The sequence below is a fragment of the Schistocerca americana genome, chromosome 4 (assembly GCF_021461395.2).
Source record: "Schistocerca americana isolate TAMUIC-IGC-003095 chromosome 4, iqSchAmer2.1, whole genome shotgun sequence".
Classification (NCBI taxonomy): domain Eukaryota; kingdom Metazoa; phylum Arthropoda; class Insecta; order Orthoptera; family Acrididae; genus Schistocerca; species Schistocerca americana.
This window is the reverse complement of record NC_060122.1, coordinates 675056972-675345329: the sequence shown is the minus strand read 5'-3', so window position 1 is coordinate 675345329 and position 288358 is coordinate 675056972. Positions and strand designations below refer to the sequence as shown.

The 288358-nt window shown below is 41.2% G+C and overlaps 1 protein-coding gene across 1 annotated transcript; it reads left to right on the top strand.

Annotated features, from left to right (window-relative positions):
• Positions 1-89930: 89930 nt before the first annotated feature.
• LOC124613705 (spidroin-1-like) lies at positions 89931-222961 on the top strand. The gene is made up of 3 exons (XM_047142423.1): positions 89931-89943; positions 121415-121633; positions 222588-222961. Exons 1-3 carry the CDS (start codon positions 89931-89933, stop codon positions 222959-222961), a joined length of 606 nt encoding a protein of 201 aa, XP_046998379.1.
• The last annotated feature ends 65397 nt before the right edge of the window (positions 222962-288358 follow it).

Here is a 288358-nt window from a genome sequence, read left to right as displayed (position 1 = left end):
CAGTTATGGGGGTATAAAGGCAGAATGGCATATTATTTCCGCAGAGGACTTCCAGCGACTTGTTGAGTCTATGCCAGGTCGATTTGCTGCGCTACGCTGGGCAATAGGCGGTCTGACACGATGCTACAAGGTATCCCATGACTTTTGTCACATCAGTGTAGGACACGCTTCCGAGTTTATGGATAGCAAAAAATGCAGATTTCGTTTTTATTAACTTACACAGGAAAAAAATGCAATTTGTGATTATGTGACAAAATTCTCATTTTAATTTAACCAGGCAGAACTGATGGTGTCTAATTAGAAAACGCTATTTCCGATCGTCATTATGAACCAATGAAGGGAACGTGTGACATCATGAAGCACAACGCTACCTCAGTGAAATAAAATTGGATGTCCAGGTCGTCCGGAAATTTTTGCGGCGCTTCTGGTACAATTTATCGGATGCTTGCTTTGATGGGGACTCGGGATAGTTACTTTAGCTGTCTAAAAATCCAGTTGTTATCGCGACAGGGAAAGCCTACTTCGCATGTGTCGAGTTCCTGAGCCTACTTTTTCTTTTCGCAACAGGAGGTCAGCCAGCATAAAGTTATCTCTCTGGGTCGTCAGCAGCTGGGAAGCACTTTGTCGCAGGTACTCCTGGCGCCCAAGTGGCTGCCCGTTGTTCGACGCGCTACAAAGCTGATGGCGGCAGCAGATAGCTTTGGGCGGCCGACCCACACGTTCCAACTTCAGTCGATTGGCGGGCGGACCACTAATGGCGAATTTCACAGCCACTCACATCTACCAATACTGTAACCTAAACGGAATATTCTTTAAATAATTGACCAGAAAAGAAACCAGAAAAGTTTCAGAATTTAGTTAAACATGAGGGGAATCAGCAGTAAAACACAAGAGTGGATTTAATTATTCGTCAGTACGAGTTACAGTGATACCGGGCACTGTTTTAGCATCCACAAAATATATGGACAACTACTGCTATCTTTGACTCGATGCCAGTATGTACTCGTTCTGTCATCAGATTGTATGCGATCAGTAAATACAATAATAATGAGTGTACACACGAGAATAGTCTCGTGTCTGTACATAAACTGTAGAGCTCTGGGTCGGGGTGTACAAAATGACCAGCGAAGATGGACCTGAATAGGCGGTCAGAGGCCCCATGATGCAAGCAGCCAAGACTGGTGAACCAAGAGGACACTTTTCTTTTTTCGCTTGCCGCTCAGATTTTACGACCCACCGCCTAATTGCTTAAGGTGAGTCTTTATTGACCACTTAGCCGCTTCGATCGGTATATGGGCGCTGATCTGGCTGAACCTCCACACCAGTTCCCGCATCCGATTGCACCGTTGCCCGTGACCCGCCACGTGGAGGCAGGTCATAATTGATCTTGTTTTGTTTTTGTCTCTCGTTTTATTTTCTGTTACTTGGTTATCATTGTTTGCTGTTTATCCCTCTTTTCTATTCTTTATGGCAGCTTTCCCAAACCGTTTAACAAAAATTTACATGAAGTTTAAATTTTGAAAAAGAAATACAAAAATTCCATGCGGACATCAAGTAGTCCATGGCGAGCAGCGTCTGCTCTCGGAAATTATGGCTGTCGGCAAGGTGTTGGCTCCATTGTGGCAGCAATAGGCGCTGACATAGGGGTGCCTTGTGATGGACAGAAATCACATGGACAGAAGTGCCCCAGTGCTCGGATCGACATGTAGTGGTGAGGAGGAATCAGTCCGCGATCTCCAGCAGCCGGCCGGTGTGGCCGAGCGGTTCTAGGCGCTTCAGTCTGGAACTGCAGATTCGAATCCTGCCTCGGGCATGGACGTGTGTGATGTTCTTAGGTTACTTAGGTTTAAGTAGTTCTAAGTTCTAGGGACTGATGACCTCAGATGTTGAATCCCATAGTGCTCAGAGCCATTTGTACCATTTGATCTCCAGCATGGATGATTTTGGTGTCGAGTGCCAGCACTGGGTGATGGTGGCCGGCGACAGCGTATGTCCACACAGAGTGTTGGTGTTCACCCTGCTCAGGTAGTGCTGGCTGGGCAGATCCCATGGCATAAGCTATAGCCTGTAGTTACTGATGGCAGAGTCTGATGGTAGTAGTGTGGATTCATCTCAGGTGGATGATGGGTGTAGCATCTCTTCGTCACCAGCAACTGGCGATGACGGAGTAACTGAGAGTGTGAGTTTAAATTCGGCGGTGTATATGCAATTCAGGCTGCCTGTGTTCTCAAACGGCATCACTCATGACTTCTAAGTCATAACAGGCCAATCTGGAGAACTGCCAGAAGTGATAGGTATTTTCAGAATATAATTAAAATGTGGTCAATGATTGATTATTGCTATCAAACGTTATCTTTATAAAGTTGATACTAAAAAATGTACAGAAAACAGCGGCTACGAATTTAGATTACTAACGATTCTTCTAGTTTTGTAGAAGATACTCAGAAACAATGTGCACGACTATTAACATCACTTTCTAGAAGTATCAACAAAATTCTGAGAAACAAATTGCACTACGTATGATCTTAGCAAACTGATAGATAATATGAAACTTATTACGGGCTGTTAACAGGCAAGTATAATGAACTTCCTCGGTTTCCGAAAATCTTTTATTACTATCGATCCGACTAGTGATGAAATGAAAAAGATAATGCTTTTCCTCCGAATTATGATATCTTGCAGGGCATCAATATTGATGTAACCTCGTGAGGCGAACTGAAAGGCTACTGCCGGCCGGAGTGGCCGAGCGGTTAAAGGCGCTACAGTGTGGAACCGCACGACCGCTACGGTCGCAGGTTCGAATCCTGCCTCGGGCATGGATGTGTGTGATGTCCTTAGGTTAGTTAGGTTTAAGTAGTTCTAAGTTCTAGGGGACTTCTGACCACAGCAGTTGAGTCCCATAGTGCTCAGAGCCATTTGAACCATTTGAAAGGCTACTTGACCGATTAGTAGCTGTCCCAAGGTAAAGAAATCCTTCAACGACCGAAACGACAATGTGATGACCACATACTCCATACCGCATCCAATGATGCGTTTGGTGGAGGATGACACGCCGATCGGCTGGACCCGATTTGCCCACCAGGGCCAGAACCTGAAACTTTAGCTTAACCTCTATTAGATACTAGTAGATTTACTTTTTTCACGAACGGCCTCTTTGCTTGTGGCAGTCTGTTTTTTATGTCCTCCTTGCGTCTTCTGACAATATTTATTTCACTTCGTCTACTCCATGGTCACCGTGGTCATCAATTTTTTATGTTAAATTTCTCCCGTATCTCATATTTTATGCTCCTCATTACTTTCGTCTTTCTTCAGTTTTACTTTGAATCGATATTCTATAATCACGGATCATTTCATTCAGCAAGTATTCGTACTTTAATCCTTCTTAGCTTTTACTGAGGATATTAATGTCATCAGCCAATCTCATATATGATAACATTTCCCCCTGAATTTTTAAACCTCTTTTGAAATTTTGCTTTACATCCGTCATTGTTTGTTTCATGTACTGATGAACAATAGGAACAAAAGACTATATCCCTGTCGTATGCCCTCTTTAATCCTAGCAGTTTGTTTTTGGTCTTTCCTTCTTATCCTTTCCTCTTGGTTATTGTACACATTGTGTATTTCCCATATTTCCCAAATAGATTACTCCTACTTCTCTCGGAATGTAAAACTTTTCGCAATATTTTTTCTTTGTGGAATGCTTCTTCTGGGCCGATAATTTGTTATGAACGTTTCTCGATTTTTTTTAAGTCCTGGTTCCATCATCAAACAGCTGCCAACCCGGTACCTTCACCTTTCTGAAATACGGACTGATTGTCGTCTAACAAATCTTCCGTTTTCGTTTGCACTATTCTGTATATTACCCTTCTCAGCAATTTGGATGCATGAACAGTGAATATAGTGGTTGATATGGACTGTTTACCACAGAACTTTTTTTTTGTAGAGGCTATCATTTCGAGAAAGATGTTTAAAAATTTGTAAGTCTTCGAGAATATCTAATCTACGCCCTTTCTTCTCGGTGTGCAAAATGTTGACATCGTGAATAGCTATAGGCGCGTGATCTGTAATCAGAAGGTGGTCGGCAAAATACGAATTTTGGGTGCTAGTGCCACTTTTCTTAAAAGATGTTCATTATATCCGGTTGTAAAGCTACATCCTGTTTGTCCTATGTACTAAGAAGAGCACACATCAAAAAAAGTATTGCATCACACCAGTTCCCAGAACAACTGAAGATAGTTGTTGACTGTGGATACTGTATTACAGACACAGTTCCTTGGACTGTTTAGAGACGTCACTAACGTGCCCAAAGATGTGATACGCCAGTATGGCGATGATGAATACAAGCTTCGAATGTGCGTTCACCGCAATGTTTCGAGGTCCGACACCCGATCAGTTCTAGTCATTCCACAAGGAACGAGGTACACGGCTCGTGTTGGCTGTAGCTCAACCATGCCTAGACGGTCAGTAGCGCGGTTCGATCACGTCCGCATTCTTACTTTGTACCAGGAAGGTCTCTCAACAAGGGAAGCGTTCAGGCGTCTCGAAATAAGCCAAAGCGATGTTGTTCAGACATGCAGGAGACACAAACAGACAGAAACTGTCGATGACATGCCTCGCTCAGGCTGTCCTAGGGCTAATTCGGCAGTGGATGAACGCTACCTAAGGATTATGGCTCGGAGGTACCCTGGCAGCAACGCCACCATGGTGAATAATGCATTGTGTGCATCCACAGGACGTCGTGTTACGAGTTAAACAGTGCGCAATAGGTTGCATGATGCGTAACTTTACTCCGGACGTCCATGGTGAGGTCCATCTTGGCAACCACGACACCATGCAGCGCGGTACATATGGGTCCAACAACGGGCCGAATGGACCGCTCAGGACTGGTATCACGTTCTCTTCAACGATGAGTGTCGCATGTGCCTTCAACCAGACAATCAGCAGAGACGTGTTTGGAGGCAACCCGGTCAGGCTGAACGCCTTGGACACCCTGTCCAGTGAGTGCAGCAATGTCGAGGTTCCCTGATGTTTAGAGGTGGCATTATGTGGGGCCGACGTACGCCTCTGTTGGTCACGGAAGGAGCCATAACGGCTATATGATACGTGAATGCCATCCTCCGATCGATAGTGCAACCATATTGGCAATATATAGCGGAGGCATTCGTCTTCATGGATTGCAATTCGCGCCCCCATCGTGCACATCTTGTGAATGGGTTCCTTCAGGATAACGACATCGCTGGACTAAAGTGGCCATCAAATTCTCCAGACATGTACCCAATCGATCATGCCTGGGATGGATGGAAAAGGGCTGTTTATGGACGACGTGATCCACCAAGCACTCTGAGGGATCTACGCCGAATCGTCGTTGGGGAGTGAGACAATCTGGACCAACAGTGCCTTGACGAACTTGTGGATATATGCCACGACGAATACAGGCATGCGGCAATGCAAGAGGGCGTGCTGCTGGGTATAAGATGTACCGGTGTGCGCAGCAATCTGGACCACCACCTCTGAAGGTCTCGCTGTACGGCGGTACAACATGTAATGTGTGATTTTCATGAGCAATAGAAAGGGCGGAAATGATGTTTATGTTGATCACTATTCCAATTTCCTGTTCTGGTTCTGGAACTCTCGGGACCGAGGTGATACAAAACTTTTTTTGATATGTGTATTTGGGGCCTGAAGATGGTATAATGAATTGTAGAAACTGGCAGCGAAAATAAAATAATATCTCAATGGCACAGCAGTTCGGGGAATTTCACTGTTGAATATTTCACGAGACTTTGTCCCATGCCCACAGTGTATCAACAAAGACTGGAAGTAAGCATGTCGCCTTGCTAGGTCTCTCATCCGTTATGTTCTGCAGCATTCGTGATGCAGTATTTGTTAAACCTGAGGCTACAGGGCTGCCTATATGACGGCATGAGGAGCCCCGGCTTCGGTGTGAGTCAGGAAAACACGTGGTAGGTGCGGGACCAGACCTGGAGCTCGTGATTAACCATCGAAATATACATGGGCCACTTATAGCACACATACTGCATGACTGGCGTAATATTGGGTCACGAAGGAAGTATGCAGCGTGCAGCCGTTATGAGAACCACGTCCAAGGTTTGTCTCCACCCCGTGTCTATCAGGGAACATGAAATTTCCTGTTTGTCGAAGTTCGGGTTTGGTCCCAAGGGGAGGCGCGATATAACGTTTAGCTGTTGGCTTGTGTTTAATAATGTAAGGGTCCAACGCTGGAGGTGTTGTGCTGGAGGGCGGCCCGAACAGCGTTACCAGCGGTTTCTGGTCCGTAACTAACGTGAACTTAGTCCCAAATAGATTAACATGGAACCTCGTAACTGTAAAGTCTATCGCCAACGCTTTCTTTCCTATCAGTGGGTAATTCTTTCCGCTTTCAGGTTCTATAACGCATAAGTGATAGGTTGCTCAGGATTGTCGTCATTCCTATGTGTCAGCATTAGAGAAGAGACATCTGTGGCCAGAACCAGTGTAATGAAAGTTGCTGACCACAGCGAACGCTACAACGGTGTGAAGGTACGCTGAAGGCTGTTGTCCATCTGTACACAATGTCCTTCTTTCGCAACTGGTTACATGGATGGATGGTTTAGTATGCTTGTGGAATTAACTGCCAATAATAATTCACTTTTTCCTAAAAATCTTGCAGCTGTCTTAAGACTTGTAGGGGGGGGGGGGGGGGAGGGGGAGATCCACAGATGTACGTTGTACGTTGATGTCAGTGGGCTGGAATCCTTCGTTACTTAGACTGCGCCCAAGGTACTCCACTTACTCGTGGGAAAACTGAAAATTTGATTATGTGGCACTTTATCCTTGGATCACGTAACAATGTTAATAGTGTGCAAAGGTATCATATGAATTCCTGACACGCTAAGTCAGTGACACTTAAGTCGTTCAGATAGTTAGTATAAGCGGGTATGGACTTCGTTAATTGTTCCAGGTATCTCTATAAGACTGGTGGGGCAGAAGAAGTCACAATAAGCTTAAGAGAGTGTTGATAATCACTCCTCATCCAGTGGTATTTGCTGATTTGCATCGGCAAGAATTTGCTCCCCTGACACGCTTTGTTATGAAGTCTTCTGGATGTGGTATACAGAAGGTCTCTCCTTGTGCCTGGGCACTCATCGTTTATTTTAAGCCTCTGCATAGCCGGAGGGAGCCATTGGGCTTCTTTACAGTTACCAAGCGTTAGAGCCAAGTGCTATTTTTATTGGTTCAGTCACCCCAGCCTTGAACAGGCAATCGCGTTCCTGTTGAACGGCTGTCCAGAAGGAGGCTGGAACGTCTCGTGCTTGTTAGAAACGAGGCACCGTGTCAGGTCACAAGGAGATATGTCTGGAAGTCTGTGGCTCACCCCGGAGGGCTAGTTCTAATATAGCTGCGAAAGCAGCACGAAGGTCGTCCTGTTTCTGGAAGGGAACAGTGGCAGAATCAAATGGTTCAAATGGCTCTGAGCACTATGGGACTCAACTGCTGAGGTCATTACTCCCCAAGAACTTAGAACTAGTTAAACCTAACTAACCTAAGGACATCACAAACATCCATGCCCGAGGCAGGATTCGAACCTGCGACCGTAGCGGTCTTGCGGTTCCAGACTGCAGCGCCTTTAACTGCACGGCCACTTCGTCCGGCAGTGGCAGAATCGATTTGCACCCAGACACTGATGGAAAATCCAAACAAAGAGACGACTTCCAGACTGCAAGTATATCTCTCAGATTGGCTATCGCTACAAACAGCATTATCAGTGGTGTGACCTTTTCGTAGGTAGAGACGATTGTGAACTGACCACGGAAGGGACTGAACCGTCACCATATACTTCCAACTAATTAGACAAGTATACATTTGCAAGTCTGCAAATGAAACTATAGTACCTGTGTCAACCTGGAAACGGATATCGTTATTTACAATTGCGAGGTTTCATAAATAACTTGTTAGTGAACGGATAGCCTAGAGCACCGGGTGCCTGAAGATCATGCACGGTTCCTGAAAGCATTCAGGGAACCGAGTCTGAGTGTCATGAACATTATGGGAGACTTTTCCGAGATATCTAACTTTTCTACAAGTTATCCACACACTTTGAGCGCGTATGCACTGTGAAGCAGATTGGACATCACGGAAGACCCTACTGCCCATGCCGATGAGGTATGACTGGCTGTTCAGAGGCCACTGATACGTCTGAGACTGGCGAATCCCGACGCAGCCGTCTTGGAAGTGGTTGTTAGGTATTTCGAATTCTTGTGACGCGATGTGGTGTGTTGATTGCTGTCACTTGAAGTCGAGCCATGAGGTGCTCATTTGCTGCCTGCACCATTTCAAAAGAGTACACGATTGTCAAAATACGAACAGCTTCCAACGATGGGCAGTCTAGCTGAGAACTGATGGGCGCTCTTATGGACCAGGAGCCAACAGGACCATTGCATCTTACATAAAATTTTCTGTACAATAGGTTTTGCCTGCTGGGTTCGCACGAGTGAAATCACTTCGATGACTTAAATCAGACACTTAGGAACGGTAGGACTGACATAGTCGCTTGTGCTATTGATGAAATTGAAGTTATGTTGAGATCACATGCAATCATCGTGGATAACAATTCGATAGTAACGTGTATATCTGCTCGAATGTGGGGGCGACAGGATCCAAGAAAAGGGCAAACTTCCTGAGTAAGAAAACTGTCTCTGTGGGCGTCGTCAGTGACTTAAAAGGTGGTGAAGTGCTACCCTGCATTCTGTAAATATGTATGCCAATCCTCTTCAACTTGTCAAACTGAACTGCGGCGACATGCAGGTGTCCTGACAGGGCGGCAATCCGCAATACTGTACTATAGTACAGTGGCGTGTGGTTGGAACGTAAGGCACCGGCCGTAGGCCACGGTAACCTCCTAGAGATCCGAATGAGGGTCAAAACCGCAATCTCTTAGAAAAGGGTATATCGTCATGACACTCCTTCAGTTATAGGCAACATGTCCTGAGGATATATCTTAAGTGTCCATAATGCAGTGCTTACCGCTGCCTCCCTAATTCTTTGGCCATGAGCAAGTGCAAGAGGTTGCATTGAAACGCTTCCCCATCCTCCACCCCCTTTGACAAGATGGTTGGTGGAAGAAGAGTGACTCCATACACCGGGAGTGTTCAGTTACCTTTTTGCTCAAAAATGAAGCAGTCGTCTGAGACCCGGGCTGTGAACATTTTAATAGTTAGTCGTATGCCTGACGCTGCCCCAGCCATTCCTTTTTTGTAACCCCAATGCCACCGGCCACATACTGTCCAATATCTGTTTCGTTCGACCAACTGAAGACTGATAACTGTATGTACTGTTGTGAACAATGACCTCTAGCGAGGAACCCAACAACCATTGTCCTTTTATTTAGATCGCCTCGTACTGTTCGCTCGATAGCTGGTTGAGATGAACCTGGAACCATTGATAGCGGCCCCTCCTATGGGTTCGAAACAAACTTTCGCTTGCAAATTGTTATAAGCGTCTCCAATTCCTATAGGTTAAAACGTTTTTAAGAACGCACGTCCGCCTTGATGCGCCAATAAATCAGACAATTTCGTTGAGCGTGTTGTTGTGGATACGTCGAAGCACGATAGCTTATTTCTCCCAATCTGTTGGTATTATACAACAGATTGAAATATACCCATGTCACTGCCACGACTTAACGTCGGCAATGGAGAGTCGCTTGGCCTTCGCGTACAGCTTCTACACCATCTAAGCCCGTCGGACGTGACCCTGAGCTCTTTTAATTGGGTGACAGATATTTTGTCGGTGAGCTTATAAATCATCAGTATTCTTCCACGACGTTGAACTGTGTGTATCTGACAGGTCAAACAATACATAGCTAATCATATATACAATTAATAAAACCCTCCATACCTCTTATCATTGGGTTCACAAAATACTATGCAAGTTAATCTTCCAAGCGAAATCGCCTCAAAGCGCTTACAAGACTCAATCATATATGTTATTCTGAGTAATACCCTTACATTTCTTCTGTGCTCATAGAGTAATATTTGTACAATACTAATTTTATTATTGAGTTTGAAGGGGTAGTTTGCATCATATCTCACAAGAATAGGTTGTTATTTTTCCAAGGATACCGAAAAGAAAATAATGGAGGCCTATTTTTACAGAGACATGGTGTAGCACTAAGGAAACTACATGGCACCCGCTTTCCGTCGAACATGAGGATATTTCATGCAAAAAGGTGGCCAAAGTTCTCTACACTGTGAGAACCCTGGAGAATATACTTGTGGAATAATAACGTATTTAATGAGATAAAACAAAATCATGGCAGTTTATTAGATTATCTATTTATTAGCTACAATAGTATTTGTTATGCAGATGTTTCCTCCCATTGTTGTCCATCTGAGCACTGTGTTTCTATCGGTAACTCCATCATCATTTTCTGCCTGAGAAGCCTGTCTAATTCATGATGCGCATGAGAGCAGTAAGTGTAATTTACTTTCCAGAAAGGTTTGCTAGTTTTCTTTGGTTTCAGTCTTATACCTGTTATTAATCAGTCAGATATCAACAGCAACCTGTTTATTATATTCAGATTGTACCCTTCTCTTGAGAATTTCCTGGGAAACGTCTGTCTGTACCGGAAGTGCTTACTGCGGACTTCGGCTGCTTCTACTGAGAAACTGCATTTGAGTAAGGGTGCAAGTTCTATGACATTTGGGCCATGCAGTAACCTCTTGTATACAGTGGGAGAACTTGATTCCGTGGGTATAAACCAACATACAGTCTTGCTCTTTCAACAGTATAAGCAGAAAATTTGTATATTTCTAAGAGGGTAATCCCAAAAGTAAGGTCTCCTATTTTTTTATTAGTACATAGACCTGATTATTTTTACAATAGTTTACATCAGTTTACAGCGTCAACATTTAGCTATTTTTCGACATAATCACCATTTATGTCGATGTATTTTTGTAGACGCTGTGGCAGTTTCTGTATGCCCACCTCAAACCAGCTCGTCGCCATGCTGTTCAGAAAGTTATGAACCTCTTCTATCACCTCGTCGTCGGAGCTGAATTGCATTCCGGCCAAATGTTCTTTTAACTTAGGGAACAGGTGATAGTCAATGGGCGCCAAGTCAGAACTGTAGGGTGGGTGGGTGATTATGTTCCACTGAAACTGCTGCAGGAGCGCAACGGTTTGCCGAGCGATGTGTGGGCGAGCGTTGTCATGGAGAATGTGCACGCCCTTGCTCAACATTCCACTTCTCCAGTTCTGAATTGCCCGTTTGAGTCTTTTCAGAGTCTCACAGTACCTGTCAGCGTTAATTGTGGTCCCAGTGGGCATAAAGCGGACCAACAATTCCGCTTTCCGATCCCAAAAAACGTTTGTCATGACTACCGACAGGCTGTGTTTGTTTGAATTTCCGCGGCTTTGGCGAAGAAGGATGCCGCCACTAGCGTGATTGTTGCTTGGTCTCAGGTGTAAATTTGTATGCTCAGGTTTCGTCACCCGTGACAATTGAGTCCAGAAAGTTGTCCTGTTTGGCTGCAAGGTGGTGAAGAAATGCGCGGGAAGAATCAACTCGTTGCCGCATGTGGCATGTGTGGCACCCATCTAGCGCACGCCTTCCGGTAGTTCAATATTTCCATTAGAATTCTGTCAGCGGTGCTTCGGGAAACCTCAGGAACCAACGTGCAGAGATCATCCAGGCTGATCCGCTGATCTTCACGCATGCTTTGCTCAACCTTCAACCCTGTCTCCTCAGAAATTGACGGTCTCCAGCTTCTTTGTACGTCGTGAATTTCGGTCCGACCAGCTGCAAACTCTCTACAGCACTTACGAACATTTTTGACATCCATGCACGACTCACCATACACTTCCGTCAACTGGTGATGGATTTCAATTGGCGCAGTGCCCTTTGCGTTCAAAAACCGAATAACTGCGAGCAATTCGCACTTGGCGATAACATCCAACGGGAGCTCCATTCGCAACGGCTGCCAAGCCAATACCGATCGCCTCAGCGCGGCGTGCGCATGTTTACACACAGCACGTGAAGCACTCTTCATAACAGTGTGACCAACTGCCACACAAACAGAGTTCTGTACTAGAAAAACAATAGGAGACCTTACTTTTGATTATCTTACGTCCACTGGAAATAGCTTCTAAGATGACCCAGGATCGATATATGAGTTGCAGATCTACACCTATTATTCCTGCTGATACTTCGGGGATTGCAAATCTTCTACTGGTATTTCTACCATTGCTGTTTCCGTAGACTTGCTTGGTAACATCTATAAATAATTCCAATAGATTCCTAAACATTTCTTGTGTGATTTTCTTCCCCTTTTGAGCAAGCCTCTTTTCATCATCTCAACGGATTTTCCACTTGTTAGTGTTTATTTTATAGGATAAATGCAACAAAATTCGGAAAGTCTAATTTGAGCAAGGAGTATGGATAGGTCGAACTGAAGAGCTTCTATATTTACAACCTTGGATTTCAATAAGTCAATGAAGTCTTTTGAGGTAGCCTTCCAAATGTAGCGTATCATTGTCAATAGTGTGTCTGTTGCTGCATTCCGGACTTTTTCATCTACCTCGATGATCAGTAATGAGTGTTTTAAAGATAAATCAGCTTCTGTTGTAGTAATTTTTTCTTGTAATGTTTCAATTTGTATGTTGATGTAACCAATTTATTCACTGGTAGCGTCAGCTGTTTTATAAGTAAAATTAATTTTTATTCGTCTGCAATGGGTAGGAGTAAATGGTGTACGATTTTTCTACACAGTTAGGTCTTTACTCGTGTGAGTAATAAAATGGAGAGGCACTAAAGATGATTGAAATAAGTTCACATTGGAATAATGATTGTTTTCAAATTCTTGTTTAAACTGAATTTTCTGCGGACCATCACAACCCCACTTATAGGTATGTTCGAGTGCATTTATGTCATCATTTTGAAGATCATTTAAAACCTCTTCCAATTAAATTATTAATCGTTCATCTATGTGATAGAGTAAGGCTTGAAGTTGAATCTCTGCACATGTAGCAGTCACCCGACAGGATTCAGTCACAGATTAGCATAGCTTTTTAACCTCTTGAAGCATACTGTGACAGGGATAGTCCTTCTTATCAGCTGTTTGCATTATTTAGTATTGTTTTCTTGCCAGACAAACTTCCACAAAGATTGACAAGGCTTGGATATATATAAGTGGTTTTTTCCCTAGTAATGGTTGTCTGTGTTTAGTTCCGCCTGCAGGAGATGAAGCAATATCTTTAATCAGCTTGGAAGACTCAAAATAACTAGGTTGTCGGAACTCCATTCGAAGAGCTTGCGTTAATTCTGTGGCTCCAAACTGTTTCTCAATAACTGCCTCTTACGCCTTTTACTGCGTACTCTGAACTCTACGAACGACGTTGATGGCCTACCAACTCGAGTTCTTCTGCACTGAATTTTAGTGGTATCTTGCAACCAGTTATGTTTTTTGAAAGAGGTACTTTATACTTAGTGTGATGGAAGGTATCGTTTCTTTAAGTGTGACTTCATGTAAAACTTTTTTTTTCTTCAACAGGAAAGATAGGTTCTGATAATATATAATTTTCTGTAATGTCCAGTCGTTTGTAAGAACATCTCTTACTCAAAAACAAAATAAGATCGTAGAGGCTTTTTCTTGTCATAAATTTGACTTTCGAAGGACCTAGGGTAAAAACAAAATGCTTTCAAGTTTCGTTTCGGAGACGAAATTTTTATAGCTGACAACTCATTAATGTAAAACAATCGCTCAGAACGAAATTACGGTATTCAGCGACGAGTTTTTTAAATTTATAGTAAAGAAATGATTTTTCTGTATGAAGGAAAACACCCTGAATTACAACAAAAAGTATGATTAATAATAAAAGTAGTAAATAATATGAACGAAAATAATCCATATCCACATCTTACGAATCCATATTTTATCATCCACATATCAAATAAAACACACGTTAACATGTTAACAAACGCAGAGTGACTTCAAGGCAGCTGAGAAGCAAGGGAGATGAGAACGCAGACTAGCTTCACCACGTATCCTTGCACAATAAGCAAATAACACACTGACTCAGCAATGCCCTATCTATCAGACTATCGCAGAAAGTTATCCATTCCAAAAATTACTGGCGTTTGAGTAGTGGACTTTTAGCTAGCATTTAAGGCAAAATACACCTTCCTGTGTCGCTCTACTTAGTATCTCAGGTTCATAACTCACACACATCTTTACTATCACATCAGCCTTGCCACAGTGAATAACTGCCCTCACACAAGTTTGAACTATTGTTTCTCCACAGCGGTAACTCCGCATATTCGTTCTGAAATACAGCATTCTACAACAACAAAACTCACCAACTTCTCGATCGTTATGAATCAGTTCAAAACAATCATCATGCCAGAAATTTTGTGCAAATATTTTCTGTCACATGTAGTGTACTGTAGTCTAATATGCTCTGTAAAATAAGTACAATTTTGTATCGCAAATACTGAAAATAACTTGCTACTAGAATAACAGTGCCTAAGATAGTTCTGACAAAATGCCTGTAAAATACTTAGCGTCGTCACTCATAATTGGTTTCGCCTCATGTTTCCTATCCCCTTTTCCGCGCCTAATAATTTCGTTTGCTATTTATTGTGAAAGAGATAAGGTACTCACCTGTTATGTCATGGTATCCGAGTCTGTTAAGGGCCGTTGTGGAATAAATGATAAGGATAAATCTCAACAGTAGAACAGGGAGACAGCTAAATGTGGGGTATGGTCCTATTTCATTGTGAAAGTAAAAATTTCTGACATTAATGTAGTTTCGGCGAGAGTGACTTGCAACTACTAAATAAAAAATTTAAGCGATCTGAAAATGGGTGGAAGGTGATGATTTAAGATTAAACGAAATGTTCAGTCATTATTACCTGTTAAAAGAATTTACAAGTACCGGGAGTGCTTCTTCACGCAAAGTTAAATAGTGGAAATTTTATGGTGTTGCTGTCCTGGTATGCTAAGATGAGATTCGCTCCTGTTTCTGCACATGCCTGCTTCATTTCTGCTACACGCTCCTTCTTCTACAGTACGGACATCAACTTTCAAGCTATCCTTCTCTGGAAGCTACCTGTATTTTGACAATCGTATACTCTTTCAAGAAAATGGGTGAAATGTCTCTGAGCACTATGGGACTTAACACCTGAAGTCATCAGTCCCCTAGAGCTTTGAACTACGTAAACCTAACCTAAGGACATCACGCACATCCATGCCTGAAGAAGGATTCGAACCTGCGACCGTAGCGGTCGCGCGGTTCCAGACTGAAGCGCCTAGAATCGCTCGGCCACACCGGCCGGCGGATACTCTTTCGAAATGGCACAGGTAGCAAATGACCGTCTCATGGTTCGACCTCAGGTGGCAGCAGTCAAGACACCACACCGCGCCCCAGGAATTCGAATACCAATGACGACTTCCAAGACGGCGACGTCAGAGATTGTCAATTTCAGACGTATCAGTGGCCTCTGAACAGCCAGTCATACCCCCTCGACGTGGGAAATGGGATCTTCCGCGGTTCTTAGTCTGCTTCGCAGCGCATGCACATGCAGAGTTTCTGGATCACGTTGTGCAGTGCACCCGTTGTATAAGAATATGTCTCCGAAACGTCTGCCATAAACAGTCAGGACAATCAGACTCGGTTTCCCGCACGCTTTCGGGAACAGTCCATGAACTTTAAGCAATCGGTCCTCTTGATGTTCCTTCCACTAAGAATTCATTTATAAACCTTAAAATTGTAAAAAAACTATGTCAGTTTAAAGATGTACACAAGGACTGCAGTTTCCTTTGAAAACTTCCAAATGTATGCTTGTCTAGATACCCCGGAATTAGCACCACACTCCTATAAGCATTTGGTGACAGTTTAGTCCCTTCCGTGGTCAGTTCACTATCGTGCTATCTACAAAAAGGTCTCACGGCTGATAACGCTGTTTGGCATCATGTCCACTCAGAGAGAAGTATTTTCAGTCTGGGTGTCTAGAAAGGCGTTGGAGTGGTATCCGTTTTACTGCAAATACATCTGCCAGTCATCTTCGATATTGCTAAAGCGTGTGGGGAGGCTGTACACCTGTATTGGGTGGTTTCCTGCACATGCAATTCTTATTTCAGTAACTGAATATCTTGATGGAGCAATTCATTTGGCTGCTGCTGTTTATGTTATTGATACTCCTGTTGGAACTACTGTTACGGTAGCGGCTGTCGCTGTTGCTGTTCCAATAATTTCACAAGCTTTGCGTTAATGGTACCCTGCTAAGATTTAACCTTGCCGCTAATTACTGTGATCGGGTTTGGATGAAAGAAAGGGAACGATTTGACGTGAGGATGGACCAGTCGGCCAAGGGCAATCGTTAGTGGATTACCTAGCGTGAGCAGAATGATGAACATCAAGGAAACAGAGAGAAAATCCTAAGACATAGCGAAGTGGAAACGATGAACCAACGGTACATATAACAATCTAGACTAGAGCGAGGCGAATGCAGCAATGAGTCCACTGTCGTAGCACAGCGAAGTCACGGAGTGGACGCGAGGTTTGATTGCCCGCTAGGACGATGAGCGGCGCCGCCGTCTGGCGGGCTATGCGAGCGCTCGCGACCTCTGCCTCGCAGTTGAGGTCCAGTTCCACGCATTATGGCGGGATTCGAAGTCGCAGGGCCACGACACTTGCCTTACATAAAAATATTATAATGATATACTAAAAGAGTGGCATGCAAGAACACAAAAAAATTATGTAAAGGCTTATGTCTTCTTAAAATTTGGAATATATACGATTTTCCTCTTAATTTTTTATTTGATTTTATACTTCAGTTGGTTTATAAAAACATAGAATAATTTCTATACATCACCCGGGATCTGTAAGCCCGTTTTGGTAAGAGAAAAGTTTGAAATATTTCACAATAATACCTTGCGATATAGTCTGAAACGACAGTTTGGTACTGATATTATCGAGGTACCCATAGAAACGTAGGTATTAATATCGATGCCAATGGCCTATCGAAGTTGGTATTGGCACCTATATCGGAAATAACTACAGAAAAAATTTAATACGTGACACACGCACTGACGTAAGCGAGGCTGCGCTGTGGCGCCTACAAAATACAGTTGCATGACTCAACCGAAGACCTGTCGTTCCAGATAGCAATGCACAAGAGGCTACCATCATATGCTTTGTAGACCTCAGCAAAGCCTCTTTCGAAATTTTACTTGCAAACCCAGCTGCCTATGTTTCTCGTCGATTGCAGTACAATGTTCTCGCATATATCGGATCTCTCGCCAGGCGACCCCGGCGTTCATTGGCAGATCCTTTACTCTTTTTCTTGTACGTCAATGATTTGTCACCACAATTGTCCTACCGCAAATACCACATATATGCTGATGATCTCCTGTTGTATCTAAGTGCAGAACTAATAAATTTGAAGACAGTTATTGTTCGTACCATTACCGACCTTTGCGCAATGTCAAAATGGGGACACAATGAAGGGTTAAAGCTAAACCCATCCAAAACCCAAGCGCTAATTGTTGATCATTCTAGGCTCATTAGAAAGAAATGTCGGGAGTCCCTGCTTCCTATAGCCCTCACCTTCAGCGAAGAGTCAAGGAATAAAAATAGATGAGAATTAAAATTAGACTGAGCACGTAACCGCAATGGGGAAGAAGGCATCAATATCTCTCCATGCCCTATAAAAGAATATAAAGAGCTCTTGCCTGTTGGCGTGGAAAAGAAACTCGTGCAAACACTTCCAGTCACTAGGTCAAGAAAGCTCACAGCACCTGAAATGGTTATAATGTCTATTTTCGTTATATCTGTGATGGGCGACTCTGTGACCGTATTTCCCAAGCGCACGCACAATTATCCTCACTCCCTACGGACAAGCTCAGAGGTTTCCATATACTCTGTCTTCTCTAATGTCTTGTCAAAGTATATCGTCCCTCATGTCTCACCTCAACCTTAAACCTCTTGTCTGAACAGCATGGCACAAACACCTGTTTCCATCAGAACAAAATTCCTTCTATCCCACTCCATCGTTCAGCCCTTGCTCGAAGTCCTGTCAGTAGCAAAAACCCGACCCTGGAATAACCTCCCGCATTATATTGGGTAAAAAAAATCTCCAGCTTCAAAAACAGTTAAAGACATATCTACTGAACCAACAATAATCATTACCGCTGTCTCAGCTCACTCGCACTAGTTACTCCTGCGCATCCTTCTTTCCTATGAAATCTACATCATTTTCATCTATCCTTAGCTGCTGCAGTCTTCTTAAAGTTCCTTCCTCCAGAACCCTCTATAGCAGAAGACATTTATTTTATACGCCTGTAAATTCTTTATTTCTTTATTTTTTAATGTTATTAGTGCTATTATTGTTGTTACTGTTATTATCATTTTATCATTATTATCGTTATTAGTGGCAACAGCCGTAGTAGTAGAAGTATTGTCAGTGTTAACTACATTAGTTCATAGTACTATTTACTCATACTGCCTCTACAGACCCTTATGTCATTTTAATACTATTTGTCAAATTACAGTTGTTATTTCTTAGGCAACCAAGAAGTAAAAATGTACAGTATGTGTGAAACCCTGGTCCGATGTAAGAGAGTGCCTGATGGCCCTAATCACATCAGGTTCAATAAATATATAAATAAAGAAAAAATTACTCGTTCAAACGCCCGCTAAACAAGTTGGGCAGAACAGGTGATTAGGATTGTGGAAAAGTCCAAATAAGGTGTCGGTCAGGTTCACTAGAAACTGTAATTTAATAACACCTTTAAACCAAAACTGCACATAGCCGAAACTTTAGATCTACGAGTCTCAAAAAGGCACTTATTTCACGGCTGAAGGCCTCCAACCAAGAAATCTTAAAGCAACAAGCTAAATCTCAAGTGGTAAAAACATGCAGTTTAAATTGCAAATATATATATATATAGGATGAGTCACCTAACGTTACCGCTGGATATATTTCGTAAACCACATCAAATACTGACGAACCGATTCCACAGACCGAACGTGAGGAGAGGGGATAGTGCAATTGTTTAATACAAACCATACAAAACTGCACGGAAGTATGTTTTTTAACACAAACCTACGTTTTTTTAAATGGAACCACGTTAGTTTTGTTAGCACATCTGAACATGTAAACAAATACATAATTAGTGCCGTTTGTTGCATTGTAAAATGTTAATCACATCCGGAGATATTGTAACCCAAAGTTGACGCATGAAACCTCCGACGTTCAGTTGCGTGTTGTAACAAACACGGGCCACGGTCGGCGAGCAGCATCTGCAGGGACATGTTTACGATGACGACCATGTTTACGAGTGTGGTTGTAGTGCACTGTTGTGGTTTGGTCTAGCTGTCGCAGTGTCCGCATGTAGCGCTTGCTGCTATTGTCATTCCGCATTCTTCTCCGCACGCAGACCAACTGTAGTACACCGTGTTACCAGACGTCTGTGATAGTGTAATGTTGTAGGAATTGTGACCATGGTGTATTCAAACTCTGAAAAGGCGGAGATGATACTCATCTATGGCAAGTGTCGACGAAATGCAGCCGAAGCCTGCAGGGTGTGTGCAGAACGGTACCCGGACAGAGAGCGCATTGCAAAACATCTACGGCCAACTGTATGCAACAGGTATGGTCGTAGCACGCAAACGGGTCCGTAACAGGCCCGTCACAGGAGAAGCGGGTGCAGTTGGTGTGTTAGCTGCTGTTGCCATGAACCCACACATGAGTACACGGGACATTGCGAGAGCCGGTGGACTGAGTCAAAGTAGTGTCATGCGCATACTGCATCGTCATCGCTTTCACCCGTTTCATGTGTCGCTACATCAGCAGTTACATGGTGATGACTTTAATCATCGAGTGCAATTCTGTCAATTGGGCATTAACAGAGAATGCGTTGCAGTTCTACCTGTTTACCGATGAAGCGGGTTTCACAAACCACGGGGCAGTGAATCTACGGAACATGCAGTACTGGTCCGTGGACAATCCTCGCTGGCTCAGACAGGTAGAGCGACAGCGACCGTGGACTGTAAATGTATGGTGCGGAATCATGGGCGACCACCTCATTGGTCCTCACTTCATTGCAGGGGCCGAAACAGCTGCAACATACATCGCGTTTCTACAGAATGATCTGCCAACGTTGCTCGAAAATGTCCCACTGGAAACGCGTCGACGTATGTGGTATCAGCATGATGGTGCACCTGCACATTCCGCAATTAACACTAGGCTGACCCTTGACAGGATGTTCGACGGGCGTTTCATAGGACGTGGAGGACGCATAAAGTGGCCAGCCCGTTCTCCTGATCTTACACCTCTGGACTTCTTTCTGTGGAGTACTTAAAGGAGAATGTGTTCCGTGATGTGACTACAACCCCAGAGGACATGAAACAACGTATTGTGGCAACCTGCGGCGACATTGCACCAGATGTACTGCGGCATGTACGACATTCATTACGCCAAAGATTGCAATTGTGTGCAGCAAATGATGGCCACCACATTGAACATCTATTGGCCTGACATGTCGGGACACACTCTATTCCACTCTGTAATTGAAAACGGAAACCACGTGTGTACGTGTACCTCACCCCTCATGCTAATGTACATGTGCGTCAGTGAGAAAGACCAATAAAAAAGTGTTAGCATGTGGACGTAATGTGCTGTTCCATTCTCTTCTGTACCTAAGGTCCATCACCCTTCCCTTTGGATCCCTACGTAATTCGGTGCTCTCCGATACACACGATCGAACAGCGGAGAAGTGGTACTCAAGCGTCAACTTTAGGTTACAATATCTCCGGATATAATTAACATTTTACAATGCAAGAAACGGCACTGGTTAATATTTTTTTATATGTTCAGATGTGCTAAGAAAACTAACAGGGTCCCATTTAAAAAAACGTAGGTTTGTGTTAAAAAACATACTTCCGTGCATTTTTGCATGGTTTGTATTAACCAATTACACTAGCCCCTCTCCTCACGTTCGGTCTGTGGAATCGATTCGTCAGTATTTGGTGTGGTTTACGAAACATATCCAGCGGTAATGTTAGGTGACTCACCCTGTATATATATATATATATATATATATATATATATATATATATATATATATATATATATATACGTGTGTGTGTGTGGTTCATGGTGTGGGTTCCTGTTGTTATGTCCTAGTTCATGAACCACGAGCAGTGTATCAACGTATGAGTGGCCAAGTAAGTGGTCCTGACAGTCGGGATACCAGTTACTTTTGAATAAGGCTGGGCATCTCGGACGTATTCTGAGTCGTGGTCGCCTTTGTGCTCAGACAGCAAAGACTACCAAATCCACCAGTTAGTCCCTCAACCGTTAGGGGTAAAACTCAATGGGACCAGGGGCAAGCAAGGCTAGCAGTCTGCTTCCCTGGTACTTTAAATATGATGCTGGCAACAATCAGAGCAAAATGCCTCGTTTAATTGACAAACCAGGGACTCCTAAGATGCAACTCAGTAAACGAGTGGTAACGGGATGGGGAGCTATTAATATCAAATGGGGCTACTCTGGGAAGAAGGTAGAGCTGGCAGAGGCTGCAAGTAAGATGGGGTTGGACGTTTTAGTTGTCAGTGACATTCGGGTAAGGGATGGGAAAGAAGAGGAAGTGGGAGAATACAAGGTCTACCTGTCAGGAGTCAAAGCAAGAATAGCACAATGGGGTGTAGGGCTTTACATCAGGAAAGAAATGGAACCCAGCGTAGTTGCAATAAGGTATGTAAACGAACGACTGATGTGGATAGATTTGACAGTGTCTAGCAAGACAATTAGGATTGTGTCAGTATATTGCATTGTGAAGGGACAGATCAAGATAAGATGGATAGTTTTTATGACCACTCAGTGATGTAGTTGTTAGAGTAAAGGACAAGGACAGTGTTCTGCTCATGGGTGATTTTAATGCCAGGATTGGAAATCGAACAGAAGGGTATGAAAAGGTTATGGGTAAATTTGAAGACTATATGGAGGCCAACAAGAATGGGAAACAACTCTTGGATTTCGATGCCAGTATGGGATTAGTAATCACAAACTCCTTTTTTAAACATAAGAACATTCACCGGTATACTTGGGAAGGCAAGGGAACCAGATCTGTCATTGACTATATAACAACAGATCAGGAATTCAAGAAGGCTGTGAGGTTCACACGTGTATTCAGGGGATTCTTTGATGACACTGATCACTATTTAATCTGCAGTGAAATTGGTATTGTGACGTCGAAAGTGCAGGAGGTCAGGTCCATATGTAGGAGGATAAGAGTGGAGAAACTTCAGGATAAGGTAATCAGGCACAAGTACATAAGTCATCTCAGAAAGGTACTAGTTAGTTGAATGTAGTCAATTACAGTCATTGGAAAAGGAATGGACAAGGTACAGGGACACAGTACTAGAAGTGGCTGAAGAATGTTTTGGAACAGTAGGGTGTAAAGGTAGGATGAAGCAAACATCTTGGTGGAATGACACAGTCAAGGCAGCCTGTAAAAGGAAAAAGAAGGCGTATCAAAAATGGCTTCATACTAGAACTCAGGTAGACAGAGAAAGTTATGTTGAAGAAAGAAACAAAGCCAAACAGATAGTCGCAGCATCCAAGAAGAAATCTTGGGAAGACTTTGGAAACAGGTTGGAGACTTTGGGTCAAGCTGCTGGAAAACCATTCTGGAGTGTAATTAGCAGTCTTCGAAAGGGAGGTAAGAAGGAAACGACAAGTATTTTCGGCAGGTCAGGAAAATTGCTGGTGAATCCTCTTGATGCCTTGGGCAGATGGAGGGAATATTTTGAAGAGTTGCTCAATGTAGGTAAAATACGATCAGTAATGTTTCAGATTTCGTTGTACAATGGGACAGGAATGATGATGGAAATAGGATCACATTTGAGGAAGTGTAGAATATGGTCAATAGATTGCAGTGCAGTAAAGCAGCTGGGGTGGATGAAATTAAGTCGGAACTCATCAAATACAGTGGAATGTCAGGTCTGAAATTGCTACACAGGATAAATGAAATGGCGTGGGAGTCGGGACAGGTTCCATCAGACTGGACGAAAGCAGTAATCACACCAATCTTTAAACATGGAAACTGAAAACATTGTAACAACTACAGAGGTATCACTTTAATCACCGTTTTGGGTAAAATCTTTTCAGGTATTGTTGAAAGGAAAGCACGAGTATCAGTTGAGTACAAACTGGATGAAAATCAGTGTGGGTTTAGGCATCTTAGAGGTTGTCAGGACCAGATCTTTAGCTTACGGCAAATAATGGAGAACTGTTACGAGTGGAACAGGGAACTGTATCTATGCTTTATAGATATAGAAACGGCATATGACCGGGTTCCAGGGAGGAAGTTATTGTCTGTTCTACGAGATTATGCAATAGGAGGCTAACATTTGCAACCAATTAAAGGTCTTTACATAGATAGTCAGGCAGCAGTTAGAGTTGACGGTAAATTGAGTTCATGGTTCAGAGTAGTTTCAGGGGTAAGACAAGGCTGCAACCTGTCTCCACTGTTGTTCATATAATTTATTGATCGTATGTTGAAAACAATAGACTGGCTGGGTGAGATTAAGATATGTGAACACAAAATAAGCAGTCTCGCATATGCGGATGACTTAGTTGCGATGGCAGATTCGATTGAAAGTTTGCAAAGTAATATTTCAGAGCTAGATCAGAAATGTAAGGTCTATGGTATGAAGATTAGCATCTCCAAAACGAAAGCAATGTCAGTGGGAAAGAGATATAAACGGATGAGTGCCAAATAGGAGGAACAAAGTTAGAACAGGTGGACAGTTCAAGTACTTAGGATGCATATTCTCACAGGATGCCAACATAGTGAAAGAACTGGAAGCGAGATGTAGCAATGCTAATGCAGTGAGCGCTCAGCCGCGATCTACTCTCTTCTGCAAGAAAGAAGTCAGTACCAAGGCTAAGTTATTTGTGCGCCGTTCAATCTTTCGACCAACTTTATTGTATGGGAACGAAAGCTGGGCGGATTCAGGGTACCTTATCAATAAGGTTGAGGTTACAGATATGAAAGTACACTCCTGGAAATTGAAATAAGAACACCGTGAATTCATTGTCCCAGGAAGGGGAAACTTTATTGACACATTCCTGGGGTCAGATACATCACATGATCACACTGACAGAACCACAGGCACATGGACACAGGCAACAGAGCATGCACAATGTCGGCACTAGTACAGTGTATATCCACCTTTCGCAGCAATGCAGGCTGCTATTCTCCCATGGAGACGATCGTAGAGATACTGGATGTAGTCCTGTGGAACGGCTTGCCATGCCATTTCCACCTGGCGCCTCAGTTGGACCAGCGTTCGTGCTGGACGTGCAGACCGCGTGAGACGACGCTTCATCCAGTCCCAAACATGCTCAATGGGGGACAGATCCGGAGATCTTGCTGGCCAGGGTAGTTGACTTACACCTTCTAGAGCACGTTGGGTGGCACGGGATACATGCGGACGTGCATTGTCCTGTTGGAACAGCAAGTTCCCTTGCCGGTCTAGGAATGGTAGAACGATGGGTTCGATGACGGTTTGGATGTACCGTGCACTATTCAGTGGCCCCTCGACGATCACCAGTGGTGTACGGCCAGTGTAGGAGATCGCTCCCCACACCATGATGCCGGGTGTTGGCCCTGTGTGCCTCGGTCGTATGCAGTCCTGATTGTGGCGCTCACCTGCACGGCACCAAACACGCATACGACCATCATTGGCACCAAGGCAGAAGCGACTCTCATCGCTGAAGACGACACGTCTCCATTCGTCCCTCCATTCACGCCTGTCGCGACACCACTGGAGGCGGGCTGCACGATGTTGGGGCGTGAGCGGAAGACGGCCTAACGGTGTGCGGGACCGTAGCCCAGCTTCATGGAGACGGTTGCGAATGGTCCTCGCCGATACCCCAGGAGCAACAGTGTCCCTAATTTGCTGGGAAGTGGCGGTGCGGTCCCCTACGGCACTGCGTAGGATCCTACGGTCTTGGCGTGCATCCGTGCGTCGCTGCGGTCCGGTCCCAGGTCGACGGGCACGTGCACCTTCCGCCGACCACTGGCGACAACATCGATGTACTGTGGAGACCACACGCCCCACGTGTTGAGCAATTCGGCGGTACGTCCACCCGGCCTCCCGCATGCCCACTATACGCCCTCGCTCAAAGTCCGTCAACTGCACATACGGTTCACGTCCACGCTGTCGCGGCATGCTACCAGTGTTAAAGACTGCGATGGAGCTCCGTATGCCACGGCAAACTGGCTGACACTGACGGCGGCGGTGCACAAATGCTGCGCAGCTAGCGCCATTCGACGGCCAACACCGCGGTTCCTGGTGTGTCCGCTGTGCCGTGCGTGTGATCATTGCTTGTACAGCCCTCTCGCAGTGTCCGGAGCAAGTATGGTGGGTCTGACACACCGGTGTCAATGTGTTCTTTTTTCCATTTCCAGGAGTGTAGTTAGGATGATTGCAGGTACTAGTAGATGGGAACAATGGCAGGAGGGTGTCCACAATGAGCAAATCAAAGAAAAACTGGGAATGAACTCTATAGATGTAGCAGTCAGGGCGAACAGGCGTAGATGGTGGGGCCATGTTACACGCATGGGAGAAGCAAGGTTACCCAAGAGACTCACGAGTTCAGCAGTAGAGCGTAGGAGGAGTCGGGGTAGACCAAGGAGAAGGTACCTGGATTCGGTTAAGAATGATTTTGAAGTAATACGCTTAACATCAGAAGAGGCACCAATGTTAGCACTGAATAGGGGATTATGGAGGAATTTTATAAGGGGGACTATGCTCCAGACTGAACGCTGAAAGGCATAATCATATATATATATATATATATATATATATATATATATATATATATATATATATATATAGCGAGGCTGACAGCCTCAAGGCAAGGGTGCACAGGCAAACATCAACAAGGTGCAATACAAACGGCTGAAGTCCCACAATAAAATTTTCAAGATTTCAAAAAAGGATTTAAGTGGCTGAAGGCCCACAATTGATTTTCCCAAATTCAAAATACATAAAATCCAGTATAAGGAAGAATTTTTTTAAATCATTGGCTATGATAGATTGTACATAGACAATTAAACATCAGTGAGAAGGACAATACAGAAAACGGCACTCAAAAGCCTCCAGGGAGGTCGGTCTGACCCCGTTCACTTGATCCGTCGGAACCCAACCAAGGGACAGCCACGGACCGACCGACAAAACGACTTGCTTGCCACCAATCGGTACATGAGTACTTAAACAGAAAATGTTACAAACGTGATTATCCACAATGAAATATGTATTAAGCTGTCAAAACTACATACCCTGTTGTGAAACATCCCCTTAGAATTATTTATAAATGACTGTGCTGGAAAACCTGTTAAGTTTTTTGATTTTGAAACAGCTGAGCAAATCTGAAAGAACTCACACATTTCCCTCATTACTTATTCCGATCATCACCAAATGACACACAATATTTTTAGCGCAACGCAATCTGACTTTCAATAATCCCTACAAAAGAATGGCCCTGATTAACAATAACCTATACCTTTCATGAATCTCTTACCTCACAAAAATCTTCGTTACTACTGCAATACACTGAGCGCCAATACTGCCAGCATATATATATATATATATATATATATATATATATATATATATATATATATATATATATATATATATTCGAACTATGCCAACCAGCCACAGACTGCACACAGCACAGTCGGTGATTTTCATACAGAGCGCTACGTGGCGTTACCAACATAAAAACAGAAACAGCCTACTTACAGAATGAGATTTTCAATCTGCAGCAGTGTGTGCGCTGATATGAAACTTCCTGGCAGATTAAAACTGTGTGCCGGACCGAGACTCGAACTCGGGACCTTTGCCTTTCGCGGGCAAGTGCTCTACCAACTGAGCTACCCAAGCACGACTCACGCCCCGTCCTCAGTTTCCCACGAGAACTTCTGTAAAGTTTGGAAGGTAGGAGACGTGGTACTGGCCGAAGTAAAGCTGTGAGGGCGGGGCTTGAGTCGTGCTCGGGTAGCTCAGTTGGTAGAGCACTTGCCCGCGACAGGCAAAGGTCCCGAGTTCGAGTCTCGGTCTGGCACACAGTTTTAATCTGCCTGGAAGTTTCAGCCTACTTACAGTTGGACAGCGACAACGGGCGAGGAAAAGACGCTGCCTGAAATTACGTTAGTAGCTGGGGCAGGTAACCGGAACATTAACGGCCACAAGGCAGAAAATTCCGCTGGTAGGCTTGAATTTGAAATACGGTAATATACTTAACTTAACCCAAAAGGAACACTGCCTGAATTTACGTCAGTGGCTAGGGCAGGTAACCAAAACACTAACGGCCACAATGCAGAAAATTCCGCTGTTGCACTTGAATTGTAGACAACCAATATAGTTAATTGGACCGCATGGTGGCTAAATTTCAGCAATACAAACACTCGTTGTTGCTCACAGGAAAACCTCCCCAACAGCGAACCATCGAAACGAACCACACAACATGAATGGACGTGGCTTGGGTAGTTGAAATCACTACTCAACTTTGACGTCATGGGTCGGTAAACCACGAAGCTCGTAGCGATCGGACAGCTCCACACACGCTCCGACACTGCGCAGGGACCGCCAGCGGACCCAGGCGACTGCACCGCGTGGGTATAACTTCCCTGGTCCGCAGCAACTTACCGACTGCTCGCAGAATGCCGACAACATCTAAAATCGTCGTCAGTGGAAATAACGCCTGAGAAACACTTGCACGAAAAGCTGAACGATACCCAACAGTAACTAAGCATGCAAGAAGACAAAACGGGAGTCGATGCACACACACACACAGCCGTCTCACGAATGATCAGCGTGCCAAACTTGTCGTCCGGTAGGACGACCGACCGACGATCCCCCAAGACCGTGACCCGGCTCAATTGATGCGTGGCAGCAATGGTCGGGCGAGCCATGTCGACGCAGACTTCACTGCTACTCCAACCCGGCTGCACTAGTGCTGCACTGCAGCTCCCCAACTGGCAGGTCCGGACTGCGCTCCAGACGCGTTCCAACTTACTGGCCCGAACTCGCGACCCAAACTGCCTTACGACAGATTTTTCTTTTCTTTATTGAATTTCGATTCCCCCCGAAGGGGGCGGACTGGCAGCAGCTTAGTATTCCACACTTCAGCCTAAAGACTTTATTTTAAAAGATGAAAAGAATAAATAATAAAAACAGGCGATAAAATTGGAGACTTAAATAGTAACATGGCGAAAAAATCGTGGAACTTAAAACATAGAACAAAGGGAGAATGATGCTAACAAAATACATACGAAGCAGACAGGTAAAATAATAGACAGACAATTAAAAAACACGGCGAAAGTCCGGTTTCTGTTCGCAAAAGACATAAAATTCACACCCAGCGACAGCATGGTTTCTGTTCGCAACACTAGAAAGACGAACAACACTGAACATTCACTGAAAGACTGCACTAAAAAGTAGGCAAATGTGACATACCACAGCCGAGAGCAGGTGGGGGAAAACTGGACAGATGATGGGAAAATAAAAAAGGGTGGAACGAGAGGAAAAGCGAAGGGGGGAGGGGTGAAAGTAGCCGATGGAGGATGTGGACCCATAAGAGGGGTGGGGGGTGCTGGGCAGACGCGACAGGGAGTGGGGAAGGCAGAGGAGGGGAATACAAAAGGACTCGGGGGGGGGAGGGGAGAAGGGAGGTAGGGAGAGGTTTGAATGGGAGAAAACAGGATGGAATGGGGGGGGGGGAGGGATTACGACAGACAACTACCGGGAAATAATAGGAGTCGAGCAAAGGTACTACGAGAGGGGATATACCGATACGTGCTGCTAGCGCAGGTCACGGTCAGGCAAAGCAGCAACTCAGTGACAGTAGTAATGTAAATAAACGTAGTGAGGTGGAAGTATGTTAAAAACAGGGTGTAAAATACACAATGGCGGGAACACGAGCCACACACGGCTCACTCGTAATACCAACATTGTAACGATGAGTATTTTACGAATTTCACTTATTTCAAGACATAATTAATTAACAGACTAGCGTAGACGTCGAGAGGTTTCACCAGCCGAACAACTCATACCGATGACAAATTTACAGAGTTTTTTCACTTCCCTACGTGTTCCCCACAGCAGTACATGATAGTTGATGGTATCGCTAGCTATTAAGGAAGCATAAGATTGTGTAAAAGTAAGGGTGAAATCTGTTACTAACACATTCGTGGCGCTGAGAATCCTCCGTATACATATCTCGCTAAGCTGTCGCACACTTTAAGAATGTTAAGAGAGAAGTATGGAAGCAAGAGAGGAGGCTATTGTGCGGCGTGCAGCTGTTAGCCACCACCACTGGCGTCCTTTGTGAGGCGCGCTTGCGCTTGCGGGCGGCCGTGTGTTTGTTTTGTCGTTTCCGTGACGCACGGCGCTGCGCGGCCGCGAGCCTTTCATCTCGCTGTTTGCCTGGCCGCAGCCGTGCAGTGCCCTGCAAAGCGGCCTGCGCTCACGGCCGGATTAGGCCGCCTCCCTCAAAACACTGTTTGTGTCTGCGCCGCACCTCTGCTGAATTCCTCTTCCGGCTCCTATTTCCAGGCCACGCTGTGTCTCACGCACATCGGCCGTGGCGTAATAGGAGTGCTGGCTACACCTGTGGAACAGCGGTGTAACACTTACTTGCTTTGTGGACATTAAGACCTCAGGCGACGGATTCTCGGTGTACGTATTAATTTAGCGCTTTCAACACAAAACCTCTAGACAGATGTCCCATAATTCCAGAGTATCAGTAGTGAAGGCGGATAGTGAAAGATGCTTTCAGTTGCATCATAGGTCGAAAACGACACAGAATTACACGGAGCAACACTATCCAACATTGCTCCATCACATTGTGTACGTAGTTGTAGAAAGGACGCACTCATCAACAAAAGTTCCCAGTCTTATCACTTCGTCTAACAGGGCCTTTCTCGGAAAGAAAATCTTGAACATCGTCTGAAAATAATAATAATAATAATTATTATTATTATTATTTGTAGTAACCATGAGTGGGGTACACTATCAAAAGCTTTTTGGTAATCAATGTATGCGTAGTGTAGCGACCTTTGTTTAGTTTTAGCTTGATATGTCACCTCTGCATCTATTATCAGTTGCTCTTTACATCCTCGTGCTCCTTTGCAACAGCCTTTTTGTTCTTCATTTATAATTTTGTTCTGTGTTGTAGGTGTCATTAATTTCTGTGTAATGACTGAAGTTAATATTTTGAATATTGTTGGTAGGCATGTTATGGGGCGATATTTAGCTGGATTCGCTGTGTCTGCTTGATCTTTAGGTTTCAGATATGTTATTCCGTGTGTAAGTGTATCAGGGAATGTGTATGGGTCTGCAATGTAACTGTTAAATAATTTAGTTAGATGTGAATGTGTTGAGGTGAACTTCTTTAACCAGAAATTTGCTATTTTATCATTTCCAGGGGCTTCCCAATTGTGAGTAGAATTAATTCCTTGGGTGACTTCATGTTGCAAAATTATCACTTCAGGCATTTGTGGTATCATCTTGTATGTGTCTGTTTCTGCTTGTATCCATCGTGCATGCCTGTTGTGTTGTACCGGGTTTGACCATATGTTGCTCCAGAAGTGTTCCATGTCTGTTATGTTTGGTGGATTGTTTATTTTAATGTGTGTGTTATCTATTGTCTGGTAAAATTTCTTTTGGTTTGTGTTGAGTGTTTGGTTTTGTTTCCTTCTATTTTCACTTTTTTTGTATCTTCTGAGTCGTTTGGCTAATGCTTGTAATTTCTGCTTCTTTTCGTCTAATTGCTCGGTCGCTTCTTGTTGTGAGATTTTACCTAACCTTTTTCGTTTTTTTTCCGAGATTTCATTTCTTATAAATTGTGTTAGCTGTCCGATGTCTTTTCTCAGTTTTTCTATTTTGATCTGTAGCCTGTGTTGCCATGCTGGTTTTGTGGGTTTCTTCTGTGTGTTGGTTGGTTCTGATCTCTGCCTAGTGTGTATATTTAGTGTAGTGAGTGCTCCTGTATAAACCAGTAGTTGTAACTCTTCCATAGTTGTGTTTTCATTTATTTTGTTGTGTATGATTGTGTTGATAGTTTTTATTGTTGTTTCGACTTGTGGGTTATTTGGTGGTCTATACAAGAATGGTCTAATGTCTGTATTTGTGTCTTTGTATTCTATATATGTTAGCTGAAATTTTTCTTCTATATCTAACATCTGTGTCACTTCGTGTTCTATTTGTGCTTGTTCTGGTGGCTGTCTTAAGATTTCGTTTTCCTCTGATTGTTTAATTGGTGCGTGTTGTTCTTTGTTTGTTTGCTCTGGGATGTTTGAGTCCATTACTGTATTTTCTTCTTCTTCTGATTGCACATTATTTTGTTCCAGTATTTGTTGTACTTGTTGTTTGATGTTTTCTAATTCTGACTGGGGTATCCTGTTATTTTTTATTATTACACGGATCTGATCAGCTAGTCGTTGTTCTGTTAAAAATTTTAATTCTGGGTATCTGGTAATAAATGTTGTGTATACTTGTGATCTGTATCCAGTTGTGTTGGTTCCTAGGTTTGTTGCTTGGTAATAACAGAACATGAGGTGTCGATTAACTTCATCTGACCATCTCATCCTCTGTCTTTGTTTTCCTTCTAGGGTGGTTGCAGGAAGCATATCCTGCAAAACACCTCTATTTGGATTTAAATCATTCTCCAGTTGGCTAGCAGTGTCGTTACCATTGTGGGCGGGCATAGGGTTCAAGCGTCGTCCCCGACCATGACGGCGCTTGTCCGAGGCTTCTTTAGTTCTGTCCTGAACCAACTAATCACAGTAAAAGGGGGGTTAGCCCTATTAGTGGTTTGTTCTTTTCGTCGCCTTTTACGACTGGCAGAACATACCGGAGGCCTATTCTTTTCCCGGGCCTCCACGGGGTAATTTATTATTATTATTATTATTATTATTGTATCCCAGCAACAAAGAATCCCTGTAGGAAGAATTCTTCTTCTGAATCGTTCAAATGGCTCTGAGCACTATGGGACTTAGCTTCTGAGGTCATCAGTCCCCTAGAACTTAGAACTACTTAAACCTAACTAACCTAAGGACATCACAGACACCCATGCACGAGGCAGGATTCGAACCTGCGACCGTAACGGCCGCGCGGTTCCAGACGGTGGCGCCTAGAACAGCTCGGTCACCCCGGCCGGTTCTTCCTCTGAATCTCGGCTATGTCGATCCCGGAACTCCACGGCTGCTGCGAACGACCATTTAGTATTGATGGTTCTGCACAATGTCAAAGAAAAGCGGGAGAGGAATGAAAATGGCTGCAGATCTTTAATCGTTGTAGCGAGAGTAAATCCACGTCCGGCCACAGGGTGTTTGTCTTGCTGGTAAAACTTAAAAAATACAAACACCAAAAAAAAATTTTGCATCACTCCAGCTCCCATAACTCCTGAACATAGACGTTGACTGTGGATATTGTATCACAGACACAGTCCCTTTGACTGTTCAGAGATGTCACTAAACCTGACCATAGATGTAAACAACCACGCATGAGCAGCGCCTCTTAGACGGAGGGTTTCCAACAGCCGGTAAGTTCCAGTCATTCCACCAGGAAGGAGGTACACGGCTCGTGTTGTTTGTAGTTCAGCCATGCCTAGACGGTCAATACCGCGGTTCGATCACGTTCGCATTCTTACTTTGTGCCAGGAAGGGCTCTCAACAAGGGAAGTGTCCAAGCGTCTCGGAGTGAACCACAGCGATGTTGTTCGGACATGGAGAAGATATAGAGGAAAATGAACTGTCGATGACATGCCTCGCTCAGGCCGCCCAAGGGCTACTACTGCAGTGGATGACCACTACCTTCGGATTATGGCTCGGAGGAACCCTAACAGCAAAGCCACCACGTTCAATAATGCACCTTTAGTGCAGTTACAGGACGTCGTGTCACGACTCAAACCGTGGGCAGTAGGCTGCATGATGCGCTACTTCACTCCCAATATCCATCGCGAGGTCCATCTTTGCAACCACGACACGATGCAGCGCGTAACAGATGGGCCCAACAAGACGCCGAATGGACCGCTCAGAATTGGCATCACTTTCTCTTCACCGATGAGTGTCGCATATGTCTTCAACCAGACAATCGTGGGAGACGTGTTTCGAAGCAACCCGGTCAGGCTGAACGCCTTGGACACACTGAAAAGCGAGTGCAGCAGAGTGGAAGTTCCCTGCTGGTTTGAGGTGGCATTGTGTGGGGTCGACGTACGTCTTTGCTGGTCAGGGAAGGCGCCGTAATAGCTGTACGATACGTGAATGCCATCCTCCGACCGATAGTGAAACCATATCGGCAGCGTCATGGTGAGGCATTCGTCTTCATGAACGACAATTCGCGCCCCCGTCGTGTATATGCTTTTAGTGCAGCCACCGGACGTCGTGTTACGACTCAGACTTCCTCCAGGATAACGATATCGCTTGACTAGAGTGGCCAGCATGTTCTCCAAATACGACACCTATCGAACATGCCTGGGATAGATTGAAAAGGGCTGTTTATGGACAAAGTGATCCACCAACCACTCTGAGGGATCTACGTCGAATTGCCGTATAGTAGTGGGACAATCTGGACCAACACTGCCTTGATGAACTTGTCTATAGTATGCCTCGACGAATACAGGCATGCATCAATGAAAGAGGACGTGCTACTGGGTATTAGAGCTACCGGAGTTTACCTCTGAAGGTCTCGTTGTATGGTGGTACAACATTCAATGTGTGGTTTTCCGTACAGGTTCCGGAACTCTCGGAGCCGAGATGATGCGAAACTTTTTTTGATGTGTGTATATAATGCCCAATGTGAAGTGTCTGATTTTTAAAAGAATGAATTATCTTTTCCTGTTTTGTTTCTTTGTCGACGATTATATTGGCCGTTTATTAATCGAGATGAGCTCTTTCGAATTACACCGTTTCTTTATAGACACCAAACGTTAAAGACACAATTCTGATTGTAACGGCGGACGATCCCTTTCATTCAACGATATATGCCTCTTCTTACTCCCGCTAGGAAGACAAAATAAAACAAAAAAAATTAGAAATTACGTCCAAGTCGACAACAGAGCCAGAAATACAATGTACAACAGTCTCTTTCTAGCATCGTTGTTGCCACTCGCAGCCACTATAGATTTGAGTGTCAATATTAGTGTCGTAGCTGTGCCAGTCCATGTCGGATGAGATACAAAGCAGGTTACGCAGTACATTTCAAACCATATTCGAAGCATTGGATTCACCACTGCCAGCTGTTAACAAAAATGAAAAATAATCTTCACAGCGTTCATACTTTCACAACCTCATATTCGAAGCATGGGATTCACCACTGCCAGCTGTTAACGAAAATGAAAAATAATTTTCACAGCGTTCATACTTTCACAACCTTCGCACACAGATTGTAAGACAGAGGTTACAATGAAATATAAAAACCTCTCGACTTGACACTACACTGTGCATAAGACTTCCCATTAATTTTTACAAATAAGCACAGAAAAAAAGTTTCCAGCAGTCCTATACAAATGTTCAAACTGCCCCCAAGCCTCTCGACTTGACACTACACTGTGCATAAGACTTCCCATTAATTTTTACAAATAAGCACAGAAAAAAAGTTTCCAGCAGTCCTATACAAATGTTCAAACTGCCCCCAAGCCGATGCACGTTAAACATACAGAGAACATGAATTTTAAAATCTTTCCCAAGTACTGAGTGTTCAAAAACGTTTTTCGTTTTGCGGACGGTCGTCGTTGATTGCATTTAGCAAATTCCGACTAGCCACCCTTCAGTCATTCTCAGATGTACCATTGAAGACAAACGGAGACATTCCCCTTATAAAAATTTATTTTCGCGTTGTGTTTCACGCGCATGTGTTAAGATCGTGTTGACTGGCTGACTACTCTATCCGGACGGCAGCGCCGTCACTGGTGCAATACATCCCGTGTTGGTTGGATGTGAAGTGGGATGCCGATTCAGTAGGCGCTACTATGTATGAAGTGGGCGGCCACCGCAGAAACGATATCTATATTTTACGAAAAGTGGCAATTGGCCCTAAATACTGAGACATGTGAGGCCATCTACATGAGTATCAAGTGGAATTCTATAAATTTCGGTTGCACGATAAATCACATAAATCTAAAGATTGTCAGTTCAACTAAACACGAGTATGGTAAGTGAGCTGTGGTGGCAATCATTAAAACAAAGGTGTTTTTCGTCGAGGAAAGATCTTTGCACGTAATTTCAGCCACTAACTTGCTCTTCCGAATGTGAAAGTATTTTGTTGACGCCCACCCGCATAGGGAGAAAATATCATAATAACGGAATGGGAGAAATCAGAGCCCGCACGGAAGTATGTAAGTTTTCGTTTTCCCCGAACGCTTTAGAGCGTGGAGCGAACATTTTCATTCATGCCGCCTGAAGTTTTTTCTGAGTAACGTAATTGCCTCATAAAGACGTCGCGGTTTTGTGTCCTGCCTTAAGAAATGAATTGACTTTCGTGTATAACTTTACTCCGTGTGTTCTATCTAGTTGCAAATCACGTAACAGGAATTTGCATAGATGTGTAATTAGTAAGCGTAGGACCAATATATAAAACGAGAGACACTGAAAGGCCGAATATGCAGTCACTTAGGAAAAAACGCACTGACAAAAATCATTCAATTCGTTCCTGCTTCTCTGTGCACCTGTGAAACAACAATGGTGTCAAAATGAAAACATGTACTGTATTTTACCCTTCTTACCACAAAAACCTCACTAAGTTATTCTGGAATTTAATGGTCATTTGCTCCTTGTGTTTGAAATGTCAGTGGCTCCCCAGGATAAAGGAACAACTAAAGTGGCATGGAAAAGTGCAGGTCATTTATCACAAGTTATTTGTTACATCACATGAATCCAACAATATTTTATTACCCAGATAAATCTTATTAATCAACTGCCTGGCAAAAAAAACATTTGTTCTGGATTCTCTTATTCCATCTTACCACAATAAATACAGCACATTTTTGAAACATAAAAAATGGAAACTCTTCAATTCAGATTTACAAGTAAACAGAGTACCAATAGGTTCAATATAAATAAATAAGAAATACATTGGCAAAAGTACAGTGGCAAAAGTTGAATCACATCATTGAGAAAGCATAGCCAGCCGAAGTGGCTGATCGGTTCTAGGCTCTACAGTCTGGAGCCGCGCGGCCGCTACGATCGCGGGTTCGAATCCTGCCTCGGGCATGGATGTGTGTGATTTCCTTAGGTTGGTTAGGTTTAAGTAGTTCTTAGTTCTAGGAGACTGATGACCTCAGAAATTAAGTCCCATAGTGCTCAGAGCCATTTGAACCATTTTTAGGAAACATATTTGCTCAATCTGGAAAGGCTCGTGAGCATATTCGAGATACTGACGTGGGAAAATAATAAAATACCATTAGCAAATTGAGCATTACATCAATATTAAAACTTATACGTTAAAAATCGTGGAAAGGCAGGTACGGCAGGCCAGGTCTGAATAGGATGGTTCAGAATAATGGGCACTACTGGGGAAATTAATGCCCAATTGCTATGAGATACAAACGCAGCTTACGAGGGTAACATAGCAAGCCAGGAATTCATAACGTCTCAGAGGCTACGGTGGGACGGGAACAAATAACACCCCGGAGAAGCCCCTCCAAATGCTACTAACAGCACGCAAGGCTGAGAGAGAACAAGTAAGCATATAATTCACGCATAACAATCGTAGAACGTATGAAGTGCCCAGACATGAAGCTCAATGTACGTGAGGCCCCAAAACGCAAGCAAATCTTAACCGAAACAACAAGAATTTTACAATAATAATTACGAAAAGGTTTAACTGGTTAATCTTACAACAAAATCTAAAAAGCTAATGTAGTAACAAGAAAATCACGCACTCCGCAGGCACATTATCTTAGATGGGTTAAAAGATAACAGGCCAATCTTGAGGGCTGAGACTGAAGCAGCTGCAATAGTAATTATATTTGAAACAATAAATATTACTCTTCTTCAAAGCAAAATCTCACCAGAGTTATGAAACTGAATTTCCAAAATCAGCCAAGATTCACTGGGCCGCTAACGTTTGCTTACCACAGCAGTAAGCAATTTTAAGGTCGCCACATCAGTCAGGGAAGCAACAACTTCCATTAAAAATAAGACTCAATTTCGACCTCACTTGTCACTAACACACATGGTGGCCTAGAGCATATGACAGTTAATTTCAGCCGCAACTGACAAGTAAGCAGACATTGAACAAGTCGTAAATAAAAGAAATTTGAAGGTTAACAAAAATGGCACTCAAATCATTTCAAACAGAGGCACTGTAGGGTACATTCAACTCTTCAAACAGAGTGATGGAGAATCAGGGGCAATTCAGCGTAGCAGGAGCAACATCAACGCACGAGCACATGTATCCATCGTGTAACGAGTACCTTACCCCAAAAGGGCAGAACAGAAGCCACCAGAAAATGAACAGCACTCCAACACTCACATCGGCAACTATGCTTCCTTAATCCAGGGTAAAGCGTCAACATGAGGCCCAAGTATTGCTGGCCAGCATAACTCTAGCGACGATCGGCATCTTAGACATTCGTGCACCGGTAAGCTCTTGAACGGCACACCGTACGTCACATATGCAGCTGATCTCTGTCTCTCTCGCCCCGACTGCAACCAACTGCCTCCGATGTGGTGAACAAGCTGCTCCAAGGAACTACAAAGATTCAAGTAACAGGTGACCGAAGCGCCACACGGCGACTACGCAGAGACTGTTCGCGCCAGTACGCAAGGATGTAAAAACAGAGAACGAACCAACACGGATCTGTATTGTTTTTTTGTACTTATTTGACTTACAATACTGCATGTATTGTATTCTTTCCGTCTATTGAAACGTCATTACCCTTTACTACAGTTTATTCTTCTTACATCGTGTGTACGCCTCCAGCAATTTAGTGACAGTCCATACTTTAAGTAACATAATCTGTTCGTCCTGATTTCATTCCCTTGTTGCAGTGTCTTTATTTTGTTTACACCTCTTTAACACGATGTGTGTACTTGAATACTGTGTTTATTCATCTTTTTCTGTTTCAGCACTATTATCCTGTAAACTCTTTAATGCTCTTGGATCCTTTTATTGCCCTTAAATTACCGTCATCCTGCATTATGTGGAACCTGTCTGAGTTCCTCTCGTGTAGTCAACCGTGTTTTTTTTCCTTCTTTCAGATTTCTTGCATGTAGCAAGTGAAACTGTAACAACGTCATTATTTCTTGGCAAGTTGCATTTAATAGTCTAATATCATCGGTGCCCAGGCGCAATGAATTTCCTTAGGCAATTCATTTCCCTGCATGCTGCTTGTATTTTGAAATGATGACTTTATTTCATAGTTAGCTATTTTATTACCATTTTTGTACTGTGAAGCAAGTAATAGAGACAGACTGAGAATGCCCGAGCGTACGAAATTAGCTAATGGATAAATCTTGAAATACCATTTATTCCAAAATTTATACAGTCTACGCAGGAGAATGACATCCCTCAAGTCGCAACAAGTCTGTACCATGCCCGAGTGTGCAACGTTCATGAAGATAATACCGCATCTGTTCATAGATGCCAAGAATTATACTAACTTAAAGCTGTACACGGCAGTTGTGACACATGCAGGAATTATTACAACATAGATTATTACATGGACGATAAATAGTTTGGACAAGAAGAGAATAGAAGCTTTCGAAATGTGGTGCTACAGAAGAATGCTGAAGATTAGATCGGTAGATCACATAACTAATGAGGAGATTTTTTTTTTTTGGTCATCAGTCTACTGACTGGTTTGATGCGGCCCGCCACGAATTCCTTTCCTGTGCTAACCTCTTCATCTCAGATTAGCACTTGCAACCTACATCCTCCATTATTTGCTTGACGTATTCCAATCTCTGTCTTCCTCTACAGTTTTTGCCCTCTACAGCTCCCTCTAGTACCATGGAAGTCATTCCCTCATGTCATAGCAGATGTCCTATCATCCTGTCCCTTCTCATTATCAGTGTTTTCCACATATTCCTTTCCTCTCCGATTCTGCGTAGAACCTCCTCATTCCTTACTTTATCAGTCCACCTAATTTTCAACATTCGTCAATAGCACCACATCTCAAATGCTTCGATTCTCTTCTGTTCTGGATTTCCCACAGTCCATGTTTCACTACCACACAATGCTGTACTCCAGACGTACATCCTCAGAAATTTCTTCCTCAAATTAAGTCCGATATTTGATATTAGTAGACTTCTCTTGGCCAGAAATGCCTTTTTTGCCATAGCGAGTCTGCTTTTGATGTCCTCCTTGCTCCGTCCGTCATTGGTTATTTTACTGCCTAGGTAGCAGAATTCCTTAACTTCATGGACTTCGTGACCATCAATCCTGATGTTAAGTTTCTCGCTGTTCTCATTTCTACTACTTCTCATTACCTTCGTCTTTCTCCGATTTACTCTCAAACCATACTGTGTACTCATTAGACTGTTCATTCCGTTCAGCTGATCATTTAATTCTTCTTCACTTTCACTCAGGATAGCAATGTCATCAGCGATTCGTACCATTGATATCCTTTCACCTTGTATTTTAATTCCACTCCTGAACCTTTCTTTTATTTCCATCATTGCTTCCTCGATGTACAGATTGAAGAGTAGGGGCGAAAGGCTACAGCCTTGTCTTACACCCTTCTTAATACGAGCACTTCGTTCTTGATCGTCCACTCTTATTATTCCCTCTTGGTTGTTGTACATATTGTATATGACCCGTCTCTCCCCATAGCTTACCCCTACTTTTTTCAGAATCTCGAACAGCTTGCACCATTTTATATTGTCGAACGCTTTTTCCAGGTCGATAAATCCTATGAAAGTGTCTTGATTTTTCTTTAGCCTTGCTTCCATTATTAGCCGTAACGTCAGAATAGCCTCTCTCGTCCCTTTACTTTTCCTAAAGCCAAACTGATAGTCACCTAGCGCATTCTCAATTTTCTTTTCCACTCTTCTGTGTATTATTCTTGTAAGCAGCTTCGATGCATGAGCTGTTAAGCTGATTGTGCGATTATTCTCGCACTTGTCAGCTCTTGTCGTCTTCGGAATTGTGTGGATGATGCTTTTCCGAAAGTCAGAAGGTATGTCGCCAGACTCATATATTTCATCAATCAACTGAAGTATTTCTTCTGCTACCCATGGTTTGTTCGCAGCTACCTTCTTTGTACCTATGTTTTCCTTCCCAACTTCAGTGATGGCCCTTTTTAGAGATGTCCATTCCTCTTCAACTGTACTGCCTGCTGCGCTAATCCTTATTGCTGTATCTATAGCGATAGAGAACTTCAAACGTATCTCGTCATTCCTTAGTACTTCCGTATCCCACTTCTTTGCGTATTGGTTCTTCCTGACATGTCTTGAACTTCAGCCTACCCTTCATCACTACTATATTGTGATCTGAGTCTATATCTGCTCCTGGGTACGCCTTACAATCCAGTATCTGATTTCGGAATCTCTGTCTGACCATGATGTAATCTAATTGAAATCTTCCCGTATCTCCCGGCCTTTTCCAAGTATACCTCCCCCTCTTGTGATTCTTGAACAGGGTATTCGCTATTACTAGCTGAAACTTGTTACAGAAGTCAATTAGTCTTTCTCCTCTTTCATTCCTTGTCCCAAGCCCATATTCTCCTGTAACCTTTTCTTCTACTCCTTCCCCTACAACTGCATTCCAGTCGCCCATGACTATTAGATTTTCGTCCCCCTTTACATACTGCATTACCCTTTCAATATCCTCATACACTTTCTTGTCTTCCTTCCACTTCACTTCACTGACCCCTACTATATCTGTATTGAGCCTTTGCATTTCCCTTTTCAGATTTTCTAGTTTCCCTACCATGTTCGAGCTTCTGACATTCCACGCCCCGACTCGTACAACGTTATCCTTTCGTCGATTATTCAATCTTTTTCTCATGGTAACCTCCTCCTTGTCAGTCCCCTCCTGGAGATCCGAAAGGGGGACAATTCCGGAATCTTTCGCCAATAGAGAGATCATCATGACACTTCTTCAATTACAGGCCACATGTCCTGTGGATACACGTTATGTGTCTTTAACGCAGTGCTTTTCATTGCCTTCTGCATCCTCATGTCGTTGATCATTGCTGATTCTCCCGCCTTTAGGGGCAATTTCCCACCCCTACGACAAGAGAGTGCCCTGAACCTATATCCGCTCCTCCGCCCTCTTTGACAAGGCTGTTGGCAGAATGAGGCTGACTTCTTATGCCGGAAGTCTTCGGCCGCCAATGCTGATTATTTATCAAAATTTAGGCAGTGGCGGGGATCGAACCCGGGACCGAAGACGTTTTGATCATGAATCAAAGACGCTACCCCCTTTTTTTTTTTTTAATCTCATTTTGTTCTATATTGTTCGTTGAATTTGTTCGTGGCGGACATCCGATGACACCCGGTCAGGCTCTTTGTTGATCAGCTCCCTCAGTGTTTTTTTTTATTACAGAGGGCAGCTAACCCTCTGACCGAGCACGCTGAGCTACCGTGCCGGCGAATTTAGGCAGTGGCGGGGTCCCTAGACCACGGTATCAGCTATGACTACTGGCAGGATCAACCAGGGAGATATTGATTAGAATTGGGTGAAGAGAAATTTGTGGCAGAACTTGACTAGAAGAAGGGATCAGTTGGCAGGACATGTTCTGACGCATCAAGGGATCGCCAATTTAGTACCCGAGGGCACCGTGGGGGGTAAAAATCGTAGAGGAAGACCAAGTGATGAATACAATAAGCAGATTCAGAAGGATGTAGGTTGCAGTAGGTACTGGGAGATGAAGAAGCTTGCACAGGATAGAGTAGCATGGAGAGCTGCATTACACTAGTGTCAAGACTGAAGACCACAACAACTACAGATTATTACTTTTAGTGCTCTTCCGTATTCATGACTATTATTCTCGAAATTCTAAAATTATGACAGTCTGTGATATGAAAAGATGATTACTAGGCAACATTCTATAATAATAATCCCGATTCGTAAAATATTCCTAACAAGCCACACTTAAACAAAGCCGTACAGAAGTTTTGCAAGTGCAAACACGCTTTTTGTGGACTGCAGGCTGGACACGCGCGTTCACATCGAAGATTAAAACGTTGCAGGCGAGTCCATGCTGGGGTTAGGGCGCTGAAAATTAATGCCTTTCGCAGAGCGGGTCGCCAATCTGTATTAATCTGGCAAACAGTCGTCGCGATACGCCCACTGCTGGCAGCTGGTGCTTTATTTACGGGTCGGGCCCGGCCTCGGCGCCGGCACAGACAGCGGCCGGGGGTTCCCCCACCGTGCGCAGTGCTACCCCCGGCTGTCTACCTGTCCGCAAACAAAGGGCGGCCGGCCCCGTTTAAAAAATTCCTGCGGCGTCACCGTCGCTTCCGGACCCACGTCACCTGCCTTGCGGACTGTCACACTGCCCATTCTGCACGCTCCTCATGAATTCTTCTCCACCGCGAAGTGGCTTCAACTCCCACGCCAAAACTCTAGTGAGTGCCATACAATCCCTGTAGAAAGTTCAGTAGGAAAAGCCACGTCTTCCGACGGTGAGGGAATAGTCTCTTCCCAGGGCTAAGGAAAACAGTCTGATAAATTTTGTAATTTGCACAATAATCCTTAGAAACACCTGTAAAACACTTTCTTCATTGCACCACACATTTTCTTTATTATATATGCTGTTACAAGCACCTTTTCATATAGTTACGTTAGTCTGGCAATATGACGCAATATGTGATCAATTCTGATTTTATTTATGTCATCGTTTCATTTGGTCTCAGGACGGTAGCGTGACATTGTTGTCTTCAGCCAACACCGCCTTGTATGCTTTGCTGCTGGTCATTACAACTGCTCCATCAGGAAAGACAGCAAAGAACAAAATTTTACATGTTATGAGTACATAGTGCATTGGGGAGAATAAATGATTAAACTTACAGGTGATTTGGGAGCATATAGAGTGTGACATTTAATAGAAATTGTTTCCACCTCTGGCAACAACATTCCCCACCCAGATCTGTTTCGAGTCGAGCTGAGCTTCGATAATAGATAATGGCTCTTTACTCCACACTTTAAATCTACAGTAAGCTCACCAGTTGTAGTTGCTGGCGAGTGATTGCATGCCAGTCTCTCGATAACTCATGACCAGACGTTATCAGTGGGTGAAAGCTCTTGAGAACGTGCTGGCAGTGCAAGAGTCGTTCGCTCTTTGTGTATAGGTGTGCAAAGACAGAACGGGCAACGTGTTAAAAGACAACGTCACACACATCTTGAAGAAAGGGCCCAGCCACTGGCCTCAAAACGTCGCAATCATAATAGCAGTTCTTAAAACAACCAGCACCAGGTTCTGGATAGGGAGCATAAATATGATGAATACAATCTGGCTATTCTCGTTCTGCTGGGAGTCTCCACTGATATGTGAATCCACGTTAACGTTGCGCGCATATCTGTGAAGGTGTAAGGACAATTTGTGCCACTCTTGTACAGTATTGTCGTTTGGTGTACCACTCCCCTACTGCTTCTCTCCATTGCTGCTTCAAGGGAAGCCGCCACAATGTCTATGTGCAGACACTCTGTGCTGAGTAAGAGATCGCCGTATAGTACGTGTTGATATTTTTCTTGCTGGAAACGAGCGCGTTTCCTGACCAAAGGTACGTGCATTACTGTACTATCGCGAACGGACGAGCCAACAAAATGCCTGTCCTTTGGGCCAGTAGCTCGGGGACGATGAGATTCGTCATGACGTTTGACTATATCCATCCTGAGCACATCGACTGCATATTTGTATGACAGTAGTGCGATCATAACCAATATGAACACTAATGTCTCGTAACTATTAATCCACAGTCTCGGTCAGTCACGCTTCTCTCACTATCGAATTGCGATACGTGCTGGTATATGATTTTCGTTTTACATTTTTGTGTGTCATCAGGCGTGTGACTGGCTGACTGGATCTGCCGCGAATTCCTCTCCTGTGGCAATTACTTGCACCCAACGACCTCAATTATTTGTTTGACATGTTTCAATCTCCGTGTTTCCCGAAGGCTTTTACCCTCTACAGCTAGCTAAAGAATCATGGTAGTTATTACCTGATGTCTTAGAACGTGTTCTATCATCGATTCCCCAATCGGTTTATGTTATTAATGTAATTGTACAAGGTCCGTGCCCCTAAAACTCCGAAACGAATCCCGCTACGATCAAGGGAGTTAAATGACGTGATAGCCCGCTATCCCCTATCCATGAAGAAGGTTCTTCTTTTTACCTGAAGGGTGTGCTTTTTAAGATATAAGGGCTGGGACGTTTCGCCCTCTAGAAATTTCTAGAACATTACGGAAAATTCGAGAACTTTGTAGAACATTCCAGGGTATTCAAGAGCTTCCCACATAATTTCAGAACTTTCCGGAATATTCCACAGTGATGTGGGATATTCTGGAATGTCCAAGAAATAGTTTGGAACATTCGGGAAGATTCGAGAATATTCGGGAACAGCCCGGAACATCCCAGATCATTGTGGAACATTTCGGAACACTATACAATGCTGGGGAATGTTCTGGAACATTGTGGTCCATTCGAAGCCTTTTTGGTATGTTCTGGAATTCGCCACTGATGGGGCTGTCCATTGGTGTTACGAAGGAGAAAGTGCTGCTGCTAGGTAGTAGCCACAGGCGAGGTGTAGGCCCTGAGTTACAGTAACGTTTAGGGGTAGCGTACCTGGCCACCAGTGTCTTCAGGCCAAATGCAGGGCTAAGTCATGTGATAAGGGACTTAGGCATTTGTGTAAGGACTTTACGAAAGAGGACCATGTAGTGATAGTGGGTAGGGGTGGGAAAGAGTTTGGACAGGGATGGGGCATATGACATAGGTGGTGACCTGGACAAGATAGCTTCCCTGACTCATGGCACCAACGCACACTTTGCTGAGCTGTTCCAGCGCCATGATCAGCCACACCTTGATGGATCTGTGAGAGGAATCAATGTGTGGATAGGGATGGCTCTGTGGGCAGCCAACTTTGCTCATGTTTCTCTGGTGCTCAAATGTTCAAATGTGTGTGAAATCTTATGAGACTTAACTGCTACAGTCATCAGTCCCTAAGCTTACACACTACTTAACATAAATTATCCTAAAGACAAACACACACACCCATGCCCGAGGGAGGACTCAAACCTCTGCCGGGACCAGCCGCACAGTCCATGACTGCAGCGCCTTAGACCACTCTCTGTGCTCATTGGGACAATCAACAGATGGGGTTTCACTAGGCATGGCCCACACCCAAAACAGGACTTGGAAAAGAAGATTGGTACAGCTGAGTCATGAAAGTATATGGGGTGGATCTCGGGCCACACATGGTCAAATACCTGTTGCCATGGGCAGGAAAAGTAAGTCTCTTTTAGTATAAATCGAGACAACAGGTTCCCCTGCCTAAAGATGTCTCCAGAACTTTAAGAAAATACTGAAACAATCAGTCACAAGACAGATTTTAACACTCCAAATATCTTACATACCAGACGTCACAAAGAAAAACAAACAACTGGAAAGAGTGGCATGGGGCATTTCACAGACTTAACAACCCTCCATAAAAACATGCAATCAATAAAAAATAAGATACAACTATTAGAAGCTGGGCTCCAATATTTGAACTGCACAGTAGTTTGTGTTACTGAACACTGGTGCAGAGAGACAGAGATCCAACAAGTGATTTTATCATCATACGAAAGGGCAAACTCTTACCGCAAAACTGCTTCAAGGGGCACAGGATATGCATTTCTATCAGAAAAGGAATACAGTTCAAATCAAGACATGACCTCAGTACAGTAAGTGAAGACAAATACTTTCAAGTATCAACCTATTGAATTAACAGGGCTTGATATCACCAAAAAATTACTCATTTTATGTGTGTATAGATCTCCCAGTAGTAGTGTGGACACTTTTTTCAATAAATTAACAGAAGTTCTAGATAAAGTATCAAGTACAAAGGTCAATATAATTCTGTGTGGGGACAAATGAATCCAGCAGCGCCTTTATAGAAATCCTTCAAAGTTTTGGCATGTTCCTCTTGGTAGCTGTAAAATATCTAGGACTATCAGACCATCTCTGTCAAACAACAACAGTAAAATCATGCATCGAATTATTCCCTAGACTACAAGCCTTCAAACGACATCTATTAGAAATGAAAATAAACGATTGTTCAAAAGAGCTAGCAAAACAAAGCTTCGATGAAGTGTGCAAGGAAACCAATGAACACATGAAATTCTGTAAATTCTCCACATTATTTAAACTGAACTTCGAAAATACATTTTCAAAAGTATACATGTCTGTATCAACACCTCACAAAATATATGGATAACAGCAGATATTAAAAATTCCTCACAAACACTTAAATACCTCATTTCCATGAAAAAGAGTCGCAATGATCCAAAATTCTTAAATTTCTATGATAGATAGAAAAAGATCTATAGGAAGTTGCTGACTGCTCCAAAAAAGTCATTTAATGACAAAATAGTATAATCCAGAGAATAAAAGAAAAACAGTCTGGGATGTTATAAAAAAGGAAATTAACATACTGCTAAGGGAGGGGATAAGGTAATAAATGATCCACAACACTTAGGAAACTATGTAAATGAGCATGTTTCAAGTATTGCAGAGAAATTACAGGAAATATTCCCCAAAACAAATATAATACCTGTAAATATTGTGTAAATAATGATGCACTAAATTAAATGATGTTACTTTCAACCACAGAGAATGATGTCATAAAACTCATCAAAAAATAAAAAGTCAGTAGGCTTAGATGAAGTATCAATGTGTGTTCTGAAACAATGCATAGAGATTATACAAGGCACCTAAACAAATATAATAAATGAATCCTTCACTTGAGGGACATTTCCGGAGTAGTTAAACAGGCAAGATTTGTACCTTTGCATAAGAAAGGTAATGCAGAAGTCATAGAAAATTACTGACTCATTTCCCTTCTGTTACCATTCTCAAAAATAATACAAGCAATTATGAAAGTCAGGTTAATGAATTACCTGAATAAATACAATCTTTTAAGCGAATCACAGTTTGGTTTCTGAAGTGGCAAAAACTTGGAGTCAGCCATAGTAGAATTCACAAATGTTGTACTTGATGCTTTTAACAAAGACGAATGTGTCACAGGCATAGTTTTGGATGTTTCTAAGACCTTTGATACAGCTGACCACAAAATTCTATTAAATAAATAAGAAGCATTAGGAATGAGTTAATGGCTGGTTTCACCCATAACTAGCAGATAGAGTACAAAGAGTAGAGATAACATATACTTCAAATTGGTCCAAACATTTAGTGCAACATTTATCAGAACCAAAATACATTAATACAGGGGTTCCACAAGATAGCATATTAGGACCAATACTATTCCTGACATATATAAATGAGCTCCCCAGTAGTGTTACTAAAGGTGAAAAAATTCTCTTCGCTGATGACAGCAATATTATAGTCACTGAGGAAACAAGAGAACTCCCTGCAGAGAAAGCAAATGAAGCTCTCAAGGAAGCTTACGATTGGTCAAAAAGCAATAAAGTGACGTTGAAGTTAAGAAAATAATGCCATGAATTTCAGTTTCAAGAGGGAAACTGACTATTTTAAATGAAATGTAGATGGCACCTCCATAGATTGTGTAACAAATGCTAAATTTCTAGGAATGAATATTTATTCTCATTTGAAGTTATGTGAACACTCATAGGTACTTGCAAACAGAATGTCACCAGAATGTTATGCCCTTAGAATCCAATCATCAGTGTGTGGCATGCAGTGTCTTTTAGTTAAATACTAATTACATGTACACTCAGTTCTTAATTATGGCATTCTTTTTTGCAGAACAAATGCACAAAATATGAACACAGTTTTCAAACTCCAAAAAAGAGACAAAAGAATTATAACCAGAAATGGTAGTCGAGCTCATTGTAAAGAACTGTTCAAAACACTGGGTATTTTATCTGCTCCATGTGAATACATTTACCAGTCAGTTATACACATCAAAAATAACAATTACTGCTCAAAACGTTCTGTCCATGACCATGGAACAAGAGCTAGGTTCAACTTACATTTGCCGAGAATAAATAAACATAAAACTCTAAACAGCATTGTCTACCAAGGAGTAAGACTGTACAATAAATTACCAAAAGAGATAAAAGAAATTGCAAAAATACACTGATTTAAAAAGGCAGCTAAAAGGTACCTCTTATGCAACACGTTTTATACATTGAAGGATTACTTACATAAAACAGAGTAAAAAATGTTATGCAGATAAAGAAGAATAATGGTTATAAAACATCCAACATTCCAGATAGCACCTTCACACTATGTGTTTTCCTTCATTTTTCCTTTTCTAGAAAAACTTACCCCTAAACTACGCATCGCACAATACAAACACCTCTTACTCTTTCTGAGCTGAACATCTCAGTCATTATAGAGGGATGCTGACTCAGTTTTTCAGGATAGCAAATGGGAAGTTACGGTACAGGAAATGGCCCTGAGATCACCACTGTTTGTGTCTGTAGTGAGTGAAGTGCTATGAAACAGTATATGTATAGTGTGTGCAGTGACTGATAGTGAGATATGAGTTAACAGTGTGGCATTCGATTATTTAATAAGTTATTTGTAAAAACAGTATTGTATACCAGGAGTAACTCTAATGATTGTCTCTGACTAGAAATCTGTAAATGAATGTGTATATGAATTAACTTATTTTATATTGGTCTACGCTTGTAATTACTTTGACATTTCCTATACCCTTTTAGAAAGAGATCTACAGACGATGAGGAATGTTATAAGAAATTATGAGAAGGGTCCTGCTTTCAGGAAATGTTGCCTATGTGTGATGATATAGTTAGTATTTGGCGTTAATGAATAACATTTGAATGAGAGATGTGACTATCTGGTTAGTGGCTGTAGTGAATACTGTGAGTGTGTGGTCATCTGAAGTAAATTTTTGTGTAGTTATGAATTAATTCCAGGACTGACGCAGAAACCATTTGGTGTTGCTGTTTTCTGTGTTGATTTGTGAATTAACAGGGAGTTAATGACATTTGCTGGTTTCTTCACTGAAAGGAAGTTGTTGCTAGATGATGTGTCTTATTATGGTTCTTGGCTGTAGTTGGACAGTAGTCTGAAGGATTATATGCTACTTAGTCCTATTCTTGAGGTTATGGAAGTATGAGTAATGATTCAGATCACGATCACATTAGCCTAGTTGTGAATTGATTATTTTGCATGCTGCATCTTGTATCGAACAGAGCCATGTCAAAGATTTTAATTACTGAAGTATTTTACTAGTACTAGATGCAAAACTGCCTAGTGTGTATTTAATGTGAGAATTCAGGTAGAATACAGTTCACTAATTATGTAGAAACCCTTCTTTGCATGTATAATGTAATATGATTCTGAGCTTGTATGCAACTTTAAGTTTCGAAGGAAACTGATAGATATATTTTTTACAGAGGGAAGCAGCATTTTATATGTTGTCTACAAACACGGAAGAACTAATAAGAGATGACCTGTAACCACCACAGGAATGTTAAAGAAGAGTTTGATTTTGGGACGAGTAGTAGTAAGTAGTTCTAAATGGACTTGTTAAAATGATGTTGAAGTTTCTGTGTTCTCCATCCCTGTATTTAGGTGTATCATTATAAGTAGTAAAACGTATGTCTTCGAAAAATATTAGTGATCTTTAGTTTTAAAATGGAACTGGTAAGTAATTGGTAACTCCTATGATGAATATTTTTCAATAATCTTTTGTCTTCTCACAGTGATATGAATTGGTGAACTAGCATGTCGGTCTGTGTATGTATGTATGTATGTATGTGTGTGTGTGTGTGTGTGTGTGTGTTGAGTGAACTGCCTAATATATAATTGCTTGTACGTTTTATGCTTAATCTTCACAATGCCAATGTATTTTCAAGAACATGTATTACCAAGAGGAGTGGTGGCTGTTTATGCCCTCCCTGAAAAAAATTAAAAAACAAAATTTGGTAAGTTTTATTGACTTATACTGACTTTTTAAAGAGGTGACGATGTGTAGGTATGATACAGAACTTGAAAGTTTCTTTTAGCACACTCTTAGTGACACTAATACACCTTCAGTAAGGCATACCACCAATGGGGGATACTTTGAGACAACCACAACACAAATTTTAAATTAATACGAATTTCGTTAGTTACTATTGACTTCATAACGTACTTTTAATGAGATAATGATGTATAAGTAGGTCTCTGAAGCTGAATATATTGAACATTACATTCATTGTGAAAGGTCACATCTACTACTTAGTCTTAAATTTATTCCTTGGCCTAGCGACCATTTGTATACATATCGGAAGAATGAGCATACTGTAGTAATCCTACAGCAAAGGGTCAACGATACAAACTTCTTCCAGCCCAGGCACATTGAGCAAGTCGGTTGTTTCTTTTGCTTCATGTGGCTTCGGGTGTATCTTAGTATTATTTTTTCCTAGGCCTTACCTGAGGGTTACCAGTTGGGGGAATGGCCACTTTTATAATTTCTATTCATGCCAGATCGTAGAAACCTTTATCATATATTCATAAAATGACACCATTACCCATTACCGATTACTAGAGGTTAGAAGTTACTGTACCTATGTAGAAAATCATGAAACCATTTTTTAGCCGTTGGTGAACCTTGGGCAGCAGATATCCGAATAACTAACCATAGAAATAGCTCAGATTTTAGCAGTGCAGACTTTAGACTTTGATCTCGAAATACAGTTTTCACATTTTCGAAAATTAATATCCATTATCAAGATAACCAAAAATACCATGACTTTTGAGTACCTGAGATACTAGTTTTGGGGGTGATCTATAATTTCTATTCAAGGGAAATCCTGATTCAGATTTTCCGTGATTTCCCTATATCTCTTCAGGCAAATGCCGTGATGGTTCCTTTGAAGAGGCGCAGCCAACTTCCTTCCCCAACCTTCCCTAATCCAATGGGACTGATGACCTCACTGTTTGGTCCCCTTCCCGAAATCAACCAACCAACCCAGTGTGACTCGTAACTGACGTTTCAGCTGCCGTAGCAAAAACATTACAATGGTTTTATGGTCCTGTTTGGTTAGCAGTTTTTCGCAAATATAGCTTTATGAAGTACCGTGTCAGTATAGTGGGCACTTAACATCTGTTCAGATATTCTCTGAGCGGAACTGCAGTGACAAAGATGGGCTAACAATGGTACTCACATGCCTGAAAATAATTTGAAACACTACGAAAAATTACGTAAAATTGAAAAGACTGCAATGACATCAAAATCATTCTAAGAACATTTTATCTGTTTTAAGATACAAACCAAAAGCTGGGGATCTCCAATGAATTGCGATCGATGAGCAAAGTATTCAGAAAAAATGCAAAATAAACTATTTTATGTTAATCTTACGCATGCTTGTTTGTTGTCTGTATGTCTCAAAGAATATAAATGAGTCGAAATGTGTAAATAAACTCAAAAAACTTTACTTACCTATAGGATTCATTTTACATAAGCACCACACCTGGATATAGCTGGGAAAACATTGAAACCAGCGGAAAATGTCATCTGCTGGAATACAAAAAAGATGACTATATTCCTCTTTAAAAGACTGACAGGAAAGTGGGGAACAAGTTTCCTCAACCCTCATTCCGCGTTCTCCACCAAAAATATTGGTTAGTGAACATAGTCACGCTCTTTGTGCTGAAAGAGAGTAGCAGAGAGACAGCGGCGGTGGCGGAGACTACATAAGTGAGAGACAAAGAAAGAGAAGAAACACCGTTATCGGGAGAGAGGAAGTGACAGAAAAAGAGAAAGAGGGATAGATGAATACAATACCATTGAGAGACCAGTAAAGAGGATGGAACGATGATTGGTGAAAAACAGTAATAGTATAACAGAAAGGGAGATGGTGGAGGCAGAAGCAGTGCAAGCAAAAGGGAGAGGAGACAGTGGAAATTAAAAAAAAAACAACTGATGAATGGAGACCATACATGCGCCTGCTGTATTCACCGAATTAAGAAATTCTTGTTGATATTGAACAATTTCTTCACTGCGAAGAAAAAATCAAAACAATACACTGTTGTATATAAAATATTGGTTAAAGTTTAATATATGGAGAAGTATTATATATTGGAGATACAATTTTTCTTTTGCTTTAAATGCCCTGCTGTGGTTTTTAATACCGATTTCGAGAAAGAGAACAAAAATGCACATTTTCGCAGCAAGCACAGCACAGCACAGTCAGTTGTCAAAGAAACCCTCTAGATTGTTGATCACACAGTGTACGTTTTCACGGCCTGTATTAAGTTGACTTATAACTTCTGGGCTCATAGGCCATGGTCGAAGTGTAAAATTTTCTTCTAACTTTTAGTCTTTGGCTTCAGGGGACGTACTCGGGGGTGCAGCGGTAAACTGCAGTCGTAATTCGAGGGAGCGCATAAAGTATAGGCAGTACAGAGGACACCACAGTCCATCACGTGACGCTAGCGGCAGGACTTTCTCTAGTCGTCACAATTAATAAAATGTTCCGGGCTATTGTGCCATGACCGAATGGATTTCACCTTAAAACCCAGCGTTTAGTCCCCATATGAGGAGGACATTTTCAAAGGGCAGCCTAGCTTTTTTGGATGTTCGGTTGACACCCTGGCTCGGTATTGACTACAGCAAAATTCCGCTTCCGCTTGCTTCCGCGCAGTGACGTGACATGTTTTGAATGCACGAGCATAATCGACCGTTGTCGATTGCCGTCATCCGTTGTTGCTGTAACCCCATGGTGGGAGACTGGTACGCACCTTCTTCAGCACCGGAATCCAGATGTCATTAAATTTCACTACCTTCTCCAGCCTACTGAAATTCCTGGGGTGTTTTACAATCTCTATATAACCTTACATGGTATCCCCTTGCTGCTTCCAGTGTTTGAGTCGCATCAAAATGAATGTGACGGTCTCCTGGCGGCAAAGCAGGTTCCACAACAGCTGGTCAATCCCCCCTTTTCTGCAATGGCTCTTGCTCTCTTTTTTGACCGTTCTTTTTGTAGCGCCTATGCCCATCTTCACACAACTGCGCGGAATCCTGCTTCTTACAGTGGAGGGCGAACATCCTTGGCCTACTTTAGGTGATCTTCTGCTCCAGATGGGTTTGTAGATTACCCCGATGTTCCGATTTTGCAAGATTTTTCCTATGCGATCAGTAACGTCCTTAATTAAAGGCAAAAAAAAACTTTCGATTTCACGGCCGCTTGAGCATCGCTATATTTCTACACGGTGGTTTTAACGTTCTTTACACCTCAGCGAACGAATAACCATTCTTGAGCAATGCGTTGGCTAGATGTTTTAATTCCGTGCCAAGTACCTCTGGTTCGCCGACTTTTCTTGCTGTAAGTTTTTATGATACCTCACACCACGACACAGTAGCCCGGAACATTTTGTTAGCCGGCCGCGGTGGTCTATCGGTTCTAGGCGCTCAGTCCGGAGCCGCGCGACTGCTACGGTCGCAGGTTCGAATCCTGCCTCGGGCATTGATGTGTGTGAAGTCCTTAGGTTAGTTAGGTTTAAGTAGTTCTAAGTTCTAGGGGACTGATGGTCACAAATGTTAAGTCCCATAGTGCTCAGAGCCATTTGAACCATTTGAACATTTTGTTAATAGTGACATTTCCGTCCGTGAAGGTTTACATTTTGCATTTATCTCTGGCAGTGCCAATATTCTCGATTAAAAGTAATATAACGTCTTTGTGTCGGTGCAGAGTCGACGTCAATACTTTACCTAGTTTTGACACCTCCTTGTTTTCTGTCAAAATTACGGTGTTTATAAATCTCAAAAACCACTCTATACAGGCGCGCCCGATAGTGCATTGTTTTCGGTGTGAGGCTCGTCACACTGAATTTTAATTCATGATTACGTTCTTGGTTCATATGTTATGATACGACCGATTTATCCGTACGTCCCGGAAGGCAATTCCTCCTACATTCAACTAAAGGGATGTTAACACTTCTATTCGTGTTTCCAATAAATAATTGTGCACAACTACAACGAATGTTAATACCTTTCTTAAATGTACGTTTATCTTCGTGGTCGGTCAAAATGTTGTTTCAGTTTCTTACTTGCCCAACACTCTGCGAATGCGATATTCAATGTTACTGATTAAAAAATAATTCCCGTTTGGCGGCCGTTATTTCTCGTTGATCCTATGATCATAATTCTTTCCCTAGGGCGACAACCTCGATCTACCTCCTTGTCAGAATAACAATTTTCTTAAACATGATATTTTGCAGTGACTGTGCTATACAATGCTCCCTCGCAGATGCATGCGTGTTTGCCTAGAGGAACACTGCAGCGTTCTTCTTAACAACGCAGCTACTGCAACATCGTATTTAATCGCCTATATCAGGCAGCGCCTGTCAAATAAATTGTCCTCCAGTCTCTGGGAGGGGAGTACACTGATGAGCCAGAAAGTTACGTCCACCTGCTTCATTAGCTTGTTTGCGTATCTCTGGAACGAAATGCATCACTGATTCTGCGTATCATGGATCCGACGTTTGTTTGTAGGTTTGTGGAGGTATGAGGCAGTAGATTCCTACGCACAGGTCATGCAAATAACGGGCCAGTGATTTGGGTACGTGGCGATGGCGCCCGGTTGCGATCAATATGGGTTCTATAGCATTTACATCATGCGAATTTGATGGCCGAGACATCAACTGTACTCTTTAAACCACTGTAGCACGGTTCTGGCTCCGAGACTCGGACAATTATATTGCTGAAAGATGACATCGTCGTCTGGGTAGACATCAAGTATGAAGGGATGCAGGTGGTTCACAGTTGTCAGGGTTCCTTCGATGGTGGCATAGATCCCATGAGAGTGCATGTCTCTGTTAGCATAATACTGCTCTCACCAGCATGCGTCCGCAATGAACGAGTGGTGCCAGTGGTTAGCAAACTGGACTCGTATTCGCGTAGACGGCGGTTCTAACCCCCGTCTGGCCATCGTGATTTAGGTTTTCCGTGATTTCCTTAAAGCGCTTCAGGCATATGTCGGGATGGTTCCTTTGAAAGGGTACGGTCGCCTTCCTTCTCCATCCTTTCCTAATCCTATAGGACCGATTACCTCGCTGTTTGGTCCTCCCCCAAATAAATCAATCAACCTGCGTCAGAGGCATGCTCTGAAACGCAGCAAGTTATTACGAGATGACATTAGTTGCAGTAAGGCACGCAGCCGTATGGTACGGTGGCTACAGGATGACTACATTCTTTTTTTCGCTTTTCTCACAACGCAGGTGACGCTGCCTGCCGTGAGAACTGCATAGAGTAACATTCAGTCCATCCGAAGATTCACACCCTCTACGAATCTAAGTAATCCATATTAGTTATTATCCGATTTTGTTCAAATATGGTACACTGCCTTTTGTTATTAATGGAATGGTGCTGTTAAAATTACAGATTTTTATTTATTATAGTTCTGGAGACAGAGAAAATTACCTAAATGTCCTAAAATCAACGCTTGTTTTTTAAAACCAAGTCAGGAATAAATACAGATTAACTTTCATTATCATCTGAAGCCATTACAAATTTATCAGTGCATAAAATTAATTAATTAGCATTTTCTTTTCAAAACTGTAGTCACTGTGCTTTACCTAAAACAAAAATCGGTCAAAATTATTATTTGATTATATTTTGATGTGTGAGTGAGTGAGAATGATTGAGAGAGTGTACATGGGACATACGTTAGCACTTAATGTCATTTTTCATAAAACCTTGTACAAATAGAACGTGGGAAAGTTATGGTGCAACCATGATTCGGATGGCGTATATCAGTGTGAGCTTGCTTTTGTATAAAAGCAGCCAGAATGAGGGTTAGAGGCGGAATAAGTTTATTTATTAATTTGGAGAACAATTCGTACTTCGCTTATTTTGATTAAACAATGTACTAGAAATTGAAGTTTTAATGACGTTAATTACTATCAGATTATTGATTGCACAAGGCAAGTTTTGCTGCGAGAATGATCTGGAAGGAACATCCTGATTGGTCGTTTAGATCAACAGCCAATCATAATTAAGCTGTTCCCGCACGAATATAGTGGAGTGGACCGTAAGTAGAATAGTTGGAGATAGTCGCCTGCTATCCGGCCTACGGATAACACCATGTTAGGTAGCTCCGTAAAAATACTCTGAAAAATGAAGAAATAGTGAGTTCACTGCGGTTCGAATACCTCCTGACTGAAGCGACTGAAGTTACGAATATTTTAATGAAAGTTTGGTGTTTCTAAATTAAATAGTTTGAAAGTTATGAGCGTTTGAACTTTGTCGTCGTAGTAACAATTCCGCGTGGCATGTTTCGTGCTCTGTACGGAATACATTGCCGAACACTTCTTTGGAAGAACACTACTACAACAACCGAATGCATAACTCACGAATAGTTGTGGGTCGGTAACTGTTAGAATGTGAAAATTAGTCGGGTCGGACATACAAAAATTCTGGCTACAGTGAACTTTGAATGAGAGAGCATTACCATATTAAATACGGACTTGATAGCCATTTCATGTGATTCCATATGAATAAAATGTAAATTCAATATAACTTTAAATGCTTTCTGCAAGTAGACTGCATCCTCCGAACGCCCGATTTTTTTAGAAATGAACTTTTAGGAACTGACTTTCAACTCGAATTACGCGGTCCCTGGGTGGTAGGTAGTAGGTAGCGGTTTCATCAACACTGATTTACACTGCCTAGCACGTACCTGCTACTACAGAGTGAAGGAACGTCGGAAACGAGCATATCGAGGTAGGTGTACTTCCTATAAGTGAAAGAGAGGATGCAGACAACCGACCCCGCTCCGCCGCAGTTCCACGTTTACAGCCGCCGTTCACCTCGATGACGACGTTCGTGGAGACGACTATCGGCATAGGTTGTCAAAACTATTGTTCCCAAAGAGGCGACACGTTTCCATTAATCGATGGTCGAATTCCGATGGTCCCGTGCTCACTGCAAACGTAGTTAACGATGTTGTTGATTCAACATGTGAACACTAGGGCTGGTCTTCTGTGGAGAGTCACGAAGAACGGTGTGCTCCACAACATGTCTGCTTGCACCAGCATTGTGCTCTTTCAGCAGAGACGCCACAGGTAGTCGTCCTTCATACTCTGCTGAGCAGAAGAGTCATGGACGTCTCACCACTTAGCGCCTAGTGGTAGTTTCACTGTCCTTCTACCTCTTTCTGCAGATGCTTACGACAGTGGCATGTTAACATCCGGCCGTTTTCAAGATATTCGTTCACGGGCTCTGTGTAATAACAATCTGCCCGTTGTCAAAGTCTCTTACCTCATCTCCCCATTTGCATCCACTCTTTCGATAGGGTGATCTCCCGTCCGTGTCTGCTCCGCTTCCATATTTTTGATACCACGTTACGTAACCGTACCGCTACCAGGCGGCGTCCAACGTCGCGGTGGACAGTGGTCATGTGTTCTTACTTACAGTTTACGGGTTTTGTCGCAGGATCGATGACATAGGGACGTTTGGGTCTGCGCGTGACTCGGACACGGATTGCCAAAGCAGTGAAGGTGACAGCTCGCGTAAAGCGGGAAATCCTGTTTCGAGACGTGGTCCAGCACAAATTTTTATTGTAGTCGTACCCTTATACAGTTGAAGGTTAATCGTATTCGCAGCTGCGAACACATTTATTTTTCTTGAAATTCGACAGTAAGTAGTTAACCTTGTCTTGTAAATAATACGGTTACAAATAAAGATAAATTGGTCGTAGCAGAACGAGAGGAATCGGGAAATAAAATTCAGTGAGGCGAGCCTTATGTCTGAATCATCGCATTATCATACACGCATGTATAGAGAACCTGTTGAGGTTTTTAAGCGCGGTAATAATTTTAATAGAAAAGAGAAATATGTCAAGTTATATAAAATAAGGATTTCGACTTTGCGGCCTGCCACGGTGGTCTAGCGGTTCTAGGCGCTCAGTCCGGCACCGCGCGACTGCTGCGGTCGCAGGTTCGAATCCTGCCTCGGGCATGGCTGTGTGTGATGCCCTTAGGTTAGTTAGGTTTAAGTAGTTCTACGTTCTAGGGGACTGATGACCACAGATGTTAAGTCCCATAGTGCTCGGAGCTATTTGAACCATTTGAAAGGCTACTTGACCGATTTTTCGACTTTGCACTGAAAGAATGACGACTCGTTGCTGTCAATCGATAATGTTGGTACAACCAGAGAAAGTCTTTTAGCCGGCGTCACGTGATCGAATGTGGCGCCCTCTATACTGCATTTGTACTCGGCGCTCCCTTGAGTTCTGATCGCAGTTCCCAGCTTCACCACAGTGGACGTTTCCTGCAGCCGGTGATGAAGCGTTTGGAAAAGGTTTTAGGTATCAACTACGGGGTGTCAGCTCGGAGGTTTTAAGTGAAAATACAGGCCGTGAAAGCCTACAAAGTGTGGCAAAATGCCGCTACTAGGAGGATATGTCAGCACTGGTTAGAAGCAATGGTCAATAAGAAAACAAGGCAACGTGCAAACTGACGTTCCTGTGTTCTGCGGCCAGGCACTTTCACGTTTCCGAAAGCTCTGAAAGTGAAGAAAATGTTTCACTCGGCATAATCTCATTGCATTTATAACCTTATGGAATTAGCAGTGTTACGATGTTGATGGTCTAAAGTTCAGGACATTAAAACTTAGGGCAAATATATAGGTTAACAGACAGAAGAAATGCGCTAGACTAGAGAATAATCTTGAACTGTTATTAGCCTGTCGAAAAGGATTAGACTGTAGCTGAAATTTCCGTACTATTCAAAGATGGAAATTTTGCTGTGATACCTCTAAAAGTACCCACGGACGACATTATAGCACATATTGAGGCACTTACCGACAGCCTGCACAGCCAGTCTGCTGGTGTAATTAGAATGGAAACAGAGCGTTATATAAATGTAAGTCACCCAACAGCAATTTCCTACAAGCACAAAGTAAGGTGCTGACGAATATTAACGCAAAACGTGGATAAGGGTAATTCCACCATCGTGATCAGGAGTGAGGACTATCATCAAAACGTTAGTGACATTTGAATCCCACCAACTACATAAAGCTTCAGACGGATCCTACTACGAAGATTTTAAGAATTACCAACCAACTTGTCAAAGTTTCTTCCTTCAACTCTGACCATCAGATCTACACTACTGGCCATTAAAATTACTACACCACGAAGATGACGTGCTACAGACGCGAAATTTAACCAACAGGAAGAAGATGCTGTGATACGCAAATGATTAGATTTTCAGAGCATTCACACAAGGTTGGCGCCGGTGGCGACACCTACAACGTGCTGACATGATGCAAGTTTCCAACCGATTTCTCATACACAAACAGCAGTTGACCTGAGTTGCCTGGTGAAACGTTGTTGTGATGCCTCGTGTGAGGAGGAGAAATGCGTACCATCACGTTTCCGACTTTGATAAAGGTCGGATGGTAGCCTATCGCGATTGCGCTTTATCGTATCGCGACAATGCTGCTCGCGTTGGTTGAAATCCAATGACTGTTAGCAGAATATGGAATCGGTGGGTTCAGGAGGGTAATACGGAACGCCATGCTGGATCCCAACGGCCTCGTATCACCAGCAGGAGAGATGACAGGCATCTTATCCGCATGGCTGTAACGGATCGTGCAGCCACGTCTGGATCCCTGGGTCTACAGATGGGGACGTTTGCAAGACAACAACCATCTGCATAAACAGTTCGACGACGTTTGCAGCAGCATGGACTAATAGATCGGACAACATGGCTGCGGTTACCCTTAACGCTGCATCACAGACAGGAGCGCCTGCGATGGTGTACCCAACGACGAATCTGGGTGCACGAATGGCAAAACGTCATTTTTTCGGATGAATTCAGGTACTGTTTACAGCATCATAATGGTCGCATCCGCGTTTGGCGACATCGCGGTGAACGCACATTGGAAGCGTGTATTCGTCATCGCCATACTGGCGTATCACCCAGCGTGATTGTATGGGGTGGCACTGGTTACACGTCTCGGTCGCCTCTTGTTCGTATTGACGGCACTTTGAACAGTGAACGTTACATTTCACACGTGTTACGACCCGTGGCTCTACCCTTCATTCGATCCCTGCGAAACCCTATATTTCAGCAGGATAATGCACGACCGCATGTTGCAGTTCCTGTACGGGCCTTTCTGGACACAGAAAATGTTCGACTGCTGCCCTGGCCAATGCATTCTCCAGATCTCTCACCAACTGAAAACTTCTGGTCAATGGTGGCCGAGCAGCTGGCTCGGCACAATACGCCAGTCACTACTCTTGATGAACTGTGGTATCGTGTTAAAGCCGTATAGGCAGCTGTACCTGTACATGCCATCCAAGCTCTGTTTGGCTCAATGGCCAGGCGTATCAAGGCCCTTATTACGGCCAGAGGTGGTTGTTCTGGATACTGATTTCTCAGGATCTATGCAACCAAACTGCGTGAAAATGTAATCACATGTCAGTTCTAGTATAATATACTTGTCCAATGAATACCCGTTTATCATCTACATTTCTTCTTGGTGTAGCAATTTTAACGGCCAGTACTGTACCTCGTGAAACGGAGGGGTATCTGCCTCTGTTCTGTGGATCACACAAACTGCACAAACCACAGATTATTTTGAAGCCTGTTGTGAGTGCTATAGTGCCTCCCACCCACGAGCTAGCTAGACATATAACCTTACTGTTGCAGCCTTACATTGGTGGAACTGATAGTTATTTTGAAAATTCAGCTCATTTCAAATTAAAAAAAAAAACGTGGACGAGGGCCCAAGCGATATTGTTGACGGTTTTGATGTTGTGTCCTTATTTACCACGATTCCGGTAAACAAAGCTATCTCATGCATAGCGGATGCAGTGGCGTTACTAAGGTGTTACCCAATCACAACATATTTCCACTACAACAACGGTTTATTTTAAGCTCTGGCCAATTTGTTTTTGGAGACTTTTGAGCAACTGGTGTTGCAGACTGCCAGTAAGAGAACACCTGGGTCATACCGTTACGCTGATAATACGTTCGTAGCACGGACGCATGGCGCAGAAAACTTGAACGTCTTCTTAATACATCTAAACAGTATCAACCAAAAAATTCAGTTTACTGTGGCGATGAAGAGTAAAGGTCAACTAAATTATCTGGATGTGTTGGTCCTTAAGATGTATACAAAATCGAACAATGGAATAGCCAGGATCGAATGTAACAATAACAGAGAAGGAAAGTTGCTACTCACCATATAGCACAGATTCTGAGTCGTGATAGGCACAAAAAAAGATACACGCAATTAGAGCTTTCGTTCATTAAGGCCTTTGTCAGCAGTAGACACACATACACACATGCACACACACACACACACACACACACACACACACACACACACACACACGCAAACGCAACTTGCACACCCGTCTGCAATCTCAGAGCTGAAACTACACTGCGAGCAGCAGCATCAGTGCATGATGGGAGTGGTGACTGGGTGGGGGTAAGGAGGAGGCTGGGGCGGGGTGGGGGGGAGGGATAGTATGGTGGGAGTGGTGGACAGTGAAGTGTTACAGTTTAGACGGAGGGCGGGAGAGAAGGTGTGGAAGGGGCAGGAAGGAGAGAGATAAACAGAAATAAAAAGAAATTAAAAGATTGAGTGTGGCGGTGAAATGGCAGCTGTGTAGTGCTGGAATGGGAACAGGGAGGGCGTTGGATGGGTGAGGACAGTGACTAATGAGGGTTAAGGCCAGGAGGGTTACGGGAAGGTAGGATGATAGCAGGGAAAGTTCCCACCTGTGCGATTCAGAAAAGCTGGTTTTTGTGGGAAGGATCCAAATGGCAGATGCCGACAGCGGCACAAGAGCCGACAGCGGCTCCGCTTCGCCAGTACTGTTGCGCCCGTCTGTGCGGCACGCTTGATCTCACTCGCCTGTCTAACGGCATTTCCAGAACGTCCGTTTTCACTCACTCCCGAGTAATCTCAAGGAGTCCTTTAACACTATCACAGTGGATAACTCTACATTGTCCATCATCACACGCATGTACTAGCCTGAAACTTAAAACAGCGTCTAATTACATCGGCAATGACTAGTAAACACATAGTCATGAAATCTTACAGCTAGTTACAAAATCATATTTACACTCCTTAATCTACTGTGACTCAGCTGAAAACTTAAACTAGCAGATTGGATTTTTCAATTGATTAATAATCAGTTACTCTTAAATCATTTAATCAAAATTAATTACTTATTAATTACAACTTCTTTAATGACCTCTTGGTCAGGCAAAAGCATGGCAATCTAGCAAATCCTTAAATACTACTCTCTATATTTACATAATGCACAAATTATTCATTCTGTGGTATTAATCAATCCTAGGTTGGTACAATTTCAAGTCTACAATGTTCCGTATACCTAACAGTTTTCCAGAGCTTGGATACTCTAAGCAATAAGCATTTGTGTGAGGTATAGCAATGACTTTACATGGTCCATTATAAACAAACTTAAATTTAGAGATTTCATTGTCTATCTCGCTCGATTTCTCATGAGCTTTTACAAGCACTAAGTCTCCGATTGCAAACTTAGCAAAACGCGCTTTAGCGTCATGACGACGTATGCGAGCATCGGCTTCTAGCTTCATTATTTCTCACAAACGATCTTTTTCAACACCAATGCTAATGTCAATCCGTGGAGCGAATTTGATTATCTCTTCCACAAGTCCCGGTTTGTCTGAAAACACACTCTATTCCTCATTATTACTTCATACAGACCTCGTCTTTGTTCGTGTGTTACGTTTGACACACCGTCTACAATACTGTCCAATTCACTTTCTACACTATTGTGAATGCCGAGATTCCTCATGTTACAGTAGTTCAAATTCATGCCTACGTCAATGGCATCCGGCCAGTTAACAATGTGTATAGGCTGGTATTGCCTGTGCACACCGTCTTCTGCCTCGTCAAAACGAAATACTATTGTTTTATCTTGTGACGTACATGTCAAAGTTTCGCAATTAATCACTGGACGGTACTTTAATAGCCAATCTAACCCGATAATTACTTCCGTAGTTAAGTCTGGCACGACGACAAACTCTTGTTCAAATCGTGCCCCACGTATCTCGAAGTTGACAAAAATCTGATTTGTGACCGGTTTACTGCCCTTCCCAGTAGCACCGACCATTTTAACTCCTGTTACTGGCATAACTACGATACCAGGTCTGTCTTTCAGTAACTCAAATATTTTCCCGGATACAGCACTCAATTCTGCACCGGTGTCAATCAACACGTTTAGTTGTAGGTCGTGCATATTAACAGACACTACTATCTGTCTTCGCTTGTCCTCGACTGTTTCTTTATTTTCCCTCAATAAATCCCCGTTTATATCCAGGTCATTCCAGAAAAAAACATGCGGCTTTGATCCTAAATCCGGCTTATCTGGCGGCTTTTTCAGCCTCTGTTCATATACAGTTTTAATTTCAACACGTTTGTTCTGAGGCTTAGTCTGTAGCTTCGCCTCCAATACCGAAACCTTTTCCTGTAACTCGTCAACTAGTGAGAGTTGCTCTGCTATCAATTCACTAATTGTCACCTTCGTTGATTCCTCTTTGGTCAGATTGATCTCATCTGCCAATCTACCTGGAGGAATGTGCCCAGTAGTATCTGCAATTACTTCCTGTGGATCTGCGCAACCCACACTGCTACCGTCCGACCGTATAACGTCAGCTGTATCCTCATGCACGCCGTAATCTACGTGCTTTTCTGCCAATCGTGTCCGGATATCACTAAAATTCTCGTAATCTTTCTCCTTAATACTTTCGCAATGTTTAAACTGGAGTTTTGTGTCGGATGGGTCGGCTACTTCTACCACTATAACTTTCGGTAAGGTCTGCCTGTTAGGGCCAGAACTTTCCGTTACTACTTCAACATCCAATTCCTGCGGAACGAAACGCGACGAATCTTGCTCGTGCTCCCCATTAACATCAACTATTTCTGGTAAAGTCTGCCGGTTAGGGCCAGAACTTTCTATCACTTCACAAACACTATCTTCCTGCGGGACGAGACGCGGCAAATTCTGCCCGCGCTCCCCATAAACACTTCTCCCGTACAGGCCCCTATAATCTCTTAGTTCATCGTATCAGCGACCGAACTGCCTTAACCACACCTCATCCCTTTCTGCTTCCCCTTACTCGATGACGGACGTGCTATCCGACATCTGATTTTCTCTCAACACTTGCGAATCATTCTTAAACTCAGTCTCCAGTTCCGCTGTGGGTGTTACAGCTGCCACTTTATAATCGATTTCCGGGACACTACTTAAATTGTTCTCACTGACAGTGAATGTATTTTCTACTGCTGTGTCTACAGCTGATCTACTACCTGTGGGAGCACTCCTTTCACACCGAGCGAGGTGGCGCAGTGGTTAGCACACTGGACTCGCATTAGGGAGGACGACGGTTCAATCCCGTCTCCGGCCATCCTGATTTAGGTTTTCCGTGATTTCCCTAAATCGTTTCAGGCAAATGCCGGGGTGGTTCCTTTGAAAGGGCACGGACGATTTCCTTCCAAATCCTTCCCCAACCCGAGCTTGCGCTCCGTCTCTAATGACCTCGTTGTCGACGGGACGTTAAACACTAACCACCACCTCCACCTCCACTCCTTTCTCCTAACTTCGGCACACGCTCCCGCCGTTGATTATTCCATACGGAATTTTCATAACGACGACACCTGGGTATCCTCCTGATATTGGGCCGCCAAAATTTCTCCACGCCCGGTCGGCCCCTCACCGGCGCGGCTAATGGTTTCCCTGTCTCGTCCCAGCAGATCTGCTCCCCGGATGCTGCTGAGACGGCTTATCACACACTCTGGCGTTATCACTATTCTGTGAAACCTGTATCACGTTAGTATGATACTGGTTTCCGTCAGGCCTGTTATTATTTGCATTGTACCGATTGTTATTACGGTCCGAACCATTATTGTTATTGCTGCCATGGTTGCGGTATGCATTATTCCCATGGTTATCGTTGTTGTGGTTGTTAGGGTACACGTTGTTGTTACCACGGCCTCTACCACTGTCGCGATTATTGCTCCAATTGTCCTCGTCCTCAACTCTTTCCAGGAAATCATTGATTGTCTTGTAATTGCTTCCTACGTAGCGTTTTGTATCATCTGGAAGCTTCTTGTAGGGTTCCCAGACTATTTCGGATTCCGTGCGGCGATCACGCAAATATTCCAACTTGCGGATCCAGCCCTCACAAAACTCCTTCATCGAGCCACGCGAATTCGCATCGAAAGGCCTCGATACGACAAATTCGCGCCAGACACTTTGTTCTTTTTGCTCTGACCTGTATTCAGCCAGAAACTAATTTTTAAACTCGTCAAAAGTCAGGTTCGTAATGTTGAGGTTTAAGCCCTAACGCTTGGCATCACCAGCCAACACGTCAATAACAGCGTTAATTTTTCTCTCACTAGTCCATGTTCTGGGTAAAACTCTTTCACAATTTATAATGAAATCCGTCGCGTGTATACGGCCTTTTTTCAAGGGGTCGAACCTCTCCTCTTTCGTCAACAATTTCGAACTATGTGCACAGATTGACACACAGCTCTGTTTTGCGTCAAGTTTCTTTTCTAATTCCGACACTCTCGTAATTACTTGGCAAGTGGTTGTCGCAAGCGTTTCCACTTCCCTCTTTTTCTCTTCACAGGTATTAGCCTGCATCTTCACTTTAGTATCTACTTCGGACACTAAAGCCTTTAAAGTTTCCACCTTCTGTTGATCCTCTTTTTTCGCTAATTGAATTTCTTCCGTCACCTTATTCTCGATGATCGGCGCAACTGCTTCTCCTACACTTTTCTCGATTCTGCTAATTTCGGAATCAAAGCGAGTATTTATGCTCGCAATTTTCGCCTGAACGCCTATCACTCCCTGTTTAAGATTACCGATTTCGGTATTAACTACAACAATATCTTCTTTGATTTCATCAACTTTTGTGTTAACAACTCCAACATTGTTGTTAATAATATTAATAGCTTTGTTCTGATTGTCTAGCTTCCTGTCATTTTTTTCAGACTGAGCTTCTTGCTTGGCAGACTGAGCTTTAATTTCTGCCGATTGAGTTTCTATCTTTCTGGACTGAGCCTAGAGTTCGTTAATCAAATATTCAATAAATCAGTTAAATTCCCAGAAACCAGCAGTTTTACTTCGTTGGCGGGTGCCCCTTTAATTGTCCCCCCGTATTCGTCATCAAGGGGTTCAGATTTGATTTTCACTTCCGATTCCGAATCATTTTTTAAAGTTTGGAATTCCATTTCTCCTCTTTGTTGCGTTTCGGTGGTTCATGCTAGCCGCTTGCCCCTGAACAATGGGTTCCGCGGTGCGCGTTTCCCACTGTTCGAGCGAATGTTTCATATCCAAGTCTACTAAATTTTGGTAATTGTTGCCTTCACTCATTTTACTAATTTTCAATATAAATGCCAAATCGGCCAGCCGGTGTGGCCGTGCGGTTCGAGGCGCTTCATTCTGGAAACCACGTGACCGCTATGGTCGCTGGTTCGAAAACTGCCTCGGGCATGGATGTGTGTGATGTCCTTAGGTTAGTTAGGTTTAAGTAGTTCTACGTTCTAGGGGCCTGATGACCACAGATGTTAAGTCCTATAGTGCTCAGAGCCATTTGAACCAAATGCTAAATCTCATATCTAATTAGGATTCCTCCCACTTCTTATCCTCGCTGACGTAGCAACCTGTTGGTAACCAGTACTTTGCTAAGAGATTTACACAATGCAAAATTCGTGTCCAGAACATCCTCAAATCCGAAGTTTGTCCTGTCACCAGGTCGCCACGTGTAACCTCCCCCTCACTTATCGACCTTAATGACAGTGAAAAATTAAACCACGTGCACGTAATGGAAATTTGGGAAAAGCAATCGTCACCGAAGTTAATTTGTCGGTAAAGAGGGAGGAAAGGGTTACATCTAAATGAAAGGACAAATGCAAGTGAAATTGGTGAAAATTAATTTTGAGAAAAGGCTAAAATTAATAAAGAAAGTAAATGTGCGGTCGTTACGTTAACAATTAATTGGCGTTAATTAGATATTTGAGATTTGGGGAAAATTACGGTCGCCAGTCCTATGGACAACTACTATAATAACTGAAATTGAAAGATTAATGTACATATAATTAGCACTAAAAGCGTGGCAACTGAAGGTTGACACGTGATGTGTGAAAACTGAATGTTTGTCAGAAGTAATAAATATCGCTACACTCTGACATAATTTAGCAAAAGAATTAATAAAACTGGAAAATTGAAAGTAAATTTAGTGGCTGAAATTAATAGTGAACTTTGTTTCTGAAGCACTATAACATTCAATAAAATAAGGTTAGTCTTGGGCTACCTCAACAATCATTTCAAAAGCTACTTGAATCTACGCAATTTAGAAATAAGAGACTTAACTTTGAACTTGAATTAAATGATTCTGAACAATTAACAGTAGTAAGATTTAGTACGTACCAAGCTGAGCTGCAGTCACAGGTAAGGTAAAACATGGTAACAAAATTCGCACTCTTAATTTCTTGTGTGATCTAAATATTGTAGCCAGCTATGAATACTTTAACTGAACTTTAAAATTAAAGCAGTGAAATGAAATGATATTACTTTAATGCTGGCGTTTGAATTTCAACGACACTCTGGTTCATTCCGGGAAAGGAATGCTTGGTAATTCAATTGGGACAATGAGCAACAAAGGTTCATGCTACGTTGCTGTAATTTGGTGAGGCAAATTGTACAGTTTGAAAAGCTGAGGTCTGCCATACAGTTCTAAAACTTTACGTGCTTCCAGTCTTCCTTGTTTGTTGATTGTAGGTTTGAAGTCGTCGATCGAGGAGTTGGCGACAGTCACTCACTGTCGGCCGTCGCTGTTGCAGAAGCTGTATGTTGGCGCGCCTTCTTTTCGACACGGTCACCAAGCGAAACGGGCTCTTGATGTGCGCCAGCTAATGCTTCCCGTCCGCAACACAGTGTCACAAACTATCATAGCAGGTCGAGCGCAATTACATGCTGCCAAACCCCGAAAGCGCAGCAACTCGCGGGAGCGTTACACAACACACCTCTGCTCCATCTCCCTACTCCAGCCACACTCTGCCCGCGCGCCTTGCGGCCGAGTTCACACTACCAAAGATCCTAAACACTTTGGTTCTCCACACGACCTATCGATGTAATCGTTCGATAGCATAGTTTTCCCTAGGTCAGACCCAGCATATATATATATATATATATATATATATATATATATATATATATATATATATACTCCTGGAAATTGAAATAAGAACACCGTGAATTCATTGTCCCAGGAAGGGGAAACTTTATTGACACATTCCTGGGGTCAGATACATCACATGATCACACTGACAGAACCACAGGCACATAGACACAGGCAACAGAGCATGCACAATGTCGGCACTAGTACAGTGTATATCCACCTTTCGCAGCAATGCAGGCTGCTATTCTCCCATGGAGACGATCGTAAAGATGCTGGATGTAGTCCTGTGGAACGGCTTGCCATGCCATTTCCACCTGGCGCCTCAGTTGGACCAGCGTTCGTACTGGACGTGCAGACCGCGTGAGACGACGCTTCATCCAGTCCCAAACATGCTCAATGGGGGACAGATCCGGAGATCTTGCTGGCCAGGGTAGTTGACTTACACCTTCTAGAGCACGTTGGGTGGCACGGGATACATGCGGACGTGCATTGTCCTGTTGGAACAGCAAGTTCCCTTGCCGGTCTAGGAATGGTAGAACGATGGGTTCGATGACGGTTTGGATGTACCATGCACTATTCAGTGTCCCCTCGACGATCACCAGTGGTGTACGGCCAGTGTAGGAGATCGCTCCCCACACCATGATGCCGGGTGTTGGCCCTGTGTGCCTCGGTCGTATGCAGTCCTGATTGTGGCGCTCACCTGCACGGCGCCAAACACGCATACGACCATCATTGGCATTAAGGCAGAAGCGACTCTCATCGCTGAAGACGACACGTCTCCATTCGTCCCTCCATTCACGCCTGTCGCGACACCACTGGAGGCGGGCTGCACGATGTTGGGGCGTGAGCGGAAGACGGCCTAACGGTGTGCGGGACCGTAGCCCAGCTTCATGGAGACGGTTGCGAATGGTCCTCGCCGATACCCCAGGAGCAACAGTGTCCCTAATTTGCTGGGAAGTGGCGGTGCGGTCCCCTACGGCACTGCGTAGGATCCTACGGTCTTGGCGTGCATCCGTGCGTCGCTGCGGTCCGGTCCCAGGTCGACGGGCACGTGCACCTTCCGCCGACCACTGGCGACAACATCGATGTACTGTGGAGACCTCACGCCCCACGTGTTGAGCAATTCGGCGGTACGTCCACCCGGCCTCCCGCATGCCCACTATACGCCCTCGCTCAAAGTCCGTCAACTGCACATACGGTTCACGTCCACGCTGTCGCGGCATGCTACCAGTGTTAAAGACTGTGAAGGAGCTCCGTATGCCACGGCAAACTGGCTGACACTGACGGCGGCGGTGCACGAATGCTGCGCAGCTAGCGCCATTCGACGGCCAACACCGCGGTTCCTGGTGTGTCCGCTGTGCCGTGCGTGTGATCATTGCTTGTACAGCCCTCTCGCAGTGTCCGGAGCAAGATATGCACTCCGGGAAATGGAAAAAAGAACACATTGACACCGGTGTGTCAGACCCACCATACTTGCTCCGGACACTGCGAGAGGGCTGTACAAGCAATTATCACACGCACGGCACAGCGGACACACCAGGAACCGCGGTGTTGGCCGTCGAAAGGCGCTAGCTGCGCAGCATTTGTGCACCGCCGCCGTCAGTGTTAGCCAGTTTGCCGTGGCATACGGAGCTCCATCGCAGTCTTTAACACTGGTAGCATGCCGCGACAGCGTGGACGTGAACCATATGTACAGTTGACGGACTTTGAGCGAGGGCGTATAGTGGGCATGCGGGGGGCCGGGTGGACGTACCGCCGAATTGCTCAACACGTGGTGCGTGAGGTCTCCACAGTACATCGATGTTGCCGCCAGTGGTCGGCGGAAGGTGCACGTGCCCGTCGACCTGGGACCGGACCGCAGCGACGCACGGATGCACGCCAAGACCGTAGGATCCTACGCAGTGCCGTAGGGGACCGCACCGTCACTTCCCAGCAAATTAGGGACACTGTTGCTCCTGGGGTATCAGCGAGGACCATACGCAATCGTCTCCATGAAGCTGGGCTACGGTCCCGCACACCGTTAGGCCGTCTTCCGCTCACGCCCCAACATCGTGCAGCCTGCCTCCAGTGGTGTCGCGACAGGCGTGAATGGAGGGACGAATGGAGACGTGTCGTCTTCAGCGATGAGAGTCGCTTCTGCCTTGGTGCCAATGATGGTCGTATGCGTGTTTGGCGCCGTGCAGGTGAGCGCCACAATCAGGACTGCATACGACCGAGGCACACAGGGCCAACACCCGGCATCATGGTGTGGGGAGCGATCTCCTACACTGGCCGTACACCACTGGTGATCGTCGAGGGGACACTGAATAGTGCACGGTACATCCAAACCGTCATCGAACCCACTGTTCTACCATTCCTAGACCGGCAAGGGAACTTGCTGTTCCAACAGGACAATGCACGTCCGCATGTATCCCGTGCCACCCAACGTGCTCTAGAAGGTGTAAGTCAACTACCCTGGCCAGCAAGATCTCCAGATCTGTCCCCCATTGAGCATGTTTGGGACTGGATGAGGCGTCGTCTCACACGGTCTGCACGTCCAGCACGAACGCTGGTCCAACTGAGGCGCCAGGTGGAAATGGCATGGCAAGCCGTTCCACAGGACTACATCCAGCATCTCTACGTTCGTCTCCATGGGAGAATAGCAGCCTGCATTGCTGCGAAAGGTGGATATACACTGTACTAGTGCCGACATTGTGCATGCTCTGTTGCCTGTGTCTATGTGCCTGTGGTTCTGTCAGTGTGATCATGTGATGTATCTGACCCCAGGAATGTGTCAATAAAGTTTCCCCTTCCTGGGACAATGAATTCACGGTGTTCTTATTTCAATTTCCAGGAGTGTATATATATATATATATATATATATATATATATATATATATATATATATATATGCATTTATGTCGATGTATAATTGGTTTGTTTTGTAAATATTATTTGTATTTTTACGCTGGGTCTGACCTAGAGAAAACTATGCTATCGAACGATTACATCGATATATATATATATATAAAGTAAAACAATTACAATATATAAAGACACAGGTAACAAATAAGGAAAAAAATTTAGAGTACATTAGATTGAAATAGGAGGATATGCATATCCGTCGTTACAACCAGACTGGAGCAGGTGGTGGTAGGAGGATGTATGGGGCAGGTCTTGCATCTTGGTCTATTACAGGGGTATGAGCCGTGAGGTAAGGGACTGGAAGCGGGGGTTGTGTAAGAATGGATGAGTATATTGTGTAGGTTTGGCGGACAGCAGAACACCATGGTAGGAGGGGTGCGAAGGATAGTGGGCAGGACATTTCTCATTGCAGGGCGTGATGAGAGGTAATCGAAACCTGGGCCGAGAATGTAAATCAGTTGCTCCAGTCCTGTAGGGTTCTGAGTTACGAGGGGAATGCTCCTCTGTGGATGGACTGTGGGACTTTGGGAGGTGGTGGGAGACTGGAAAGATAAGGCATGGGAGATTTATTTTGTACAAGGATGGGAGGATTTTTACAGTCAGTGAAGGCTTCAGTGACAGCCTCAGTATATTTTGAGAGGGACTGCTTGTCACTGCAAATGCGACGACCACAGGTGGCTCGGCTGTACGGAAGGGACTTCTTGGTATGGAATGTGTGGCGGCTGTCGAAGTGGAGGTATTGCTGGTGATTAGTAGGTTTGATTTGTTCAGAGGTACTGATGTATCCATCTCTGAGGTGAAGGTCAACATGAAGGAAGATGGCATGTTGGGTTGAGTAGGACCAGGTAAAGCAAATGGGGGAGAAGTTGTTGATGTTCTGGAGGAAGGTGAATAAGGTGTCCTCATCTTCAATCCAGGTAGCAAAGATGTCATCAACGAATCTGAAAAGATTCTAACCATCGCTCTGGGCCAGGAAGAGTTGTTATAAAAATCTTGGTGGATACAGCCAGCAAAATTTGTGAACTGTTTTATTTACATGATGAAGTTAACCATCTATAGTCGATCTTTAAGAAGAGTTGTTATTCTAACTAGGAAATATGTGGTGATAAATACTGAACTATGTATGAAATAAAATCGTCATAACTACTGAAATGTTTTCATTAGTACGTTCAAACAGCATGATTGGCCGACGGGCTTGATGGGGGTTAGTATGCGCAAGCATAGTTCGGTTCAGCGACAAAGTCCACTTTCATTTGGATGGGTTTGTCAGTAAGGAAAATTGGCGCATTTGGACGACTGAGAATCCGCATTTCGGGTTCGAGAAGTCTCTTCACCCTCAGCAGGTAACTGTGTGATGTGCAATGTCCAGACACGGAATAATCAGTACGATATTCCTTGATGGCATGGTGACTGCAAAACGATACGTGAAGGTTTTGAAAGATGATTTCGTCACCATTATCCAAAGTGACCCTGAATTCGGCAAGATGTGGTTCATACAACAAGTCGAATTGAGCCCATCGAAGCAGGAGGGTGTGTGATGCCCGGGAGGAGCACTTTTGGGACTGCATTCTGGCTCTGGGATACCCAGAGGCCATTGGCGTGGGCCTCGATTTGCCACCTTACTCTCCGGATCTGAACACATCCGACTCCTTTTTGTGGGGCTTTATTAAAGACAAGGTGTACATCAGCAACTCCAAAGCCATTGTTGAACTGAAAAAGAGCCATTCAGGAGGTCACACAGCATCGATGTTCCGATATTTCAGCGAGTGGTCCAGAACATCGTATTAACATGTGCTCATGTGTAGAGAGGTTATTCGGATTTGTAAACACCAGAACAATCTTAGCAGAAAAGAGGAGGATGTCATATTAGGTAAAATATGGATATCGACTTTGCACCGGCAGAATGACGATCGATTGCCTTCAGTCGAGAATCTTGGTGGTGCCAGAGACAGTCCCATAGCTAGCGTCTCGTGATAGACTGTGGTGCCCTCTATACTCTCTATGAATTCGACTCTCCCTCGAGTTCTGTTAGTAGTGTTGTAGTTCGCCCCTTCACCACTGAGGATGTCTCCTACAGCTGGAGAAGAAACTGTACTGGTCCGTGACTGGCAGTACCCAAGATCGATTGACAACGACAAGGGATCGTACTGTACCAACGTCTCTATGCAGTTACTACAGAGTATCCTGTTGCGCAAAGTACTTAGGCCACCAGTCGACCACCACACCCATAATTAGGTACAGTTTCTTATTTTCAACTAGAGGTTAAGACTGCAGAACGCTATCTAATTACAGGAGATTCCAGCTGGAGAGGAGCCTCTGATGACGACAAGAATTTAGCCCGCGCCGCAATCAGACTGGCAATGAACTAATCGGACACGAAATCAGCCTTAGTACAATAAATATTGCAGCCATCTCAGCCGATGACCATGCAAACAGCGTGTCTGCCAAATAAGGGGAACACCCTGCCTAGACACTACGCCGAAATCGTACCAAGCCACGATAGAACTACGAATAATCACTTAACAATATTCACACACCAATAATTACTGAAGTTAAGCAGTGGTGAATAAATGGGCCTACTTAATGAACCACTCTCGTTGTCTACGATACTGATCTCGTCAGAGCAACAAATTACTCTAATTTCAGTACCTGATTATCCTGCGTGATGATAAATGCGACATCCAACTAGCAATTGTTATGTTTCCCAACGAGCTTTTCACAACGCAGTACGTACTCTCTGACATAAACTGTGAACTATTTTATTACTTGTACTAAAATGCCAATCCGTCTAGCGTCTTGAAATGATTATTCTGTTTATGGACACTTCCAGCACTACTGTTAGGAATTAAAACATCTTTCATTCTCCCTTAAATATTTTTCCAACTCGACGCAGCGATAATATGTAATTGATGAGACTTCGCATGCGTCACAGAATAACGAATCTTTGTTAGTAGCAAAATCTTTGGCCTTTCCGTAAATAATTCAATTATTTCAATTAAACTTATTCATCATTTAGAAAACTTTTTTCCCTAATTGACATCTTTTCTTTAATATAGAGATCTACTTTCAGTAGATTATTGATAATTTCATTCTTTCAAGATCCTTTTACCAACCACATTTAAAAACACATTATACGTGATATCGACTCCACCGTATCAATATCTGTAAATTACACTCGTTTATAGTTCCGAAAATTCTATAGATATATTCACACTAGATACCAAATAAATAGACTGGAAGGTTTCCTTGAACACTAAAATTGGATTTATTTTCCTTCTAGGTATCTCTATACACGTTGGTGATCACCAGTGATCGAGTGCCAGCGAATATATTATCATTCCCCACAATACGGAAAAAAGTAATAAAAAAAATATCAAACAAAAATTCTAAATGTCACCGCCACTTTTCAACATACCTTAAGTTACTATTTAAAAGCAAATCTTGACCTCTTCAGGCGTTGACCACACGCGACGCGCTTAGTTCCCTAACATTTAAATCGGCCACTCGTCACCTTGATGAATCAAGTTTTGGTTTAGCTACGTGTAGCTCGTTAAATGGTTCCTTCAATTTACTATCGCTTGTCTACTCAGTGATACGTGCACACCATCACCGTATAGTGAAACTTCTTCGTTCTACGAGCCAATTCGCTGTCTGCTGCAAACTAGTGGTCTCGAAAATACAACTACCAACACGTGTTAGAGGCTTCCCTTCTCGACACACACACGCACATTACCCAAACCACCTCCATAAAAACGACAAGCAACCCAATTACCTCTGGGCGCGTCGCCATCACTCAACATACAATGCAAACGGGATATCGGTCACAACGATTCCACAAAACTCAGCACCTAACAAATCAATCTCTCAATTAAACCAGGCTCAAGCGGGACTAACTCCAGCAAATTTTACGAACGAAATTGTTCCCACAACTATAATCAACAAAATTCCGTGCACTCGCGCAAGACTTAGTTGTCAACTGAGTAGACTCACTACACCACGCAGTGAAACGCTATAAGATCAGACCTGATATACACCACTACCACCGCTTGGTCGGTGAGAGGTCTATCTGGGAACTAACCCTTATCGTTGTACAATAGGAACCATTTAAAACGAAAAAACACGCAACGCCACGCCAACTTTTAACAATTAATGTAATAATCAGCGATGCTGTCGATTCTTCGCAATAGCGGCCGGCTTCTGCGCGTCGCTCAGGCAACATCTCTGGAATCAGCGAGGGCGATATGGTATGTCGCTGCAGTCGCGCATGCTCGCCACCTGCTATTCCGTACACGCTCTCATATCATCTAGAACACAATTTGATTTTGGTTTTACCACATCGTACACGTATATTATCGTGACCACCAGGCGTTATCATTGATTTATCACGCAGGACGCTTAGCACCAGTAAGGGCGAACTAACCCTCTGCGTTTTGACAATGCACAAAACGTTAGGGAAAAGTTTTACGTATTGACCATTGCCTGTCAACCCGGAAGTCTTAACTGAAGACTATGCATTGATGTTCAAAATTTTTGTATCCTATATACATCGGAATATTTATTCATGTATCTTATAAAAATTTCAAGTAAACTGGTCTACTTGGAGGTTGGCAGGAGATTCCTCATTCAAAATCTACACAAAAGTTTATCTAGGAAGCTCAGGTCGGGTGCATTTTGGAGACACTGTATAAAACGAGGAGCTGCCAACACTCTCACATCGTGCAGGCAATCGGAATGTACAGCACTAAAGTGCCAGCCTTCGTACCTCCCTTAGTAGTCCGCTGGGACTTCAAACTCCCGTCCATTATGGAGCTAAGGTTCTAATCCCCGTCAGGTTCCTTTTCGGCTTCTTAGATATCCGTTTTCGAGTTCTCGTCGTTTTTAAGTAACACATCATGTTGTCATGTGGCAATAGCCTACCATATGATAGTGGAATCCATTACGCCACATGCATGAGTCTTACAACCACGCAGTCCATAACTGTAACTGCTCTTGTGGAGTTCGTGTAGGGCGGCTTCCGATGAAGTATAAAGACGAAGTATACGTCCATATGCTTTTGGTGCTGGGTGCTTCAGGTAACCAATCTGCTGCTGCTGTTTGTGAGTATGCTGCACGGTACCCTTGAAAGATGATTATTGTAAATGAAGTAAAAGATCCACGCAGTGGACACCAAGTGAAAAGAAACTCCTTATGTTTCAAATCTAGACTTCCATAAAAATGCGAAGGAACTGTTAATCAGAACTCAGGGAGAAGTTGTAGGCTAATTCACAGTCGATTTGTTGATCTTAAACATGACAAGACAACAAAATTATTAAAGAAACATCATACAAAAAGTTTTTTATGTAACAAACGCCTTACTAAAATGGGATCTATGGTGGACAAAGTGATCTGCTGGGGATCGACACACGACACCAGTCAGAACACTACTCGCTCTATCTGACTTCATACACGTGAATCCAGGTTACGGCACCAAACTACGCCACCACCAAGCATCTTTATTCTACCATACAAAAAAAAAAGAAAAATATGGTTCGAAAGAACAGGGTGCTGAGAAATATATGCTATGCAACAGCGAATGCCTTATCTTCCTGCTAGTCAAGGCAGTGCACCACAATGCATTCGGTGACTGAAATCATGGACGGTGGCAATCTGTTATTAAATTCGCGTTCCCGAAAAATGCAAGTACTCGGTCTCGCATTCGATTAGTTCAGAACCCAGGTACTTCCCTATGAGCCTCTGAAACCGCAATGGATTCCAGTGTGCGGGTGGACTCGTTTGCTGGTCTGCCAAACCAATTTCATTCCTTGCCACGACTGTGCGTGTAGGAATACGTCTAATGTTTGGACGGCTGACTCAGGGTAAATAAGTACACGCACTCGTCACTCGTTGTGACCGTGATAATATAAGCAGTACCTCTGACGGTTCAGAAGGTGACTGGCACAGGCTCTAAGTCGCATACTAGGAAAGGACACAAGTCTCACCGTTTAGGTAGGGACCTGCATTCCTTTACTAGCGAAGCGCCAATACAAGAGACTTGTGCCAGAGTTATCCTTCTTCCTTCCTCTGCGGTTCCTCCTCAGCTTGGTTCCAAAAGCATATTTCTCTTTTTGACTTCCCCACTTTCTCACAAGCCAACCACGACCTGGCGCCCGGCATTCTAAGGTCAGAGAATGGTCTTTGCACTGCAAACCGATTTGACCAATCAGAGACTTTAAAGTTAATTGGCAGAAAACGGAAAAAAATTCCACCTCGCGGCCTCTTTCCCACACGTTTGTCATGTCTTTTGCTAACACAATACAGGGTGGAAGCATAGACCTCCATAAACAGCTTGTTATCTCCCCTGTTGCGTCTATTTCACAGTTTGCAAAGAACGGCCATAAACTTGCAGACAGCTTAATTCATTGACAAAACATGTTTTGAAACAGAGTCTGGACGTCTTGGAGCCAGTTCCTCTGTCCCACGGACATTTGCAGAACGTTTACTTTTCTTTTGGCGACTTGCTCGCTAACAAGGGTCCATCCTTTGCTTTATTCTCGCCATACAATGATCTGTCGGCGACTTTTCGGCGCTAGGTCATATACCTAGACCTCTGCCTGTCGTCTGGTGCCATCTTCATTTGTTTCTGCACAATGCGACCGCGGCACATGGCCGTCTGGAAATGTCTCCTCACTGTTCTCCAGAAAAAAACCGCTTTGTCGGCCCACCAACGCCGTGCTTTTACTGCAGTCGTTTAAGTCGGCACACTGTTCCTTTGAATTCAGGTAAAGCTTACTGTATTTCCTTCCCTCGAGCACGCAAACAAGACCATAAACTACTGCCCACCATTTCATCATAATGTATGAAGTAGATCGTATTCCTTACACCGAATCAGGAGTGAGAGTGCGCTGCAATCTGTCACCCTCAAATGTGCCATGCTCACAAGAATGTTTTTCGATGCCTGGATCAGAGCCTTTGGGAAAATAGTAATCCTTCGTCCGCAAGTAAAGTGCAGAGTTGTCCAAATGTTTTTTATTTACTCATGTTACAGCATCATAGTATAGTGTGTAGAAGACACACACACACACACACACACACACATATATATATATATATATATATATATATATATATATATATATATATATATATACACTCCTGGAAATGGAAAAAAGAACACATTGACACCGGTGTGTCAGACCCACCATACTTGCTCCGGACACTGCGAGAGGGCTGTACAAGCAATGATCACACGCACGGCACAGCGGACACACCAGGAACCGCGGTGTTGGCCGTCGAATGGCGCTAGCTGCGCAGCATTTGTGCACCGCCGCCGTCAGTGTCAGCCAGTTTGCCGTGGCATACGGAGCTCCATCGCAGTCTTCAACACTGGTAGCATGCCGCGACAGCGTGGACGTGAACCGTATGTGCAGTTGACGGACTTTGAGCGAGGGCGTATAGTAGGCATGCGGGAGGCCAGGTGGACGTACCGCCGAATTGGTCAACACGTGGGGCGTGAGGTCTCCACAGTACATCGATGTTGTCGCCAGTGGTCGGCGGAAGGTGCACGTGCCCGTCGACCTGGGACCGGACCGCAGCGACGCACGGATGCACGCCAAGACCGTAGGATCCTACGCAGTGCCGTAGGGGACCGCACCGCCACTTCCCAGCAAATTAGGGACACTGGGGTATCGGCGAGGACCAGTCGCAACCGTCTCCATGAAGCTGGGCTACGGTCCCGCACACCGTTAGGCCGTCTTCCGCTCACGCCCCAACATCGTGCAGCCCGCCTCCAGTGGTGTCGCGACAGGCGTGAATGGAGGGACGAATGGAGACGTGTCGTCTTCAGCGATGAGAGTCGCTTCTGCCTTGGTGCCAATGATGGTCGTATGCGTGTTTGGCGCCGTGCAGGTGAGCGCCACAATCAGGACTGCATACGACCGAGGCACACAGGGCCGACACCCGGCATCATGGTGTGGGGAGCGATCTCCTACACTGGCCGTACACCACTGGTGATCGTCGAGGGGACACTGAATAGTGCACGGTACATCCAAACCGTCATCGAACCCATCGTTCTACCATTCCTAGACCGGCAAGGGAACTTGCTGTTCCAACAGGACGATTCACGTCCGCATGTATCCCGTGCCACCCAACGTGCTCTAGAAGGTGTAAGTCAACTACCCTGGCCAGCAAGATCTCCGGATCTGTCCCCCATTGAGCATGTTTGGGACTGGATGAAGCGTCGTCTCACGCGGTCTGCACGTCCAGCACGAACGCTGGTCCAACTGAGGCGCCAGGTGGAAATGGCATGGCAAGCCGTTCCACAGGACTACATCCAGCATCTCTACGATCGTCTCCATGGGAGAATAGCAGCCTGCATTGCTGCGAAAGGTGGATATACACTGTACTAGTGCCGACATTGTGCATGCTCTGTTGCCTGTGTCTATGTGCCTGTGGTTCTGTCAGTGTGATCATGTGATGTATCTGACCCCAGGAATGTGTCAATAAAGTTTCCCCTTCCTGGGACAATGAATTCACGGTGTTCTTATTTCAATTTCCAGGAGTATATATATATATATATATATATATATATATATATATATATATATATATATATATCAGACTGCTTGATCTATATATATATATATATATATATATATATATATATATATATGAATAGTGCTAATATTAATATTACTGAAATTTTTAATTCTACACATGCAACTACATTTAGAGGTACAGGTACAATTTTTTTTACCAGTTTTGAAATAGAAACTCATCCATGGAATAGAAGAAGTTGTCCAAAAGAAATGATTTTAGGGTAGATTGATCTGCTACTTGCCAGACACATTATGTTGTTGGGCAAATGATCAAAGATTTTGGTTGCTGAATATTATACTACTTTTTGAGCAATTCAAAGCTTCAATATTTGATAGTAATGGTCATTTTTCCCTTCTTCACGAATTGAGATGGATTATTTATAACGAATTTCATTAGTGAATATGTGTACTCTGATGGTGCAGTTAAAATACCTAACTCCTTGAATAGGTGCCTACATGACGTCCTTGAGTGAACACTGCTCTTTTATGTGCAATCAATACTTCAAATCTAAGTGGTGACTTACCCCAGAAAACTATTCCATAAGACATTATCGAGTGGAAATATGTAGAGTATGTTACGGGGCTGATGTGTTTATTACCAAGACTAGCGATTATACGAAGAGCGAAAGAAGCTGAACTTAATTGATTGGGAAGCTCAGTAATACGCTTCTTCCATTTCAAGTTGTCATCAATGTGGACACCCAAAAATTTTTGAGAAATCTACCCTGTTAACTGAGCCCTTGTCATATGCTACATCAATTATCGGTACGACTCTGTTCGGTGTGCAGAACTTGATATTGTGAGTTTTTTCAAAATTAAGGGCGAGTCCATTTTTTGAGAGCCACTTAATAATTCTTTGAAAGACATCCTTAAGAAGATCTTCAGCTGCTTTTTCTGGAATGGGATTTATTACAACACTCATGTCATCTGCAAAAGGTTCTAGTTCTGCTTGCTAAACGTAAAGTGAGAGGTCATTCACATGAATAAGGAACAGAAAAGGACCCAAAATTGAACCCTGTGGGATTCACTTTACGATAACTCCCCATTCACTAGAATTTACCACCCTCCCAACATTATTTGTGTTATTGAGGACAACTTTTTGCTTCCTGTTCGTTAAGTATGATTCAAACCAGCTGTGTGTGTAGCCTTCAGTTCCATAAAATCTGAATTTTTCTAAGAGTGTAACATGATTGTCACAGTCAAATACCTTGGAAATATCACAAAAAATACCAGCTGGCGATAATCTGCTATTTAGGGCTTGTACTATTTGATGAGTAAATGTGTAGATAGCATTCTCAGTCGAGTAACCCTTACACAATCCGAACTGTAACATGCTGAGTAAGTTATTTTCACTTAAATGTGAGGTTACTCTTGAGTACATAACTTTGTCGAATATTTTAGAAAGCGAAGTCAGCAATAAAATTGATCTATAGTTATTTAAGTCACTCTTGTCCTCTTTCTTATGAAGAGGTTTGACAATTGTGTATTTCAATCTGACTGGAAAAATTCCCTGTGCCAGCGAAGCATTACATTTGTCACTAAGGACTCCACTTATTAAATTAGAACAACACTTCAAAATTCTGTTAGAGACTCCATCAACACCACATGAGCTCTTGTTTTTCTGTATATTTATAATTCCCTTAACTTCTGTGGGGGATGTTGGTGCTATTTGTAAAGGTCCGAAGTCCTGGGGAGCGACATTTTTAACATATTCTTTTGCTTCTTCAACTGAACCCTTTAATCCTACTTTTTCTGCTAGATTCAGAACGTGATCATTAAAAATACTTGCAACTGGTGTATTATCACTCACAACATCATCATTTCGCTTTATTGCTGTGGTATGCTGTGTGTGCACTGTCTGGCTGCCCCATCTTGCGTTTGACAATATTCCACATAGTTTTCATCTTATTATTCGCTTTATTAACGTCTGTCAGAACACGTAAGCTTCTCGACTTCTTAATGACTTTCCATAAAATATTGCAGTATCTTTTGTAGCAAGCAAATAACATCGGATCTTGACTTATTCTGGCCTGTACATATATGTCCATCTTCCTCTTACACAATAACTTAATTTTCTTAGTAATCCCTAGCTTACTTGACTTTGTAATGGTTGTTTTGGATAACGTTTCAGGAAAGCAAGTCTCAAATATTGAGAAATATTTACGGTGGAATAAATTGAATTTGGCATCAGCATCATTTTCTGTGTGTACTGAATCCCATTCTACCTCTTCTAGGTTGCTCTTAAAACTCTGTAACCTGTTCACATCAATAAGCCTGCCTGCCTTGTATGAACCTGCCTCAAGCATGTTCTTACAGGCTTGAGGAAAATGACCTTTCTATCGATTATTGAAGCTGTCAGTTGCTCAAAAAGGAGTAAATTATTCAGCAACAAAAATCTTTGATCATTTTCCCAACAATAGGTATTATTTCCATTAACTGTTCATTATGACCAGAGAGCCCATTAACAATTGGGTACACATTAATAGTTTCTGTCTGAGCACTGTCTATGAAAATGTTATCGATAAGTGACCAACTATCCTGCTGCACACGAGTTGGAAAATTTACAACCAGATACTAGATTGAAACAACCAAACAAAGATTCTAGCTTATTTTTCCAATCCGTATCTTTTAGGAAATCTACATTAAAATAACCAAAAACCACTAACTGCTTCCTTTTGTCAGACAGGTACCTCAATAATGCTCTCTAGATTTTTCATGAATAGCTGAAAGTTACGTTGAGGGGATGTGTATATTGTTACAATTACTCTAGAAATATACTGCGCCGGTCGGAGTGGCCATGTGGTTCTAGGCGCTACAGTCCGGAACCACACGACCGCTACGGTCGGAGGTTCGAATCCTGCCTCGGGCATGAATGTGTGTGATGTCCTTAGGTTAGTTAGGTTTAAGTAGTTCTAAGTTCGTGGAAACTGATGACCACAGCAGTTAAGTCCCATAATGCTCAGAGCCAAGTATATTGCAGTAGCAACTCACAAGCACAGGCTCCTAGGATCTGATCTACACAAAAAGTATTTGTTTCAATATTTTTGACTTTGTGTCCAGCAAACTCCTCCTTTTGACTCTACATGAATAAGATGCTAATCTGTAATATCTTAAATTTAACTTCTCCATCCCTGAGGTTACATGGTGTTCAGAATTTACTCCATTTTCTAGGCATACAAGAAGCTTATCTATCTTATTTTTCAATCCTGTTATGTTCTGATGAAACACAAAAATTTTATTTCTTTGGATAGTGCTACAGACGTTACAGCGCTGTAATGTTTTAATTTCTTTCAGTGCTCTCTGTCTGTAACCTGACTAACCTAAAAAATGTGACCCTCTGACTCCATAAATCACAGATATTTTGTCTTGTGTGCATGTGGCCCCCCTTAAACTTTCGGCAAGAAGATCAACTAATCTATCCTTCCCCCTCCTATTCAGGTGCAGGCCATGACTAGAGTAACCCCACCTCCCAACTGCAAGGTTCGCAGGAGAACTTCTGTAAAAGGTAGGAGAAAAGATACTGGCAGAAGTAAAGCTGTGAGTACCGGGCGTGACTCGTGCTTCGGTAGCTCAGATGGTTGAGCACTTGCCCGCGAAAGGCAAAGGTCCCGAGTTCGAGTCTCGGTCGGGCACACAGTTTTAATCTGCCAGGAAGTTTCATATCAGCGCACACTCCGCTGCAGAGTGAAAATCTCATTCTGGAAACATCCCCCAGGCTTTGGCTAAGCCATGTCTCCGCTGTATCCTTTCTTTCGGGAGTGCTAGTTCTGCAAGGTTCGCAGGAGAACTTCTGTAATGTTTGGAAGGTAGGAGACGAGATACTGGCAGAAGTAAAGCTGTGAGTACCGGGCGTGAGTCGTACTTCGGTAGCTCAGATGGTAGAGCACTTACCCGCGAAAGGCAAAGGTCCCGAGTTCGAGTCTCGGTCGGGCACAAGTCTTAATCTGCCAGGAAGTTTCATAAGATTTAGTATTTGCCAACAGTATCCCCCCCACAACCCAGCTCTCTGTTAACACGGTAGACAGCCCTATATCTCAGGGCTGGTCATGGCACTACAAAACATCCACAAACCCCACACGAGTGTGAACTGTTGCTGCTCCTATTACATCCAGGTCACACCTAATACTATAGTCCGAATTGCTAGCCAGGCTGTTTCCTGTTCCTCCTACTATAAGAACATGGTTCTCACCATCAAAACCTTTGCACAGAGCCCGTAGGTTTTCTGTAACCTGGCTGAGCTTAGCACTATGTTTCACAATGCTTGTGACCTGGTACTCGACTCCTAGCCTATCCTGTAGCAACTGGCCTACACCTCTCCAATGACTCCTACCTAACAACAGGACTCTTTTTTTTCTGCTTGGCTTTGCTCGCGAGCTAGCATTACAATTGTTGCTACGAGTCTGCTGCACACTACTTCGCTCAGAAAGTGTTTGAAGCTCTTCTACTTCTGGTACCAAACAAACTTATTGCTCAGTGGAATCTGAAAAGTGATTTTTGAGGTTTTCTCCTTCTGACTACGACTTGTTACCTGTTCCACAGCTCCCATTGTCTCTTTCCCCCTTCAACCTGTGTAATTCGAAGTACGCCATTTCTAGTTCAGCCTGAAGGGCACAAATCTTTTTTCCCTGTTCCACTATTTTCTTGTCACGGCTACATAATCTACAACTCCATTGGCGAGCTTCATCTGGCACTATAACAGCTTCCCTGCTACAATCACCCCAGTGAAACACCACAATCCTGGCATTTCACTACCGTGCTCACTAATTTACGGCATTATCCACATTTGTCACACATTACAGCACATGAAACAATAAAAATTACACTACAAACAATTCCGCTACACCAATTAATAATTAGTAGAAAGCAACTTCATATGTGTCTGAATATCGGGCAAGAAATGCTTAGCTCTAGCTGAAAATAACGGTATGTTTTTTCTTCTTTTAAATCACATACATTACGAAGAAACCACGGATGACAGAAGAAATACTTCAGTTGATCGAAGAAAGGAGGGCCGGCCGCTGTGGCCGAGCGGTTCTAGGCGCTTCAGTCTGAAACCGCGCTATCGCTACGGTCGCAGGTTCGAATCCTGTCTCGGGCATGGATGTGTGTGATGTCCTTAGGTTAGATAGGTTTAAGTAGTTCTAAGTTCTAGGGGAATGATGACCTCAGATGTTAAGTCCCATAGTGCTCAGAGCCATTTTAACCATTTTGAAAAAAGGAGGAAGTACAAAAACGTTCCGGGAAACTCAGGATTACAGAAACGCAAGTCGCTGTGGAATGAAATAAATAGGAAGTGCAGGGAAGCCAAGACGAATCCTGTTACTTAAGCTGTTATTATTTCTGTTTGATGCAGTGGAGCGTTAGACACAAAACAATAATTTTGTGAAGATTTCTTGAATTCATATTTTAGCTACGTCCCACTCAAGTTTTTATGCTACCACCTACATAGTTACGTCTACTTCCTTTCGACCACTTTATGGTGAGTGGTGGAGGGTAAAATCTGTAACGCTGTGAATTCCCCCATAGCTTTCCCACTCGCGAAAGGCGCATAAGAAAACACGATTCTTATTAGTTCTCCACGTGAGATGAAATCTCTCTAATATTTGTTTCATGTCTTGGTTAACTCTTCTAATAACGCATGCTCCTGGAACTTTAAATGTAAGCTTCTCCTTGATTCACAGCACCATATCAGTGATGCCTCTGCAATTGTAAACGTCGCGTTGTGCTAAGCGGACTTGTGACGAAACGTGTTGGTCGTCCTTCGATAGCCTCTATTTCTTCGCCAAATCCTAACTGTCAAGGGTAGCAGACTGGTGAGCAGAACTCAAGTATCGATCGACCGAGGGTTTTGTAAGCTACCTTAGGACGTTTCTTCCAATGAATCTTAGTCTGGTTGAAAGGAGTACATAGTTTCACCCCATTTCATAATTGAAGATTTCAATGTTTATTAATTTCACAAGTTTTTGTTGCTTCTGCTGTCTAGTTGAAGTTGTTCAGACGTATGAGAATATGATGGAATAGAGCGGTTTTTGTCTTATTTCGTTTGAGTTCAGCAACCAATTTCCTTGTCACTTGTGACGCCCGGAATGTCTGTCTGTTCTGTATGCCTGCGTAGGTGGAAATTTCTCAGATGTAGTGAACGACATCAGAGAAGTTTCCTTCATTCGCAGCTTAGCAGTACCATCCTAAATATTTTTGCTCTATACGTGTCTTCTGAGAGAGCATACCGCATATCCGGAGTCTTTCCGCGTTTTCTTGTCCACTCTCTTTGCTAAGAGAATGGCGCCATTACCCTCCGTGCGAAAAACGAAACTCCGTCATCAGCAGTCTCTTGGGGGATGGTTTTTTGAGAAACTCTTGTGGCTGTCGTCTTGAAGTGAATATGTTTGCTCCTCTGGAACACGACATAGCCTATGGCATGCTGCTTTGCGTAGGCTAGCATGTCAGGAGATGTGAGGCACTCAACACTTACAAGTCAAGCTAGTAATTATTAATGCTCTTAGCAAAGCTCACACTTTCAGTCTAATTAAATTCGCGTATTACGTTGGATGTTGCAGATAAGCTTTGTCCTTTGTCTGCTACCGAAATGGTGGGCTTAGTAATTTGGTTGTTGCTAAGTTTAATATTTCATGTTTCGATATGATTGTTCAAGTGTCTTCGCGGAGGTGTACAACGTGAACGAATTTATTCCAGTGTAAAGGACTTTTTTGGCATAATGAGGGATGTTTCACCAAGTTTTCCCCTTGGAGCGCAAATCTCCATTTGTCGATTGTCTAATCACCTCCAACGATCTTTCCTGGTTATATTCGGACGCGGTCCTTTGGTTTCGTGTTTTCATATTATTCGGCCGGTCGTTTGAACCCCGCCTTTCTGTGGCGAAGTCCACCACGTGTTTTAGAATCTGGGATTTGCAGTTAAAAATCATTTCTGTTAGGGACCTCAGAACTTACTGTGTGTAACGAATCCCTATATGGATGCGATTGTCAGTAATCCGATTTTATTGGAATTAACGATTTTTACTTCAAAGAGTGGCTTTGTACATTACGTCTCTTTCCATAGGCTACCACTTTAATAGCGCGGCACTAATTGTACTGAAAATAATGAATTCCTATATGGGAGGTAATCGTTCCCTGGTTCAGATTCTATTGAAATAATCAGGTTTTGCTACGTCTGACGAATATAATGTTTCACCTCCATTTGTGTGACTGATTATTCAGGAAGAACCGCCACTTCTCATTTTATTAACTTCCAAAGCATCAAATCCCACAATTCTTTCTTATCGTTTAGTTTTTTACATAAATCCTTTTTATGCGTAACGGACAGTGAACTTGTGTATGTTCGAGAGGTAGTGATTCTTTTCATTGAGGAGAGGGAATTCTGAGTCACCAAAGCTCAGTTGGCGGAGATGATTACAGGTTGATTCATCTTTTTATGCTCTTCACTCCTACTAATAATGACATATGAGTTAAACGATTGTGACATCACATTCCTCAAGAGAGCTCTCTGACAGTGAGAGTTTCCGACTAACATGCTGCGTCCAAGAAGCAGAAACGAATCCGCATAGAAATGGTTGCTACCGCATGGTCGTACAGAATCCAAAGGGTTCTAACCGTTGCATGGAATAACGTCTTTATTACAAAATCGTCTATGGCTTAATCTGTCATTTAATGTTAGGTCGGTACGATTCTTGCGCACACGGTGAGTGACGATACTATTTACATGAGAGTAACAGAAGTAAAATATTTTATCACGATTGCCCGAGTAACCTCGGTAATCCATTCAGTATGGTGAAAGAGGCAACGCCCTGCAGTTGAATGTTACGAAGAGCAGAAGCCAATAACTGCAACCCACATGTTATATTTAAGCAAGTGCTATCAAGTGGGAAACTTTTTCTCCTTCATAATCACTAATGATATCGACTTCGAAAAGTAAATGACCTCTTTTAAAGTGTGTGACTGCCCTACTACGTTTTGTGGGGTCTTTCCGCTTGAATATGTTCCGTAGGCATGCACAATGTTCTTTACTGGCTGTAGCGATTTCGATTTATGGTGCGGCCATCATGCAAACAAAGTGCCGTTCCGCATGTTTATCCACAATAAGTTGCATTTGTTTATACTGGGGAATAACTTCCAGTCCATGCATCAGCAGCTGTCTTCTGTCCGGGTTTCCAGCATTTCGCTATAATTATGTAACGTTGTGGAGGGTAAATATTGTAGAGGAAGGCAGAGATTGGGATACATCCAGCAGATAGTTAAGGGCGGAGTTTGCAAGTGCTCCTCTGAGATGGAGAGTTGGGTACAAGCGAGGATTTCGTGGCGAGCCACATCAAAGCAGTCAGAAGACTAATGACTGAAAAAAATCTCTCTACAGCAATGCCATCAGCAATCCATGGAGCTTCCGACGTTATCGACTCGTTCATATATATATAGTGTAGAATAATACTCCTGTAACACCCCAGTGAGTTACTTCCCAAGTTTTCCATTTCAGGATTTTTTTTCCCTTTAAGATTAACGTGCTGTATCCCATTCCCTAGGAACTCTCCAATCAAAAGCTCACCTGATGTGCCGTACACTTGCATTTTGTTCATTTGTCGACAGTGTGGCACTGTGTCGAACACCTTCCGAAAGTGAAGAAACACGACATGAAATAGTGTAACGTCGTCAGTTGCCCTCTGAGTCTCGAGAACGAACACCCGAGTTGTGTTTCACGTAATCGTTGTTCCTGCATTCCATGGTGATTCCTACAGAAGAAACCTTCTGTCTCCACAAAAGTCATAAAGCGCATCTTGCCAAATTAGTGCCCTCATTCTTTCCTTTTCAATGAAACCGGAAGTAATTTTTGACGTAATAATTATTTCACCAACATTTATTAATGGTGAAAATAACCATTTGGGATAGAAATTTTGGAGCAATGAATTCCAAAAATTACATAGAAAATTAAACAACTTCCTTCATAAGGTGATTTCATAATGATTCTCAAATGTCAATGGAAAAAATCGTAGCAAAATTCTAAGAAATTGTATTGATTTGAATATAATATCCAAGTACGAATATTAATTTTGTAAAATACGTATTTCGTAGTAATGCTCTACTTTCTATAAGAAGCGAAAGCTATCGTCAGAATTCGCATGGTAAGAGTCAGTTCAACGGGAATGTATACACATGTAAGAATCTTTGCGGGGCTGGGAATAGAAACGAGAACCTTTTCGAGAACCGAAAACCGTGAATGTTCATGAGTACACTCAGTAACGGTTCTCGATTTCCTCTCGATCCTCTTGGCGTAATTCGGCTCCTAACTAAAACCTGAAGGTCCTGTTCTCGGCTCGGGTGTGGTGTTCAAATATTCCACAAGTGTTCAACAGAACACGTAGAGCACCTTCGAATCGAGATCCTCTCGGTTATCGTATTGCGACAACTTGCAGCGTGTCTCGAAATCAGGGAAAGGATTCAGCTGTCAGTCCCAATCTATTAAATACGTATATTAAATACATACAGAATTTGGAATCACAAAAGCTAAGTTATACGTGATACCAAATTGCCGAAGTAATGCATGGCACAGAGAGAAATTGCTTAAGCTGTTATGTGTATTACCTCCCGCATACACAGGCGTTGTTTGTTGGAGTTAGTAGGAGTGAAGAGCATAGAAAGATAAATCAACCTGTAACCATCTCCGCCAACTGAGCTTTGGTGACTCAGAATTCCCTCTCCTCAATGAAAAGAATCACTACCTCTCGAACATATACAAGTTCACTGTCAGTTACGCATAAAAAGGATTTATGTAAATAACTAAACGATAAGAAAGAATTGTGGGATTTGATGCTTTGGAAGTTAATAAAAAGAGAAGTGGCGGTTCGTCCTGAATAATCACCTTTCTTAATTATGGCAACATCCGAAGCTACTAAAGTGGTAGAACTCAGTACCAGAATACGATACATTGAGAATGAGAACAAATGTAATACTCGTTCCCAAAATTTCATCATTACCATGTAATGAATACTATTCCGCGACAGCAATGGTGATACTTTCGGAGGCAATAAACGATGATAGAAATGGTAAATGTGGTACATTATACACCAGCTCACCAAGTTAAAAACAGTACGCTATGTATGAAACAGGTAAGTAACCCTTATACAAGTTATAATCTGCTTCAGTTATCAGCTTTCTAAATTTTGTGTAAACTGGTTCCAAACGACGTCACAACGAAGGGAGTTAAATGGAATTGACGTCTACGAGACAATTTTAAATATCATTTGTTGCCTTGCTCCTGTGACGAAATATATGTTGTCATTTAATAATGATTTCTGCAGTATCGCTCCACTTAGAATTCCGTATACTACAGCACTGTAATGTATTACACAGGTTACAGTTGCTTGTTGGCTCACGCAGCTTAGGGAAGGCTTCCATCGACACACGAACTTGTTGGTTTAGCCCAATGCGCTATTCAAATAGTCCTTTAATCATGGAACAAAACGAGTTGTAACATTCTCCATTCAAAAACATTTTACTGAACATGTGTCTTTTAATTTATATGCAAATGAATGTAATACATTTTAGCGTAATCCAGGGTTTTTAAAAATATTTTTATATTTTATACAAGCATTGAGCTTTTTTTTTTGAGTAAACTTATTATCATTTCTACTGTGGTACAGACACATCACGTCAGCGCCCTTTTATCGCTGTTGAAACTCAATTTCACGCAACCCTTTTATTTATAGTTAAGCTACTACAGAACGAGGCCTTTCGCGAAAAATGTTTAGCAACGGAAAGCACAGCAAATTTCGCAGATTAAATAAAATAATCACTACTCATTTTTCCGTCACACGAAGGTTATGTCTGTGAATTAACTGTCAACTCCAGCGTTGCAGGGCAAACAAATGTCTCACAGAAGATTCATGTTTTCAAACTAACAAACAAGCAGATGACACTGTGTCGGTTTTCAGTTTCAAAATGACAAAAGATAAATACTTTATGTTACTATTTCTATGGTTAGCTCCTCACTGTATTCTGTTCTTTTAACTGATACCGTAGTTTATAAAACATCGAAGCTATCCCTCTGGAGCACCTGGTTGCAGTGTCGTTTAGTTTTTGAAGAGGCACCACTCGAAAACCAAAAAAATAGTTAATCATTGCGATTAGCTGATGCTAGCACTGTAGTACAATTTTCTACTATTATAGGGCATGTAAACTATAAATATACTTCAGATACTGTTACTTGTTCTTTGTAATACCATGCAATAGAACTTAAATATGCAAAATGCTGAGAGTTATCTTTCCCATGAAGCTTTTACTATAAAATTATCTTAATCACCAGCATTAATGTTTCTATTTACACTATTTTCACTAGAAATCGTAGCACTGTGCTTTGTACCATAAGCTTTCTCTGACCTGAGAACCAGCTCACCTCATCGGTTGTGGGAAGACGTATCGTTGCATGTGCATTCCCGAAATTGAGATTTTCGACCCATGCAAATATATGTAAATTTTTGTTTGCCTTTCAGCAGCCGACTTACAGAGCTTTTAACGTGGTATGGTCACACGACATTAATTTATGGGCCATTACCTATGGTCGAAATACAAGAGCGCCTTCAGCCGCAAGATTTCATGGCATTATCACTGACTGGAAAGAATAATACGATTTTCTTGTTTTACACATTTGTACACCAGTAGACTTCCTTTAAGAATAGTTCTTCAGACTTATTCTGCAGTAATATATTGCAAGTGGCATTACTTGTAGAATTATCAAGTAAATGTCTCTAGCACTCGGTTAATTTTCAAGAATGTAATGTTGTTGTTGTTGTGGTCTTCAGTCCTGAGCCTGGTTTGATGAAGCTCTCCATGCTACTGTATCCTGTGTAAGCTTCTTCATCTCCCAGCACTTACTGCAACCTACATCCTTCTGAATCTGCTTAGTATATTCATCTCTTCGTCTCCCTCTACGATTTTCAACCTCCATGCTGCCCTCCAATGCTAAATTTGTGATCCCCTGATTCCTCAGAACATGTGCTACCAACCGGTCCCTTTTTCCTGTTAAGTTGGGCCACAAACTCCTCTTGTCTCCAGTTCTATTCAATACCTCCTCATAAGTTATGTGATCTACCCATCTAATCTTCAGCATTCTTCTGCAGCACCACATTTCGGAAGCTTCTAATCTCTTCTTGTCCAAACTGTTTATCGTCCATGTTTCACTTCCATACTTGGCTACACTCCACACAAATACTTTCAGAAACGACTTCCTGAAACTTAAATCTATACTCGATGTTAACAAATTTCTCTTCTTCAGAAATGATTTCCTTGACATTGCCAGTCTACATTTTATATCCTCTCTGCGTCGACCATCATCAGTTATTTTGTTCCCCAAATAGCAAAATTCCTTTACAACTTTAAGTTTCTCATTTCCTAATCTAATTCCCGCAGCATCACCCGACTTAATTCGACTACATTCCATTATCCTCGTTTCGCTTTTGTTGATGTTCATCTTATACCCTCTTTTCAAGACACTGTCCATTCCATTCAACTGCTCCTCCAAGTCCTTTGCTGTCTCTGACAGATTTACAATGTCATCGGCGAACCACAAAGTTTTTATTTCTTCTACATCGATTTTAATACCTACTCCGAACTTTTCTTTTGTTTGCTTTACTGCTTGCTCAATATACAGATTGAATAACATCGAGGACGGGTTACAACCCTCTCTCACTCCCCATCCCAACCACCGCTTCCCTTTCACGTCCCTCGACTCTTATAACGGCCATCTGGTTTCTGTACAAATTGTAAATAGCCTTTCGCTCCCTGTATTTTACCCCTGCCACCTTCAGAATTTGAAAGAGGGTATTCCAGTCAACACTGTCAAAAGCTTTCTTTAAGTCTACAAATGCTAGAAACGTAGGTGCCTTTTCTTAATCTTTCTGCTAAGATAAGTCGTAGGGTCAGTATTGCCTCACGAGTTCCAACATTTCTACGGAATCCAAACTAATCTCCCCCGAGGTCGGCTTCTACCAGTTTTTCCATTCGTCTGTAAAGAATTCATGTGAATATTTTGCAGCCGTGATTATTAAACTGATAGTTTGGTAATTTTCGCATCTGTCAACACCTGCTTTCTTTGGGATTGGAATTATCATATTCTTCTTGAAGTCTGAGGGTAATTCCCTGTCTCATACATCTTGCTCACCAGATGGTAGAGTTTTGTTAGGCCTGGCTCTTCCAAGGCTGTCAGTGGTTCCAATGGAATGTTGTCTACTCCTGGGGCCTTGTTTCGACTCAGGTCTTCAGTGCTGTGTCAAACTCTCCACGCAGTATCGTATATCCCATTTCATCTTCATCTACATCCTCTTCCATTTCCATAATATTGTCCTCAAGTACATAGCCCTTGTATAGACCCTCTATATACTCCTTCCACCTTTCGGATTTCCCCTCTTTACTTAGGACTGGGTTTCCATCTGAGCTCTTGATATTCATCAAGTGGTTCTCTTTTCCCCAAAAGTCGCTTTAATTTACCTGTAGGCAGTATCTATCTTACCCCTAGTGAGATAAGCCTCTACATCCTTACATTTGTCCTCTAGCCATCCCTGCTTAGCCATTTTGCGCTTCCTGTCGATCTCATTTTTGAGGTGTTTGTATTCCTTTTTGCCTGCTTCATTTACTGCATTTTTATATTTTCTCCTTTCATCAATTAAATTCTATATTGCTACTGTTACCCAAGGAGTTCTTCTAGCCCTCGTCTTTTTACCTACTTGATGCTCTGCTGCCTTCACTACTTCATCCTTGAAAGCTACCCATTCTTCTTCTACTGTATTTCTTTCCCCCATTCCTGTCAATTGTTCCCTTATGCTCTCCCTGAAACTCTGTACAAACCTCTGGTTTAGTCAGTTTATCCAGATCCCATCTCCTTAAATTCCCACCTTCTTGCAGTTTCTTCACTTTTAATCTACAGTTCATAACCAATAAATTGTGGTCAGAGTCCACATCTGCCCCTGGAAATGTCTTACAATTTAAAACCTGGTTCCTAAATCTCTGTCTTACCATTATATAATCTATCTGAAACCTGTCAGTATGTCCAGGCTTCTTCCGTGTATACATGATTAATTTATGCTCTGTGCAAAATTCTACCGGGCGGTTTCCTCTTTCACTTCTTACCTCCAATACATATTCACCTACTATGGTTCCTTCTCTCCCCTTTCCTACTTTCGAACTCCAGTCACCCATCTTCATCATCTGCAGAGCTAGTTGGCATATAAACTTGTACTACTGTAGTAGGCGTGGGCTTTATGTCTATCCTGGCCACAATAATGCGTTCACTATGCTGTTTGTGATAGCTTACCCGCACTCCAATTTTTTTAGTCGTTATTAAACCTACTCCTGCATTACACCTATTTGATTTTGTATTTATAACCCTGTAATACCCTGACCAATGTTCTTGTTCCTCCTGCCACCGAACTTCACTAATTCCCACTATATCTAACTTTAACTTAACCATTTCCCTTTTTAAATTTTCTAACCTACCTGCCCTATTAAGAGATCTGACATTCCACGCTCCGATCCGTAGAACGCTGGTTTTCTTTCTCCTGATAACGACGTCCTACCGAGTAGTCCGCGCCCGGAGATCCGAATGGGGTACTATTTTACCTCCGGAATGTTTTACCCAAGTGGACGTCCTCATCATTTAACCATAGAATAAAGCTGCATGCCCTCGGGAAAAATTACGTCTTTAGTTACCGCTTGCTTTCAGCCGTTCGCAGTATCAGCACAGCAACGTCGTTTTGGTTAGTGTTACAAGGGCAGATTACTCAGTCATTCAGACGGTTGCCCCTGGAACTGCTGAAAAGGCTGCTGCCCCTCTTCAGGAACCACATGTTTGTCTGGCCTTCAACAGATACCCCTACGTTGTGGTTCACCTACGGTAGGACCATCTGTATCGCTGATGGACGCAAGCCTCCCCACCAACAGCTAGGTCCATGGTTCATGGGGGGATGAATGTAGTAACATAATAAAAATGTTTAGATATATGGAAATAATTAGATTAATTTTTCGGCGCTCGGATAAGCACAATAAGCTGGCCTATGCCTGTGAATAAGTTCATATTATTTCTGCGTGGAAGAAGTAGTCTTTCACTTGTTGTAGATTTATGCTTACCAATTAATAATACTACGTCCGATCGCCGTATACTTCTACAAAATCTTCACTGTGTGCTTAATATGGTAATCGGATCTTCGTGATAACTCCGAAGTACACAGGTATGCTTCTTCGGTCCTTCTATTTTACAGTACTACTTGGAATAATAACTGAATTTTTGTCTAACGAGATGCAAATGTGTTATTTCTTCTACACACATATAAAATGCAGACTTATTATCATAACCTAAATGGCTACCGCCCATTACGCTCTAAAATGATATACGTCTACCTTCGTTCATTAGCAGAGAGCGAGTCCTTCCTCTAACCGAGGCACAGCAAAAACATCTTATGCTTTTTAACATTTAAAAATAAAAAAAGTAAAACATGATGGTAGGCGCAGGCTCTATGCGGGGTTACCGCTCCACCTTTCCTCTTTGCCTTTAAAGACAGCGAAAACATGAAAGCAAGAAATGCAGAAGGTACATCACAGTAACTCAGTCTATTCATTATCACACGACCCAGTCACATTCATGTGACCATCGCGTATGTTCGACGTCAACGTGCAGTAACCACCGACATACGGCAGGTGGCAGCACTAGCAGTGGAGGGTATATAAACCGCCCCGGGAGACGCGGGAGAAACTGCAGTCGTTGTCGTACAGAGGAAACGGGGCGATTTATCTGACGTCCAAAAGGAAATGATCATTGTCTTTCAGGCCGAGGGTGGAAGCATTTCCTACACGGCAAAGTTTGTGTATGGCAAAATGGTGTTCTCTAAAACAAGGCAACTGTGGTCACCACGAGCCATACACGACGGCGGTAAACGACTGCTGCCGAGATGTGTATGGGCGAATAGATGTGCATTGTTGAGCGACTGACCGACAAGATAAACAAAGGAGCCACCAACAGCGTCTCTTCAACGACCATTCAGCGAAGGTTGCTGCTTATGGACCTCTGCAATAGGCGCCTGGTTCCTGAACCCACCCATGCTGACTGTTGTTCATCAGCGACGAAGGCTGCGTGCATCAGTATTGCAACCGGACGTCCACCGAGTGATGACAGGGCCTTTTCAGATGAATCACTGTGCTGCATCGCGTAGACATCTGTTGACCTACACGGGTTGAAACGTCCGAAAGCGAACAACGAGCATTATGGTTGTAACCTCTCCCTCACTTATCGACCTTAATGACAGTGAAAAATTATACCGCGTCCACCCAATGGAAATTTAGGAAAAGCTATCGTCACCGAAGCTAATCTGTCGGTAAAGAGGGCGGAAAGGGTTACATCTAAATGAAAGGAAAAATGCGAATGAAAATGGTGGAAATTAATTTTGAGAGAAGGGTAAAATTAATAAAGAAAGTAAATGTGTGGTCGTTACGTTAACAATTAATTGGCGTTAATTAGATTTGTGGAAAATCACGGTCGCCAGGCCTATGGACAACTACTACAATTACTGAAAATGGAAGATTAATGCACATATAATTAGCACTAAAAGCGTGGCAACTGAAGGTTGACACGTGTTGTGTGAAAACTGAATGTTTGTCAGAAGTAATAAATTTCACCACACTCTGACTTAATTTACCAAAAGAATTAATAAAACCGGAAAATTGAAAGTTAATTTAGTGACTGAAATTAATATTGAACTTTGTTTCTGAAGCGCTACGAAATTCAATAAAATAAGGTAGTCTTGGGCTACCTCAACAATCATTTCTAAAGCTACTTGAATCTACACAATTTAGAAATAAGAGATTTAACTTTGAACTTGAATTAAATGATTCTGAACAATTAACAATAGTAAAATTTAGTACATACCAAGCTGAGCTGCAGTCATAGGCAAGCTAAAATATGGTAACAAAACTCGCACTCTTATTTTCTGCTTGTGTAATCTATATATTGTAGCCAGCTATGAATACTTTAACTGACCTTTGAAATTAAAGCAGTGAAATGGAATGATATTACTTTAATGCTGGCGTTTGAATTTCAACGACACTCTGGTTCATTCCAGGAAAGGAAGGGACCCTGCTTGGTAATGCAATTGGGACAATGAGCAACAAAGGTACATGCTAAGTTGCTGTATTTTTGTGATGCAACAGTTTGAAAAGCTGAGGTCTGCCATACAGTTCTAAAACTTTATGTGCTTCTAGTCTTCCTTGTTGGTTGATTGAAGGTTTGCAGTCGTCGATCGGGGAGGTGGCGACAGTCACTCATTGTCGGCCGTCGCTATTGCAGAAGCTGTATGTTGGCGCGCCTTCTTCTCGACACGGTCACCAGGCGAAACGGGCACTTGATGTGCGCCAGCTAATGCTTCCCGTCCGCGACACAGTGTCAGAAACTATCACTGCAAGTCGAGCGAAATTACATGCTGCTAAATCCCGAAAGCGCGGCAACTCGCGGGAGCGTCACACAACACAACTGCTCCACCGCCCTACTCCAGCCAGACTTTCTCTGCGCGCGCTCCATGCGGCAGAGTTAACCCTACGATAGATCCTAAGCACTTTGGTTCTCCACAGGACCTATCGATGTAATCGTTCGATACGATAGATATGCAAGACCCAGCACAAAAACAAAAACTGTACCCGTGGTCTAGGGGTAGCGTCTTTGAATCATAACCAAAACGTCTTCGGTCCCGGGTTCAATCCGCGCCACTGCCTAATTTTTGGCGGCCGAAGACTTCCGGCAGAAGAAGTCAGCCTCATTCTGCCAACGGCCTTGTCAAAGAGGGCGGAGGAGCGGATAGAGGTTCAGGGCACTATCTTGTCCTAGGGGTGGGAAATTGCCCCTAAAGGCGGAAGAATCAGCAATGATCAACCGCATGAGGATGCAGAAGGCAATGGAAACCACTGCATTAAAGACACGCAACGTGTATCCACAGGACATGTGGCCTGTAGTTGAAGAAGTTGTAACGCTGCACTTGGGGCACACAATACTCATTAAAGCCTGTACTATGGTAAGTTGACGGGCTTCACCTGATGAGAAAGGATTTTCGTTTAGATATTGACCGCGTGTACCTGAATGGAGGTAAATCAGACTTACACCCACTCTGTAATAACAATGATACGTCAAGCAAGTCCGAAATGCAACTACACGGCAGGACGGACAAGAAACAACACAAAAGATGCTACCAATTTGTTAATAAAACGGTCGCTAGCCTAATTAGACATTAACTGAGTTTCTTCCCTGTACAAGTTGATGTACGTTCATGCAAAACGACCCGTAATAACACTGGTAAAATTTAGAACCAGAAAATATACTGAACTGATAATTTCACTTTCTGTACTAATATGGATAAACAATAAATACATAACATTACACTATAATGTTTACCACAAAACTTCGTACTCTCTATTGATCTGATTAAAATCGGGCGTAGGTTACCCTGGAAATAGCACTTTCGAAACACACCCACAATGTCAATTTTGATAAAGGTAAAACACTGATAAATTTTGGTTTCTATTTTGGCTTTGACTTTGCTGGTCAAATCAGTTTAGAACACTTCAGAATTCAAATGAATGAAATGGGGGGGGGGGGGGGCGGGTACCCTGAAACTGTTATGATTACTGTGTTAAAACAATTAATTACTGAAATCATTATGCCCTCAAGATTTCCAATATATGATTTACTACTCTTTTTGTCTTATTTCCTGCTCATTTAAATACCATTATATCTGTCTCGAAATAATTAAGTTTCATTACTAATTCAATATCAAAATTATCTTGCCACTTTGTCAGACCGTTGTTATTCGTCTATTAGTTCATTAACAAAACAATTCTTTAAACATCATTCTAACATAGCTAGGTCTGCAGGTAATTATTATTAACACAAACTTTAATTTTTCATCTTGGGACATTCGGATTTCACAATTTTTGGAAAGGACCCTGTCTAGGTTAATTGTGAGGATAATTAAATGATAGGACAGTTCCGGTAAAATTTAAGTTGTTATTGAATAGTATGGAACAAAAGTAACACTGGTCTATACGAATACAGTGCTAAAAGTTTCAACCTGTTTGTATCGATGTGGCGGTTGGCAGGCGGCGAGATGGCGAAGCGCAGAGCACACATACAATCACAGCAATGGCTCTTGATGTATCGGCACTTTACTTCTTCTTAGCGTCGCAATACTTTTCCGTTTAGTGCCTATGGAATTTTGCCATCCCGTATAGGCGTTGGAACGGCGTATCCGAGGCTCAATGAAACTACGTCTTCCAGGAGAGCCTCTTCGATCCAGAACGTGTTGCTCAGACCAATGCCCAATTCTGACTACTACTGCTGAGCCCGTTATGCCGTGCAGTGCCCGTGTGCATTTTCCCGCGCTCGCCTGCCATCCACCTTTTACCGCTCCCCTACAGACAGGGTATTCACCAGAGGTTTTGCATTCTACATATCCTAACACATTGCCTACGTATGGACCAGATGCACAATTACAATTTTAACATCTTACAATAGTTTCTACATTTCTTACATTTCAATTCTGTTATAATATTGCTTGAAATTTGACATAAACATTAATATTCACATCGAGAATTGTTTACAGTTTCTTTAACATAATGGCATGAAACAAAAAAGAAATGAAATCAGAACATCGATTAAACTAATTTATCGAAAATCAGAAGAAAAAATTATTATATGTACAGTAGTACAGCATTGTTGTTGTTATGCATGCCCCTGTTTCCAGTAAATTTCACTAAGTGCAAATTTGATGGGAACACTGAACTTTATATTTATACAGGGGTTCTGAATCTTTGTAGGAATGTGCCATTATAAAATTTTTGTATCCCTAAAGTTCCTTTCTCGCAAATTATAGAGGTCTATCGTTTTTAATATATCGAGAACATTTACTTATCATTTACTTAAGTGCCTTTAGCACAGTCCATCCTCCTATTACAACATTATTTAAGTAGCAAATTACTCATCATTATTAAATTTCTCAAACAAATAAAACCAAATTTTGGAACACAAACACTTATCTACAAAAGCAGATACAAATACCTATATATACTATAAAACAATTTGTTGCTGCTTTCATTGAATGGCAGTCCATTTCCTTATTTACTAATAAACACACAATAATATTTAAAAAATTCACTACATATGTTAGCTGCCTATTATTCAGATTTGGGCAGTCCATTTCGCATCATTTTACCACATCACCTGTACCACACTTACAATTCTCCATTGACTATTTATCTGCCCTCTTTGATTTTTGGCAGTCCTTTATATTATGACTCATATACTGCCCACTTTGGTTTTTGGCAGTCCCATCTTTTATCTGGCTTACAGCATTTGCTTTTTCTTTTCAACCCTTTTCTCCATACATCTTTACATTTATAGTACATTTGGTAATCTGAATCTCACATAAGTACATTAATACACTGATCTTGGTATACATATATTTAAAAATATTTGTTACATTTGGAAAAAATAGTTTAAGCATAGGACACATCACATTTACTGCAAATTGCTTTCTGATTGTACTTAGGTCACTCACTCCTAGGAACATACAGTTTCAGGTCCACAACGTTCCTTACACCTAAAGGTCTCTTGGATTTTAGGTAGATCAGGTAGTAAGCATTATCGTGTGGAATGTTCTGTATTATATACGGTCCACTATAAATATAGTTAAGTTGGGAAATTTCATGGTTCAGTTCACTAGATTTTTCGTGGGTTTTTAAAAGAACATAATCTCCAATTCTAAATTTTGAAACTTTCAGTTTTTTATCATATCTTTTAGATCTATATTCAGCTTTTTGCTTTGCCCTTTTCCTGACTAATTCTTTCTTTTGACTCAATCCCACGCTTGAAGAAGGAGGAAACTCTAGTTTTCCCTCAATTAAACTTTTACTGCTGCTGCCTAACAAAATTTCTTCCGGTGGGAACCTAGTAGATTCATGATGCAAGGTGTTCATGACATTCTCAAAGTCCAATATAAATCAGCCCCAGACTCTAAATCATGCCCCTTCCTGTTTTTTTCCACAACTCACCTTGGTCGACTGTACATAGTCCCAAGATACGTTCCTGGCCTGTGAACCATTTATATGTGGTGGCTTTTTCGATTTCTGGAGTTCAAAGTCTTTGCTTACTTGAACTCTTTGCAAAATAGATACTGAGTCATTAGGTGGCTCTTTCTTTCTGTGTTCAGTCTCAACATCTGGGTTTTGTTTTGAAACTTCGTCATCAGTAGGTACAATATCGCAATTAGCTGTATTCCCATTATTTTCACTAGTACCGAAATACTCGTCATCTGAACTATCATCCGAATCCGACCATTCTGGATCGCTTTCAGGTTCTAACATAAAAGCTTTTATGAGACAGGCACTAAGTTCTTCCTCTGCATCTTCGTCAGACTTTGATTTTGACTCAGTATCCTCTTTTGACAAAGCGACCACATTATCAGCTTTACTCACATCCACTGTTACTTCATATTTAGTGTAATCCTCGTGGACTTCCGTTACTCTTGCCCGTTTCCCACGGTGCCTTTCGGTAACAGCTTGTACTATTGGCTGATCGTTAACAGAAGTTACTTCCTCGTCAATGCTTAGGATTTCATCCTCCAATTCCTTCCTATCTTCAACCTTCGTCCTATCGGCAGCACCCGTACTTTGCGCGGCGCTATTTACTCTCTCCTCTTTTAATTCGGGCCACGTCACCTTATCGACGTCCCTACTATTTCCTTTTCCACTAATTAACCTCCTTGCCTCATACTCCTTCTTAAAATCCTCCCAGTCACATTGCTTGAGGCCCTTGTACAGATCGTCGATCTGCACACGCTAATCAGTTACTTCTGCTAATTCATTCTCGCCTTTTACTTTATTGCTAACACTGCTAACCGCACCTCTCTGTGTATCCACTGTTTTATCTACTATTTCCTTCGCCACGGAATTACCACTCGAAATGTCTTCACCAGCTCTTACGGCAATGTTCGTGCCTAATGCTGCCTCCTTGCTAGCGGCTTCTCTCTGAACATCTGTTCTGCTAGGCTGGGCCGTTGCCCTCTGATGCTCCACTCGCCTGTTAACATGTAGCACTCCGCGCAGCGAGGATGACTCATTCTGGCTCGCACCTGACGCTTGTTTCGCAACAACACGTTGCGTCGTTCCACGCCTGTCTCTAACCTGTCTCATAACTTTACTGTCGGTCCGGTAACTTTTCTTAAATCGGGGCCGGTATATACTGTCCGCTTCCGTTTGGCCCGCAACGTTCGCGGAAATCAGTTTCCCGCGTCGTTATTATTTTGCGCGGTGTGCCCTCTACCGCGACCTGGATAACCCCCTCGTCCTCTGCCTCTGCCTCTGCCTCTCTGTATCACGTTGACGCGAAAGCCTTCGCCGTCATTTCTCTCGTCATTATTGCGGTTATTTCTGTTACCAAAACTCTGATAATTGGCACGAATTTCGCGCCAGTGGTCTTCGTCTTCGACCCTTTCGAGAAACGCTTGGAAGCTACGATGATTGCTTCCCACATATCTCTTTGAATCTTCTGGAAGCTTTTTATATAGCTCCCATATGATTTCAGAATCGGATCTTCTCCCTCTTAAATGTGTCAATTTTCGGTACCAGTATTCGCAGAAATCTTTCAAAGAATTCCTGCTCCTATTATCATGAAGCTTTGCCATGATAAACTCGCGCCACAGATGATTCTGTTTTTGTTCGGACCAATATTCTTCCGTACACTTTTGTTTGAATTCTTCGAACGTCATTTGTTCGGTATTCAAGCTAATTCCCCATCACTTAGCGTCACCTGCTAAGGCGCTAATTACTACGTTTATCTTTTCCTGACCAGACAAGTGTTCAGGAAACATCCTCTCGAAATTTTTGATGAAATCTAACGGGTGCCATCCGTTATGTTTCTTGGCGGGATCGAAGCGTTCCTCACCTTCCAATAGCTTCGTAAGTGGTGTGTCATTATAGACAACACCAGGCCTATCTTTAATTTTACTCTCAAGATCGAAAATTTTGCCTTGAAATTCCGAAGTATTTTGTTCACACTTTTGTACACATCCGGTAAATTTTTCGCCTAAATTTCCTTCAGTATCTGAAACGGCTTTTTTCAACTGTGAGATTCCATGTTGGCATTCGTTTATGATCTCAGTTTTAAGACCAAAAACTTTTTCGTCTACTTTTGTTTCAACTAGATACTCTACTTTCTCTTGGATGTTGAGAATTTCAACATCAAACCTACTGTTAATGTTGTCAATTTCCCCCTGCATAGTATCCATATTTTTGTTAATTGTGTCAATTTCAAATTTCATAGTATTTACTACAGAGCTTAAACTACCCACTTTTTTTCTACCTGTTCTATTTGTTTACTAATTTTAATTCCTTGTTCTTCTACCCGTGCTTTAAGCTGATCGTTCTGTGTTTTGAGCTGATTACTTTGTGTTTTGAGCTGCTGATCAACGTGTGTTTTAAGCTGATCATTCTGTCCTGCAATTTGTTTGGTTAATTGTTCAAATAAATTGTTCATGCTTAAAATTTTCACACTGTTTTGTTCTACGGAATCGGTGCGTTCCGATCCTACATTAAAATTTTCTTTCGGTTCTTTCTTTATCTGTGGTGAATCAAACATCTCAGTGGATTCGTTCACATACCCACTATCATCTACAAAGTCATCCTCTACTTCCTGTTTTATTCCTTCCTGTGTTCGAAGCAATCTCGACATTTCAATCTGCTCGTTAACATGTTCGTGATATTGTATGTACGCCAATTGTCTTCCGCTAATGCCATCTGTTTTCTGGCCGCGTACACTCCTGTCATTCCCAGCCGCATTTTCCATTACGCTCGGCACATCTAGTGTGGCTACGTTCTTGTCCATACTGAACGCAAATTATACCACACTACCGTACTTGATGTTCACTGCTATTTACTTTACTGAATATTGTTACAATTCGTACCACTGAACATCCACTGTTCGGTATTCACATTAATTTGTGACCGACAACAACTGGATGTCCTTGTCACCGGGAGCCACTTGTAACGCTGCGCTTGGGGCACACAATTCTCATTAAAGCCTGTACTATGGTAAGTTGATGGGCTTCACCTAATGAGAAAGGATTTTCGTTTAGTTATTGACCGCGTGTACCTGAATGGAGGCAAATCAGAGTTACAACCACTCTGTAATAACAATGATACGTCAAGCAAGTCCGAAATGCAACTACACGTCAGGACGGACAAGAAACAACACAGAAGATGCTACCAATTTGTTAATAAAACGGTCGCCAGCCTAATTAGACATTAACTGAGTTTATTCCCTGTACAAGTTGATGTACGTTCATGCAAAACCACCTGTAATAACACTGCATAATATGGTAAATTTTAGAACCAGAAAATATACTGAACTGATAATTTCACTTTCTGTACTAATATGGATAAACCATAAATACATAACATTACACTATAATGTTTACCACAAAACCTCGTACTGTCTATTGATCTGATTAAAATCGGGCATAGGTTACCCTAGAAATAGTACTTTCGAAACACACACACACAATGTCAATTTTGATAAAGGTAAAACACTGATAAATTTTGGTTTCTGTTTTGGCTTTGACTTTGCTGGTCAAATCAGTTTAGAAAACTACAGAATTCAAATGAATAAAAAGGGGGGGGGGGGTACCCTGAAACTGTTATGATCACTGTATTAAAACAATTAATTACTGAAATCATTATGCCCTCAAGATTTCCAATATATGATTTACTACTCTTTTTGTCTTATTTCCTGCTCATTTAAATACCAGTATATCTGTCTCGAAATAATTAAGTTTCATTACTAATTCAATATCAAAATTATCTTGCCACTTTGTCAGACCGTTGTTATTCGTCTATTAGTTCATTAACAAAACAATTCTTTAAACATCATTCTAACATAGCTAGGTCTGCAGGTAATTATTATTAACACAAACTTTAATTTTTCATCTTGGGACATTCGGATTTCACAACATTTGGAAAGGACCCTGTCTAGGTTAATTTTGAGGATAATTAAATGGTAGGACAGTTCCGGTAAAATTTAAGTTGTTATTGAATAGTATGGAACAAAAGTAACACTGGTCTATACGAATACAGTGCTAAAAGTTTCAACCTGTTTGTATCGATGTGGCGGTTGGCAGGCGGCGAGATGGCGAAGCACAGAGCACACATACAATCACAGCAATGGCTCTTGATGTATCGGCACTTTACTTCTTCTTAGCGTCGCAATACTTTTCCGTTTAGTGCCTATGGAATTTTGCCATCCCGTATAGGCGTTGGAACGGCGTATCCGAGGCTCAATGAAACTACGTCTTCCAGGAGAGCCTCTTCGATCCAGAACGTGTTGCTCAGACCAATGCCCAATTCTGACGACTACTGCTGAGCCCGTTATGCCGTGCAGTGCCCGTGTGCATTTTCCCGCGCTCGCCTGCCATCCACCTTTTACCGCTCCCCTACAGACAGGGTATTCACCAGAGGTTTTGCATTCTACATATCCTAACACATTGCCTACGTATGGACCAGACGCACAATTACAATTTTAACATCTTACAATAGTTTCTACATTTCTTACATTTCAATTCTGTTATAATATTACTTGAAATTTGACATAAACATTAATATTCACATCGAGAATTGTTTACAGTTTCTTTACCATAATGGCATGAAACAAAACAGAAATGAAATCAGAACATCGATTACACTAATTTATCGAAAATCGGAAGAAAAAATTATTATACGTATAGTAGTACAGCGTTGTTGTTGTTACAAAGTGTCATGATGATCTCTCCATTGGCAAAAGATTCCGGAATAGTCCCCCATTCGGATCTCCGGGAGGGGACTGCCAAGGGGGAGGTTACCATGAGAAAAACATTGAATAATCTACAAAAGGATAACGTTCTACGAGTCGGGGCGTGGAATGTCAGAAGCTTGAACGTGGTAGGGAAACTAGAAAATCTGAAAAGGGAAATGCAAAGGCTCAATCTAGATATAGTAGGGGTCAGTGAAGTGAAGTGGAAGGACGACAAGGATTTCTGGTCAGATGAGTATCGGGTAATATCAACAGCAGCAGAAAATGGTGTAACAGGTGTAGGATTCGTTATGAATAGGAAGGTAGGGCAGAGGGTGTGTTACTGTGAACAGTTCAGTGACCGGGTTGTTCTAATCAGAATCGACAGCAGACCAACACCGACAACGATAGTTCAGGTATACATGCCGACGTCGCAATCTGAAGATGAACAGATAGAGAAAGGGTATGAGGATATTGAAAGGGTAATTCAGTAGGTAAAGGGGGACGAAAATCTAATAGTCATGAGCGACTGGAATGCAGTTGTAGGGGAAGGAGTAGAAGAAAAAGTTACAGGAGAATATGGGGTTGGGACAAGGAATGAAAGAGGAGAAAGACTAATTGACTTCTGTAACAAGTTTCAGCTAGTAATAGCGAATACCCTGTTCAAGAATCACAAGAGGAGGAGGTATACTTGGAAAAGGCCGGGGGATACGGGAAGATTTCAATTAGATTACATCATGGTTAGACAGAGATTCCGAAATCAGATACTGGATTGTAAGGCGTACCCAGGAGCAGATATAGGCTCAGATCACAATATAGTAGTGATGAAGAGTAGGCTGAAGTTCAAGACATTAGTCAGGAAGAATTAATAAGCAAAGAAGAGGGATACGGAATACTAAGGAATGACGAGATACGTTTGCGGTTCTCTAACGCTATAGATACAGCAATAAGGAATAGCGCAGTAGGCAGTACAGTTGAAGAGGAATGGACATCTCTAAAAAGGGCCATCACAGAAGTTGGGAAGGAAGACATAGGTACAAAGAAGGTAGCTGCGAAGAAACCATGGGTAACAGAAGAAATACTTCAGTTAATTGATGAAAGGAGGAAGTACAAACACGTTCCGGGAAAATCAGGAATACAGAAATACAAGTCGCTGAGGAATGAAATAAATAGGAAGTGCAGGGACGCTAAGACGAAATGGCTGCAGGAAAAATGTGAAGACATCGAAAAAGATATGACTGTCGCAAGGACAGACTCAGCATACAGGAAAGTCAAAACAACCTTTGGTGACATTAAAAGCAACGGTGGTAACATTAAGAGTGCAACGGGAATTCCACTGTTAAATGCAGAGGAGAGAGCAGATAGGTGGAATGAATACATTGAAAGCCTCTATGAGGGTGAAGATTTGTCTGATGTGATTGAAGAAGAAACAGGAGTCGATTTAGAAGAGATAGGGGATCCAGTATTAGAATCGGAATTTAAAAGAGCCTTGGAGGACTTACGGTCAAATAAGGCAACAAATAAGGCAACAAAACGACTATTTACGTTGGTGTGTAGAATATATGAGCCTAGCGATATACCATCTGAGTTTCGGAAAAGCATCATCCACACAATTCCGAAGACGACAAGAGCTGACAAGTGCGAGAATTATCGCACAATCAGCTTAACAGCTCATGCATCGAAGCTGCTTACAAGAATAATATACAGAAGAATGGAAAAGAAAATTGAGAATGCGCTAGGTGACGATCAGTTTGGCTTTAGGAAAAGTAAAGGGACGAGAGAGGCAATTCTGACGTTACGGCTAATAATGGAAGCAAGGCTAAAGAAAAATCAAAACACTTTCATAGGATTTATCGACCTGGAAAAAGCGTTCGACAATATAAAATGGTGCAAGCTGTTCGAGATTCTGAATAAAGTAGGGGTAAGCTATAGGGAGAGACGGGTCATATACAATATGTACAACAACCAAGAGGGAATAATAAGAGTGGACGATCAAGAACGAAGTGCTCGTATTAAGAAGGGTGTAAGACAAGGCTGTAACCTTTCGCCCCTACTCTTCAATCTGTACATCGAGGAAGCAATGATGGAAATAAAAGAAAGGTTCAGGAGTGGAATTAAAATACAAGGTGAAAGGATATCAATGGTACGAATCGCTGATGACATTGCTATCCTGAGTGAAAGTGAAGAAGAATTAAATGATCTGCCGAACGGAATGAACAGTCTAATGAGTACATAGTATGTTTTGAGAGTAAATCGGAGAAAGACGAAGGTTATGAGAAGTAGTAGAAATGAGAACAGCGAGAAACTTAACATCAGGATTGATGGTCCCGAAGTCAATGAAGTTAAGGAATTCTGCTACCTAGGCAGTAAAATAACCAATGACGGACGGAGCAAGGAGGACATCAAAAGCAGACTCGCTAGGGCATAAAAGGCATTTCTGCCCAAGGGAAGTCTACTAATATCAAATACCGGACTTAATTTGAGGAAGAAATTTCTGAGGATGTACGGCTGGAGTACAGCATTGTATGGTAGTGAAACATGGACTGTTGGAAAACTGGAACAGAAGAGAATCGAAGTATTTGAGATGTGGTGCTATAGACGAATGTTGAAAATTAGGTGGACTGATAAGGTAAGGAATGAGGAGGTTCTACGCAGAATCGGAGAGGAAAGGAGTATGTGGAAAACACTGATAATGAGAAGGGACAGGATGATAGGACATCTGCTAAGACATGAGGGAATGACTTCCATGGTACTAGAGGGAGCTGTAGAGGGCAAAAACTGTAGAGGAAGACAGAGATTGGAATATGCCAAGCAAATAATTGAGGACGTAGGTTGCAAGTGCTACTCTGAGATGAAGAGGTTAGCACAGGAAAGAAATTCGTGGCGGGCCGCATCAAACCAGTCAGTAGACTGAAGACAAAAAAAAAAAAAAAAAAGTATTTACAAAACAAACCAATTATACATCGACATAAATGCATATATATATATATATATATATATATATATATATATATATATATATATTAGAACAATTACAATATATAAAGACACAGAAATATCAGAAATGTCATATCTTCAGGTAACAAAATAAGGAAAAAGGTTTATAGTACAATAGGTCGAAATAGGAGTATATGCATTTCCGGCGTTACATGGTCTCCGGAATGTTTTCGTGGCATTCCCTTGTTGCTTGTTGATCTCGTCATTCCGGAAGGCCCAATGAATCAACGCAGCTAGGCATTTCTCCCTCGAGATCATGTCCATCCCTACATGTGATTTCTTTATCCTTGGCACAATGGTATCCAACAAGACGACAGTGTAACGTGTCACACAGCGTGGTTCGAAGAGCGTCAGGATGAGTTCACCGTACCCCCCTGGCCACCAAACTTTCCGGATTAAAGTTCAATCGAGAATCTATTGGACCACCCCAGGTGTGCTGTACGCGACGTGGATCCTCAGCCGAGGAGCCTGGCGCAGCTGGCCACGACACTGGAGACGGCGTAGCCCTACATCCCTATCGCTAACTTCCAGAACTCCTTTTCCTGGACGTCTTGCATCGGTCTCCGCTGCACAAACAGGGCATCAGGCTTTCGACAGGTGGTCACTAATGTGGCTGGACAGAGAGATGGTATATTCTGTAGCTTCTGTGACTTGCATTGGGCTGGTGTAATCACAGGTATACTTATTCTATTTAGTGACTCCACCTTGAACTATAAGGCGATAAAACGGGATCTTGGTCTCACAGTATCTCACGACACCGTCGTCCAGGTACTTCTGCTAAAATTACGTGAAACTTGCCTAGGGCACTCATCAGTTTTCGACAGTGCATAGTGTGACGTAATGGCGTCATTCAGCTCTGACATGGCAGGTCTCAGCTGTTTTCCTTTATGCTAGACGTAAACAGCTATGGTTGCAATGATGTAACGTTTAGGAGTCCTTTGGTTGGCCATCTGTTACATAAGTGATACCACACCACCATTTATAGCCATGGCCTTGCTCTTGGTGCCAGGTGCATTTTTCAGTTTTTGTTCAAGCGATTTTAATTTTCCTGATTTTCTCTTCCTTGATTAATAATATTCATAAGGAAGTAACGTTTTTAAAGACAGGTCTCAAGGAGGACACATTGTTTGATTTTGTTGACTTTTCTGGGCCTCGTGTAATCACGATGACGGAATTTCTACTCAGTGATCTACTTTTGCTTTGTGTATCATATTACACATTTCATGATGACTGTTGTTTTTGTCTCCTTTCAACTTCCGGATCGTTCGTGATGGGTTGTGTTTTCGTTTGAGTATGGCTCGAAGTAGCGTCATATTGAAACTTCCTGGCAGATTAAAACTGTGTGCCCGACCGAGATTCGAGTTCGGGGCCTTTGCCTTTCGCGGGCAAGTGCTCTACCATCTGAGCAACCGAAGCACGACTCACGCCCGGTCCTCACAGCTTTACTTCTGCCAGTATCTCGTCTCCTACCTTCCAAACTTTACAGAAGCTCTCCTGCGAACCTTGCAGAACTAGCACTCCTGAAAGAAAGGAGTTCGAGTCTCGGTCGGGCACACAGTTTTAATCTGCCAGGAAGTTTCATATCAGCGCACGCTCCGCTGCAGAGTGAAAATCTCATTCTGGAAACATCCCCCAGGCTGTGGCTAAGCCATGTCTCCGCCGTATCCTTTCTTTCAGGAGTGGTAGTTCTGCAAGGTTCGCAGGAGAGCGGAGAGCTTCTGTAAAGTTTGGAAGGTAGGAGACGAGATACTCGCAGAAGTAAAGCTGTGAGGACCGGGCGTGAGTCGTGCTTCGGTAGCTCAGATGGTAGAGCACTTGCCCGCGAAAGGCAAAGTCCCCGAGTTCGAGTCTCGGTCGGGCACAAAGTTTTAATCTGTCAGGAAGTTTCATATCAGCGCACACTCCGCTGCAGAGTGAAAATCTCATTCTAGAGTCATATTGCTTTCCTTATGTGTTGCAGGATTATACTGACGAGATGTATGAGCTACTTTTAGGTGTTTTGAGCAGTCCTTCCAGTTCGCTGTGTGTCCTTTCTTCAGCAGAGCGTGCGTGTTGCTTTCTCGCCATGTCCGAGTGGGCATTGCGCAGCTGTGTGGGGATATGTGAGAAAATAACGGAAATGTTTTCCCAAATACCATTCAGTTGCAAAGCATTGCTCCTAAAGGAGGTCATAAAGTAACACAAACTTAATTCTGAATCGGAGAAGAAAGCAAATATCAAGATCAAGTCCCCACCCCCACCCCGCCGTTTGAGCACAGTTGTGGTCGATACTTCAGACTTAAACTTCTTGAGGTATTATAAATGTTAAGGCAAGTCTTGCAATGATTAATTCGTCTATTTCACGCCATATTTCTTTTGATGCTCGCAGATTTTTCGAATGTATCTACAAATTTCCGTAATGTGATTACGGCATGCCTTAAGCATTTTGAGAATTCCGAGAACGGCATGTTGTGGTAACTGTTATGCCTACACTGAAATTTCTACGAGTTATTTCGTCACCACTCTCTCTGAGATACATACATTTTTAGGCTGCTGTGTCGTGGTCAGGACCGAGAGGATATTGAAAACGTTTATCAAAAGACAATACGTAAACGGGCACTTATAATGCGACGGTTTCTGCTCTTATCATCACACGAAAGATTTTATTTTTTGATACTGTACGTACATCATCGTCTCTCATTCTACAACGAACATTCGCAGTGACAATTTGTTTTCGAATTTAGTATAATTATTCAAAACATACAAGGTTTAACAACTACGTAATATTCAGCCTGATGGATTGCCACTGCTAGCAGTCAGTCGGGTAAAGCCAAGATTAATAAAAGTACAGTCAGACGCTAAACATGTAGAGAATACATCGAAAATAAATAACTTCGCCCTCCAACTTTAACACCTGGCACAAGATTTGCTATTATCTCGATCTGCATATTTAATGACATCGTTCAAAAGTAGGTCAATAAATTCATAAGATTACAGGAGCACTGATTAGACAATAAATCTGCTGAATATTATATGAAATAGTTCTCGCATAGTCTAAGGTAGCATAGACCTTAGCAATTTAAAGTGTAGCACGTCGCATACACGTATGCGTGCAAAAATAAGACATTTCACGCATCCTTTCGTACCACTGCAGTTATAAGTGCAGTTCATACAACATACTACAATCAGACACGTAGAAAATGTAATGTCAGTTTCAAAAGTAGTGGAAAAATGGAAAATAAAATTGGAAACGGCATTCTGAAATGTTGAAAGTGTCAAAGCTTAAAGATGATCGTACAAGGCTGCTAAGGTGTATCACGTACATTTAATACTAACTTACCCCAATCGAGTTAAACGTAAATGTGTTGAGCGGAGTCACGGCAGTCATCAAAATGTCTATTAACTTTCTTGCACATGTGTCCATAACGGCCGTAAACATACTAAAGAATCAAATCATTTCATCACCCTCTGAAATTTACAAATGATTCAGTTATGTGCTGTTGTCTCACCATTCTAGCTTACACAATCAGATTCTTTGGTTATTATCAAGAACTTCATAAACCAAAGGCTATAACAACATTGTAATAGCACGAGTATATGGATGACACAAATATTTCATTATTATTTCATTTACGTATTTTAAAACGTCAGGTCTCTCAAACGCACGCTACATTCGCACGAAGCTCAGGTTTGACATTCCAGCCAGCACCATCCTTGGGATTTTTTTGCAAAAACAGACATAATATCTGATAGGATAGCCACAATCAATGATTTTACAATGTTACTTATAAAATATGCGACGCAGCATGTGAAAGTTCCTATATTTGGACGGGTTACTCCTCTAACCGAAATATCAGATCTGAAAATGGTCCTAGAGGAACCGAAACCGGTCATATGAATATACATTTTGCAATCAAGACGGATTATAAGTACCATCCTTGGGAGGCAGCCGGCAATTACTACAAACCAAGAGCGACAGCAGAATCTTTTAGGTTGCGGCATGAATGCTGACATCATCTTTAAGTTTCCCTAAAACTATTCTGATAACTTCCCGAATATTCCATTTATGCTTTCATAAGTTTATTTTTTAGCTAACAGACGATAAAAAATGTTGTATTATGCATTATATTTATTATTATGTAATAATTGGAAGTTTTACAGCTTAAAACATTAACTGATTGCAAAACTTACTATTGTCATTCTGACAGAGTTATCCCAGAAAAGTTGGCAAGATAACTTGTGAAAGCCTTTCAGTACACCATACATGACGAAAATCTAAAGGAAACTGTTTTGTACATAGTTTCACGTAGTCAGCGCGTATACAACTTTCCCACTAGAGCGCGCCCCGCTAAGCACAACAGCGCAGTGCAGGCGCAGCGCTCGTCCATCTCCGCACTACGAGATGGCGCTGCCTTAGAGGCAGACCAAATTCTGCTTCTGCCGATCTGTGTATTAATATGTAACGCAGCCAATGAGATTGCAGCTAATGTAGAACCTTTTCTCCTCGCGGATCACACTCACACAGTGGTACCTGAACGCAGGAGGTATTATAACGAGTGTGCAGACCTCTGATTAATCAGTCTGCATTTGTCTGCACCAGTCTGTACCAGTCTGCATTAGTCTGTAGTCAAGTTTCAGTCTGCGCCTAATAAGATTACCATATTCCTGTACATAACCATGAAGATAAATGAATAGACACTTTGTCAAGTATCAGAGATATGTGAGAATAAGATTAACGTACCAAGACCAAAGTAACTTCAGATTGTCAATTGTAAACAGCATCCAGAATCAAGTTACGTAATGTCTATCATTTTTATTATTTTAATAAATGTGTGTGAAAATTAATCAAGTTCTGTTTAAAGTTGGTCACCGCCATTCTGCTACTCTAAGCGTGCAAGTGGCATTTCTATCGTCTGACCTAATGGCAGAAGATAAACACGCCACGATAAGACCACGAGACATATTGCTGACACTCGCCTACTTCGTTAGAGCGACAGTTCAAATAATCTGATGGTGTGGGTACCAAAGGTCTTACAGTACACACACCACAGAAACATAGAAGCCCGCCTTCTGACACAGTTTGTAGTGCAGTGCAGAGTAGCACAGTTCTGCCATCATTATTGACACGGTCGTCCGGAAACGAACATGTAGCTACATTTTATTGAGAGCATTGACAGAAGGATTCAGCGTAACGAACGATTAATATGCAAACTCAGTACAACCAGAATTTCTACGGAATGAAAGCAAATAGGTTATAACATGACTTCTGTTTTGATGAGCACAGACTCTGATGTGCACAACGTACTGTTCAAAGTAACTTAGCATGAAGTATCATTACCAAGTAACAAAGCTCGATGAGACATGGACAATACATAGAAAGGACTGCTACAATACAGCACACAAGGAATTAAATACGCAATGAGACGAAAGGAATGACATATTCAAAGACAATAATTACACTGAAGTTACGCGGTTCACAGTGGTTCTCTGGACATCAGAAACTGCGGGACATGGTTCTTAAAAGGGTGTGTGATGACCACAGACGGCAGTGCAAGCTCTGCAACTTGCTCCCACGCGGACCACTAGGTTGCTGAGATGTGGCAGGGCGTTCCATTCCTTCACCAGCTCTGTTGACAACTGCTGGAGGCTCATTGGTACATGTGGACGTACTACAGTATGTCTCATGAACGCATTCCACAGCACTCGATGGGATTTAAGCCGGGCGAATGGCGGTGCGACAGTGGACTGTTGTCCATAATAATTAAGTCAGGCCCGGGTGCACCGCTGAGAATATCGCCAAAGGGAAGGAGTACAGTGTGACAATAACGTTAACCTTTGAGCGTAGTACATAAAACGGTTTGGATGTCAGTATGCTTATGCAACATTAAGCCTGCCCACACCATAACATCTGGACAACCAAAACGATCGTCTTCTGTTATGCTGGACGTACCCTTGTATGACGAAAGGTGGGAAACGTAATACGTCCAGGAACATTGTCGAACACGATCGTTGTGTCGGTCCAGATGTTAAGGTGTGGAGAGGCATGAGGATGGATGGGGCTACTGATCTCCAGATCTTCGAAAGTGGTACGCTCACTGGTAGAAGTTATTGTGTCACTGTACTCCTTCCCTCACGTGCGTGTTTTCAGGTATGCATTCGGCCCTGACTTCAGTTTTATGAATGACCAAGTGCGACCGCATCGAATAGCCCAGGTGGAGGAGCTGTTGAAGGAGAGGGTAGATCGGGGCATACGCTGGCCCGCCCGTTCCTTCCACTTAAAAACCACCAAGCGCGTGTGGGATGCAGTGAGGAGATGTAATGTATCGCGTCCACACCTACCACCGACGATCCTCCGCGCTGGAGGAAGAATGGAACACCCTACCACAATAACTCCTTACCAACCTTGTGTCCAGCACAGGAGCACGTGTATTATGTAGCATTGCCATCCGTGGTGGTCACACATCCTATTAAGAAAGCCGTCCCACCGTCTGCAGTGTCCAAGGCACCCTCCTGAATCGCGTTGTCTTCAGTGTAATTATGTTTTTGAATAAATGTATCATACCTATTCGTATTTCTTCCAGTTATCTTCTGCACTATATCGTAGTAGTTCTATGTCTAGTCCAAGTTTCATCGTGCTATGTCACTTTGCAGCGACACATCATACGAAATTTACTTTCGTCTTTATGTTTCCCATCTCATTGTAGAATAAAACCTATAAGTGTTATTTACTTCGAATGTTCTGTGTTATGATTAAGAAAGTCGATTGTGGGGTACTAGAAATTCACAGCTAATTACATATATGATTTGTAACGACGAACTATGTCTCATTTATTGTTTGCAGTAATGAACCGTCGGGAATTTCTAACTTCATTTCTGTGAGCTCATTCTGCCATCTGATTATCTTTTCCAGAACAAGCTCGTTTTCATTCCTGAAAAATTGTAGACTTCCGCAACTAACCATCTCGATGCCAACAAACTTGAATAGTGTAGTGGATAGATGTTCTTTAAACTGTATACTGTGCAATCTAACACATGGTGTAATGACACAGCCCCATCAGTAACACGATGTAACTGAATCATGAAGTGTAGTGATTTCAACGGTGGTGAAGCAAAACTAAACTTTAAATTCTAAACGAAACAAAACTATCCACAAACGTAAGTCAGCGTAATTTTATTTTAATTTTTGGAGCCTACAGTATTATGTAACCTTCATTTAAGAAGACAGTACTGTTATGAATATCATTTGTCGATTACTGTGCTTTTGCAGTGGAACTATTAATCAGTGTTGGTGGAACGAAATTAGTTAAATGCTCTACATATTTCTTCTTTGCTTTGCTTAAATAACTGCCATTGCAAAGACTAATAACAAGCCACAGCAGACTTTAAGAGCGCTATTTGAGTTATATTGTTTATTGTGTATAATACTTTTAACCAAAGTATTTGATCATATGAACACCGTCTGCAAGGGGCTTAAATGTGACTTACAGGGAATCAATGCAGATGAAGAATTAAGGAACATTTTAACGCGACCACTATCTAGTGTTAAAGCTTCATCTTCAGGTGCCACCAAATAATTACGGAAACGTGAATGTGTGCCCGTTGAGCTAGTCGGTCTTAGGAAAATCTCATCTTCGCCAAAAAACGTATGGGAGCGTATGACCGCCAACCTGGGGGCCTGTATCGACAGAACGATACAGACTTCGTTCGAATGCGTTTGTTTGACATACACAAAAGAGCAGACAAAAATAAGCTTCTGAGTAAAAAAATTGTAACTCCTCGTCAGTTAAATTATGAGAATAGCAATCTTGTGCACGTTTGTTTAAATGGCCTTCATTTGGTTGTTTGTGGGAAAATGTTTACTTTGATGTTGGATAATTGAACACGTCTGTATTGATCTGCAAATCCATTAGTACATTAGATTGCTTCTGTGATAACGATTAATTTTCAATGAAATTTGCTTGTGGCAATTAGAACTGCAACACCAGGAAAGACAGTAAATAACGGAAATTATACTTATTGTGCATATTAGTGAGTCAAAGTGCGCCACTGCTTTTCCTGTCAGTACGTGATGGCAAATCTCAGGAACTACTGAAGGGATCTTGACAGTTTTCAGTGATCCATTAGGAAAGTTGGTGCATATAAAGATGGGTACCTAATGTATCTATTGTTGCCTGTTCCACATTTAACTGGCGTTTGGAATGGCATCTCGTCGCAGTGGTTTGAGGTACGAGCTGTTCAGCTACCGAGGAGGCAGTGAAGTAAATAGCAGCTGTAGCTCCAGAGAGCAACGAAGTTTGCTCGACATCTATACATATTTATACGTATTACAGATTAAAGTCCCTTGTCGCGTTTTTATGTCTACATGTGAAGGATAATCTCAGGAACTAGTGGGTGGTTATAATTAAACTGAATTTATTCCGAGGGCTGTGGGTTGTATACATTGCATGACATGAAACATTGCAGGTATTTACTTTCGTCGGTGCGATCTTGGAGTGTGCTGAAAAAACAATAGTTTCACTTTCTGCCACTAGGTGAAAATTAGCGCTATAAACAGTCGCAAAAATTAAATTTTTCCTTTTTTGTCGTCAGTGTGCTGTGTGTCGCTTGGTGATACTTGTAATTTCTTTTGTAAAGTGACTGTTAGTGTAAAGGGTTAAGAAGGTTGAAGCTTTCCGTACGAAATGCAGTGGCTGTTGAGAAGGATGACCATGCTCGCCTGAAAAAGATGTCTGAAGTAATAGCTCAGCTGTATTGGGGGAAAATTGCCGACAGAATAGTGGCGACGCGGCCCCATGTCAATAAATGTGCTAAAGAATATGATCAAGAAAGTTGGGGAAAAAAACAGGTAAATTGGGTAGCGCAGAAGGGAGAGGAAGGTGGCCCATTGCCGTGAAAGTTGATAATGAAGTTGTAGCTGCAGCCGCCGTGCATTAAAACCTAAAATTTTGCAGCCAGTGCTCGAGCTGTGTCACAGGAATTGTCTCTCCCCTGGTCAACAGTGCGAAACATTTTTCGACCCATTTTACGCTGGTAACACTATAAGGTTCAGAATGTGCACAGAAGCATGGCAATGGCTGACACGTGGCCGAGTAATACTGTTTGGCGGGACGAGGCACATTGTACCCTGCACGGCGCCGTGAATACACAGAATTGTTGAATATGAGGTTCTGTTCCATCATATACTGTGCAAGAACATCTACTGCACTCACCTTACGTGACTGTGTGCGGTGATTTCACAAACTTCTTCATTCTCGACCCGTTTTTCTTCGCGGAGGTGACACCACGTGGGCTTGCTAGGTGTACCGCGACATATGCATGTCATAAAGACCTCTGTGTGCAGCACCTGATTCCAGCTTTCTATGAACGCAACTGTGTACTCACCACTATTTTCATGCAAGATGGGGCAACTTCACGTATCGCTTGCTAGGTGACATAACGACCGCAACGTCTTTAGACAGTTTCAAAATGTCCAGCCTTCCACATCCTCCGATCTGAATCCACGTACTTCTGGTTGAGGGGATATCTGAAAGAGGGCGTCCGCTGGTGATGTACATGGACTCGTCCTGATCTTGAAAACAGCTCACGTCGACATATCGCTCTGATTACACCAGATGTTTTGAAAGCAACTGCCGACCATCCCGTATTCCCCATTCAGCGTGTTGCCGACTCAGGAGACCATACAGCATATGTTAATTGTGCCATATCCTAATACACGTGCCACATCCCATTTCCTGCACCCACATCACATATTGGCTGCTTACGGAGTCATATTTTCATCTCGTTGCAGAAAATGCAACAGTTACTTTTTCAGCATATTCAGCGAATGCACCGATTAATGAACATACATAAGATGTTTCACTGTCCTGAGATGTACACAGCTTACAGTGCAGCACTCTGGACACAGTTTAATTATAACAACTCGATATAGGTCCTTTGATGCCAGTTTTTGCTGATAGATATGTTGAACCAAAAGTCAGGTTTGTGTGTATGATTTATTACTACTATACCAGGTAAGTTTTTCTGCTGCAAATATTAAGTGCTACACTTGCAGAGATTTGGCGCATCACAATTAGAGAATGACTGAAAGAAGACATGACTTTTCGGAGGTTTTGGGGGGTTTAGACTGTGGGAATTTTTAGTAATGCGAGCTGCATCCATTGCCACCAACTATGACCGTAATGCATCTGGGCATCAGTGGAACTGAAACTGGATGACAGATACGTGTATGGCACTCCATGCTGTGTCACCTCTAGGCCAGTGTCCATCAGTCGTAGTGGCTGCTGAATGGACGTGCGCAGTCTCTCAGCGACCCATTACCATATGTAATGCAGTGCATGTCAAACGTGGAGAGCATGCTGGCAACAGTCGAACACCCTCGATATCGCCGTATCGAGGCAGGTCAGGACAGCACGTGCAGCATGTGGTCAAGTGTTACCTCCTCGAAAAAGTCACAGAGACCTCGAGTTACCTTGAGTGATATACGCTTTTCCTTCGTCGACATTCTCTAGGTGTAAACACCAGGGCAATACGTCTAGTCTGTGAGTCTCTGTCAAGAGGATTACTTTATTTTCTCGTGAAAATGAAAATAGGTACTAGGTGTACAAATAAGAGCTCTCTAAGTGAATTAGTGACTGAGAAGGCCGTGTGCAAAACCGCGGATTGGGGGCGGGATTGGTGCTCGGTTCCTGTATGAGCTGAAAACGTGGGGTACAATGCTCTTGATTTAGCGCGGACCAGGGGCCATTTGTATAGGCATTCGAACATCTGTCTTACTACAGCTGTGTCAAGTACTACAGGTAAGTTACAGTACATTATCCAAGGTTTGAATGACGAATCGGAGCTGACACCCGGGCAGACTGTACGAGTCGATTAATTCCTTTTGCGAAAGATGTTAATCTGGTTGAAATTAGTTCTAGTAGTGGCACCATTTGTATGTGCACCGTATCCCATTTCTTGGGAGATATTTGAAGCACCTTACTCCTACGCTCTAAACCCGTACGAATCAATCCACACTTTGCACCAAGGTTTATAAATGGATCAAGCGAAACTGTGTGGCATCTATATTTTCCGTAGTCACACGTAGTTCAACAGCTTTGTGTTTCTCCGTTATCCATCACTGCTCTGCAGTTTTGTACTTCATCGAAATTTCGTGCGTTTTCCCTTTTGCTTGCTCTTTTTAATGAATTTTTTATTTTCTCCTTTCATCAATTAATTAATTTCTCATGCGTTACCCAAGAATCTTGCTGTCTTAACTATTTTATGTAACACAGTTAACCATTAATCTTTCATTGTATTTCAATATACTGAATTCCTTCATCTGTCAAAATGAAGCAAACTGCAGTTTCGCATTTAATGCTAATTATGTGGGACAAGACTTTTTTTATAAACTTAAAGCATTACGTTATCTGCAGTTTTTGTACTGAAACATCTATATTAGCAAAGAAATTAAGTTTAAATGAAATGGTCGTATGGCCTTGTTGGTCGGGAGGTCCCACTACGTTCAAAATGGCTCTGAGCACTATAGGACGTAGCTTCTGAGGTCATCAGTCCCTTAGAACTTAGAACTACTTAAACCTAACTAACCTAAGGACATCACACATATCCATGCCCGAGACAGGATTCGAACCTGCGACCGTAGTGGTCGCGCGGTTCCAGGCTGTAGCGCCTAGAACCGCTCGGCCACCTCGGCCGGCGGTCCCGTTAGGGTTCGGCCGCCAAGTGCAAGTCTTATTTCATTCGGTGCCAGATTGGGCGACTTGCGGCTAATGATAAGAATGAAATTTGATGACAACAACACAACACCCAGTAGCCGAGCGGAGAAAATCTCCAACTCGGCCGGGAACCCAATCCGGGACCAGTGCATGGGAGACAAGCACGTTACAGCCCAGCTTAAATTAAGTTGCACTTCCAGAATAGCACCACAGTGAAGCAATCAACGTAAGCTACCTGAAATAGCAATGTTTCTAATAGTCAAAGTGTGAGACCATGTGTGTTCATATTAATTGTTCTGAGAACACAAGAATGTACTATTTTATGAGGCAGATTCGCTGCGTCGTACTAATACACTAAAGTAGTAGAATTTTAAAAATATGTTCTTTCCAGTTAGCAATTATTTATTATTTACAGAATTATCTGGACTTTTCCGCTTCCAGCTATACTGTCACCTTACAACCATAGCACAAGAGAAAATAAAGTTAGTTGTAGTAGGGTCAGTTTGTTGAAAACTTCACATTTGTTACGTTAGTGGCCGAGAGCATCAGTGAGTTCATTATTTTCAACTATAAATGTTATTTTGCTCAGTGTTCACATACGCTGTTTCGTCTGTTCATTTATTATCAAAGACCCATTGGTCAACTAATATTTATGCACTAATAATAACTAGACAGTGGAAACTGATATACCTAAAGTTTTGTGTGCGTTGACTGCAACAAATTTTATATTTAAGCTTCCACATTGAGGTCGCTCCTTGCCTACCGTTTGAGTCGTCGCACTTTGCCTACCGTTTTACCGCTTGGCTGCAAACCGAAGTGTTTACGACCTACAGTTGTGAGGTAAATTTGGCACGGTTCGACGAACCCTGTTTTTGAATCTAACATCAAGGAGTATTTTCCTGTCCCCTGTGAATATTTTGTGTCTGTCATAAACGGTCCAGAATTGTTTGCGCTCAAATAAACGGAAGGAGGTGTTTGACGCTTCACTGAGAGTGAGAGCACGGCCCTCTGTAAAGTTAACAGACGGGCCACTTTACTGATGCAAAGTGCACGGAGAGAGACAGAGTGGGCGAGGAGTCCTCGGCGCACACAGAGGGACAGAGAGGAGTGCATCGCTGGCAGTAAACAAGAGGGGCCGAATAATTTTTCGCTGCGGGGCGAGTGGAGTTGGGGGCGAGGGCGGTGCCGGGGCCAGCGTGCACGCCTGGGGGCGGCGTCCGTCCGCCCTCTGCGCCGCCGCCGCCCCCGCCGCCCCCAGCCCCGCTTGTAATTAAGAGGCAGCCGCAGCCCGGGGAACTCCCGCACGCTACCGCTGCTGACAAGTGCGCAACGCAGCGCGCCGGCAAATTTGCATGCCGCCCACCCCAGCCAACAGCGGGGGTTCGCGCGCGCCCACCCACGCTGGGACTGCAATATTGCCACTCTCTCCGTCGTTCTGCGTGCGAACGTATAGAGAGCGTATGACTGTGCTCATCGTTAGTACTGCGAAGACACAACCTGGGCTAAGAAATTTTAGTCCCCTTATAGTTAAACTTCCATTTAAGTAGATGCGTGATTCATGTTTAGCGGTTTGAGTTTAGGAGGACCCGCAGATCACTGTTGAGCTACAGGTACCCGCTGTGTTGCCTGATTTATGGTTACATGCGGAGCCTGCCGACTGACTCAACGCTGCCAACACTGGCCACACTACCACATAAATCTAGCTATCACATAATTGTAGTCGAGATTCCATCAGCTATTAGACAATGTGCACAACTCTCTGAACTATCCACGGAGAATTTCCGTACTAAGGATTTTGTTGCGGATGTTCCATAAATCTCGCTTTCTTCCCCTCACACCACCACACTCTCTATATTTTTCATTTTCCTACCATGCGCTGCAAGAACGACTGGCGGTAAGGTTGTTGTTGTTGTTGTGGTCTTCAGTCCTGAGACTGGTTTGATGCAGCTCTCCATGCTACTCTATCCTGTGCAAGCTTCTTCATCTCCCAGTACCGACTGCAACCTACATCCTTCTGAATCTGCTTAGTGTATTCATCTCTTGGTCTCCCCCTACGATTTTTACCCTCCACGCTGCCCTCCAATACTAAATTGACGATCCCTTGATGCCTCGGAACATGTCCTACCAACCAGTAAGGTTCTGCACAAAAATTACATTTCCTACCCATGCGTATTTCACGAGATATACGTCGCAGTAAATAATGTATTTCTTAATTTTTCTTTGAACGGGTGTCTATGAACGTTTCACAGCAAGTCTCTCCTTAATGTGTTACAACATCTTCTAATGGTGAGACAGATTTCCATACCAGGTTTTAAACCACAATACATAATCAGGCTCAGATATTGAATCAGGCAGTATTTGGTTACGAACTGAAGGCTAAAACTGAAGTAATTACAGAAAGGTACGAAATTAAGGTGATGGAAACTTGATAAATAGAAATAATCACTACTTGTTGAGGGTTTCAGAGGGAGTCTGAGGCAACAATCGACTGAAACGAGGGAAAGGAATACAATAAAGGACGAATTGTTAGCTGCGGGACATGAAATAGAGAAGTCAGGGGAAGATTAAATAGGTAAAAAGTCAAGGTGCAGACGAAAACAGGGAAAATTAGGTACAGTTATGGGCCTGCATGTTTAATTACACTCGAAAGTCATGATACGTAATCGAATTTCCAGCGGTCAACGAAAATCAAGGTATCTTAATTAAGATGGGCACTTCATAGGTCCTAATCTATGAAATACGTTTTAGCATATTGCGTTTACAATGGGCTACAGACTGCTAAAATCTCCTTAATATTATATGCTGTATACTAGTGATACTAGTGGCATTAGTACTACAGTGTTAGCAGGATTTCTGTATGGTCTGACGACAAAACGAATGCAATTCCTGGTCCTTGACGACTGTCCGTTTACACTAACTAAAAGAGTATTTATCAAAAACTTGTGCTGTGTTAAGACCTAATCCGGTACAAAGTTATATCTCTAATGAATGCGCAGGCAAGCTAGTAAAACATTTTACTGCCTAACCTATTCAGTGGAGCCTGGTGACTCGGCCCTGGTGTAGGAGTATCAGAAGATACTTTCTTTCCATAACGTATTTTAATTGCTAGAATGACGAAGTACTCAGTGATTATTAGTTCCCAGAGTGATGAGCGACTGGATGTAAACCAACTACTGCAGGCACAGAAATGGACGCTCCGATGATGCACGGCTCCTACAGAATGCAGAAATGGCATGTAATGTTAGGAAATTTTGGTGATAGACTCAGAAAACATGTAAACGGCATGATAAGAGAACTGAAGGAAGGTTATGTGGTCCACAGCATTCTGATTGTTAGAATAGTCTCCTAAAGGACTAAAGTGTATCACCAACAATCACGTGCTATACGTTATGAGTATTGAAATGAAAGTCGAGTTACGACGAACACGGTTAAGTCATGACGATTGTAGTGAGAAGAAGAAAAAAAATGGAGACCTTGCCGTTGGTGGGGAGGCTTGCGAGCCTCAGCGATACAGATAGCCGTACCGTAGGTACAACCACAACGGAGGGGTATCTGTTGAGAGGCCAGACAAACGTGTGGTTCCTGAAGAGGGGCAGCAGCCTTTTCAGTAGTTGCAAGGGCAACAGTCTGGATGATTGACTGATCTGGCCTTGTAACAATAAACAATACGGCCTTACTGTGCTGGTACTGCGAACGGCTGAAAGCAAGGGGAGACTACGGCCGTAATTTTTCCCGAGGGCATGCAGCTTTACTGTATGATTAAATGATGATGGCGTGCTCTTGCGTAAAATATTCCGCAGGTAAAATAGTCCCCCATTCGGACCACCGGGCGGGGAATACTCAAGAGGATGTCGTTATCAGGAGAAAGAAAACTGGCGTTCTACGGATCGGAGGGTGGAACGTCAGATCCCTTAATCGGGCAGGTAGGTTAGAAAATTTAAAAAGGGAAATGGATAGGTTAAAGTTAGATATAGTGGGAATTAGTGAAGTTCGGTGGCAGGAGGAACAAGACTTCTGGTCAGGTGACTACAGGGTTATAAACACAAAATCAGATAGGGGTAATGCAGGAGTAGGTTTAATAATGAATAGGAAAATAGGAATGCGGCTAAGCTACTACAAACAGCATAGTGAAAGCATTATTGTGGCCAAGATAGATACGAAGCCCACACCTACTACAGTAGTACAAGTTTATATGCCAACTAGCTCTGCAGATGACGAAGAAATTGAAGAAATGTATGATGAAATAAAAGAAATGATTCAGATAGTGAAGGGAGACGAAAATTTAATAGTCATGGATGACTGGAATTCGAGTGTAGGAAAAGGGAGAGAAGGAAACGTAGTAGGTGAATATGGATTGGGGCTAAGAAATGAAAGAGGAAGCCGCCTCGTAGAATTCTGCACAGAGCACAACTTAATCATAGCAAACACTTGGTATGAGAATCATGAAAGAAGGTTGTATACATGGAAGAACCCTGGAGATACTAAAAGGTATCAGATAGATTATATAATGGTAAGACAGAGATTTAGGAACCACGTTTTAAATTGTAAGACATTTCCAGGGGCAGATGTGGACTCTGACCACAATCTATTGATTATGACCTGTAGATTAAAACTGAAGAGACTGCAAAAAGGTGGGAACTTAAGGAGATGGGACCTGGATAAACTGAAAGAACCATAGGTTGTACAGAGTTTCAGGGAGAGCATAAGGGAACAATTGATAGGAATGGCGGAAAGAAATACAGTAGAAGAAGAATGGGTAGCTTTGAGGGATGAAGTAGTGAAGGCAGCAGAGGATCTAGTAGGTACATAGACGAGGGCTAGTAGAAATCCTTGGGTAACAGAAGAAATATTGAATTTAATTGATGAAAGGAGAAAATATTAAAATACAGTAAATGAAGCAGGCAAAAAGGAATACAAACGTCTCAAAAATGAGATCGAAAGGAATTGCAAAATGGCTAAGCAGGGATGGATAGAGGACAAATGTAAGGATGTAGAGGCTTATCTCACTAGGGGTAAGATAGATACTGCCTACAGGAAAATTAGAGAGACCTTTGGAGATAAGAGAACCACTTGTATGAACATCAAGAGCTCAGATGGAAACCCAGTTCTAAGCAAAGAAGGGAAAGCGGAAAGGTGGAAGGAGTATATAGAGGGTCTATACAAGGGCGATGTACTTAAGGACAATATTATGGAAATGGAAGAGGATGTAGATGAAGATGAAATGGGAGATACGATACTGCGTGAAGAGTTTGACAGAGCAATGAAAGACCTGAGTCGAAACAAGGCCCCCGGAGTAGACAACATTCCATTGGAACTACTGACGGCCTTGGGAGAGCCAGTCCTGACTAAACTCTACCATCTGGTGAGCAAGATGTATGAAACAGGCGATACCCTCAGACTTCAAGAAGAATATAATAATTCCAATCCCAAAGAAAGCAGGTGTTGACAGATGTGAAAATTACCGAAGTATCAGTTTAATAAGTCACGGCTGCAAAATACTAACAGGAATTCTTTACAGACGAATGGAAAAACTAGTAGAAGCCGACCTCGGGGAAGATCAGTTTGGATTCCGTAGAAATACTGGAACACGTGAGGCAATACTGACCTTACGACTTATCTTAGAAGAAAGATTAAGGAAAGGCAAACGTACGTTTCTAGCATTTGTAGACTTAGAGAAAGCTTTTGACAATGTTGACTGGAATACTCTCTTTCAAATCCTAAAGGTGGCAGGGGTAAAATACAGGGAGCGAAAGGCTATTTACAATTTGTAGAGAAACCAGATGGCAGTTATAAGAGTTGAGGGACATGAAAGGAAAGCAGTGGTTGGGAAGGGAGTAAGACAGGGTTGTAGCCTCTCTCCGATGTTATTCAATCTGTATATTGAGCAAGCAGTAAAGGAAACAAAAGAAATATTCGGAGTAGGTATTAAAATCCATGGAGAAGAAATAAAAACTTTGAGGTTCGCCGATGACATTGTAATTCTGTCAGAGACAACAAAGGAAAGGAGAATGTAAGATGAACATCAACAAAAGCGAAACGAGGGTAATGGAATGTAGTCGAATTAAATCGGGTGATGCTGAGGGAATTAGATTAGGAAATGAGACACTTAAAGTAGTAAAGGAGTTTTGCTATTTGGGGAGCAAAATAACTGATGATGGTCGAAGTAGAGAGGAAATAAAATGTAGACTGGCAATGGCAAGGAAAGCGTTTCTGAAGAAGAGTAATTTGTTAACATCGAGTATAGATTTAAGTGTCAGGAAGTCATTTCTGAAAGTATTTGTATGGAGTGTAGCCATGTATGGAAGTGAAACATGGACGATAAATAGTATGGACAAGAAGAGAATAGATGCTTTCGAAATGTAGTGCTACAGAAGAATGCTGAAGATTAGATGGGTAGATCACATAACTAATGAGGAAGTATTGAATAGGATTGGGGAGAAGAGAAGTTTGTGGCACAACTTGACCAGAAGAAGGGATCGGTTGGTAGGACATGTTTAGTATTGGAGGGCAGCGTGGAGGGTAAAAATCGTAGAGGGAGACCAAGAGATGAATACACTAAGCAAATTCAGAAGGATGTAGGTTGCAGTAGGTACTGGGAGATGAAGCAGCTTGCACAGGATAGAGTAGCATGGAGAGCTGCGTCAAACCAGTCTCAGGACTGAAGACCACAACAACAACAACAACAACTGGTGTTGACCTAAACACCACAGTGAAGTAAAGAAACTGCCTGGCAGTATAATTTTTATTTTATTGCAATGGAAAGGAACACTGGTAACTATAGAGCTATAAGGGACTATAGAGATATAAGTGACGGAAGATCCTTCCATTCTGGAAAAAGGATTTCCTGGGATAGACAAAACAAGCCAGAGGGAAGTTAGAGCTGAGTCGAAAGATTCTTTCAAGAAGAATTTTCTCTCACCAAAATAACGTGCTGAACACGGATTCGATGCTGAACACGTATTCGAACCCCCTTCTTAGTTCTTAGCCTCGCAGACTGAGTCATTCATATGCGATTCCACGATTCACAATCCCAGACTAGTCAACAATTTTCTAGGATACCCTTTGTTAAACTACACAAAAGACTAGCCATCGTCTTTAATCAGTCTCACAGCAGCGTAGACTTCGACGTACTTTGGAAAACTCATTGTGTAAAGTTTGTGAAATGGCATCTTTAGAATACGGCGAGGAACAGATGGAAAAAAAAGCAAAAAGAAACCATAAAACCAGGATAAATTCCAGTCGAAAACTTAACTAGAAGACGCATGTTATTGCCAACTTATAATGGATATTTTAAACGGGACATTGAGGGGGGTAGAGGTGGTCAGTGTGGTAGGGCTAAGATTATATTATGCAGTGCAGATTAGGAAGCACATTTCTCATTGATGCGCGGAGATGAAACGATTGACATGGAATACTAAAACTGACCCACTTTGATAATAATGCAAACGAAAAATGTAAACACACACAGAGGTTTCAGTTTAGTTACCGAGGAAACATCGCGATATTCGCTTACGATGGTTCAAATAAATTTCGTAAAATCATATGCGAACTTACAAATTACTGCTCAGTATTCTGCGCGATGATTTAACTTTTCCATTGTTATGCGGTTTTTCTGTAGACAAGGAACTGTCTATAGCGCGTTACCTCCCTAAGAACTCTTTTTCCTTTCATTTTTTATCTCCTGATGATTATTTCTAAAAATTGAGCTTAATGAGTCGTTTGCAGGCAACCTTACCACGAGCAACTCCCTTAAGAGGCTGATCACCGCGGCGAAGCGTCTCCAGCGACGACGGTGCGTTCAGCTGCCGCTAACTTCCCCACACGGCTGGGCGAAATGCATCACGCCGGTGGCGCGCGTCAGATATCCGCTGCTGCGCGATGATCCACTCGCCGTGTCACACTGACTGCGAGAGGCAGTCACATTAACGCCCTGCAGCTGTAATTAATATTTCGTGGTGCAGGATCCCATAGCCACTGTAATTATTCCGTCCAATTAATCGCCCACTCTAATTGATTAATTAATTAACGTCGCTAACAGTGATTCCGGACGGGCGCTTGGCTTCCGCTCTCAGACAAACAGTCATACATATATCAGGTAACCACCGGATAAGCCACACAACTATATTTCGTGGCATATTGCAAAGGTACCTTTTATTGTTATACACAGCTGCACTCGTTCTTACGGCGTCTTGATTTTTAAATTCGTTTAAACATCACACGATCCCAGAGTTAAAATCAAGGCCGGGACATATTTCCAAACACTGAAGGAGACTATTCCAAAATCGTTTGTATGGAACAACCTAACGTTGATCGATTCTCGTTGATGTTGCAGACGGTTTTGTGCTGAACGACGTAAAAAGGGTGGACTCGGCATTTACGTAAGAAATGAGATAGTTTCATTTAATGTTTGGTAAGTGTAACCAGGGTATTAAATGCACTTGACAAGTTACGTGGTTTGCTATTTTTGTAACATTAACAACAAATGATAAATTATTTATGTCTGTAGTGTATTCTAGCTTTACATATTCGTTTATTCTGGTATTTAAACTTGTTTGTTGGAGCTCCTTGACGAAATGTATAGGAACTGTATCTAATGTGCCGAGCGTAAAAAAACTTTCGTACTCAGATTTACAGAGTTATTAGAGAAGATACAAAGAAACAATTTCTCATGTGACACCACAAATGTCACAGGTGCGCCGTTTCCCGGCAGGCGCCCTTCTGGGGTTGTTCGCTGGATTTCCCTTAAATCAACGTCCACAGTTGTTATGGCTTTCCGTATGGACGACAATGGAAACTGATATGCGACACAATTACATCTTGCTTCTAGGAAGGGTAAGTTTTCATTTCTGGCAGTTGTGCCCAAGTTCGTGAATAAAAAATACGTTATGACTGTTTCCTTGTCTTGCGTTTACACATAAGTTTCTAATGACATAGGTTCTTGATGGCTGATTATACTCTGACCGAGTTAGCTGACATGCGTCTAACTTACGGGGAGACACGATGCAAAATCCGAGGACATGGCGCCTGTGTGCAGCACGATTTTCAGATAGTTCGTTATCAAATCATGTCATGCTTCAAAGACTTGATGGCCATCTTCAGCAAACGGGATCCCTTAGACTGGAACGGTGGAAAACCGGTAGATCTCGCAGTGTGTGAACTGAGGAATCTGTGTTACAGTACATTGAGAACAACACCAGCACACGATCCATAGTCGAGGAATTAAATACCTCCAAGGCCAAAGTGTGAAACTTCTTACTAGCGATATGTGTGCAAAACATTCAATTATTACATAGAAGTATCAAGACCAGTCAGTTAATGACACTCACAAGGTGTGGAATTCTGCCAGTGACATGTACACCGAATTGTGAACACGCCTGGCTTCTAAACTTGCATTTTTTAAGTGACCATGCTACCTTCACAATGGAAGGAATATTCAATATCTACAAAAATCATACCTGGGAAATGCAAAGTCCTAAGGCATCTCGAGTATTTCAACATCACAGAGATTTACCAAGAGTGTTTGGATGGTAGTGTTCAGGACCCGTCACGCTCTGTGGAGGAAATTACCACATGTTTGTTCCGTTAAGAACTCCGGGAAGTGTTGGAGAATGTTCCGCTAGCAGTCGGCAACAAGTTTGCTACTTGCATAACGAGGACCAACCATGCTTGGCCTTTGATGTCAGCGAAAAGTCAATGTTTTCTCCAATTGTTGGGTTGGATGGGGAGAGCAAATGCCGTGACCATCAGGTTCTCCCGACCTCAGTTCTACAGATTTCTTGCTATGAGGGGAAATGAATATTCTGGTGTATGTGACACGGACAGACACTGCAGAACAACTGGTTGCCCATTTGGCTGATGCTGCACCCACTAATCAGCGAAGTACCCGGTTACATTTCAGAGAATCATTAGCTAGCAGATGCTAGTTGTACTTTAATTCAAGTGATCACATTTTCGGCAACGTCTCTAAAGTGGAATCTTTGTAACACTTTGGGTACCGTCGCCGACCATCATTGGCGTCAAAATCTTTATGTTGCAGCGAAAGGCGAAACTGGGTTGTGATGGATTTAGCAAAATATCAAAAATTTCTTAAAAAAACATAATCACTGAGATAGCCAAATATTTACCGGTTTGCAACTAACTGTTTAGAAACATTACTTTGTACGTCTTCAATGAAAAGTCACTTGAAATATGCAAACATATTAAAAATGACTTGACAAAAACTTATTTAAAATTTTCCCCTTTGCTTACTCTTTACTCGGTGTCAAAATAGCACTTGTTTGGTTATAAAATCTAGCTCTCTAGCCTAAAAAATTATCGGTTCATTTAATTTTGTTTATCTGAGACCCCTCACAATAATCACCTAAATACACTACGTGATCAAAAGTATGCTGACACCCCATTGTGGTGCCACTTCCTGCCGTGCCATATCAGTGTCCTCAGTAGTCATTAGACATCGTGATAGAGCAGAATGGGGCGCTTCACGGACCTCACGGGCTTGGAACGTGGTCAGGTGACTGGGTGTCACTTTTGTCATACGTCTGTACGCGAGATTTCCACACTGCTAAACATACCTAGATCCAGTGTTTCTGATGTGATAGTGAAGTGGAAACGTGAAGGGACACGTACAGCGCAAAAGCGTACAGGCCGACCTCGTCTGTTGACTGACAGAGACCGCCGACAGTTGAAGAGGGTCGTAATGTGTAACAGGCAGACACCAATCCAGACAATCACACAGGAATTCCAAACTGCATCAGGTTCCACTGCACGTACTACGACAGTTAGATGGGAGGTGAGAAAACTTGGATTTCATGGTCGAGCGACTGCTCATAAGCCACACATCACACCGGTAAATGCCAAATGGCGCCTCGCTTGGTGTAAGGAGCGTAAACATTGGACGATTGAACAGCAGAAAAACGTTTTGTGGAGTGACGAATAGCGATACACAATGTGGCGATCCGATGGCAGGGTGTGGATATAGCGAATGCCCGGTGAACGTCATCGGCCAGCGTGTGTACTGCTAACAGTAATATTCGGAGGCGGTTATGGTGTGGTCGTGTTTTCCATGGAGGCGGGTTGCACCCCTTGTTGTTTTGCGTGGCGCTATCACAGCACATTGATGTTTTAAGCACCTTCTTGCTTCCCACTGTTGAAGAGCAATTCGGAGATGGCGACTGCATCTTTCAACCAGATCGAGCACCTCTTCATAATGCACGGCCTGAGGCGGAGTGGTTACACGACAATAACTTCCCTTTAATGGACTGGCTGGAGTCCCGAGCTGAATCCTACAGAACACCTTTGGGATGTTTTGGAACGTCGACTATGTGTCATGCCTCCCCGACCCTCATCGATACCTCTCCTCAATGCAGCACTCCGTGAAGGATGGGCTTCATTCACTAAGAAACCATCCAGCACCTGACTGAACGTATTCCTGCGAGAGTGAAAGCTGTCATCAGGGCTAAGCGTGGACAAACACCATATTGAATTCCAGCATTACCGATGGAGGGCGCCACGAATTTGTAAGTCATTTTCAGCCAGGTGTCCTAAATCTTTTGCTTACATAGTGTACCTATTTTTGTATTGTGCAATTTGACGGACTGCCAATTTAATGTCATTAATTAATGTCTATATCTAATGTAGACGAAATTTATACGTCAGCTTAAGAAACAAGGAGACTTCCACTTCAATTCCACCGACAAATTTTAATGAGAAATAATCCATTTTGCCATTCAGCTGACATAAAATATTTGTTTAGTTGCGTTAGAAACTAACTTAGCTTTTAAACTGTACATATTTTATGTTTGAAAACCGAATCATTATATTCTTGCACTTAACGTTTGGTTTAGTTTTTTCTCATCGCTCGCAATTTCTAAGATTTAGTAACGTTATCGACTTTATAGAATACGGGCACACCTGGGAATTCTCTGGATAACGTGGAGTGTGTCGGGTCGTAAAATAAGAAGAAAACAGTATCATTTAGCCCTCATATTCGGGCACGTACGGTCCTGACATTCTCAGTACGGAAGTTACGCGGACACCCTGATGAAGTCTTGTGATAGCCTAGTGTGTTGAGGCGATACGATTCCCTATGCGGTATGGCAGACAGGAAGGGGCCATCACTGACCACACAGCAACGTTTGGTTATCACTTGCGTGGTAGAATCTAAATATGACATAAAAAACTATATTTTCTAGTATGTTAGGGTCCTGTGTCATTTGAGACTTTATACTGAAATCCACGGTAATGAAGACCGCGTAAGATTCAAAGGAATTTTCCACATAGTTAAAAAAAAATTACAATCACCGAATAATTATTGTGAATTACGGGTCCTCATTTATTGAGCTGAGTGTATTTACAATCCAGAACAGACGAGGTATTTCCAATTTGTCTATCACGGAACAATTTTGGAAACAGCTGTAGTACATAGTTAACTGTTTGCAGGTCGGCTGCCATGGTATTACCGTCCACTGTCAAATGGGTACTGTAATTAATGGTTAAATGCCATTCATATTTTACATTTTTAGATAAGAAATCAAAGGTTCAGATATAGCCTTCCATGTTCTATCTGACCAGTTTCAACCTACATAATTGTTTTTATTAAGATTACACATTCATTCCCACGTTTTTTTGATAAAAATAAGTAACCCCTAATACCAACCTGAGGAATGTTGCGCAGCTACAGTGACATGAGAGGAACAGTTGCTTCAGTTTATCCTACGTCTTGTAGGTTATCGACAAATTTCACTTGAAGGACGGGAGTTAATAAGTCAAAAATTCAACATTTGAGGAAACTACTGGACAACAATTTCTATTGAGATGCTTGTATTTCTCATGACATATCGTAAAATTAAATGCATTTCCTAAGCATTACCTCACCTTATATGATAACTGTTTTTCTCCAGTGTATATCAGAAGCAGGCTATACAAAAATCATTAACATCTAACTTAATAGAGACTGAAATGTGGCAGATAGTCTCGTTTCATCACTACTCTAGAATTCATTTGCGCATACATCAATTGGCGTGTAGCATCTGTAGTGATGTGCTTGATAGTCTGTCGTAGCAAAATGATTTCACCTATTTAACATTAACTCATTTATAATCGGATTTGGAATTACCCTACTACCTATAATCCAATGATGACGATGTGCTATGCTCTTTGTGCCAACACTTTGGATTTTGACAAGAGTATGTTCAAGTTAATGGCGTGCGGGGTGAAAGCGCGGACCATGAACATGATTTCGGTTAGAGTTAACATGTTGTTACTTGGTACCTGTCTCCTAACGTATTTGCTATATATCTAGCTTCTTAACAATGAAAGAAGAGCTACTGCAACTACCCTGTTGTTGGGAAAAAAATGAATCGTAGAGAACAGTGTATTAGCCTGTCTGTCAGACGTAAGCGTGACAAACACACACACACACACACACACACACACACACACACACACACATACACACACACACAGAACACATACACTCTCTCTCAAACACACTGCACAATAATATATTGAAACAACGTGGCGCAGTTTCAAAGCGACAGATAAAGGTAAGCGATTCAAGCTAGTGAGAAACTAAGACATAATTGTGACGCTTGCTTGTATAATAACTCCTGATAGCAAACACACGAGAAGTAGCTGTTTATGACATTCAATATCTGACACTTCAAAACTACTTGCAAAACATTGTTTTCTGCAGTGTTGTAGTTCTGTGTAACAAATAGTAAATTTTAGTGCAAAACAACTCAGTTTCAATGGTTTTCCGACTGCTACTGGAAGTTGTGGAACACATTTTTTGGACTCTGCAAAACTTGATCAGTTACATTTCGTAACATTCTTATTTTCTATTCTTTACTATCTTCAACCCCCCACCCCCCGTGAACCATGGACCTTGCCGTTGGTGGGGAGGCTTCCGTGCCTCAGCGATACAGATGGCCGTACCGTAGGTGCAACCACAACGGAGGGATATCTGTTGAGAGGCCAGACAAACGTGTGGTTCCTGAAGAGGGGCAGCAGCCTTTTCAGTAGTTGCAGGGGCAACAGTTTAGATGATTGACTGATCTGGCCTTGTAACACAAACCAAAGCGGTCTTGCTGTGCTGGTACTGCGAACGGCTGAAAGCAAGGGGAAACTACAGTCGTAATTTTCCCCGAGGGCATGCAGCTTTACTGTATGGTTTAATGATGATGGCGCCCTCTTGGGTAAAATATTCCGGAGGTAAAATAGTCCCCCATTCGGATCTCCGGGCGGGGACTACTCAAGAGGATGTCATTATCAGGAGAAAGAAAACTGGCGTTCTACGGATCGGAGCGTGGAATGTCAGATCCCTTAATCGTGCAGGTAGGTTAGAAAATTTAAAAAGAGAAATGGATAGGTTAAAGTTCGATATAGTGGGAATTAGTGAAGTTCGGTGGCAGGAGGAACAAGACTTCTGGTCAGGTGAATACAGGGTTATAAATACAAAATCAAATACGGGTAATGCAGGAGTAGGTTTAATAATGAATAAAAAAATAGGAATGCGGGTAAGCTACTACAAACAGCATAGTGAACGCATTATTGTGGCGAAGATAGATACGAAGCCCACACCTACTACAGTAGTACATGTTTATATGCCAACTAGCTCTGCAGATGACGAAGTAATTGAAGAAATGTATGATGAAATTAAAGAAATGATTCAGATAGTGAAACATAGTAGGTGAATATGGATTGGGGCTAAGAAATGAAAGAGGAAGCCGCCTGGTAGAATTTTGCACAGAGGACAACTTAATCATAGTTAACACTTGGTTCAAGAATCATAAAAGAAGGCTGTATACATGGAAGAAGCCTGGAGATACTGACAGGTTTCAGATAGATTATATAATGGTAAGACAGAGATTTAGGAACCAGATCTTAAATTGTAAGACATTTCCAGGGGCAGATGTGGACTCTGACCAAAATCTATTGGTAATGAACTGTAGATTAAAACTGAAGAAACTGCAAAAAGTTGGTAATTTAAGGAGATGGGACCTGGATAAACTGAGAGAACCAGAGGTTGTACAGAGTTTCAGTGAGAGTATAAGGGAACAATTGACAGGAATGCGGGAAAGAAATACAGTAGAAGAAGAATGGGTAGCTTTCAGGGATGATGTAGTGAAGGCAGCAGAGGATCAAGTAGGTAAAAAGACGAGGGATAGTAGAACTCCATGGGTAACAGAAGAAATATAGAATTTAATTGATGAAAGGAGAAAATATAAAAATGCAGTAAATGAAGCGGGCAATAAGGAATACAAACATCTCAAAAATGAGATCGACAGGAAGTGCAAAATGGCGAAGCAGGGATGGCTAGAGGACAAATGTAAGGATGTAGCGGCTTATCTCACTAGGGGTAAGATAGGTACTGCCTACAGATAAATTAAAGAAACCGTTGGAGAAAAGAGAACCACTTGTATCAATATCAAGAGCTCAGATGGAAACCCAGTTCTAAGCAAAGAAGGGCAAGCAGAAAGGTGGAAGGAGTATATAGAGGGTCTATACAAGGGCGATGTACGTGAGAAGAATATTATGGAAATGGAAAAGCATGTAGATGAAGATGACATGGGAGATATGATACTGCGTGAAGAGTTTGACAAAGCACTGAAAGACCTGAGTCGATACAAGGCCCCGGGAATAGACAACATTCCATTGGAACTACTGATGGCCTTGGGAGAGCCAGTACTGACACTCTACTATCTGGTGAGCAAGATGTATGAAACAGGGAAATGCCCTCAGTCTTCAAGAAGAATATAATAATTCCAATCCCAAAGAAAGTAAGTGTTGACAGATGTGAAAATTACCGAACAATTAGTTTAATAAGTCACAACTGCAAAATACTAACGCGAATTCTTTACAGACGAATTGAAAAACTAGTAGAAGCCGACCTCGGGGAAGATCAGTTTGGATTCCGCACATATATCGGAACACGTGAGGCAATACTGATCCTACGACTTATCTTAGAAGCTAGATTAAGGAAAGGCAAACGTACGTTTCTAGCATTTGTAGACTTAGAGAAAGCTTTTGACAATGTTGACTGGAATACTCTCTTTCAAATTCTGAAGGTGGCAGGGGTAAAATACAGGGAGCGAAAGGCTGTTTACAACTTGTACAGAAACCAGATGGCAGTTATAAGAGTCGAGGGGCATGAATAGGAAGCATTGGTTGGGAAGGGAGTGAGACAGGGATTTAGCCTCTCCCCGATGTCAGTCAATCTGTATATTGAGCAAGCAGTGAAGGAAACAAAAGAAAAATTCGCAGTAGGTATTAAAATCCATGGAGAAGAAATAAAAACTTTGAGGTTCGCTGATGACATTGTAATTCTGTCAGGGACACCAAAGGACTTTGAAGAGCAGTTGAACGGAATGGATAGAGCCTTGAAAGGTGGATATAAGATGAACATCAACAAAAGCAAAACGAGGATAATGGAATGTACTCGAATTAAGTCGGGTGATGCTGAGGGAATTTGATTAGGAAATGAGACACTTAAAGTGGTAAAGGAGTTTTGCTATTTGGGGAGCAAAATAACTGATGATGGTCGAAATGGAGAGGATATAAAATGTAGACTGGCAATGGCAAGGAAAGCGTTTCTGAAGAAGAGATATTTGTTAATATCGAGTATAGATTTAAGTGTCAGGAAGTCATTTCTGAAAGTGTTTGTATGGAGTGTAGCCATGTATGGAAGTGAAACAAGGACGATAAATAGTTTCGACAAGAAGAGAATAGAAGCTTTCGAAATGTGGTGCCCAAGAAGAATGCTGAAGATTAGATGGGTAGATCACATAACTAATGAGGAGGTATTGAATAGGACTAGGTAGAAGAGAAGTTTGTGGCACAACTTCACAACTTGTCTAGAAGAAGGGACCGTTTGGTAGGACATGTTCTGAGGCATCAAGGGATCACAAATTTAGTATTGGAGGGCAGCGTGGAGGGTAAAAATCGTAGAGGGAGACCTAGAGATGAATACACTAAGCAGATTAAAATGGATGTAGGTTGCAGTAGGTACCGGCAGATGAAGAAGCTTGCACAGGATAGAGTAGCATGGAGAGCTGCATCAAACCAGTCTGAGGACTGAAGACCACAACAACAACAACTATCTTTAATTCTGGTTCTACTTCAGTATATGTAAAGTTCATTAATAATCACCTACATCGTGGTTTCTTATCACCCCGAGTTTTGTCAAAGACGAGAGAGTTGTCAGAAAAGACGTCCCTCAAGGTGGCGTAGCCTTGCTGATTTGTGCAAAAAAATTTGCGACGGCATCCATGAACGATCTTGATAATGGCGTACCTGCAGTGTTTTGTGTAAGTAAAAAGCGTAATAATACTGAGCGTTGTGAGTTTCTGCTCTGGGAGACATTTTGTGCTGAAAGAATTAAAATTCACTGGTGAAAGCTATATAGGTTTCTGATGTTCAATTAGAACAAAACACGATTAATACGGCAAACAGTGCATCACATATAAAATTTATTTCATGTGGGCATGCTAACTTACTTGATGCTACACAAACAACAAGTAAAATCTGTGAATGGCCCAGCAAGAAGTAAGATTCTGTCTGTTTAAACTTTAGTCGATTGCTTAACAGCTTGAAGACCAAATCACAGTTCGCTACACTTCAGTATCTAATTATTAACAGTTCTCAGTTCTTACCAGAAATAGTCGTTAAACTTCCACAGCCCACACGGTCTAATTCATGACAGTAATCTCTTAATAGCTTTCGGGTTTAACACAGCAGTAACGTCTATTTTCATAATAATGAAGCAATTAAAACTGGTATTCCATGGCTTCTACGTCAACCAAGCCACGTACAACCAAATGGGCCACTGCGGAACGACTTCCGTAATTATTCATAGTCCAAACTCAAATCCAATACCGAATTGTCTGACAATCAGATTAAGATCTATACAGGTCGCATGTGCAACATTTGCGCACGTTCCTCTCTCGACGTGACAACTCAATTTCTTTTGTTTCAACAACAAAATCTCAATTTAAAACATCTTGCATGGATAAAATATATTTCTAACTGAGTCATTGCATTATTACAGGTCATATTAAAATAACAGCCTAGACGATATTTACCCGTGTGAGAGCTGGAATGGTCTTTCGAGAATGTAACTCTACAGTTTGCCAGATAAACATTAATAACGTAAGCGATACTTTATACATTATAACTGAAGAATGAGCTAACGATTGCACATACAGATCGATGCAAACTTGTTAATAAAAGTGAAGTACACATCTCAGAATTAGAGTCGTGGGTTTGGTGGCAGTATCCAGAAATGGACACAGACCTTGACATCTTCGTTTGCGATTTTCTTTGGTTAGGTGTATCCATGCATCATGTTCGAAGAGCTCTGCAATGTTTCTAATATTCCTCACCGGTTAGCTACTCCAGTGTCAGGAGCTTAGAAATTCTCTGAGTGGCTTCGCAAAAGGAGGCAATGATCAATATACATATTCGATAATTGTCCACCATTATTTGTATCTAGCCTGCCTTGCCTCTTTCAAGTGAGAAAGAGAGTAACCTCTCGCTTATAGAAAATATTTTATTAGTATAATTTGTAGAATTTTTAGTCTGGATGTTCCGTGAAATTCTTTTGTTACATTTAGTCAGAAACCATGAGCATTCAAGATTTTCTAGATTTTGTGTACCATCCAACGAATGTGTGCACAAGTACTAAAAGGAATATATCATGGAGATAGTTTTCTTTACCGTTATTCTTTTCTAATTTCTCTGTGAGGGCCTTCACTTTTTAATAGGAATTTCACTGGTCAGAGGACTCATGTGAAACTGATTTACTTTGCTGTTTGTCGAGTACCATCAGCGTTCATATCAGTAATTAGTGGCTATGTAAACAGTTATGTAAAAATTCATTTCTACCACATGAACTTTTTTTTAATCGTTGTAACGCCTATTCACTATCCATTTTTAGAGAACGTCTTAGATTTATCAGAACCTGATTATTGTTAATTTTTTATGCAGTCCTCTCCATATTACATGTATATGACTCTATGGTTTTCATCTCCGTTGAAGTAACTTTTGGCGACTTGTGGCCACATGTAGCGCGGAAATCAGCGGAGGCTGTGAAGACAAAATGTTTCAGCTTCTCTTTGAGCTTCTAGACATAACAGAGGAGATATTAGTATTGTAATTGGATGTGAAATACCAATTTTCTCATTTATCGGTGCTTCAGTGTTTCTTCGAGATTGTAGGCAAAACAGTGGACACATTATCGCCATGGTCAGATGTGTGAATATTTTCTTAATGATTTTATGTGATTACTGATGTAATCCAGACAAGGCAAGCACTTGCTGTGCCTGCGTTGCCCCTGCAAGGGACAACATTGCTACACTCAAGTGTAATCAAGCAATACTTATTTCTACTGCTTAACCTTTTGAACCGATTGTTTTGAAAGTTTAAATTACCTATTTACGTTAGAAGTGAATCAGTTACTTAGCTCAGAGTCCTTCATTTGGCAACAAGAGCCAGGATAATTCAAATGACATTCTCATCAGAGCGGCAAGTTAAGCGTTTATCTGTTCTTGTGTTTTCTTCTTAGTACATTTCCTAAATTTCTTGCGCGTTTTTCTGTTTAAGAGATTTATGTAAGAGTAAATTCATTCAGTCGGTAGCACAGTTGTCATTTCGTCTGAACAAGCAGCTACATAGATCATTAACGCATCATTGTCCATAGGATGGTAGAAAGTAGCATATGTAGGATTCTGTCTTCTTTTACGTTTTTCTTCTTCAGTAAGACTTGCTAGGTTGGGGAGGATGTGTACATGATTATTGTGGACACAGGAGTAAATGGTCGCAGTTCGTTAACAGCTGAATGCGCTTTTGGTTACAGTCAGTCACGTTTAGGGTGTAGCTGTGGCGGAGAATCTGGCGCATCACATGACACTTCAGGTGTCGCATGTTTCGCCCACGAGCTCTGCTCCCAAGGTACGTCCTAGTGTAACCGTCGCGGTAATGCGCCATCACAGCAGAGTGAGTGGCGTCTGCTATTTCATTCAGGTCGCTCGAGACGGAAGGCGAATGTGGAGACTGGCTGTCTGGCGTCGCTGATTCACCCTGTGAGTGGACAAGTGGCCGCTGCATCAGCAGGGCCCGTGCATGCAGTCGAGGGGAGGGGTTAACTAGTTACTGGGAGCTCCAACGTCAGGTTCCGTTTTGGAGCGTCGTGGTCAGATAGCGTTTACGGCTGGAAGAAAGAAAGCTAATGGGGCCTCCTGGGGGGGGGGGGGGGGGGTGGACGTCATTTGAGGAGGACGTCATCCGAAATGTGGAGGCGGCCTTGCCTACAGCTAAAGAGCGTTCAGGGTGTAGTCGTCTGCAAGTTGTGGCTTCACGTCAACTCCAACGACGACTGTGGCATTGGTTCTGAGACCATACTCAGTTCATACAGGCAGCTGGCGGATGTGATGAAGGCTGCTAGCCTCGGTCATGAGATGCAAGTAGATTTCGCAATTGCATTGATCTCAGACGTGATCGGCGTCCTTTGGTTTGTAGGGTCTCAAACAAAGGCTTCGTCGTCTCTGTGACATTCTTGGCTGCAGATTTCTATACCTGCGTTATCGGGTGGAGATTTGGAGCACTCCACTTGATAGGTCAGGTGTGCACTACACAAAGGGAAGCAGCTACTCGGTTACCTGAGTACTTGTGGAATGCACATGAGAAATCTTTATGCTAGGCTGAAGTTTGAGGTACTTTGATGAACACTCGCCTATTGATACGCAGCAAGGGAAGTCAGACCACGTTCAGAGTAGAGAAACTTCGACTGTCAAAACTGTATCAGTAAATTGTAGAGAACTATTCGTAACAAAGTTCCTAAATCTACTGACCTCCAAGAATGATCTTGCGCTGAAATTATTCTTGGGACCGAGAGGTGGTTGAAACCTGAAGTAGAAAGCGAGTAGTGGAACATATGTCGGAAAGACAGATTATAGGTCATAGGAGGGGGAGTGTTCATTACAGTTAACAACGTCGAAGCTGAGTGTGAAAGTGAAGTTATCTGGCCGCGTATAACAGGCGCAGTGACACCAAGTCAATTGTTGGATGCTTTTACCGGCTGCCCGATTCCGCTGTGACAGATCTACAGTCATTCAAATAAACTGCTCGGTCAGTAGCGGTTAAATACCTAGATTAGGCTATACTAGTGGGAGGCGATTTTAGCCTACTGAGCCTGGGGTGACTCTTTGGATTCACTGCGGGGAGCAGGGGGTGGACACACACCGTCGTGCGAAGTATTCTTCGACACGATTTCTGAAAACTGTTTTGAACAGCTAGTTCGGTAGCCCACACGAAACTTGGACCCTTTAGCTACAAATAGACCACACCTTATCGACAACCTTAGTACAGAAACGGGGGCTACCGATCATGATGTCATTGCAGCAACTCTAATTACAAAAGTTAGTAAATCAGTTAATAAGGCTAGGAGAGTGTTTCTGCTGGAAAGAGAAAATAATCAATTCTCAGCATTTCATTTAAATATTGAACTGTCATCACTTATTCCAGTACGTTGATCGTCGATGAATTATAGGTCGGATGTAGAGGAATTATGGGCAAAGTTTAAGCACATTGTTAATTGTGGTTTGGAGAGTCGTGAGCCTAGAAAATTGATTTAGGATGGAAAAGACCCACCATGGTTTAATAACGAAATTCTGAAAATGCTGAGTAAGTGGATGCTATTGCACTCACGGTTCAAATGTGAACGCACAAACCGTGACAAGCAAAGGTTAGTAGAGAATCGTGTGTTCTGTGCAAAGATCTATGAGCGAAGTATATAACAACTTGCAACACCATTATCGATTGTAAGTAGATTATACAGTGTAATTATGTGTTTGTAACTATGAAGTGATTGTTTTGTACTAGCTAAGATCTTTGAATTGTCAGAGGGAAAGTGGAAGTTTATGATGTCTATATTATAAAATCTTGTGTTGTTGTTGTGGTCTTCAGTCCTGAGACTGGTTTGATGCAGCTCTCCATGCTATCCTATCCTTTGCAAGTTTCTTCATCTCCCAGTACCTACTGCAACCTACATCCTTCTGAATCTGCTTAGTGTATTCATCTCTTGGTCTCCCTCTACGATTTTTACCCTCCACGCTGCCCTCCAATGCTAAATTTGTGATCCCTTGATGCCTCAGAACATGTCCTACCAACCGGTCCCTTCTTCTAGTCAAGTTGTGCCACAAACTCCTCTTCTCCCCAATTCTATTCAATACCTCGTCATTAGTTATGTGATCTACCCATCTAATCTTCAGTTTGTACCGTGTTACATTTATGATGTTTATGTGTTAGTTAAACCAGGACTCTTGTCACGCTTCACTTAATCTCGTGATGTTTTTGATAACTTTTTGGTGCTGAATTGGTTAATGGTGGAGATGGTGATTATTATTAACAGGAATAAAGTACCATTTATCCTTATGTGATTGCCATTTTATGCAAATGATAACTACTGCTATATACTGTTCAGTTCGTCTGGTAGTCGTGTGTGTTGATTACACTTTACAAAGAGAAAAAGAATGAAAGTCTCTTTTGCAAAATTATATTTAAATTCCTTGAAAGTCTTGATTCCCACATTATTACGCCTAGTTAGGCTGGCGACCGTTTAGTATTTCATTTACGTGAATTTTACTACCTTCATTACTTACAAAATTAAAGTCTCTCAGTTTTCTACTAATTGCCACTTACACGAAATTCAAGTTCGATACCCTCTATCTCTATCTCTACACGGTCAAACATTACAAAATTCCTTCCAGAGGAGGTGCTGACGTAGAATAAAGGTGTTATAAACTACCACCGACATACTTTAGCAAAAGATCTGCCGTGGAAACCAAGAAAATTCTGATTCATGTAAAATCGCTAAGCTGGTCTAAGGCTTCCATCCAGTCCCCTATTCATCAGTCTGGAGTGGCAACTTAATATATCAAAACGAAAGCCGAGGTATTAAATTTCGCATTCAAGAAGTCACACAGGAGAATCATACAAACTTGCCGTCATTTGACCATCGAACGGATTCCTCTATGGTCGACGTAGTTATAAGCATCGCTGGTTACAAAAAAAAAAAAAAAAAAAAAAAAAAAAGATGTAAAAGCAAATAACAAATAAGACACCAGGTCCGCATGAAAGCCGAGTTCGGTTTCACAAAGAGTAGTCTATGGCATTGGCCGCCTACCTTGTTCATTTATTGCCAATCTCTTGCCCAGCTCAAAGTCCCAAGCGACTGGAAAATAAGTTTTGCTCTAGCGAAACTCAGCTTGCCCGTCTCTCACATTATATACTGCGAACTGTAGATAAAGGGCAGTACGCAGATTCCATACATCTATATTTCCGGAAATTTTGACACGGTGCCTATTTCAGGCTGTTAACGAACGTACGAGCATATGTAATAGGTTCACCGATATGTGAGTGGCTCCAAGACTTTTTAATTCTTCATTGCAGACAAATATATCGTCAGGAGTGCCCCAGGGAAGTGTGATAGGATCGCTGTTGTTCTGTGTGTACATTAACAATCCTGTGGACAATGTGGGCGGCAGTCTGCAGGTTCGTGCTGATGTCGCTGTGCTGTTAGGTAAGGTGTCGTCGTTGAGTGACTGTTGGAGGGCACAACACGACTTACAGAAAATTTCTAGTTGGTGTGATAAATGACAGCTATCACTCAATGTAGAAAAATGTAAATTAAGGTGGATGAGTAAGAAAAACAAATCCTGAGTGTTCAGATACAGCATTAGTAATGTCCTGCTTGATAAGTCACATCATTTAATTTTCTGGGGGTAACACTGCATAGCGGTCTGAAATAGAACGAGGATGTGAGGACTGTGGTAGGGAAGGCGAATGGTTGACTTCGGTTTATTGGGAGAATTATAGGAAAGTGTGGTTATCCGTAAAGGAGACGCATATACGACACTAGTGCGGCCTGTTATTGAGTACTCGTGGAGTCTTTGGGATCCTTACCAGGTAGGATTGAAGGAAAACATTGAGGTAATTCAGCGGCGGACTGCTAGATTTGTTACCGGTGATTTCGAACAACGTAAGTGTTATGGAGATGTTTCGGAAACTGAAATGTGAATCCCTGGAGGGAAGGCGACGTTCTTCACGAAGAACACTATTGAGAAAATTTAGAGAACCGGCATTTGAAGCTGACTGCAGAACAATTCTACTGCCACCATCGTATGGTGCGCATGAGGACCCCGAAGAGACGATACGAGAAATTAGGGTCCATAAGGAGGCGTACAGACAGCGGAATTCCCCTCACTCTGTTTGCGAGAGTAACGGGAAAGGAAATATTAGTAGTGATACACGGTATCCTCCATCACCCGCCGTACGGTGGACAGCGGAGAATCCATGTAGACGTAGATATAAGTGTAAATAAACCTTTCGTTCAGCAAATTCTGGCAGGATTGTCTAAGCAACGATTCTGTCAGTAAGTTAATTAAGTGTTCCTTGCATTTGGTGACAACTACTGTCTGGATTGTTTAATCAATAATTCGCACTTCATGCTTTTGTGTGTGCCTTGTAAGGTACGTTGCGGGATAAAGGAAATTCCATCTTTCAGTTTGGAACAGCTGTTATATTTATACTGTAGCTCATAATAGGGCATATTTCAAAATACTAGAGAAAGTAACACAAAAACAGAGGTAAACGCAATATAAGAAGACCAAAAGACAGTCAGTACGAAAAGTAGTGAGGCAGTGCGCTTGTCATAGCAAACATGAACAGCATTAGAATACTTAAAAAGTGATAATATACCGGTATCTGACATGTGTAGTGTGACAAATCTCCTGGAAATGAATTCCATGTCAGTCACTGACAATATGAGGCTGTCATGCTGAGGCAGTGCTGGCCAACAACTGTAAAGACGTTTCCTTATGGTAAATCTAGTATGATAAAAATATAATTTAAATACTGATATAGTTCAGTTTTTTCAATTTTAATCTAATATTTATGTAGGTGTTGTATTTCATACTAGAATGTAGTGTTCCCAGTTTGGCACAGCTTTGTCACGGTAAACACGAAAGACGCCGAAGACTTCTATCTTCTGGTCGGCTCCTGATCGTTGTCAGATGGAGGCTAGTTTTTGATTACTCAAAGGCTTCTATTATTTGTAAAAGAACAACCTGGATTCCTTTACGCAACCAGTATAAATTTTGTAATTACCTAAGGGACCATTAACAATGAACTTTCTGTCACTAAAATCGATTTGTACCATGAGTGTAAAGTGCCTGACGTGCCGTAGAATCGTTAGCTCCGCGGTCTGGTGTGATGGATGTAGTAACTTTTTTCATTGGGGCGATTGTAGTGGCGTGGGAATTGGGAAAATGAGCGAGACTCATCAGTGGTTCTGTAGGCTATGCAGTAGAGATAGAAAGATTGTGGAACAGGAGGAGAAAATTGCTGCCCTTCAGGCTGAGTTAGATGAGGCTAGGCGAGAACTGGGCAGGTTAAGGGGTGAGAAGGGTAAACGGGGGTGGGAAGTGGCAACAGGCATAAGGAACAGGAAAAGAAATTCTTCTGACAGCTTTGTTATTAATGTACAAAATAGGTTTGACCTGTTGCCTCAGTCAGAAACTGATGAGCCTCTCACAGAAGTAGATGTAGACAGGGCTCAACAAGCTTTCAGCAGCAAATTGAATAAGAATGTAGGGAAATCTGCAAGGAGAAAGAAAGTCTTGTTGCTAGGTAGTTCGCATGCTAGGGGTGTGGGCCAACTTCTACAGGATGAATTAGGGTCAGAATACCAGGTCACAAGTTTTTTCAAATCTAGTGCTGGACTGGGGCAGGTTACAGAGGATTTAGGTTCACTATGTAGAGGCTTTACTAAGGAAGATATCGTGGTTATTGTGAGTGGGCCGGGCAACAGTATTAACAGAGATCCGGGGTACAGCATAGAGTGTGACCTGGTAAAGATTGCATCAACATCGAGTCATACCAGTGTTGGGTTTGTGTCGGTTCTGGAGCGCCACGACCGACCTCATTTGAGCTCTTCTGTCAGGAGAGTTAATTTGGAGTTGGAATGCCTACTTGGATCTGGTGCAGGGTCACACATTGGTGTGGTTCCTGTTGATTCACTCTGTAGGTGGCACTGTACTAGACATGGCCTACACCTCAACAAGAAAGAGAAGGGTAAACTGGCTGGGCTGATAGCAGGAAATTTAAAGCGGGGAGGAACTACATCTCATGGTGGAAATTGTTTTAGTGTAAGATCAGTGTCTAGTGGGAAACTCAGCCAGGCAAGTACTAAAGATGTTAAAAGTAAAGTGAAAAATAATGTTAGTATATTTCATCAAAATATTGGGGGGTTGAAGAATAAAATTGATGACCTTCTGCTTTGTTTAGAAGATATAGAAACTGAGAATGTAATAGATGTACTATGCCTGTCTGAGCATCACATTGTCACTGATATGCAAAAGGTTAGCATCAATGGGTACAAATCAGCTGCACGTGTAAGTAGAGATAATATGATGAGAAGAGGAGTTGCCATTTATGTCAAAAGCTTCCACAGTGTAAAAAATTTAGAAACTAAAAAATTTTGTGTAGAGCAACATATGGAAGCATGTGCCACTGAACTAAAACTAAATGATGGCACTTTCATAATTCTAACAGTGTATAGGTCCCCCTCAGGAAATTTCCGGCTATTTCTAGAAAACTTGGATGCTTTGTTGTGCTATCTGTCAGACAGGGGCAAGCAAATTATCATTTGTGGGGATTTCAATGTTGATTCCCTGAAAGAGTGTAATAGGAAGAATGACCTTGTAGTATCACTCTGTTCTTTCAATTTGAGCTACATCACGGATTTTCCTACTCGGATAACGAAGAACAGCAGGACATTGATAGAGAACTTTTTTATAGACCAAGATAAGTTTAAGGACATAAATGCTTATCCTGTTGAGAATGGTCTTTCAGATCATGGTGCACAGCTAGTTACAGTACATGACATAGCTCCATGCAGTATATCAAATCAGAATTTCAAAGCAGTGTGTTCAATTAACAACATAAATATTGCAAACTATAGGGAAAGCCTACAGCAGCTAGACTGGGATGAAGTGTATAAGGAACTCGATGCAAACTTGAAATATAACTTAGTATTTCACGATACATTTTTAAGGGTATTTGAAAATTGTTTTCCCAAGAAAATAGTTAAACATAATTCCAAGAAAACATATAAAAACCTTGGTTAACTAAAGGAAGAAGAATATCTTGCAACTGTATAAGAGAACTGTATCTAACAGCAAGAGGCAGTACTGACCCCAAAATTGTTCAATATTATAAAAACTATTGTGCAGTACTAAGAAAAGTTATTAAAAAGTTCAGAAGCATGTGTATCATGTCTGAGATCAGTAACTCTGATAATAAAATTAAAGCAATTTGGAATATTATTGAAAGGGAAACAAGCCAACCAAGAGCACAGAAAGACTTTAGTGCCATAAAACTGAATGACAAGTGTACTGCCAAACAATCAGAAATTGAAAATATTTTCAATGATCATTTTTTAAATGTTGTGGAGAAAATAGGATCTAGATCTTCACTAGAAGAGGCAAGGCTACTAACAGAAGAGGCCATACCTGTGCAGTTTTAAACAACTGTATTTCCACCAACCCCTCCCTCTGAAATCAGTAAAATAATAAACTCACTGAAAAGTAAAAGCTCTTACGGAACTGATGGCTTTTTCCCCACAGATAAGTAGGATTCTTAGCCACGTATGTAATAGCTCTTTGGAGCAGGCTGTTTTCCCCGATAGACTGAAATATGCCATTGTAAAACCATTGCATAAAAAGGGGGATACGTCGGATGTCAACAACTACCGCCCAATATCTCTTCTGACAGCTCTATCAAAATTTTTTGACAAACTAATGTATTCAAGAGTAGCCTCCAATATTTGTAAAAATAAAGTACTAACAAAATGTCAGTTTGGTTTTCAGAAAGGCTTTTCAACAGAAAATGCTATATACGCTTTCACTGATCAAATAATAAATGCTCTGAATAACTGGACATCACCCATTGGTATTTTTTGTGATCTCTCAAAGGCCTTTGATTGTGTAAATCATGGAATTCTTTTAGATAAGCTAAATCATTATGGTTTCAGGAGGGCAGTGCACAAATGGTTTAATTCATACTTAACTGGAAGAACGCAGAAAGTTGAAATAAGTGGTACATGTAATGTTAAAACAATAGCTGATTCCTCAAACTGGGGGGCTATCAAGTACGGGGTCCCACAGGGTTCGGTCCTAGGTCCTTTACTGTTCTTGATATGCATTAATGACTTACCATTCTACATTGATGTAGATGCAAAGTTAGTTCTTTTTGCTGATGATACAAGTATAGTAATAACATCCAAAAACCAAGAACTAAGTGATGTAATTGTAAATGATGTTTTTCACAAAATTATTAAGTGGTTCTCAGCAAACGGACTCTCTTTAAATTTTGATGAAACACAGTATATACAGTTCCGTACAGTAAATGGCACAACTCCAGCAATAAATATAGACTTTGAACAGAAGTCTGTAGCTAAGGTAGAATTTTCAAAATTTTTAGGTGTGTCCATTGATGAGAGATTAAACTGGAAGCAACACATTGATGGTCTGCTGAAACGTCTGAGTTCAGCTACGTATGCTATTAGGGTTATTGCAAATTTTGGTGATAAGAATCTCAGTAAATTAGCTTACTATGCCTACTTTCATTCACTGCTTTCGTATGGCATCATATTCTGGGGTAATTCATCGTTGAGTAGAAAAGTATTCCTTGCTCAAAAACTTGTAATCAGAATAATTGCTGGAGCCCACCCACGGTCATCCTGCAGACATCTATTTAAGGATCTAGGGATCCTCACAGTAACCTCACAGTATATATATTCACTTATGAAATTTGTTGTTAATAATCCAACCCAGTTCAATAGCAATAGCAGTGTGCATAGCTATAACACCAGGAGAAAGGATGATCTTCACTATGCAGGGTTAAATCTGACTTTGGCACAGAAAGGGGTAAATTATGCTCCCACAAAAGTCTTTGGTCACCTACCAAACAGCATCAAAAGCCTGACAGATAGCCAACCAAGATTTAAAAATAAATTAAAAGAATTTCTAGATGACAATTCCTTCTACTCATTGGCTGAATTTTTAGATATAAATTAAGGGAGGGAAAAAAACAACTTAAACATTAGTGTCATGCAATATTTTATGTAATGTAATATCTTGTGCAGACATCTTTTATTAACCTGACACGTTCCACATCATTATGAAGTGTCATATTCATGATCTATGGAACAAGTATTAATCTAATCTAATCTCAGGCACACGTAATTTCCAATATGGTGTATTTGTATTCCCTCTCCAAAACGACACTTCATAGATCACTGTCCCAAGTTTGTCTGCTTTGGGCGGTAGTTAGTTTTTCTCATACTTTAACATTTAAGATTTAACTCTTTTTTATCTTTCAGTCCTTGCTTGATTTTACTAGCCAACACACGTACTTCGTCTTTCGTGTAGCGTATTTTCATAAAATTTATATTAAAAATCATTTCTGGTCCAGCAGTCCTCTGAGAATTACTCATTCCTAACGGCAATCGTGATAAAGCATCTGGTACGCAACTTAACGTACCCATGATGTATACTATTTGTATCTGAAACTGTTGTAAAAACAATAGCCATCTCATGAGCCTCCTATATAATAAACGACTTTCCATTAAGAATATCAATGCTTATTGACCTGTAAAAATAACAATTTCTGAACCCCAAATCAGTGTTTCAAATTTCTTTGAGCTCCACAGCACAGCAAGTAATTCATTCGCCGTTGCTGTATGATTCAGTTCATGCTTGTCTAGGCTGCGACTAGCGAAAGCAATGGTTTTATGTTATCCCTCTTCTGGGTTCCATTTATCTTGAAATGCTTCTGCTGCTATGCCATATTCTGATGCATCTGTTGTGATGCCAAATGGTTCACGAAGACTCGGATGGTTTAATTGACTGGGGTATCCTTTACTTCCTAGAATGTCTTTTCAGCATTTTCATCCCATAGCAGTTTCGCCTTTTGCTTTAATAGCGGTAGCAGGTGTGGATTATTCATGACTTGCCCTTGTATATACCATCTATAAAATCCCACTAATCCTAAAAATAAACGTAACTGGTTCACATTCTGTGAATGTGGACAGTCTTCAATCGCCGTAATGCGTTGTGGATCTGGCTTCATTTCTCTTATTCCTACGAGATGTCCCAAGAATTTTAGTTCCTCTCGCCCAAAATGTGATTTAGTGAGCTTAAGAATTATTCCCTTGTTATAAAATTTCTCAGGCATTCTTGCAAGTAAATCAGAATGTTCCTCCCAGGTTTCTGGAACAGTGAGATTCTATGTTAGCTTTAACCTCTTGTATTTTAGGGCAAGGTATGTCATCTATTGATTCAGTAATTTTTTCTTTAAAGACCTTAATGAATTCTACTTTTTCCGCTTTCCATCCTTCCTTATCCTTTCTGTTTGTTCTTTAATTATACCTTAGAGTATGGATCATAGCTCCTGGATTGTCGTCTTTGTTATGATCGGCATACCCTATTTATTACCAATGGACAAAATTAATATTGAACCCGACGCAACTTCCCACAAATCCTACAAAATAAGCAACACCAAGGAAGAAAGGAGCAATACACCCCTTATGGCGGCCCATGTAAACGCGAACGGAGAATGCACTCGCAAGTAAGTGCAGAAAATTTATTTCAGTCAGAATTGCGACTCCAAAGAATGGAAGACAGAGAAGTGGCTTCCGGGAACCAGTGATCAACAACAGTGCCTTATAACACACGTTACAAGAAATCAAAAATAATTAAGAGCTTGTATTGAACGAATTGTCTAAGAAAGAATAGTAAACGCATAATGAATGCAAAATATAGTTTACTGTCGGAAATCTGAAACAGAAAGAAAGAAGAAGTGAGTCCACAGAATTAGTTCAGAACTTAAAAAAATTGTTTCAACTGGATAACGCCGCATACGCCAGACGTCGATCCGGAGGGAGTTATCAACACAGTGCGGCCAGCAGTTGCGAGAGCGTGGGAAGGAATGTTGTGCAGTCAGCGGCAGATGGCAGAACAAGAGCAGACGTCGGCTTCAGCCTCAGCGCCGGCTTTGGCTGTTCTACAACCAGCACTCAGTTCACTGTTCCGCAGAAGGATGAGCCGTAAACATTTAAAAAGTAGATACAGTTCTGTGAGTTTATGATTTAATATTAATACTGTCGATTGCTAATAAATAGTGTATGCCGATCACAAGAGAGATAGCAATGCAAAACGAGGAGTTAACATCGACACTAGAAGGTATAATTGAATAACAAGCAGAGAAGGATAACGAAGGTCGGAAAGAGGAACAAGTAGAATTAATGAAGTCCGTTAAGAAACAAATTACTGAATCAATAGATGACATACTCAGCCATAAAATACGAGACGTTGAAGCTAACTTAGAATCTAGAATGATCAAAACCTTAAAATAATGGAAATAAATTGTGGAGTAAATAAATTACGAGAACCAGTGCCAGTAGGCGTACAACAAGTAGCTAAACGAGTGTTAAGAGATGATTTACAAGACAGTGTACATAGAATAACAGCCCGACAGTAGACGGGCTATGTAGATAATGTGAATTTTCGATTCCAAGCGGTACGAGCTGGTATTTCAGACGCAAATAAGCGTATCACGTCCATACAGAAAAATGCTATAATAGGGACACTTGATGCTATAAAACATTTAGAAACACTTTTGCAGTTATTCGTAGAACAAAAATTAAAAGACAAAACACAAGTAAATAATGACAAAATCACTTCTGGAGAGGGCACAATTAAATGTAAACAGAACATAATAGAATATGGAAAGCAATATACGATAATAAAAAGAAATTAGAAAATAGTACACCTGAAACTATGACAGGAGTAACTAAAGATCTAATACAGGATTTCTGTACAGGAAATGGGTTTAATTTAGCAAAGCAACTTCCAAAGTATAAACCAGTTGGTGATGTACACCCCATTTATTTTTTATGAGTGTTTGCCAGATCTTTATCTAAAAAGTGGGATGACTTGAACAAAATAGATTTCACATTAGGATATTTAATGGGAGGCGCTGCAGAATGGGGAGATGCTCACGCAGAAGAATTTGTGTCTTGGAAAGATTTTGAGAAAAGCTTTAAGAGGAAGTACTGGTCTTCAGGTATTCAGGACAACTTAATCTTAAAATTATTAGACCCTACTCCATACAATAATTCATGGGGCACATATAAAAGTACATAGAATGGAATTTGACAAAATCGAAGTACTTAGACTATCCAATACATGAAATGCACTTCATAAAAGTACTCATTAGACGTTTACCATACCATGCTCGACAAGGAATTTTGTATAGAGGGTGCAAAACCGTGAACGAGTTATTAACGTTTATTGAAGGTTTAGACACATTGAATACTGAAAGAAATGGAAATTATTCAGTGAGTGACTGAAATACAGGGAATAGGACTAATGAATCCTTTCGTCATTTCTTGCTGAGGACGAAGGAATCCAATTATTGTAGAGTAAGCACTAATAAAACTGTTCACAGCAGGGCTAACGGTCTAAATCACAATAACCCTAGTGGGGGAAGAAATCAGACTCATAACATAAACTCGTAGGTATTTACACCTCAAAACCAACAAATAGATATGTAACGAAATAATGACACAGAAGCAAATCATCATATTACTGAAGTGAGTTCCAACCAGTGTCCAGTCATAGTGATGGATAATGAGAACAATCCTGGGTCAAGGGCCAGATTCCAAAATGTCACAGAACAATACTCGGCCCACATACCATATAAGTAAGATGATCACATGGAAACCAATTGCAATTGATAGAATAGGAAAGAGAGGAGTGGAAATTTATCAATAATGCATCAGTAATTTCCGAGGAATGGCTATTAAGTGGAAGAATAAAGGAATTTCCTAAGTTACCTGTTATGGAATAGCATATTGTAGGTGTTACAGGTACTAAGAGCAGTGTAGTGAAATGGGAATTACTTTTGGAATAGATCAATTGGTGTTTGAACCAACTATGTTAACAGTCCCTAAAATAAATACGCAAGTATTACTAGGAGTAGACTGGTTAATGAAATATGCAGTGGTAATAGACTTTCAGAGTGGTTCTTTTAAGAGCAGTCTAGATAACTGTAATAAAGGGATCTTGTTTAAGACAGATGGCTGTCAAGGACTACATGGGAGTAATAATTTATGGTTAATAACGGATATGAGTTCAATGGAGAAAGATGTAAGTAATCTACAACAAACTGCAAATAAAGCTGATTTGTACGCAAAGACTTACAAATCGGAACTGTTAACCCTTACTCAAAAGTAAGAGCTATATGGAATATTATGCTGATATTCAGATGTATTTTCAGACTAACCAGAGAATGTAGAGATTACGTGTGTAGTTTTAAGATCAAAAACATGGAACCATTTCTCTGTAGACCTTACCATGTAACTATCAACGTAAATCAGAAAGTGCAGGAAGAATAAGATGAAATGTTAGATAATAATATTATAGAAAGAAATAAAAGTGCATACAACAATCCACTATTAGTTGTCAGAAAGGCAACTGGGACTGTGCACCTAGTACTAGACGCAAGAACGTTGAATCGTTACATTGAACTGGAGAGAGATCGTCCCAAATGCATAGAGGAACTACTTGCTCGTTTTGCAAAAGCAAATTATTTCAGTTCCGTGGATCTCACAGCAGGTACTGGCAGGTGAAATTAGGTAAAGAATCTAGACCTTATACTGCATTCCTATATGACAGAAAGTCATAACAGCTTAAAGTTTGGACATTTGGGTTAAACATACCAGTATCAGTGTTTATAAGAGCATTAGATCAAGCATTAGGGAGAAAGTTGTTTAAATAACTATGGATTAAGGTATATGATAGACTTACTGTTTCAGAATCCTGGCAGGGTCGCCATATGGGGTGTATTTTTCCTTCTTTTCTTGCTGTTGCTAATTTTGTAAGATTTGTGGTGGGTCTTATACCAGCACTAGCCAGAATTTGCGTCCTTGGCCGATACAACAGGGGAGTATTTTGCCGACCCTAATACACCGCCAGATGAAAGTAGTATTACCTTTATACTCTCTTCTCAGAGTAGATTTTTGGTGGTCCACATAATTCTGTGCCACCTCCCTGTCGATCAAACTGCGGTGAAGATTCCTGGAATGCTACTGGAAGTGCTCTCTACTGCGCTACTAAATAAATAGCCACACATCTCACAATCAAGGGTATATTTTGCCAACATTTTCACTATTACTTCTAACAACACAACTAACAATTTCTGCAGTAATACCACTTTCTTGAGTACATTCAAAACGTCTGTACGTGCATACTGCAGGACCTGAGAGAAAAAACCAAACGGTAAACAACTACTGGTGTTCAATTGCTTATTCTGCCTTGGTTGGTGCGTTGTTTACTCCATGGCTCTCGGATTGAGGCACTTGCTGTCCTATGGCACAAATGACTCTCAGACGATCAGTGGATGTAATACCATATTTATGGTCCTCTTCTCGCCAGCTCCACCACTGCTCCACATTTCCTGCATACAAGAGAGAAAAACATGTAGCTTCCCTTTCCCACTACATTTATCCTTATTCAATTTATTCACGAGCATCTCTTACCAATGGATCTGCAGTTGGGTGTTGGGATGTTTACAAATATCCCGAAACACTGCAAAAGCACCATAAAAATATTTATTTCACCTGGATTACTTAAAAATATGTCATGATATTTGTACAGACCATTCCCATCCTTTGAAGTTTTGCACGGATGATACTTATACCTTCGAGACTTTTATTGGTAGCTTCTGGTTCTATTAGATGTAAACACATAACTGGTGCACATCTCTTCCCTCTTGGGTCAAATTTTAATTTAATGGTGTTATTATTAGTTTTCAGCTAAGCAATGCCATTATCCTTTTGATGCAAGTAATTCATACAAATAAACACATTAGAACTTAGTTTTGCTACTACTATCACACAGTAACATGACCCTGAGATTCTAACATCAAAAAGGATGTTTATTCAATGAGACGACTTTATTCAAAGTTGCACACTTTATCTTGTTTTTCTGAAGATCTAGTAATGCACTGTAAGTAACTGCTCACACTTGGTGATAGCTTTGCACGAAATGATCGAAACCATACACACCATGTTTACAACTGATTTGATGCAAACTTTCTTCACGTTCATAGCTATGATCGGATAAGTGCCTAATTGGCATTCATATCCCTCAGAAAACGAAATGCCCATGCATTGGCACTTCCCATTGGTTATTCCTATGTATAAAATTATAAATTCTTTCTTGATCTTTCCTTTATAGCTCCTATCTACATCTACAACTACATCCATACTCCGCAAGCCACCTGACGGTGTGTGGCGGAGGGTACCTTGAGTACCTCTATCGGTTCTCCCTTCTATTCCAGTCTCGTATTGTTCGTGGAAAGAAGGATTGTCGGTATGCTTCTGTGTGGGCTCTAATCTCTCTGATTTAATCCTCATGGTCTCTTCGCGAGATATACGTAGGAGGGAGCAATATACTGCTTGACTCTTCGGTAAAGGTATGTTCTCGAAACTTTAACAAAAGCCCGTACCGAGCTACTGAGCGTCTCTCCTGCAGAGTCTTCTACTGGAGTTTATCTATCATCTCCATAAAGCTCTCACGATTACTAAATGATCCTGTAACGAAGCGCGCTGCTCTCCGTTGGATCTTCTCTATCTCTTCTATCAACCCTATCTGGTACGGATCCCACGCTGCTGAGCAGTATTCAAGCAGTAGGGGAACAAGTGTACTGTAACCTACTTCCTTTGTTTTCGGATTGCATTTCCTTAGGATTCTTCCAATGAATCTCAGTCTGGCATCTGCTTTACCGACGATCAACTTTATATGATCATTCCATTTTAAATCACTCCTAATGGGTACTCCCAGATAATTTATGGAATTAACTGCTTCCAGTTGCTTATCTTCTATATTGTAGCTTAATGATATGGGATCTTTCTTTCTGTGTATTCGCAGCACATTACACTTGTCTAATTGAGATTAAATTGCCATTCCCTGCACCATGCGTGATTCGCTGCAGATCCCCCTGCACTTCAATACAATTTTCCATTGTTACAACCTCTCGATACACCACAGAATCATCTGCAAAAAGCCTCAGTGAACTTCTGGTGTCATCCACAAGGTCATTTATGTGTATTGTGAATAGCAACGGTCCTATGACACTCCCCTGCGGCACACCTTACTTCGGAAGACTTCTCTCCATTGAGAATGACATGCTGCGTTCTGTTATCTAGGAACTCTTGAATCCAATCACACAATTGGTCTGATAGTCCATAGCTCTTACTTTGTTCATTTAACGACTGTGGGGAACTGTATCGAACGCCTTGCGGAAGTCAAGAAACACGGTATCTACCTATGAACCCGTGTCTATGGCCCTCTGAGCTTCGTGGACGAATAGCGCGAGCTGGGTTTCACACGACCGTCTTTTTCGAAACCCATGCTGATTCCTACAGAGTAGATTTCTAGTCTCCAGAAAAGCCATTATACTCGAACACAATACGCGTTCCGAAATTCTACAACTGATCGACGTTAGAGATATAGGTCTATAGTTCTGCACATCTGTTCGACGTCCCTTCTTGAAACCGGGGATGACCTGTGCCCTTTTCCAATCCTTTGGAACGCTACGCTCTGCTAGAGACCTACAGTACACCGCTGCTAGAAGGGGGGCAAGTTCCTTCGCGTACTGTGTGTAAAATCGAACTGGTATCCCATCAGGTCCAGTGGCCTTTCCTCTTTTGAGCGATTTTAATTGTTTCTCTATCCCTCTGTCGTCTATTTCGATATCTACCATTTTGTCATCTGTGCGACAATCTAGAGAAGGAACTACAGTGCAGTCTTCCTCTGTGAAACAGCTTTGGAAACAGACATTTAGTCTTTAGTCTTTCATCCTCTGTTTCAGTACCATTTTGGTCACAGAGTGTCTGGACATTTTGTTTTGATCCACATACCGCTTTGACATAAGACCAAAATTTCTCAGCATTATCTGCCAAGTTAGTACATAGAGCGTTACTTTCGAATTCATTGAACGCCTCTCGCATAGCCCTCCTCACACTACATTTGTTTGTCTGCAAGGCTTTGGCTATGTTTATGTTTGCTGTGAAGTTCCCTTTGCTTCCGCAGCAGTTTTCTAACTCGGTTGTTGTACCACGGTGTCTCTTTTCCATCTCTTACGCTCTTGCTTGGCACATACTCATCTAACGCATATTGTACGATGGTTTTGAACTTTGTCCACTGATCCTCAACACTATCTGTACTTGAGACAAAACTTTTCTGCTGAGCCATCAGGTACTCTGTTATCTGCTTTTTGTCACTTTTGCTAAACAGAAAAATCTTCCTACCTTTTTGAATATTTCCATTTACAGCTGAAATCATCGATGCAGTAACTGCTTTGTGATCTATGATCATACTGTCAATGGTGGGACTAATATTTCATGGACTCATCTTACAGCCTTGCTTAACCAAGTGTTCAATATCAACATTACCCTTCTTCTATTCCTCTTTCATCACCTTAGAAGTTCCATTTCCATTTCCGAATATTTGAACTCCAAAATTCACATTCTTCGTATATATTTCCAGATTCCAACTTCCATCTTTAGTACTTCTCCAGCAGAAGTTGTAATTGGGTCTCAAAAGACGATTCATGTCTTGGAGTTTTGAGACTTTGCTGAGTCACACATCACTCAGTTTCTACTCCTTCCCTTTTTACTTCCCTATCTTCCCACTTACAGGCTGCTGACGCTTCTTCTTGAATAATATTGCTGACTTCCTAATTGATTTCTTAAACTCAAAAAATTGATTTCTTCATGAACCAATAAACTACCTATATCTTAAGATAAAACTGAAATGCCTCCTACTGCAGTTTGCATACACGATGAGTCCATTTTCCTCTTCTGGTTTTCTTCAAACTAAAACACTATATTTTGAAACTCACCTATAGCTTCACACTTCCATCAATCAGACCTAATCACACTTTGTTCCTCTTTAAATAATCTACGTACAATCTAAAATCACCATTAATGTCTTAAACTATTAATAACCTTAATTCCAAGTCCCTCCCTTGCCATCCAACAACTACTTCCACTTGCTCAGTTACTTCAACATATTTCGCCAGAAATATACCTTTTGCCTTCAGTTTTGGAATGGTTTTATAGTTTTTGAGTTTGCACTCAAATGGGAATGACGCCATCTCTTTCCATGACACTGGGCTCCTTCAAGGCAACGATAGATGGATTCTAAGTTCTTACATTCACTTTATCGACTTAATCTAGTAACTGGTACACTACTGATATATTAATAGTTGTTCTTCTGTGCCTGCAATAATGAAACTATTTACAGTTAAGCTGATTGGCTGTGCGTGACCTATCAAAACCTACATGAGCCACACATTTTTGTAATGAGCATATAAAGCTTTCCCAGATAATATTTCCACTAAAATTTTTTGCAAATAAAATAACACATAGTTTATTTATTTTCAAAGCTGTTACAGTGCCTAATAGCACAATGCTGATACTGTGATCAAAACAATAGTCCAGTTCGGTGCAGAAGCACACCACAGAACACTACCACTGTGTTACAGATATTAGTTGTAGTACTGTCCATATATTTCACATTCACTTTAATCGGAAAATTTCAGTCGTAATGTAATCCAGCCACAGTTCTCATGTGTAGTACAATGCTATATAGTTAGTTTACTTGGTGAAGAATTTATATTCTTACTACATAAATCCAATGCATATTTAAATGGTAGCTGTAACATAGTCAAATAATTTTACCACTTTAGATTGTTTGTTCTGTCGAGTAAGAACTGTCTAACAATGTTTATGACGATGTAAATGTCGATAGTTACCTTTATTTGAACAATAGTTTTAGTATTGTATGATGCAACGTGAAATGTTAGTAAGAGACTTATTAACATGCAATAACTATACTGGGACACTAATGCCCATGTTGTTGTTGTTGTTGTTGTTGTTGTGGTCTTCAGTCCGGCGACTGGTTTGATGCAGCTCTCCATGCTACTCTATCCTGTGCCAGCTTCTTCATCTCCCAGTACCTACTGCAGCCTACATCCTTCTTAATCTGCTTACTGTATTCATCTCTTGGTCTCCCTCTACGATTTTTACCTTCCACGCTGTCCTCCAATACTAAATTGGTGATCCCTCGATGTCTCAGAACATGTCCTACCAACCGATCCCTTCTTCTAGTCAAGTTGTGCCACAAGCTCCTCTTCTCCCCAATTCTATTCAATACCTCCTCTTTAGTTATGTGATCTACCCATCTAATCCTCAGCATTCTTCTGTAGCACCACATTTCGAAAGCTTATATTCTCTTCTTGTCGAAGCTATTTATCGTCCATGTTTCACTTCCATACATGGCTACACTCCATGCAAATACTTTCAGAAACGACTTCCTGACATTTAAATCTATACTCCATGTTAACAAATTTTTCTTCTTCAAAAACGCTTTCCTTGACATTGCCGGTCTACATTTTATATCCTCTCAACTTCGACCATGATCAGTTATTTTGCTCCCCAAATAGCAAATCTCCTTTACTACTTTAAGTGTCTCATTTCCTAATCAAATTCCCTCAGCATCACCCGATTTAATTCGACTACATTCCATTATCCTCGTTTTGCTTATGTTGATGTTCATCTTATACCCTCCTTTCAAGACACTGTCCATTCCGTTCAACCGCTCTTCCAAGTCCTTTGCTGTCCCTGACAGAATTACAATGTCATCGGCAAACCTCAACGTTTTTATTTCTTCTCCATGGATTTTAATACCTACTCCGAACTTTTCTTTTGTTTCCTTTATTGCTTGCTCAATATACAGATTGAATACATTGGAGATAGGCTACAACCCTGACTCTCTCCCTTCCCAACCACTGCTTCCCTTTCATATCCCTCGACTCTTATAACAGTCATCTGCTTTCTGTACAAATTGTAAATAGCCTTTCGCTCCCTGTATTTTACCCCTGCCACCTTCAGAATTTGAAAGAGAGTATTCCAATCAACATTGTCAAAAGCTTTCTCTACGTCTACAAATGCTAGAAACGTATGTTTGCCTTTCCTTAATCTTTTTTCGAAGATAAGTGCCGATAGTTTTGTGTTATAAATGTTCTGTGATCTGCCTTCTTTGCTAAAGATGGTTTCTGGGGTAAGTCCGTAATGTGCTCTGTCTTTTCTTCCAGATGGCTGAAAGCACTGGGCAAGTCACTCCTACCACTGTGCATTTTGTGGGGAAACGATTAAATGAATGAAGAAACCGACAGTTATTCGCTTTTAGTTGTAGATTATCGTTTTCTGCTTTGTTCGTAAGCACCATCCATTCTCATATAAAACTAACACTGACTGTATAACTTTGCATAATGATGTCTGACGCTTCATCAGATATAACTGTTTCATTATTTAACCTGCAATACTCAAGTCTTTCTTGGACCCTTGATATTCTATCCCATACCTTAATTTTATCAATACTTTTGTCCACACTCCCAATGCAATCGTCTATATCTTAACTAGTGCCATTCGACCCACATTGAACTGGCGTCGCTCTCTTGGGTGAATGATCTGCGTCGCATGTCATAATCATGTGAGCAGCTCACAGAGTTTGACAGCAACAAAACATGCACTTTTCGCATCATCGTCAGAGGAGCATAATACTCTTGTAGACTTTTCTTACATTTCTTTCATAAACAAAGTGCTGCATCAGAGAGCCACTGAGTTCTACTGTAAACTGAGATATTGTTTTACATGCAAAGAATTTTAATCACCTGTGTATTAACAAGAATGTGATGTGACATCTGAGGACTTCCAGGGCACGCTTATCTAACAAGACCTTTGATTATATGTATAGGTTGTCATTCATCCCTGTAGCATTCCAAAGAAAGAGAATTAAATCCACGGCCATAGAAGGAAAATTAACAAATACGGCTATACTTCAGCAAAATTTCATCTTTTTCAGCGTTCTCTAAAATTTTTGGAAAGGATAACTTTTAAATGATTGTGGAAGTCAACTGGATGCGGAGGGAGAGTGTACTTAATTAATTAGACTATAAACAGAATACTCCTGTAATTTGTAAAATGAAACTGACTGAGTAAAGTAGAATATCAATTTCAATAAATCAAATTATTTTAGTACAACAGGAATGTCTTCAAAATGATACAAATTATATCTTTCTCACATGAAAGTCTGGTCGTCGATAGTAAAGAATTTGCCTTAATCCTGGATTCCTTCTATATACAGACGAGACGTATTGAATCTATACAATCGGAAAGATTTTGATAAAATGTATTGACTAAAAAGAGTAATACATCGGTAACTTCGATAACTAAGTTTATTATGTACCTATAAGTCAGAACAAATCAATGGAAGGCAGCGAATCATTCACCTATTAGTCCTAGATAGACGAAGAGCTGGCTTCAATTTTTGAGTTCTTACGAATGACAGTTTTCTGTGCTTATTATGATGGGAATTGATAATCACGTTTTAAAAGGCTTCCAGTTGTATGTTGTTAAAAAGAAGCTTACTGTAAACCAGTGGCCAAACAAATAGCAAAAATCGTGATTCAAGTCTCAACTCACTTTGAATCTAAAACTTTGAATTAAAGAATTGAGTGAAAAACTAGAACTAACCAAAGCAATATTTTTGACAAAAGAAAACAGCATGTTTATAATACGTAGAAATATATGTCTAGAGATCATACAATATAAGTTAAATCTGAGTTGCGTTTAGCAGAGGATCCTGCAGTTCCTGCAAATAAACAATATCTCCGAATTTTGTATTAAAGTTATACCCTCCAGTTGAAAGATTAGTTTGATGCAGCTCTCCATTATTGCTCTGCCCTTTGCAAGCCTTTTCATTCGGAATAGCTTGTGTTATCTATATGCACGCGAACATACTTACTGGTTTAAGCTCTAGCCTTCCTCTACAAGTTTATCCTGTGACTCTTTCGCCAAATTAAATATTCCTTGATGTCTTAGGATGTGTACTAGCAACCTGCATTTTTTTTAATCAAGCTGCGCAACAAAGCTCTTTCTTCCCCTATTCGACACAGCATACCATAATTAGATACCGAATTACTCGTCTAATCTTCAGTATCCTTTTGTAACATCGCATTTCGAAAGCTACTGTTCTGTCGTTAATTGTACAATTTATTGTCTGTGTACTGGATACAAAATCAACTAGTAACACTTGGTGAAAAATTGTGCTTCCTGAATAACTACTGAGCTTAAGGGGGGACTTTGATGAAATTGGTCAATAATGTCTATTTTCGATTTATCTTTTATTTGTTAGTACATCTCATATACAATAAGTTTCCAAAGTTTCAATGTTAGAATCGCATCCAAAGTGCTTGAAAATTGATTGAAAGTGTGACGTGGCGTCCCTGCTACGCCCACGCCTTAAACGGCACTTCAATACCAGCTCAGTGAACAACGATTCTGTGTATTACTTTCAACCAAACGTGTGTGGGATACATCTAGGAGGCCATAATACATACTCTTTGGTTTTATGGATCATCTGTGGTATCCTGCACTTCTCGAAAAGTGTGTTGATGACAAAACCCAAAATCCAAATGAGTCTCTAAATTCACTCATATGGAAATTATGCCCTAAATCAGATTTGCATCTGCTACAGTTGTCAGAATTGCAATTTATGATGCAGTTGTTGTATTTAATGGTGGGAACATCGAGAGGATGAAGGTATTAGAAAGAATGGGCTTCAAGATAGGATATTTTACTCAAGACATCCTGAGAAAAATTGATTTACAGCGCATCTCAGCTGCTGAAAAGTCAGTTGAAGACCTGGTATAGGAGAGCAGACAGGCAACAAGGAACCAGAAGAGAAGTCTTGAAGGGAAAGAAGACCCAGAGTACAAATGTGGTGCCTTCTGATGAAGTGACATAAGGAAAAAAGTTAGGTTTAACTTTAAATTGCGTTTCCTGAAAAGACTGTTTTTTTTTTAAGTTTATGTACCTTTTCCTCAGATTTTATGAATGCTAGAATTATGAAATTTTGTACGTATGCTTCTGTAAACCTAATAAACGTTGTCTCAAGACCAAATTTTGAAATTCTGATTGCAAGCTGAGATATGGGGCAAAGAACTTGAAGTTTTGCTTGAATATAAAATTCTACTTATGGAATTGTAAATAAACAATTATGAAAATTCTCCTATTTGAACTATTCCAAAAACCTCATGAGAGAAGTTTACAAGATATAAAGGAATGAAACAGAAATTTTTTGTAGAAATCTCTTGAATACTTCCTGAGGGAAAAAAACATACATTATTTTTTGAAAGTAAATCTTCAAATTTCATTCAAAAAAAGTTGAATATATATAATCAAACGATTTTATATGTGTTACTTTCATGTAAAGCGTCGAACAAAATGTCGTTGCCGTATCTCCAAAACTTTGGGTTTGGTGCATTTTGAACTAGTGTGTGTTTTTCGTCAATGTCCCCCGTTAATGCAACAGAATATTCTTGCCTGTTCTCTTTACTGAGCACTTTTCATTCCCATCTAGTTACAAACAGTATACGAGCACTTCGAAAAACCACGTTTTCAAAAAGCATGAAAATTCACATAAACATCACATCCACTTTTGGTTTAGACATCCTTGTCTGTTCGAATTTCCAAGTATAATGCTGCTGATCTTTCCATCTCTTCTTTGGACGCCCAACATTGCTTTCTCCTCGAATTTTAAATGTCTGTATTAATTTATATATTCGATTGCCTGACAACATCCTTTGAAAGTGTCCATACCATTTTTTCACTACGGGTCTATTTCCTGAAACTTGCTTTTGACATCCTGTTCATTCCTTATTTCTCTATTTTTTATTCGCTCTACGAATTTTTAACCGACTAGAGGTCTTAGGATTCTCAGTCTTATAATGGAGCACTACTTCATTCTGCCATGTCTTCATGACGTCGTCTGTGTATCTTTTATTAATATGGATGATAAAGGACAACCTTGTCTCACTCCTTGAGAGATGTCCATAAACGGACTTAATTTCTGTACTTCATTTTTGTTGTGTATATACGTACTTTGAATTACACTTATTACGTGCTGGTGTATACCATTGTTTTCTAATATCTCCCATAATTTAACTCCGTTAACTTTACAGAAGCTTTCTCATAGTCAATAAAGACTATGTATGTGGGATGTTTATATTCTCAGATTTTTCTAATAAATCATGTAATGAAATTATAATATTCAAGATATGTTTTTTTTAAGATAAAGAAGATCAGAAAAATTTACTCGCCTTCTAGCTACAGTAAGTAGGAAATGAACCATAAAATAAATATAAATTCATGACAACTCAGTGATGAAGGCCATTAGCAAGCTTAAGCTCAGACGAGACACGCAAATGCGAGGATAATAATGCAAGAAGGCGTCGGTGCAGTATCGGTCAGAGTCGTAGGAATTATGGGTGACAGTTATTTTCGGGAGCAGCACATTTAACAGAGCAGACGTTTAAAGCTAGTTGTGTCACCTGGAGAGCGTGCCGCGGCTGGCAGCGAGGTAACAAACCGGCGAGGTGACAGCGTGTGCTGTGGTGGTGGTGGTGGGGAGCGGCTGTGATTGCGTGGCAGCTAATGCGCGCCGCGTGTGAGCCCGGGGCCACGCCACGGGCCGGCCAGCGCCGATTTACATGCAAAGAGCCCGGACACGTCCAATTACGGAGCGCGCAGCAGACGCATAATGGAGGGCCTATATTCGCAAATGTGTTTCATCTTCAACTGGAGGCACAAGGCCAAGCGCAGCGCCACCCCTGTTTTAGCACGCTCACTTCCGCATGTCTCTCTAACGAAGCTTCTCTACCTAGTCACTTCGCGTTCAATACTATTACGTAGGAAGACTGCGTGGGGGCTTAATTAAATAGAATGCAAATATTTTTAGTAGCTGTACGTCCGGCTACGAAGTCTCGTAACCGGTTGGCCCTGACTAGTATTACTCCGCAATCTGACTGCATAGAATAACAACAAAGAATGAAAGGAAATTTCCGTTAACACAATTAATTAATTAAGTCCCCAGCAACTATAAAAACTACGAAACAACAAAGCACAAGTGTAACTGTTCTGTGTGTGGAAGTGTGATTCAACGTACACATCAGGCACGGTTCTTCCTCAATACGACAAGATGCTTTAAACGCCATTTACAATGAAGTAATTAAGAAAAACCAGAAATACTATGATTGCACGTAGAAATCAGAATTACACTCTAATACGTGAACACAAGCCAGATGCTTTGTTGACTGAACCTGTGACCAAGAAGCATTGTTATTTAGGAATTTTGAAATAAAAATATTTTTTTTATTACCTCATATATATTGACGAAAAATACCCTCTGATCATTACAACATCCCCAATCGAACAGCACCGGTTGTCTAGCCCATCATAACAACGGCACACGACATGCTCACAACTAGTACTGCTATCAACATCGTCTCAACAAGCACTGCCCACGGCAACCTCCGAACTACTACTACTGCCCACAGCAACTTCTGAACAAGCAGTGCCAGTGGAGGCGGCTGAATAACACTCTTTGGCTCAGTCTCTGGCGCTGTGACTCAGTGTAGACACCTTTCATATGCCCCTCCTCCACGGCCTAGAATTTGATGGTATTTTTGCCAGCATTGGTGGTGAAAATACCACCAAATTCGTCCAAAAAAATACAGACAAAAATAAAAGATTAATATTAATAAGTAAATATCACATAACTAACTAAATTTTGGCTTTGCACTGACCCTTCAATAATCTAATATATAAAATACAGTAAGGAATACAAATGCTTGCACACATGTGATTTTCTATAATAGTTTACACAAGTATCATTCAGTCAATGGCACCAGCAATGACAAATAGGTGTAGGTAAGTGTCTCATAACATTTCATAAACAGTAAATACACAAAAAATCAGTTTATACAAATATTTACATACAATCTCGTCAATAGTTCAATAAAAAGGTAACACTCCTCAGAGTAGTTGACAGTTCCAACAGTAGCACCCAGCAATGGTCAACAGGTGCAAATGGCAGTCTCATAACATTTCATCAGTAATATTTAAACAGCTCCAACAGTGGCACCCAGCAATGGCGAGCAGGCGCAGACACCAACAACCGACATTATCTCAGTAGCAGCAGTTCCATCAGTGGCACCCAGCAATGTTGAACAGGTGCAGACAGCAACAAGTAACATTATCTCAGTAGAAGCAGTTCCATCAGTGGCACCCAGCAATTTTGACAGGTGTAGACAGCAACAAGTGACATCATTTCAGTAGCAGCAGTTCCATCAATGGCACCCAGTAATGTTGAACAGGTGCAGACAGCAACAAGTGACATGATTTCAGTAGAAGCAGTTCCATCAGTGGCACCCAGTAATGTTGAACAGCTGCAGACCCCAACAAGTGACATTATTTCAGTTGAAGCAGTTCCATCAGTGGCACCTAGTAATGTTGACAGGTGCAGACAGCAACAAGTAACATCATCTCAGTAGAAGCAGTTCCATCAGTGGCACCCAGCAATGTTAAGCAACTTTTTTTTTTAAATAGAGGTGGAGCCCCTCCACGCCCACACCGGCATGATGGCCAACACAAAAGGTCTACTGCCATCTCTGCATAAGGGTTAGTATTCACTAAAGTGAGGTGTTGCAGGATGTGGGTACTGCGATGTCTGCGTACGTCTGGTTAGGATTAACCATTAATACGCGCTCATCTGGAGATAGATTGGTCGAAATCTGACGAAGGGTAGCGGTTTGAAGGGCAGAGGAAAAAAAGTGCCAAAGCGAGAGCCAAGGGAAAAAAACCTCTGCGAAAGTTATGTCGGGCGGCAAGAGCAGTAGCGGTTGTCTTGCTGCCTGCGATAGGTTGTGTAAGGATAGGCTTTGTTAGTAGTGGGTATCATGCATGTCGATACCTTGACGTTGTGGGTTTGTGCTGCTCGGCGGCTGGCGCTGGGTGCTGGTACAGAGTCCTCGTTCAGCGTCCTGCAACCTGCAACAGTTAGGTTTGTTATCGGTCTCGTGTCCGATAGGTCATATACCGGAGACACAGTGTGAGGGAGTGTTGGCAGATTGTTCGTGCGTCTGTGGGCGAGCTCGTCGGTGTCCCTGCTGTGGCCTGTTGGTTGGCTCTAATAGCAGCTGGTAGTTGCCAGTCAGTGTTGCTGATATGCAGGGGCTTACCGGCGTTTGTCGCTGTTTCCGTATGTTAGTTTACCATAGGTGGTTATGTCCTAGTTAGCAGTGTCTTTGGCCGCTTGTGTTTCCACCTGTGGTTGTGATCGTAGTTTCCCAGAGTGAGGATGAAAGCAAGCAAGTGCAGGTAACAGTCCATAATATTCACTATCACTAATTAAGCAGTTCATCACAGTTCATCAGCAGTAATTAAACATTTCCAAGTGGCACCCATCCATGTTGAACAAGTGCACGTAACAGTCCATAATATTTACTATTACTAATCAGACAGTTCATCAGAGTTTATCAGCAGAACTTAAACATTTCCAAGTGGAATCCATCAATGTTGAACAAGTGGAAGTAACAGTCCATGATATTCACTATCACTAATTAGACAGTTCATCAGAGTTCATCAGCAGAAATTAAACATTTCCAAGTGGCACCCAACAATGTTAATACATGTAAGCACGAACAACAGTTTAAATGCACACACAATTACTTTTACAAAATTATCATCAAAGCTTTTACACTAAACATACAAATTATAATAAACACACAAATGATATCAGATAATTGTCATATTAACTATTACAAATACACAAATATCAGTAAACCTATAATATTTATTCGTGTCAGTGCAGGCCACAACAAACAAGTAAAATAATATTTAGGAGATAGATCGGTACTAATTATTTGGGATTAGGAAAGCAAAACACGCAAAACACAGTCACTCATCTTTCATCCACATATTAAGTACTACTGTGTAATTGAATGGTGTTAACTGTGTAAATGCAATTCTGTCAAAATTTGATGTTCAACATGTGTATCTAGTAGTAGTCGCAACAGTGTATAACAGTCAATAATAGTTAGTCAGTGTCATAGTCATCCTGTCAAGACCAATGTTTGCCAAGCCAAATCAAAATGTACGGTTGCTGAACAACTGTCAGAGTGCCAAGATATGCAAATACTCCCCTCTCCAAAAAAAAGTATATACTGCTTATTGATTTAACAATGTGTGTGTGTAGACAATCTTCCTTCCACTTGAGTGTTCTAGTCTGCCATCTTCATCCTCCTTGTTCCATATAGACCAACAAAAAAAATATGCTCCTCACTTACTTTACCTCTTATCCACCAAAACTCCAATAATCATCAGCATCACATAATCTTAATACTTCAATAATACCTCTTACGTCGATACATATAAACCTTATCATCAATATCATTTACCTTACCTCTTGTCCACCTAAACTCCAAAAATCACCAACTTCACACAATCTCAATACCTCAATAATACCTCTTCAATACGTCGATACATATAAACCTTATCACCAATATCATTTCACTTCCATAACAACCCTTTCCTCTAGTCAGTCTCCTCGAACAAGTACAGATAAAATCCTAGTGCAAACTTCAGTTCATCATCCCATACAATCTGAAGACCCAATGTCGACACACAACCTCTGTGTAATCCATCTGACCCAAATCTTCTACTCATCATGAATTATAAAATACATTTTGGTTACCTTGTCCATCATTAAATAAAAGAAATGCATACATGACCTCTAACAACCTTTAGTTTGAATAACTTTCAGTAAGTAGGTACGAGTACGGAGTGTGAATGATCGTAATATTTCACGGTGTGTACACCACTTCAAGAATCATGGCAAAACAGAAGCAAACATGTCGAGTATTTCTTGTGCCAAGTGTCACTTGCTATTTCAATTGCTCACGAAGAATGCAGTGTAATAACTGTCAATGGTCTAAACCTAGTGTTGGTATGTCATGTCGTTAGCTTCCTTTCTATTAGCACATATGTATACAGCTTCTATAAAACCTCCAGCTCATGTGACTTCAATGAAGTTTCTTGTACCAATGTCGTTCGTAGAATTATAGCAGTTTATTTTCTTATCTTAAAATATAAAGCACTGAGCGTAAGCAAAACATGCAATAACGAGTAAATATACCAGCAGAGAACAGAATGTCAACAAGTGGATGCAGCACAATCCCTATAACGAGGCTCTGCCAAGCGAACAATCTATAATTAATCCCATAGTGTGACCTAAACTCCATGTTCGTACACAGTATATTAGCATTTCTATATACCAAATAAAGAGTAGTTATGACAACAAAACAGAAATGTGTAAATATGCAATCCATACGCAAAGCAGCAAATATATATCTTACATAAAAACAGGTCATTAGCATCATATCAGCATAAGCAAATAAATGTCCATATGTAATCTTAATAAGTAAACATGAAGGCGCAAGCAGACACATCACAAAGTATAACCTTCATACATAACCATATCAGCACAACTAATCAGGTTACAATTATAATTTAAATTAATAAGCACAGCAGGCACATAGTAAAAAAAAAAATGTGACATCAGTGAAAAAGCATAGCAGCCAAGCGATGCATAATATACACAAGTAACAACCCTGTTCATTAATAAAACATTGTCAAAATCAGCAAATGTACGCAAGCACGTCGCTTCACAAGTAAATTCATAGAACATAAAATTTAGCACAAAGTATAATTCACGTAATCGCGAGCAGCAAATTACGTCTAAAGTACGTACCTAAGTGGAAATATGTTACCTGAAAAATAAACTCAATTAATAGTTACCTTTTTAGTTTATTAGTTTCTTCTTCGAAATTATATTCTTCCTAAAAATCTCTTGATAGCAAGTCCTCTTAACGTCGGACACAAACAGAATTTAGCTGAAGTTCTTAAATATTTTATACAACTGTATCCTGAATAAAACTGAACGTTAATAACACAATTTATCAAGTCACTATAGCTTTATACTGGATTTCTTAATAGAAATTAGAATGTGCATTTGTTTACGGCTGTCAGTGCATTCGCACTGAGCGCTCGATCAGCTGCAGGTACGCGTGACGTAGGGAGTAATTGTTTGCGGTCAACGACTGCCTTGTGCGGCCCGCAGACTTGACTGTTGCTTTCAATATGTGCCGCCGCCAGAACACGGTGCGGTATCCTTATATTCTTTGCATGTTTACGTATAACTGTTAATTTCTCAAAAGTACGTCATTCCACAAAAATTTTTACGTTCGATGTATGATGTATTCCCTTAGAGCGCCGAGAATTAAGAGTTTCTACTTCGATAGTGTTATCATGAATAATTTTGCGAACTTTATATGGACCGTTATAAAGCAGAAAAAATTTGCGACACAAGCTTTTTCCTTTGTGAGGCAAACGATGAGACTTAACTAACACCTTTTGACAAACTGACAAGGTTTTTAAACGACCAGGACGTTTAGCTGATTTCTCTCTTCTAGCAGCCGCAGATGCAATATTTTGCAGAGCCATTTTCACAACTTCAGAATGCCGCAGTTTCCGTGTAGGCGGAAAAGGAACGATTTCAGAAATGCGATTTGTCGGTGCTTTATTTTTTAATATCAATATAGGCGGTAAAGAAGTTGAATCATTAGGGAGTTCATTCAGAATGTTTTGAAAAATATGAAGATACTGATCCCACGTTCTGTGATTCTGATGACAATAAAGTCGACACAATTTATTGATTTCCTTCATCCATCTCTCTGTAGCGTTAGATTAAGGGTGAAAAAGTGAAATGAAAATTGGTTTTATCTTACGACGCCGTAGAGTATGAAGCCAAATTTTAGAGCGAAACTGATCCATTATCTGATATAACTTTATCAACATGACCCACTTCCTTAAGAAAATATTTGATGAAAGCATTAGATACTGAACGAGCTGTTGCTTTGAGTAAAGGTGTAAAAAACACATATTTGGATGTGAATTCCACTGCTCCCAGAATGTACGCAAAACCATTAGTAGAACGAACCACTGGACCAAACAAATCGACTGCAGCCATCTCCTTTAATTTCGCTGGAATGATAGGAAAGAACGGTGCTCTATGAGAAATAGTTGGCGGCTTAGCCTTTTGACATAATTTGCATTTAGCAAGAACAGATCGAATACTTTTTTCCATATTACTGAAGTAGCAATTTTCTCGTAATTTATGAAAGCATTTTCTGGGACCAAAGTGTGCATAACTGAAATGAGTATACCAAATCAATTTATTAACCCACTCATCAGGAATGGAAACTAACCAAACAGAGTTGCCGACCGATTTTCGTTTAAAAAGAATATCATTGCGGACTAAATAAAACTGTCTAATCGCTACGCTTTCCTTTCTCCTCCACTTCTCCTTAATGTCCTTCCAGATTGGATCCTTATTTTGCTCCTTAGCGATGTCCTCGAGCGAAGAAGAAATAAAATTTTCAAACGCAACACCTTTAATATAAATCAAACAATAATTTTTTTCCTTGCAGTCCTCCTCAGCACTTTGTTTCAAACCCATAGGTGGACGTGATAAAGCATCAGCAATAATATTTGAAGTACCCTGTGTGTAAACAATACTAAAGTCAAATTCCTGTAGATACAGCGCCCATCGTGACAATCTTCCATGATTTAATTTTGTTGACATAAGAAATTCCAGAGCTCGATGATCGGTGTAACCTTAGTATGTCTCCCATACAAAAATGTACGAAATTTTGTGTAAGCCCAAACAACAGCCAAGGCTTCAAGTTCCGTAATAGAACAATTCTTTTCTGATTTAGAAATAAGTGTGCACCTAGGCCTTTGTATGATGAGTCCGTCGCCAAACAAAAATCTGGATGTGAAAGAAGTGGAGCAGCAACTAAAGCATCACGAAGTTGTTCAAATTCTGATTGAGCTTCCTCATCCCAACACCAATTAGAATTCTTTCCAGATAGTTCACATAAACGAGGTGTGGCCAAATCGTCCAATCTAACAAAGCGTCTAAGAAAATTACAGACACCAAGGATACTAAGATCATCACGTTTTGTAGTAGGAACAGCATAATTACGAGCAGCGTCTAGTTTCTCTGGATCAGGAAGAGTACCTTCTGTAGAAATAATATGACCAAGAAATTTCACCTGAGAACGACCAAATTCAGATTTTTCCAAGTTCACTGTAATGGCAACCCTTGCAAAAATACGTAATAATGAATACAAAATTTTGTTGTGCTCACTCCAAGAACGTTTAGCAATAAGAATATCGTCAACATATGAAGTAATATTGTCACGAAGATAAACGGGTAAAATTTCGTTTGAACTACGAATGAATGCTGCTGAAGATACAGTTAAGTCCAAACGGTAATTTCCGAAATTGGTAACAAAGGCTAAAAAGGCAGTGTATTTTCTACAATCAGGGTGGAGTTCTAATTGCCAAAAACTTGCGCACATATCAATTGTGGATAAAACTTTAATTCCATGGAAATGTTGAAGAAGTTCATCAAAATTTTGTGGACGGTCAGTTTCAGGAATGATGATACTATTTATCTGTCTGGAATCCAGAACCAAACGAATTGACCCATCCTTTTTAAGAACGACATGTAATGGGCTGGTATAAGGACTGACTGCTGGCTCAATAATGCCTTGAGCTAACATGTATTGAAGTTCACTCTTAACCTTGTCTCTGTAAGCCAAAGGAATAGCGTACGTTTTTCCTCGAAATGGTGTGTGTTCTTTTACTTTAAAGAAATATTGTAAGCCTTGTTAGTTCCTGTGTGATGACTAAATACTGTAGCATGTGAAGTCAAAATTTGGTGCAGTTCTTCTCTTGCAACGTCATATGGCAATTCAGCTTTCTTAACCTTTTCATTAATTAATTCTTTGCTATTAATTATATCATCCATCGCGTCTCTGTATCTATTGTCGTTGTCATGAATGAACACATTTTCGTCATAATGCTCAGCGAAAACATCAGAAGTAAGAAACCTTAAACATTTTGTGTCTGATTCAGATTTTGTTAAACACTCGAAAAATTTCAAACATTTCAGCATTCCGGCAACAGTCAAATTCACACTTCCTTCTTTAAAGTTTAAAATTGCCTTATGTGTGTTAAGAAACTCCATACCTAATATAATTTGTGTACTGAGTAATGGAACAATAATAAAATTAGCAGAAAATTCGTATCCTTGACAAATGAAATTTAGGTTGGTCTTTTGTTTGACTTCCATACTTTTTTCAGAAATAGCTCCTCGAATTGTAGTTTTACAAACAGGTAACACAGGACAAGCAATAGTTCTTACACATATACGAGAAACTGATTCACTAATAACATTCAGTGGGCTCCCAGAATCTAAAACCGCAGTGAACTTATTCTTACCCACACATACTTCAATAACAGGATGTAAAACTGCGTCTACATTATTTCCTTTTCGTCTAGCAAAATGTCTCTCATGTCTTTCAGGCGTACGTAGTGTAAAGTCGTAGTGTCATTATTTTTTGAACTGTCTATATTGCTGCCAGAAGCCGAAGCTACAAGTCATTGTCGATTGTTTGCGTCACGTCTTTGATTATTTGCGTCATTTCGTGGATCAATTTCTACGATTTGCACTTGTCTCTCTGAATTTCTGTCACGTGGAGAATGCCAATTAGATCCCTCCTGTCTGTTACATTTAAATTCATGGTTGTGTCTCTTATTAAAATTTCTATTTTCCTGTCTATCTGCATGACTCCTTCTTGTGTAATTTCGACTGCCACTTCTGAAATTATTGTTATATCTACTACCCTAGTTATTTCTGTAGTAAGAATTCCTATTATTGTATGAATAATTTCTGTCTTGATGATACCGATTACTGTTTCCATATGATTGATCGTTCCCGTAGGAATTTCCGTTATTATAATTGTCTGTGTAATTTCTGTTAGAACGTCTGTTACTATCATAAGGCTGGTATCTATTGTCCTGTCTGTTTCGTCTGTCACTCTCAAAATTACCCATATAACGTCCGTTCCGATCATTATCCCTTCTCTCTGAAAATCTATTGTGATTACCGTTACTGAAAAAATTACAAGAAGTCCCGTCGTCGTTGTCATACTCAAGTTCTTGTAGCAAATTCTTAAAAGTCTCAATGTCGTCTTTACATCTTCCGGCTAAAGCAATTTGTCTTATTGACTGTGGCAGCTTATTTAAACAAATGCGAATTAATTCAGTCGGGCTATAAGGTTTGGAAAGGAACTGATTCTTTCGAATCATGTCTTCAAAGTATTCTGCTGGCGTGCGGAACTCAGACTGTTTAAAATTACGCTGCATAATAAGACTATGTTTGACTCTGTCTTGCGTGTTTTCGGACCAATATGCCGATAGAAATGCATGATAAAAATCATTTAAATTATTACAATCTCTAATAAGTGCGCGCATGCGCGTCGCCGGTTCGTTTTCTAAATATCCACACAAAACTTCCAGTTTGTGACTTAGTGGCCAATTTGGTGGAAGTGCGTACATAAATTGATCTAACCATGAACATGGATGTATGTCATTCTTAGAATTGTGAAAGATCTTAAACTTCCGAACAGTTAAAAAGTGTTTATAGTCAAAGTTTTCGCCTCGTGGCGACAAAGACCTACCGCGTCTGTCCCATTCCCAATGTCGATTATTGTCAAGTTCGCGCGGCTGGCGCTCTCTTGTTGCATCTCGTAAATGAAATACATCATTATCTTCAAAACCCGCTGCTATCGGTGATTCCAAATTTCTTCTACCGTCTTTTCCTACGATTTCGCTTTCAATTTGTTTGACTTGCTTTCGTAACGCCTCAAATTCCCTTTTAACGCGTTCATTAAATTTTCCCTGATTTTCATCATGTTTATTTATGTTCTGGTACTCTTCGGTTTCTGCAAATGGCAATGGAGCTGTATCATCTGAATCTCTGTCCCCATTTAAACTAAGACTTGTCAGATTATCTGAAATCTCCTCAACTCTTTCCGATAAGTCACCTATCTGTTCTTTCTGTTTATTTACGTCTTCCGTAAGTGTCGCGACTCGGTTTTCGGTATTGACACATTTAGTAGTTAACTGTTCATACTGTTGCGTTAGGTTATTTACTCTGTCAATTGGTACTGATTCCTCGATTCTTTCAAATATTTCTTCCTTATCGTGTGCACGTTGTAGATGTAACTCTGAACATTTTTGTACCAGCATGCGATCTCTGCCTTCCTGTTCTCCATCCTGTTCCTTTTGTCTAAATTCTATTGAAATTAATCTATTATTGTGAGCATTCAAAATTGGTTGTACTTCTTCTCTAATTTTTTTCTTTAATTCATCTTTCATGTTTTTGAAACATGTCCCTATTCTTGAGTCTAACCGTGTTTCCATTGTTTCCACCTCTGTTTTAATTGTTCCAATTTGTGAGTCTAACCGTGATCCCAAATTTAATATTGCACTCGTCAACTGCTCCATATTAACTTGTACGAAATTCTTTTCGCCCCTAACATTTCCCGTAAAACTAACTTCCTTCGACATAGCAGTAAAGCTATCTGTGTTCGATACTATTTCAGAATCTTCTGTCGTTAATCTCGTATTCTGAATATTTTTTTGACTGTGAAAAATTTTGAACTGGTTCTGGACTATTTTCCCGACTTATTAAATTGTTTTCTACTTCGTTATTCATCATACTGTTCTCCTGCGTCGGCGAGTTCGCCATGTTAACAATTTCGTCATTCTCACTATCCATCATTTTTGCCTGTTTCATCGATCGCGTAATCATTTACAAAACATACAAAACTCGTCACTATACGAAAATTACACACAATATAACACTTTATCACCAACAATACGATTCACACGAAATGCTTCCCGACAAACACGCCTAACGAACAATTAAAATCTTAATAATTGCACAAAATTGTCAAACCCGTATACAAGACATCAAAAATGAAATTCTGCAAAAATACCATTAGAGGAATGACAAGACAACTAGAAATGTTCAATTACCAAATCTACACATGCAATATAGACTACAATTACTAAACTACAAATTACTACAACAATCATACTGTCTACTATTTTTACTATCAAAAGAATTCCAAGGGACGATCCGAAGCAGCGGTCGCCATGTGCATGGGGGTTAATTAAATAGAATGCATATATTTTTAGTAGCTGTATGTCCGGCTACGAAGTCTCGTAACCGGTTGGCCCTGACTAGTATTACTCCGCAATCTGACTGCATAGAATAACAACAAAGAATGAAAGGAAATTTCCGTTAACACAATTACTTAATTAAGTCCCCAGCAGCTATAAAAGCTACGAAACAACAAAGCACAAGTGTAACTGTTCTGTGTGTGGAAGTGTGATTCAACGTACACATCTGGCACGGTTCTTCCTCAATACGACAAGATGCTTTAAACGCCATTTACGAGTACAATGAAGTTATTAAAAAAAACGAGAAATACTATGATTGCACATAGAAATCAGAATTACACTCTAATACATGAACACAAGCCAGATGCTTTGTTGACTGAACCTGTGACCAAGAAGCATTGTTATTTAGGAAATTTGAAATAAAAAAATTTTTTTTTATTACCTCATATATATTGACGAAAAATACGCTCTGATCATTACAACATCCCCAATCGAACAGCATCGGCTGTCTAGCCCATCAGAATTACTGCACACGACATGCTCACAACTAGTATTGCTATCAACATCGTCTCAACAAGCACTGCCCACGGCAACCTCCGAACTACTACTACTGCCCACAGCAACTTCTGAACAAGCACTGCCAGTGGAGGCGGCTGAATAACACTCTTTGGCTCAGTCTCTGGCTCTGTGACTCAGTGTAGCCACGTTTCAAGACGTTATTCATTCAGTTATCATTCAGATAGATCTCTGTATGAATAACACACAGTCAGTGGCATCTTTATGCGTCCAAGACGATTATTCTCTTCCATCGGGTTTGTTACAGCCCCCCTAGATTTCCTCTTCCATGAAAGTCTTTCCAAGTAATGGGCACTTTAATGATTATAAAGAATCCGCCTCCATTGCAAATAGAAACCGGATGTTGACCTAGGTATCGGGGCGGAGAACCACGTCTTCTTCGGAACACACTAAAACTACATACTGGCTAAAGAGGCATGGTCCAACATTAATACAGAACGCCCAAAAGGGCAAAAGACTCGCATAAAATGTAAAATAAATGGTACGTGTACGCCATGTCGATTGCTGTACTTAGCTCAAACGTCAGAAGCGTGCTCCCTCACCCCAGCCAACGTTCAGTGGGCCGCGGGCTCTCAGGTAAACTGAGGTGGTGCCGGCAGTTACGCTGTGAGAATGTCAGGAAGGAACCGCGCTACCGCAAATTGAGAAATCGTCTTCTACCATGTGATTGACAATATTGTGTTATGAAAATGATCCGATGACCGGGTCAAATGCGCAGGAAGTTAATGCGTGCGTGTATAATGTTCTAGCTCGAAGATGTAAGTCAATATACAAGTGTGCCTGTTGATCAAACCCTCCGGATTTTAGAATGCAATTTACGTCACCATAAGAGAATATCGGACATCGAAATTGATGAGCTCATGAATTTGCTACAGATTGTGTTGAAATCTCCTCTCCAAATTTACCCATAACCTATGAAAAGGTTATGGGTAACTTAGGAGAGGATATGAAGCCCAACAGGAACGGGAAACAACTCTTGGATTTCAGTGCCAGTATGGGCTTAGTAATCACAAACTCCTTTTTAAACGTAAGAACATTCACCGGTATACTTGGGAAGGCAGGGGAACCAGATGTGTCATTCACTATATAATAACAGATCAGGAATTCAGGAAGGCTGTGAGGGACACACGTGTATTAAGGGATTCTTTGATGACACTGATCATTATTTAATCTGCAGTGAAATTGGGATTGTGAGGCCGAAAGTGCAGGAGGTCAGGTCCATATGTAGAAGGATAAGAGTGGAGAAACTTCAGGATAAGGTAATCAGGCACAAGTACATAACAGCGATCTCAGAAAGGTACCAGTTAGTTTAATGTAGTCAATTACAGTCAATGGAAAAGGAATGGACAAGGTACAGGGACATAGTACTAGAAGTGGCTAAAGAATGTCTTGGAACAGTAGTGTGTAAAAGTAGGATGAAGCAAACAGCTTGGTGGAATGACACAGTCAAGGCAGCCTGTAAAAGGAAAAAGAAGGCGTATCAAAAATGGCTACATACTAGAACTCAGGTAGACAGAGTAAGTTACGTTGAAGAAAGAAACAAAGCCAAACAGATAACTGCAGCATCCAAGAAGAAATCTTGGGAAGGCTTTGGAAACAGGTTGGAGACTATGGGTCAAGCTGCTCGAAAACCATTCTGGAGTGTAATTAGCAGTCTTCGAAAGGGAGGTAAGAAGGAAATGACAAGCATTTTGGACAGGTCAGGAAAACTGCTGGCGAATCCTGTTGATGCCTTGGGCAGATGGAGGGAATATTTTGAAGAGTTGCTCAATGTAGGTGAAAATGCGATCAGTAATGTTTCAGATTTCGAGGTAGAATGGGATAGGAATGATGATGGAAATAGGATCACATTTGAGGAAGTGGCGAAAATGGTCAATAGATTGCAATGCAATAAAGCAGTTGGGGTGCATGAAATTAAGTCGGAACTCATCAAATACAGTGGAATGTCAGGCCTTAAATGGCTACACAGGATAACTGAAATGGCCTGGGAGTCGGGACAGGTTCCATCAGACTGGACAGAAGCAGTAATCACACCAATGATTAAACATGGAAACAGAAAAGATTGTAACAACTACAGAGGTATCTCTTTAATCAGCGCTGTGGGTAAAATCTTCTCAGGTATTGTTGAAAGGAAAGTGCGAGTATTAGTTGAGGACCAATTAGATGAAAATCAGTGTGGGTTTAGGCCTCCTAGAGGTTGTCAGGACCAGATCTTTAGCTTACGGCAAATAATGGAGAAGTGTTATGAGTGGAACAGGGAATTGTATCTATGCTTTATAGATCTAGAAAAGGCATATGACCGGGTTCCTAGGAGGAAGTTATTGTCTGTTCTACGAGATTATGGAATAGGAGGCAAACTTTTGCAAGCAATTAAAGGTCTTTACATGGATAGTCAGGCAGCAGTTAGAGTTGACGGTAAATTGAGTTCATGGTTCAGAGTAGTTTCAGGGGTAAGACAAGGCTGCAACCTGTCTCCACTGTTGTTCATATTATTTATGGATCATATGTTGAAAACAATGGACAGGCTAGGTGAGATTAAGATATGTGAACACAAAATAAGCAGTCTTGCATATGCGGATGACTTAGTTGTGATGGCAGATTCGATTGGAGGTTTGAAAAGTAATATTTCAGAGATAGATCAGAAATGTAAGGACTATGGTGTGAAGATTAGCATCTCCAAAACAAAAGTAATATCAGTGGGAAAGAAATATAAACGTATTGAGGGCAAAATAGGAGGAACAAAGTCAGAACAGGTGGGCGGTTTCAAGTACTTAGGATGCATATTCTCACAGGATGACAACATAGTGAAAGAACTGGAAGCGAGGTGTAGCAAAGCTAATGCAGTGTGTGCTCAGCTACGATCTACTCTCTTCTGCAAGAAGGGAGTCAGTACCAAGGCCAAGTTATCTGTGCATCGTTCAATCTTTCGACCAACCTTGTTGTATGGGAGCGAAAGCTGGGTGGATTCAGGTTACCTTATCAACAAGGTTGAGGTTACGGATATGAAAGTAGGTAGGATGATTGCAGGTACTAGTAGATGGGAACAACGGCAGGAGGGTGTCCAGAATGAGGAAATCAAAGAAAAACTGGGAATGAACTCTATAGATGTAGCAGTCAGGGCGAACAGGCTTAGATGGTGGGGTCATGTTACACGCATGGGAGAAGCAAGGTTACCCAAGAGACTCATGGGTTCAGCAGTAGAGGGTAGGAGGAGTCGGGGCCGACCAAGGAGAAGGTACCTGGATTCGGTTAAGAATGATTTTGAAGTAATAGGTTTAACATCAGAAGAGGCACCAATGTTGGCACTGAATAGGGGATCATGGAGGAATTTTATAAGGGGGGCTATGCTCGAGACTGAACGCTTAAAGGCATAATCAGTCTTAAAAGATGATGATGATTATGATGATGATTGTGTTGAAATATAATTATTTCACCTTCAATGATAAAATGTATTCTCAACCTTTCGGATTCGCTATGAAAAGCCCACTAGCTGGTATTCTTCCTGAAATTTTTCTGAACTCTGTAGAATCTGATTTTTCCTCCAGTAATGCAGAGGTTTTGAGTAAAATAAAATTTTATGCAAGATATGTTGACGATATAATCTTTGTCATTAACGGCACTCAAAATGATATAGACCACTTATTTTCAATATTTAACGAGTTTCATGAAAACATCAAATTCACGTATGACAATGAGTCCTCTACGAGGTCCTTAAATTATTTAGATGTCACCTTGACTATAGTGGACAGCCACATTCCTTTCAATATATATCGAAAAAATACATATTCTGATAACATTATTCCTGCTGACTCTGCACGTCCGCAAGTCCAAAAAATTGCTTTCTTTCATTCAAGTGTACATCGCGCCATGGCATTCCCCCTTTCCCCGGAGGCGCTAGAAACGGAATTAGTTTCGCTGGAAACTATCGCTGAAAATAATGGTTACAATCTACACTTAGTAAGACGAATGTACAGTAATAAAATAAATAAAAATAATAATACGGCTTCCACATTAGGTGATGCAGTAGATGACGAACCAATGGCATTTATATCTGTTCCTTTCATAGGTAAAATAAGTTACAAATTAAGACGTTTACTTAAAACCTATGGATTTAGAGTAGCCTTCTCCACTAATAATAATTTGAAAAACAACCTAATCCACTCGTTACAATCCGCTGGTGATAAACTTTCTCAGTCTGGGGTTTACAAAATTATCTGCGGTGACTGTCCGAAATATTATATCGGTCAAACAGGTCAATTCTCTAGCTACTAGATATAAAGAACATATTCCCACCAGAAATGGTGACGGTACGCGAGGTTCCACCTTCGCTGAACATCTTGTACAAATGGCTCATGCACCTAATTCCCCGGCCACTACCGAGCTGCTTCGTTCTGAAGTTAAGGGTATAAAATTAGGCATATTAGAAGAAATGGAGATTTTTAAACATCTATGGTTTCACAAACACTGCATCCTTAACGACCAACTCCAGTTAAAAACCAAAATTTTTTCGAAGTTTTTATCCTCTTGCTCAGTGCTTCACATTCTACCACAGGACATAGAAGATAGCCGATGCATTCATGTGGTCGTTTGGTGTCACGGATGGTCAATTCGTTCAGTCACGCTCTAGGTTCCCTTAATTTTATATGACGGCTGCCTTTACAAACGTGGGCACGCTAATACAATAGACAGGCTTTTTTCTTTCATTAACGCCTTATAATGAGTGATTCTTGTACACGTTCACAGTATTCTCACTTCTTTACAAGCTCCAATATATCTTATATGGCCCAAATAGCCATTCCCACTTAGTTATAATTATCCAAGTTGAATATGGTAATGCAAGGATGTTTTTAATCAAATTCATTCCAAGCCCGAGCTCTGGCCTAAAATTAGGAAATAAATCCTTAACCTTTTTTTTTAAAAAAAACGTTGAAGTGACATCGTACGTCCCTTCACGCATAAACACATAACTTTGCATACCATTTTGGTAACCCCTGATAGCACTAATCACTTTGACCTCTGTCGGTCAATAGATAATAAGGGCAATGAAAGTGACGTTGTACGTCCTTTCACGCATTTACATTAAGCCTGTCATACTAATTTGACCATTTTCTGGTCAATAGCGCTTAGAATTTAATATAGCTAGTGACTTTACACGCTCATCCAAGCGTAGTCATCTATTACTATCACCGACCCCAGGGAATTGAAAAATACGTCATTCATCCCCCATATTCTTAGCCTGCTTCTAGCTGACGGTATTTTGTCTGTCCTGCGTGCATGCGTTTTGACCATCCGTGGAATTTGCTAACCCACTATATACTTTCAGCCTATCCACGTTCTATAGTTCTATAAAATCGTCCTCGAGCTAGGACATTATACATACACACGCATTAACTTCCTGCGCCTTTGACCCATCATCGGATCGTTTTCTAACACATTATTGTCAATCACATGGAAAAAGACGATTTCCCAATTTGGGCATGTGTGTTCCTTTCTGACATTCTCACAGCCTATCTGCAGGCGCCACCTCAGTTTACCTGAGAGCCCGCAGCCCACCGAACGTTGGCTGGGGTGAGGAAGCACGCTTCTGAGGTTTGAGCTAAGTACAGCCATTGACATGGTACACACGTACCGTTTATTTTACATGTTATGCGAGTCTTTTACCCTTTTGGGCGTTCTGTGTTAATGTTGGACCATGCCTCTTTAAGCAGTTTGTAGTTTCAGTGTGTTCCGAAGAGGGCGTGGTTATCCACGCCGAAACCTAGGTCAACATCCGGTTTCTATTTGCAATCGCGGCGTATTCTTTATAATCATTAAATTATTCACGATTGCTGACGCGCTGCAATGTTAAAAGTTCTCAATGAGCAGTTTACTATTCACTTCCTCGATTACACTGACAAAGGAACTTTAAACAACTGCTCTGTCCTCTTCGATTTCTTCATTATTAGGCCAAGAGGATTACAAGGTCAGCACCTGAACATAAAAAAAAACGATCTGGAAAGAACTGTTAAGTGCCAAAAAGTTTGACTGTTTTGTCAAAGTGAGTCACGTAATTCTCCTGTAAAGTATGTTATAATTTTCCTGGCATATCTTGAGATCTGACATAAATTGCGTTTAATTCTTAACTGATGCTAATATAGTATGTATGCAGTGCTTTTATTTTAAATACTTTAAAATGGCTTAGAACTGAAATCGTGCAATAGTACAACAAATAAATTAAAGTGACAACTGAAGATCGTACAAAATCATTTGAACAATACTTAGCAATTGCAGAACCAGTATCAATGAGGATTATAAATGCCTTTTTCATTTTAATTACTAATTACATAAAAATGAGAGACCAATGGTTAATTTTAAAATACGACATATCAAATAGAAAATAAAATACATTTTCATTTCCAGAGGTAGAATAGATTTACTGATGAATATGATGTCTTCCTTAACCAAAATGGCTTGTTTGCGTCAAATTTTAATTTACTTTTATTCGATTAATAATTTGAAATAATGAGGTGGTGTGTTTCTAATAATTTGTAACTTAGTATTTGGTAATTAATATTTACATTTGACGATAAACATAAAATTTAAATGTATTGCTACCCGTGAGAATCGAACTCAATGACTTCGTGATTACCAGTCTTATTTGACACGCACTGAGCTATCGGCGTGCATTCGAGTTCAATAAGCATGAAGAAAATCCCAAAGGGTCAGACTGTAAGAACGCTGTGCAAGTCGCTAAACGTCATGGGAGGCCCCGTGACACGATACTGTCGGTGATAGCTCATGGTTATGCGCTAAATGTTTCTTCTTACAGAACTAATCCAAAGTAGATAATATACCGTCAATCGTTCTATACATTTGCACGAAGACAACCTAGAGCCCATTTGTAGCGGTTCATGGGAGTTTTAATATTATTTCAGTGATGATGAAGATAAACGCTAGACTCTGTTGACCTCTCAGTCCGTAATTCTTGAATAATCTTTGATACTTTGATATGGTGCGATTCATGCGCCTTGCATCGACTTTTCTTCTGTCTTAGAACAAGGTCTGATAACTCGCTATGTGATGCTATACACTTATCTTTAACGAGACTCAGATATCGTGCCCACATTCATACCCCACGCCTCACGTAGCCTTAATATTCGGGCATCATACTCCACACAATTCTAAGTGGTACGACATGCAATTCAGATTATTTGTCGTATAATTAAGTTCCAACATCTTCTTCTACTACTTCTGCCTACGTTTGGTTCCCTCAAGTACGTGAAAGTTATTCAGTTTGTAATACAAACATCAAAAAAGTTTTGCATCACCTCGGTTCCCAGAAGCCCTGAAGATAGACCTTGACTGTGGATATTGTGTCACAGACACAGTCACTTTGACTGTTCAGAGATGGCATAAACCCGCCCAAATTTGTAAATAACCATACATGAGCAGCGCCTATTAGACGGGGGAGATCCGACAGCCCATCAGTTGCAGTCATTTCACGAGGAAAGAGGTGCACGGCTTATGGTGTATGTTGTTCAACCATGCCTAGACGGTCAATACCGCGGTTCGATCGCGTCCGTATTGTTACTTTGTGCCAGAAAGGGATCTCAACAAGAGAAATGTACAGGCGTCTCGGAGTGAACCAAAGTGGTGTTGTTCGGTCATGGAGGAGATGACATGCCTAGCTCAGGCCGCCCAAGGGCTACTACTGCAGTGGATGACCGCTACCTACGGATTATGGCTCGGAAGAACCCTGACAGCAACGCCACCATGTTGAATAACGCATTTCGTGCAGCCAAAGGACGTCAAGTTACGACTCAAACTGTGCACAATAGGCTGCTTGGTGCGCAAATTCACTCCCGACGTCCATGGCGAGGTCCATCTTTGCAACCACGACACCATGTAGTCGGTACACATAGGCTCAACAACATGCCGAATGGACCGCTTAGGATTGACATCACGTTCTCTTCGCTGACGAGTGTCGCATATGCTTTCAACCACACGATCATCGGAGACGTGTTTGGAGGTAACCCAGTTAGGCTGAACGCCTTAGACACACTGTCCAGCGAGTGCAGCAAGGTGGAGGTTCCCTGCTGTTTTGGGGTGGCATTATGTGGGGCCGACGTACGCCGCTGGTGGTCATGGAAGCCACCCTAACGGCTGGAATATACGTGAATGCCATCCTCCGACCGATAGTGCAACCATATCGGTAGCATATTGGCGAGGCATTCGTCTTCAAAGACGGTAATTCGCGCCTCCATCGTGCACATCTTGTGGATGGGTTCCTTCAAGATTACCACATCGTTCGACTTGAGTGGCCAGCGAGTTCTCCAGGCATGAACCTAATCGAACATGCCTGGGATGGATTGAAAAAAGCTGTTTATGGTCGACATAACCCACCAACCACTCTGAAGGAATCTGGACCACCACCTCTAAAGGTCTCGCTGTATGATGGTACAACATGCAATATGTGGTGTTAATTAGCAATAAAAAGGGCGGAAATGATGCTTATGTTGATCTCTACCCCAATTTTCTGTACAGGTTCCGGAACTCTCGGAACCGAAGTGATGGAAAACTTTTTTTGATGTATGTATGTTGTCTCTTTTTCTACTCGGTGTTTTTCAAATACTACTTACCGATTCCCCACGGAAACCCGTCTTTTCATTTTGAATCTGTCGACATAATTTTCAGCTTCCTTCGGTAACACTTCGTCCCAATCCGTCGACTCTCTTCTTTTCTTCTTTTACCACAGTGAATGCTTCATATACCTTCAATTCTGTGCTCCAGACCTAAAGTCTGAGAAATTCCTTTGTCAAGTTAAAGCCTTTATTTCACACTTTTGATGAGGTGTTTTCTCTCTGCCTACGATAGTCTGCTTCCTAAGTCCTCCTAGGTACATTTGACATGTGCCACTTTGCGGAATTCCTTCTCTTCGTCTACTAAGTCATCTGCAGTCATTTTACTTTCGTCTTTCTTTGGATTAATCTCATTAAATGACCTGGGCTCAGTAAACGAACGGTTAATCGGCTTCTGCATTTCTTCCTCACTTTTACAGACGATTTCACTACCATTAGCGTATACTTTCATTTTTTGTTAGTTCTTTCTTCAGCATATGGGTTGAAGAGTATAGGAGGAAGATGGCGTCGCTGCCTTACATCCTTTTCAATCGGAGTACTTCTCTATGGATCTCCCACTCTTATTATTGCCGGTGTGCTCTTGTAAACGTTGCATATTACCCATCTTTCGATATTTCGCGTGCTTATTTATCTCGGACTTTCAGACACGCTACTTTTACTCTAAAGAGCTTTTAGGTCTACAAATCCTATGCAAAAGTCTTGATTCCTCTTAAATTGTAACTGTGTAAGTAGGCTGTTTAAGTTTTTTTATTGGTAACGCCACCTCTGTATGAAAATCACTGGCTGTGCTGTGTGCAGTCTGTGGCTAGCTTTGCATTGTTGTAATACTCGCCATTGTAGTGTTAGGCAGCTGGCTGTGAACAGCGCGTAGCGTTGCGCAGTTGGAGGTGAGCCGCCAGCAGTGGTGGATGTGGGGAGAGAGATGGCGGAGTTTTGTAATTTGTGATGAACTGCTATATATATTATGACTTTTGATGATATTAAGGTAAATACATTGTTTGTTCTCTATTAATATCTTTCATTTTGCTAACTATCCCTATCAGTAGTTAGTGCCTTCAGTAGTTTGAATCTTTTATTTAGCTGGCAGTAGTGGCGCTCGCTGTATTGCAGTAGCTTGAGCAGCGAAGATTTTTGTGAGGTAAGTGATTTGTGAAACTTATAGTTTAATGTTAGTCAGGGCCATTCTTTTGTAGGGAATTTTGAAAGTCAGATTGCGTTGCGGTAACAAAATATTGTGTGTCAGTTTAAGGACAGTCGTGTATAAATTGTTCAAAGGGGACGTTTCATAACTGTATCACCTGTGTCCGATCCGCCCCGGTAGCTGAGTGGTCAGCGCAACAGAATGTCAATCCTAAGGTCCCGGGTACGATTCCCGGCTGAGTCCGCTCAGGGACTGGGTGTTGTGTTGTCCTGATCATAATCATTTCATCCGAACCGACGTGCAAATCGCCGAAGTGGCGTCAAATCGAAAGGCTTGCTCCCGGCGAACGGTCTACCCGACGGGAGGCCTTAGCCACATGACCTGTGTCCTTATCTTTCCTACAGCCCAACTAATAGTCAATCAACAGTTCGTCATTCTTCTTTTCCATTCTTTTACAAATTAACCACATATTAGTCCGTGCAGCACTTCGGATTCAAAAGCTGTTTAATGTGCTCTAATTTTACTAGGAATTGTATATACGACAGCCGTACGAAAGTATTTGTTCAGTCTCATATACCATCACTGGAAGAAACATCAAAAGAGTGACACAGGAATCAGAAATTGGAAAAGGCCCATAATAACGGTAAACATACAGCATAACAATGTACTTCATTTATCAAATTGTGAAAGAAAGCGACAAGATGTATTTTTAGCAACAACATTGGCATTAGTCCGTGACGTAACGTGAAGTGTGTAGTACACTGACCATATTTGGCCAGAAACACGTAGAGTAGGAATTACATCGCAACAACGCCACCGCACAGGCAAGCACCAATGCTATGCCTTACAAAAGACAGCACAGCCGTCGCAGTGTTGTGAGGCGAGCCAGTCTGGATTGGCAGGGAAGCAGCTGACACAGAATTACCTAAGTAGAAGAATGTGGAAGACTTTCCATATCGGCAGCCACATAAGTGTTTAATATACGTACCGCAAGGAACAGCAACGCCTAAGCAAGCGCAGCCTGAAAGCGTATAAGTTTAATTTTGCTGCCGTCATAAGTTCTGCATCAGACCACCTTTCCATCTCTGTCAAACTACTACGACCCTCCACAAAAGCTTGCACGCCCTCTGTTAATTTACAAGAGAAAGGTGCTAGCAAATTGGCAGCTGCCAAATCTAAACTTCTCTGTGGGGACAGTACTTCTACCAGGCTACGTAACTCGATATTATCGACTGTCAGCTGTGCTGCTTTTTCCAGTAATGTAAGAAATGCCTCTGGTTCTAATACTCTTTGGTCCCTGACTCTCTAAAACGTTTGCCTTTCTATATACTTATTTTGAAGCATCACTAATTACAAGACACATAAAATAAAAGACATGATCTAATCATTAACCAATTTGACTCTCAGTCTGTCTACAAATCCTATGCAAAAGTCTTGATTCCTCTTAAATTGTAACTGTATCACCTGTGTCCGATCCGCCCCGGTAGCTGAGTGGTCAGCGCGACAGAATGTCAATGTCAATGTTACACACGGAACACATAACTGATATTGGCTCTGTACACGATGATGAATGACCTTCCAAGTAATATCTCGCAAATATGACAGGTACTAGACAGTCGTGATCCCCATTACCTCAAAAGTGCAACAAATCTATTGGGCTCCTTACGTTTAACAAAATGCACCTTACAAAGGACACATCAGTCACGTTTCTTTTCTGTTGTAACAGCAACCAAAAACCTTGACTCGCCGTACTGTAGGCTGTAGGTTTAGGCATTGCGCTGAAAAGGAGTCATCCCACTTCTGACACCAGCGAACTGGTCTGGAGCCAGAGAGGTGAAGGGTGACGCAGTGTTTAGCCTGACAAACAGCCAGAAGTTCCAGAATAACTCTATTTCTGATTCTCGCCATGATTCAGTCCAGGCGACACCATTGTGGCTGACGTGTTCAGTGATTCCCTGTGTGTGTGTGTGTGTGTGTGTGTGTGTGTGTGTGTGGGCAACAGCAGTCTGGCTGAGGTGTCCAGTGATTCCCGGCTCGCTCGCACGCGCATGCGTGTTTGTGGGTCACCCAGCAATGCTGACAAAGCGCGGCGTCGGCTGAGCGGTGGTGCGTGATGCAACTACCTTTGTCAGCGATGACTCCAGTCCCAGCGACGTCTACTAACTATGGTAACTATGGCCGCTAGTGCTGTGGCGTGTGGATCTTCCCAGCGCTGTACAGCAGGTGCGGACAAGTGACGTAACGGCCGTGACCCACTGCTCTGCGATAATGGCCGGCCAACAGCTTCTCAGGGCCGGTGATGGGCTTGTGAGACTGCAGCTCTTGGTGCCGTGGTTTCAGGGCGAATTGCCCTACCAGAGAGAGAACTGTCTCCATGAACACCATTCTGAATGGTTCCCCGAGAGTGACATTCTCATGGTTGTAGGGCTGTGATACTAACACAAGAAACTTTAGTACGACGTGGCTACTTAGTACAGTTGACAGAGGATAATATAAAGTTACGTAGCCTGGTAGAAGCACTGTCACCATAGCGAAATATATATTTGTCAGCTGCAAGTTTGTTTTGCTCCTTTCTCTGGTAAATTAATAGAGGGTACGCAAACTTTTGTGGAGGATCTTAGGAATTGATCAGAGATGGAAACATGGTCTGATGCAGAACTTTTGACGGCAGCAAAATTAAGATATACGCTTTTGGGCTGCGCTTGCTTCGGCGTTGTTGTTCCTTGCGGCAACTAGGGAAGCAAAAACTTGTGCTCTCAAGGGAGCTCTCAAGGGAATTGGTACACAGTGTTCGTTTGAGGAATATAGAAATAGGGTTAATTCTAAAGTAGACAAAACAAAATGGTTGTACTTAGGAGTTGGTGCAGAAGTCTATGATGAATGAAGTAACTTTGTGGTAGGCTGAGCAGAGGACGCTTGAGACATTTTCAAGAGGGTTTCCTTCAGAAATGTCAAGGAGAGTACAGACAGGGGTGCCGGTTGAATTATGCACAGCTTTTAGATTAGCAGTAGGAATCAGCCAGTCTGCATGCTGCATGGATAGTGTTATCAGCCAATATAAGATGTTGTCTATGTGGACAGACAAAGTGTGTGCAGAAGCAATGTCGTCAGCGACAGGACAGTGGAAGTAGAGGTAGAGGTCGGCACAGTAGGAACAGTAGTTTCGGGGTAGGCAACCAGGAAAGAGGCAGACATTAAATGCTAAAAGGAACCCAACGTTCATCCATAGGCATTCACAAATAGATGCTAAAAAGGTGTATGCAGAGATGAATTGTGTGACCAAGGGAGTATTAGGGAAGAAGAATTGCAGGATATCAATGGGCTCAGGGGCACTCGTGTTGTTTATCTGTGAAGATCTAATACAACATAAGCAATGGAACCTACAGTATAGACTATGATTGGTGAGGGATAGAGATGTCACTCCATCAGGACTGGTATGACATAAATTTTTGTTTGGGTGTGGTTCAATTCATACAATGTGTAGAGATTGTGCTGCATGTGAGTGAGGGCTATTACATATTCTGGAGCTGGATTTCTTGCATCAGCATTGTGCTAATATCGATGTTCAGCAATATGTGGGGGAGGTTGACGGAATAATTTTTCAGCTGCACAAAACCACTGGCAGTGCAGCAAAGTCATGAGGTGAGTCTGTAGAGTAAGACAAATGGTTAAAATCACGAACAGTCACACTAAGACTCGATTCACAGACTTGTGTACGTAAGGGTACTGGTAAATCACTTTGGGTTAATGCTGAGTCTAGTTTACTATCAGAAGGTATGTCGTGTATGGTGGAATCACTGGAAGTAAATGAAGTATTGGATCAGGTGGATTACTTAGTTAAGAGAAGTATTGTACATGCACAAGAGGTAAATGGTGAAAAAATAGCATCTCTGTTTGTGAATAATTTTAACGCCAATGACTTGAGGTTAAGGGAGGAGTTGTTGGTCTCTAACAGAGATGTCATGGAGGTGGAAGAGGGAACACTAGGGGTGTTGGCCACAGACGATCCCCAAAACGCAATTTAAACTGCATTATGAAGGAAAATGAAGCACCTAAAGGGGAGTGATAAGGAACGGAGAGCTACTGTTGGAATTTACGGATTTGCTTTTACCTGAATGGCCGTTGCCAGTGGCGCATTTTATGCAGTACTGAATATGGTATACTGCAAACCAGCTGGTGTCCCAGGGTACGTACTTGCAGCTGATTATCGACACCTGAACGCCAAGACTGTAAAGGATGTCTACTCTTCTCCAAACATTATGGTAACCACAGTTATTTAGGTCTGTGCAAGTATCTTCAGACAATTGACTTAAGGAATGACTACCATCATCTAGAGGTTTGCATTTTCTTCGCTGCTGGGGAATTATCAATTTCAGAAGTACGTCTTTTGGAGTGAAGAACACACCTGCAATGTTGCAGATTTTGTTGGACAGAGTTCTCAGAGGGCTGAAACTACATCAGTGTATGGTGTATCTTGATAATATAATGGTCTTTGTGAATGATATGGAGCAGCAGCTACAGTGCCTAAAGGAAGTATGTCGGAGACCAAGAGCCGTGAATTTATCACTGAGTATAGAGAAGTATAACTTTGTACTGGAAGAGATGGCATTCGTTGGTCACATAATTAGTAAGAATGGGATTAAGACTGACTTGGGGTTGGTTACAGCCATACGTGAATTTTCTGTGCGTGAATCGCTGAAGGAACTACAATCATTTGTATGAGTAATGAATTGTTAAGGAAATTCGTACGAGGATTTGTGAATTTTGTCAGACCATTGAAGCAGTTACTAAAGAATAGTTCAAAATTTGTTTGGTCTGGGGACTGTCAACATGCAGAAACTGCAAGAAGCTTTGACATCGAGTCGAATCCTGCTGGTTCCAATTTTCAACAAGGTATTCATTCTGTCATGCAGTACATCTAACTATGAACTTCGCTGGGTGTTGTTTCAAGAAATAGATGGCATAGGGCACCCGGTAGCCAATGCTTCAAGGCTAATGAACTCAGTAGGATATAATTACTCCATGGAGGAGAAATAAATGTTGATCTTTACCTATGTTATCATCTACATCAAGTCTACGGGAAAAGTTTCAAGTGATACAGGATCATGCAGCGTTGAAATGGTTGCTGGGTTTTTTTAAGGATTCACCGACAAGGTTGACATGATGGGCAGTAGTACTGAGTGAATTTGATTTTGAAGTCATACGGAAACCTAGGAAAAACATTTGACTGTAAATAGCTTAAGTAGGAAAGTAGCAGTGTTTCAAGTAGGAGGAAATGATTTTAAGGAATGGTACACAGCACAGGTGACAGACAGCTAATGTCAGCAGTTTGGGGATGAGTCGCTGTGTATGGAAACTAACAAGGGAACTGTCCCGTCTGACATGTCGAAACATGCCCTGAATTTCTATTTATACGTGAAGAATAAAAAAAAGAAATACGACGACAAAATTTTACCTGCTGAGACCCATTACAAGTTTTTTTTTTTTTTTTTTTTTTTTTTAAGAAATGGCATCTGCCAGGCGCTGGAGATATGATAGCGCTGCCATAGCTGTAGCACATAAGACATGCGCAACGCGGAGGGCACATATCCTTGGTTGACGGGACATCAGTAAAGAGATGACACCACATCCACAACAAAAGGGAAGTGTCATTAAAAGTTTTGGCGATAGAACCGAAAGGATATGCACATCGGAGCACCTGGACGCTGAAATAACACATCTGAAGCAGGCTTTCGAGAAATATGGCTACTCAGGGAAAGATGTAAAGAGAATTTTGCGACCAAGGAACAGAAGACTGAAGGACAAGGATGAACCAGAAATTCAGTTTCTCTCCCTTTTATTAAAAAAGTAACGGATCAGATCGGTAAGATTTTACAGAAACATAATTTTAGACCTATTGTTTAGACCAACAAATAAAATAAGTCAAGTACTCCGATATGTGAAGGATAAAAGCACTCCTCTGTCGACATGTGGTGTATACAAAATTCCGTGTACTTGTGGTAAAGTTGTAAGAGATCCGAGCAGATGTAATTTTATGTAAGAGGCCCGAGCAGATGTAATTTCGATGTATTGCTCATGCGCTGCCTGCGATATGCAAGGTATAAGAGAATCGTTGACCAGAGAGCAGTGTTGACAGTACGAAACGTGTAGCTGTAGCAGTAAGTTGTTGCTAGTCTGCGCTCGTCTGCGCTTGTGTGGAGTCTGCTCTACTCTGGTCTGGTGTATCATGTTGGCTGGGCCGGTCGCGGTGCAGCGATGCCGGAGCCTGAGTATTATTGTATAAGGTAAAAAGCAGCCTCGCGCATATCTAGTAATGTTATGTGAACTCCCATGTAAATCTTTTAAAAATGTCCTAATAATAATCTTTGTCATATAAAGTAATTTCCAACAAGCATTCATTTCAATTTAAAGAATTTACTAATTTCTCCAATCCATGATCATTCCGATTGTTGCAAAAGAAAAATCAGTTGCTTCCTTTCATAAATGACAAATCTACCGGCCAGCATTGCACAGAGCTGTGCCGAAAAAAGTTATTGTAGGAGCAGATAGTTGGCAAGTTTATTGGGGTAAGGATTTTTGCTTTTTGTTCAGAATGATCTTAAAGGGCCATGACGCAGCAGCACTGCTGTCGTCAAAAATTTACCAGGTTACTGATTTTATTTTTTTTATTACGAGGTTTAGGAATTTTTCTGTTTCGAGCTCACATTAAATGAGAAAAGAATTTTGTGGGTACATTAAATGGGAAACAAATTTTGTATGGAGGTTAAATGTGAATGAATTTCTGTAGGGAGGTTATAAATGGGAACCAATTTTGTTCCGAGGTTATACTAAAATTAGAATCATAATCATATTATTATATATACTATTTTTTGTGGGGAGGTTACACTTGGCGACAACCGGCCAGGATCGTATTTCTTTGTGAATCTCTGAGAAATAGTCATATACGAGTATCAGCTCTTATTTACTTAAATGTAGTTTGCATCTGGCGCAACGCACTTACTAATTTGTCACTCTTTCTTTCACATATCATCGGCAATTTATTGCTCTTTGTTGTAATTGTGTTTGTTCCATTTTTGCTTTGCCTTTGTTTCATTTTTGTGCTTAATTTTGATTTGTGAGAAAATGCCGCGAAAAACTGTTAACAGTACATCGCGATGTGCAATGAGTGAAATAGCGGACTCGAATAATTTGACCGATAATACTTGCGACACTCAGTGTAATAATGATAATCCCCTAGTTACAGATAATCAGTGCCTGCCGATCACTAGCATTAAGTCAAATCCTAATGATGGGCAAATAAATTCAATTATGTCCACAGTAAATTTAACAATTAATGACGCAGCACGTTCCGATACAATGGACGCTGCCCAATTTGACACACCCTGTTTGCAAAATTTGAATTTTGAACAGATAAATTTTTCTTACGAAGATGAACAATGTAGTCAAAATACGTCAGATTTATTTGATTCCGAGGTAGTGACCCACAGTGCACACCCGATTGGCAAACCTTTTCGAGAATCACAGAATAACCAAATGGTTACACAAAACGTGACAATTGCAGATACGCCATCAAACAGCACTGAGAATAGAGTAGTAATATTGGCTTGGATCAAGTTATGGCATTATTACTACAAGTCAATGAAAAATTAGGCAACCTTTTCAAACAACGTAATGAATCTCAAACAGTGGAATGAAAAACTAAGCAACAATTATAAACAACTTACTGAATCGTGCAAACAATTTAATGAAAGTTTCAAACAGTCGAATGAAAAACACGACAACCTTAATGAACAGAACAAACAACTTATTTAACTGATTACAGCCGTTACAGTGCAACGTCATGATACTAAAGAACAATTACGTGAGGAAATTAAGGCTTGTGCTAGTAGTGAAGAAATTAGATCTGTTGCACAAGAATTAAGTAGTACACGTGTAGCCACAACGAAATTACTTAGAGATGAAAGTAGTGCAGTCACTGAACAACGTTCTGAAAAAGCAACACAGTTACGCGACGAGTTTAAATTAATGTCAGAAGAACTTTCACACACGCTGGATACGGAAGTCGATAAGAAATTTGAACAACAGATCAGCCAAATTGACGAACGTTTTAAAGTGACAGAAATGAAAAATGTTTCAGCCTCTAACACGGCACAGCATACGCCACATTCCCAACATTTCTCAGACTCACACAGCCAGTATAATTTGGGTAATTTACAGAGAGTACATGAGTTAGATTCCGAACAGTAACAGACAAACAGATTATCATACAATCCTGAACCTGTTCAGACATTCAGAGACGATAACGTTGATTATAAGCAATTTTTATCCGTAAAAAAATTTAAGGTATGTAAAATTTACAGAACACAGATTCACTCTTTCGACTGGATACGACAATTTGCTTTTGAATTTTCACCGGTATTTCCTGTAATGCAGAAACTAGAATTGGATTGGATACAACAACTTGCTTTTGAATTTTCACCGGCATTGCCTGTAACGCAGAAACTAAAATTTATTTGCAGCGCGTAATTGATCTCAGGGGATTCATTACGCTTCGATGAATATGTACCGTAGCGTGCACAGGGCCACGAGCCATAGTAGTGCTATTTCATCTTTAGTTTTCTGCACTGCTGCCTTCTCTTCTACTATCCTTTATATCTATCAAAGTAGCTCTTCAACTATCGATCTATCTAGAATTAAAAATGAGTAAAGAAAACCCGATATGACAAGTTTTACCGAAAGTGACAATTTTCATTAGACACTCGCGAAAAGACAACCACCAGAACTTTAATAACAGACAAAATTTTAATAATCAGTATCGTCAAAATTATCAGCAACAGGAACCACATTTTGGTAACAATAGAGGTCTTTCCGAACAACAGCAACAAAACCAGCCGGTTAGCATACCTAACCAACAATGTAATGTGCAAGGTCAACCAAGCTTTAATGTTTCGCCGCCTGCACGTATAGCATAGGCTCCGCCAAATAATAACGCACAGCAACAAAGAAATAACTACGTACAGAAAACACACCATTTCAACTCATAGCGCAATGCACCGTACAGCAATGATTATTATGACAGACGTAAAGATAATGCGCACAATTTTCAGTGTACGTTTACTAACAGTCGGTCTTACCAGCAGCATAATCAACCGCAACAACAGATTATCATGAATGAACCAGACAGTAGGTATCATCCCGAACGTAATACGTCAGGAAGAAATAATAGAACAGTACAAATAGTGGAAATGCCACAGCATCCTCCCGCAAATAATGGCACGTCAGATAGTATTCGACTAGATACAGTACAGGTTGCATCTTCCAGCAACGCAAGCAATACTTTTGACACGCAGAATCTTGTTCACGAAAATGTAATTGCTTTTGACGACATCCGAGACACTCTTTTGCAGGAAAGACCAGTTATTCAAAAAACCATTTCACACCCTATCATTGATGTAAAGATTGGATCATCCAAATTTTCAGCAGTAATCGATTCTGGATCACCTATGTCAGTTATAAATGAGGAAACTTTCAGCGAATGTAACAAAAAGAATACCTATCCTACGTTACCATTAGGCAAAATTGAAGTAAAAGGAGCAGTATCTGTTAAAGGAGTAGATGTAAAATTACAGACACATTTATCATTTTTTATTGCAGGTCATACATTTCACTCAAATTTTTGGATTGTTCCCTTATTGACAACAGACGTTATTTTGGGTACGAATTTTCTGGTACAACACGACGCAATTATTGACTTTCAAAACTCCTGTTTAATGTTAAAGGATGAAAATATACAACTCGCTTTAGAATTTCAGCACTCCTTATCTGCAGAAGAACAAACAATTAATCATACAGAGGTCATTTCCGCATCACGTATCATAGACTGTCATTCCACATTGCTCACAGATACGTACGTACACAACTATAATACTCCAGACGAAGCCGACTATGACGTTACGCAAATGATATCTGATAAAGTTAAACAGAGCAGTGCAAATACAGACGACGAACGCACGCAACTACGCAAAATTCTTTTACAGCAAGCTCCAGTTTTTGACAACGTCCCTGGTACTATGTTCGGTTTTATGTATGAATTTCAAGTCAAACAGCACAAGACATTTAAAGCCAAACATTATCCCATTCCTTATATTCACAGAGAACAAGTTAAGAAAGAATTGCAAGCTATGCTTGACCAAGGAATTATTGAACAGGCAGTTAGTCCGTACATAAACCCACTCCATATTGTTAAGAAAAAGGATGGTTCACTTCGCCTCGTACTTGATTCGCGTCACATCAATGACATTATTATTAATGAAACAGATCGCCCACAGACACTAGAAGAACTTCTACAGAAATTACATGGTACTGCTATTTATTCCACGTTAGATTTGAAATCGGGATTTTGGCAAATTCAGCTCCATCCGAACTGCAAAAAGTACACAGCTTTTCTCTGTTTTGGTGATTGTTATCAATTTTGTAAATTACCGTTCGGTATAACAATTTCTTCAGCAGCATTTATTCGCGGATTGAATACTATACTTCCGACAGAATTAAAAGACAGAATCACAACGTATGTAGACGACATTCTTATTGCAGAAGCTAACTGGTCTGAACACAATCTGATTCTTGAACAACTGTTACGAACTTTTCGTGCACAAGGACTCACAGTTAATCTCAGTAAATCGCACTTTGGCAAAATTTCTATAAAATTTCTTGGACGTGTAATTTCAGCAGAAGGCATTGCGCCTGACCCGGAAAAACTTCAAGCTTTGCGTGACATTACTGTACCTACGACGAAGAAACAACTACGCAGCTTTTTGGGTTTAATTAACTTTTTTCGTAAATTTATTCATTACTCTGCTTTAGACACCCCTAGATTATGTCAATTGACGGGTAAAAACAGTATTTGGTCCTGGGATAGCCAAGCACATTCTGAATTTGTCAATCTGAAACACGCTTTGTTAAATGCACCACTTTTGTCACATCCAGATCTTACTAGAAATTTTTCCATTGCCACCGACAGTTCTAACACCGCTTTAGGCGTACACATTTTTCAGGAAATTGAAGAAGATGGTTCTACAGTAATTAAAAACATCGCCTTTGCGAGTCGCATTCTGTCACCTGCTGAAAGCAATTATTCTGTCACAGAACTTGAAACATTATGTGTTGTATGGGCATTTACGAGATTTCGGCATTTTCTTTATGGAAGATATACGACCGTTTACACAGATCATAGAGCTATATAGTTTTTACTTTCCGCTAAATTTACACACGACTGATTAAGCAGATGGAAACTTTATTTACAAGAATTTAATTTTACAATTGTTCACATTCCCGGTACACAAAATATTGTAGCAGACGCACTATCCCGTTCTCTCAGCAACAATCAGCAAGACATCGCAACCAACTTCTGCCAAGCAAATTTTAGCGTCATTTTCAGGGCTATTACAAATGATTGAAGCGATTTCATAAATTGACTGTAGCTCCATTCATTGACATATGGTCACGACACACTACAGATACGTAGAAAAACTCATAAAGTTTTGTTCGGCTGAAGCCGCACTTCAGGTTTCTCCGCTCAAGAGCGCAGTGAGACAAAATGGCGGCAGGAGTCGAGAAAGCGTATGTCGTGCTTGAAATGCACTCACATCAGTCAGTCATAACATTGCAACGACACTTCAGGACGAAGTTCAACAAAGATCCACCAACTGCTAACTCCATTCGGCGATGGTATGCGCAGTTTAAAGCTTCTGGATGCCTCTGTACGGGAAAATCAACGGGTCGGCCTGCAGTGAGCGAAGAAACGGTTGAACGCATGCGGGCAAGTTTCACGTGTAGCCCGCGGAAGTCGACGAATAAAGCAAGCAGGCAGTTAAACGTACCACAGCCGACGGTTTGGAAAATCTTACGGAAAAGGCTAAAGCAGAAGCCTTACCGTTTACAATTGCTACAAGCCCTGACACCCGATGACAAAGTCAAACGCTTTGAATTATCGGCGCGGTTGCAACAGCTCATGGAAGAGGATGCGTTCAGTGCGAAACTTGTTTTCAGTGATGAAGCAACATTTTTTCTTAATGGTGAAGTGAACAGACACAATGTGCGAATCTGGGCGGTAGAGAATCCTCACGCATTCGTGCAGCAAATTCGCAATTCACCAAAAGTAAACGTGTTTTGTGCAATCTCACGGTTTAAAGTTTACGGCTCCTTTTTCTTTTGCGAAAAAAACGTTACAGGACACGTGTATCTGGACATACTGGAAAATTGGCTCATGCCACAGCTGGAGACCGACAGTGCCGACTTCATCTTTCAACAGGATGGTGCTCCACCGCACTTCCATCATGATGTTCGGCATTTCTTAAACAGGAGATTGGAAAACCGATGGATCGGTCGTGGTGGAGATCATGATCAGCAATTCATGTCATGGCCTCCACGCTCTCCCAACTTAACCCCATGCGATTTCTTTCTGTGGGGTTATGTGAAAGATTCAGTGTTTAAACCTCCTCTACCAAGAAACGTACCAGAACTGCGAGCTCGCATCAACGATGCTTTCGGACTCATTGATGGGGACATGCTGCGCCGAGTGTGGGAGGAACTTGATTATCGGCTTGATGTCTGCCGAATCACAAAAGGGGCACATATCGAACATTTGTGAACGCCTAAAAAAACTCTTTGAGTTTTTGTATGTGTGTGCAAAGCATTGTGAAAATATCTCAAATAATAAAGTTATTGTAGAGCTGTGAAATCGCTTCAATCATTTGTAATAACCCTGTATATTCAACAAGTTGCATTTGAAAATTTCATTTCGTCGTCATTACGAGACATAGCACAAGAGCAGAGTAAAGACAACGTATGGAAAGAAATTAAACACATTTGGCAAGATAGGAATAATGTTACCATTAGAAACCATTACACAGCATGCAATAATATTCTGTTTCGCCGCTCTCACCCTGACAGCAACAATTGGTTACTATGTATTCCTGACGAGCTTGTTAACAATTAATTTGGTATACTCATTTAAGTTACGCACATTATGGGGCCAGAAAATGCTTTCTTATACTGAGACAGAACTGTTATTTTGCCAACATGGAGAAATGTATTCGACGAGTTTTAGCGTCATGTAAAACCTGCCAGAAAGCTAAGTCAGACACGACTTCACATATTCCTCCATTACATCCCATTGTACCTGTTAAATTGAGACACATGGCCGCTGTAGACTTTTTGGTCCGCTTCCCAGAACTAATAGAGGTTTTTTGCTACATCTTTGTCGCTGTTGAACTCACTTCGAAATTTGTTACCTTCACTTCGTTACGCAAAGCTACTGCTAAACCTGTTTCGAAAGCATTTGTAAAACATTGTCTATTTCATGTAGGGCATGTATTGAAAGTAATTTCCGACAATGGACCACAATTTCGATCTGCTATATGAACGCGTATGTCACGAGCTAGAAACATTTCTTCGATCCAGGTACCATGCTTCTTCGAACCCTTGTGAACGACTAATGAAAGAAATTGGTAAACTATGTAGAATATACTGCCATAAAAACATATTGATTGGAACACACACATACTCTCATTCCAGGATGTAATTAATTCCATACCAAATGAATCTACTACGCTATCTCCGACTGTTATAATGAAAAATGTTGAACCACCTAACAAAATTAAAGAATTAGTATCCTTTCCTACATCTCGTCGACTACGACACCATGAAATAATTAACATTGCGCTGAACAACATCAAACGTGCCGCAGAGCGCCGGAGAAGACAGCAAAAACAGGTTTGTACACGCCGTGACTTTCAGATTGGACAGAAGATATTAGTACGTACACATTATTTATCCAACAGAGGAAAAAGTAGATGCAGTAAATTTGAGCTTCTATACTCAGGTCCATATCGAATTTGCAGCATTCCTCACCCCAATGTAGTACACGTCGAAACTCTGAGAACCAGAAAAAGTGATGGCGATCACCATGTCTCCAATATTAAACCCTTTATTGAATGAACATACTTTATGATTTATCACACTGTAATGCCATTTCCTGATTTTCATATGACCACTTATGCAATTATATTTATACGAACACTTACTGATGATTATCGTATTTTTTTCTTGGCAACTGCCCGGCAAGGTATGGTTAGCAGGTCGCTTTTCTTGTCGTGCACATTTTTGCAGATAAACTTACATATTTTATAGTTAATGATGCAATTATATTTATGTGACTACTTACTGATGATTATCATATTTTTTCTTGGCAAGTGCCTGGCAAGGTAAGGTTAGCAGGTCGCTTTTCTTGTCGTGCACATTTTTCCAGATAAACTTACATATTTTATAGCTAATAATGCAATTATATTTATGTGGCTACTTACTGATGATTATCATATTTTTTCTTGGCAAGTGCCTGGCAAGGTAAGGTTATCAGGTCGCTTTTCTTGTCGTTATATATCAGACCGTGCACATTTTCTATTTTTCGTGTATGTATGATTGTTTTCCTGTATGCACTACGAAATCTTTAAGATATAACAAACACCAGTTGACTTTGACATTTTGCCTTATGATATCTCAACATCGAGACTATTTTACATTTTTTTTTTTCTACTACATTATGATACTCTGTGTACAATTTTTGCACCTGAACACTGTCTATGTTTTTGACATAATACGTTTTCTGTCATGCTATGCTGTATGCTTAATTATATCACTAGAAACCAGTTTTTATTTAATGGGTATATGATTTAAACGCAAGATTCTAATCTTTATTCATCATTTTCAGAAAGCAATAACGTGTAAAAGAAATAAATTAAAGAAACCACAGTGGATTACTATGAAATGGGAATTTCACCTTCGGAATGAACGAAAGAAGATGCAATACCTCGTCACGAAGAGTAAATGGATCAGAATTAACAAGCATTAACAAGAATATACTATACACATCGTTTGATAGCAGTCTTAACTAATTTTTTCTTTCAGAATACGAGGCGATTGATGCAGGCTGTCAGACAGAACTACACATCTTAGTTTTAGTGATGAAATATGCTAGAAATAAGAAACTCTATACTATGAATAGTTGTATGAAGTAAATGGTAATAGGAATAATGAATAATGAAGTGTCTTTTTGCAGATGATAATGAATGACGATGAATAGCTATATGAAGAATATGGTAATATGAATAACGAAGTTTTTCTTTTCAGGTGATGATAGTAATGAAGTTATGGTGATATGAATAATGAAGTTTTTGTTTGCAGGTGATGATAGTGATAAATTTTATATGGCCACTTAACGCACCACTTTTAAGTTTTTTCTTTCCAGATGAGAATAATGATGAAGTTTATATATTTACTGTTAGTTAAGAAATGCTATGTAGTTATTTAAATATTTGTTGCAGTTCGTTTTTACAGTATGTCTTATGTCGCATGGTATAACGACTGAATGTTTTGGAAAGGTCAGCTAGAGTACATACATATTGAGTACACGTTTCATTACCTGTTAATTCGAAGTTCACTACTTTTCAGCATAATATGCGTTTCTTCTTTCAGCTTAATAATCCATTTTGTATTTCTTTTCTAGGAGAAGCTATTCATGAAATTAATGTGCTATAAGCAGTTAATTATTAAACCTGTCTAGTACTTGCATTTTTATTACCCATTTGTGTGTGTCATTCATGAATGTGATCACATATACTCTACTTGTTTCATAACCTTGCTACAGCTGACTCATGACGAATGATGTTAATAATCCTTATTTCCAGAACTAAGTCAAAAGCAAATATTTTCATGCCCCAGCAATTAATTATCGATCCCAACACAATGCATTGCTAGCATAAAAAAAGTGTATTACCAGTCCCAAATAATGCTACCAGTTTAAGAGAGTTCTGAGTAATACTGAATGATGTTTTCTAACCACAGACCTTGAGTAATAGTTACAGTGTGTTACATTTTAAATATTCCTATGAAACTTGAATGATGAGTTTTGAGTAATACTGAATGATATTTTGTAATAATGCATACATGCTATGCCAATAATTTCTGTAAATAATATTTTTGTTATACTTTATAAATGCTATGCCAATAATTAACTCTCATTTTGAATGATGACTTCTGAATAATACTGAATAATGTTTTATAAAACTATGTGAATACTTTGTAACTGGCCAATGAATGCCACTGACTCTTATATTTTAAATTTGTCTTATGTCACTTACATGTTATTATATATGAATACCAGTAGCTTGATGCTACACACATTAAGTCTTGTTTTGAATGATGACTTCTGAATAAGGCATAAAAATGTTTAGTAACTGGCCAATGAGTGCTAATGATTACTATAACTAGATGAATTATGTTAATACTATGCCATTAATTAACTCTTGTTGTGAATGATGAGTTCTGATGGTTTGTAACTTGCCAATGAGTGCTAATGATTACTATAACTAGATGAATTACATTAACGCTATGCCATTAATTAACTCCTGTTTTGAATGACGACTTCTGATGGTTTGTAACTGGCCAATGAGTGCCAATGATTACTATAATTAGATGAATTATGTAAATGGTATGCCATTAATTAACTCTTGCTTTGAATGATCACTTTTGAATAATGCATAAAAATGGTTTGTAACTGGCCAATGAGTGCCAATGTTCAGTGTAGTCAGATGACTTATGAATAATATTCTGTAATACTTCATACATAGTACAGAAATGTTTAGTAACTAGGCAATGAGTGCCAACAATTAGTCAAATCGGTTGATAGATTAGTGTGATTCTCAATGATGACTAGCATAAGACGTAATGTCCTTCACCTTCTTACCTAATTACCAGAACTTACTGCAATATCCGTTTTGTCCTGTCCATCCTCATGATCATGGAGCGCTATACTTGGTTTTTGCACTAATTCTACGTTGGTGAAAGAGTGTGGCGTTGACACATCGTGCTGTCCACCACCTTGAACGATGGAGATGTTATTATGGTCGCACTGTTTGGTGTACCTAATGTACTACCAAAATGATAACATTGAACATTAATACGACATTTCAGTGTCTTGGCTACACTGATTAATACTTCAGGGTAGAGAACTTCAGAATGTCTCACTTGGTGTTGTGCTTCTGCAGAAAGATATGGACTTTCAGTGCAGCTACGTGCAACCTACTGTGCTACAACCATGATGCAATCCTTCCCTTTCCGATCCTAGTTCTTGTAAAATGGTAAAAATATATACAGTGTGTGTGCACTTTATGTCATTTGTTAACATGTTTTATACTGATTGCGTATACTAGTTCTTGTAAAATGGTAAAAATATATACAGTGCATGTGCACTTTATGTCATTTGTTAATATGTTTTGCACTCATTGCGTATACATTGTGTGATTTCTTGATATGTTTTGTACTCAGTGCATGTGCACTCTATTTCATTTTATGTTCTGCACTTATATATATGTATATACTCTGTGACTAGATTTGTTAATATGTTTTGTACTCATTGCGGATACATTTTGTGATTTCTTGATATATTCTGTACTCAGTGCATGTGCACTCTATTTCATTTTATGTTCTGCACTTATATATATATATATATATATATATATACTCTGTGATTGTGAACTTAAATAATTAAGAAAAATAAGAAAAATTTGTTGCTCATGGCAAGTCCAATTGACTCACCATCAGTGCGAAATTTTTGACACCCCCCCCCCCCCCCCCGTGGAGGGTTATGTAAGAGGTCCGAGCAGATGTAATTTTATGTAAAAGGCCCGAGCAGATGTAATGCAGATGTAATTTTATGTAAGAGGTCCGAGCAGATGTAATTTCGATGTATTGCTCACGCGCTGCCTGCGATATGCAAGGTATAAGAGAATCGTTGACCAGAGAGCAGTGTTGACAGTACGAACTGTGTAGCTGTAGCAGTAAGTTGTTGCTAGTCTGCGCTTGTTGGAGTCTGCTCTGCTCTGGTCTGGTGTATCATGTTGGCTGGGCCAGTCGCGGTGAAGCGATGCCGGAGCCTGAGTATTATTGTATAAGGTAAAAAGCAGCCTCGCGCATATCTAGTAATAGCTCTCCTGCGAACCTTGCAGGACCAGCACTCCTGAAAGAAAGAAGAGCTTCTGCAAAGTTTGGAAGGTAGGAGACGAGGTACTGGCAGAAGTAAAGCTGTGAGGACGGGGCGTGAGTCGTGCTTGGGTAGCTCAGTTGGTGGAGCACTTTCCCGCGAAAGGCAAAGGTTCCGAGTTCGAGTCTCGGTCCGGCACACAGTTTTAATCTGCCAGGAAGTTTCATGGCCGTTCCTCTTCAACTGAACTGTCTGCTGAGCTATTTGCTATCATAGTATCTATAACCTTAGAGAACTTCAAGCATAACTCATCATTACTTACTACATCCGCATCCCACTTCTTTGGGCACTGACTGTTCCTGACTAGTCTCCTAAACTTCAGTCTACTCTTCGTCACTACTAACCCGTGATCTGAGTCTACACCTATTTCTGAATATGCCTTACAATTCAGTATCTGGTTTCAGAATCTCTACCTGACCGTGATGTAATCTAACTGAAATCATCCCGTACGTCCCGGCCTTTTCCATGTATGCTTCCTCCTCCAGTGGATCTTGAACAGTGTATTCACTATTAGTAGCTGAAATTCATTGTATCTAGCAGCAAATCCTTTTCCTTCTTCTCCTACAACCACATTCCAGTCCCTTATAAGTATTACATTTTCATCTCCTATTACGTACTGAATTACCCGTTCAGTATCCTCATACACTTTCTCTATCCTCTCATCTTCGGCTCGCGACGTCACCGTGTCAGTGTTGTCGGTGTTATCGGTGTTGGTTCCATGGCGATCCTGATGAGCACAATCGTATCACCGAACCGGTCACAGTAACTCACTCTCTGTCCTGCCGACCTATTCATAAAGAATTCTCCTCCTGTTATAACAATTTCTGCTGCTACCTCTACTCATCTGACCAGAAATCCTTGTTTTCCTTCCCCTCCACTTCATTGACCCCTGTTAAATCTAGATTGAGCATTGGAATTTCCCTTCTCGGATTTCCTACCTTCGCTACCACGTTCAAACTTCTGAAACTACACACTGAAAAAAGAGTCACCTTTTTCATTATTGCCAACCTGACATCGTAAGTGCGCTTGAAGTAATGTACCACTTAAACAAAAATTTTTCAATGTAAGAGAATTGTTTGAGTTCAGTCGGCATTCTGAGCAACTAGCAGAAAGCGTTTCTGTCTTTCACTTTACTTAGCTGGCCTATAAGCTAAGTTCTTGTCGGAGTTTACAATATCGGTTCCCTGGTAAATTGTGCCTTTTCTATTCCTAAATGAATGGAAAGGCTTCCATCGACAACTCCAACTGTCGGAAAGCGGCCTCTTTAACACAGTTTGTGGCATCATCTACTCCGGCAGAACCGTAAACCATAATAAACTAAAACTAAAAATGTATGAGAAAACCCCTTTCAGGAACGATCGATTTAACTGAAACCTAATTCATGTCATCGGGCATAGTTCGCTCTCTCACTCCAACGATCGTGACGCCAAACCACGATACTCCTTCCTTATGCGTCAGTGTGTAGTCCCACAATATATTGTTACCATCAGAGCTTACCGATCTCAGATATATGTTCTATGACCTTTTATCGCTCCGATTTTGATTTTAGGACAAATGCTTACTAAACCGTAAGAGCGATTATAAGTGAAGGAAACAAAGGAGAAAATTTGAAATAGAGTTATAGTTCATGGAAAAGAAATGATAAATTTTAGGTCTACCGATGACACTATATTTCTATCAGAGACAGCCGTGGATTGGGAAGATGAATGGAAACAAATGAATATTGTTAAAAAAATAAATAAATTATAAGATGAATATCAACAAAAGTAAAATAAGGGTAAGAGATTGTATTCGAATTAAATCAGGCGATGCTGAGGGAATTAGGTTACGAAATGAGACACTAAGATTAGTTTCCGTGTTTTCCTAAATTGGGTAGAAAAATACATGACGATGGGAAAAAAGGAGAGGATTTAAAACCCAATATTGACAGTAGCAAGAAAACCATTCATGAAAAAGAGGTGTTTGTCAATATCGAATAGAAATTTAAATCTTAGGAAGTCCTTGTTAAAGGTATTTCTTTGGAGGTAAGTCTTGTTTGGATGTGAAATGAGGGCTATGAACTGCCCAGACAAGAAGAGAATTTTTGTTTTAGAAATGTGGGACTGCAGAATAATCCTGAAGATTAGATGGGTACATTGATAACCAACGAAGAATTACTGAAACAAACTGGGAAGAAAGAAGGAATCGGTTGATATTACAATCATGAGACATCGAGAAATAGATAAATTGAAAATAGAGGGGAGTGTCTGGGGTAATTGAAGTAGAGGGATTGATTACAGTAAGGGAGTTTAAATGGACGTATAAATGTAGAGATGAAGTGAACTGCACAGGAGAGACTAGTGTGGAGATAGCATCAAACCAATACACGGACAGAAGATCATAACAACAACAGCAATATTCTGGAATCTATGTCGATTTTTGAGTCACATTCTTTTGTTCTCCATAAACCATAATAAAATGTAGGCGTAAAAGCTTTCAGTAACGCTCATTAACTTCAGCGATGTACGAGGGCTATTCGAAAAGTAAGTTCCGATCAGTCGCAAAATGGAAACCACTGTGAAAATCAAAAATGTTCTATTTCCAACAGTTAGCTACACCTTCCAGCTACTTTTCTATATAGTCGCCGCTCCCACTTAGATATTTTTCATAGCGTACTCACTGGTTATAACGCTACTGCCTCTCCGGCTAATTAGGCTTTTCTATATGACCGTGTACCTAAAGTCCGTAATGTGTTGGAAAAAGACATCTACTCCGAAGAATAATGCAAAACCGACAGAAGTAGATGAAGTTATAACCGAATCGCCACTGCTCAGTATTTTAGCAATGACGATTAGAAACAAAGTTCGGTTGACTTTATATATTTTTAATTACGTTAACCAGTTTTTTAATTAACAGTAGTTAGTGGAAGATTTGAAAGAAAGGTTTTCAAAGTATGTCATTAATGAAATAACCAACGGTCGCCAGTTCCTTACCGGAACAAGAATAATTAAATTGAAACTGAACTTTGTACCCGTAAGAATAGTTATTGGCGTCATGACGTAGGAACAGTACCTAACGCACACTTTCAAGTATTTCACCCCACACATGTCACATTAGTCAGATAATAATCAAATAGAAAACACATACAACATATCATATTAATTTTATTTAAGATCAATTAAAGTAAGATTGTTTACTGGCTGTGAACAGAAACTGTTTGCTACGTTACTAACCTAATACTGACTGTCGTAACTGTAGCAAGCAGAAAGATTGTTCGACTCTAGCAGTCACTTTGATATTTCTTTGTGATGAAACTTACAAACTATGCCACAAGCTGTGAATTAGAAACTGCTTTGACAATGAAATTCAGTGTCCAAGTTTCGCAAAGTTTTACCACCAATTTTTTTTATGAAAGATACTCTGTTCTTAGCAAATAGCTTTTGTATCATTCTCTTTCTGACATTATTCATAGCACAACCAAAGATTTCATTATTAAGTAATTGTCCAAAAGCTGCAAAAATTATGTTCTGATAATCTAATAAATTAGTGTTCGCTTCATTTTCAGTTCATTTTCTGATTATCTCGGTTCATACAAAGGGATAGGATGGAGACTACTTGGATAATGAATTAAGAAAATTCTTTACGTGGCAATATGCGCAAACACAATGTTGTTCAAGCAATAAAATTCGAACTACGGTGGTCAGTGTAATAAAATTTGTAGTTATAAAAAGTCTATATCTTACTTCACTTCATTTAGTGGTAAATAGGGCATAGGTTGATCTTGTTGCCATACCATAGCCAATAACGAGGTCCCACAGTACTCTTGATGTTATATGAATTACTCTTGCTGCATTTGTCCTATGCACAATAAATGCCGTAACTTGCCCATATTAAGCATCCTCCGAAACAACGATTTCAGTTTACACTGCTCCGCACTTCGGAAACAGACTTTTTGTCCCCACGCTTTTGCATAACCACACCGGCGAATACACACAACCAACGACACCAATCGTCCCTTCGCGACTCCCAACTGCTACTATTTTCGGCGCGCTCGCACGTCCAGCGATAATGCATTTACAGTTTATTACAGTCTTTGACAATAGTTTTTCCCTGACTAGGCCAGGGTGTCTACTTACAAAATGCTAACATACCGTGCCTATTCTCTTTCCTTAATAACAAATAGCGTCTATAATATGACAACATATTTACGAGAATAATATTCAGCACAACTAATAAAGCACACTTCGAAAAACACATAGAAAATGTATGATAATCCACAGAGTTGTGGTGTTACATGGTCACAGAAAGCAGAAGTCTGTGCTTTGCGCCAATGCTCTATGCTAATCTACTGCTCGTTCACCATGTCGACACGTTGTCTTGAAAGACATCAGTTCATGTGAGCAGAGATGGACCCCAGGGGAAGCAAGTTACGAGCGGTATTGTGAGTGATGAAACACTTCCCATCGGAAACGCTGCAGGAGCATTTTCAATGTCCCTGCAGAGTGTGGCCGAGAACTGGCATGAAGAAGGAAATGGATGACAGCTATGTTGGCTCCATGATATCACGCAAAATCTTTAACCAGGCCGTCATACTTGGCGGGAGACGTTATTTCCTAGACATCTTGACGTGCTCATTGTGCACTCAGAACTGATAAGAGAGTCGTGACACTATAGATTGGCATACTAGAGAAATTGTCCAACATCTATACAAAGCTTCATCGGATTTTCACAGTGCTTTCCATTTCGTGACAGATCGGAACTTTCTTTCCGAATAACTCTCCTATGTTTAAAATTATGTTCACCTATCCAATAGTCTTTCTTGTAAAAAGTAATGATTAGTTCTTTTCTAGTCGCTTGGAATACTTCATTACCACCTAGCATTTTTCTTGTTGACACTATAGCATCCATTGCTGAATGTTATATGGGTGCCTACAGGGACAGTTTGTAATCATATCATTTCACAACATATCCATGCACGATCATACTAACTATCAATGTTTGTAAGCATCAGAGACTCACAAGTGAAAGATAACAATCCCAGTAATGAGAAAACACAACTGAAAGTACACAAGGCACCAGGGTGTGAAGGGATTACAGTTATATTTTAAACTGAATACGTCTCGTAAATCAGCTTCGTTCATCTCTCATATTTGTCAAGGATCCATTGCACAACGAATAGCCCCATATGACTGGAGGAAACTAAAAGTCACTTGTACTGAGAAAAGAATAAAATATGAGATACACATCATTGCAGACCAGTGTCTTTGGCGTCCTTCTGTTGTAGGCTGCTAAACCATGTTGTAAGTTCCAACATTGTGTGATTCCTGGAGGAAAATCAGTTAATGTCATAGAATCAGTACGAATTCAGGAAAAATCGTTCGTCTGAAACAAGGCTTGCTTTATTTATACCCGACATCTTGCAAACAAAACACGCAGGTGAACAGGTAGATTTCTTCTTCCTAGGATTCCGAAAGGCGTTTGGCACTGTGCCATATCGTTGACTACTTACGAAGATACGGTCATACGGAGTATCTTGACAAATAGGTGACTGGGTCGAGGAATATTTGACTAATGGAAATCCGTTCGTAATACTAAACTGCTACTAATCTTACACGAAGACAAAATATCGTCGGATGTGCCCCAAGGAAGCGTAATACTACCTTAATGATTTTAATATAACCAAACAAAATGTCAGACAGGATGTGAGGCAGTATAAGATTGATCAGTGACAATGCTTTTATCGACGTACAAAATGGTCGATATGGCTCTGAGCACTGTGGAACTTAACATCTGAGGTCATCAGTCCCCTAGAAAGTACACCTACTTAAACCTAACTAACCTAAGGACAACACACACTTCGATGCCCGAGGCAGGATTCGAACCTGCGGCCGTAGCAGTCGCGCGGTTCCGGAATGAATCGCCTAGAGCCGCTTGGCCACGGCGGTCGGCTCGACGTACAGGATCGCATTTGATTGGCCGGAATTGCAGAAAGACTTGGAAAAAAATACACTTTTTGTAATGAACAGCAGTTCTTTCTAAACGTTGGAAAATGCAAGATGACGCCTGTAAGAAAGATACAGAGTCCAATAGCGTCTGATCGGTATTGAGTACGTCGTGTCGGAGAAGTATGTAGTACTGCGAAGCGATATACAACCGAATGACCACGTAACATCATTATTAGAGAGTAAGATGGAAGAATTGGGTCTGCTGGAAAGGTTCTGGGAAAATGGAGTGGATCTGTAAGGGAAACTAGACGTTAACTCGAAAAAATTCTATTGTTCCAGTGTTTGGAATCCGAATCAAGCGGGCATAACAAAGGGTACTGGACAAATTCAGAGACACGTGGTTAGGATTGTAACGTGTCTCAGTAGTCCATGAGAAAGTGTAACATATGCGCGTGGGGAATTTAGCTCTATATCATTAAACTCTCATAAAATTTGCCTTTGCGGTTTGTATTTGTATCAATTCGCCGTTCCTGCCAGTCCGATATTGTCAGTACAGGGTGTAAATACAGGACATTTTTTACTTGTCTTGTATGTGGCATATCACTGTAGACCTTATAAATGTAATTAACTAGTGCATGAACTGTTAATTATGACGTCCTTCGATTAAATAGGGAGTCGTAAAATATATGATGGGTTAGGAACAATGTAATATTTTTCCACCGTTAGTGCTCTAGGGTAAATAAGAATCATCTAAGCAACATAAAAACCAGTTCGATGAATTCAGAGAACATGTATCCCGTCAAGACTGTGAGAACCTTATGGTGCTGCAACTATCGTATATCTCGTGTGGTGATCATGAGAATATTCGTACATATAAGAAAACAGCGACACCTGTAGAAGCAGATAGGCAGTTATTTTTGCCTCGCCCACTGCTACAGGGACAGAAAATCGATGATTTTGGGAACTTGAAGCATAAAGTGTCATCACTTCTGTCTCTATGCTGTTCATTTTTGGAATACAACCTACGAACAGCTTAGAGACAGAAGTGATGACACTTTCCGCAGGACCTGACCAACATTTTGCAGGACAATGCTCAAGCACGTACAGTGCAAGCTGTTACAGATTTGTTTGACTGATCGGGCTGCTAAGTGCTATACCACCTACTGCACTCCCCTGACTTAAGCCCTCGTAAGTTCAACTCGATTTCTAATCTGAAGGAAACACTTCATGCCATTCGCTTCAGAACTGCTACAAATTCATCGGGCAATGGACCCGATACATACATATATATATATATATATATATATATATATATATATATATATATATATATATACTGACTTTTTGATCACCCGGTATATATATAAAGTCAGTATAAATTTGAAAACTGAATAAATCACGGACACACATGCTTCGAATGACATGGGGTTTTATTAGAACCAAAAGAATGCATACGTTCAAAAAATGCCCGACATATGGCGCTTCATCTGATCAGAATAGTAATAATTAGCATAACAAAGTAAGACAAAGCAAAGATGATGTTCTTTACAGGAAATGCTCAATATGTCCACCATCATTCCTCAACAATAGCTGTAGTCGAGGAATAATGTTCTGAACAGCACTGTAAAGCATGTCCGGAGTTATGATGAGTCATTGGCGTCGGATGTTGTCTTTCAGCATCCCTAGAGATGTCGGTCGATCACGATACACTTGCGACTTCAGGTAACCCCAAAGCCAATAATCGCACGAACAGAGGTCTGGGGACCTGGGAGGCCAAGCAAGACGAAAAGTGGCGGTTGAGCACACGATCATCACCAAACGATGCGCGCAAGAGATCTTTCACGCGTCTAGCAATACTTTGTTTTTTTGTTTTTGGTTCAAATAAAACCCCATGTCATTCCAAGGATGTGTGTCAATTTTTACCTCTCTATCTACATTATTCCGTGGTTTATTAAGATTTCAAATTTATACTGACTTTGTGATCACTCGGTATATATATCATTGGCACCAAGGCAGAAGCGACTCTCATCGCTGAAGACGACACGTCTCCATTCGTCCCTCCATTCACGCCAGTCGCGACACCACTGGAGGCGGGCTGCACGATGTTGGGGCGTGAGCGGAAGACGGCCTAACGGTGTGCGGGACCGTAGCCCAGCTTCATGGAGACGGTTGCGAATGGTCCTCGCCGATACCCCAGGAGCAACAGTGTCCCTAATTTTCTGGGAAGTGGCGGTGCGGTCCCCTACGGCACTGCGTAGGATCCTACGGTCTTGGCGTGCATCCGTGCGTCGCTGCGGTCCGGTCCCAGGTCGACGGGCACGTGCACCTTCCGCCGACCACTGGCGACAACATCGATGTACTGTGGAGACCTTACGCCTCACGTGTTGAGCAATTCGGCGGTACGTCCACCCGGCCTCCCGCATGACCACTATACGCCCTCGCTCAAAGTCCGTCAACTGCACATACGGTTCACGTCCACACTGTCGCGGCATGCTACCAGTGTTAAAGACTGCGATGGAGCTCCGTATGCCACGGCAAACTGGCTGACACTGACGGCGGCGGTGCACAAGTGCTGCGCAGCTAGCGCCATTCGACGGCCAACACCGCGGTTCCTGGTGTGTCCGCTGTGCCGTGCGTGTGATCATTGCTTGTACAGCCCTCTCGCAGTGTCCGGAGCAAGTATGGTGGGTCTGACACTCCGGTGTCAATGTGTTCTTTTTTCCATTTCCAGGAGTATATATATATATATATATATATATATATATATATATATATATATATATATATGAGAGGTATAATGAGTTGATTGTCAATGATAGAAACTCAACTTTTCAACGTAATTTATAAATCATTTCTGACTAATACAGGCGTTATTTCTATCAGTCTCCCGGGATTCACATCTGTAACTGTGATATAGACACATAACCTTCCCACAGGATTACTAAATCATTTCACGTGAATACAATATATATACATATAAAAAGAAATGGTGAGAATAGTATGAGGCTAGTGGCACGCAGGGATTAAATAACGTGTTGAGCTCGGGGCACACATGTTAATTACTTTACATCTGATGATAGAAATTTAGAACCTAAACGTATTGATATGTATGTGGTAAGCAATACTGTTACGTATTTGGAGCACAAGAGCGTAATGACCATGTTAATCGTGTGGTACACTGAAGGTTCGTTTGGAAATGCGGCGTGCTGCCGCCTCGTTTAGCTGGGGCGTAATAAACGAATGGGCCATTCATGTCGACAGGCACATGCAGCGTGTCGCGGGGGCAGTATGCGGTCCCCCGCCCATGTTTTGTTGCGTCCGGGGCGGGCCACGTGTGTTGCGACCCATCTGCATGCGTTAACGAGCTACCGAGGGACGGTGACGCGAATGCACTGATGCGTATAATATATTAAAATGGAACGCAGAGGGGGCAGACTAGGTCAGGGATGACAGAGCTCTAGCGAGAAAGCACCATTAAAAAATAAATAAATAAATAATTCTACTTCTATCAGCGTAACTCACCAATAGTTCTCGTTTGCAACGTATGTTTTACCTATGATGTTGTTGTAGTCTTGCCTTCCCTTGCCTCGCCTTGCCTGGCTACATACTAGAACGACTATGACAGGTGTCACTGGTTTGCGATCGAAGACAAATGACAGCGCAGTACACCCATTCGAAAGCTTCTTAGGAGAGGTATAATAAGTTGATAGTCAATGATAGAAAATCAACTTTTCCACGTAATTTATAAATCATTTCTGACGAATACAGGAGGAAGTTGTATCAGTCTCCCGGGACTCACATCTGTAACTGTGACATAAAGTACGGCCTATTATGGCCAACTCGTCATCAGGAATTTTCAAATCATAGGGACTTTCCTAGTAGGTCCAGGTTGTCATCTTAGATTGCCGTCTTGGAATTTTTAATTTCATACCAATAGGACAGTGCCCCATTTTTATTTTTTAAAATATCGATCCAATTTACACTTAGCACAGCAGCACTACTTCCACAGTCACATCAGAGGAGTGAGGAAAACTCTATCACATTGGGATATTTTAAAATTTCACACAATTCATGCATAGAGCAATTGGCCTGCATCAGAGCAGTGACAGGTGGCGGAGGAGGGAAATGTGACAACAGTGCATGATACGACTCTGGCGGAATAGGGAGCGGAGTCTGGCAACAGTTCAGGCTGTTCTGAAACTCTCCTAGCCCCATTACATTAGGAACAGTAGGTTGTCATTACTGGTAACAATGTCCACGTCCATTGTTAAGCAATTACGTTATTTCTATTTATGTTCTGTCGAGTTTCTATATATGATTACCGAATCTTGATGGCTGATTACGTGAGCATGACCCCAGGATAATGAGGCTGCATGACACTTTCCTGTTGAGTCAGAGAACATATAGGCAATGTTTACCCAAATTATTGGATTGGGAGTTGTTTCCCAGTATCGTGGCCACCACGTAGTCCCTACCTCACTTTTACGGAATTAATTTCGCGAGAGAAGATCAAGCATTTGGTTGACGAAACACCGATAGACATCCCAGAAGAGCTGGTTGTCTGTTTGGCCGAATCTCCAGCCAATTTCCGTAACTTGACTACATTGAGCGTGGTAGACAACTCTTAGCAAGTATTTGCCAGATGTGCATTAATCTGAATGGATGAGGGTTTCAGCAACATCTGTAAATCAGTATTCAGCACACGTTAAATTGAACACCATTTGTAAACATTGACGCCAAACAGGGAAGCGTACACTTGTGATATTTTTGATACACAAAAATGTGAACGATGCAAGCAAAAAATGTTTTCCTTTTTACCTCCTCTAAAAACTCTAAAATTATGTATACGTAATTTCTTTACAACCTGAATATATGAACCGATGATTGATGCAGAAAGCTCTACATGGACGGACCTGTTGCACGCAGGGAAGATGTAACGCCGGAAAATTGTAGTGACATGTAAAAATGTTTGCAGAGTATCAAGTCCCATTGCTGTGACTGACAGGCGGCCAACAGCATGTGTAAAGATAACGTATTGCTCATAAACAAGCGAAACGACTCGTTACTGTAGGTTACAGTATGGTGATAAACGACAGGAAACGGTAACAATTGTTGACGCTCTAGCAGTATCTGTACGCTACGACCTAAACTTGAATACTTGCATTACACTAATGGTACATAAAATAGATGCTACGCTAACAGGTACATCTGCCTTTCATCTGAGACGATTTTAACTGTTAAATCCGAATCTCTGCTGTTCCGGAACGAAAACAATAAACAAGCTGGCGATCGTAATGGAGACAAAATTATCGCTTCGCAATCCAGCGTGTCGCAAGTTTTGTGCCACAGTGATGAATCAGCTGTGAATATTACTGCACCTCAGTATGGTCAGACATAGATCAGATCTGATGCTACAAGAGCAAGGAAACTGCCAGCGCAGTTCCAGAAAAATATTTTAGGAAATGTGTTAAATATAGGAAGCTAATAAATATCTACCATCGATTAAGTAAAGTAACTGCTGGTATATCTTTATAACTGTAAAGTAATTGAAGACCAGCAGTGGTGCTTCTGTGGATGAAAACGGGCATTCGTCTGGTGTAAGTAAACGTAGCGGTTTCTCCCTGCGCAGATGACTGTACTAATTACCTTGTATTTCATCCATTATGAAATGGTTGTTAAAATCGGGCAAATGAAATGAAATTACGATTATTTGTTTATATAATAACATTTTCTGTTGCCACTCACGATTTTTTATTTATTTTCCTCACGAGAAATAATTCCTCTTACGAAAAATGTTTCTCGTGTCTTTTAATAGTGATGTTCGGGATGCGTGAGCTACTGAACAGTACAGGGCAAATAAAAGAAATAACCAGGTACTAACCCCACTACAGCAGAAGAAGATAAATATGGCAATGGCAAAATTTCACCAACACACAAGGGAACAACGGGATTTAGTACATTTGATAAAGTACAACAGAAGCTAATACATAGTACGAAGTATGGCAATGAACTAATTTTAGCTCCTGAAGTATATGACATATCATGAATACTCTTTTGTCTAAAAGAAATAAGCTGAGGTTCCAGCAGCAGTTTACAAATCATATTAGAGCCTACACACACAGCAGACACACAACGTCAACAATAGACGCACAAGTATACAATACATAACACCATTTTGTAAACATAAGCAAAATGTGATGGTATTCCACGAACAAATAAAGATCATAAAACGGATGTGTTGAAACTGGAGAAGTATTCTCATTACAAAACGTACGAATAAAAATACTCAACAGCGAAGTCCAATGCGACTTTGGCAATGTTTTCAAATCCTTCGACAGTATTCTTACACAACAAAAATGAAAGAACAATACATACAAACAAGTCTAGTTGTAATTAATACATAGCTAAATAAAATTAAATTCGAAAAATTCTCTGTGGTCCAAAGACACTCTATGGACGATATGTAACGGCGTATCTATCTGACAATATTTAACATGTATTTTCAGTTGTTTGTCTATAAACGTCCCATTTTCAAATTTTACTGTGGACTAGGACTCGTGTAAGTAAAGAATAATATCTGTAACTTTCTACTGGAAAGGCCAATAGAGAATGCTTAAGTAAAGGCTGTTTCCAAATTCGCCATTTTGTATAGGTCAAGATACACCCATAAAACTGAAATGAGCAGACTTTAGTAAAGCCACCAGAATAATAAAACAGCTTCACATTCCAAACATCAGGTTTACAAATATGATCGTAAGTAAAAAAACGCATTTAAAAATGATAAGCATTTCACTGAATGTGTCTCGGCTGAAGTAAGTAAATACTCTGGCAACATCTAAAACACATATACCCCGACAAAGTTGGTCAGTACATCCGGAAGATGTTACTAATGCGACGGTGCTCAGATAAACTGACTCTGTTTATTAGAATCAGAATAATTCCGTTGTATACACTGAGTTATCAGGATCAAATTTATAGAACGGAATATCATCAGTGTTATTCGAAATGAGTCCCATAAAAAAAGTTCGGTCTGCATACAGACTTACACATTCGGTATATCCATATAGACCGTAGCTATTTAAGGAAGCTGTTCAAGACAGTGTGGGCTGAACATTAGTAATCGCTTTCAGTAGACTGCAGCGTTTATAAATTTGCAACATTCATTACTTCGAAGTCGATGTACGAAATATAGTTAATGAAACAGTGAATAAATTGGAGTCCTGTGCAGAAACATATTGCAGTAATATTGCTAAATCACCTCCAGTGCATTATTCACCACAGTTTCGAGACTTATGAAATTAAAGTAATAATTAAGAAATATAAAACCCCTAATATAGGACGAGTGACTGTGAAATAGATGTGCCCACTTTATTATGGCGCGCTGTAATTTATGACGGTCATTAGCGCGCTCCTCTTTTTCCACAACGCTGCCGGATTCCGCCAGTGAGAAAGTCACGTTTTATACGTGTTTCTACGGCATTAAATCCTGCTTTCTGAACTCTCTTGCGTCCGACTCTTGTTATAGTATTATCTGCTGTATTATCTGTTGCCTCCGTCTCGTCTAACGTTTTCCGTACACTATTGCAATCCTTCCTGCAAATATGTTTCTCGAATCCTGCTGAAAAGGCGCGACTCTCTCAAAGCCACATTCTGTCTCATAGTGCGGTCTAATGCTTTTCTCTGTTATAGCTACCTAGAGTTTTCTCACGTTTTTAATTATTTTCTTAAATATGTCTTAATTTAGTTATTTTTGGAAAGACTCTGTGGTCTACAGATGCAATCGTTGCTTGTAATTATATGGACATAGAGTATTCCTTGAATGCTCATGCAAGCCATTTAGGAAACATGCGTTTAGTTCTTAAATTGGAAGCACTAGAAGCATACCACATTCTTGTCGTTCGCTTATCACCTTTCTTTATTGTCATGTAAAGATTACTCGTAGTCTGTACCGAAATATTCTTTTTGTTACATTGTTTTCAACGACCACTGAAATATTGGTTTCGTAATATTGTTGTTCGGTCTGTGTAAAATCATTATTCACAAGGACTGTTAACAAAAGATATTATCAATTTCATTCTTTTCGCAACATCGAAGCATTTTGTGAGGTACAGCTGGCAGCATTGCAACTATCACAACTTTCCTAATAACCACATTATTATACGTTGATGACAGATTGTTTAGTTTCCGGTCTACAGATATTTGACTCATACGTGGTATAGTGTTTATGGAGATTTTAGCGGTTTCCGCCGTACAGGAGTAGCAATGCTACGTAGAGAAAATAAGACTAGAATATAACACCTCGCCAACGACAAGGTCACAAACAGGGATAGAGCTCCAAATAGGGAAATATGTACAAGAAAATTAGCTTCGTCTAGTTCAGGGGAGTCTTCGTGGCATTCAGCGTATGCGAATTGTGTGGATGTCTGGTCTCTAACGTCTATATATTGTATAATTTAATTTTGTCGTATACATGATCGCTTTGACTCGAGGCGCAGCCTGTAACGTAACTGAACACATACACATCAGAGACTGAACAAACAACTTGTTTCAAATATCATCACCATAATTTTCACACCAAATAAAGAAAACTGTATTTCCATAACCTGAGAGTGTGTTTGTATTTCTCAGGGTAATCTCCGTGTAATCAAAAGAAAAGAGATTTCCCGCGTTAGGCTAATCTCTTTGATTGACCAATCGTGGTACCTAAATTATATTGCGTAAGATGGACCGCTCCCAGTCTCTGAATGTTGTTAGTTTTGCTGTTTAAATTTTCATCCAGTTGTCATACTTCTAAAAGCTTTGTTGTTGTACCCACGGACCCAACCAACCAACCGCGCACGCGCGCCCTGACCGTGACATCGCTGGCCACAGTTCCTGTCGCGGCCGTCGGCGTCTCAGGGCGTGACCGCCGACGGAAGAGGTCGCGGCATGGCTGAGCTCGGGTCCGCAGCGCCCTCTGCCTTTTGCATATGAGGAGGAGCGTTGGCCCCGAGACGGACAGTTTGTTGTCGATTGTCTATTGCTAGCCTTCGTGGAGTTTATAGCGGAGTCATTGCAGTGTGATATTTGCTATTGTAGTCGACTAGGCTCAGTACACGGATTACTCTTGGATATTACTTGGCCTTGTATTGCTGGCGCACATATCGTCAGAAATAAAGATAAGTTATCTCTTCATTCTAGCTGGCGCAATTCTTGTCATTAATTACTTTTCGACCAACAGACATGGCTACATCCTGGTCACAACCCACGCTTTATACAATATGTGGTGGTTGCCCCAAAAGTACCGCCGAGGACCTTGGGTTTTGGAGCCGTCACAAAATTTGTGATTTCCTAACAAAGAACAAATACAAACTAAAAATCTGTGCCAGAGCGGACTCGGACCTTGCAAAATGGCTCTGAGCACTATGGGATTTAACATCTATGGTCATCAGTCCCCTAGAACTTAGAACTACTTAAACCTAACTAACCTAAGGACAGCACACAACACCCAGCCATCACGAGGCAGAGAAAAATCCCTGACCCCGCCGGGAATCGAACCCGGGAACCCGGGCGTGGGAAGCGAGAACGCTACCGCACGACCACGAGATGCGGGCATCGGACCTTGCACCTTCTGACTGAAATGTGCAAGCACGTCTTGCGAACGACTCTCACAGCTTCACTTCCACCAGTACCACGTTCTTACCTTCCAAAAGTAGTAGTTCTGCGTACCTTGTGGAACAAGCGATCGTGAAAGAAAGAATATTATGGAGAAATGGTTTAGGAGCAGCTACATAAGGGTTCAAGTACCCGGATCAGACAAGGATTTAGTGCACCAGGAGGTTTCAATACAGAGAACATTACGCTGCAGGGCGAAAACCCAAGTTTTAAAGTGCACTACTGGCCATTAAAATTGCTACACCACGAAGATATCGTGCTACTGACGCGAAATTTAACCGACAGGAAGAAGATGCTGTGATATGCAAGGGATTAGCTTTTTAGAGCATTCACACAAGGTTGGCGCCGGTGGCGACACCTACAACGTGCTCACATGAGGAAAGTTTGCAATCGATTTCTCATACACAAACAGCATTTGACCGGCGTTGCATGGTGAAACGTTGTTGTGATGCCCCGTGTAAGGAGGAGAAATGCGTACCATCACGTTTCCGACTTTGATAAAGGTCGGATTGTAGCCTATCGCGATTGCGGTTTACCGTATCGCTACATTGCTGCTCGCGTTGGTCGAGATCCGACTGTTAGTAGAATATGGAATCGGTGGGTTCAGGAGGGTAATACGGAACGCTGTGCTGGATCCCAACGGCCTCGTATTACTAGCAGTCGAGATGACAAGCATCCACATGGCTGTAACGGAGCAAAGTCTCGATCCCTGAGTCAACAGAAGGGGACGCTTTCCAGACAACAACCATCAGCACGAACAGTTCGACGACGTTTGCAGCAGCATGGACTATCAGCTCGGGGACCATGGCTGCTGTTACCCTTCACGTTGCATCACAGACAGGAGCGCCTGCGATGGTGTGCTCAACGATGAACCTGGGTGCACGGTTGGCAAAACGTCATTTTCTCGGATGAATCCAGATTCTGTTTACAGCATCATGATAGTCGCATCCGTGTTTGGCGACATCGCGGTGAACGCACATTGGAAGCCTGTATTCGTCATCGCCATACTGGCGTATCACCCGGCGTGATGGTATGGGGTGCCATTGGTTACACGTCTCAGTCACCTCTTGTTCGCATTCACGGCACTTTGAACAGTGGACGTTAGATTTCAGATGTGTTACGACCCGTGGCTCTACCCTTCATTCGATCCCTGCGAAACCCTACATTTCAGCAGGACAATGCACGACCGCATGTTGCAGGTCCTGAACGGGTCTTTCTGGATACAGAAAATGTTCGACTGCTGCCCTGACCAGCACATTCTCCAGATCTCTCACTAATTGAAAACGTCTGGTCAATGGTGGCCAAGCAACTGGCTCGTCACAGTACGCCAGTGCCTACTCTTGATTAACTGCAGTATCGTGTTGAAGCAGCATGGGCAACTGTACCTGTACACGCCATCCAAGCTCTGTTTGAGTCAATGCCCATGAGTATCAAGATCGTTATTACCGCCAGATGTGATTGTTCTGGGTACTGAATTCTCCGGATCTATGCAGCCAAATTGCGTGAAAATGTATTCACATGTCAGTTCTAGTATAATACATTTGTCCAATGAATACCCGTTTATCATCTGCATTTCTTCTTGGTGTAGCAATTTTAATGGCCAGTAGTGTAGTAGTGGACATTGTCCTCCGTTGTCATTTATTGCATAAGAGCGACCAGAATCGTAATTGACTCCACACGTGGTATCTATATGTGGTTATACGAGGAACATGTAGCGTAATGCAATAACTTTCACTGTTTGTGTTTGGCGTACAGAACGCGATATTTATGAAGAGACTGTGTTTGTAAAAAGCAAAAAAAAAAAAGAGAGAATAATCTAATCGCCACAGGCGACTAAAGAAGTGCGACGTAATACTGAAATTTGCTCGGTTACACACGCAAAAAATACACGAAAATAAAAATTTTACTAAAAAGTTCTCAAAAATACGCGCGGCCGCTTTTAACTCGCGCTTCCGGCCGACATCACAGGGCAGTGTTTATTTTTCCGCTCCGATACAGTTCAGCCTGCGTAATCGCCGAGAGTGCGGCGCGCGGGCGGCGCTTTGCTTTTTCCCGGTGGAGGCAGGCCGCTGGCCGCCTCGTGGAGCGGCGGGCTGATAGCGCCGGGACGCGCGTACAACGCGAGCGCAGGTGGCGGGCTAGCGGCAGGTGACGCGGCCGTGGGTGTCGTTCCGGGAGGACGGCGGACGGCGGCGGCGGCGGCGGCGGCGGCGGCGGCGGACGCGATAAAACGCTGCAAGACGAGCGCGCTGCCGGCACCCTGCGCGGCCCGCGATAAGAGGCGAGCCGGGCCGGCGGAGATAGCGGCCGCCTCGCAGCGCCTGTTCCTTTATCGCGCCCTCTCACGCGACGGGACCGATCGGGATGCACGGCGGCCCGCCCTTAAATTTCGCTGATCTAGGGCGCAGGGGAAGTCCCTAATACGGCGCTGTGACATCTCCGGACCCGTGGAGACAGAGGCTTCTCTTCAGCCCCACGGAATTCTGCAGTGCGTTCATTTATTTTTGTTTTTCGTAGTCTGGTATCGCACTTCCGCATACGCTTTCTTCACACAGATTTCTTTCTAAGTCTGATAACCGATGTGTGGAACTGAACCGCGAATTTACTTTCAAAACCTTTTCTTAAGAATTTGCTTTATTTACTAGCCATTCATCAAGAACATTAACACATTTAATCACACTATGTGAACATGGAAGTAGTTGCCAGAGGGTAACTGATGAAAACGAATCAAATTTCTTTCAACAAATGGATATTTTGTTCCTAAAGCCTCTTTATTCAGAGGCAGAGAAAACAAATTTTTGACTGTATGAGCTTTCGGACTGAGAACCTTGCCGCTCCCTTTTGAAACGGCCGTAGTCACGACCGCTCACAACAACCTCTGAAAGACTACACTGGTGCAAAACTGCAACACACCAGAATACTTCAAACTAAAAATTTTAACAACTCACACAAGCACATAAACTATGCACCCCTTGAGAGGTATGGAAATGGTACAAAACGCTAACATTAAAATATTGACTTGCCACCGGAGGTGCAACTTGATTTTAAAAAAAGTCTTACGGTGGAACGGTGGCAACGTTATATACTGAAATGACCATTTCAATAAAAACCTATGAAATGCACTCTTACATAAAATATACAACATTACACACACACCGCCTCTCAAGATGATAGGCAAGATAAAAACATATTTCAGGAATTCCACCGTTACACTTCAAGCAATAAATTCGTTAACACCGAATCCGTCAAACCTGACAGAGGCAGCTATTGACGTACGGCAGACCGACAGACAGACAGACAGACACTAACTGCCTAACAAATGCGGGTGGGAGACAGACGACCAAGCTGGGGACGAGACACTGACCAACACACAAGTAGAATTTAACAAGTGAAACAACATATAACGAATGACTTAACTTCTAGTAAACTGCGATGTCTGGCGAAGACCTGGCGCAACACCCCCAAAACGCTCTCCCGAACCGTCCGCTGCTAGCCGCTTCAACGGACGCAGCGAGGCGCGCCGATCTCCCATCTCACAGCGTCGCAGCTCTCAACTGCCAGACCGATGTCGTGGGTTGACTCCTGTTGCTCTCGTGTCGACCGCGAAGTCACTACCCCTCGCTATACGGCGCGGCCCACTGGACTGACGTGGCGATCTCACATGCATCTGAGCGAGGTGGCGCAGTGGTTAGCACACTGGACTCGCATTCGGGAGGACGACGGTTCAATCCCGTCTCCGGCCATTCTGATTTAGGTTTTCCGTGATTTCCGTAAATTGTTTCAGGCGAATGCCGAGATGGTTCCTTTGAAAGGGCACGGCCGATTTCCTTCCCAATCCTTCCCTAACCCGAGCTTGCGCTCCGTCTCTAATGACCTCGTTGTCGACAGGACGTTAAACACTAACCACCACCACCTCACATGCACCGACGCTCAAGACGGACAAGTCATCTTGTGTCTGAGTGCGCAACCGAACAACCGATCGATCCAACCCCCAATGACCATTGCCTGAATAAACTCGAGCAGACTGGCGGCCTAACACATACTATAGTTCAATTCTTTTATCTTGGCGGCTCGCGGATGCCCGCCCAGACGCGGGAGATTGCTGCGTTAACAGTTGCACACGACGCACGCGCCAATAGAAGCAGCGCCATAGTATAGCATACATAGTTCGCAAGCTTAGGTTTAGGGGGGAGCGCGCAGTTCATGAAGAAAAGCCACCACGGCCGCATTAACCCTTTCGCTGCTACAAAGACGTGCTCCCTGCATTCCGCGCTGTGCGCGATTTTGTCACAGACACATCGTGTTCCGACTGCTTTGACACTCTTATCAATCGATAAGTGTGTCGATGATAAGTGTGTCAAAGCAGTGGGAACACCATGCGTCTGCACAGGCGAGCAGTGCAGTGATGACAAAATCGCGCACAGCGCGGAATGCGGCGAGCACGTGTCTGCAGCAGCGAAAGGGTTAATGAAGAGGCAAAGCACTAGAAATTTGAAAAAAATTGCATTCAAACGAATATAATTCGTGAAGTAAGGCACTTCGATATTGTTTTTAATTAATGAAAATATTAAGCACCACATAAGGTTTGAACTCATAACATTTCACATAGCAGCCCAACACCTTAACTGTTACGCCAACGCACCTTATCTAACTATACAACGCCATGAGGAGTATAACACTTCACGCAAAATACTGACAAACGCTGTTGGTATGAGTATGAATTACTCACGCTTCGTCGAAGTACGATAGGAAATAAACAATTACTGCTGTTCTTTATCGCGAAAAAGCGGTTTGTGAGAGTGATACAAACACCTTTCCTTGCTATCGCCTGAATTATGAGTCTTATTGCTTGTTTGGTTTAATTAATTAATCGAATATGAAGCAATTGGTATAAAGAATGCTTTTTCCAAACTTTCTATAAAAGAATGTCTGCTATCAAGACATTGCTTTTGTTCTATTATTTTATTTATGACTGAACGTTTCTAAATCTGAAGACACTCGTCCATGCTCTGCACTGCAGTCGAGATGTGGCAACGTCGTTCTCTGTTCATTGGCTGACTGTGTTTTGTGACGTCAGATGCGCAGAACGAACCTAAACTTGGCCGCCAACATAAATGACGCGCACTTTAGCACTCCGGACAACAGACAGACACAGACACTGACCCGGCTGACCAACTGACCGACTGCCGAGCTCATAGCGCCCCTTAAATGCACGTGAACAGGCACCCTTTCCCCTTTCCCACCAGAGGGAGACACCAAAGCTGCGATTGCCACAGCGGCGCCACCGCTAGAAACGGAGGGCGACTGCTTCACACTACGCGCTGCGGCGCGGTCTTCAGCAATTTTTACCATGGCTCAAATCACCTTCATCCAAATGAAAGACAACTTCTGCCCAAGTAATTTCATATATCAGTATCTTATCTAAGGAAAATAAACAGTGAAGATCCAAACAATTGGTACACTTACCAAATATCGGGTAGGGTGCTCGATAGCACGAAAAACTGCAGCAGCATGACATGGCATGGACTCGGCTAATGTCTGAAGTACTACTGGAGGCAAATGACATCATGAATCCTGCAGAGCTGTCCATCAATCAGTAAGAGAGAGAAGGGGTGGAGATCTCTTCTGAACAGCACATTGCAAGGCATCCCAGATATGCTCAGTAATGTTCATGTCTGGGTAATTTTGTGGCCAGTGGAAGTGATTAAACTTAGAAGAGTGTTTCTGGAGCCATTCTGTTGCAATACGGGACATGTGGGGTGAGGCATTGTCCTGCTAGAATTTCCCAAGTCGGTCGGAATGCGCAATGGACATGAATGGATGCAGGTGAACAGACAGAATGCTTACTCACGTCTCACCAGTGTCGTATCTAGACGTATCAAGGGTCCCATATTATTCCCACAGCACGCACCCCAACATTACAGAGCCTCCACCAGGTTGAAGAGTCCCTTGCTGACATGCAGGGTCCATGGATTCATGAGGTTGTCTCCATACCCGCTCGATACAATTTGAAACGAGATTCGTCTGACCAGGCAACAAGTTTCCAGTCATCAACAGTCCAACGTCTTTGTTGACGCGTCTAGGTGAAATGTAAAACGTAGTGTCGTGCAGTCATCAAGGGTACACGATTGGGCCTTCGGCTCTCAAAGCCCATATCGATGATGTTTCGTTGAATGGTTCGCACGCGCAGTGCGCGAAATCATATAAACAGTTTGTACTGCAATCAGCGTGCGTTTTTGATAGCGAGCGAAGGGCATGAAAGGAAAGCGGTAGTTGGGAAAGGAATCAGACCGGGTAGCAGCCTACCCCCCCCCCCCCCCAGCGTTAATCAATCTGTACATTGAGCTAGCAATAAATGAAACCAAAGGAAAAAGTGCAGAAGCTGTTAATGTTCAGAGAGAATAAATGAAAACTTTGAGATCTGCCGATGACACTGTGATTTTGTCAGATACAGCAAATAACTTGGAAGAGCAGTTAACGGAATATATAATGTCTTGACAAGTTGCTGCAAATTCAGTACCAACAAAAGTAAAATACGGGTATTAAAATGTAGTTGAAGTAAATCAGTCATACTGAATGAATTAATTTAGTAAATGAGACACTAGGAGTAGGAGATAAATTTCGCTATTTGGGCTGGAAGATAACTGACGACAGCCGAAGTGGAGAGGACACAGAAAGCAGACTGTCGAGGAGTTATTAACGTACCACTGGAAGAACATACGCCTTTATGATGAAAAACAAGTTGATGAAGAGGATGAAATGAGTCAGAATCCAGAATATCGTCCTGAGCGAGGGAACTGAATACATATCCGTAGATACTGTCGACCTACTGCCAATACAGCCGCATAAGTACTTTCACTATAACATTCCGTCCAGGAACAGTTTACTGAAACTGTTTATATTTTTATATAATTCCCTAAAAAAATTCGGAGAGTAAAGTTCCCTGCAAATTTAAGTATCTTACGTGGCAAAATAGTCTAGAAAACCACAAGCCTTGTATAACACAGCATACATTTTAGTTGCTTTCTTGAATGCTAGTTCACTAGGATTGGTCTGAGGCCTGCAAAAAACATGTTAGCTAGGGGCCTATTCTGAGACTGGACGTATCTGACGCCAACCACAACTTCAGTGCAGTTCATGAGTACACAGTTCGGATCCAAAAATAAGAGGAAGTTGAGGAAGGCAACCTCGAAAGGGAAGGGCCCTCCATTAAGAAATAAATAGGAGAACTGACACCCGGGCAAAGAAGGAAACGACTGAAAGAAACGACATTCCCCACACATAAGCACTCTCACGGATTACAGTCGAAGTGCTTAGCAATGTACTGATAATGGGAAGTCTATGATTCAATTTAATACACTATCAATCGTGAAGTTATCGAAGTAGATAGTTTGTTACTATTACAAAGGGTGGTTGTGATAAAACTGCAGCTACTCGGGGAGGTCCCGTGTGAACTATAATTATCGTAGGGGAAGCGAAGGTTGGTAGGATATCTAATGCTTTCATGTTGATCTGATCGACGCTGGACAAAAATTTGTTCCAGTATTGGCCACCAAGTGCAAATCTGGTGCTGTACATTGTGTGACCGTATGGCACCCACGCTGTCATTTGACAAGCCATAACGTGAATGAACTGTATGGCTATCTCAAAGAGAGACTGTGCGCTGTTATGTGAAACTCGTTTACTTGAACGGCAGCAATTATAGTTTTGCATTGAGAGAGTAATGCCGACTGAAAGGTCTGAGGAGATAGTTTAAAGAAGATGCTAATGAAATTCCAAAACACAAGTGACCTTGTAGTGGAAGAGAAAGACATCCTATCCCAGCAGAAGTTATGGAGTTGTGGACGAGCTTGCTGTTGACCATGCAGCACATGCCCCGTGCAGTGCTAGCACTTGTGCAGTGCCACAAGAATTGTTCATCCCATGGTCAACAGCATGGAAAGTTTTGCTGTCTGTTTTGCACTGGTACCTGTACAAGATACAGACGATGTAGCAACTAAAACCTCATGCTCTGCAGCAACGTTGTGATTTTGCTCTTCGGTTACTGTGACGGATCGAAGTTGACAATATGTGACTGGACAATATTCTGTAGAGTGGTGAGGCACGTCTTAAGGTACTGGGTGCAGTGAACACACATATCTGCCGAATCTGAGGTACTGCTAAAGCACGTGTTGTGCACGAAGAGCCTTTGCAGCTGCCGTATGATACTGTGTGGTGTGGATTCATTAGCATCTTTATTCCCGATCCGTCCTCCTTTGAAGAGAATACATCCAGATGGCCAGTCATATGGATCGATTTCATCCAAACTTAGTACACATATTACTTACTCTGGAAAAAAATACTGGGGTGGGTGAAACCAGCAGTCTCCTATTGGGGTGGGGGGTGGTAACATGGAGGCAGAAAGGGGGACAGACAGAGAGTTAGAAGGGAGATGGACAGAGATAAGAAGGAGGAGGAGGTGGATAGGGAGAGGAGGAGGGGGAATGGACAGAGAAAGGAAGTGGAAGAGATGGACAGAGAGGATGGAGTAGGAGATAGGGCGAGGAGGCAGGTAGAAGGAAATGAACAGAGGGAAGGAGCCTATGGAGAGAGGGGGAAGAATAGATGGACAGAGAGAGTGGGGTTAGGATCAGATGGTCAGAGAGAGAAGGGAAGTAGCAGATGGGGTGAGAGAGAGAGGGGGGGGGGGCAAGAGGTTATGGACACAGAGTACGGGGTGGAAAACTTGCACATACGGAGAGGAAGAAATATATGGGCAGAGAGGGAGGAGGTGGATAGGGAATACATACTTACCCACATAACACAGTGTACTCAGATAGTTAAGATAAAAACTAACTACGCTTAGGAATACAAAGCTTTTAATTTCAAAAGGTATGTATTTTACTTTAATACAATTACAATCTTGGAGTACTTTTTACATTTAACTTTAGGATCAACGCTTTTATTTCTGTTTCATAGCCGTGCGGGATTAGCCGAGCGGTCTAGAGCGATGCAGTCACGGACTGTGAGGCTGCTCCCGGCGGAGGTTCGAGTCTCCCTCGGACATGGGCGTGTGTGTTTGTCCTTAGGATAATTTAGGTTAAGTAGTGTGTAAGCTTAAGGACTGATGACCTTGACGGTTAAGTCCCATAAGATATCACACACATTTGAACAATTTTCCCTTTCTTAATCGTTAATGTGCTCTCCGCTGGCCGCATGACAAACCTCCAAACGATAGTCATACTTTCGCCAGCATTGCTTCAGTTACTGCATTCACTGGTATCTCTATCCGACTTCGCAGCTCACCTAAATCTGTTAGAAGGATAGAATAGAAACCAAACCTTTAACAAAAACCCTGGAAAGAAAATCATATAAGATGAGATCAGGCTACATTGGAGGTGAATAGTGGAATGCAAGTTCGTTACGTCCCCTAGGGCCGATGCATCACTGAGGAAGCACACTGTTCACAGATGCTCTTACACTCAGGTGGCATCGAGGTGGTTCTTACGTCCCATTGAAAACTTAAATTTTTAGCTTATTCTTGCAAATGGGAGAAAAGACAGAACACCAAAATACCCAGCTAGATGATTTATGTAACCGTACGCAAAAGAGGAATTGGCCGTAAATTTTTTCACGAGAACGCCGGAAAAACGTGAGAGGTTTTAGAGGATTTCCCTTGGTATGTGGCTGCTATGTTCTCCATATCCTTGCTGTAGCAGTTAGCTTTCCCACTGAAATGCAACGTAATCTGATGACTGAACACGACAAGTGAAAGTAAGTTACACTACATTTCGACACATAGAAAGCATTCAGAAACTTCTACACGTTGTTGTTTACCACCATCATGAAAGGCTTGCACCAACTGAATCGTGTGTGTTTCGAAATATAAACTTCGCTACACAACACGTCAGACAGATTCAAGAGGAATGTATGAGGGCTGTTTAAGACGTAAGATCCCATGGGTCGCGAAATGAAAACCACAGTGAAAATCAAAATTTTTATATCCACAACAGTTAGCCACACCTTCCACCTACCTCTCTAAATAGTCGCCACCCCGACTTAGACACTTACGTGGCGCTGAACAAACTATCTGGTATCCTCGTCACAGGAAGCAACCGCCTGTGCTTTCCGTCAACTCTCTACGCTTGTCTGCCTTTCGTTGTTTATGCCAAAATATTTTCCTCGTAGCCAGCGGTTCATATGAGCAGAGATAAACAATGAAGGGTTGTATTGTTGGTGATCAAACACTTTCCATCGAAAACGCTGCAGGTGCGTCTACATTGCCCCTGCACAATGCAGCTGAAAATTGTGTTGAAGAAAGAAAGGCATCACATTTATGTTATGTGGGCAGCATAGCTTCACGAGAAATCTCTCATCAGATACACATACTTGGCGGAAAACACTGTTGTTTCAGGCATTTCTACTTAATCACCGAGCTCTGAACTGAAATGAGCGATGTGAACCGATCGACATGCACACTAAAGACACTGCCCAATACATATGTACGAAGTACCACAGTGGTTTCCATTTTGCGCCTAACCGGACATTACTTTCCGAATACACCTCGTATAATTTTTGGCTGACATGGCGGGTAGACTCCTGTGAACTACGTATTCAACTCTGGTGAACGAGCGCTGCGTGTTGACCTAACCCAAGCGGGCAACTTGTGGATTCCCAGTTACATAAACAAAAACTGCCTTGAAAATGCTTATACCATTTTGGTTGGTTCGAGGGTGTGCATTATTGTAATCTCGAAGAAAATGACATGCCAGACGTAACTGAACTAAACTTGTTGAAACAGAAAACGCACAGTACTGTTTCTTCCCATGTTATTCACATTCAATCTACGATAGCTAACGAAAGAGTAATGGCGTCAAAGTAAACCTGTTGAGCGGTGCGCGCAGTGGTATCGATATCTTTGCTCGCATAATGTCTCTGACATTTCAATAGGTGGGGCTCTTATGGCCCCTCGGGCGCAATTTAAGCATGTGCGCAGCTCAGACTTGAGGTCGGTCTGCTAGGGGTGAGGGGAGGGGGAGCTGACTTACTTGGCTAGGTAGAACCCTAGAGCTTCCTAGCCAAAGAGGTCTACCCGCTGCAGTTGGATACCAGATGTTTACTCTGAGGAGCATACTGGAGAGTCGCTACTTTCGCTCTGTCTGTGCAGTAGCAAGCCACACTCTGCTGTTCGACTTCCTGTCTCCTGCTGCGCTGATTGATCGATGTGGCTGCGTACGCCGTCCGTTATTCTCCTAGGTATGACGCAGGAATGACGGCGAGCACCGTTTCTTGCGAGCAGTTAAGTGCCTGCCCCGGATCGTGAAAATCCCTGTGCTTTGCTTCTCATTTTATGGTCTTGCCGTAAGCGATTTTTACTTGTATGGCTGACCGATGCTTTGACTAAAGCCCTCAACATTAGTCAGGATACCGGTAACAGGGACGCGCTCGAGTTACACATTTATTCGGTTTCAATTTATCTCTCTATGTTCTTCTTGCATCTACTAGCATTACTGGTGCGAATGGTTTATAGGTTTAGCTGTCTATAAATTTATTCGTTGTCAGTTAACTTGGATCTAAAAAATTATCCTTTACCTGCTCCACTCGTGCATGCCCCGTAGGAGATTATGTGGTGTCACCGCCAGACACCACACTTGCTAGGTGGTGGCTTTAAATCGGCCGCGGTCCATTAGTACATGTCGGACCCGTGTGTCGCCACTGTGCGATCGCAGACCGAGCGCCACCACAAGGCAGGTCTCGAGATACGGACTAGACTCGCCCCAGTTGTACGGACGACGTAGCTAGCGACTATACTGACGAAGCCTCGCTCCTTTGCCGAGCCGATAGTTAGAATAGCCTTCAGCTAAGTCAATGGCTACGACCTAGCAAGGCGCCATTAGTAACATTTCATGTATCTAAAGAGTCTCACTTGTATCGCCACAATCTCCAGATGTACCAAGGATGGATTAAAGTTAAGTATTCCAGAAGCTACGTACTTTTCTTTATAGCATTCATTACGTATCCTGTTTCAGACCTCACGCCATCCTGCTTTAACTTAGCTCGTGCCTTTCGGCTTCCTCTCATTGTGTCTAGGCTGTCTTGTCTAGACACAACAGATTAGGCATCTCTTTCATTCACAGTTAAACTTAGAAGGCCCATATGTATTTTGTGAATTTATTTAGTTATGTAAAGAGTATAAACATTTCGGTCTTCGTAAGTTTTTTTCAAGTAGCCAAAACTGTTGTAAATGCCAGTAAACGTCTTTGAGACGAATTTCTAGTGTGGTACACTGAGGTGATAAAAGTCATGTCATAGCGTCATGAACATGTACAGATGACTGTAGTATCACGTATACAAGGTATAAAAGGCCACTGCGTCGGCGGAGCTGTCATTTTTACTCATTTATGTGAAAAGGTTTCCGACGTGATTATAATCGCACGAAGGAAATAAACAGACTTTGAAGGGGGAATGGAGATAGACGTGTGGAATATTCCATCTCGGAAGTCGTTACGGAATTCATTATTCCGCGATCCACAGTGTCACGAGTGTGCCAAGAACTGCAAATTCCAGACATTACCTCTCACCACGGACAACGCAGTTGCCAACGGCGGAGGACAAAGGCGATTGCGTAGAGTTGTCACCGCTAACAGACAAGCAACAATGCGTGAAATACGCTCAGAAATCAATCCAGTACGATGAATGTATCCTTCACTACAGCACAGCGAAATTTGGCGTTAATGGGCTATGGCAGCAGACGGCCGACGTGAGTGTCGTTGCCAACTGCACGACATCGCATGCAGCGCCTTTCTTGACGGGTTCTCTTGTCCAGCTGCTCCGATCATTGATTTGGAACGGTTATTTTCGGCTACTTGGAGATCATTCGGAGCCATTCATGGACTTCATGTTCCCAAATAATTATGGAAATTTTATGGATGACAATGCTCCATCACACTAGGCCACAACTGTTCGCGATTGGTTTGAAGAACATTCAGGACAATTATAAACAATGATTTGTCCACCAAGATGGTCTAATGTGAATTCCATCGATCGTTTGTGGAACATAATCGAGAGGACAGTTCGCGCACGAAGTCCTGCACCTGCAACACTACCGCGGTTATAGATGTTTGCAGAGGCAGCACGTTCAGTATTTCTTCGGGAGACTGCCAACAACTTGCTGTGTCCACATCACGTCGAGTTGCTGCACTAGGGCGGGCAAAAGGAGGATCGACACGATGTTATAAGGTATCCCATGACTTTTGCCACATCGATACAGAATTCTAAGAGTTTCTTTGGTTTCAAAATTATGAATACTATTACAGAAACTGTAATTCAGAATTTAGCCTTCGTAATAAATAAACATGTTTAAAGATTATTATGCTTATGCTTAGCACCATACCACTTACAGGTCGTTGGCTTCCTACCTTTTCCACTCAAATATCGACTCCTCAGTTGTACTCATGTAGAAGATATAGTCTTGTGTGAGTGCATGAATTTTTTTGATGCATCCAATACATTTCGTTCGGTACGCTTACTCTCTGTTGCATTCCACCGTCCTCCCAGCAAAAAATTTTTGAGCCTTTGCTGAACTGTTACTCTTACTGCTGGTAAACCTTTCGGGATTTGACGTCTTTGTCCAAGAAACTCTTCCGTTTCTGACGTTTCATCCAGGACTGCGCTCTCCTGTTGAGTTTTGCCGACTGACTGGTCGGACGTCCGAGAGCGACATATATACTGTAGGAAAGGGGGCGGGATCGAAGTAACACGTGATGAGCGAAGATAATCCTTGTCAAAGATTCACAAATTTCGGACGTATTATAGTATTTGAGAGTTGTAGCATCGCGCTTTAGTAACTGAATGGTGTAAATAAAAAAAGGCGCCTTTCTTAGCAATGATATACAACCGCTCACTTGACGAAAGATCTGTTCCTAGAGACTGGAAAGTAGCGCAGGTCACACCAATATTCAAGAAAGGAAATAGGAGTAACGCATTGAATTACAGACCCATATCACTGACCTCAATTTGCAGTAGGATTTTGGAGCAAATAGTATACTCGAACATTATGAATCACCTTGAAGAAAATGACTTATTGATACATAACCAACACGGATTCAGAAAGGATCGTCGTTGTGCAACACAGCTAGCTCTTTATTTCCATGAAGTAATGAGTACTGTCGACAAGGGATCTCAGATCGATTCCATATTCCTAGATTTCCTGACAGGCGACTATTAATCAAATTGTCTGCATATGGAGTATCGTCTCAGTTGTGTGACTGGATTCGTGATTTCCTCTCAGAAAAGTCACATTTCGTAGTGATGAACGGTAAATCATCGAGTACAACAGGACTGATATCTGGCGTTCCGCAAGGTAGTATCATAGTCCCTCTGCTGTTCCTGATCTACATAAATGATCTAGCTGATAATCTGAGCAGCCCTCTTACACTGTTTGCAAATGACGCTGTAATTTACCGTCTAGTAAAATGATCAGACGATCAATTCCAAATACAAAATAATCCAGAGAGGATTTCTGTATGGTGCGAAAAGCGGCAATTAGCACGAAACAAAGAAAAGTGCGAGGTCATCCACGTGGGTACTAAAAGAAATCCGAAAAATTTTGGGTATACGATAAATCGCACAAATCTAAGGGATGTCAATTCGACTAAATACCTAGGAATTACAATTACGAGCAACTTAAATTGGAAAGACCACATAGATAATATTGTGGGGAAGGCGAAACAAAGACTGCGCTTTGTTGGCAGAACACTTAGAAAATGCGACAAACCCACCAAAGAGACAGCCTACATTACACTTGTCCGTCCTCTGCTGGAATACTGCTGCGTGGAGTAGGATCCTTACCAGGTAGGATTGACGGAGGACATCGAAAACTGCAAAGAAAGGCAGCTCGTTTCGTGTTAACGCGCAGTAGGGGTGAGAGTGTCACTGATATGATACGCGAGTTGGGGTGGCAGTCACTGAAACAAAGGCGGTTTTCTTTGCGGTTAGATCTGTTTACGAAATTTCAATCACCAAATTTCTCTTCCAAATGCGAAAATATTTTGTTGACACCCACCTACGTAGGGAGAAATGATCATCATAATAAAGTAAGAGATAGCACAGTTCGAACGGAAAGATTTAGGTGTTCCTTTCTCCCACTCGCTATTCGAGAGTGGAATGGTAGAAATGTAGTATGAATGGTTCGTTGAAACCTCTGCCAGGCACTTAAGTGTGAATTGCAGAGTACCCATGTAGATGTAGATGTAGAAAGATAAAACTCAAATATCGATTAACGTCTTGCCAAAGATAAAATTGTCTAGCAGTTCTGTAGAGCTACTTTCCATATGTCGCTAAGTTTCATACACAGCTAAAAGAGAACAAAAGTCTTTGCCGACTAGGAAAAACAGAGAAATGACATATAGCAGAACATGCGCTTCAGTCAGGAAACCATGAAGTGAAGTTTTCTGTAACAGAAATTTTAACTTCAATTATTATCCACGACTTTGTAAGGAAGCCATTGAAATTTATAAGCATCAGGATAATTTTAATAGAAAAGAGGAGGCAATGAAACTTAGCGACATATGGACAGCAGCTCTACAGAATTGCTAGACAATTTTATCTTTGACAAGACGACAATCGATAGTTAAGTTTTATCTTTGACAATGATTATTTCCACTCATCACGTGTTACTTCGACCATGCCCCATTTCTTACAGTATACAGGGTGAGTCACCTAACACTACCGCTGGATATATATCGTAAACCACATCAAATACTGACGAATCGAACGTGAGGAGAGGGGCTAGCGTAATTGGTTAATACAAACCATAAAAAAATGCACGGCAGTATGTTTTTTAACACAAACCTACGTTTTTTTAAATGGAACCACGTTAGTTTTGTTAGCACATCTGAACATACAAACAAATACTTAATCAGTGCCGTTTCTTGCATTGTAAAATGTTAATTACATCCGGAGATATTGTAACCTCAAGTTGACGCTTGAGTACCACTCCTCCGCTGTTCGATCGTGTGTATCAGAGAGCACCGAATTACATAGGGATCCAAAGGGAATGGTGATGGACCTTAGGTACAGAAGATACTGGAACAGCACATTACGTCCACATGCTAACACCTTTTTATTGGTCTTTTTCACTGACGCACATGTACATTACCATGAGGGGTGAGGTACACGTACACACGTGGTTTCCGTTTTCAATTACAGAGTGGAATAGAGTGTGTCCCGACATGTGGTGGCCATCATTTGCTGCACACAATTGCAATCTGTGGCGTAATGAATGTCGTACACGCCGCAGTACATCTGGTGCAATGTCGCCGCAGGCTGCCTTAATACGTTGTTTCATATCCTCTGGGGTTGTAGGCACATCACGGTACACATTCTCCTTTAACGTACTCCACAGAAAGAAGTCCAGAGGTGTAAGATCAAAAGAACGGGCTGGCCAATTTATGCGTCCTCCACGTCCTATGAAACACCCGTCGAACATCCTGTCGAGGGTCAGCCTAGTGTTAATTGCGGAATGTGCAGGTGCACCATCATGCTGATACCACATACGTCGATGCGTTTCCAATGGGACATTTTCGAGCAACGTTGGCAGATCATTCTGTAGAAACGCGATGTATGTTGCAACTGAACGTCGGAGGTTTCAAGCGTCAACTTTAGGTTACAATATCTCCGGATGTAATTAACATTTTACAATGCAACAAACGGTACTGATTATGTATTTGTTTATATGTTCAGATGTGCTAACAAAACTAACGTGGTTCCATTTAAAAAAACGTAGGTTTGTGTTAAAAACATACTTCCGTACATTTTTGTATGGTTTATATTAAACAATTACACTAGCCCCTCTCCTCACGTTCGGTCTGTGGAATCGGTTCGTCAGTATTTGATGTGGTTTACGAAATACATCCAGCGGTAACGTTAGGTGACTCACCCTGTATATGTCTCTCTCGGACGCCCGGCCAATCAGTCGGTAAGACTAAGCGGAAGAGTGCCTCTGAGGATGTCGAGCGCAGTCTTGAACGAAATGTCAGGAGCGGAAGAGTTTCTTCGACCACGACCTCACATCCCGAAAGGTTTACCAGCAGCTTTGTCATCCGGTCGCGAAAGCCTTCATTCTGTGTTATTCTCGTCATACACCGTTGCAGCTGCGCGTCATCTTTTCCCTTCATAATCGTTCTACATCCTTCATAAAGGAGGTAGTATTTTTTTTCGGCGTAACCACTACTCGATACATATTAACTACACACACACACACACACACATACACGCGCGCGCGCGCGCGCGCGCGCGCGCACACACACACACACACAGAGGGAGAGGACAGATTGGTAATTTCCTCCGTGTATTTATATACCGGTGTAGTTTAGGGTACAGAATCACGACTTCGCATAAAACAGCAGTTGCCTTGATTTTAGAAATATATAAGTATTGCAGCATCTTCTATACTAATCGCCTGGTTTCAAGCAACTGAATTCCTCTCCTTAAGAGTACGATGATAGCAGCAAAAACTGCTATAATTAATGTGTTGAAAAACATAGCTGATACTGATATCTCTCTAATTAAGATACTGGAGCTGGGCAACAGCGGAGCCTTTTGTTTTCAGACACTTCGTTCCTCCGTGGCGGATTGATTTGATTTGGTGTATTTTGCAGGATCGCTGAGCCTGTATGAGACCGGCAGACGCTGGGTCGCCGGTCGCTGGGGCGTGGCGCGACAGAGTCGCTGATCGGCGAACATAGTGACCGCATCGGTCGCGCACCGGACGGAAGGAACCCGAGCGGAAGATGGCAGCACCGCTGGCGGTGCGATATTTGCATACGGGGTCATCTGATTAGGCAGCTGCTGGCGCCAGCTGCAGATCGGTATCTGCAATTTACAGCAACGTGTTGCGCACCAGTCGCCAGCAGCGCCGCTCGACCGCGGGATCGATATGCGCCGACAGCGGCGGCGCTGACCGAACGACAACACCGCGGGAATCGTAATCAGTGTCGTTCGCCTCTGATGCGCTCTATTTGCACCGTGAACGACCTGGCCAGCTCGACCTGAGCTAAAGTCTGAATGTCACCGGGAGGAAATAAATTTCCCGAATGGTACGCGTTCCTCGACTTCAAACAACGAGCAAGTCACGACCAATTCTAGGCCAGTACCCCACGTGGAACATAGATCGATTTCTATCAACACTAAAGGCTATACTCGCACGAATTTCTTGCAAGGATTTCAGATGATTCTCGAATTACGTCGTTTGGCAGTATTGCGTGGAAGGTCCGGGGGGCAGGTTCAGCCGCCTAACGGAAAACGCGGACAACTTTTTGGGGAGGCCAACCACAGCCCAGAGACATTGCGAAAACAATAAAAAACACTCAACACTCAATAACCATTCAAAATATAATAACAATTAGAGCAATTAGAAAAGTCAACAATAACCGCATAGCTTTGTGAAGGCGTTTCATTCGCAAATTCCTGTTTCACGTCATTATAGACGCATTATCTGGTTTATCTGCCAGATATACAAATTACTGCGTGAAAAGTTTGAAATTGTAGAAGTACAGTAGCGCAATGCTGGCATTCAACAAGAAACAATAACAAATACTCGCAAACACTTACCTTTTTTGTTCGCTGCCAACACTGGTTCTGTATACAAATCACTGTGTGAATTTTTTTAAAATGATATAAATACAGAATCATAGTGTTGGCGTTGAACAAAACACGATGACTAGTACACATTTATTTGTGTACTTGGCAGATAGACCTGAAGATGTGTCTATATTGACGTGAAACTTGTAGTTGCACATAAAACACCTTCAAATAGCTGCGCGGCCATTGCAAACACCTCCTAATTTCAGATGGTTTTAATTGCTATAATTTTTACGATAATTTGAATGGCTTTTAAGTGTTAAGTGTTTTTTATTGTTATTCGTAATGGAACAAGTTTTCTTCCTCCATTTATAATGGTCCCCTTTCCCCCCTGTGAGTGATGTTTATGTCTTAAGCGCATATGTTGACTGTAATGGACGTTTTAACAAATAAAGAGTTATGGCTACTTCCTGGACTGATCGAATTTGCGAAAACACATTTGTTTCAGTAATGTTTATTCCGATTTTCTGCTCCAGAGCACGAGATTCGCGTTTCTCAAGTAATTACGCATAACACACATGCATTTACTGAATTTTATGCTTCCAAATCTTTCGATGTTACTCTTAGTTAATCTTGGCCTGTCAAAATTATTTATCCTACAGACATTATTTCATAATGACCTAGATTCAAAGTACAGCACGTACCTATGCAAAACGTAAGCTGTTTTTTGTTTTAATTTATTTTTTCTTGATATTCATAACAAATGCTACTTGTACAGAGTTATTTCAAGTTTATTTTACGTGATATCAAACAAAAGTTTATTGCTCACCAAACAAATAATCTATTTTATAGTTCAAAGTCATAGGTAACGTAATCAGAAATAACATAACTTGATTTGAAGGCTAAATATATGCTTTGTTTCTGTCTGATACATTCCACAATTTCAAAAGTTGTATTTCGTTATTATGAAAAATAACTTATGTTAATATTTAAAGTTTTGGAAACATCGAAATACGCAGATGAATAACGTATTTCTCTTACTGTTATGATAAATCAGCATGATTAATAAGGCTTGTGTAGCGGTAGGATGAAAATGCGTTTTCACTTAGTTATATAAGACCCTGGGCCTCTGATCAGCTCTTAGAGAATACGACAAGCCTGAATCATGGACAGGTTAAAAGATGATTTTAATTAATATTAATAATTACTTAGAAGGGCAAATATGTACTGAAATTATTAGGATACAAAACACCAATGTAACATAAGGAAGAGCGAAATTACAGTGTACATTGTGTGGTGTCGTGAGTGTGTTTTATGACGAGGAGACAAGAGAAAGTGAGAAACACAGTGTCGAAACATAATCTATTTCTGTTGATGTAAATGTTTTACTCTCTCGAATAGCGCAAAGGGTACCGAACAGCTTAGTGTAACCAGCTGACAATCAGAACACCATCAACGGTTTGGCGTGCTCTCACTACGTGAGACGCAGCGGGGTGCTGCGGAATATAATCGAGGACACTGGCATAAAATGTGATAATCAATAACTGTGCGTAACCGGTCCTCCACCCCTTGGCTGAAAACACTGGTAGAGACAGTTTAGTTTACCTGTCTTACCTCTGTCATTAGGATGAGCACAGCCACACAGTTGCCTTCTGCAGATAAGTCTGCAGAGGAAGATATTTAACTGAGAATCATTGTTCACCAAGATAATTACTCTCGCTCCATTCGGCCACCACAATGTCAAATTTGTGAATATATTCAGTTTATTACCCAAACACTTTACGGGACGAATTAAAACTAATAAATGCAATGCTCAAAAGAATTAGAGGATCACGTGCTTCAACGTCCTGTATGTTAAATCTCTTTAGATACAGGCAGTACCCACATTTTATTGGATTGCTTGGTATCTTCACTTCCAAGGTATGCAATAAAAAAAGCTATTCATCATCTGTCGGCTGAGTGAGGTATTTTAGTATTTGGAGATCCCGCAGAAAGAGGTCACTGTTGGTGGCCCAGTGTTCCCTAGTAAGATGGCTCGAAATGGTTCAAATGCCTCTGAGCTCCATGGGACCTAACATCTGAGGTCATCAGTCCCCTAGAACTTAGAACTACTTAAACCTAACTAACCTAAGGACATCACACACACCCATGCCCGAGGCAGGATTCAAGCCTGCGACCGTAGCGATCACCCGGTTCCAGACTGAAGCGCCTAGAACCGCTCGGCCACACCGGCCGGCCTTCCACTTTGAATTTTATTTCCACTCTTGAACCTTTCTTTATTTCCATCATTGCTTCTTCGGTATGGAGATTGAACAGTAGGTGCGAAAGACTACATCCCTGTCTTACACCTCTGGATAGCAATCTCATCAGCGAATCGTATCACTGATATCCTTTCACTTTGGTTCAAATGGTTCAAATGGCTCTGAGCACTATGGGACTTGACATCTGAGGTCATCAGTCCCCTATAACTTAGAACTGCTTTAACCTAACTAACCTAAGGACATCACACACATCCATGCCCGAGGCAGGATTCGAACCTGCGACCGTAGCGGTCACGCGGTTCCAGACTGAAGTGCCTAGAACCGCTCGCCAACGGCGGCGGCTCTAGTAAGACGCACGGACGACAGTTTCCATTTGTGGACGTTGTCTTCAACAAAGCTCACACAATGCGACATTTCAGTGTAGTGCAATGATGCAATGATCAAAGAAAAATCGACTCTCTGTAGTGTTGTTGTAGCTGCCAGTGTCACATCATCTGTCATCCATTGGTTGTGGGCACGCTGCAGGGAGACAGGTCACTATACAAGGCGAATTCGGAACACCATTATGGTATTACCTATATTGGACTTATCAAGCTTATTTCTCTGTTTTTGCTTTATTTGACTTCTGTACAACAAAGTTCTTTCATGTAGCACACGTTCAATGGTTTTATTCAACATTTATGATAATTTATGTAATTGTAATTAATATAACAATGAAATTTAAAAAGTAATGTGCTGTAAAAAATGTAAATGAAATACTGTAATTGTAACATTGGTTCATGCATATGGAAAGTATGTTTCTAATCATGTAAAACTTGGAGGCAAGTCCCTTCGCAATGGAACTGGCTAGGCGGAAATTGAAAAGGTGGAACTGGCGGTCGAACTGCAAAGCTCCTGTGTGGCATGAGTTAGTCGGTGGCTAGAATGAAATGGGCGTGCTTCTTGTGAACTGAAAGACACGAGTAGAACTGCAAGATTATTTAATATAGCCTCAGATGCAGAAGTAACGCGGCTCATCGTTCACGACATACACTGGTTAGCTGTGTACTATGAAAGAGAATTCTCAGAGCTTGTTGCACAGGAAGAGACATGGACACTTTTGCCGCCATTTTGGAATAGCACAGGAATCGACGTTGACATCAACTTCATGTCAAATTATCAATTGAATACTGTATAACTCAATGGATCAGTTATGTGATTTCGCTTTCAATAATAAGTTTGTGTTCTGTAAACTTTGTATTGATTCAGTCTTTAACCCTTTGCTATTTACCTAGACATGGTCCTATCCCAAGAGTTACGATGAATATGAGTATCCTGTTTTACTGAGCTGAAAAGCAGTTATTTTCCTCAACAAAAGTTAATAGATTTTGTGGTGTTGTAAAGTGCATAATTATTTAGTGAGCATAAGTTTTGAAATACTCCATGTTCTTTGCATAAATTGGAAGTTAAAGTATTTAGTTAAAAGATTTGTCTCATGAGAAGTAACAGTGTTTACAATATCATGTGTTATGTAGGTAACTGGGAGATGAAGAAGCTTGCACAGGATAGAGTAGCATGGAGAGCTGCATCAAACCAGTCTCATGACTGAAGATCACAACAACAAACATGTAGGTAACAGTGTTTCCCATATTGTGCTGCGTGTAAAGGTTTCAGCCACTATCTGAATCTATCGATAAATTAGTTTATGGGTCCCTTAGTTTAGCCAGAGATGTATGTCATAGTACAATGACAGCAATCAAGTATAAGCAAATGGCTACAGGAATTCAATCTATGCTAGATCCATGTATCACAAATTCCACTTGAGCTAAATAAGGAAATGAACGTTCCTTTAGAATGCAAATAATAATCAGCACAAAAGATACAGTTACTTCATAACTATTTCAGTAGTAGTAATTTCCTATAATTAAACCGACAAAAAATCTTCTTGCCCAGATCAGTAGTAAACCACCATTAGTGATAATTTATATATAATTATGATTATATTTCTACTGTAATATACAAATAGTGTTATTGAGAGCCAATTGCTGCCTGAACGTATTAATATTCCTCCCTGAAGTTCAAATGAAATCAAAATTACATTAATTGCTAAACAGTGCTATCATCTTGTGTCTTATCAGAAAAACAAAACCGGAGTTCAGTATAAAGTCAACCTCAGCAGTTAACTTCCTTTATGAACAATGTTAGTACTGTGTTGCCTGATTAGGTCGGCTAATGTTTCTTTCAATGTAATTATAGTTTACTAGGTTACTAATAAAACCTTGGTGCGATTCCCGTTTACCTTGCTATTGCTCTGTTTCGCTAGAAGCCTTTCGGGAGACAAAATTAGTCCGATACCTTGTCACTACTCACAGTCATGGTATCAAACATAAAAGTCCTTCCACAAGAGTAACATTATCGATATATTTCAATGTTAGTAGTTGCCGGTAGGGTTATACGTGGCTTTTACCATGATAGGACTATTTTTGGGATGGTTTCAATTCAGCGTCACCGACGGATCACCGTCTTACTGTCTGGGTGGATGGTAAAAGCGTTCCATTCTACAGTGATGTCATTCCAAGGACACCACAGGAGTGCACGTTGAGGGTGTGGATACCACCCTCCGACAGTGGACGTACGCGGTCAAATACAGGCCATAATATACGTATTAAGCGCGAAATAAGCGTATTTCGAGTACAGAATGTCCAGCGACACGAACTTGCAGTAAATTTAATAAAACAAATAATAGCAAATATTAAGGGAATTTAGAAAATAAACTGCAATTCATATTCAGTACAAAATTGATCCAAAAATCTGTAGTAGACAGAAGCGAACAGAAGGAGATGCTACGGGGCGTACCGAGAAATATCACTGATCCCGATAGCGGTTACCGAAATGGGTGCGCTGACAGCTCCATAGAACGACAATTGGCTTACGAACTATACCACGCGTAAGCAAATGATCATATTCAGATGACGAGGCCCTCACAAATAAAATAGGAACCAAAGCACGGAACGAATGAGGAAACTTACGAGGACGATAATGATTATGTAACTGAATTAACTGATATGTTCAGTACCTCGCAAACAGAGAAAGAAACGACACAATCACATGACGTAGAATCAGAGCATGAGGATACAGAAGAGCGGGATAGCGAAAACCCCTTAAACATGAACGACCTATTTAAACTTTTGTCTGTACAGATTTAAGATCAGAATAAAGCACAAGTTTATATCATTAACAGTGAAATTAAGGCAGAAGCTAGTGGTCATGATAACCAACTCAAAACACAAGTTAGAGGTCTGTAGAATCAACTGACAACAGAGGAAAGTGGTATTAGTAGCCTCAATAATCAAATGAAAACACAGAGGGTAGAGATCAGTAAACAGATCAACAAAACAGACGAGGAAGGAAGTGTTTTGAGCTCTGCAATCAAAGACATGAAACTTGAAATAAATACCATAAACGTCAATGCGGCCATTATGCAGGGGCAGTTCAGTATGTCAACGAAAGTTTCGTTTTAGAAACTGTAAAGATACAAGTGGACGAAAAAGTTTTCATTCTGAAAATCGAAATTGTTGACTAACGTAGAAATGAAATCTAACGTTTGAGAGAGATAGTGGTTGATTCTGACAAAGAAATAAGCAAACAGGTAAATATCTGCGTACAGAAGAGTAACCCGAACACTTCACAAATTCAAGGCAAGATCCGCTACCTTGAAAAGAAAATACGAGACAAGCCCAGTTGCGTCAATGATACGATATCTCATAACAATTAGAGGATGAAGAACGCTTTGATCCTTCCAAAAGACGTACTGGCTGCCACCCAATGGATTTTCTGAAAAGGTTAACGTAGTTAACAGTGTATTAGCAGGTGATGTTAAGCGATGGGGACTAAATCTGAACACTGATCAAATGACTTTTAACAAAATAAAACAAAAGTCTACCAAGGAATGCTGGTCAGAATAAAACCAAGGTTATTTATGGCGAGAATTCATAATTGCTATATTACATGACAGTAGGGGCAAAAACTCTATGAAAGATTTCTGTGAATCCTGGTACCGAAAATTGACATATTTAAGAAATAAACGATCCAAATGCGAGTTTATTTGGGTGCTGTGGAAACAGCTGCCAGAGGATTTTAAGAGATACGTATGAAGCAATCATAAAATATTTTCTACGTTTTTAGGAAGAGTAGAGGATGGCGAAGTAATCGTCATTATCGCTGTAACAACAACAATTGGGCTAACCACAATGATAATAAAGAAAATAACGGCGCTAGGTATTACGGTATAATTGTTTCACGATATGGGGGCAGTGGCCGAGGTACATCAAGCGTTCATCGAAGAGAATTTGCACCGTGACTTTACAACGACAGCAAGAATGCAGAAGAATGACGAACACCTATTTTGCAAGAAAATGTAAGGAGGACAAATTTTCATGGCCCAAACGTAAGAAACAGTGCCGCCATAGACATAATGATTCTTATACTTTCGGCAGATAACGATACTGGGGCAAGAGAAAACGTGAACGTGTTCGTAGGTTAGGAAGAAAGCGCCGACGACAGTTTGAATAACGATAAAATTTGCGAAAGTGAAATGTAAGGGATTACTTGTTCGTGTGAACAGATCGATGATTTGTACTAAGGGCTAAAGCAGTGCTAGTGGGATGAGTTCAATAGGAATTTTGTGACCAAAAGGTTAGGTAGTAGTGAAAGGAGAAAAAGGGACGATGAGAATAGTAAGTGGCCGGTAGCAAGGAGGAAATGAAAATGTGTAGCACCTCGCAAAGTTCGCGAGCATCAGCTAGTAAAGAGGTGGGAAGTAGTGAGGAAAAGGGCACCGTGTAAATTACGCGAGCTGCCAGTAATACTGAGATTGATAATAAGAAAAGAAATACGGTCTCAATGAGGGGAATGGAAGAAGATCAAATACTATGCGTTGCTGAAGAAGCATTTCGGATTAATGAATCGCCAACAGTACAATCTGTTGTTAGAAGGCCGGAAGAAGTAGATCCAGACGATTCTTTAAGAATGTTCACGAACACTACACAAAAAACGAAGTAAAGGTAGACGTCGTCAGAGCCGATGTAAATGACAGTTCAGACGAAGACCCTGCTGTGAAAGAAACAGGACTAACAACATTAGGAAGAAACCGAGAGCGTGAGTATTTAAGAATCGACAAAAGTTGTGTCAGGAAATTAACATGTGTCGAAGAAAAGTGTTTCTGTTAGAAGCAAACGGTGACCCAGATTGGTCAGAGATAGGAAACACTTCGGATGAAGAATCTATTGAAGAGACAGAAATCGAAGAAGGAGTGACGAAATGTTGTTTTGTAGCACCAGACGAAGCAAGTTCAAAACAAGAACCGAAAGTAAACACAGAACCAAGGAAGAAAGGACCTCCAAATTTTAAGATACCTAGTGAACAACAAATTCAAGCCATAAAAGACTTTGAAATCCGAAAACCGAAAAAAATCCCAGACATATGATTTGCAGGTGAATAACATGTCTTCCAATGATCTTATAGTTAACCAAGATTTGTTATGGGAAGAACAAAATAACTCCGACAGTAGAAAAAGTAAACATACCGTCATTAATGTCGAAATTTACGATGTTAGAATAGAAGTCCTTGTAGACACTGGGTCACAAGTCAGTGCCATATCACTGTCATTTCTTGACTATATTTCAGACAAACCTGGATAAGTAGTGATACCCGAAAACAGCGTCAAAGTCGTAGGGGCTACTGGCAAAACCAGTAGGCAAATTAAAACTCAAATATTGGCAGAATTCAAAATTAAAAGAAGAAAATTTTAACACGAATTCCTTGGTCGTTCCAGGTTTGAACGCCAAAATGATCTTGGGTATCGATTGGTTGGGTAAAGAAAAGATGGTTACTGATTGCAGTAAGGAAGTTGTCAGAATTACCAGTAAATGCAATAATTTGGAAGTAGGGTTTTAAGAAACTGAAATTTCTCAAGACGTTAAATTCGAGTAATTGCAATTACAAATTGACCCTGTAAACGAAGGTTCGTCTAGAATTTTTTGAACGTACTATGTTAAAAGCTTATTTGATAACAGTTGGAAAGAGTATCATTTTAAGGAAATCATTGAGAACTTACAGGACCTTACATTAGAACAAAAGTCTGACCTGTTTAGTATTAGATAGAAACCAGAATGTATTTTCTGACAAACCTGGACTAGTTAAGAATTTTGAGTACTATGTCGAAACTCTGGCACACAAACCTTTTTAAGAGATACCTTATTTTGTGTCGTTGCCTAAGAAACAAGCGTCACAGGTAGAAATAGATAGATTGATCGATTGGGGGTGACTGAACGAAGCAACAGACAATATAATAGCACTCTCAATAAGAAAGATGGGGGCATGCGGGTGGTGACTAACGCAGGAACTCTAAAAAAGATTGTCAAAAGTAGACTGATCGGAAAATTTGGATGAAATCTTGCAAAAATTTGATAATGTGCAGTAGTGAACAAGCCTTGATTTGACGGCTGGGTATTGGCAGACTCAGCTGAATGCAGAATCTCGGAGCAAATATAGGCATTTTTAACTGCTGGAGAGTGTTAATAGTTGTCCGTTTTGGTCTTAAAACATCTGTCTGGATATTTATCGAGGCTTAAGATTCAGTACTAGAACGAAAAATAAGTCCTAGATTGATAATATATGTAGACCACTTGTTGATTGCCACAGAAGATTGGCATGAACACTGTGAACTGTTAAACAAAGTCTTCTCTGCTCTTCAAGCAGGGGGAATGACATGAAAACTAAAAACTCTGTATTTCTTGAAGGAAAGGTTAAGTTCCTGGAATATATCATTACCTTTTCTGGGATTGGCGAGGTCCCAGAAAAATTAAATACTGTCGAAAAATGCTCTCCACCCAAGGAAAAATGCAACTTAAAGCCTTCCCTGGGATTTGCGGGTTTTATCACAAACTGGCAAAGAGACAAGCATTTAACAGTCACTCATTTAAACAGCCTGCTTAGAAAGGACAATGATTTTATTTAGATTAAAGAATGTTAGGATGACTTTGAAAAATTAAAAAGTGAATTAATGAGGAATAATGTTTTGCACCACCCAGTATTAACATAACCCTTTCACACAGGTGCAGATAGCAGTGTGTATGGAATTGGGGTTGAAGTTTTCAAGGAAGAGAAGAATCATGTGACAAAGCAATAGCATTCGCAAGTATATCGTTAACTAGGTGTGAAAGGAATTACTCCATATCACAAAAAGAAGCCTTAGAAATAATATGGGATTTGAGGAAGTCCGCACTTATTTATGACGACATAAAATAAGCATACATACTGATCATAACGCACTGACATTTCTGAAGGACTGCCGCCTACTAGTCGACACATTATGTAGCAGATGCGTTACCTAGATTACTAGAATATCTAAATTGTGTGCAAAATGAAAGTAATGAGGACTCCATTTTCCAAATAAGGTTCGTTAAAGAGCGAATGGAAAAAGAAAAATTAAACAGATTTATAAAAGCATGAGATATTACAAAATGAAGATAAAGTTAGTTTTTGTAGTGCGAATTATCCCCAAACTGCTATATATTACAAGATCTGTAAAGACCTTTTATGTAAACTACAAAATCTGGATAGGGAGGACTAGGAAGTGTGTTGTCCATCTCAGTTCGAGACTAGAGTGATGGACTACTTTCACCTCGCATTATAAAACTGTGGACCCAAAAAATGTGTTGAAAGGCATTCATGTGTAACGGCAATAATCAGTATACTACCTATATATATATATATATATATATATATATATATATATATATATATATATAGGTAATATACTGGTAGTATTAGAAGTGTTTTCACGAGTTATAAAACTTTTCCATGTCAAGAAGGCAAAAGATAAAGCATTACTGAATAGCAATGACAGAATACTTTAATAACACAGAAAAACCTAAATTAGTGTTATCAGTAATGTGCCTCAGTTTATATGAAAGATTTGGAAAGAATGTAAGATGCTGTACAGTGTCCAAGTAGACAGTGTCAGACTATCACCCAGAAAGTAGCCGTGTTGAACGATATATGCGTCAACCAGGTAGATTATGCATACTTTACTGCCACCACAACCATAGGGCGTGGGGCATATTTATGTCGAAATTTGAAGTTGTCATGAACGTTCTACACCATGAATCCACAGGCTTTACACCAGAAGAAATTTTGCTAAATAGTAAAAGAAAAAGCATATTAGAAGAGACCTTAGAATTGACACCATACATATACCTGGGACTGGACCGAAAAAAGTATTAGGTGGGAGAGAGAATGAAGCAGAAAACGGAGGCCAGATCCAAGAGGCATGATAAAAACCTCAAAATTACGAAATTCAAAATTGGAGATTTTATTATTGTTAAAACTCACGAGAAATCTAGCCAATAGTGAATAGTGAATAGTGAAATTTCAAAACGTTAATATATTTACATTTGCCCATTTGAAGTGCAAGGAACTTCATGAACTAACGCATACTATCTGGTGTACCCGAAATCAAAGAGGCCCTTAGGTGTTTGATACACATTATCTTGAAACCTTATGTCCAATGAAGAGAACAAAAACCAGCAGTGTTTGTAAACATGCCACGAATAATATGTATTGTATTGCAATATGTTTATATTTTTTACAAAATATGTTTCGCTATTGATGTTACAATCTCGTGAAAAATTATCGCTTAGTTTTGCCAGCATATGTTTGTCAATTTCAGATTCTTAACTAAGTAGCTCTGTGTATAGAGTGAAAAGGATATTTCAAAAAAGTAAAATGACATACTAGAAGGCTGCACTGCGTGTAAGCTGCAGTTTCATAAAAATGGACTGCCAATGTGTGAAATAGGTAGCATATTTCTTGCTACATGACTAGAGCAAGATGGTAGTTTAAAAGTGACTACCAAAAATCTCAGTGGGCAGCCAAGTGATCCCTTGGGAAAGCAAAGTTTGTAAATGAAGATGTTTGTGTGGACTGCCCGGAATTATGGAGGGGCAGTGAGAAGGTTTATTCTTATTGTAAATAGTGTTCCATTATTTTGCTGAACTGTATTAAATTAAGGCAGCTAAAAACACTTATCTGGTGAAATTAAGAATATTTCCTAATTGCTTTCATTCACACAAACGGAAAGCAAACTCTTCAGTAGTATTTTTTAAAATGATAAAAGTTTGAAAAGTAGCTACCCATATTGTCTTGAAAGCAAAATTAACAGACTGCTTAAAGTTTAGAGTAAATAACTGCATAATTTTTTCTCCATTGCCTTTAAGTATTATGTGTTCTCTTATATATGTGTCACTAACATACAGGTATAGCCATTCTTATCCACTCTTCCGCGTAATGCAAAATTTTTTCCCACGGTGAAATATTATATAAAATGTAACTATTGTTCATCTTGTGTGAATGAGGTGAAATGGTGTTCTTTATTTTTGTATTCTTATTTATGTAAGGTCAATGTTGTTGTGATGTGTTTGTAAAAAATGTTCTTTCGCCCAACACTGTTTGAATTGTTACAGATGTTTCAATGAAGTAACTTTAACTGGAAGCATCTCTGAAAACTGGGGCATGTGAAACACTTTTATCCATATTACCTATAATGGTCGTATCTAACTTCTTGGTCTGTTTTTACTTAATGTGACTTTCGTACAGCCAAGACCTTTGATGTAACATCGATGTAAATGTTTTATTTGTTATTTATGATAGTTTATGTAACTGTAATTAATCCGTCGATGTATATTCAAAAGTAATGTGCTGTAAAAATGCAAATGTTAATACTTTAATTGTAATACTGACTCATGAACAGGGAAAGTAGGTTTGTAATCATGTAAAATTTGGAGGGAAGTCCCTCCGCAATGGAACTGGCTAGGCGGAAACAGATAGATGGATCTAGCGGTGGAATGCAAAGCCCCTGTGTGGCATGAGTCAGTCGGTGACTAGCATCTTTTGAACTGAAAGAGACGAGAAAAACTTAAAGATTTTGTAACATAGCCTTGTATGTTGAAGTAATGCAGGTTATTACTCGTGGCATACTATGATTATCTCTGTGCTATGAAAACCCGACTCTAAGAAAAGAATTCACAGAGCTTGTTGCACAGGAAGAGACATGGATACCTTTGGCACCTTTCTTGAATAGCACAGAGATCGATAGTGACACCACCTTCATCTCAAATTATCAGTTGTGTACTGTATAACTCTATGGATCAATTATGTGGTTTCGTTTTCAGTAATAACTTTATTTGTATAAACTTTGTGTCGATCCACCATATTTAACTCTTAGTCATTTATCTACACAGGACCCTATGCCAAGAGCTACGACGAATCAGATTATATTGTTTTACTGAACTGAAAAGTTAATAAACGTTGTGGAGCTGTAGAGAATATAATTATTTACCGAACATAGATTTTGAAATACTCCACGTAGTTTTCATAAGTGGACTTTAAAGTATCCAGTTCAAAAATTTTTCTCATTGAAATAACAGTGTTTACAATTTCATGTGTTATGTAGATAACAGTGTTTCCCATAATGTGTTGTGACTAGAGAGTTCAGCCACGATCTGAATCCACCGGCAAATTAGTTCCTAGGTCCCCACGCTAATAGTTAAGTGAGATTCGTGTGTCACAGTACAATAATAGCAATCGATAATAAGTTAACGGCTACAAATGTTCAAACTATACTAGACCCTGTTATCACATGTTCCACTCGAGCTAAATACGGAAGAGAATGTTCCTTGAGAATAATGGGTACAAAAGACACAATTACTTAGTAACTGTTTCAGTAGTAGTAATCTCCTGTAACTGAACTGACAAAAAACTTTTTGTCAGAATCAGTAGTGCTACACCATTAATAATCATTTGACTATAATGTTTGTTATATTCCTACTGTACCGTACAGACAGAATTTATCAGAGCCAGTTGTTGCCAAAACCTGTGTAGGTAAAAACAAATCACTGGTATATTAATTGTTAAATTGTGGTACTGCTTTTTATCGTATCAGCAAAACAGGAGTTCAGTGTAAAGCAAAGTCAACCCCAGTTGTTAACTTTCTTTATCAACCATGATGGTAGTGAGTACAACTTTGCTTAATTAGACTGGCTACCGTTTCTTTAGACGGAATTACAGTTTACTAGATTACTAGCACAACCTTGGTTCGATTCCATTTTATTTTGCTATTGCTTTCTTTCAAGTAGTCCGAGACGTTACCACGATAACACACCGTCGCAGTAACGAAAATAAAAGTCCTTTCATAGGAGCAACATTATCGGTATATTACTATGTTAATAACAGCCGGTGGTGTTATAAGTTGTACAAGGTCGCTGATACATCAAGATCGCTGTCTGACCATATGTGCGATGTATGGCTACCGCCTGAGCGCTGGGTGACTGGAGCCGCTCTGTCGGACCTCACGTTAAGGAACAGCTAAAGGGAAGGGGTTTAATATTCAAACTGTTCGAGTACCCGGCTTGACACGATAACGTCTCTCACCTCGCCTTCTGTTCTGCCGTTCACATGTCAACTGGCAAACGTGATATTCACAGACAAGTCCAGGTTTCCTCTGAGGTAAGTTGATGGCCATATTCGTGTATGGAGATTTCGTGGTGGTCGGTAACTGCCAAAGTAATGTTGCCCATGGAATTTTTTTGTGTCCCAGGTACAAACTACCAAATGGAAAGTCTGAATTAATTACAGCTTAGGAGATTTATTTTGAAAACAAGGAGAAACGTAACTTAGCGTAATCACTCGTGTCTAGGTCCGTAGCCAAAGTTCATCTCCCGTAAACACTATCACAGTAACAGCGTCGCGACTGAGAGGAAACCTGCTCCATACTTCAGGAGGCCCACCAGGCGACTCCCCTTCCGGGCTGCGACTGCGCGACTTAATCACGTGGGGCTGCATCTTAATTGGCTCCGTAGGCTACAGCGGTATGCCTCTGCATCTCTTGCGGCGCTTCCACTGTGAGCACTTTGAAGTATGCCGGGCTCCTGCCACTGGAGCGTTGGCACACGGTGCTCGAGAAGGCGGCGGCGACCGCACTTTATGAACGCACGCCAAAAACAAAAGCAACAGATTCGGACAAGGGTCTGCAATGGTGTGTGCGTGTGTGTGTGTGTGTGGGGGGGGGGGGGGGTGGTATTAGTGCTGACCGCCTTACGGATCTTGTCTTCATTCATTATCGCCTTACCACCACCAGACAGTACAACGAACATCGCTGCACCATGTGGTGGCTGCTGGATGCGGTGGGCACGAATTACTTGTCAAACACACGGTAATCCCAATGTGGCGGGCGTCACAAAGAATGTCCAGCAAAGTCTTGACACTGCAGTAATGGAACGGCCACGGGTGTGTCCCGACTTAGACGCTATTGAACATGTGTGCGACATGCGTCACAGCCGTTTTCATGGTCGTCCGGTTCCACCACAGACTTTACAAGAACTCCCAATGGCTCTCATTGAAGAATGGGAACGATTAGCACAGAGGAGCTTCCGAACACTTCTATGAGGCATGCCACGTAGGTGTCAGGCAGTGATAAACGTTCACGGAGAGTGTAGACGTTACTGATGCCATCAAAGTTCGACGAACAGCACCCTGCGATAACGGTTTGAAAAAATCGTCAGAGGTGACATTAATTTGTGTTATCAGTGCAAACCTACCACGAAACGACAAACTGTAGGATAAGTCTCCGGTGGTTCGCCAAGCCCGAAAGAAGGTAATGCGTGAGTCGAGCAACATCCGAAGGAAGGACGTTTCCGACAGTTTGTGGGGCGGCGTGTGTAAGTTTGTAAAAATAAATTTGCTGTAACAAACGCTTGCAAGTTGAATCAGTTTCTGGCTTTTAGAATGTTGTTAATGCTGTCTTTCGCCGTTCTCAACACTGGCTCTCTATTTACTTCTTGGCACCCAGAAAGTGATTTAATAAAACATGGAGCCAGTATTTAGAGATCCTAGTGCCCACTTCAATTGAGATACCATTATAGCTGCAGCTTATAGCTCTGAGGAATTAGGAGATTGTCCGGGATTTCTAATCAAAAACGGTTTTCCAAAATAGTTGAGTATATTCTGAAATTCACTGATAAAAAACACAAGTATCCCTACAACCTAACTAACAGAGCAGTTCAGAGTCTAATGCGCTGATGCAACTATAAATGTCCGAATTAAATGTTAAAAAGAATGCTCGCCATAATTTGATGAAAATACTTCATCAAACGCCACGCTAAATATTTGGTAGAATGTCTGTCCCGCGACGGCGCGTGAAAATACGACAATACGCAAACTGAAGCTAGATAATGAAAATCATTCCAGAATTAACACTTCACATGAAATGTTTTCATGGTTCCGCGTATCTCTAGTAACTTAATACGGCACCCGAGGCTGTTTGTAGCAGTGACACTGATGCGACGCGGCTCCCGACACAGATGGCGTGTCATTCAGCGTCTGGAGAGAACTGGGGCCTTGCTTCCTCGCGTAGCGTCCTTATATATAAACCCGCGGTGCGGACGGCGAAGGGAACGCCTGATCTTTTCGGCTCTCCCGACTAGCCGCTGGGCTAGTAACGCACCACTTCAAGTTACATAATAATTTATAGCTTCTTTTGCTGATGGCCGAAGAAGCTCTTAATTTAAACGTGCATTCAGCACGCAGGTAAGTATTGATAATAAAATTTTGACGTGGCTAAGTTAAATATTTTGGGCGAGAAAATTAATTAAATTACACTGCACGCAGTAGATGAGCTCTGAACTGGCCCTTTTGAGATCCACTATCGCTATAATTTTATAGGTATTCAAAAGAAACTTTACACATCTTCATAGTCATAGCGGACCTCCAACCTATTTAAATCTAAACATCCTAGCCTTATTTATTAGCCTACTTAATCTATCTTGCTTCCTTCAGTTTTGAGATGAAAACCAGAAAATCATGAATTTCCACTAAAATCTTAATTTGTGAAATCCAAAGTACTATTTTTATTAAATCATTATGAAAGATGAATCTAAATATAAATTTTGAAGTCTCTAGCTCTTTTCTGTTGCGCCAATGATTTTTTCAGAAAAACGTCCAAATTTCGAAAATGACTTAAGATATCGAACTGATATTCAACACACATTAATTTAGTATTATTCCTGACATGCTAGAAAAGCTTTAGGTCATTTGCTTGATTTTTAAGGTATTGTGCAATATTTATGACGTCAGAGCTGGTTACAGCAGACTGGCTGGCACACAATGGAAACTGATGTGAATTTACTACAGCGTGAGTAGGCTGCTTCCCTACATCACCCTCTACTTAAATTTTTTTTTGTTTATGAATGGTAATGAATGAAAAAAAAATTTAATTACAAAAAGGGAAACAAGAGTACAGTTTAACTCCCTATGAAAATTCAAAATTGAAATATAAACCTGTAGAAACATTAAAGAAAACTGATTACCTACATTAATTATTTAAATTGTAGGCATGTTCACTGTCTTTTAACCAATGTCATTACTCAAAATTTTAAGCAAAGTCAATGAAATATCTTGGCATACATATTGCCTTAGACAAACAAACACATACAAATTGAAAAATTATGAAAATCTCAGATCCATTAAATACATTAAATACATTTTTACATACACAAATTCAAAGAAAATAACATGATACATAAACAGATGATTATCTCTTAGCAGTCTTTTCTAAACCTGAAAGAAAAGTTCACAAATAATTTTTACACACGTGGTTGTAGCCGCTTTGGCTGGCGTCCTACACTTCCATTCACAAGGGTAGAGGAGGGGAAGTTGCTATGGTGTGCGTCCTTCACTTCTCTCTAAATTACATGGGGGAAAGGGGAGGGGTCACTGTGAGTTGTGTCCAAGTCACTCCACGCTTTCACGCAGCTACCAGGCTGCCATTATCTGGTTTGTCCTGTAGAACAAACAAAAAGAGTGCCTCAGACTCTGTTCACTTAATATCTATGGGTGGGTCACAATGAAATGGGGATATATACATTTTCTCTTCCAATATTTTGCTGGAACAAAGTTAACAGAGCTTTTTCAGTATTACTCTCGCGGTTACTTAACTGTCATAAAATCGTTAAACAAATGGCACAAAACGCCTTTAGTCATGTACTAGAGAAAATCTATGCTCAAGGCATACAATCATGAATCATATTTAATCTGAATTTATTATTTCTGGGCCGGAACACTGAACCAATCCTCGGTACATTCCTGACAAATCTGCATCTTATTTACTTAACTGACTCATCTTTGGTTACTTTATTCTTAGAGATAGTATGAGTATGATTAGTGGTTGTTTTCTCAGCTTCCATGTGCATGTGAGTAACTTTTGGTAATAGTACAGTTTTGAGTGTTCAAAACACACTACGTTTAGTTGACTACTAAATCCACTTATTGGTCCTCTGCCGTTGTCAGTTCCACATCTGCAATTACGTACTTACTTACTTTGAAGTGTATTTATGCGGAGCTAAAATAATGTTTCACGTCTGTCAGTATGTTATTTATTTACTTCGCTAGTGTATGTACTTATTTAACACTCACTCTATTATTATTTAAAGCATAGGATAGCATATTTATTTCATATTCTTAATGTATTGCAGCTGATCAGTTTGCTCACGTGGCAATCCATTTCCACTCGACTGGACGCTGAAACCTCAGGTAGTCTCTCTCAGACCTACCACTAAAGTGCATCAAGTAAATATGGACGAGCGTAATGCTAATTTCCTTAAACCTATAGGACACCATGAGCTGCTCTGTCTCATCTAACATAAGGGTACCTATGGTCGCATTCACGCCTCCAACTCATAACCTCAATACGTGTAGGTGTATCCTGTCACACACTACACTAAAATAATGGCCAGCTCCAACCTTATAAATACTTCAGGGACGTGTCCTTCACGTCTCAACCACAAACACTGCTCAATTCTATTACACTGCCTTTCCTTGCTACACCAGGTGAGTTTAATCTTACAACTTATCTGCATATTTTTCCTAACACCAAGCAATCTCTTTTACTATTTCTTAGTTAGCTCTAATGCATACACTAGGTTTCACTACCACTTCAGATCCTGCTTGAACACGAATTTGTACATTTTTTTTTTTAATATTATTGTGGGACCATTTCCAATAAAACAACACTTTGTACTTACTATATTACCAGGGTACTATACATAATTGTTACTCAAATACATTTTATATCTTAATTACGTCATACTTCTCTATTGTTTGTCACTATTAGGTTTGTCACATTAGGTATTTTTCTTCACTAATCGGTGGATAGAATAGTTACATAACTCAAGGCTTGATAGCCATGACAGAAAATTTTCATGTCTGGAAAGAAGAGGTCGAAATCTTTGAGGACAGGAAAGAGGAAGAATGAGTGAGACCTGAAAGGGAAAGGAAGATCTCACACAGCTGGGACTGCACAGCTGCCACACTGTGTAGAGGTTACAGAACAACCTCCTCCCTACAGCATTCATTGGTTTAATGCTGTAAAGAAGAGTTAGAAATTTTAGGTGGATAGGAAAGAGGAAGAATGAGTGCGACCTGAAAGGGAAAGAAGATCTCACACAGCTGGGACTGCACAGCTGCCACACTGTGTAGAGGTTACAGAACAACCTCCTCCCTACAGCATTCATTAGCTTAATGCTGTAAAGAAGAGTTAGAAATTTTAGGTGGATAGGAAAGATGAAGAGTGAGTGAGACCTGAAAAGGAAAGAAGATCTCACACAGCTGGGACTGCACAGCTGCCACACTGTGTAGAGGTTACAGAACAACCTCCTCCCTACAGCACTCATTCACTACCTATGAATTTCTTTAGGTCGATCACGTTCCTGAGACCTAATAGCTTCTTACATTTTGGGTACTCCAGCCTATATGCATTGGCATGTGGTTTTCCTATTATCCTGAAAGGTCCTTGGTATACGAACATGAATTTCTTTGTTTCTGCATTTACTTTCTTTGATTTTTCTTTGGTTTTGACAAGGACTAATTGACCTATTTCAAAGCTAGTAGGTACAGCTTTTGCGTCATGACGCTTCTTCCTTTCCAACGCTCTTTTTCTCATATTAGCCCTAGCTTTTAGTTTCTTCTCGTCTGTGGATATTTGCGTTAGAATAGGGAATTCTACCATATCTGCAATCACATTGTGCGGTTCTTGGCCAAACATCAATTCGCAAGGTGCAAAACCAGTTGCATCATGTCTTAGGTTGTTAATTACATTCTCAAAATACTTAATGTGCTCTGCCCAACTTGAGTGTTTCCGAGCACAATAAGTTCTGCAAAGCCTATTCAATTCCCTCATAATACGTTCACTCATATTTCCTTGGGGGAAATACGCAGATATTTTCAGATGTTTCACGCCGGCCTTATCTAGACATTCCTTAAATCTATCAGAAGTAAATTGAGGTCCATTGTCTGACAGCAAATTCTTCGGAACGCCAACGTTCACGAAGAAATCTTTTTCCAACTTTTCAACCAATGTTTTTGCATTTGCTCTTTTAATTGGGTATAGCTTAACATATTTACTGAATCCATCCACAATAACAAAAACTTGGGTGCAACCACCTCTCGAAACAGGAAGAGGGCCAAACAAATCACAAGCCAGTAATTCTAGGGTTTCAGTTGGCTCTACTGAATGCATGTCTCCTTGTATTCTGGTGTTAGCAGCACGGACTTTCTGGCACACTACACACGATGCTAGACGCTTGGCCACACGGCGGTACATGTTGTCAAACACAACCTTCTCTTGTAATTTTGCAATGCACTTCTTTGCACCGTAGTGCCCATACCTCAGGTGTACATAGTCGATTAGTAAGTCTACATGTTGTGAGGGAAAGCACAGCTTCCACTCAGAAACACCTACCTTTTTCCTCCTAAACAGAATACCTTTATGCAAACAATAGTATTGCGAAACCTTAGGATAGTTCGCATTCCCTAAATAGCTCTTCACTAATTTCAGTTGGTCATCTGCATTCTGCTCACGTCTCAAGTTCTTAATCACTCTCTTTAATGCACTTTCTTCCTTTACTTCGTGCAATGCAAACATTCGAACCTCATTTAGGTCGGTTGCTGTAATTCCCGCGTCATCACAGAGCTCTGCACTTCTAGATAACCCATCAGCTACCAGATTGTCTTTCCCTTGAATATATTTAACCTCAAGGTCAAACTGCTGGAGATACAATGACCATCTTACCAAACGAGCATTCCTCAATTTACAGGTCTTTAAAAAGGTCAATGCCTTATGGTCACTGTAAACTATTATCTTGTGACCTAATAGATACTGCTCAAACTTCTGTACCCCAAATACAATTGCCAACGCTTCTAGTTCTGAGATGCCATAATTTCTCTCTGCTGGCTGTAAAGATCGACTTGCGAAAGCTATAGTCTTGTGCACTTCTTGTTCGTTCTCTATTTCTACTTGGAATATCTCCACAGCTATACCATAGCCACTAGCATCAACAGACATACAGAATGGTTTCTCAAAGTCAGGATGATGCAAAATTGGACTATTAATTAAAGACTGTTTAAGCACCTCAAACGCCTGTTGACATTCTGCTGTCCAAACCCAAGGGGTATTCTTTTTCAGCAGGAGGTGAAGACAGGGAGCATTAAAAGCCTGATCACTAACAAAACGCCTATAGAAGCCGAAAAGACCGAACATTGATCTCGACTGCTTCTTGTTTCTGGGAGCCTCAAATTTTTCAATGACTGCTAGCTTGCCTGGGTCAGGCAGATTACCTTTTCCACTTATCCTATATCCCAAGAAACCTATTTCCTCTTTAACGCACTCTGTCTTTTCAAGCTTTAGTTTCATGCCACCTTTCTCAATAGCCTCTAACACTTCCTCTAATAAAGCTATGTGTTCTTCCCAGGTAGGAGTTGCTATTAACAGATCATCTACGTAGACTGTTATTTTATTACTTAAAGCTGGTCCTAAAACATGGCACATCACACGTACGAAGGCACAAACAGAGATATTAAGTCTGAAAGGTACCACACGGTATTGGTAACAAACTCCTTCGTACAAGAAAGCTGTGTACTTCCTTGAACTTTCCGCCAGTGGAAAATTCCAATACCCACACGTGATGTCCATAGAAGTTAAGAATTTTACTCCCCGGAACTTCTGCAATAACTCGTCCATGTTCTGCGGTCTATCACTTTCCCTAACCACTATTTCATGCAACCAACGAGCGTCCAAGACCAATCTGACACTCCCGTCTCTTTTTGGTACAACAACAAGAGGATTATTGTACTCACTGACCGCTTTTTCAATCACACCCCACTCTAGCATTCTCTGTATCTCCTTCCGAACTGCCTCCTTCCTAGCTACATGTATTTGGTATGGCTTCCTGAAAAACACTTGGCCAGGTTTCACCTTTAATTGACATTCATAACCTTTAACTATGCCAGGTCGATCTGAAAATACCTTATGATGCCTTTTTAGAACCTGTCTCAGTTCTTCCTTTTGATTGCCTGAAATCCTATCGATTTCCTGCAATTTAGCTTCTATTTTGGCTTAAAGTAATTGCTTCTTCTTCTTCTTCTTCTGTGTTCAGCTTATTGTTATTAAGATTAACACCTTCGTCCCAATATCTCCTGTTTTTCAGAACTCGTATAGGCAGCTCCCAAGTTTCATGATCAGTTACTACATGTTTATCACTAAAAGGTACTATAATTACTCCGGTTATTGGCAAGACCATTTTTAACTGGCTTCTTTCAAAGTCAACAACACTCTGATATTTTGACAAGAAATCTATGCCAATTAAAACCTCAATACTGAGATTGTTTACAATTAAACATGGATGATCAATTAAATTACCATTAATGTTAAAGGGCAGCAAAGCTTCTTGCTTTACCGTTTTTGAAACCTTGCCAGTAGCACCAATTATTCTTAGTCCTGATACCCTCATTACTGTAAGCTTGTCTTTACCAGGTAATGCATCAAAGAAGGACTGAGATATTGCACTCACCTCACTTCCACTGTCTAAGAGACAACGTACATTGATACCCAACATATTCACTATAATTATAGGGTGGCTTATTCTAGGTTGTACAGGTGGTTCCTCACATTCATCTAGTAGTTCCTTTTGGATTTGTCTCCAACTAAAGTGATCGACATCTGTCTTCATTACATTTAGGTCACAGTGTGTAGGGGTTTCCTGAATTACATTTTCAGCTGCCTTTTCCAGTCGGTCTATTAATTTTAAATCGAAACACCGCACGACTTCATTACATTTAGTTTGCTGAACATGACCCAAATTACTGTAGTCTGAGCGATTCTGCGCCTCCAGACCGGGCATAACACTAGTTACAGCTAAACCACTTTTACTATTTTCGTCGGGTTCCTTCTCCAGTGACAACTGGTCACAGCTACTGGGTTCATCGACCCCAAACAGCCTACCCTCTACATTCCTACTTATCTCCTGTCCTAAATCTGTTAGTACATTATCAACATCCTGCACAGGCACTTTAGATAAGAGCACATCATTCTCATCGTAAATATAAGCATGAATTTCTTCTGCTTCTTCACCTGACAATTCAATCTTTTGTAGCTCTTCCCTACTGTTACACTGCTGCGCCTTCTCTTTCTCTTCCCACTTAGAAAGCGTCTCTAACACGGTATCTATCAAATACTGTGAGTGATCTAATATTTCTGTTGTATCCTTAGGTGCTACCGACTCTTCATCCACATGTTCAGTTTGAGTATTCTGATCTGTCTTACCAATTCCCTTAACTACTGGCATAGGAAAAGTAACCGCCTGGTGAGCGCCAGTGTCCTCATAGACGGGAACTAGTTTTCCTGCCTCGGCCTACTGCTGTTTCCTTTATTTTCATTATAGTTAGCTGGCATAGCATTACTTTGCGTACTGTTGTTTACCTGCATATTTCTGTTTGGAACAAAATTATTATCCCTTGGACGCCATTGTTGGTTCTGATAATTATTTCCCCAATTCCTACCTCTCTTAGGATGGCGAACACCTACTGTTCTGATGTTTACATTGCCATTTTGCTCGTTCCTAAAATTACTATTATTGTTATTGGCATTTCGGTTATTACGTGCTTGCTCCTCATTGGCAGCAACACGTTCTACACGTTCCAAATACTCAATGAAACGATCCAGATTGTCTCTAGGGGCTGATATAATTCTAGTTTGCCAATACCATGGCAGTTTGGCTTCAAGACCTAGTATAATCATTTCAGGTTTCAGCTTTTCCGCCAAATGTGACAAACGTGAAATCCATGACCTAGCAAACTCTTTAATTGATTCCTTGCCTGCACTGAAGCGTTTCCCACCCCAAAATTCTCTCAACACTTCATTTTGCTTATTGCTAGACCAATACTCATTAATAAAAGCTGTTTTAAATTCCGCTAATGTTTTACACTTTAACATAACATCAGCTGACCAACGCATGGCGTCACCTGCTAAATGACTTCTAATAAATGAGATTTTCTCTCGTTCAGACCAAGTTGTTGGAATCACATCTACAAAATCGTTCCAGAAATCTAGCGGATGGATATTTTTATCTGGATCGAATTGCAAGAACTGCCGACACCCGATAAAAGCGGCGTTTGCAGCTACAACTTGTTGTATACTACCATTACCAGAAGTTACTGAAGCTACTTTACTCTCAATGTTAGCAATGTTAGTACTGATATTTTCTACTTTCATTTCAACATTATCTACTCTTTGCACAATATGAGTAGTATCAGTTTTGATGGCTTCTACTTCTGCTTGACATATGTTGACTTTAATATTAACATCTTTAAATCTATCTGAGCACAATTCAGATTCCGCCTCGATCTTTTCTGTTAACTTGTGCTCCAGCTTCGCATCTTCCATTTGGAAGTCTTTGCGAACCTCAGCAACTTCGGATTTAACTGTTTTATACTTTTCAGAAAACTGTTGAGCAACCTTTTTCTTAATATCCTCATGGTTGTAATCAATTTTATAATTCAAACTATCCAGATCCTCTTTCAACTTATTGCAACCAGCCTTGAAGGTATCGTCCATTACCTCCAATCGTTTATTAAAATTAGTTTGACTGGCCACAATCCTATTATTTACCTCAATTATATCAGATTTTAATTCAGCATTACTGCTTTTGACCTGTTCACTTATTTCAGACTTTAATTCAGCTGTCATTTGTGCATTACTGGCAGCTATTGCTTGTAATATAACATTTAAATCAACAGCCCCAGCATCTTTGGTTTGCTCACGAGCTGGCTTTTTATCACACTCAGGTGACAAAAAACTAGCTCCAATACCAGAATCATCAAAACTAAATGAAACTTCTGATTGATTAGTCATATCTAACTTCTCCTTCTTAAACTCTACCATCTCTGATGACTGTTTCATTTTTAATTCATCAGAGAAACTATCATCCCATAAATTTACAATTTCTACTTTCCGCTTTACTACAGGGGTCTCTATTATTGAATCATTGCCCCTTCCCACACTACTGTCAGGAGACAATACTTCATTTTTCACTTTAACATTACTACTTTCATGCATATTTACACTTGAACCGTTGTCTGGATTTACAGTTCCTTCAACAGACATGGGTTCTGATATAAGTTTAACTTCAGTTTCTTTTGGCGGTTCCATCGCCGACAGTCTTTTAGTGCAGGTTAGTAAAATTTTTAAAAGCTTTCCACTTAACTTAGTTCCTTCTGCACGACGTATGGCGTTGCCGGCTCGGCGTACCAGGATTCCTGATGCGACGTGGCACGTTGAACTGCAGACGGCTCTCCGACGGCTGTTGTGTGTTTGCGTGGCCCGCAATTGCAGGCGCTGCGCCGGCTGCTCCAGCGGACGACTGCGGTGATGCGAAACTGGCTTCTCGCGATGCCGGCAGCACCGCTAGACTCAGTGCCAGCTCCGTCAATCCAGATGCGTTGTTAATCCAATTGCGTCGTCCACATACACACGTAACACTTTCACTGTTTTATACTCAGTTGCGTGTCGCATTTCACTCGCGAATCCGAATAGTTAAAATCACTTTCACTTAGTTAATTCCCGGCCGATGCACCATATGTGGGGCGGCGTGTGTAAGTTTGTAAAAATAAATTTGCTGTAACAAACGCTTGCAAGTTGAATCAGTTTCTGGCTTTTAGAATGTTGTTAATGCTGTCTTTCGCCGTTCTCAACACTGGCTCTCTATTTACTTCTTGGCACCCAGAAAGTGATTTAATAAAACATGGAGCCAGTATTTAGAGATCCTAGTGCCCACTTCAATTGAGATACCATTATAGCTGCAGCTTATAGCTCTGAGGAATTAGGAGATTGTCCGGGATTTCTAATCAAAAACGGTTTTCCAAAATAGTTGAGTATATTCTGAAATTCACTGATAAAAAACACAAGTATCCCTACAACCTAACTAACAGAGCAGTTCAGAGTCTAATGCGCTGATGCAACTATAAATGTCCGAATTAAATGTTAAAAAGAATGCTCGCCATAATTTGATGAAAATACTTCATCAAACGCCACGCTAAATATTTGGTAGAATGTCTGTCCCGCGACGGCGCGTGAAAATACGACAATACGCAAACTGAAGCTAGATAATGAAAATCATTCCAGAATTAACACTTCACATGAAATGTTTTCATGGTTCCGCGTATCTCTAGTAACTTAATACGGCACCCGAGGCTGTTTGTAGCAGTGACACTGATGCGACGCGGCTCCCGACACAGATGGCGTGTCATTCAGCGTCTGGAGAGAACTGGGGCCTTGCTTCCTCGCGTAGCGTCCTTATATATAAACCCGCGGTGCGGACGGCGAAGGGAACGCCTGATCTTTTCGGCTCTCCCGACTAGCCGCTGGGCTAGTAACGCACCACTTCAAGTTACATAATAATTTATAGCTTCTTTTGCTGATGGCCGAAGAAGCTCTTAATTTAAACGTGCATTCAGCACGCAGGTAAGTATTGATAATAAAATTTTGACGTGGCTAAGTTAAATATTTTGGGCGAGAGAATTAATTAAATTACACTGCACGCAGTAGATGAGCTCTGAACTGGCCCTTTTGAGATCCACTATCGCTATAATTTTATAGGTATTCAAAAGAAACTTTACACATCTTCATAGTCATAGCGGACATCCTAGCCTTATTTATTAGCCTACTTAATCTATCTTGCTTCCTTCAGTTTTGAGATGAAAACCAGAAAATCATGAATTTCCACTAAAATCTTAATTTGTGAAATCCAAAGTACTATTTTTATTAAATCATTATGAAAGATGAATCTAAATATAAATTTTGAAGTCTCTAGCTCTTTTCTGTTGCGCCAATGATTTTTTCAGAAAAACGTCCAAATTTCGAAAATGACTTAAGTTATCGAACTGATATTCAACACACATTAATTTAGTATTATTCCTGACATGCTAGAAAAGCTTTAGGTCATTTGCTTGATTTTTAAATATTGCGCAATATTTATGACGTCAGAGCTAGTTACAGCAGACTGGCTGGCTCACAATGGAAACTGATGTGAATTTACTACAGCGTGAGTAGGCTGATTCCCTACAAGTCGTACATGTCTGTTTGAACTTTCTTAAAATGTACTCAAGTGGGAGGGGTTCGGGGGACTAGGTAGAAGACCGACAGTATTAAAACAACCATGTTAACGTATCTCTACTTTTTATTGAGACGGCTTCTAAACATTTTTGAGTTGACAGGGTATATTTTATCCTATAAGAAGCAGTTCTTACTTCTTTGTTTATTTGTAAGTGAGATCAGTGCCACGTCATTTTGCTAATAGTGTATTTCCTATTTACCATTTACTTCAAATGGCGCAAGACATGCCTTGAACAATAAAACATAGCTGATTTTGGATTTCCACAACCGTTTTCGATATACTGAAGTTAGCACCTAACTGTGAGCAACGGTGCGTTTAAGTTAAATGAAACGATGCAATGGAGTACACACACACACACACACACACACACACACACACACACACACACACACACACACTTAAAATGATACTGAAGATCTAGAAGCTACAAGTTGCTTTGCTGCAGTTAAGGAGCATTTTATCAAGGGTCTAACCAGAACAGAAAAGGTGGAGTATGCAGCAAGGTATAGTAACGACGAAAAGAACATCCTCAAGGAAAACTTACACGTGGCGCGGCTGCGCTGACGGAGACTGACAGAGAACGACGGCATCACTTCTCTTTAATGAGATGCTCATGGATTATAGCTTCACAGCTCTGCTCAAATTTCTCCATTGAGCATGTCTCCCAGCACCTGCCTCCAGCAAACCAAAATCACCTCCGATTCTTATCTTGCTCAAGCCAAGGGCAGGCACCTCACACAGAGGGGCCGAAAGTAGTGGGTGTTCCTTGCGTACTATACCCTTACCGCGACTGGGAGTCTAGGTGTGCCTCCGCGTAAGGCACAAAATTGGTTTCCTTTTTCCCATATCAAGACTTTCTAAGCAGCTTTCCTGCACTCGTGTGGGCAGCTACTTTCAACTTCAATAAATATGATATCGATGTCGCACGTCATGGGACCGTTTAGTGAGGAGACAGGCTGTCATTTGAATTTAAAATTATTACGCGTAATTAACCGATTAAAGATTGATAATAAAAGGTGACACAGTCTTAAATTAATTATTTGAGCTACGCACTCTTAAAGAGGGAACGTCAGCTGCAGTTTTTTAGCACCTTTTTCGAAACGAAGTGCTACGATTTGTTAGGTGGCGCAGCCTCTTCCAGTGTGGTCAAACGAGGCGGCAGCGGTCGTTTAACTATGTCAGCCCAACCGGATTAGTTCCTTCGTCGCCTAATAACCAAGAATGAGTGATGACTGTATCAGTATGACTAAGAGAGGAAGGGGCGGAGCAAGCATTGGAAACATTTGTATTCACCACTGCCGGAAAAGATGAAGGCACAACAATTATCAGGAGAAGTTGTGCTTCACTTATTTTGGGTTTTGGTGTGTTGCTAATAGACTGTGATCTTAAGGAACAAACGGTCACTGGAGCATACCGTAGAAATCTCGTGACGCGTTGACAGCAAGCTGTCAAGCTGCTCGGGAAGCTGTCTGAAGGGCTGGTTTTACCCTGTCAAAATGTCTGAGCCCTTTCTGCACAAGACACACTATGTCTGCTTCCTCAGGCTATTCAATTTTACCTCACCGCCTCCCCCCACACCCACCCCCTCATTTGTGTTCACTCCTGACGTGACATCCATTGATCCCTGTCCCCTCCCCCTATTCCTCGGATGAAGAAAGCGTTATGTGACAGGCATTCCAGAATGTCTGCAGCTCGTGGTCTAGAGCTGCTGGCCCGGTAGCTGAGCATGTTTGCTCTGTAGTAAATAAAAATAAATAAGACTGAAGTTCCCGTCGATGGAACTCGAAAGATAATAGGTCTACAACTTTACTTCCGCCGTTTTTTCTCTCTGTTTGAGGCTTTATTGTGAAAAACAAACAACGAATTTACGAATCAACGTGTTGTCAACGGCTGGCCACTACTTCCAAACATATTTCGGGCAACATACGAATCCCGCGGAGAAAGAACTGGCGTCTTTCCAGGAGACCCATGAATCCGTCAAATTTTCGCTTGATCACATGACCGGAGGTGCCGGTCAGCCAAACGATGCTACACTGATCCAAAAAGGTCGTAGGCAGAGGGAGCAATTTTTGGAGAATACGGCGGTTGGGGTAGGCTCAAATGGTTCAAATGGCTCTGAGCACTATGCGACTCAACTGCTGAGGTCATCAGTCGCCTAGAACTTAGAACTAATTAAACCTAACTAACCTAAGGACATCACACACATCCATGCCCGAGGCAGGATTCGAACCTGCGACCGTAGCGGTCACGCGGTTCCAGACTGAAGCGCCTTTAACCGCACGGCCACACCGGCCGGCGGTTGGGGTTGGACTTCACATTTCAACGTTTCCAACTTATTTCCGCTTTTCACTCTTAAAAGCATATTGGGATGTTGTAACCCACTCGGTAATATAAAGCTGTGCTACACTGTGTAAGAGCCGTTGAATGAGGTGTTGTGAATTTATCAGCCGTTACATATATTATAAACGCTATAGAGTCGGTGAGATAATGATGTAAACAATGAATCTTTTGCGATTCATTTATCACACCTAGCACATAAAATTTAATTTTCAGTGTTTACATCATTATTTCATCATCTCTACAACGTATGTAGTGTATGCAACCGTGGATAAATCCAGAACACGTCATACAGCTTCACTTACACATCATTGTACAGCTTTATATTATTGAGAGGGTTACAACATTTCACGAAGCCTGAAAATGTCAACAAATCGAAATTGAAATTGCAATAAATAATGTTTTGACATCCAAAAGCGGAAATAATTCCATTTAAAAATTTTTACAAAGCCTGGGGACCTAGTTATCATCAAAACTTCTGTTCCTAAGTGTGTTTGGAAGGGTTCTGCGACATGGGATCGAGCATTTCAGTGCTACAAAACCAGCTTCTCATGCCTGTCGTTGTGTTGTGACCGTTTGTCTTTCAATGTTCGGCTCAGACGCATCAATTGTTTTCGATAATGAACTCCTGCGATTTTTTCCGTCGATTTCAGTAGCTTCGACAGCCTTCTCTCTTCCACTGTCAAGCCGGTCTTCGACGTCAACATCACAGAGCTAGTAGCGTTGAAACCATTCTCTCCACGTTCTTCCACTAACAAGGGTCTCACCGCAGGTCTTACCCAGTATTTTACGAGCCTCAGCCACAGATTTCTTCTTGTTAAAGCAGAAAACTGAAACTTCCCGCAAACGACGAGAAGTAGGCTCGTAAATTGACATATTTGCTGAAGAACAACTTCATGATGGTATCACAAAGCGACTAATATTTTGACGGCGTTATGTTTACAGATTCATAAGCGACCTACCACCTTTGCCACTACTTGTAGCTGTTGCCATTTATTGCAATACGACGGTAGTAAAGTTGTCGACCTAACGTCATGCCACATCCGCGCAGAGACACTACTGAAAAATTGAACAAGAAACATATCGAAAGAATGAAGTCCAGAACATAGCTATTTGCGTCAGTGCCTCGTGATTGCGGGGTTCCGGGTCCCATTTCCGGCCAGGTCGGAGATTTTGATCGTTCGGGTATTGGGTGTTCTTGTTGTCTTAAGCATTCTGTCTCATTTTCACCGACGCGGAAGTGCGTCGAAGTGGCATTAATAGTAATCCGAATAACCCTGGGTACCAGTAATGCCATATGATCATTTCATTTTTCGCTTAAGAATGATGAGGGGGTGATTTCTAGTTAGAAAGTTTTCTCAAAAAACAAAATTCAGGTTTTCGTAATTGAGGTTTCCGCCAAAGTCATCGATCGTTGGGAAAAAAAGTGTCGCATTGAAAGGTATGTAGAGAACGACTTACACGATGGCTGCATCCTGGTTTCTTTTTTTTTTTTTTTTTCCTTTCAAAATTAAAATTTTATAACTACCGCTCGTGTAGGGGCTGTTATCTGTCGTTTCTTGCCCGCACATCGTTCACGAGTATATCAGCGCGTAGTCTTCATCTGACACTGCAGCGTGTCTGGACACGTGCAGATTAAACTCCTGCTGCAACGTCTATGGGTCGTGACGCACTGCCTGTGTGTCACACACAGTAAAGTGCGCTTGTGACGGGTTACACGCCTTGTGACGTCAGCGGCAGGGCTGGCATCTTCCCGATTCGCCGCCATTTCCGGCGTCGGAACAGACTGCGGCCGGATGTGGAGTAATTATGCGCCGGGCGACCGCATCCGCCGGCGGCCGCGATTAACTGCGGAGTCTCTGCGCGGCGCACTTCTTCCCCAACTTGCGAGGGGGACTCATTAGGGAACAGACGGAGACAGAGGCAGAGCCGGGCGGGACGGGGAACTCACCGCCACGATCCTCGCGCCGCGCTTTTCGGCTGCTTACAGGTTCAATTTCCTGCGACTTTTTCGGGTCGTCTCGCTGCGTGCAGTTCTCTTCCCAGAGTGAAATGAAAATTTCCATCAGCCACAATGACGGCTCTTCTGAGACTTCACATTAAATGCATTCCCCACTCTCTTTGTAATCAAAAAGGGGGTAATTCTTTTCCGAGTTCCTTCTTGAACGGTGTCCTATAATTTGTTTATTTGATTCTCTCAACAGCTATTTTCATCCGTGGGATAGATTGAAATAATCCGTTTTAATCCGCCAGACAATTATCTGTTGGATAAACCAGTGAATCAGGCTTAACTAAAAAAATTTTAACGTGTTTTCGCAGTGCTTGCTCGTCTATTTTGTTTGTAAACACTCATAAACTCGTAAAAATAAATAAACTTCGCCATTAATTTGCCACTACAACGATCTTACCTAACTCTAGGCAGCCACTGGTGCTTCAACCTTCATGACCATTAGCTGAATTATGAGCATACTTACTAATCTCAAACGACCTGTAGCATCGATGGTGACAGAATCAACCTAATTTTACTACCTCTGAGCCAACTCTTGCAGAAAACATGAGAAATATGTTTTCCATTTATCACCGTGAGTTCATTTGCGCCGATTAATGTGAGCTATGCTTACAATAGTGAGAGGCTGTTTTGACTGACGCTTCTTCGGACTTGTGGTAAAGAATGAAAAATACGTTTATCACGCTCTCTGTCGGCGGATGAGGCATATCGAAGATTTAGGTTAATTTCTGCTTCTTTATATATAGTATAAATTTGACATTAATATATACATACCAGTGGAAAAAGGGAATGAAAAGGAAATTAACTTTCCTTCTGTGATTGTTATCAGAATGATGCACTAAAAGTTTCTGTACAAGTACAACTTTCCTGCTGAAATACTGCTGCCTTTTTTTCTGAAAAAGGTACGTAAACAGCGGCTAAATATTGCATCCAAGTTGGGTGTACATCTATACTCCGCAAACCACAGAGTACTTCAGGCAACAGTGTAATTTCCTCCTAAGTCCATCTACCAACATTTCATAGGAAAATCGACTGTTGGTAGACCTCTGTATGATCTCCTGTTGCCCTGATTTTCTCGTCCTTGTCATTCCAAGATAGGTGTATGTGGGGAAGTAATACGTCCCCCGGATCTTCTTTGGTCGTACGCTGTCAGGAAGCTCAGCTGAAATCCTCACCGTGGTGTACAACGCCTCTCTTGTACAATCTGCCACTGGAGTTCACTGATGATCTCCGGAACGCTCTCGTACCGACGAAATGATCATATGACGAACGATCCGCTCATCATTGGGTCTTCTCTGCCGCTTCCGTTACTCCAAACCAGTAATGATTCCACAGACGAGCCATACTCAGTAATCAGTCTATTCTCATCATTGTTATTTCTTTGGTGGATGAATGACGATTCCTAAATACATATGCTTTCACTTAATCTAGGTCAGATAATTACCAATCGTTTATTGTCAATAGTAACGAGTAGTACTTTACATTTCTTTACGTTGAGGATCAATTGCCTGACCTGAAGCAATAGTCGATATTCTGCAGGTTTCCCTGTGTGTCTTCTGCCATTGCAAACTTCCTATCGACATCAGCACCTTCCGCGAACCGCCTTGTGAATCTGGAGACCCTGTACTGCTCCTTTATGGTACTACCGAAGTTATTTTTATACGTGTATGTCAGTTTCTCTAGCAAAGAAGTGTTGCATTCCATTCGTGGGGAAGTCCTTACTACAGTCACAAATCAGGTCCGATATAAGTCAGTTTCGTTAGCAAAGGAGTGTTGAATTCCATCTCCAAGGAATTCCTCCCTACAGTGACAAATATGGTCGGATATCCGATAAGCTCGTAATTTGCTCACCAAACAACATTTCGGAATTGTACCGAATGCCTTCCAGAAGCCATTCCTTCAAACTGGGTGTCGTTGTTCACTGGCTGTGGATCTCCTGGACGAACGAAGTGTGCTGAGTTTCGGAAGCATGTCGCTTTTTTTTACGGGAGATATGAATTATCCAAAATGATCTTCGCACATGAGCGTAATACGTTTTCCTGAATTTCAACGGATACATCTCAAACATTAGTCAATAATTATGTATATCTATTCGAAGATGTTTCTTAAATACTTCTTAGGACTTTTCATCAGATTGGTTGGGAAAGTTTTGCTTCTAATTTCTCACAATGCGCTCCTTGTGCTAAGTTAGCTTCGTTCAACAATTTTTTCCAACAGTGCTTGGTTTCATTTGAGTATTTGATGAAACTTGCGGAAAAACTGGTGAGGACTTCTACCAGTCTCAGCCAGTTTTCAGAACGCGGACAACCACGCTGTCCGTTGACAAATCCGCGACTGTGGCGGTGACGCCACCGATTGTTGTGTACTCATTTACAGTCTCGAAGGAAAGCTTGTGCAGCAAGTATAATGTCGTCAATGCATAAAGAGTACCGAAGACGCATGTTTTCCAAGGTATCTTCAAAATTATATACCTCGTGATATAATAGTGTTTATAGACGTGTTAGTGGCTGCTAGGGAGCGGAGTTAGAGGGGTATAATTCAGCAATAGTCTGTTGTCATATACAGCAAACGTTCCATATGCTCATGTGCAAATAACGTGCAATTTGGTCAAGTTGTTGTGAAGTTAATGGTTTCACTAAGTACTGAAAAATCTGTTTGGATCTTGTACCGATCATTTTAAGCCGTCAGTACAGGTTTTTGAAGTATTGTACCTTACAGATATAGGTAGGGTTGTGTGGTTCTGAACCAATGTAAAGTTAGTATTGAGATGAAATGAAGTCCTTATGAATTCTTATACAGCCCACAGGTGACCATCCAACATCCTCAACAAATTTCTGTACCTTTGTTTTGGAGACTTGGGCTATACATTTTGCTGGGCATTACCCTGCAAAAAATTTATGAACGGTAAGAAAATTAGAAAGCCATAGGAGAGGCCCAAAACAGAGACGATATGAGTGTCGTAGATGGTCGGAAGGGCCACATTTTGCTCTGGGTGAAAGCGGCCTTAGCAAGCTATTAGCAAATGTCCGTGCACAGTCCGCTGCAGCAGGCGAAAGCTGCCCCCGTCACCCGACAGATGTGAGTCGTGGTGGTAAGAGGACGCCAACACTGCATCGGAAACCACGTTTTGTGTGTGAACTTAGATGATCTTTAATCATACAATATTGGTGGACTTAAAAAAAAATCTACCTACTTGATTTCGGACACAAAATTTTGTCGAATAACTGAAGCACTGAAAACATTACAAACTGTTTCTCGACTAGTGTAAACATATAATACTACATGGCAAATGGGTTCTTTTCATATTAAGAGAATTTGATTGTGCTTTGAGTGTTAAGGAATCCATTTTAGAAAGAACTATTAACTGACTTTTGTTGACATAACTTCCAGTTTCTCCATTAATTTTTAAAGTTATGGCGAGTGCAGGCTCCGAATGAGGGGACAACTACGTTGATTTACTGCATAAAAATTGTGGTAAAAGCCTTGGTAGTTTTATATGGTTTTAAACAGTTGGTTTCAGAGTATATCAAGTGATCTACAGAGCGTGTTTCTCTTGTCTGTAGCCAGTTGCAACCCCTGAACCTGTTTCATAGATGCAAATGCGGAGCTGTTTTTCAGGGATAACACCTGCAGGATTCTGCAAGTAGTAAGATGGTAGGATTTGCATTTCTTTAGTTAATTTTCAGGTGACAAAACCATCCGTCTTAGACGCCCCGTATAGTGGGATCGACGGGTAACATGATCGTAACTACGAGCGGCGGCGATGGAACAACTATGCATCTCCGCAAGCACTTTTCGCATTTTTAGCGACTTTCTAACACGGCTATCGAACCGCAGCGTCTGTTTCCCTTTCCTGGGAACTTTGAACGGCCCATACCTACAGCATTGAGGTTTATACATTTGTCCTCCAAATCTCCGAACCAAAACCTAAATATCTGATGTTGACCACTTAATTACCTTACAGGTTTTTTCTATCACTATGATAAATATATTTTCGCCTCTTCCATAAAATTCCTTGCAAGACTCGGAATCGCTGATGCTACTGCAGCCTGAGGGTCACAGGTTCACTTCTGCACGTTAACTGAATCAAAACGTTAGGTATGTTTTTTAAAACGACGTATGAGACGTTGCTCCCAGAAATTCGTCCACAAGTTTTTTTTTTTGTTTTTTTTTTTCGCCGAGTAACGTTGAGATTAATAAGACACGATTTCCTGTTTCCGGCAGTAATTTTAATTCCATGACTCTCCAATTTCATAGTTGGAGAACTGAAGTGTCCTATTTCAGTATCGTGGCCAGGAAGGAAACTTCTCACTGTATACTGCCAGTTTTCTCTGAAGTGATATACCGTTACAACTCCTCAGGCAGGTGGTCCACAAAAGCACCTGATTACCACCTTTGAGAAATCTATGCTGCTTTACTTCCCCTAGATTATTTTACTCTCGAAATCTCAGTATTTACAAAGGTTATCATCACATAATGTATTAGCTGCAGTATTATTATAGCTCTGTACTCAATTACAATACTCCCTACATATGTTCTTATAATACTATATCATACAACAAAAATTCTCGGCTCACTCTGTGCCTGAGTCTGAGAGTATGTATATTATTCCGTTCACCCCATAACCAGTTACTTTACACACAAGTAAATGGTAGATTGATTAGATTTCCCCATACTCACTTTCAGGACTGTCGGATGCCACCCATTCGTTCATTAGTTGTATATGGTTCAAATGGCACTATGCGACTTAACTTCTGAGGTCATCAGTCGCCTAGAACTTAGAACTAATTAAACCTAACTAACCTAAGGCCATCAGACACATCAATTCCCGAGGCAGGATTCGAACCTGCGACCGTAGCGGTCGCTAGGTTCCAGACAGTACTCATTCAGGCACGGTTCGAAGCTGTCCACAATTTCACATGGAGGTTGAATCCATCGATCTCCTTGTTGGGGTCGCCCACTTAATTTCGATTCTTAGTTCCACTTTCAGCCCATAATTCGTTTCAAACTGTCTCTGAGTTGAAGCCTTGCAGTCTCCGTCGATTTTCCAAAACTAATGGCACCATTCGCCTCTAGCCTACCGTTGCAACGTATATTTCAGTCTGAATTTAGAGTTTCTGTGCTACTCACTTTCGGCTTCAGCCAGATTTCTATTCCAAATACAGCGCATTCATTATTTTTTCAGCGAACAAGATTACTTCTGTTACCTTATCATGGATGTTCCTGTAGTTTACTAATACTACATTAAATTTTCTCCTTCTGATTTGCAAGGACGAAAACTCTCCTCTGAGAGCAACGAAGCAGACCTTTCTCCACACGACAGCGAAGGTCTCGAAATTTGCAGAATCATTTGAGTCTCAGCTTTAGACCCTCCACTCACTTGCAAACGACATAACTGCTGCCGGTTCTGGGTACGACGCTGCAGATAGTGTGAAGTGCTATACCTTTTGTGAAGCCAGCAGTCTTCAACAATGCATCCAACCACCTAAGGGAACCTAGAATGACCACAGACTGCAGGCGGAATGCGTCATTTGCGGATCTGCTGTTTGCAGCCTGTTGTACACAGTGCGCCCAATAGACACCGGCAAAACTTCAGCCACATCTCGGACGAGGTTTCTCGGAAAAAACACCGAGCACACACTGGTCTTCATTCCCAATCTGCCTGCTTAAAACTGGAGCTCCCAGTAACCAATGCGCGTATGTTCTGAGCTTCTCCACACTTCGCACAAGGCAGCAACTCATATCTGCTGCTGTGGTGTAAGAAGACAGCTGCACAACCAACTCTCACACTTACGTTCGACCCATACGAGATCCCTTCACTGTCTACAGCTCACTCCTGAGTTCGGATAACCAGCCAGATTTTGCTTATCATTGACAGTGGCACGAGGATTTTCAGGGGATTCCAGAGGCACCAGAGGTGTTACAGCCATTAGACAGGAAGCAACGGGAGAGATGGTAAATGATATTTTACAAAGAATTATAAAATTATTCTCAGAAAATTGACTCCCTCTATATTCTATATTCATTTCTGTACAAATGGTCTCATGCCAGAAACTGAGGTAGCATATAAGCTGGAGTCAAAAAAAGAGCAGAATGCTCTGTATTTTTGGGTGTACATCTCGATGATGACTTGAACTGAAAAAAATATATTACTGAGCTTCTTAACCATTTATGTTGAACTCAGAGAGGAGTTCAGAAAGCAGCAGCAAAAAAAATTTTACCATTTGCCCGATAACACAAAATGTTTGACGTAATTGCTCATTAATGTTACCACTAATCATGTGTAGGTATCCCATAAACTGACTCGTTTAATAAATGAAAAGCACCAGTTTGCTTTAGTTCTGCAATATTGTAGAACAAAAGCAATATTGTACAACAGAACAAAAGCAAACTGGTGCTTTTCATTTATTGTAATGTTGTTCCACCAAGAACCGACGGAAGATTCTGTTAATATGACTCGTTCAACATCATTTCGATAAAAGAATCGTTCAAATGATCTGTGGACAATTTAACTAGCTAACCAGACAGTATGTGACCACCCTTGCACGCACAAAATTCATGAGCATTGTGCGCACAAAGAACCTGAACCAAGAGACACCTGCAATGGTATTGGGATCAATACTGCCGGATAACCGACGACGGTGGAATTTTCCTGAGGCCTGAAAATCGTGTGTCGATGTGGCAGGTCCCAATGAATGCCTCAGGCATGCAGTCCACTGGCTCAATGGGGGTTAGTGGATTAGTGATGTTTTGGAATGGTATCATGAGTAGAAGGATTTGCGACACCTGTCGTTACATTTGAGGCTACTCTGAGGACTGTGAAGTATCGGTACAGAATCCTGCAGCACATTCCTGCCTGCTGAAAGAAGGTGTGCGTTGTGCTCGCGCATTATCACATCTAAAGAGGAATTCACAGCCGAAATGGTACTATAAGGCTCGATAATTTGTTGCAGGATTCTGTACCGATGCTACACAGTCCTCATATTAGCCTCGACTGTGATCTACGGTTTCTGCTGATACGAACACGAGTGATAATGTTTGTGAGCACTTATGATTATCGGCGCGCTGTCGCAGGAATTCTCCACGCCCGCTAGAAGAGCACGGTCCAGCCACAGCAAAAGATCGTTACAGGTTTGGGCAGTGACGCCTCGACAACGTTATGGACGCATATGAAGCAGGATCCAAGGATCTTCTCATACACAAGATGAAACAACACGGTACTGAGTGTTCACCAGCCGCACATTTTTATTTCACAGACATTCTTATTCGGACAGTCTCCCTTCATTTTTTTTTTGCCCCTAGTTTTGGCTCCACAAATGTTGTTCTTTCATTCTCTGCGCGGGCGTCGTGTCGAATTAGGACGTTTACAGACGAGGACGATCAATATGGCACCTCAGCAAACTTTGGGTTAGGGTGGAAATCTGTGTAGACTTCACGACCCCACCAGCAGACTAGCCAACTTTTTTACTATGTACAAGCCTGTCAGTGACAATTTTAACTTAAATTATCACAATAAGCTACAGAAATCTGGCTTATCTCTCTGATGGTGGATCCAATCATTTTTAAAATTATTGACTGAAAGACATATTACCAAGAGTTTCCTAAAAAACTCTCGCCTGTTCCCTATCCACACATCACCTCCCATCCCTCTTCATTCCCCATGCCCCCTCTTCCGTCCCTCGTACATCATAACAGTCTGACAACAAGCACCTTACCTCTCTGGTCTTCTCTTTCGTAACTTTATAGGAGCTTGCAGCCTTGGCTGTCAGTGTGGATGAGCAATTATAAAGAGTTCATACAAAACTTCACTGAAATAGCAATTCAGTCCCGACTGATTACGCTTTGCTTCAGCGTTAAATCGTATATGGGGAAAAGACTTGACATTACATGTGAAAATGCATTAAAATTTTTAGGGACAATGCAGTTGAGATTTCATAAATAAAATGAATGTGTAAAAATGTAACGAAAACCAGGGAACATATACACACGCCGTATCTCCGACCAAAACTCAACTCAAGCCAGTGTTAAAAAACAATGGCTTGTTTGTACCACATTGCGACTGCTACTGTTCGCTGATGCCGCGCCATAGAAACGAAGCCGCAAGAGATTAAAACCAAACAAAATAATTAATTATATTTAAGGAAAAATAAAAGTATTGTGCTACAAGTGCGTTTTCTGCAAGTGTTCGACTTTCTCATTCCAATTAGCATTCCTCCACAAATTTGTTTTTCTACGCTAATTGCTTTTGTTTGTCTTTTCGTGCCGTGAAGCTTCTCAATTCTTAGAAGAGCTTTGGTAGCAATCTGAAGCTTCTCAATTCTTAGAAGAGCTTTGGTAGCAATCCATTTCTTTTCCATCGTAAACGCAGATTTCGGAAAAAAAACTGAAGGATACAACGTTGACCCGTGAGACTAAAATCGACACACATCGTTAGGCCGTCGGAACGTGGGTCGTAGAATCCTTCGTGCCAGCAGTCTATTCAGGGTATAACGTATTCTGACCAGCTCCATATTACTTCTGACACTGTAGGATCTGCGTAATATCGAACCCATTTAATGAATACATGTTTCCTCAATAAATTTTGTCACTATATGTATATAGTTATCAGTGGCATTACGGCAATTAGAAACAAGGAGTTCCCTTAATACAAGACGTATGGGAGGTTGTTCCTGAAGTAAGACCAGAAACAAGGAGTTCCCTTAATACAAGACGTATGGGAGATTGTTCCTAAAGTAAAACCAGAGTCAACCCCATATTCGAGAAATGAGGGATAGTGTAGACGCTTGGAATTCCAAAATGCCGCCCTCAACAATGTAAAAGTGGATGTGGTCTCTCGTTCGCTTTCTCAAAGTCGGTTTTGGTCAAGTGTGTATATGTATTTTGTGTACGATTATGATGAATGCTTGTGTAGTGTAATGACTGTGACTTAATGGTTGAAGCAAAGGGAGAAGACGACAACCAACGCCTGCACAGAGCTCACTATTGTCAAATACTAACAAGGGCAGTGCCAGGCTTAACGGCCGCATCCGATGGACGGATCATCATCAAGAGCAAATCGTTCTCACTCTGTGAGACACTTTGGACCCTCCACTTTCCGATCAAAATTTAGTGTAGAAAACTTCTTCCACCAAAAGGATTCGAACTGATTAACTCTATTCGAACACCACTGCACAGTAGTGAGAAGGCTATATATAAAAAAGCAGCAAATTCTCTCATTACACTAAATTTTTTAACGTGCTCTCATGTCGATTTTCGAAAAGGAGCGTTAACAAGAATGTTGTTTAGTCTCTTGTGTGAAAGGCAGTATTTCTGTTCAACGGTAAGTTGAGAACTGTGGGTACTGAAATGGGTACCTGGCTTTTTCCTTTTTTCTTTGCCAATCGGGTGTCGTTAACTTTTACATTATTATAATTAACCCAAGACATCATTGGATCATGACACTGGAGAGCCAAAGAAACTGACACACCTACCAACTATCGTTTAGGGCGGCCGTGAGCACACAGAAGTGGGGCAAAACGGCGTGGCATGGACTCAATTAACGTCTGAAGTAGCGCTGCAGGGAATTGACACCATGAATCCTACCGGACTGTCCAGAAATCCGTAAGAGTACGAGGGGGCTGGAGATCTCTTCTGAACAGAATGTTTCAAGGCATCCCAGATGTGCTCAGTAATGTGGATTTCTTGGGAGTTTGGTGGCCAGCAGAAATGTTAAAACTCAGAAGAGTGTTGCTGGAGACACCCTGTAGAAATTATGAACGTGTGGGCTGTCACTTTGTCCTACTGGAATTTCCCAAGTCCGTCGGAAGGCACAATGGACACGAATGGATGCAGGTGATCATACAGGATGCTTACGTACATGTCACCTGTTAGAGTCTTATCTAGACGTGCTCGATGATACGTTTGTTGGAAGTACTACATCCCGGATATTGCACAGAAACTGACTGACGCCATCTTCAATGTAAGAATTCTCTACAAAAAGTACATAGTAACCATAAATATGCGCACCTAACTTCCATGGTTTCTTCCAATATTAATCCTTGATCTCAGACACTGCACTGTTTTAATGCCTTTACTATAACATGTTACTTATTATTTATATGTGCCACTGAATGGCCACGATACAGTAGCTTGTCTCATGATATGACAGATAGAAAGGAATGACCTGGAACTGTCAGGAGAGATTTTAACTTTTCTGTTATATGACTTTACATTAATTTCAGCAATATATACTCGTATTGGGTGCTGTCTTAGGCAGTGGGGGTCAAGAGGGTGGTTGCATAAGGTATAATTGTCTACCCTGATGTTACACCGAGCGAGGTGGCGAAGTGGTTAGCACACCCGACTCGCATTCGGGAGGACGACGGTTCAATCCCGTCTCCGGCCATCCTGATTTAGGTTTTCCGTGATTTCCCTAAATCGCTTCAGGCAAATGCCGGGATGGTTCCTTTGAAAGGGCACGGCCGATTTCCTTCCCCATCCTTCCCTAACACGAGCTTGCGCTCCGTCTCTAATGACCTCGTTGTCGACGGGACGTTAAACACTAATATCCTCCTCCTCCTCCTGATGTTACACCATATTGTCATTGAAATGGGCCGTACAAAAGGAAATCTTAAACCCAGAAAATAAAAGGAAAAACCAATGACACCAGTGTAGAGTATAGTAAAAGTTCATTGCATCATACCTCTTCATTTTTCAGTTGCCAGGAAGAGACTGAAGTGGGATGAAGGTGGAATGCTTCCAGTCCTCATCGGTAGTACCCTATATGATACTGAGATAATTCGTTTAGAAATGTGCCAGCTTTTGAGTATTACTCTTTCTCTCTCTGTCTTTCTCTGTCTCTCTCTCTCTCCAGACGAGTAGAAGTAAAATGTATATATGTAGAACTGGTACTGATGATGATAAGCACAATGCTTTGTATTCATTATAAATAGATAAATTAAAATTAGATAAATTGCTTAATCATTAAGGATTCTCTGTAAATCAGCATTAGACATACAATTTAAAAGATTTACTCACACTGAAATTAATAAAATCATTCCCTGTAAATTTATAACTAGGATTTTGGTAACATCATTTTGAAAATTGTTATTATTATTATCTGATGCTATTAAGGTGCTTCAGTAGTTATTACTTGGATGCAACCCATAATTAATATACAGAATATAAATCTTACATTTTGTTGACACATTTTTGTGTATTTAATGTCACAAATTTAATTTTAGTGATTATACAATGTAAGGTCACACCTTTTTTTATTTAATGAGTGAACAACTGACTCATTGCATTATTAACATAATTATGAATTTATTATAATTAATAGTGCTGTTAATTTTTCTGTTGTAAAATGTTTGATATTGACACATAATAAAAATATTAGGTAGTACTTTTACTTATTGTTATCATCCATATTGAATATTTTCTTACAATATGGATGATAATGACTAATATATGAAATATATACCACTAAAGGTAATGATAAATAAATATACATACACACACCGATTATGAATATTTACAAGTAATGTAATGATGTTATTTGTAGTACACTACAGTGCCCCAGCGGCAGTGTATTCATTTCATCATTTATAATGAGATATTTATCATCATGTGCACTCAGTGCTATTTTATTTAATCTGGTTGTATATATTTCGTGTTTATAGCTTCTAATTAAATTCTTTTATCTACGTAATTCACTGTTATTCATGAAGCACAACCTACAGCCATCAAATGTGAGTCTATTTTTCATTATTTATCATTATCTTCCATATTATATATTTTCTTACAATATGGATGATAATGACAAATAAAAAATTATATGCAACTAATGGTAATGATAAATAAATATACATACAACCAACAAATATGAATATTTACAAGTAATGTAATGATGTTATTTGTAGTTTACTACAGTGCCCCAGTGGCAATGTATTCATTTCATCACTTATAATGTGCTATTTATTATTCTGTGCACTCAGCACTATTTTATTTAATCTGGTTGCATGTATTACATGTTTATAGTTTCTAATTAAATTCTTCTATCTATAGAATTCACAGTTATTCGGGAAGCACGACCTACAGCCATCAAATGTGATTCTATTTTTCATTACCATATTTTTAACACCTTTTCATTTTTATGTTGATAATTTCCAACAAGTTATGTTATATCTAAGCTTTCAATTGAATGAAGTCTGTCATTATTTTTTCATTCTGTTACACTTATCTTTCGTTTTTCCTAACAATTTTTAATACTTAAGGTGTATTTCATACATTCTTAGATGATTAATCATTTGTATCACATTCATCATGAATACTCTTCATATCTGCCTACACATTCTCACATTCTATATTGTATGTGCCCCTAAGTATGCCGGTAAGTTTCTTAATAACATAGTTCAATTTTTGTGTTATACTTATGTTTCTTTACCGTGTAATGAAAAGTATACATTAAAACATTTGATATGTCTAAAATACATATACCAATCTAGTTTGTCTTACTGTAATTAATTTTAATTTTAGTCATATGCTTTGCTGCTAGATTTTCACTAAATATTGTTTCTTGTTTGAAATTTACCTTCACTATTAATTTATCACATTTTTTCCTCTGTAATACAAATTTCATATTGACTTGATTCTGTACATTTTGCACTGTTTTTCAAAGAGGCTATTATTCATGAGTTTATAGAAATCTTTTACACATTCCTTGTTTCCTTCCATTCTTATTTCTGTATTGTTATCTATATATTTTTGAAAACAATTACATTCACTAAATTTTAATATTCTATGTATTTTAATTAATGTTAGTCCTAATTTAAATATTGTTTTAAATTTCTGTAATATATCAGATATCAATATTAATTTTCTCAATATAGTTAATAGTTTTTTTTATTTTCAGGTGCAAATGGCAGATTTTTATGACTACCTTGTAGCTCATTTTGATATTCCATATCAACTTCTAATATGTATCCAATATCTTAATTATTTTCACACTTAGATGCATATTTATCTTTTACTAGACACAATAATTATTAGGTATTTCTATCAGCTGTTAGATTAAAACAAATTAATTATTATACAACTAGATACAAATGCAGCAAATTGATATAAAAGTTATTACGAAATTTTACTACCTGTGCAGCTCTTATGACTTAATGTTCTTATGTGTCATTTGGACATACATCTTTCTACATGTCTACCACATTCACATGTAACCTTTTCTAAAAAATGTTATCTTTATGAAGATCATAATATCTCATAGTACCATGTGAGGATTCCGGTAGGAAAGGTGTGTGGTCGACTTCTGCTTGACGGAAGGACTCGGTGGTGTGGCTCATCTGTAAAGGAGTTCGAAGTGTTATATCTTTTCCATTTTTTTGTTATTTAGGGTTTGATTTAGCTCCTGGCTCGGTCTTTGTAGCTGAAGCTGAGTTAGAACACCTCATGAAATCTGTCACCTGATGTAACATCTGATTTCTTTACCTTTTTCTTTTAGTCTGGTGGCCGTAGTTGATTCTAAGATCACTTCTACTCATATTACGAGAAAGCATGTCCACTACTTTCCTTCTACAAACATATCTTCCTTTAATGGGTGTACATATCATTAATGTGGCATATGAATTTGAGTAGAACACACTTTCAAATGACATTAGCATCAAAGGCTCAATGTGACAAACCAGTTTACGGTATGTTTCGTTTGTTACCAAGCCATCTTGTCTTGTGTTTTAATTCTTGGAGAGTGTGGTTGATCTTTGACATTCAAATCACCACCAAGCCACAGCATCAGAATGGAAAAGGACCAGCTGTCAGCAGCTGAAGCCATTTATTTGTCACCAAATCTTGCCATTTTTTGGTATCCCATTACTCCCCTTAATGTCTGCACATATGAAACCAAACATGAACATACTGTATTTGTTTCACAACTTACTCCCTACTTCATATTATTTTGTTAGGATCATCTTCTCTTGTTCCTCACAAGGAATGTGTAATGTTATTTCCCTAAATAGTATGTAACACTTCATATTCCCCCACTTAGAGGAATGATTATGGGACATCTCACAATCTCAAAAAAATTCCCATTAACATACAACTGTAAACAACCTAATTACTTAAAAACACTGAATATGATGTTCTTCTTTAAAAAGGAATATAATTTCATTTTTAGTTAGAAGTCTTTTCAGTTTTGTTGTTTCATTTCAGGTAAATTCTGCTAAACAGTGTTAGTCTACTTTGTGTAGCTTCCTCTTATTAACTCCACACCTTGATCTTGTGTAATGTGAAAAATTGTCCAGTAATTACATATATATATATATATATATATATATATATATATATATATATATATATATATATATATATCTGTATATCTGTGTGTGTGTGTGTGTGTGTATTGTGTTAACTTACTGTTTTTGCATATATTCATTTATTTAATATTGTATTTCCTTCAGTCCAGTACACCCAACATTTTACTGTCTATGTCTTGTTTCTTACATTATTATTACCTGAGGAGTTGCATTTTGGGTATACGCCTACTATTCGTTCTCTAGTCAAATCTCACTCAGTACAGGCTCTAGCGATCAAGCTTGGAACATTCCTGCTCCAACCATTTTCACCTCTAGTTCCAGGTAAGTCTATTCGATTATAGAACTAGTTTGGAGAAGACCTTCATATCTTTACCACCAGTCATTATACAGCTTCATGCTTCTGTATTCACTGCACCTATACTCCTTCTAAGGTCAATCACTTCGTCAAAGCTCTGTATCATTGTAGAAGTGGGTTTACTCTTATTTCCCTAAAATAGAATATGGTACCAATCATTCCCTTAATGGATTCAACTGACCAAGGTACAGATCATCCCTTCTAAGGGTCAGTTTGACCTTTCCTCTTCCCTACCTACATACAGTAGTACAGGGCATTTCTCCCAAGGATTCACTTGACGAAGGTATAGGCCACTCCTCCAATGGATCCACCTACCCTCTTCCTCTCCCATACCTCATCCGCTAGTTGGGCATGTCTGTTCTTCACTTCATCAGCATATACAATTACTAACCCCCGTTTTCTATCTTTTCTCACTCAAAACAGTAACAAAGTAAAGGACAAGTTACTTTCTTATAATTTCTAGATTTGGACAATACAAAAGTTACTAATAGTCAGACCTTCTCTGTCTCTTGTTAGCTATTAAGATCATGTTTCTTACTTGGCTAAGCATATTAGCACACCATGAGTTTGTCCTTCCTTCCACTTGAACTCTTCTTCCCTGCAATGTGTGGTGTGATTAACATATATCACTTCCTTGAAATGTTAACTTACAGTTAAGTTTCTTAACTAAGCTCATAGCTATCTTCATAAATGTGCCAATGCTGTTATTATTTAATAGACACTTGACGATATATGTACAGGTGTTGGGGTCGCATATTCAGTTCTATTTCTGGTAGAAGTGGTAGTATATGGTGTAATATTGATAAAAGATAATACAAGAGCCAAAGAAGAAGGAAATACAGAAACAATTAAACTCGAACGCCCAGTGTCATCAGTCCACCAAATTTGCAAAGAAGGTAAGCTCTCCATCGGCCTTAAACCTTTTAATCATACCTATACTGTATAATCTCTTATCTTGTTGTGTATCAAGGTCTGTTAGATATATTGCTTTTGGATTGGGTGTACTGTGAACTTGAAAAGGTCCACCATAAATCTGAAAAAATTTCCCATTTCCTTCTTTAAATTCGAGCTATGACGAAAATCGCATACTAATACCAAATTCTTTATTTGGAACTTGGGTACAATAGCTCATTATTAAAACTTCTGACTCCTTTTTGTACATGTGCAATCATATTATCTTGTACTTCTGCAGCAACTTTTCCAGATCAGTTCTGAATTTGGGCATGTAAACCATTTTAATAATGACTCTCCTATAACTGCTTTATTGATTATTTCTACAGGAGCCAATCCTGTTGACATATCTGGTAATTCCTTAAGGTTTACTTGAAATTCCAGCACTAGTTGTCACCAGGTTGAGCTCTTGGATCAGCATGTCTTACACTGTCATCCTAATTCCTTCATAATACTTTCACAAGTATTAGTTTGTAGAGTATACTTTCATATAGTTACATGCATACCCCTTTCCAAGCCAATAATTCCTTACACTTATGGCTTTTAAATTGTGGGCCATTATCATTTAATAAGCATTGCGGTTTACCCACATCTTGAAAATACTCTTACAAACAATGCACTGCTGTATTTATATTTGCTTGTTTGGTGCGATAATGTTTAACATACTATGCCCAACATTTCAACCAACAATAATACGTAATTTATTTTTCCCTTACCTGTGGGAAAATGTCCAAAGAAGTCCACTCCTGTTAAATCATGTATACCTATCAGAATTATCGGGTGCAATTTGTAGTGCACATGACTATTATCCTCTTTAATGAGCTGAAAGGTCATACAAGATCTCAACATAGTGACTATCTTCTGACTCATATTCTTGAAACAATAAAAATTACACATGTGTTTATTACACATCTTCATTCCAGTTTGTGCATAAACCATATTAACACTGTTTCTGCATTACATGGAATGTGCAGTCTCCATCTTGACTGACCTGACAGCACTTTCCAAAATAACATATATTTTATGCTCATCCATTCATAATTTTCCGACTGGGATAATGATAGTTCTTTACAACTGTTATATGTATCAGTAAAGTAAGGATCCTCTTTCATGTCTTGTTTTATCTTTAAGACTAGAATCGTTACAGCATTGTTGTGTAGCTTAATCCCAAAAAACTGATGGCAAAAATCACTCCTGGACCTTCACCCATACCTACTGGTAATTGTGAAACACATTAGGAACTATATTATGCAATCCTTTTCTATAGTAAATATTTATATGGCAATCTTGACACAATATAGCCCAGTGCATGAGTCTTTGATGCAATAACCTGATTTCAATCAAAAACTGCAATGTTCGATGGACTGTATGGATAATTTTTTGATACTCCACACTATTACTAACAGTTCTTTCTTGTGGCTGTCTAGTTCATTTCATACATGATGGTACTTCTACTAGCAAAGGCTATCGTTCTGTGTTCCCCATTTCAGGATTCCACTCCCCTAGGAATAGTTCTGCCATGATTCTGTACGCTGATGCATTGGTGGCTAGCTTAAATAGCTCATTCATTATAGGATGACTGAGGAGAGAGGCTTATACCAGCCTGTTTATTTTTGTAAATGCTTTCACTGCACCTCCATCCCATGACCACAAAGACTATAGCTTCAAAAGATGTAGTAAATGTGAATCATCAATGCTTGTCCCTCAATATATCGACAGTAGAACCCCAAGAATCTAAAAGTCAACGCCATGTTTTATCTTTTGAGGTTCTAGACACTACTGTATCACTCTTATTCATTCTGGGCTTGGCTTCATGCCCGTAAACCCAATTAAGGGTCCCAAAAGTTTTATTATTCCCTCACAAAATGTGATTTTAACAATTTTATTGTTATTCTCTTTTCATTGAACTTTTTCAGATTTTTCGTGAGTAAATAGCAATGATCTTCTCGAGTTTTCGATACTAGTAAAATGTCATATACGTAAATAATGAGTTCTTAAACACCTCTTTACATAACTCTTCATTGTACATCTGAATGAAAACCGACTGAATGTTAATACTCTAAATTGGAAAGATTTACCATCAAATAAAAATGTGGTATATTTTTTAGAGTTATCATGTTGCCTCATCTGCCAAATACCATTTGTGGCAGATATGTAGGCGAAATATTTGGCCTCTTCGAAATTGGTTACTAACTACTTTATACAAACAGTTTCTATACAGGGTGTTACAAAAAGGTACGGCCAAACTTTAAGGAAACATTCCTCATACACAAAGAAAGAAAATGTGTTACGTGGACATGTGTCCGGAAACGCTTACTTTCCATGATAGAGCTCATTTTATTACTTCTCTTCAAATCACATTACTCATAGAATGGAAACACACAGCAACAGAACGTACCAGCGTTACTTCAAACACTTTGTTACAGGAAATGTTCAAAATGTCCTTCATTAGCGAGGATACATGCATCCACCCTCCGTCACATGGAA

Excerpts from the sequence above, each read along its gene's own strand:
- LOC124613705 (XM_047142423.1), top strand. Across the intron at positions 121,634-222,587 it reads CGCCGCCCCCAGCCCCGCTT|TGCGGCGCGCGGGCGGCGCT; the intron begins GTAATTAAGAGG and ends AATCGCCGAGAG.